At 47.0% G+C, this 288,358-nt stretch overlaps 4 protein-coding genes and 1 pseudogene across 6 annotated transcripts; 3 read left to right on the top strand and 2 right to left on the bottom strand.

Annotated features, from left to right (window-relative positions):
* Positions 1-35,841: 35,841 nt before the first annotated feature.
* Positions 35,842-37,054, top strand: LOC146205005 (uncharacterized; annotated as a pseudogene).
* A 10,583-nt stretch (positions 37,055-47,637) lies between these two features.
* Positions 47,638-48,738, bottom strand: LOC146205004 (uncharacterized). The gene is made up of 2 exons (XM_084605814.1): positions 48,019-48,738; positions 47,638-47,664 (listed from the first exon to the last, which is right to left on the bottom strand). Exons 1-2 carry the CDS (start codon positions 48,736-48,738, stop codon positions 47,638-47,640), a joined length of 747 nt encoding a protein of 248 aa, XP_084461940.1.
* Positions 48,739-69,192: 20,454 nt separating this feature from the next.
* Gdh (glutamate dehydrogenase, mitochondrial) lies at positions 69,193-90,978 on the top strand. Its single transcript, XM_084589671.1, has 11 exons — positions 69,193-69,776; positions 71,712-71,912; positions 73,290-73,376; positions 75,001-75,089; positions 75,187-75,285; positions 75,425-75,562; positions 77,897-78,037; positions 78,548-78,752; positions 85,257-85,348; positions 89,000-89,062; positions 90,539-90,978. The coding sequence occupies exons 1-11, from the start codon at positions 69,344-69,346 to the stop codon at positions 90,656-90,658; spliced, it is 1,668 nt and encodes a 555-aa protein (XP_084445797.1). The 5' UTR covers positions 69,193-69,343; the 3' UTR covers positions 90,659-90,978.
* An 11,237-nt stretch (positions 90,979-102,215) lies between these two features.
* Positions 102,216-129,214, bottom strand: mRpL1 (mitochondrial ribosomal protein L1). The gene is made up of 10 exons (XM_084589670.1): positions 129,109-129,214; positions 128,965-129,029; positions 128,781-128,902; positions 128,398-128,614; positions 123,028-123,120; positions 122,746-122,817; positions 116,395-116,515; positions 113,484-113,602; positions 108,888-108,975; positions 102,216-102,418 (listed from the first exon to the last, which is right to left on the bottom strand). Exons 1-10 carry the CDS (start codon positions 129,146-129,148, stop codon positions 102,291-102,293), a joined length of 1,065 nt encoding a protein of 354 aa, XP_084445796.1. The 5' UTR covers positions 129,149-129,214; the 3' UTR covers positions 102,216-102,290.
* Positions 129,215-129,475: 261 nt separating this feature from the next.
* Positions 129,476-274,203, top strand: twin (CCR4-NOT transcription complex subunit 6-like twin). Of its 3 annotated transcripts, XM_084589667.1 has the most exons (12): positions 129,476-129,779; positions 137,623-137,658; positions 141,806-141,964; positions 143,873-144,136; positions 157,110-157,208; positions 246,925-246,993; positions 252,387-252,544; positions 252,944-253,098; positions 254,486-254,637; positions 260,234-260,494; positions 264,338-264,524; positions 271,476-274,203. In XM_084589667.1, the coding sequence occupies exons 3-12, from the start codon at positions 141,814-141,816 to the stop codon at positions 271,681-271,683; spliced, it is 1,704 nt and encodes a 567-aa protein (XP_084445793.1). In that variant the 5' UTR covers positions 129,476-129,779; positions 137,623-137,658; positions 141,806-141,813; the 3' UTR covers positions 271,684-274,203. The 3 variants fall into 3 exon arrangements, with proteins under 3 accessions (XP_084445793.1, XP_084445795.1, XP_084445794.1); XM_084589668.1 differs by lacking the exons at positions 129,476-129,779; positions 137,623-137,658; positions 141,806-141,964; positions 143,873-144,136; positions 157,110-157,208 and adding an exon at positions 175,813-176,208; XM_084589669.1 differs by lacking the exons at positions 246,925-246,993; positions 252,387-252,544; positions 252,944-253,098; ... (2 more) ...; positions 264,338-264,524; positions 271,476-274,203 and adding an exon at positions 235,703-236,502.
* Positions 274,204-288,358: the final 14,155 nt, after the last annotated feature.

The following is a 288,358-nucleotide window of genomic DNA, read 5'->3' as shown; positions in this document are numbered from 1 at the left end:
CATACCCTTTCACAGTTGTACTAAGACGGGAAATGTGTGTGTGTGTGTGTGTTAGTGTGTGTGTGTGTGGGGGGGGGGGTAAACGACTGTCCAAAGCGATCAGGAGCAATTTCCAAATAATTTATTTTTTGGTGAGCATGACTACGACAGGAGAAAATAGTAGTTTCCACGGCTTCACATGACGGACAAGGACTCGAGAGCGTGAATCCACATTGACATAAAGACTGCTCGAGGCAAGGAATTCGGCAACGTAAAAGCGTCACACAGGTGTCGCATGTCCTCCAGGTGCAATACCGCACATTCCAATAACAATTTAAATGATCAAGTCCTGTTATGATCGGGCTTCTAGTCGCGGTGGTCGACTGGAACCGAACGGGTGCCGGCGAGCGCCTGATTCCCCTTTACAAGCCAAGGTGCTACGCCGCATGACGTCGGCGCACTGAGGAGCCTCTCCTTTAGGCATGATTCAATATTCTTCACACAAAGAGCCTCATTCACCGGAAATTTATATCCCCCCTCCCCCTCCCCTTTTCCCTCCATCATTTGATCCGCTGCGGGAGCCCAGCGCGATCGCTATTGAACATCTTGGGCAGCCCCCAAATTCATGCCTCCAGAGGTGGCACTTCAAACGCCAACGGTTTTAAGGGCCTATAAAATCAGGCGCTGCCGTTTGTCGGGCGAGACCGTCCTGAGTGTCGTCGCGTGCGGTGCTGTTCGCCTGGAGCGGACGTGTGGAGTCTCCCAGGCCGTCGCTGTGTGAAGACAGTCGCTTGAAGCCAGTAGCTTTCGGCCCCCGTGGCTATATTTTTGTGACTTGTACCATGGATGTAATTAGTGTATGAATTCACCTTTTGCTCACCTCATCTTGCGTTCTCTAGCCTGTATACCTAGAGACGATTCAGAATAGATACAGTCCGAAGTTGCAAGGCGCGGCTCATATGACTCATCAAGGGCTGCAGTATATGGAAACTCGCAAAACGGGAAATAGCAAAATAATGTTCAGTACACCACTGGCAACAGGCCCATTGATAACTGAATTCGCTAAGAATCGGGCATTATATTTGAACTAATGCCTCAATGCCCCCAACACCCATTGCAAACGCACGTCTCGAACATGCAACGGAAGGAAGAACATAAGGAATTACCTCGAAAGAAGCGTTTTCGAGCTTTCCCGTGCTCATAAGAATAACAAGCAGCCAGATAACAGATTGAGTAATATAATAGGGAACTTTCTGTAGGGTCAAACATATTGCAAGCAGTGCTTAGTCTCGCTCCATCGGAGTTGGGTCTCTGGTTCGAGTGTAGGTAAAAAGAATAATGAAGAGAGAAAGAGAAAGCGGCTGGTGGCCTGCCTCGCAGAGAGTTTTATACAAATTTATGAAGATAAATTATTTTTCTCCACACATTTTAGAAAATATGTTGTCTTCTTTCTAAAACGTACTGAGCAATTATCGGTACAATAGAAAATTAATGTTCTGGCAACCACCGGCGGGAAAAAAGATGGCAGCCTGATGAGTATTCATAAAGTCCTATTCAATATTCGAGCTGAGAGGGGTCTCAGACGCCTCCAACTTGTGACGGGGAGGGGGTCTCAGACCACCTCCCCATCACAAGTTGAACATTCCGGGGAGTCCTCCTATCCAAATAAGTACAAATACCTGTGCGTGAAACAAACGTTTAAACGAACTTTATGTAGCAAACATGCATGATGCCGCGGAATTTCACGCGGAATATAATAAGCCAATGTTTGATCGAGCCTTCTTAGACGGATGTGCCGGGAGTCTGGCGTGGCCCAGTAATACTGTTTGTAACAAGGCATGCTGTATCCGCTCTTGAAAAAGCACATTTGTTTGGGGGCCATTGCTGAGGGCACTTTTTGCTACACCATCGGCCTGTTAGATTCCATGGAGCTCGCAGTGGGCAGGATCCCATTGAAACATTATCCTGTGACCTTGCAGTCGGGCAGATGTAAAGAGCTCCATAATGTTTAGTGCCAGAGACTGGTAAGCGGGTGGCATAAGAAATTTTTCAAAATTTGCAATGCAGTCGTTGAGTCTGTGAATATGCATCATTTTTGAAGCGGCACCCCATAGCTAATAGATTCCCGAAGGGCGACAATTTCAGCAGCGGTTGCCGTAGAAGTATCTTCCAAAAGAAAATGGAGAGTCGTTTTCTCAGCGGGTATGACCACAGCTAAAGCAGCTACCTGTGGTGACACATATCCGTCAGTGTATACATGAATATAATTATGATATTCTGAGTACGTTGTTTGAGCTCACTGAGTGGCATCATTGATTTCTTTTGTATCCCGGGAAAACGAAATTGCAACGAAGGTTTATCCATCACCCATGGTGAATGGGCGGGACGATATGGGAGGACATATCCTGTTGGTACTTGCTGTTTTACTGAAGGGAGCCATGCGCTGCATTGAAAAGCTTTAGCGGCTGCAACACACGTCCCCGGTGTTTTTAAGACAGAGCATGCCCCAATTAACCAGTTATACGGGCTAAAACTTCCCAGACCTCAGAAACAAAACTATACTAAATCTATCTAAAATATCCCGCTTTAGCTTGCCCTGTAATACACGGTATGATATGGGGCAAAATTTGTTCAAACTGTCTGCTGTAATAACTAGCTATGGTACCCAAATATTGATGTACTTAATTCCAAACATTCGTAACACCAACCCAGCTTTCCTAGGTATCATTCAGCAATTTGGATCGCCTAACTGTTTTGAAGTTTTTCAGAACTTACATGCTGTCGCATTCAATGCCATGCGTATTCTCAGTCTTCTTACACGCCAAAAATGTATACATGTGATAAACCTTGTGTAATTGTGTTGTGTTTGCTTTAATTACTACATGTATAACAATTCATTTCAATTCCATCACTTGCTCTTGCCCTCGTGTGTATGGGTGACAGGGCCTTCGGCAGGCAGAGAGCATCGCTCTTTGTCCTGTCATCCGAGACACCCTGTGTCTGAAAGAATGCTACAAATAGCATAAATAATTTACTTTACTTAATAAAGATGAAAACTATTATTAAACTATAACGATGTCGTTAATAGAGCGCTGCATCTGAGGTCCCTGGCGAAGCTCGATGATGTGCTTGTCCAGGGGCATCATCATAAAATGGGGCAGCAGTTCTTTCAGGATTGCGTTGCTCACCCGTCGCCATTAAACATATCAAACACGTTTAGAAGCAAAGCGGCCATTTTCCATTTGCTCCAGAGGGCGCCCCGCTAGGCGGGCTCCTGTGCACCACGTCCTCTGGCTGAGCTTTAGGTACCACTGGGGTTGCCGATGAAATCATTGACTGGTGGTGTGGCGGTGTTGGATTCTGGACCAGCGGCAACTCTTCAGGGGGCAACATTGGCATAGGCCACGTGCGTGGCGCTCGCTTGATGCGTTCCTTCAAAAGAGACTTATCCTTGTCTGAGAGCTGGCCGATGTACTTGAATACGCGTTCCTCCCCGCGGAAGTAGGCCTGCACGACGAAGTTCAGTGTTACATCCCTGAATCTGTTGTCCCAAGCTGAAATGTGATTGGCCGCTTCCTTGAAAAGAACTGCTGGCGTGGGTTCCGAGACTGGTAGGCCCATAACTTCGAATAGGAAGCGCAGTTCTTGAAATGTGCTTGGCCACTTCCCTGAAAAGAACTGCTGGCGTGGGTTCCGAGACTGGTAGGCCCATAACTTCGAATAGGAAGCGCAGTTCTTCCAAGCACTCTGTACACTGGCGTGCATTCCTGGATGACAAACCCTGCATGAGGTATTTGAACGCCTTCGATCTTGGGAAGACATTGTATATCCGCCGGAAGATGTCGCGCACTCCCTTTTGCGTGGTGTCCGTGGAATCGCCGGCCTTGATGATGAGGAAGACGCATCGAGGTCGTGAATTATGTAGCCCGCGTCGCACAGCTGTGGGAGGGAGTCTTGTAAGTACTCCAGCGCTTGCAATTCAGCACACTCGGGTTGGTGCAGAAGAAGCGTCGTGTGAGTGGTTTGAGCACGAGATCAGCGTTGGTACTGGTAGCTTCCACATCTCCAGGGCTGCTGAGAAACTCGAGAAGCGTGTCGATAGCCTTTATCTGCGTCATCAAGTCCGCTCTGAAGCACTTTCTCTCATCCGTGGCTACGCAGTGGTACGCAATGACTGGGCACAAGGAGGCCTTCTTCTTCTTCCTTAACTCATGTCACATACCCGGGTAGGGGCATTAGCCTTTCTACTTTTTCGTATTCTTCTCGCCTGTGTTCTCATGACACGTACCTTCAGTGGGGGATGGGCCAGGGTTAGTGCAGGTAAAGAAATTTAATACATGATCTGGACTTGGACTGTATAATGAATTAGGAAGTGATGTTGGTAAAATAATGTTTGGGAAAATAGTGAGGCGCTAAGGACTGTGTTCAATTAATCAAATAAAAATTAAAAATTGACATAAATATTTTAGGTAAAATCAAGACGGAGAAGTTCTAACAAACAAATCTTCTGGTAGCTATATTACTGCTATGGAGTGAGGTAGAACGAAAGAAGAAGATGGTTTGCAGGGTATGAAAAAAGAACTGAACAAGGGTAAATGGGGTACGCCTCAGTTCGCAGATGAGCCAACGTTTCGACAAGTGGACTTGTCTTCGTCTGAGCATAGCGATCATCACTGGCAGGGGTTTAAATATGATTTTGCTTCCGAAGAAGAAAAGCTGGAGAGGGCAAAGTGGGTGTGAAAGAGTGTGGAGGAGAGAATGGGTGAGAAGAAAGTGGGTCATGAAGTGGAAAAAAAAATCTTCAGTATGTACTTATCAGCCATGGAACCAGGGATTCTGTAGCCTGCAAAAGAAGTAAAAGCGGCAGTACCAGGAAAAACTACAATGTCGGTTAGGTGATTAGTCACCACTAAAGCCGGTTTGGTGCAGATACACCTTACAAATGGAGGCTATGCAAAGGGCCCTGATAAGGCATATATCTAAAGGGACAATTCTTTAAAAAAGGGTGTAGGGGGTGAGTACATAGTCACAGGATAATAACCGCATAGTGAAAAATAATAATAATCTTAAGTATGTATCTCAACCTGGAACCAGAGATCCTGTGGCCTACAAAAGGAGTAAAAGCGGCAGTACCAGGAAAAAAAAAAGGAAATCACAGTACCCGGTAGATGATTAGTCACCACTTAGGCGGGTTTGGTGCAGATACACCTTACAAAGGGAGGGTTTGCGAAGGGCCCTGATAAGCCATATATCTAAGGGGGACAAATTGTCCCCCTTAGATGAATTGTCCCCCTTAGATATATGGCTTATCAGGGCCCTTCACAAACCCTCCCTTTGTAAGGTGTATCTGCACCAAACCCGCCTAAGTGGGGACTAATCATCTACCGGGTACTGTGATTTCCTTTTTTTTTTCCTGGTACTGCCGCTTTTACTTCTTTTGTAGGCCACAGGATCTCTGGTTCCAGGTTGAGATACATACTTAAGATTATTATTATTTTTCACTATGCGGTTATTATCCTGTGACTATGTACTCCCCCCCTACCCCCTCCTTTTAAGAATTATCCCCCTAGATATATGCCTTATCAGGGCCCTTTGCATAGCCTCCCTTTGTAAGGTGTATCTGCACCAAACCCGCTTTAGTGGTGACTAATCACCTAAACGACATTGTAGTTTTCCTGGTACTGCCGCTTTTACTTCGTTTGCAGGCTACAGAATCCCTGGTTCCATGGCTGATAAGTACATACTGAAGATTTTGTTTTTCCACTTCATGACCCACTTTCTTCTCACCCATCCTCTCCTCCTCACTCTTTCACACCCACTTTCCCCTCCCCAGCTTTTCTTCTTCGGAAGCAAAATCATATTTAAACCCCTGCCAGTGATGATCGCTATGCCCAGACGAAGACAAGTCCACTTGTCGAAACGTTGGCTCATCTGCGAACTGAGGCGTACCCCATTTACCCTTGTTCAGTTCTTTTTCATGCTATGGAGTAACTTACACACCAGTTTTAGGGCGTGCCCTTTGACAGTTGCACCAAAACAGAAAAGCACAGGAAATGTAAATGGCTGTCCTAAACGAGCAAGAGGAATTTCCAATTATTTTCTTCTCTGATGAGCGTATACACCTTCGAAAGAAGTAGACATAATGATCTCTAGTTTTCATGTCATCGCATGACGCACAAGGATTCGACAGCGTGAATCCACAATCACATAAGTAAAGAATGAGACAAAGAATTGTGCAAAGTAGGAGCGTCACGGAGGTCTCACATATCCTCGAGCTGCAATACTGCACATTCCAATAAAAATTTAAATGATCAAAGTCCGCCGTCGCAAGGAGCATATTGCTCAATAAGTACTGCAGTATTTGGAACCTATAGCTCTAAAATCGGGACATAGCAAAATAATGTAGTGCAACACTCTCAAAAGGCCTCTTGATAACTGAATTCGCTAAGAAATCGGCGATATTTGAACTAATGCCGCAATGGCGCGGAACCTACTGCAAGCGCACTTCTTGTGCATGCAAGGGAAGGAAAAGAGCATAAGGGAGTGCCTCGAAAGACGCGTGGTCGAGCTTTTCCAGTGCTCATAAGAATAACAGGCAGCGAGTGAATACGATTGCTTTATACTATAGGGAACTTTTTCAAGCGCCAAACATATTGCAAGTATAGGGCTTAAAGTCTGGTTCCTTCAGAGTGGGGTCTCTAGTGGTTCGAGCACAGCTGGAAAGGAAAATAAAGAGGGAGAGAGAAAGCGGCTGGTTACCTGCCTCGCACATCGTTTTATACAAATTCAAGGAGAGAAATCATTTTTTTTTCTTCACCGGTTTTAGAAAGTGTGTTAATGGCTTCCTTTTAAAACCTATAAATAACCGGAACAACAAAAAGGGAATGTTCTGACAACCACTGACAAGAAAAAAGATGGCAGCCTGGTTTGTATTCATACAGTATTCGAGTGCGGAGGGGTCTCAGACACCTCTTAAATGCTGGTGAGGAGTCTCAGAATCCCCCCCCCCCCCCCCCCGACTGCCCTGACTGAGCCCTCTGCTCGTGGCAACATTATTGGTAGGCTTATCATCAATCCGCTCGTGAAATAATTGTGCACCTCCAATGCATTGAAGGCTTTTATTTTTTTACAGCATCACTATCGCACATTCCCACCTCTTCGTAGCGAACGAGTCGATTCCATGCGCCCTAAGTAACAGCACTCGTCAAACAGCTCGCTCCGTTGTGTAGGCGGACGGCGGCATCACCGCAGCACTTACAAAGGGACAAACAATATGGTCTGAATCGTCCTAGCAGCTATCAGACAGCACAGGCGCAAACCACGGTCGATGAATGATGATTCGGTTCAGCAGCAGCATGGCGAGCATGGTGGCCGTAAGCCGCATGCCGCAGCCTGGGGTGTGCGGAAGTGACGTCACGCGCAAGGGCCGTGTCTCTGGCGAAGGGGACCCACAAGAGAAAAAGGCGCTTAGGAAGAAGTAATAATAACTGAGCATTAGACAATAATGGCATTAGTTAGGTTGGTATGGTGGTCTGTCAACTGTACATCGCACAACTTGGCCGGTGTGTGCGTTTGTGTATGCCGTGGGAACGCGAACACGTGGGAATCGCGGCGCCTGATACACGATACTTGCCGGAGGCCCGCGCCGCGACGTCACCCCTCTTTTTGTATATTCGGGGACTTCGCTCTTCACCCTCGCCGTCAGTCTCTCTCCGGCAGTGTTTTGTGTGCAGCCTTACCTGCCGGACGCTCCCTATGTACTAGAAAGCAGTTAACCTCTTATTTTATCCTGTGCCTCCCCCGGTTCTCGGTCGTGCTTACTTCCTCCTCAAAACGGTGTTATGCGTTTGGAGTCTGCATCACGTTATTTATGAATTGTATTTGTTTGTGGTTTCGAAAACACGTACGCCGGGGCAGCAGAAGTCAAGTGTGCAGTGAGTGTTCAGAGATCGTAAGGAGACTGTATACATGCTACAAAAAGGAAATGCAGCAGAAGATGCGGCGTATGCAGTGTCGCAGCAGGTAAGATTGTAGCTTCCTTTACGCTGTGCGCTACCTCTTTGGTTCGTTAGAATGTGCACTATATGTCTAAGGGGCTCTCTGACTATCGCTTACCGTTGAACGCTTGTTTGCTCGCCGGCTGCCCCATATATGCTCGATGCCCATTCTTTCAAAACACCAGCTGCGCTTGCCTAGCCAGTTGCGTCCGGCCTTTGTGGCGTTATCGCAAACTGCGAGGGACCGACGCAAATTTGGGGCATTGCTTGAAATTGCGGAGCGAAGTCATGATCGTACAGTATTTGTTGCAAAAGAGAGTCATCAAGTGGCAGATCATTTTTCTCACATAATTTTTCTCATATAATCATCACACGGCTCGCCCGACTGAGGCGACAGTAAAAGCGTGCACATAAGCAAGCGTAAACAAAATGATAGGTTCAACATCACGGGCATGCTTACTTCGTTTCGATGGACGCTTCGCCGTGAGTTCATCGCTGTTTACTTTTCACTCGCTTTTATACTGCCGCGAACGACTGTGATCTTTATTTGTTAATAATAATAATAATAATAATAATAATAATAATAATAATAATAATAATAATAATAATAATAATAATAATAATAATAATAATAATAATAATAACAATAATAATAATAATAATAATAACAGTAATATAATTTATTATTGTTATTATTATTATCCTTATTATTATTATTATTATTATTATTATTATTATTATTATTATTATTATTATTATTATTATTATTATTATTATTATTATTATTATTATTATTATTATTATTATTATTATATTTGCACTCAGAAGGAAAAAAAGGGAAAGAAAAACAAAACGAATGAGAAGGGCGTAGAGCAGCGTGCGAGGCTGAACTTAAATGTGAAATCCCATACGACACGCGCCGGTCAGCCAATTGTTTACGCAGAAGAGGAGGGAGGAAGGGATGGACGGGTCACACACACACTCGTATCAGTCCAGGTGTCTGGCCAGGGCACGGCGCAAGTCCCGTGACTCCGCACGGTCAACGAGAAGGGGCGTCCGCTGGGTTTTTGGGGTAAACATAAAGTCAGCTATTGCTGCCAGGAGAACAGAATGTCTATGGCTAACAGTACGGGCGCGGATAGGCTCGGGCTGCCAGTGCCCTTGTTGCACCTGATGGCGGAGTGAAGGTAACTTGCATCGAGCGAGCCGTCAAGAGCTGAGCGTAGGACTCCAAGGCAGACCACTCGGCGGCGGTGCTTGAAGGTCCGTCATCCTAGTTTTCAGCCTATAGATGCGTAACTTGGCTGGAGATCGCGCCGCTGGCCAAGCCGAGCGCACAAGGTAATCGTGGTTCTTCTTTGCACGCTTTCAAATCGCTCTTTGAGGTTTCCTTGAGGAAGATTCGATATGGAGGCGCAAAATTCCAGACGAGGGAGGACGAAGGCAGTGTATAAGGATCGGAAAGCCTCTGGGCAGCAGGGCTTCGCCACTCATGATACAAAGCCAATTGTATACGTCTTGCTGTCGCCACGACCTGGAAGATGTAACGCGAAAAGTCCAAGTCTGGGGCGAAGATGACGATGAGGATGGCAACGGATTGAACGGCTTGAGTTACAATCCCAGACACATTGTAGGTATGCGTAAAGGTGTTCTTGCTGGAGTGGAAACTCATCACTCCGCACTTTGTGTGGCTCAGTTGAAGGTCATTAAGACAGGTCCATCGGGTGATTTCTTGAAGGTGGACCTGGAGCCGGGCAGAGCAACTAGGAGCGGCAATACGGGAGGTGATGGCAGGTTGTCGAACCGGCATTTTCTCGAGTTCGGTTTGGGTTCAAGTTCGGGTTCGGGTTCGTTTTCGGCTCCAGAGACACATTCCGTTCCGATCCGAACCGGTTCGACCCTGCCCGAACCGGTTCAAACGGGTTAAGAAAAAAAAAAACTTCAGGTGTATTTTTTGCTCCACTTTTTTAATCCTGAGTTCTCTGTCCTGTTGTGTGTTTCATTGGCCGGCTAGATGGAGGAACGCGATCCTGCATGATCCGCTTGCCAGTTGGCACCCAGTACTGCGTCCGATTCACTTCCATCCTCCATTGACCGAAATTAATGAACCAGTACGCGTTCGGCGGGAGGACGTTATTAAAGATTCAGTGTGCCGCTTCCGCAATATCCATCGCACAACATCTGGGCTTTCTTCTGACTCCGAGAGAAGGATGCCTCGGCCCGTCTCGGGAACAGACTGCAATCACCCATCTTCTCCACGAGGGGCGGCTGTGTGCGCATGTGTTAGTGATTTATGGACCGAGGGGTAGACGCGAGGAAGGGGCACTTTCTCAAGGTCAAGAAACAGACACTCAGAGTCTCCGGGGCAGTAAGCAGCTCGTTTTGTACGCTCTCCGTGCGGTGCCTCTTTATGTAGTGTAGGTGGACAATAAACCTCAGTTGTTCTAAAATTATCTCCCTAACGTGATTGAAGAATGAACACACTTCTCCCCGCTGCAACATGGCTGAGGCGACAAATTCAAAATGTTTAGCTTCCTGTGCTCCACAACGCAAGAATTATGAGTAAGAAACAGAAAAAGACGAAACTCGTTCATTTTCGCTGTTTAGTGTTTTCGAGCAGCCGAAATTCGTTAGCATTTGAACTTCTGGTTCTCGATTTTTCTGTTTATTTTCCTTTCAGACCAGTCTCTGCGAGATAATTTACACTCTAAAACCAAGCTCCTACCCTCTACTTTACCTCATCGATTCGTGGAACTGGCGCTTCCCACTGAGAAGCCCTGTCTACAGCTGTTGCGTTCACTGCGCTGTGCTACGAACGATGCAACTACTGCTCCACGTCTTACACGAAGTGCTCGCGAATCACCATAATGACGAGAAGACGATGAGTTGAACTGTGACCTGTGCCATGCGCGGCTCGGTGTGTGCAGCTCTTCGTTGTCTCGGATACCTTCTCAGGCTCCCAAACCAGAACCGTCCGACGGCCCGATTCCCTAGTTAGCATAGCGACATCCGGTGAAGCTAACACTGCCTGTGCAAGTTAATCAGTTTCTGAGCGTGAAATGGTTCATCAGAGCGGCGTCAGGCTCTTGCATACGGTGGTGGCCACATTAAGGTTTGTGCATGTGTTATTTGCCGAATTACGTTATTGGGCTTGTTCGGCGGATACGTATGCGCCGCAGTTCACATGGTTAATAACGCTTACTTGGATATAAATAAAGAGCATATATTTATGCGTGAATGGTATTTCGTGGGTCGCGACTATATATGTAGCAGGATGGTTATCCGCACTGTCGAAATGAGTTTAAGAGGAGGAGATCGGAGGCAGGCAATTTTAGAAAAATAGTAAAATAAAGACAATTTATAAATGGTAGGCAGGATTTCTGGTCTGGGATTACGCGATATTTTTTTCCAAACTTTTTCGCACGCATCAGATGGCCCCAGGACCGCACTTCTACTCGACATAAAGCATTTCTACCATAGCTTCATCGAGCGTACGCAGGTGCATCTGCACAAGTTTTAATGTTCCTCCTCACCCTCTGAGGGGTGACATCTCTAATTATGCCTGCAACTAACACCCATATGTACGCTCAGACATACGTTGGAAAAGAACATAACTTTCCGATCTGGGCGCATTTTGAGGCTTGTAAGTGTACTGGAAGTGCAGTCAAGAGACAGCTGCTCTCCGCAAGCATCGCACCTCCGTTGCCTCTCTCAACAGAACTGCACTATAGAGACCAGTACGTGAACTCAAAAATAGAACCGAATGCTTGTGTGTGCTACTGACAGTGTAGAATATAAAGACTAAAATTTTAGTGAATTTTGTTCTCTTCTTCAAGAAAGACACATATAAACAGGGCGTGATGACCTTAGTGTAAGTTTGATTGTATAGACTAGAACCAAGGAACCTAGCGGTCAGCGGACCCGGCCAGGCAGAAGATCATCGTCAATCGGGCCGCGTACGTCATGGACCAACATCACATGAACGTTTAGATCGCGAATGGGGTCGTGCGGAGACCCAGGAGACCTATGTGCCTCAAATTCTTCGTAAAATAAAGATTTTTCCTCCTCCTTCTCCTGATGAAAACGACGACACAACAAACAAATGCACTCGCTAAGAAAAATAAAACAAACACACAGATCTCAGAATGTTTATTAGAATTCTGCGCTGCTACCGCTTATCTAAGGGAAGTCTCAACTAAGATCATCTGCATTGCCGATGCCTCGACCTTTGCGTTACTTTACCTCAAAGCTGTGTTCCTGCAACGCTAAGCTCCAGCGCTGGAGTCTCACGTTTTTCGATGACATGGTACGTAGCCAAGTCAGAGGACAGTGATCTGTCTAAGTGAGATCCGGCCAGATAGCATTGCGTATTTTCTATTGCCCATACGAGGCACGCACTCTTTCTCCGACGCGCTGTACGCCTGTTCACGAACCGTAAGTTTTCTACTGACGAACACCACGGGATGTTCATTACCGTCAGCGCCGTTTTGACTGAGCACTGCTCCCATTACTCGATCGCCAGCTTCACAATGTTATGAAAAAGAGCGGTCGAAGTCAGGTGGCTTCAGCACACGCTGACGGAGAGTTAAGGGCAGAAAATGAGCATTCTTTGTCTGCGTTCCATTTCGCTTTCATGGGTTCACCATTTCTCAGGCTATCCCTAAATAGACCAACAACCTCTGAAAAGTATTATAATGTAGTGTCGATGGTACCGTACCGCCATCCAAGAAAGGAACTAATATCGCTTTTACTGCTTGGTCTGGAGTATTCAGTTACTGCTGTGACTTTAAGCTTTTGCAGACACTGGTAACCATGACTAACCTTATATGGCCTAAGAAGATGACCTTTGGTCAATCCAATCGAGATTTTTGCCTGTATGGTCAGCCCCGCATCCCTTAAACGCGCCAACCCTTGTCGCAGATGCGGGGTGTGCTTCTCCCAGCCACGACAACGGATCCCAATATCGTCTAAGTATGGCAACGCATACTCTTGCATGCCTTCCCGAATATGATCCATTAGTCGCGAAAACTATAATGGTACATTTTTTACCCAATTAAATCTAAGAACTAATCAGCGGAAATCTCCTAGAGGTGAAATGAACGCAGCATACTGACTTTCGAGTTCAGTTAGCGGTATACCTTCCAGTATATTATAACCTTGGCCAGATCAACCGTTGATATTGCTACACGTACTGCAGAACTGTCTGAGTGGCATCGGCAATTGCCATCGGATGGCTCCGTCGTGGAAAGACGCCGAATTGGCTGCGAAACTGAGCCCTCCCTCCTGACAGAATGCCTGTCCCAACGGCCACTCAAACTTGTGGCCTACCGTAGGCGGATATTCAATACTAGCTCGGCCACCACGACTGAGTCACCGTCTACAAGACTAGAACGACCATCGTAAGTTGCGGAATGTCTATTGCGCTTTGGAGGACTCCGCCAAGACGAGGTTGGAGAATCATGAGCCGACCCTCACGACATGGCAAGAATTTCGTAGCCAGCTTCAGCGTGACTTTGGCAGCCCCGAACTGAAAGAAAAAACTGAACAGGCTCTCCAGTGTCGAATGCAGGAGGCTCAACGAAAGCGTCATGATGTTCGTTGAAGGCATGACCCGACTTTTTCGGTGCGTTGAACCGAATATGGCCTAATCCAAAAAGCTGGGTTTTTCAGTGCACGGTGTAAAAAAAGCAGCTGTTTGCTGGCCTCGCTCGTAGCCCCCCGACAACTGCGGATGAATTTGTCCACGAAGCTACCACCATGGAACGGGCACTGCAGCAACGCGCCGCGCCGTCCAGTATGACCGCACGTTCCAACCCTCAACCGTCAGTTGTCCTAGCTTACCACGAGATAACAACGATTATGCACTCCGGGAGCTTGTGCGTCAGATTTTTCGGGAGGAATTGCAACACCTTTACACTGAGCGTCTCCGATGCCCCCTGCCTCCATTTACAACATTATACGCGATGAGGTGCAAGCAATGCAGCCACTCGTACAACTGCCTATCATTCCTCCAGTCCTCTCTGATGCTGAGATTTTACGCTCAACTCCGCCTACCTTGACCCGCTTATCTCCAGAGATCGAACCACCCCAGCAGCGCTTCTAGTACTCTGCGCCTTGCAGCCTACTCAGAAGGCGGCCGTTTGGCGGACCTCTGACAGACGCCGCCCCCTTTGTTATCATTGCGGAGAGGCAGGCCATCTACTTCGCAACTGCTCTTACTGTCGGATGAGCCTATAGGGTACCGCACCTCCTCCTCGTTATGGCGAACAACCGCACCAAGATGAAGAGTACCTCACCGGCCGTCTCTCTTCCCCCAGTTCACTTAGCCGGCAGCTCCGGTCACCTTCTACTTATTGTTTTTCACCGAGCCGTTCTGTGTTCTCCGAGCATGCCAGACGCAGGCCTTCCAGTTAGCGACGGAGAAACTAGAAAAAGCGTTCTTCCGGGGTGCGGCCGCTGTTCATCGCACTTCCGAACTTTCTTAACCGACGGCCAGTACTATACCGCTGCCACCCTGCTCACGTTCATCCACGATACCGAAATCGTTTTCGCCGACCTAGCAGTATGCGTTTACGGTCATGCGGTGAGTGCTCTCGTGGACATAGGCGCTGATTCCTCAGTTATGGGTCGAGCACTGGTCGTTGAACTAAAAAAAGTGATGACGCCGTGGCACGTGCCACAGGTTCGTACGGCAGGTGGTCATTCAATCACGCCGGTTGTAAGATGCACTGTTCGAGTTGGAATTCGCGAGGCTTTTCCGGCATGTTTCGTTGTTTTGGGTGAGTGCTCCAGGCAACTTATCCTAGGGATTGAATTTCTTCGAGAATATATGAAGCAGTTATCCTCCGCTAGCTTCTAGTTTCCTTTTCTACTGCTCAAGCGCTCCCGGCCAAACATGATGAACGATCCGTTATGGCGCTGCGCATCCACGATGACGATGTTCGCGTATACCCCATTGAGTCAGGAAGTTAGTCACAGTTGGTTGTGGCGACAAACATACCGCGCTGGGAATCGCGGAAGGAAACGCGACCTTGCTCCTTGGGAGGCAAATCTGTGTAGCTCGTAGTATTACCTCTCCGTGTTGGGACTACCCACCTCCTTGTTACAAACTTCAGTTCAGAGTTTCAGAGAGAGATACACTGCCTAGGCACCGCACAATTGCTTATTTCGAAGCTATCCACACTCTCAACAAGGGCCCCTGCATCTGCGAAAATTTCCATCTACGTTGAACATCAACCGTATACTCTCACTGCCAAGCCCAATATTAACGCCAAGTTGTCGACATCAGAGAAGTCGAGCCTTCTGGACCTTCTGCATTCGTTCATGGACTGTTTGCTCTGTCGTCCAAAATCAGCCAGGCGGTAGTTACCAAAGCTGTAATTATTACCAAAGACACCGAACGATAAGTGAGGCAGCACCTCTACGAGTGTCTTCAACGGAACGCGATGCAACTCACCATCAGATCTAGCAGGTGCTCGACGATGATATTAAACAGACCTCAACAGGTCCTTAGGCATCTCTCGTTGTTTTGGTCAAAAAAAAAAAAAAAGATGGAACTTTACGTTTCTGCGTCGACTGTAGAGAGCCCAACAACGTGACTGAGAAATGATAACCCCCTTTCCCGAATTGATTATTTTTTAATCATATTCGCCATGCACTGCATATTTCGACCATTGATTTGAGAAGCGGTTATTGGCAAACTGAGGTCTACGAACACGATTGTGAAAGACTGCCTTTCAACTCCAGATGGCTTATATGAATTTAAGGTGGTTCCATTCGGCCTCTGTTCTGCACAGACCCCATTCCAACGAATGATGGATACTGTACTTTTTCCTTCTACCTTTTTGCAATCGGTACAATTCTCCTCTTGAGGGGAACTGTCCGAGTGGCATAGATCCTTACCATCGGTGTGACTCCGTCGTGGAAAGACGAGGAGACTGTAGTGCGTTTGTGACCGCAGACTGCCCAACCGGTCATTGCTGCTTTTTTTTTTTTTTTTTTCCACCATCCGTGACAATATGTACTTTGCAAGGCTGGTGGTTTCTATTCTCTCCTCTAAGTCAGAGATGCAGTAGGTTTGGTCTAGGCTAATTGCATTTAATCGACTATAATCGATACATAGTCTATAATTTTGCCCGGAGCTTCCACGAGAAATAGAGAGGACGCATACTCGCTCTCCTCTATAGGCAATCAAGCCCACCCTCAAAAAGCGCTTTATCTCATCTCCATGACCTCTTTCTGCTTTGGAGACACAATATTGCCTGGACCGAATCGTGTCATTAGAAATCAGTTCCACGTGTGTTCTGTTAAATTTGGTTTACCCGGTATGGTGTCCACAAAAAACTTAAACTCGTGCACGAGATTAAAAGCAGGAGCTTGGTGCGATCGTGCATGCACTACGCACCAAGCCCCTTCTTTTTCTGGGTGCTTAGGCTTGTATTCTCTTCAATATCTCCTAAATATTTGCCGAGTGAATTCGCAGGTTTTTGTTCTGGGTATAGAAACTCTGTTTCTACCTCCTCGGGCACGTTTAGCACAAGTTGCACCACCTCTTCGTGTTCCTTATTTTGATTCATTAAGTTGGAGTAGAATATTATAGCCTCCTTGCACCGCCCTGACACTTTAACGACAGAGTTCGTCTGAGAATTTTTCTGCCACTTCTGCCCTACCTTCGGTACCTGCGACTTATTCTTTCTAGTAGTTCCTAGTACTAACACCTCTTTTACTGCGAAATTTTTCTCCCGAGAGTTTAAATCACAACACAATTTGGCCTTTTGCTGTACGCACTTTATGTTAGCTTCCCCCAAATCCTTACATGACTGTAGACGGTTGAGGAGTTGCGACAACTAGTTTTCTACGATATGATCTTCTCCGCAGTCTTCCTGTTCTTCGCGCAATATTATAAGAGGTAACCGATGAGATCTGTCATAAACCAGTTCCGCAGGACAGAGCCCAGTAGATTCATGCGGCCTCAGGGCGAATAGAGTGCCGAGTAGATCAGCCTCATTCTTTCTTTTTCTCGCAGCAAAGCACGCAGAGTACTCTTTTTAGCATCGAATGCCATGCCTCCACACTCCACACGGAACGTCGAACAATGCGAATTCATGCAGCACCGCTCCAGAAACGCTGTAGTTAGAGCGCTACAGTAAATACGCTACCCTGGTCACTTTGGGGCTCTGCCGGAAACCCAATCTTTGCGAAGACCTATTGCGATGCTTCTACTACACTCACTGAATTCATTCAACGGAAAAGCCTCTGAGAACTTGATGGTTGGGCAAATCATGGTTCGAATGTACTTGTAGCTTGATTTGGACACTGGAAGGGGCTCTACTGCATCTACAACGAGACGCCTGAATGGCTCTGTTATCAGCGGCACTCATATCATCGGTATTTTCCTGAATACATGATGATTTCTGACTGTTACACGTACCGCATGCTTGTATATATTGCGCCACATTTTAAAGCAATGTGGCCCACAGAAGTCTCTTAACAAACTTGCCTTGGTCTTCACTCCTAAATGGCAAGCCCATCTCTCATCGTGTGACAGGCGAATAATCTGTGCTCAGATTGGCCTCTTCTTCTACACAGAGCAAAATGAAGTATAATTTTTTAGAATGTGGCAACGCAATAGTAGGCAATGCGTGCCCCGATAGTACAATGTGCCCACAGAAGTCTCTTAACAAACTTGCCTTGGTCTTCACTCCTAAATGGCAAGCCCATCTCTCATTGTGTGACAGGCGAATAATCTGTGCTCAGATTGGCCCCTTCTTCTACACAGAGCAAAATGAAGTATAATTTTTTAGAATGTGGCAACGCAATAGTGGGCAATGCATGCCCCGATTGTACAACCTGCAGAATTCCGATGTTGACAAAATAGGAACCTCGATGCCATTGTCTTCTGTGGTCGAAGCTGTTGCTTTGTATAGTCCCGTCCCGCGTACTAATTGTAGTGGCTCGCGGTGATCTGAAGCTGCATGCTGTCTGCTCGTCTACGTTAGTCTTTAAGGCGGTGAGCTCCCGCGCCACAGAATGTGCAATAGCCTGAGCCGCGAATTCTCTAAAGCGAAGACTTCGGTGTCTCAATATCAAATCACAATAGTGGGAGGAAAGATAGGGGCACTGCTTAGAAAGTTGCAGAGATACTGCTGCCTCAGTCTCTAGCACACCTAATGGTCCCTTACATTTCTGATAGTTAATAAAACGCTACTCTTCTCTATGACCTGCTTTATCCATACGTAGTCGCCAGGGAAATCTTTAGCTTCCATGTACTCGGGGCGGACATGTGGTGTTTCGCTGTGCTGTGTTTGTGCTTATATGTCGGCCGCGACCAGACTGTCATGGAAACCGCAGTCACGCGCTCGCGCCCGGTATGTCCCGGGAGCCCTTTTTGCTCTCTGAATACATATGTCTCGTCTTCCGCGATCGACGGAGCGCCTCGCCGTCTCGCGTTCTCACGGCGCAATCTGAAAACGATGCTCGAATAAAATGGTCATCTTTGCATCAGCGTACGTCTTCTTCACATAACAGGGCAATGTCCATTGTTGCTGAAAAATCACGAAGAACTTTGCATTCCTCTCCGTTTAAATCTTGGCCTCGACTGTAAGGCTCTAGAAGCCGCATGTTTTCTTTGTCACTAGCGGTGAGAGAGAACATCGCCTTCGGTTTCCGACAACCAGCAGCTAATGTCTAGTTGTGGGCAACGTAAACACAGCAGTCGCTTCTTAGCTTCACAAATTCTGTCCTTCCTCGCGCTCCCTTTGTCTCCGCTCTCAGGCCCATTCTTTACAGCACCAGCGTCCTTATGGGGTGGTACCATTCCGTACTTTCCCTTCTCGTTAACCCCAGTACGTTTGGTGACTGACGAACGCGCACTTTCTCTCACCGACGACGGACGCTGTACTACTAGCTTCGCCCCGCGTTGAAGGTTTCTCTCAAGAGGCATATATCTTGAAGTTACATGCGCATTTCGTCACCTAAACACCCGTACAAGGTTCTAGGTATATGGCCTCCACTATCTTATCACGCGATCATCATATGCACATTGATACATGCACTCCATCAAATCGACCTTCATGCTGAACACAAAATACTGAAATGTATCGTCTGATTTTCTTTGTGCCTTCCTAATCCGGCGGCGAAACGCTTCCTCTGACAGCCGGAATTTCTAGAGGCGCGCTTCTTTGAACCTCTTTGTAATCATCAACCTCCTTTGCTGACAGACGGGCGAGCATTCTTGTGCCGGTGGGGTTATCACACAGTAGCCCACCGTCAATAGGGTTGTGCCAAGGAGTTGGTTGCGTAGCGCTCGTCACCCGTTTCGTGAACGAGGGCTGTCAGCTCCCTGGGCGGTAGCGATGAATCCGAGTCGGCGCTGGTGAGATGAAGAAAAGGCTTTATACACTATTTATAGGCATTTACACAACGAGTTCGGCTCTAGGGCCGAAAGCTAACATAGCCATACGCGACTGTTCTCGCGCAGCGACGACCGGGGAGATTCCGCCGCGTCCGCTCTCTCAGGGGGCGAACTGCTCCCGATGGACACTAGTGACGAACTCTCACTCGGAGTCTCGAACGGAAGCACTTGAGTCTCCGTAACCGTGAAACCGTTGACGCTCAATACGGTCCAATCCGAAGGCAGCACTTTCGCAGGGCCGATGGGAGAGCTTGCTGCGCTCTTGCTTCAAATATGCCGCGGGGCGAAAAGGGGTCCACCGCCAGGGCCACGGCGACGTGCTGACTGGACGCTCAACTCATGTTGAAACACGTCGCTTCTCTCCCTTTGGCACGGCTCGCCTCCAGTGCACTGATGCTTTGCAGAGAAGTATCCGGATTTTGTGAAGGAGGCGTTCGCCGAAGAAGTTTGGCGTCCGGCTGAATTTCTGGGCGGCTTTGGCCGGGCACAACAGCACCCCCGCCATCAGACAATGCGCCGGGAAGACGAGCTGCTCGCATGTAGCTCGAATACCGGGCGCGCTCGTTCGCCAGGTTCCTCCAAGCTCACGTCCAGTGTCCGGGCGCCAGGTAGCCTCACGTGCCTCGGGTTCCACTCGCCAGGTCAGGATCTCTGCCGACAGCCTTGTTGCCGGGGCACGCCGATCAACTTTGCTCGGGTCGCCCCGATGCCCTTTCCACTCGCCACTGGTAACGGTAGATTGTTCTGCGGCTTGCAAAACCGACCGACAACAGGCAACACCCAACACAAGCAAGTACCCTCGGTCACCCGTCAAACACCAGACAGCAAAATTTCAAATTCAGTTAGCTAAAATTGTTGTCCCCTTTTTGCTCCCACTACAACAAGAGACAAATGTATAGGATGCAGTATACAAGGTTCAAACAACAATTTTGCGCAGTAATGATACATTAAATAGCAGGGAAAATTAATAATCAGTAATGGAAAAGAGTCTCCCTGAAATCACTTGGGCCGTAAACCACAACTGAGGAAGCAAGGAGGTCATTCAATTTTGCCCCGATCTACCTAAACATTACCGTTAGTGACGAAACGTTCGTCGATGGTAGCTAGTCTCGAATGCATGACTCAAAGCATCCGAGTTCGCATTGCGCTGCTCTTTTCCGCAAGCGGCAGAACGCGTAGCAGTATTTGGGCGGTTTGCCCCCCCCCCCCCCCCCTCGGCCCCCCTCCCCCCTCGTTACAGCTTCGGCTGTCCATTTCTCTACGAGACCTTTCTTTCCACTTTGTGTGTGAAAGAACAGACGAGCACAAGTTACTCGCTTTGTGGAACGATCTGTCTCGTTCCTTACGCTTTGCGCATCAATCCGCCTTTTGCGCGAGTTTTCTGCGCATGCGCGAAGCTCCAGCGGCGACTGAAGAAAACACACTGAGCGGCGTCGACGGCGCTTCTCGTCGCCGCACTCATAGCCAACGTACAGGGGCTGGAGGCGCGGTCACGTTCACAGCCTCGGTAAAACGATGCCAACCACCTGTGCCGCTTACGGCTGCCACTCTCGAGGCGTGCCGGGATGCAAGACGCGTTTTGTTAGGTTCCCTTCGGCGAGCCGCGACCTGCAACGGCGTGAAGCTTGGATTAGGGCAACCAAGGGTCAAGACGTGAATGGGCGACCTTGGCAGCCGACTGCGTGCTCTCGACTGTGCGAAAAACACTTCGTTACAGGTATGTATGCATCTAAAGGAAATGTGCATGATGAAAAGTATCTACCGGAGTTTGCACCAAGCCTGTAACCCACCAGTGATAGCCGCAATGAGCATTTGTTCGGCGCGTCTGATGGCGATGTATTTTGTCGTTTGTTTTATTTATGTGCGAAGGGGCCGGGTAGCGCAGATATCACAGGTGGCTGTGTGCGCTAGACCGTAATATTTAGCATGTTCTATCGCGACTGCCGCCTGACTAAAAAGAAAAAAAAGGGTGTTTGTTGTGATGCATCACCGTTAGCGAGCCGAGTGGTTGAGCTGGTCATGGGCTCGCATTAAAGCGGCAGTGCATTAAAACGCCGTATTTTTTTTTCTTGTTAGTGAGGTGGTAGTCACGATAAAACATGCTAAATATTACGGCCTAGCGCACACAGCCGCCTGTGATATCTAAGCTACCTAGCCCTTTCTCACATAAAGATAAGAAGGGACAAAATACATCGCCTTCAGGCCCCGGTGCAACTGAAGCGATCACGCACCGAAGAAATCCTCATTGCAGCTATCACTGGTGCGCTACAGCCTGGGTGAAAACTCCAGTAGGTACTTTTCATCATGCCTATTTCGCTTAGATGCATACATACCTGTAGTATCTGTGTTTTTGCCGCTCGGAGCATATGACGCACTTGACAGTTGCACGACGCACAGTATATTTTTTTTAATTAAAGGCTCGCCTTCGTGCACGCCAAAGCATCCGGACTTTGTTCCTTAAATGTACGCAATCAGATGCACTTCGTTAGGGAGCTTGATAATCGTCGCCTTCGTCCAACCGTTTGCAACGGCAAGGAAACCGCCCGGCACAATAAATGAGTCTCCTGAAGGGTTCATGCTCGTTCACTTGCAGAGTGGATCGCTCTGGACGTAGAACATGGTTGGTTCCTGACCGAGATGCGCATCCGATATGAGGAGATTCACATGTGTCACCAAGTTGTTGATTCCGCAGAAATCGCGGCGGAGGCAGAAATGAACGTTGGAGATCCTTTCACAACAGAATGACCATTCTCTGCGCACCGAGAACCTTTTCACCACTGCGACCACATCCGTTCTGACTCCTGAGGCCAGAAACCGGCACAGCTCTGAATCATCTATTGCCAGAAAAATGCAGCGCGTTTCCTGCAGGTGTGCATTCCGGCTGGGGCAATGCCCTTTTCACGGGGTGTGTATATGTGCCTCTCTGCCGATCTTCGTGGATGAAATCCTATAGCTGCACGGTTGTAGACGACGCGAGGAGGAAGCGACGCCCATTGCACCATGCCGGCGCCGCGGTGACCGCATTGTGCTCGGTAACTCAAGACACCCCGCGCATATGCGCCGCTCAAAGTCACAGGAGACGATTCCACCTAGCTCTGCAGCATCAACAAACCCCTGGCTGCTTTGCCCTTTGAGATCCCTCTCTCTCTCTGCCCCCACGCTCTCCTGTCTGCCGAAAACCTGCACGCTGAGAGCGTCTGTCACGTCGAACACGGCCCGCGCTACACGCTCTTACAATACGAAGATAGTATATGCGTACGTGCGTTATGAGTGGATTGTGAAAACGCTCTACCTTCCCCCATACTGCGTGAACATGATATGCTGCAATCACTGTCACTACTTTCCGCTCCGAGGCCAAAAAAGGGGGGAAGCTTTCGCTTTCTACCAGCGTTGGCGTGGCCATTTCGTATGGTGCGCTTTCGCGTCGTCTGCTACACTGCCGCTCAATGTGTTTCCCGCCCGCTCCCGCATGATGGCGCCACATCCTCGCGCAAAAGGCGGATTGCGCATTTTCTGAGCACGGGTGCATTTGTGCCGCTGGGATTGCCGCTTCTTTTCCTTTCGCGATCGTTTGCGTTTTCGCACCTTTCGATGACAGCATTCTTTCATGCACCTGCGTTTCCGCTCTTTTCGGCGGCAGCATTTCAATCCTTGCTTGCTTTCTTTTGGTGCCAGCTCTTTCAAGCTGCCGGTAACCGGAGCGGGTATGCCGCCGGCATCGTCGGAGTGCGGCGCCGCGCCTACATCGCGGCCAGCAGCGCATGACTCACTGTCAGTCGCGTCCAAACAAGGCTCGCTCACGCCAGCCTCCGAGCTAGGCATATGCTCTGCAGGCCCGCCTCTCAAGTTACTCCGATCCGCCGGTGTGCCGCATCGCTCAGCGCTAACCGGCGCACGATCAAGGTCGTCTGAACGCTAGGGCGCTTCGGATCGCGTGAAGTCCATGCTCGCACTGTACTCGCACTATGGTGGCTGTTTTCGCCAATACAATTGAGCGAGTCAGGACACGAAAATTCATGGCTCCTGTCTAGTCGCTCGCTGTCGACTTCACAGGTGTGGTTCTCGACAGCGTCCGCGTCATGGGTCTGCTTTCGCTGTTCAACACTCGTTGGCTGCGCAGTTTCCACGAACGGCACTTCGTTTTTCTGTGTGTCATGATCAATGGCGATGCTGACTTCGGAAATTGCACTTTTGACATCTCCTAGCGCGAGTCCATGTCCGCCACGCTGAACAACTTCTACTTCTGAGTTGTTAGGCGGTTGATTTACTGCCAGTTCCCCTCTCTCGTTTCGTGGATTGCTTACAGCTACGTGGGGCGGCGTGCAAGACGGTGTCACCATAGAGAAAGAGATATTGGTTCTCTATGGTGTCACTACGGATTTCTCGCCGATGGAGTCGGCTCCAACCGTCTCAGCTGCCAGTGGCTCGACCAAGGTAACCCGAAAAACTTCTGTTCGAGGCTCGATCGGCACGCTGCTGCTATCGCGTTGCTCGGCCACTTCCCCAAGCTGTGTCTCATTCTCTGGTGCAAGTTTAATTTCCTCCGAGATTTCCTGACTGTCTAGCCATTCGGTTACATCGGCTTTCAGTTGATACGCCAAATCCAAGAACGCTTTGGTACAGTTTTTCTCCCGCTGATACCTGTCCTTAAGTTCCATTGGTGACAGTCGATGTCTTTTCAGTAAAGACTCTTTCATGTAATCGTAGTTTTTCAAGTCAACGTCTAACACGCGCTTGATTTCTTGACACCTCACCGGAGAGAAGAGCTACAATTTTTTTGTGCCCAAGTATTTCGCTCGAAGCGCTTTCTTTTGCAGACATACTCGAATTCTGCCAAATACTCTGCCATATCCTCGGCAATGAGGAATGGTTGCAGACACTCTCCCGGCTTCGAACTGTTACCTTGAATGGCAATTAAAGCTTAATGCCTTTCAACACTTAATTATTTCATGTGCCGAAAGCTCGAGCTGCATAAGCTTCTTTAAGCGGGAAAACCGCTTTTGGCGTTCTAACCTACGCTCATCGCGCTCTTGGCGTTCTAGCTTTTGACGCTCCTCGCGCTTTTGGCGTTCTAGCCTTTCACGCTCATCGCGCTTTTGGAGTTCTAGCCTTTCACGCTCATCGCGCTTTTGGAGTTCTAGCCTTTCACGCTCCTCTCGCTTTTGGAGTTCTAGCCTTTCACGCTCCTCGCGCTTTTGGAGTTCTAGCCTTTCACGCTCCTCGCGCCTTTGGAGTTCTAGCCTTTCATGTTTATCGCGCCCTTGGCGTTTTAGCTTTTCACGCTCCTCGCGCTTTTGGAGTTCTAGCCTTTCACGCTCATCGCGCTTTTGGAGTTCTAGCCTTTCACGCTCATCGCGCTTTTGGAGTTCTAGCCTTTCACGCTCCTCTCGCTTTTGGAGTTCTAGCCTTTCACGCTCCTCGCGCTTTTGGAGTTCTAGCCTTTCACGCTCCTCGCGCTTTTGGAGTTCTAGCCTTTCATGTTTATCGCGCCCTTGGCGTTTTAGCTTTTCACGCTCCTCGCGCTTTTGGAGTTCTAGCCTTTCACGCTCCTCGCGCTTTTGGAGTTCTAGCCTTTCACGCTCCTCGCGCTTTTGGAGTTCTAGCCTTTCATGCTCATCGCGCTTTTGGAGTTCTAGCCTTTCATGTTTATCGCGCCCTTGGCGTTTTAGCTTTTCACGCTCCTCGCGCTTTTGGAGTTCTAGCCTTTCACGCTCATCGCGCTTTTGGAGTTCTAGCCTTTCACGCTCATCGCGCTTTTGGAGTTCTAGCCTTGCACGCTCCTCGCGCTTTTGGAGTTCTAGCCTTTCACGCTCCTCGCGCTTTTGGAGTTCTAGCCTTTCATGTTTATCGCGCCCTTGGCGTTTTAGCTTTTCACGCTGCTCGCGCTTTTGGAGTTCTAGCCTTTCATGCTTATTGCGCTTTTGGAGTTCTAGCCTTTCACGCTCATCGCGCTTTTGGAGTTCTAGCCTTTCACGCTCATCGCGCTTTTGGAGCTCTAGCCTTGCACGCTCCTCACGCTTTTGGAGTTCTAGCCTTTCACGCTCCTCGCGCTTTTGGAGTTCTAGCCTTTCATGTTTATCGCGTCCTTGGCGTTTTAGCTTTTCACGCTCCTCGCGCTTTTGGAGTTCTAGCCTTTCACGCTCCTCGCGCTTTTGGAGTTCTAGCCTTTCACGCTCCTCGCGCTTTTGGAGTTCTAGCCTTTCATGCTCATCGCGCTTTTGGAGTTCTAGCCTTTCACGCTCATCGCGCTTTTAGAGTTCTAGCCTTTCACGCTCATCGCGCTTTTGGAGTTCTAGCCTTTCACGCTCCTCTCGCTTTTGGAGTTCTAGCCTTTCACGCTCCTCGCGCTTTTGGAGTTCTAGCCTTTCACGCTCCTCGCGCTTTTGGAGCTCTAGCCTTTCATGTTTATCGCGCCCTTGGCGTTTTAGCTTTTCACGCTCCTCGCGCTTTTGGATTTCTAGCCTTTCACGCTCCTCGCGCTTTTGGAGTTCTAGCCTTTCACGCTCCTCGCGCTTTTGGAGTTCTAGCCTCTCACGCTCCTCGCGCTTTTGGAGTTCTAGCCTTTCATGTTTATCGCGCCCTTGGCGTTTTAGCTTTTCACGCTGCTCGCGCTTTTGGAGTTCTAGCCTTTCATGCTTATTGCGCTTTTGGAGTTCTAGCCTTTCACGCTCATCGCGCTTTTGGAGTTCTAGCCTTTCACGCTCATCGCGCTTTTGGAGTTCTAGCCTTGCACGCTCCTCACGCTTTTGGAGTTCTAGCCTTTCACGCTCCTCGCGCTTTTGGAGTTCTAGCCTTTCATGTTTATCGCGTCCTTGGCGTTTTAGCTTTTCACGCTCCTCGCGCTTTTGGAGTTCTAGCCTTTCACGCTCCTCGCGCTTTTGGAGTTCTAGCCTTTCACGCTCCTCGCGCTTTTGGAGTTCTAGCCTTTCATGCTCATCGCGCTTTTGGAGTTCTAGCCTTTCACGCTCATCGCGCTTTTAGAGTTCTAGCCTTTCACGCTCATCGCGCTTTTGGAGTTCTAGCCTTTCACGCTCCTCTCGCTTTTGGAGTTCTAGCCTTTCACGCTCCTCGCGCTTTTGGAGTTCTAGCCTTTCACGCTCCTCGCGCTTTTGGAGTTCTAGCCTTTCATGTTTATCGCGCCCTTGGCGTTTTAACTTTTCACGCTCCTCGCGCTTTTGGAGTTCTAGCCTTTCACGCTCCTCTCGCTTTTGGAGTTCTAGCCTTTCATGCTCATCGCGCCCTTGGCGTTTAAGCTTTTCACGCTCCTCGCGCTTTTGGAGTTCTAGCCTTTCACGCTCCTCGCGCTTTTGGAGTTCTAGCCTTTCACGCTCCTCGCGCTTTTGGAGTTCTAGCCTTTCACGCTCCTCGCGCTTTTGGAGTTCTAGCCTTTCATGCTCATCGCGCTTTTGGAGTTCTAGCCTTTCACGCTCATCGCGCTTTTGGAGTTCTAGCCTTTCACGCTCATCGCGCTTTTGGAGTTCTAGCCTTTCACGCTCCTCTCGCTTTTGGAGTTCTAGCCTTTCACGCTCCTCGCGCTTTTGGAGTTCTAGCCTTTCACGCTCCTCGCGCTTTTGGAGTTCTAGCCTTTCATGTTTATCGCGCCCTTGGCGTTTTAGCTTTTCACGCTCCTCGCGCTTTTGGAGTTCTAGCCTTTCACGCTCCTCGCGCTTTTGGAGTTCTAGCCTTTCACACTCCTCGCGCTTTTGGAGTTCTAGCCTTTCATGCTCATCGCGCTTTTGGAGTTCTAGCCTTTCACGCTCCTCTCGCTTTTGGAGTTCTAGCCTTTCACGCTCCTCGCGCTTTTGGAGTTCTAGCCTTTCACGCTCCTCGCGCTTTTGGAGTTCTAGCCTTTCATGTTTATCGCGCCCTTGGCGTTTTAGCTTTTCACGCTCCTCGCGCTTTTGGAGTTCTAGCCTTTCACGCTCCTCGCGCTTTTGGAGTTCTAGCCTCTCACGCTCCTCGCGCTTTTGTAGTTCTAGCCTTTCATGCTCATCGCGCTTTTGGAGTTCTAGCCTTTCATGTTTATCGCGCCCTTGGCGTTTTAGCTTTTCACGCTCCTCGCGCTTTTGGAGTTCTAGCCTTTCACGCTCCTCGTGCTTTTGGAGTTCTAGCCTTTCACACTCCTCGCGCTTTTGGAGTTCTAGCCTTTCATGCTCATCGCGCTTTTGGAGTTCTAGCCTTTCCCGCTCATCGCGCTTTTGGAGTTCTAGCCTTTCACGCTCATCGCGCTTTTGGAGTTCTAGCCTTTCACGCTCCTCGCGCTTTTGGAGTTCTAGCCTTTCACGGTCCTCGCGCTTTTGGAGTTCTAGCCTTTCACGCTCCTCGCGCTTTTGGAGTTCTAGCCTTTCACGCTCCTCGCGCTTTTGGAGTTCTAGCCTTTCATGTTTATCGCGCCCTTGGCGTTTTAGCTTTTCACGCTCCTCGCGCTTTTGGAGTTCTAGCCTTTCACGCTCCTCGCGCTTTTGGAGTTCTAGCCTTTCACGCTCCTCGCCTTTTGGAGTTCTAGCCTTTCATGCTCATCGCGCTTTTGGAGTTCTAGCCTTTCACGCTCATCGCGCTTTTGGAGTCCTAGCCTTTCACGCTCATCGCGCTTTTGGAGTTCTAGCCTTCCGCGCTCCTCTCGCTTTTGGAGTTCTAGCCTTTCACGCTCCTCGCGCTTTTGGAGTTCTAGCCTTTCACGCTCCTCGCGCTTTTGGAGTTCTAGCCTTTCATGTTTATCGCGCCCTTGGCGTTTTAGCTTTTCACGCTCCTCGCGCTTTTGGAGTTCTAGCCTTTCATGCTCATAGCGCTTTTGGAGTTCTAGCCTTTCAAGCTCATCGCGCCCTTGGCGTTTTAACTTTTCACGCTCCTCGCGCTTTTGGAGTTCTAGCCTTTCACGCTCCTCTCGCTTTTGGAGTTCTAGCCTTTCATGCTCATCGCGCCCTTGGCGTTTAAGCTTTTCACGCTCCTCGCGCTTTTGGAGTTCTAGCCTTTCACGCTCCTCGCGCTTTTGGAGTTCTAGCCTTTCACGCTCCTCGCGCTTTTGGAGTTCTAGCCTTTCATGCTCATCGCGCTTTTGGAGTTCTAGCCTTTCACGCTCATCGCGCTTTTGGAGTTCTAGCCTTTCACGCTCATCGCGCTTTTGGAGTTCTAGCCTTTCACGCTCATCGCGCTTTTGGAGTTCTAGCCTTTCACGCTCCTCTCGCTTTTGGAGTTCTAGCCTTTCACGCTCCTCGCGCTTTTGGAGTTCTAGCCTTTCACGCTCCTCGCGCTTTTGGAGTTCTAGCCTTTCATGTTTATCGCGCCCTTGGCGTTTTAGCTTTTCACGCTCCTCGCGCTTTTGGAGTTCTAGCCTTTCACGCTCCTCGCGCTTTTGGAGTTCTAGCCTTTCACACTCCTCGCGCTTTTGGAGTTCTAGCCTTTCATGCTCATCGCGCTTTTGGAGTTCTAGCCTTTCACGCTCCTCTCGCTTTTGGAGTTCTAGCCTTTCACGCTCCTCGCGCTTTTGGAGTTCTAGCCTTTCACGCTCCTCGCGCTTTTGGAGTTCTAGCCTTTCATGTTTATCGCGCCCTTGGCGTTTTAGCTTTTCACGCTCCTCGCGCTTTTGGAGTTCTAGCCTTTCACGCTCCTCGCGCTTTTGGAGTTCTAGCCTTTCGCGCTCCTCGCGCTTTTGGAGTTCTAGCCTTTCATGCTCATCGCGCTTTTGGAGTTCTAGCCTTTCACGCTCATCGCGCTTTTGGAGTTCTAGCCTTTCACGCTCATCGCGCTTTTGGAGTTCTAGCCTTCCACGCTCCTCTCGCTTTTGGAGTTCTAGCCTTTCACGCTCCTCGCGCTTTTGGAGTTCTAGCCTTTCACGCTCCTCGCGCTTTTGGAGTTCTAGCCTTTCATGTTTATCGCGCCCTTGGCGTTTTAGCTTTTCACGCTCCTCGCGCTTTTGGTGTTCTAGCCTTTCATGCTCATCGCGCTTTTGGAGTTCTAGCCTTTCATGCTCATCGCGCCCTTGGCGTTTTAGCTTTTCACGCTCCTCGCGCTTTTGGAGTTCTAGCCTTTCACGCTCCTCTCGCTTTTGGAGTTCTAGCCTTTCATGCTCATCGCGCCCTTGGCGTTTTAGCTTTCTTTTCATGCTCCTCGCGCTTTTGAAGTTCTAGCCTTTTGGCTTCCTCCTTCCCTTTTCTCTCTTGAATATCATCCCAGGCCTCTGCGGATTCCTCAACCGTCACTTCTTCTGCCTGCATGATCTCAAGAATGTCCTTTTTTTTTTGTTGAGCCCAAATCGATGCCCAACTCATCACAAATTTGGAGAAGTTCTCTGACCTTGTAACTCTTCATCTTTTACACCGGCCTCTTGTTGTTTGCTTTTTTTAGAATAGTGTACTAGACGTTCGCTATCTCGCTCCTAGCAAGAGACGTGCAAGCCTTTCTCACACTGATTGCTCTCAGCATCCCTTGGTTTTTAAAACACTTCCTGTAGGCTTGAAACACGCAAGGTTAACGCAATGCTACGCTCAGCCTTTCTCTAAGCTACCCTGTGTCTCAGAGAAAGTCTGGCGTTTGAGGGAAACTTCAGGTACTCACCGCGCCGAGGTGCCTGACGCCGATCAATCCCGCAGCTGCCATCCAATGTTGTGCAGGTGGGGTTATCACACAGTAGCCCACCATCAACAGGGTTGTGCCAAGGAGTTTGTTGCATAGCGCTCGTCACCCGTTTCGTGAACGAGGGCTGTCAGCTCCCTGGCCGGTAGCGATGAATCCGAGTCGGCGCTAGTGAGATGAAGAAAAGGCTTTATACACTATTTACAGGCATTTACACAACGAGTTCGGCTCTGGGGCCGAAAGCCAACATAGCCATACGCGACTGTTCTCGCGCAGCGACGGCCGGGGAGATTCCGCCGCGGCGCTCTCTCAGGGGGCGAACTGCTCCCGAATCCCGATGGACGCTAGTGACGAACTCTCACTCGGAATCTCGAACGGAAGCACTTGAGACTCCGTAACCGAGAAACAGTTGGCGCTCAATACGGTCCAATCTGACGGCAGCACTTTCGCAGGGCCAATTGGAGAGCTTGCTGCGCTCTTGCTTCAAATATGCCGCGGGGCGAGAAGGGGTCCCCCGCCAGGGCCACGGCGCCGTGCGGTCTGGACGCTCAACTCATGTTGAAACACGTCGCTTCTCTCCCTTTGGCACGGCTCGCCTCCAGTGCATTGATGCTTTGCAGAGAAGTATGGGGATTTTGTGAAGGAGGCGTTCGCCGAAGAAGTTTGGCGTCCGGCTGAATTTCTGGGCGGCTTTGGCCGGGCACAACAGCATATAAGCTGCCTCCCAGGGCAATACCGTTGTAAGCTTCTGAGCCACGTGTCATGGTCAAACCCCACCCTCTCGCAAGTTGTTTCGAAGTTTACGAGGAACAAACTATTATGTCCTCGTTCTTTTTGTAAGGCTGGAGGATGTCCCTCGTGTTCGTCTGTGCCCTTGCCTGAATCTGCACATTGTCGGCTCCCTGACCATCGCGCGCGGCACCTTTCGCTGTGCGATCTCAAGTTCTAGTCGCAATCATTCAAGTTCTCTTTCCTTTTTTCCTCGCGTTTGAGGTGCTCTCTTCCCTCTGTTATCTTGCTTTCGAGACACGCCGGAATTTACCCGTTAAAAACCCACCGCAGCGGCCGAGTTTCGATGGAGGTGAAACGCAAAGGCGTCCGTGTGCTGCGCGACGTCTATCCACGTTAATGATTACCAGGTGGTCTAAATTTATCTGAACCCTCCACTACGACACCTCTTTCTCACTTCTTTCACTCCCACCTTCCCCTTACGGCGCGGTTAAGCTGTCCCATCGAAGTATGACGTACGTATACTGTGCTTTCCCCTGTAAACCAATTTACATCTTACATTTACGCACCCTTTTCTTTGCTTCCTCCCGTTCGAGACGCTCTCGTTCCTTCGCTCATTTCCGCTTTACCCTCTCCTGAATGAGCTCCCAGAACTTGAAAAGCTCCTACTCATCCGCACCCAAATCCTCAATTGCCTGTATTAGATGTGGCTTTTCTCGAATAGCCACCATCTCGATTCCCAATTCCTCGCACAAAGCACTAAATCCTGTTTTTTCAGCCTTCAAATGCATAGTCACCCGTGCAGACTTCCTTTGCCACTAGATACAGTAAAGGAACGCCTAATGTGTTACACTCGTCTCCACGAAGCAGTAACCGATTTACCCCTTTGGAAAAAGATTACCTATCCAAAAATCTGGAAGAACCGTGCGGAAGGTCAGCACTCACCAGTGCCGGTACTAGTAGATGAACGCAACCGCATCCGGCCGCTGCCAATCAGCTGATACGTTGCAGTGTGCCTCGAGGAACAGGTTCTAGGCTCCGACACGAAAGGGAAGCTTCGAGGCCTCTTCTCATGATGAAGAACAAAGAACGGGTTTTGATTTACATATTTGCACAGAGAGAACGGACGCAGAGCAATGCGTCATTACAGCACAATGAGAGTAGAGGAGAGAGAGCGCGGTACATCAGCAGTCCCCCAGGAATGCCTAGGTCGAGGCCAGGGCCAGGGCTCCTGCCGCAATGTGCAAATTTCCACTCCTTGGCGCGCGTTCGTTGCAGCTCTCTTGGGATTGAATGGGATGCCGTTGCTTGTGCCGCGTGGCCTTTCACCACTGGTCGACCACTGTAGGTGTCTTTCGCTGGCCCGATTATAACAGGGTTAAAAAGAAACACGGAGCACTGTGGACAGACGGCACGTTACACTCCTTCACAGGCAATCTCCGTGAGAAGAGCAGGAAGCTGTACTATCAGCAGGTGGAAGCAGCTTCCTAAGCTGTTCTCGGACAACTTCGTGGATGATCTCGCATAAGTTCGCGGCGTCGACGGTATTGGCCAGAAAGCGGGCAGCTGAGAGACTTAATAAGCTAGAAACCCAAGCAAGGCTACGATAATGGTCCAGAGCTCGCTCGATGTTCGTCGCCTCGGTAACAAAGCTTGCCACTGTTGTCGGTGAATCCCATTAGTGCGCATGAGTGCGCACCTATTTTTCTATGTCGCTTGTGACCGGTGCGGGCATTTAAGTCACAGTATGTCTTTGATAAAACTTGTCGCGGTCTCATCGGATCTTTGGAACCTGGTTTGCAATAGAGGAGGTCCTCTGCTATATATCGCCGATATTGGTTGGCGAATGTCCTCTGTAATTCGTTCTTGCAGATATCCTAGGACATAAGGGAAGTTTCATGGTTCTCGTACCAGTGACAAGCAGTGCCCTCCAGACAAAAATACAAATTTTGCAGGCAATGCTCGGCAGTCAAGCCGTTGTGGCGGGCCGACATTCGTGCTTCTCGAACGAGTCGTCAATATACTTGGATGCACCGCCAAAGAAAGCGGAAGCTGTGTCAGACGTATATTAATCGTTGTGGTCGTCGTGTCTGCGTTGAGATAATTTGGTCACAGAATAAAACTCCGGTGAAACTGTACAGGAATTCAAACTGACGACCGTTTCGTTGGGCGTCTTGCAAGCTACCCTTCTTTTGACGACGGTTGACCGTGTTCCTCTCTCCAGGCCTTCCCTTCTTTCCTTTTTCTTTAGGGGGGCCCCACGCTTGCGTGGGCCCTTGGAGCCTGGCAGTCGCGGCGCTCGTTCGGCGGTGTCGATACAGAGGAATCCTCCTCGCGTCCCCGGTGCTGGTCCGCAGCCCCCTCGTAAGCTCGAATTTCAGGGCAGGCGGGCGTCCTCGTCTTGTTAGGCCCATCTCTGTGCCCGCTAGGTTTCCAAGAACCTCTTCTGCCGAAATGTGGTGCAGGCCCGCCGAGCTTCGTGAATTATGGCCCCGGCTGTGTCCTCGACGGCGCCAGTGGTTCGGGACGCTTTGAGAGGCTACGAGCCGCTGGTCGACTGGCTGGCAGTGGCAAGGAGCAGCCGTGCCATTTCCGAAAAGGCACTGCGGCGCGTACACACATACACACACACACACAAGCGCGCACAAACACACACACCCGCGAGTGGCCGCTCGGCCGGCGATCAGGGGAACAAAACAGCCGTCTCCTGACACGTCCTTCTGATCTGGTTTTTGTCCGTTTTTGTCCCCGACAAGCTGTGTATACGAGGACAGATGGGGAGGTAAGACAAGTATGGAGCGAGAAAAGTATCGTCCTTCTGCTGGGATTTGGTCCCGGTGAGCCTGTGCCGGGCCATAGTAAGTCGTAGCGCACCGCTTTTTCTACGGTTCGGCAATAAACCGAATTTAAGAGCGAGACCTTTAAGCCGACGGCTGGCATGTATCTCGGCGTCCTCGTCGAAGGAACGGTGGCTCTGGCTTGACAACATACTCGACGCAGCAAGCGTCGATGGGTTGCTCTGCATATACCTCGCACCTCTTCCACAATTTCACGAGTTGTTGCAGCAATCCGAGAAGGCATACTAGGAAGGACAGGGCCAGGATGTCCTAAATCAGCGGCTTGGCAGGAGCAGAAGCGTGAGCCAGGCGAAGCGGCGGCGTCCAGGCTCACACGCACTCCACACGATCCTCTTATTCGTTGCCGATCAGCTCTTAGCAGGCAGCAGCAAGCATAGAAAATTAGCCTCGTTTGATGCTACCCATATAAGCTGCTCCTGCCAGCGGTTCATGCCCTACACAGTCGATCCCAGGTATATCGAACTGTAAAAGGATCGCAATACTTCGATATAGCGATAATTCGATATATAAAACATGCTGACAGAAAAGCCTCTCTGTAATCCAGAAATGTGAATATTATGCTTATGGCGCGCTTCCTGCAGCGGCGTTTTGCCCGCCAGCGTAGCGGCAGCACACGCTTGCCGCTTGCGGCGACCCGCAAGACGCACGCGCACTGATCGTCACGTCCTGCCAGGCGTCAAAACGCGTGGACTCAAGCAGGGAAGCAGGCCACGCGAAAACCGCCTCAAGCCTTCTGTTAGCTAGGCTGGCTTCACCGAATCACAACCGCTACACTGAATGCGGGCTTTCCCGCATGAAAGTGGCATCGTGATGAAAAAAAATAAAAATAAATAACGGCCGATTTGCATAGTCACTCAAATGCGAAGTACTGCTTAGGCGCGGAGGTATAAGCACAAGCTGCTTCACGACGCGGCGAGCGGCTCGGAGCCAAGGTACAGGGAGCACCGCGCCTACACGTCTGCTGTCCGTGAAGGCTGAGGAGTGACTGATGCAAGGGTAGAGATGCCGAAGTTGAGGACGCGCGAGCGGCTCACCACTGCTCACTGCGGAGGAACACACGCTTGTGCAACGCTGCCCAGTGACGGCCGCCACGCCTGCAACAGACACGCCCCTTTCTCGCTGTCTTACTCTCTCACTGCGTGCATCTACACAACGCCAGGCCGGGGAGCTCCCGTGGCCACGTGACCATACGTCATCGTTGTGGGGCCGTCGTCTTCCAACGGTCGTCTTCGGCGCGGCGGCTGCAGTGGCATGTTTGAACGCGCACGTGGTGGCTGAAAAACGTGGTCGTTTGCTCGAATCTTTATTTCTGTGCGTGAACTGGCAACGGCGACTGATATTGGTGTTTATCACGTGTTATGTGTCCCGAACAGGGCTGTGCAGAATTAGAACCAACTGCGAAATGCCTGGGAAGTGTGCCGCGGTGCAACGGAAATTACAAGACAGGCCCCAAAGTGCACGTCTTCTCGTTCCCTAAAGCCGACGAAGCAAGAAAAGCCTGGATACGTGCAATTCCACGCGAAAACCTGGTCGTTTCAGCAAACTCTTGGGTGAGACAGTTTTTCTGCTTATTATTTTCCCAGCAAGTTGCTTGCAACCCTTGGGGTTGCAAGCTTTGCTTACAACTCCTTTGTGGCACGTAAAGGATAAATGCGTTACTCATAGCTTGCGATGTCAAGTAGCCGTACTTATGTTAGGATATATTTATTTTGTTTCGATCTGCGAACGTCACTTTAAAGCCGAAGACAACGTTCGAGAAGCAAACTATACTGACCAAGCCACCAGCCGCAGAATGACCACGTCGCTCTAGCGTTTGCGGCTTCGAACTCAGGCCGTACCGACGGTATTCCCAGATTGTCCATGCTACCTGTCCAGAGTAGGGATCATACGAGAGGACCCAGAGGGCAAGCGAATGCGCTTTGCGATTTGAAAGCTTTGGCGAACTTCGTTCGACGAAAGCAGCTGACATTTTGGCATGCCATCGAGTTCAATGAACACGTTATTTCGGCTCAGATTTGTAACGATGAGACTACTTGGATTAGATACTCTGTTGTTATAAAAGCCGACAGTAACCATCGTAAAAGCACCAGTGAAGCTTCTCGGGTCCAAAGTGCTAGTTCCGCTGGCGGTCGACAGCAAACGACGGCTGCTGGATTTTCTTGAGGGAGCCGAGGATTTTGACAGTGCCGTGAGTTCAAGTTCTCAAAGCTCAGACATAGACATCTGCGAGACTGCCGCTTCTCTTCTGAGTGGAATATCCGCAGCGCAAGGAGATAACTCCCCGACCATTCAATTGCTGACCGAGCAAGTGCAGCTAATGTCAACAAAAAAAGAACGACGGCGCTATTCTGCAGGCTTCATGGTTTACTGCTGCATACTTTTTACAATATCGCCTCATACATTCGAAGTCACGGGAGCATCATCATGCCACACCCAAGGATTATTCGATAAATACGTTCATCACTCGGGATGAACCCCCAATTAGGGCAGCAAGACGGCACATTCCTCCACTACATCGCCAAGAAGATATCCGACTTGAATAGAGTGATTCGAGTGATTGGAGCCAAACACAACCTAAAACACCACGAAAAAACTACCAGTTTCACAGATATAATAGTAAAATGGTCGCAAGTTGTCAACGTCAAAACTCCTCTCAAAGGACTGAGACTAAGAGATATCAACAACCCGTTTACCCTCTCCATTCGACTCGAGGCTTTCCTTTTTGAGCGATTTCTTGGACTGGTTGCAGGAATGGAAGGAAAGGAGGGCGGACGCCTGTACACTGTCTTATGAAACTCATGGCTCCTTGATCCAGACGACTCAGGCATTTATTGAGAATGTAAGATACTGCTTTGAGGAGCTCAAGATGTCCTTTGTGCTCCTTGGGAAGTTCCAGACCGACTTTCTAGAAGACTGCTATGGATGTTACCGACGACTGGCTGGTTCGCAATATCATTTGTCTGTAAGGCAAATCTATGAATATGAGAACAAGTTGCGACTACAGAGCACACTTCCACAAATGAGCGCGGTATCTGCAACTGACAATGAGAAAATTCAAAATTGGGAAGAGCTTCAAATGCAAGCAGCCGTGCCAAGCAAAAAATGCAACATTGTTGTGACCGAACAGGCGCGGTCAAAACTGAAAGATGCAATTCCAGTCATGCATATGTGGCTGCTTACTCGGTGCACATCGCTCTGAAGAGGTTGAAATGCGACAAATGCAAGGAGACCTTGACAGTTGACAAGACTGTCACAGTTTCGCCTGACAATCACATGTACAGTCTTGTCAAATAAATTGACAGGGTAGGCTGGTTTACCCAGCAATGCCAGCTGTGAATGCTGTGGCTCACTATTACGTTGTGGTGGAAGAGTTGTCCAAGCGAGCAGAATTTCTAAAGGTCCGAAACCAGCGCCAAGTCGCTGCGGAACTCGCACTCCAACTGCTCAGCGATGAGGAGCCTTCAGACTTCGACGTCTGTGAACAGGGATACACGAGTGAGTGCTGAAATATGTGTTGTGGTGCAGCACAAACTTTCTTCCCAAAATTTCTGCCGACGATTGAATGACAAGGTGTCAGACTCGGACAACAAGAGTAAGAAGCGGAAGCAGCAAACTGGCCAAAAAATGAGTAAAACGCCGATGCGTATAGAAAACATATGGCTCTCTGCTGTGTTTTAAGGCCTGAATTTAGGCAGATTACTGCAAACGTAGCCGAAGAAAAAAAAAATCGCCTGAGCGGTCTATTATGCGGATTGTGCTGAAGCGCTCCTTCACTTGCGCCGGACGGCGGCCTCGTGCGGTCTACGTCACGCAGGCAGCCCCCCGGCCTTGAGCCATCTACATCTATGCGGCCGCTCCGCCCCCTCAGTGTTAAGTCGTGTAATGCGCCACTTCCCCTTCCTCCTCTTCAAGTTCAAGCAGACGGATGGACAGAGAGAGAGAGAGCGCCTTGTGCTGCAGTTGTGCGGCCGCTCCGCCTCCTGAATGCTGAGCCGCGCGACGCGCGCGTCTCCACCTTCTCGTTCTCCACTTCAAGTTCACGGAGAGGAGAGTGAGCGGCTTCGGACAGACATCGGCGAAATCCGTGATTGCGGCTAGTAGTGCCAGGCCTTAAAAAACCGCCAGATCAGTTACTTCCAGCGAACTCGACGTTCCCCTTGCAGCACGAGGAGAGCCCGACTCGGCTCCGTGCGCGTAAATTGATCGCCGTACTCCTGTTAGAAGAGACCCACGCAGGAGACACGGCGCGCAGTTTGATACATCGAATGTCCGGTCGGAACGCGAATTCGATAAACGCGAACACAGCTCCTATACTTTTGCGTGGAATTTTCAAGGGGATATTCAGAGATTTCGATATATCCCTGCCGAAAAAGCTATGAGAAAGCTATGAATGAATGAAGCCTTTATTTAAAGGAAGGGATGGCTCTCGGCTGCTTTTTGGGTACTTAGAGTGTTAGGAGGGAGGGGAGTGTAGCTTCGTCTTCACGGTTCTTCAAGCTGTTGCTTATTGCTTGCCATGCGGCCGATCTTCGCACTGTAAGTCGACCTCTCTCACACTACTCGAAGCAGGCCGCTCTCACTGCCGTATGTAGCAATGGAGTGTTGTATTTTGTTGCTTGATAGAATCTGATCTGCTAGGGTGGGCATGTCGTCGTGTGGAATATGCGTAATTTTGTTTCTTCCTCGTGAAAACGATGGACATTGCCATAGAAGGTGTTTTAGGTCTTCTGTACACTGTTCCTGACATTGGGTGCATATGTTGTGTTTGTCTGTTTCGTGTCTTCGGAGAAACCACTTGTCAAGTATGTGACGTGTGTAAGCAGCGTTTGTTATTACTTTGTTGAGAAATATCTCTTGTGGTCGATTGAGCCCTTTCGTGTTGTCAAACACCGGCGTTGGTGTCGCTTCATATAATCTAAGCTTGCTGTCGTGTTTTCTTTTGGTGCGTGCATAGTGCATCATCGATCTGCCAGGGTAGCCTTTAGTGAGCGTTGTTTGGTAAGGATTTAAGTCTATTGGGTTAGGCATGGAGTTGGGGTGTGGGGCATTGTACCTTTCAGCAAGCCCACCCGCTTGCGCGGCTGCGTTTCCCCCGCCGTGCCAGTATGTCCCGGTGTCCATATAATTTTTCTATTCCAATTTCCAGCATTCCCTTCAGCCTCTTTCTGATGTCCTTGGCCACTGCGTCGTCTGTAGTTGGTGCCGTCAGCTCTGCAATCGCTGCATATGAGTCGGTTGAAATTCGATATCCATTGAAGTTATCTTTTTTTGGCTGCAGCTGTCATAATGTTTATGGCTCCCCATATGGCAGATAAACTCATACATGGTTTCATTCCTGACTCGCACAAATCTCATATCATCTCATTCAAATATCATCAAGGTATGAGAGTGCATGCAATTTGTATGAGTTTGGTTCGAGAAAATCTGCATGAGGTTATTATGACTCGTAGTTCCTTTTATTTTTTTTTATTTTTTTTTTCACTAGGGATGCAACAATTCGATATATCTGGGTTCGATATATCCGGGAGCGACTATAGTTACGTTGTGTATAACTTCTTTACCGGGATGAAAAATAGAGGCCCTGGGCCTGCGCGCACCTGTAGTATACCCCAAGTCTTATTTTATTTTTTCTTCTCTACTTTCTCTCTTTTGTCCGCACGAGGCAGCGGAGGTGGCTCAGATACAGAGCCAGTAGCAGGCCCGTGCATTTTCTTTTCCTTCTTCATACAGCCAAAATAACAATAAGTCTTATTTTAACTACATCAAACTAAAATCACAACAAGGTGGGATCAATTTGATTAATGCGAGAGTAATGAATGAGCACTAGTTTTGCAGCACGCAGAACAAAAGCGCTCAACCACTAACGCCCATACGAGATAAAAAGTTAAGGGGCTAGTCTGGGGCTCACTGTGAGATGGCCTATTTTCCTCTGAGCGGGAGGAAGGAAGTGATGGAACTTTTTGAGAGGTGAAGGCGATGGTGACAGTGGAAAGGGAAGATTTTCCTCCTTATCTCATCCTCTGTTCCCGTTACATTTGATTTTTTTTTTATCTTGCCCACCACACCATTCCTCTCTCACCACCACGTGATGGAGAGATTGATAGGAAATCGTAAGAAACGCTTCCCCAGTTTCTAAGCAATTGCGGATCACCTCACAAGAAATGGACCTCCCAGGGCAGAAGCTCGACAAGGTCACGCCAACAGCTAAACGAATTAGACCTCATTCTCACAGCCGGTGCTCCTCTCCGTCGCGTCGGCAGCGGCAGGGGACACCGCACGACGGATAGAGCGGCGCGACGTTCAAACAGAAAGGGACACCGACAGACTGGACACCGACAAACCTGTTCGGGCGGGGCCTCGCTGCTCCCACGTGACTCTACGTCAGCACTTTTTTTTTCTCCTGCCAGAAAAAGAAAAAAAAGAAGCGGAGGTGGCGACTGCCCTCTCTGCAGCGGTGGAAGTCGTGTGCTCCGCGTATGTATGAAAAAAAAAGGAAAAAAAAAAAGGTGCCCTCTCACGTGCTCTAGCGCAGTTTGGAGTAACGGTTCGGTAACGGTGCAAACACCGCGCGTACTGCGCCAATACAAATGAGTATAATTATAGCAAGCATGTAGTAAACCGCAGCAAGAACAATGCTCACTCTAATAGCATTATTCTTCGCAATCAGCGAAATTCACAATCAGAGAAATTGTCCTTCGCAATCAGCGAAAACATAATGAACTATTTGATCAATAACAAATTGTTCACGACAACATGGAAAGATGCTTTTGATACAAGCACTAAAAAATCAAGCTAAAAGGCGACAACTGAAGCAATATTCCACGCAAATCTGTCGGAAGTCGAGGTTAGCTATGACGCCCTGCATATTGCAAAATGAAATAAAATCGATTCTTGTGCTTTGGGGCTGGAACGCATTGCCATCTTAGCTTTAGTAGCTATACGCAAATCCACAGTTTACTGCAAAGCACTGCGCGTACAGCCCGGAAGCAAATGGGTATGAATATAAGAAATGAGTATTAAAGCATAGTGTAAATGCGCACTTAGTTACATTACTCTTGGCAAAAATTTTCGTCACAGCTTTCATAAAAGGGGTTCTCTGTCTGGCAGATAGACTGCGGACTTTTCTTGAATTTATTTTCCCCGTTGATATGCTTTTTCTTTATTCCCTTCCTTAGACCTACTCCCATTCATGATGTCTTCTTTCCGCGCCATGCATCCACTGTTTGCTTTTTTTTTTCTTTTCTTTGTTCAGTTTTCTCCTCTGCCCTTTTCCTCACCTCGCCCACTACCTCTTTCTTTTCCTTCTTCATTTGTTTCGATGGAGGCGAAACGAAGAGGCGTCGTGTGCTGTGCGATGTCAGCGCACGTTAAAGATCCCCAGGTGGTCGAAATTACTCCGTAGCCCTCCACTACGGCTCCTCTTTCTCTCTTTCCACTTTCACTCCCATCTTCCTCCCTTCCCTTGGCGCGGTTTCGGTGTCCACAGAAAGCAAGTGAGACAGTTACCTCGCCTTTCCCTCCCTATAAATAAATCAGTTCTTCATTTGCGTGGCAGGCCTTCGTAGCCAATAGGTTTTCCGCCCGTCCAATAGGTTTTCCGCCCGTCCGAAACTTTACTGTCCCGAACCTTGTTTGCCACGCCGCACTTGGTTTCGGTTCTGGTTGTGTCTATAAAATTGCTCTCAGCTCAAATTGTGAGCCACATGCTTTATATGATTTTAGTTTGTCAAGGACCCGTTCTTCGTTTGGATCGGATATCCCTGTCAAGCGCGCAAAATAAAGTGCACTTACGGCGAGTGTCCCTTACGAAAAGTGCACTCTGCCGCTGCTTAACAGCGTAACATAAGTTCACTTGCCAAAGTGTGCACTCAGGTCAGAGTGCGTTCACAAAACAGACTTCGAGGGCTGAGCATGGGCTGAGCGCCTAGCCCAAGGTCAATGTACAACTGGTCGCGCAACTTGGAAGAAAACGCGTGCAGCTGCCTACTGCCAGCGGCATCAACTCGATGATGAGGGCTCCTGCGAACTGTGAGGCAAATTACTAGCGCACAGAAAATAAGATCTGCCAGAACTCCAAAGAACTAGAAAGTAAACATAATATTCTCACTCAGGAATGAATGCAGTTTTTGTTTCTTGCGTAAGAAAAAACGTGTCACATTTTTAATAATATTTTAACTTGTTTTTAACGGCCTCTCTCGGCCACTTATTATCCGCTGCGTAGTTGCCCAAAGCTCAGACATGGCGGCTTTTTTCATCCGCGGAATGGGTGCGTCATCGGCCCCGGTTCAACGTTCATCGTTGCGCGCTGCGTACAGAGTGGGTTATCTGTAACAAACAGTCAGTATTTTATTATGCTGGTTGTGGTAGAGCTTTACAGCAAGGCGAAGACTGTGTGTGCTCGATGAGAAACTGATTGCCGCTGCATGTGCGCATTTCCGGACGATGGGACAATGCTGCGTCACAGCTCGGCGGTTCGGCTCGGCCTCCCAGGCATGTCGCAAAAGTGGTGGCTTAATTGTTTTACGGATACACGTCTGCATGAGCGGCGTATCGCTGCATGTTTTAATTGAACGGTGAAGGTGAGATTTTATTGCCCCCAAGATGCGTGTCGCATTGCTCAAAGCCTTCCGTTCCGCTCCCTTTGCTGCGTGTTTTGCTTACTGCGTCGTATTACCGCACCAACGTTCGCTGAACGTGCTTTAGCTGTTATTACAGTGATGTTCCTATTGTCAATGGGATCTTTCTCATGAACATGTTAAATGCTTAAGTGGTAAATTTGTAACCTCACATTGACTCCTCTCAGTGGCAAATGAAGCGCGAGTAAAATAATGGAATCATGAACAGGGCGAGATTTATTGGAGAAAAGCTATATCGTAGATATTTTGACTTCTCAGCCGCATTAACTTCTAAATACTAGTAATCCCAATTTGAATTGCTTACCTAAGCTCTTACAGGTTGGCGTTCTAGCGCTAGCGTTAGTTATTCCGTTCGTTTGTTTTTGTTGTTCTTTGACACTGATATGTACTTTGTTTGTTAGCAAGATTTTTTACCCTTTTATAATCTCACCGCGTCTCGTTAGGAGACCTACGCTGAGGTCATTTTGTTATCACGAGGATTTCATGAAGACCGTGACGAATGAGCGGTGGTCGCTTTCCTACACTTAAAGATTTCATTGTCGTGAATCGTCCATGTAAGTAATCGTGAATTAATAAAGCCTGGCTTTCTATGCAGCACAGCTTCACTCATTTATGCCCTTAGTGAAATGCCTCAAGCCACGTGATTCTATCCATGTGCTTGCCGAAGCCCCAGAATGCGTTTACATGACGCGCGACGAAAGACTAGGCTAACGACGACGGAGGCAGAACGATGCTATGACAAGGTGGTTAAAGATGCCGTAACATTTCAGTTAACGATTAACCTTGCTCTTGGCGCATGATAGCCTCAGTTGCTTATGCGCCATAAAACCCCAATACAATACAATACAATACAATCAGTTAACGTAAAACTTGACTGTAGAAATCCATGTCAAGTTGGCTGAACAGTTACGGTGTCCATTTTTCTGCCTTATCTGAGCATCGTTCTGCCTCCGTCGTCGTTGGCCTTGTTTTTCGTTTACAAGTAAAAAGACGATCAAATTCCCCGCCAAAAGTACGTCCCTGTGACGTCACAAGCAACGTCACGTGTTTGTTGTGCCTCACAGTTCGCAGGGGGCGCTGGGAAACTAAAGCCTCGCTCAGAGCCGACACGCAGGCTTCTATGGGAGTTACGCTACCATTTGTTCTTCTACCATGCCTAGCCTCTCCGGCAGAAATTTCTTCGTCACAAATGTATTATGTAATAAGATATGTATACAAGTTGATTTTACGTGTTTTGTACATATTTTCATTTGATGAAATGTTTTATAATAGCGATGATCAAAATATAAAATAACAAAAACGTGATGTAACCGAATACGCAACTTCCACATTATGAGTGGTGCGCCACTGCGGCTACGCCATTTTCAGTTAGGGGGCGGTTGTTATTTTTTTTTATTTTGCGAAGTTTATTGCCTCAGGGCATAAAAGGAATGTTATGATGGATGAAGGATGTGGTCAAATAAATGAAAAAAGGTTGGCTGATGCTTTGAAATCGAGGAGTGAACGATGATGCGGTCCCAGTGTCCAAACAGCATATGACTGCGGATTATGGGGTGAGAGGCCAGCTGCCACCAGGTGCCGGATCCGCGTTATCCGGTTGTTATTGTTCGCGGTGTTCGTTGATAAGGGGTCTATGAATCATGGCCCGGTGTCAAATTTTAAGCATTTTTTAAATGTTTTCCTACTTTAAAAAGCAGTTTCCTGAACTTCGCGCTTGGAGGTTCCAATTTCTTTTTAAAACATGTTTTTCAGTTGCTAGTTTCGTACCAACGAGTGCTTATGCGAGTGCACTTCGCTTTTCCGTTTAGCACTGCGTAGCGTAAAGTCTCTTTCAAGCTGCGAAGCGCACTCCGCGGAAGTGCACTTTAACTTGCACGCTTGACTGGGAGGAGGAAAAAACTTAATTAAACGAGCGAGTTTGGACCCTTCAAGGACCCAGGGCCACCGCACGGCCCTCACATTACGCGCATGTATCCAGGTCACGTAGGGCCATGACACTGGCACCCCGGTCCACACAGCGAAGTTGTATGTCCAGGTCCTGCGACGTAAGGAGGGTCTCCCATTCCTCCCATGATCCGATGGCGGGCTGTCCCTGCAGGGGAGGATCGGCAGGGCAGCCGAAAAGAATGTGGTCCAAGGTGGCGTGCAACTCTCCACAGAGTGCACTCAGGGGAAACGGGTCGGTAGTAAAGATAGGAGTTGAGGGGTGAGAAGCGTTCGGGTTTGAAGACGCCTCCAGAGGATTTGTTGGGAGTGAGACAGCTGGGGGTGGGGAGGGGGGTAGAGTCGACGGGCAAAGCGTGCTTGCTGTGTGAGCTCAGAAAATGTATGTGCCCGCTCCCTCGAGAAATCCCGGCATGGGTCGCCATTTGCCCGGCTAATAAGTCCTCGGGCTATGTTATCGGCGGCCTCATTTCCGGGATTGCCAGAGTGAGCCGGCACCCATATAAGCTCAATACGCCTGTCAGAATTCAGGGTGCACATTCTCAATACTTGCCACGCGGGAGGATGGACGCGTCCGCTAGCAAAGTTAAGTATGGCTGTTTTGGAGTCGCTAAGTATGTAAGCCGCATCTGTTTGGGCGATTGCTAAGGCTATAGCCACTTCCTCTGCTTCTTCCGAGTTACAGGGAGGGTCTATGAAGTGAGTGAGTGGGGGGGCTGCTGGATTGTAGGCCACAGCTACCGAACGGTCTGAACCACATGCGGCGTCCACCCAGCGGACATCCTCTGCAGTCCCATAGTGTTTATGGAGAGCTTTGGCTCGCGCGACGCGGCGGGATTGATGGTGTTCTGGGTGGACGTTCTTAGGAAGAGGTTTGAGGATAAGCGCTGAATGCACGGCCTGAGGGAGAGGGTTTAACTCTTCAGCATGTGAGGGTATGCGAATGCCGAGAGTATCCAGTATATGTCGTCCTGTTTGCGTGCCAGCCAATCGAAGGTACTGTGTGTACCGATGTGCCTCTATAAGTTCTTGTATATTGTTGTGCATTCCTAGTTTTAAGAGCCTGTTCGTGCTAGTGGTCTTCGGTAGGTTGAGCGCTGCTTTAGTAGCCATGCGGATTAAGGTGTTGATTTTATCTTTGTCTGCACAGGAGAGGTTCAGGTAAGGAGAGGTGTAAAGAATGCGACTGAGCACAAAGGCATGTAGTACCTTTAAATTGTCAGCTTCATCTAGGCCGGCTCGTGAGTGTGAAACCCTTCTCAAAAGATGGATGACGGAGTAAGTAGACTGTTTTAGTGCCTTCAGGGTAAGGTCGTTTTTCCCCGTGTCCTGTAAGTTCAGACCAAGAATGCGGAGGTTGGGGGTTTGTGGTATGGGAGTATCGTGCAGATAAATTGTTATGGGGGCGGTAGGAACACGCCGCGGCCGGAGTAGAAAGAGTGCTGACTTTGTCGGGGAGCATTCAAGGCCAATTTTTTCCGTGTGGGTAGATATAGCTGTGGCCGCTTCTTGAAGTGTAGATTCTATGTCTCCATCCGAGCCGTATGTGGTCCAAACCGTGATATCATCCGCGTAAATGGTGTGTCCCAAGTGTGGGATACTGCTTAAAGCCTTTGCCAGCGGGATCATGGTAATATTAAAAAGGAATGGCGACAACACTGCGCCATGTGGGGTGCCAACGTTACCAAGTGTGAAAGAGGGGGCCTGTATATCATCTATATTCAGGGAGGCGGTGCGTCCGTTCAGGAAGGCCCTGATATAGTTATAGGCCTTAGGCCCTAGCTGCAGCTCTTGAATGCCTTGCAGGACAGCACTGTGCGTGACCTTATCAAATGCTTTGGTGTGGTCTACTGCCAGTATTGCTCTGGTGTGGTGTGGCATATCATTGAGGATAGCATTTGAAATCTGTAGTAGGGCGTCCTACGCCGATAAATGAGCTCGAAAACCTAGCATGCTATGGGGATACAGTCCATGGGATTCCATGTGTTGCGTAAGACGGGTGAGGATGACATGCTCAAAGAGTTTCCCCAGACATGATGTCAGGGAGATGGGACGGAGATTTTGGGCATTTTTGGGCTTGTTTGGTTTAAGAATGAATATTATTTTGCCGTGCTTCCATTCATCCGGCAGCTGCCCCGCTTCCCAGCACTCGTTAAAGTATTCAGTGAGCAGGGAAAGAGAACGGTCCTCTAGGTTTCTGAGCATGACATTGGTGATTTTGTCCTCTCCAGGGGTTGAGTTGCGTAGCTTAAGGAGGGCTGATCTAACTTCGATCTCCATAATGGCGGCATCTAGGGAGGGTTGATCAGGGCCTAAGTAGTCTGGATAGGATATTGCTTGGCCCACAGTAGTATAAGTTGATTGCAGTTGGGCTAAGAGCGATTGCTGACTACATCGATGTTTATGGATAAGCCTTTTGAGGGTAAGCCGAGTTTCCTTTTTATTTTGTGTGGGGTCTATCATGTGTCGAAGAAGATGCCAGGCCCTGGAGGAGGAGAGATTACCTCGCAACCCATCGCATATTTGGTGCCAGTTATGTTTACTGAGGGCGGCGCTGTGCTCCTCTACTTGCTTTTGAATTTGCGCCAGTTTAAGTTTAAGCTTTCGATTATGCTTATGTTTTTTCCAGCGCGCAAGGATACTCTTCTGTGCTTCGAGAAGGTGCATTAACCTACTATCTGCAATGGGAGTCTCGGGGGTGGTGTCTAAAGTTTGCGTGAAAGCCTGGACATCCTCCTTGAGCTGTGTCATCCATGTGTGGAGGTTAAAGGGGGTCTTTAATGTTCTGGCCTCTCTGTGCTTACGCAGATTATCCCAGGTAGTTTGCCGGACACGGTATATTTTAGCTTTTTTTGGCAAAGTCAAGCTCTTATGTTATTATATAATGGTCACTGCCCAGGGTCTCATTCGAGTTGCTCCATACCAGTGTTGGAAGGTTTCGGCCGAATGTAAGGTCTGGGCTAGTATCGGTGGTGACACTATTGCCGATTCTTGTAGGTGTGCTGAGATCATTATATATAGAGAGGCCCTGCATCTGAAGGGTGTTGTGTAATTCTGCTCCTCTCTTGTTGGTGCGCATGTCCCCAGTCTACATGTGCGCAGTTAAAGTCGCCTATAATAATGAGGGGGTCCTTTTTTGCCACTGTGGATGCAGCTTTAATGAGAGCAATTAATTCGGAGACCGGCTGCCTCGGAAGGAGGTAACAGTTAAGGATGAATAGGGGATAGGATTTCTGAGCAGACGGGATTAATTCTAAATATGTGTGAGCCACCGGGGAGTGTATTTCGTGACAAGTGTATGGAATTAAGTGTTGAACATACGTGGTAACCCTAGGGTTGGGAGTGATGTCAGAGGGTACCAGAGCGTATCCTGGCAGTGATACATTTGTTCCAGCATCCTGGAACGCTAATATATCGGGGTGTGTGGAGGAAGCAGAGAGTAGTTGCTGCAGGGGGTCTCGTTTGCGGCGAAACCCCTGCAGTTCCATTGCAAAATGCGTAGTCGGGGGTTACTGCCTCCTGTCGACAGGGCCATGCTGGAGGGTAGGAGGGCGAAGGATGGAAGTTGGGGTAGGGTTGTCAGCTGGGGGGTTCGAAGACATTCCAGCAATCATTTTTGGAATCTGTTGCATAATGGATGTGGTTACTTGTCTGATAATTATTTCTGTAAGCCTAGCCATGGCGGTTTCAATGTACGTTTGAGTCTGAGCCAGAATCTTGGCTTCTAGGTTTTGGGCAAAGTCTTTGAATTTTGAGTCAATGTCTGGAACGTCTTCTGGTCGCCGTTTTTTTTGGAGGGGAGGGGGTGTGAACGATTGGGGTGTTGGCGATTGAGGGGGTTGGTTGGATGTTGAAGGAATAGAGCTAACGGCTGCCCTTAAATGCCTTACCTCTTCCCGCAGGAGTGCTATCTCTTCCTCCCGCAGTGATGTTTGGGGTGTACTGCTGGCTTTGGTCCAGGCTGGCTGGCGATCCTGACGAGGCACTAGGGGTGGAAAGTCCTTTGCCGTGGGCACTGCTGTTTTGGGTTTCGGCGCTGTCCGTCGTCGAGGCTGGGGTGTCCTGGCTTTGCATGAGCCTGTACCGGTAAGGTGGTTCCCACCACAAAGAATGCATTTCGGCGTGCAAGTGTCTTCTTGCCTGTCGTGATTCTCTCCACATCGGGGGCAGAGTCCGCTTCTTGGGAGAGGGCACACATCGTACCTGTGACCAGGTTTCCGGCAGTTTGTACAAGCTTCAGGGCTGCCCTTGTATTTGGTGCATCGATGTACAACACACATGTACTTGATGGTGTGGGGTACCGGACCAGAAGCAAATGTTATTAGAATTGACGACATTTTCCCCATGCGTCGAACCGCCATGATATTGGCCTCCGGGTTGCGATACTGCAAGTCCTTTAGTATTTCATCTGGTGCTTCATTCCAGTATGCACGGGAAATAACACCCTTGACTGCCGCTGGAGGTGCCGCGATATACGCGGCTACCGGGAATTTCTTGCCATCTATAGTGATTTCCTGCATGTTCACTAAGGCGAGAGCTGTTGCCTCCGCCACCGTCGCTACCGTGAAGGTATTGTTTGTGGGATGAACTCTGATGTGCAGTTCGCCCATCACTGAGCAGCTCGGAGTTGCATGCAGTGCCTGCAAGAGACTTGGAGCTGGAAGCTTTTCCAGGGAGAGCTCTCGGGCGAAATACGACTCGGATCGTGCCTGCCGGCAGCGCGGCAAGTTGTTTACTTTTGTGCACAACCGCGCGCGTCATGCGGCGTCTCTTGGAGCGGGGCTCGAGAGGTTCCAGGTGCAGCGTCCGACGGCGCGCCGGCGTTGCTTCCGTTAGGGTTGACGTGAACTGAGGCCGTTGATGGGTTTTTTGAGGCCGCGTTTGAATCTGAGGTTTGAGCTCGATAAGCACGTAGGACAGTTTTCCACTCACCAGGGCGATAGTCTTGTGGGTTGGGTATCTCTGCATCCACTGGTTCCTCCATGGTTGTTGGGGACTGAGGAACGCGGCGCGCCGGACAGGGTCGCCTCGATGAGACGAGGCCTAGTGCGGCGGCGTGGCTGTCAGAGGCGTTTTCACTGGATGATTCTCGAAGATCGCGGGGCACATCAAAAAGATGGCAGCGGTTAGGGTCCGTGTACCTTCCTGGATCCGTTTATCGTTTTGACGTGTCACAGGAAAGATTGGCTGGGCACAAGAGCCAGAAATTGGCTGAGCTGTTGCGAACCGCACCCGCTCCACAGCACACGGACGCCACTCTGACTGGGGTGTTTGCGAGAAAAACCTCCAGCCTAGCTGTTTGTAACGAGGTACCGTTTGCGCAGCTCCGAAATGAAAGGGAATGAAATTCCAAATCTACTACTTGAGAATAGTACTGTTACTTCAGCACCCCAGATAAAAAAAAAAAAAATCCCCGTCTCTTATATTCCGCATTTACTTTCGCGACCACTCGCAGCAGTTTGGAGTTGGAACGTCTTCATATCTCAGTCTCAGTACAAACACCGTGCGTACTACGGAACAACAAATGGGTACGAATATAAGCGCAGTATAAATGCGCACTTCTATAATAATATTCATGGCAGTCAGCGAAATCGAAGGAATCTACAGGAACATATATAATTAACTCTGTCATCAATAAAGGAATGGGTCGCCAGAATTTGCAAGATTTCTTTTGATACACCCATTCAAACGTACAGATAACACATCAACTGAAACATCGTAAAGTTTTGCAGGAGGTCGGCTTAGCTGCGACACCCGGTGAATTGAAAAATGAAACAAAAATACGGCATTTGTTTTCTCTTGTCAGCGCGCGCTTCGCGGGGTACCCGACAGGAGCGCGACACGCTTTTTTTCTCTCTGTGCTCGCGCACCGCCGTCTGCATGCGAGCCCGCGCATTTACATTTTTTAGGTTTTTATTTATGTACCTGACTTGTTTCGTTACTTTTTAATTTTTATCCCACGCCTTTTTTTCTCCGGGCGAACAGTGCCGCCAGTGCGGAGCGTCCCAGTATGCCGCGTCCCAGTGCGCCCAGTTTCCAGCGTCATACTGGGACCATAATCAGGTATGGCGCTGGAGCGCTGGCACCCAGTGGCACTGGTTTTTGCAATACTTTGGCGGAAACGCATTCGCTCGTATACTTGCGCATTTGGAAACAGAGTAAGCCCGTCATCTTAAAATTTTTACTGACGGTTCCGTGGAAAAGGTTAGAGGAGCTAACGGAGCGACATTTCACATTTTATCATTGAATACTTCTTGGTCCTTACGCTTTACTAAAGTCATGTCCTCCACAACGGCAGAAAGCGTTGCCATTGAAGCGGCTTTACGGAAGCTACCTTCATGTCCGACTCAACCTATTGTGAACCTGATGGATTCTAAATTCGCCCTTAGAGCGCGGGTTCCCTATTGATGACTTGTCCCTTAGCTGTCTATGCTTGGTGCATGCTCTGCAGAACAGATACTTTTCAGTGCGTTCCGATAGGTGCCCTCACATAGGTGTCATAGGCAAAGAGGTGGCGGATAGCCTAGCCCATAAAGCGCTCTTTGAACACCCATCAAGAAGAGTTCCTCAAGACACCGAAATGATGTTAAGAGAAACAGGCCACATGAATTTTCAATTCCTTTTGGAGTTCACTCTACAAGCGATGTGTGACCAAAGGACTGAAAAGATCCCAAGCCACTTTGCTATAGCGCATTCGCACGGGCTCTGCTCATACCCCTGTGTGGATGTACAGGACGAGTTTGGCAACGCCTCCGCTGTGTTCCACATGTGCTGTGTGCGGGGATATAGACCAACACCATGTTTACAAACAAAGGGGGCGCTCGAGGCGCCGCAGCCCACTGGGGATGAAAAGTAGGGTTAGCGCCCATAGGATTATATGGAACCGAAATGTTTCAAAGTAGTTTTCTCCTTTCACGGGGCACCTATGGTCTCGTTATTCAACACAAAGCAACCATGAGTATCCTAGAACAGATCACGAAAATATGAAATCTCATTATCGAGGTGAAGTATTTTTAAAACACCGCGAAACGTGTGGGGGTGCGCGTTTGGAGGGCGACCCATAGAAACACATGTAAACACAACTTACCGCAACATTTTTCTCGTTTCGCAGAGCACTAGAAGTCGTGGCCGGTCGTTAAACGTTGGTCAGCACATTGAATGAAAGTGTCACAAAATATACTGCATCATTGCGGAGACACTCTACTTTTAAAACTCCTCGAAAAATCTATGTTGCGAATCCGGACACCCCCAAAAGGTTCATGCGAATCGCGCAGTTTTGTTTACAGTCTGCTATGCTGCCGCATGGGATAAATTAGCTTGATAATACTGTTGCTCAAATGATGCATCCTAGACAGAATTACATTTAAAAAACAGTTTTCAAACGCCATACGACAATATGGAACGAACGAGAATCGCGCATTGCAGCAGACGACGGCGCAACAGGCGATAGTCGCCGCCATTTCGCCGCCTCCAGCTCCGGAGCGTCTGCTATCGACAACGCCGGTGGTGTATGGTCGTCTGCAACTGTGCGCGGTCAGTTTATCGTGTTGTGAACAGTCCCATAGATCGCCAGACTTGCAGTACTTGCAGGGGAATGTATTGTGCGCTGCAGTATTGTCGGACTGCGTGAAAACTCTTCGGATTCGGCTAAACAGCGCTATACAATGAAAAGCTGTACATTGATGGCGTTGTGCACCCGGATCCATTTCACATGCCTGAAACGCATTGGAAAGTCCTCCGAACTGACGCGGGCGCTCTGCCACCATTGTACAAACATGGAAAAATTGTAGTGTATTTGTAGTGAGTATAGCTTCACTGCAGAGACCGTCCAGGCATACAAGTCCCTGGAGGCCTACGATTATACTGAATCAGGTGGGTGCGCGCAAGGTCATCAACGGGCATATGTGCTAATTAGCTATGTTTTCGTTTACTTTCCTTTTCTCCGTGGTATCGCTATGGTTCTCATATATCGTTATACGCTTTCTGTGCGGTTTCTAGCTCGTCTTTAGTTATGTTTTTTCCCGGACGGCGCAGACCATCCAGCGTGTACACGGACGTGGAAATAAGAGCCTCTCAAAATATTTGCTTATCACTTACTCACCACATGCATGTATCGCGACGCAGCTTCATATGCACTCGTTTTAATACCGCCTATACTTAGCCACAATCGATCTTTTCAGACCGGAATAACGTCGTGCCCGTTAGTTTGCGTTTTATTAATCTCAATTTACAAAATAAACTGTGTCGACGGAATCATTGCTCGGCTCATGCGCCTCGCCAGTACTTGGAATGTCTTTTTTTTTTTTTACTTCCGCCATGCAACATGATGTCAGGGCGTGGTACAAGACGTTCACCAAAAAGCAAAATAATCAATAGGCGCCGCTTGGGCGACTCGCCTCCAAGACGTGGGGTTTCGTCTGGAAACGCGCCGCACATATATTTATTGATAAATATGCTTTATGGAGATGTCAGACGAGAAATGTTGTTGCATACGTATATTCATGGTCTTGAAAGAATGCGCCAGCTCTTAACAAACGGCTGCTTTCGTAGGCTTCTTTGAGTCAGCTTCTTTGAGAACCGTTCTTTACATAAATTTTGTATGGGCCGCGCTACCACACTGCCTAACTCAGATTCTTGACAATGGGGGGTTTTAAAAGTAGATTGCCTCCGCAATGAAGCAGCATACTTTGTCACACACTTCTACAAAGCGCTGGCCAACGTTTAACGACCGGTCACCACTTCTGGTGCTCCGCGAAACGAGAAAAGTGTTGTGGTAAGTTGTGTTTATATGTGTTTCTATGGGTCGCCCTCCCATCTCGCACCCCCATACGTTTCGCGGTGTTTTAAAAATATTTCGCCTCGGTAATGAGATTTCATACTTTCTCTATCTGTTCTGGGATGTTCATGGTTGCTCTGTGCCCAATAACGACATCATAGTTTCCCCGTGAAATGAGAAAACTGCTTTGAAATCTTTCGGTTCCATGTATTCCTATGGGCGCTAGCCCTATTTTTCACCCCCAGTCGACCCAGCTTAGCGACAGAAGCGCCACTGCATCTCGCTTACGTCACAGATCGATATTGGTCTATAGAACACTACATTATGTTCTGTCCAGGGCACAACGCGGAAAGGAGTGTGTTTTTCGCTCAAGAAAAAAGGAGCCCCTCACAGTTCATTTAAGGACATTATCTACCCGTGCGGAAACTGGTAGTGTAGAAAGGAGGTTGCACGCCTTCTTTTAACTTTCCTTGAAGGACTCGGATCTGGAATCCAGATGGTGAAGAAGTAGTGACTGTTATCTGTTACGTGTGATTATGTGCGACTGACTTGTGAACATTATTTATTTAAGTGGCGCTACGGTGGAGCAATTGCCGGAATTGAACACGCTAGGTCAATCCCACCTGTAGTCAGCAACAACCTCAACCTCAACACTGCAACTATAACTGCGCATCGTAACTCTTACTCGGACGAGAGTTTTGACACAATTATTAATTACAACTGTAAATCTTTGGCAATTATCCAGCCTTATATGCAAAACAAAATTTTAGGATTATTACCAGAACAGGGGACGGATATAAAATGTTTTAGGAAGAAATAGATTCTCTACGTATTCTTGTGAAAATTTATTTATTTATTCTTAGAGTAAACAGGGTCAAGCAAACAAAGAAGCGAGATTGTCCTTGCACGGCCATGCAAGAACTGTATAGGCCGTACGCGCGCCGGTATGAAATATTTGGCGCTATATTTTACTCCGCTCCTCAGAAACATCTGGTTTGCACGGAATGCAGCAGCAGCACTTAGCTAGATAGCGCTTTTACCTTAATAATTAATATGGCGAGAAAAAAGCACTCAAACAATTTGATCGTACGTACAGAGGGCACTGCATGGTCTGCTAATCTCCATTCTGCTCGGCAACAGCGTTCAGGCTGGCTCATTCTTCATCAGCTTTAAAATTGCGAACTGAAAGCAGAGTACACGATTGCTGGGCGCTTTCATTTAAGATATATGGACCTAAGCTACTAGTTTTGCTTTAACACGACGCCAAATGGCATTATCACTGCGTTTGAGACGCCCCGGTACATCCAGCACGGTACATTCAATACGGACAATTATTTCTTCCGTTGTGACGCGGAATGATCGCCTGCTCATATTTGTTTTGTTAGAGGAAGACAGGTTAGTAAAAGCGCGCTGTAAGCGCGACACAACCAGCAGACACCAGGCTGTACGTGCGCACGTAAACACTGCTTGATAGCAGACGACGCGAACGCCGCTCAATGGAGGCGCACTTGGTGCGGCCCGTCGCGTCGCGCCTCAATGGCTGGGGATTCATTCATAAACCTTTATTCATGAGGATGACCTGAGGCCTAGAGGGGAAGGGGGTGGGTTAGGTGAGGTTGAGGGCGCCAGACTCCGACATGAAGTCTAGCAGGGCACTAAGCTTGCGCTTGGCGTTGGTATTGGGGGCTGTCCAGTCTTCGTAGCTCTGAATGTGGTGAGCAAATGTGTAGCGTGCGCGGAGGCCAGCCGTGCCAGGACAAGTCCAGACCAAGTGCTGCAGGTCAACGGAGTCAGCAGGGCAGTTGGGGCAGCTGATCTTGGTTCGGCGCCATTGACTCAGGATGTCCGGTGTGTACGCTGCACCGGCTCGCGCCTTGTGAGTTAGAACTTGGGCTGGACGAGAGAGGCCGGAAGGGATCGGAGGATTAATACCGGGGACAAGGTCCCGCAACAAACCCCTCCGCTCATGTTTAAGCCGCGTGATGACTGAGTCCGGTATGATGAAGGAGACGGGAGAACAGTAAGGGTGGTCCGAGTTGGACGGGCCCACATCAAGGCTATGCCGGCGGTCTTCCTCTAGCTGCGCGCCAGCGGCCTCGTGGGCCATTCTGTTCCCAGTTCCTTGTGCGTGATGTCCAGGTGTCCAATGTATTCGTACCGAGACTTGTGAGGTCTCTCGCAGGTATCGGCAGCGCTCTTTGATGCTGTGTTGTACCGAGGTCTTGTAAGAACGGGCTTTCAGGGTTTTTATAGCCTCTTGACTGTCGGTGTAGATGTGGATGAAACGATCTGTTCCTTTGGTGCAGTGTTGAAGGGCCTCGTCGATGGCTGTTAATTCCAGTTCAGTTGCGGACCAGTACCTGCGACCACTGTGGCTAGTGGCGTGCAGCTGTGAACCATCTTGGTAGTAAGCAGTGGTTGCAAACGTGATGCCGGTGTCATCGTCATGATATAGGGCGGCGTCGGTATAAATGCGGAGACCGATGTGCTGGTCTTGTGTATAAATTATGTGGCGTTGTTACAGTTTCCGCCGTCATTTTCCGCGGGGGCGCCACCACTCCAGGACAAGGCGCCGCCGGCAAAGACGAGCAGACGACGCGGAAGGAGCGCGCTGGCTGGGTTGGCGCGTGTTATCGTTTTGATTACTCAGCATAACCGCGTGGTTCTGATAGTTCTGCATGCGTGTCATCAGTGCCTGCAGCCCCATGCCAGGCAACTGCTGTGTGCCGCTGTGCACCACGAAAGCAAGAAAAGATCGGTTACTCTGAGTTCCCGTGCGATTCACAACGTCGAGCAGCGTGGCTGAAAAACATATTTCGGGAGGGTTAGGATGGAAAAGGAAGCCGGTGGGAGCCGAGTGACAAGTCACTGGTATACTCACTGCACTTCACAGATGACGATTACATGAAGAACATAAAACTGAAGATCCTGCTTCCTTCAGCTGTCCTCTCCGTGTTCCCGAACTGCCCACATTACAAGTTAAGTTACTCACGCGGGCTCATGTTGAGCCAAACGACCTTGAAAAATTTAATGTGCGCAGGTCAATAGCTTTATTTTCCCCACTTGTTATAGCTACACTTCATTTCCTCCTGGACAACCCCCCGTGTCATCCTGAAGCATGTGTGTTTCAAGATAGCTGCGCCATGATCACTTTTATGACGATGATATCAAAATAGTATGCCTTGCCCAACATCGCATACGTGAAGCCATGGAGACACCAAGAGGATCCGCTCTATTTGTCAGATGACGAGCGACTCTCTTGGTTAGAGTTGGACTTTGCCATATCGAAGACATTCAGGTCCAAGGAGGCACGTCGAAGCAAAGGCTAACCAAACAAACGTACGAAGCAACAATCATAACAACCAGATCAACAGTGGCGCTAATTAAGTACCTTCTTGATCCCATCAAGTATCTTACAACAATGTCTTCTGTGTGCCTTACTAGTGCATCGCATTTAACCGATTCTTATTTTCAGCTTCCGATACGCCCTAAAGCAGGCTCTGAAAGCGGGTCTATAGTATCGCTTTTTAGCAGCCCAAGGCAATTCAAAGGCGGGAACGACAAAGTTGACGCAAGGGCTGCAGTTTTCATCTCGGAGAAAATACTAAAGGTACCACTAGCCAAAAAAAATATATACCGACTGAGATTATACACATTTTGCCATGCTTTGTGCAGGTTGGCATCTTGCAAGCATCAGTCTGCAAATGCACCTATCAACAACTGGCAGCTATAAAACTTGGCATTCGTGATTATGAAAGTCGTACCTTGCCAACTGCCATATCACGTCTGCAGCGAGAGAGTTTGCGAGTCAGCTTGGATTCATGCATGTGTGGTGTGAACCAGCAGCTGACATGTTAGCACCGATTGCATTCTTGGCTGGTTACCTTGCACGCCCATTTGAAGAGAAAGTATACAATAGTTTTACAGAATCTCATGAAACATTTTTATTTATTCTGTTTTCAGTGCCTGCCCGTGTTTTCATTATTTATATATTACCAAAGTTTAAATAACTTGTAGTGCTTACTTTAGAGTGTCAATAATTTTATTTTATTAGTCCCCATCCATTTATTAACTTTGTGCCTTGTGATTCCTGCAAAACCCTGGATTTATCAAAATTCTTGATGATGGACGCCGAAGGTATCTGAAAATCACCATGAACCTTTGTTAGCAAGGTGATGAAGTGCCCGCAGGTCATAAGAAGCAGCAAGCTATGCAACATGTTAGTTTGATCCCTTCTTCCCTATTTTGTGCAATTTCCGCAGTTGATTTGCGAGAGAGAAGACCGCAGTCGCACTAAGGACCTAACCAAACTAAGGCGACCACAGCTGACCAACTGGACCAGCAACATCAATCAGACAGCGGAAAAAATCACGCTTGCACATAAACCTTTTTCGAGAAAAGTTATTCGCTTGTAAAATAAGCTTGCGTGTCTTCTGTGCATCACGCGGCTTCATAATCAAACGAGAAACAAGTTGTCTGAGCCTGCGGGCGTGTTGTTGAACTGGCTGTCTTGTGTTGTTTCTTTTGCAACAGTTTGTGTTAGCTAGTATGTTTTGGTGGTGGTACCCACTTAAATATTATTTCCAGTGAAAACGGAGGAACAGGCTGAACAATAATGTTGAACGCTACGTCCTGAATTGTAAGTTTCCAGAAAAGTGCACGCTGAAAAAAACGGCCTCAACCCATGTCCCGATTTCAAGATTGCAATATCTAATACGTTATTACAGTGGTTGAAACGCAACTAAATGGGTGCGCACTCGGCGAAGCACACGACTGCCTCGTTCTCGTAAGTAAACGGAAGACCACGAATGACTTGGAAAAGCCTAGTGATGATGACTTGCCACTATCACCTTATCAATAGCAAACTTGCACATAGCATCACATACTGTGTGAAACACCGCTCATAGTCCTAAATTGAGCAAGCGCCGACCACGCGGACGCCGAAACGAAAGCACAGCCACGGCCGCTGCGCGCAGCTCTCCGCCCGGACTCGTCACGGAGCGGTGGCGCCGCAGCGGTGGCGATGAGGACTAGGCGCAATACGGCTCTTCTGGGCGACGCGACGGGCCGCACCCAAGTGCGCCTCCATTGAGCGGCCGTGGGGAGAGGGCGCGCGCTCTTTCTTGCGGCCTTCTCAATCGCTGCGGGAACAATGGGAACTTTTCTCCTTGAGCTACGCTCTCCGCCACCGCAATGGGCGCGACCTGCTCACTGTTCGCTCCGCGCCTGCGTCAGCGGCGGCGGGTGGTTTTTGCCTGGTTTCATGTTGTCGCTTGCGAGTTTCGTGGTGAATGCAGCCCCGAAATTAAAGAGCACAGAAGGTAGATGCTGCAGCGGCATGTCGTCAACGTACCACACGCGAACGGATATAAAAAACACTGTCGTTCAGCAAACGTTCGACAAGCATGGCATACATTGCGGCACGGTAGCTACTTTTGTTCATTTTAATCCGAATTTTTCCCAAGCCTGTATACGAATGGGAACAAAAAGAAAACTGAATGAGCAGTGATCACATCGAAGCTTCTTCAAGGCTAACATTACAGCAACTCGTCTGCAAGAGCAAAACCGTCTTTCAGCGCTAGATGCGAAACCATTCATGTAGCACCGAAGATGAAAATAATTTCATAAAAATGTAATGTAAATTGCAAAATGCTTGCATGATATAAAGTATTAGTATAACAGTCAAAGTAAACGTTGTAGGGTTGAGTTTTAAGTGTTATTACAATTCATATACTTGGCAATGTGTGGTATTATAAACATTATCTTAATTTTGCAAGTTTTATGAACATTTTACGTGATATTATGCTTAATATGAAAACAAAAAATGGTTGATATTCATGACACCACTTGTGCTCGAAGTGGTAAAAAAAGGCCAATAAATGATGAAGGTGATAGTCGACGCAGTGACTTACAAATGAGTTCACCTGCTATGTCGAAAGTATGCAAGAAACTTCTAAAGCGTTAAAGAAGGACACTCTCACTGAAGACTCATTTCAAGCCTTTTATAGCGACCCATTGAGGCTCTCTTCGGGAGAGTAAGGTTAATGTGCGGAAGGGAATGACATATGCTAGATGCGAGGGAAGTAACAGCTAGTGGCACATGACTACATGACTACATTGTCAAGACGGACGTTTCATGTGAGAGCAAAATCAAGGCACGGAAGGAAGTGATGGCAGCACCTACCATCCCATTTTCCACTGTCACATATTCCGGTTCACCTTACGTCGCTGGATATAGTATCGTTTAGTTAATCAACTTCGGGTCTTACGCTTGCGCTATTCTTCTTGAAACTAGCGAAAGAAGCAGCCCCATGTAGTACGCTCCTCTACGAGGACAATGTTCTAGTGGACTGCATTATCCGAAACCAGAGCTTGTTGCCCTATTGGACAAACATTTTCTTTTTCGAAAAAGCTGCCGTGCACCTACAACACACAAATGTTCTCGAAGTACTTAAGATCCTTCAGCATTTCAGAACTGAACACTGAGTTGCCAGAAAGGAATTGACAACAGCTATGTTATTAGGCCCGTTTCTTTGATATTTGAAATATTTCTCAGAATTCTTCTTCTCAATTAATTATACCAGGAAAGTGACAGAGAAGACCGAAAGGCCAACTCCTTATGTGCACAAGCCATGCAGGAAGATTTTGAGCCTGAATGTTCTAGACGCAGGTCGCATTTTGATGAATTGATGAATATATAGTGCAATATGTAACTTTGAAGGAAAATTTTTTTTATTGTTTGCCGCTCTTTTCGATGCTGCTTAACTGTTTATGCCCATTTCCTTGATTAAAAGTAGTCGCGAGACAACATATACATCTTCGGTATTTCAACCGACTGATACGTTTTGAACGAAGCTAGAACAGCCCACTCCACTAGACAAGTGAAATCTTTACTATATGAGTAAATTTTTGTTCTTTACTCTTCATTCAACATTCATTCAAAACATTCAAAGACACATTGCATAGCCTGGTAAATTTATTTTTGTACGAAACTTAGCGGTAAAAAATGTTGAAGTGTACCCGAAGCTTCATTCGACCGTGCACGGCCGCACTGACGAAGGAGTGCGCGCGTGACCGGATTGTTGACTGTATTTTATTCCTCGTACACGATAAATGCTCGATGTTGATGACGGACTTTGTATAAACCATAAGGGGCGAAATGTCAGTACCTGCCAGTTGCAACTGACGCGGGCGAAGCTAAAAGCAAGCGCGCGTTTTCCTTGCGCGTGAGCGGCTCTAGCGGAGGAGCAGCAGTGGGGCGGTGGCGACCCCATCGAGGCGTGGCGGGCGGTTGAAACAGACCCCATTGGAGAGGCCGTAAGAGAAGAGAAGCGCTCTCTCCCTCGAGACCGGCCGTGGTATATATCACGGCCGGTCTTGAGGGAGAGCGCGTTTCTCTCTTTCTCTTACGGCCTCTCCAATGGGGTCTGTTTCCACCGCCCGCCGCCACGGCCGGTCTCGAGGGAGAGCGCGTTTCTCTCTTCTCTTACGGCCTCTCCAATGGGGTCTGTTTCCACCGCCCGCCGCGCCTCGGTGGGGTCGCCACCGCCCCACTGCTGCTCCTCCGCTGCAGCCGTTCACGCGCAAGGGAAACGCGCGCTCGCTCTTCGCTCCGCCCGTATCGGTTGCAACCGGCAGGTCCTGATATTTCACCCCTTATTGCTTATAGGAAGAAGCCGTAATCAGCGTCTGATTTATCTTGTATGAGCAATAAAATAGTCAATAATGCGCGTGCGCGCGCGCCTTCGTCAGTGCTGTCGCGCACGGTCGAATAAAGTTTCGGGTGCACTTACATCAACACTTTTTGCCCCTAAATTTTTCACAAAACTATATGTACCATTTTATGCAGTGTGCCTTTGAAAGCTCTAAGCAGGTATAGCGCGACCTGACGTAGTGCATGGAAAACTGTTCGGTGGATATTCTGTCAACCGCTGCCGTTTTCGTTCAGAGCAAAAGAGGAACTGACGAAAATTCATAGTACGTCTCAGATTCAGAGTAAGGAACAAAAAATTTACGCATACAGTTAAAATTTCAGTTGTCTAGTGAAGTGGGCTGTTCTAGCTTCGTTTAAAACAAATCAGTAGGTTGAAAGGCAGCAGATGTATACGTAGTCTCGCGACTGACGCACACGTAGACAGTCGTAGTCAGTTCAATACAGTGATAAAAAAACATTTAATCAAGGAAATAGGCATAAACAGATATGCATAATTGAAAAGAGCAGCAAGCAATAAAAAAAATGTCCTTCAAAGTTAACACATTGCACTCATTCATCAAAACGGCACATGCGGCTAGAAAATTAGTCTCAAAATCTTTCTGGACGGTTTGTGCACATAATGAGCTGGCCTTTCGTTCCTGTCTGTCACCTTCTTGGCATAACTGACAAGAAGGATTCTGAGAAATTTCTCACATTTTAAAGAAGCGGACCTTATAGCATGGCTATTGTCAATGCCTTCCGGGCAACTCAGCAAAGGTGAGTTCTCAAGTCCTGGCTGGATTAAGATTTGAAGGACTTCAAGGACATTTGTGTGTGGTAGGTGCACGACAGCTTTTTCAAAAAGAGACACAACCTTGTCCAAGAGGGCTACAAACTCTGGTTTTGGATAATGCAGTCCGCTAGAATCTTGTCCTCGCAGATTAGTGTACATGGGGCTACTTCTTTCGCTGGTTTCAAGAAGGATAGCACAAGCGTCACACCCGAAGTCACTGATTAACTTCACAATGTATCCAGCGACGTAAGCTAAACCAGAATACGTGACAGTGGGTAATGGGATATGACAGGAGATACAATCACTTCTTTCAGTTCCTCGGTTACTGATTGCGGCAGAGCTGAAATGATTCTGTCGGTGTCGACACTAGGTGCCTAGGCGCGCAATACAGCGCGACATACAACGCCTATAGTTACCTCTAAATAAATAGCACAGAGAAAAGCTTTTATATCCATTATTGAGGAGTGTCCCTTGAGTAACAGTGGCAAATGTGTAATAAGCAAAGCATTCTACCAAAATAATGGGGCAGCGATTGCTCTCTAAGGTAGGCATTACTGCACAGATAGTTACAAAGAACTATTAGTTGAAAAACATACTAGAAAAAGAAAGAAAATATTGCTAGGAATTAGTGCTTGAAATAGATTTCCTGTTTTTTTTTATGAAATAATCATGATATCATGTAAACATTTCATTAAACCAACGTTAATTTGCAAAATTAAAATAATGTTTATAATACCACATAAAACATTTGCTGGTCTATAAATTATAGCAAAATTGAAAACAAAACTTGAAAGCGTTTACTCTGACGTTATACTAATACTTTATGTCATGAGCGCATTGTGCAACTTGCATTACATTTTTATAAAATTATTTTCATATTCGCTGTTACCTCGATGGTTTCTCATCTAGCGCTGAAAGGCGGTTTTGCCATTGTTGCTGTTATGTTTGCCTTGAAGAAGCTTCGATGTGATCACTGCTCATTCACTTTTTTTATTCATCTTCTTGTACAGGCTTGCGAAAAAATTAAGATTAAAATGAACAAAGGTAGATACCATGCCGCAACACATGTCATATGCTTGTCGAACGTTTGCTCAGCAACAGTGTTTTTTAATATAAAGACTCCATTCACGTGCGTAGCACGCTGACAAGATGCCGCTGCAGCATCTACCTTCTGTAATCTTTCATTTAGGGGCTGCACTCACCACGAAACCCGCGGGCGACAGCGCGAAACCAGGCAAAAACCACCCGCCGCCACCGAAACAGATGCGGAGCGAACAGTGAGCAGGTCGCGCCCCTTGCGGCGGCGGAGAGCGTAACTCAAGGAGAAAAGTTCCCATTGTTCCCGCGGCGATTGAGAAGGCCGTAAGAAAGAGTGCGCGGTCTCTCCCTCGAGACCGGCCGTGAGTATATATATAGGGTTCGTCGCTAGGCCTCAAGGTGGCGACTCTGCTCAATCCCCGAAAGTGACTTTAATCTCGAAGGGCATAGAGTAGATTACGTTGAGAACACAGGCCTGTGTTGCCGAGGTTACCCTGTCTCAGCCTCTTTCTCTCCACCTCGCCTGTTCGCGATGCGCCTAATGAGAAGGGAGATTAGGTTGACGGTGTTTCTTTGATTCGACTGTGTATCATTCCCGTGATCCTTAGCGTTTCCACTTTTGAGATGGCTGCTGCTTCTACGTGATTTGTAGTTTTGGGGATTCATTCGTTCTGCGACGCTCTGAGTGTACAAGGGCTTCTGACTAGGGCGAAACACGCCAGTCCTGCGACTTATGCTTCCTCTACTACTGCATCTGGCGCTTGTATCATTCCTCTTATCGTCGCAATGCTCCCCTCCGTGGTTCAATGGATGATATCGTTCGCGTAGAAAGAGTGTTCTAGGTCTGGGATTTTTGCATGTTTCTATGACATTTTATGAAGGCTATATTGAATAGAAAGGGGGTAGACGATCGACTGAGGCGGCGTTTCTCGGTCTCCTCAATTTAAGGTGTCGGATTTGATCGCGCCAATTTAAATTTTAGCCGTTCCATCGAAGAAAATGTCTTTGATGCAGTTGTACTTTCCTTCGTCTACATGCGAAGGTGAAAGAGATTTTAGGGTTGCCCAGTTGTGTTTGACGTTATCAAATGCTCGGTTAAATCCTGAGCTGGGATTGATTGCACGCCCTTGTGCTCTTTTCTTGCTTCAGAGGTATACGACTTCGTTTGCTAGCCTAAGTATCATATCCTGTGTTAATACGATGCCTCAAAAAAAAAAAAAAAAAAAAAAAAAAAAAAAAAAAAACAGCCTTCAAGAGGCCGGAGTTTCCCTTCCTCCAACACTCGTTCACGAAGGTAGCGTTTTCTATGTCTCTCAGCGTCTTGTTAATGTCGTCATGTATCCTGGGGTGGATGTCGTGCTGGTTTCATGGACGGCGGCTCTTATTTCTGTTATTGTTATATCCATGCCTATGGTGGGGTTAGGTTGTCTTCCATATTTGCGGCCTTTGTCAATCAGGTTGTGCAAAATATAGTTCTATTGCAGTGTGTTTATGATACTCTGGTCTGTGTCACGGTCTGTTTTTAAGTTTTTGGTGATTTCTTTTTGAGTCGTATCGTTCTTGGATTCCGGGTCGAGCGGATGCCCGTATCTCTCGTGCATGTACTGCCATTTATATTTTAACAGATTTGGTTCCAATGCTGTAGTGGAGTTGAATTTCTTCTGTGAGTTGGCTATCTACATGGTTTCTAAGCTTTTCGCTGTAATTTTGCTTCAGCCACCGTTTTTCTAGGCTTTGCCTTCCACATGTGTCTTCGGCTGTCAATCGCATTTACGCCTTAATCATGCACGACTTCTTTGGTGGCCTTTCCTACCTCTGATAGGAGGTTTTGTGTCCATTGATCTAGGTCTGTGAATACGAATACCGCCCCCTACGCGCCTTTTTCGAAAAGCGTGCGCTGCTAAGCGACGTCAGTCACTACACGTCAGTCCTGAGCCCACCTGTCAGGGAACCTCCTGTGCCCCGCCTGCGCTGCAGTGCGCGCTGCTGCTCGTTGCTCCATCCCACGTAGGAGAAAAGTCACAGGTGCGGTACGCAGTGACGTGTGTCCTCTCCTGTGTGGGTGGGCCGGAGTAGTGAGCAGCAGCGCGCGCTGCAGCGCGGGCGGGGCACGGGAGGTCAAGTGACAGGTGGGCTCCGGAGAGTGGAGGAGGAAGAAACATTATTGAGGAAGAGGTTTTATGGTTTTGTGCGTGGGTTGGGGAAGTGAGCGTGTAGGGATCCACCGCGCGCTTTTCGAAAATGGCTCGAGCGGTGGATGAAATTCGTTGAGCCACAGCGCCGAAGGAAGCCGCGTTATTGAAATTTTATAAATGTTATCTATTACTTACGGCCGGCTAGAAATCTCCAATCGCATTCAAGCACCTACACACGCAAACTACTCGAAATTAGTTGACTAGCTTACCGTTAGCATGATTCACCTGTTTTCTGATGTCAGCCAATACTGTCGTCTATGAAGTCATTCGGCACCTCAAAAAGAGGCTTTAATAATTGTGGTTCATCTTCGCTGAAACACCCGCTATGTAGTACATGTAGGCAGGCTGTTTCTGCTAAATGCAACCAATCTTTAAATAGACGAAGTGTCTTGACCCCAGTGAAAATAATTGAGGGTTGTTGAGACTCTCGTGTCCCACCCTGCAGTAACTTTTTCTTCTTCAAGGTGCAATAATTAGTTAAAAATTAATTTGCTGAATTTTTAATTAATGGTTTCTGGAAGAAACTGCCAAGGCAGAATTGAAGACCGTGTTGAAAAACAGCTAACTGAAACAATTGCATGAAACTATCACCTACATAAAGCGTTTTTTTTTTTGTTAATCTAGATAACACGCACAAATAAAAATCTCCCATATGAATTAGACGAAGCCTGTCTGAGAATTTTTGTTTTCTGGACCGCTTTCCCCAATCGATCTTTGCGTGCTCGTTTGGCGCGAGTTGTTCGCCAGCAACTTATCACGTGATAGCTTTCTTTTAAGGTCCGTGATAAAACAACGTGCCAACAACGCAACCAAGTACCGCGTGCACAGCGTTAATTATGCGCGTCCACCAGCGGCGGCTAATCACGTATATAGCTATTCTTTTTTTAAAGCTTGGATATATAATACTCGCTGTGACCACGGGTGTAACGAACCATCGGTAGAAACAGCGCAAACACACACACACACACACACACACACACACACACACACACACACACACACACACACACACACACACACACACACACACACACACACACACACACACACACACACACACACACACACACACACACACACACACACACACACACACACACACACACACACACACACACACACACACACACACGCACGCACGCACGCACGCACGCACGCACGCACGCACGCACACACACACACACACACACACACACACACACACACACACACACACACACACACACACACACACACACACACACACACACACACACACACACACACACACACACACACACACACACACACACACACACACACACACACACACACACGCCTATAGGACGAAGGACGAGAAACGACACAGCACATGTGTAGGTTGTCTTTCTACGTCCTTTGCGTTGCCATGTTCCCCAGCTTGGCCGCAGCAGAACCCTCGCAACCACTGGTAATTATAATATGAAAGTAGAGTGAATGCAAGCGCGGTACAGTGGGAATTCGAGGCCAGGATGAGAAGAGAACGATTTGCGCCTGAACAGCGCAGTAGTAGATCAGTCTCTCATTAAATAAAACGCACACAGGCACTATATGAGCGCTTGTGTGCAATTATGTGTCTTCGAAGCAAAACGTGAAACTCCAACTTGGTTTAAAATAAGTGATTATGCCCTCAAAGGACATCATGCATGTGCACGGAACGTTTTGCTGCGCTTCATTTTTGTAGGCGCGCGCCCGGCCGGGGCTTAATTGGGCAGTGAATAGAAGTGGCAACGCACATGTGCTCCTTGAACAATCCGTTGGCTGAACAATGCGCACACGTGCTCCAGCTGCCGCTGTTATAGTGCTGGGACAATGGAGCTGCTTATCGATGACGCGCTCTCCTATCTCACGGTGTTTCCTTTCCGTCTGCGCTGCCTCTCCAGTGTCTGTCGTCACTGATACGCAATCGCGCCAGCCTCTCCATGCGCGCAGCAGAGATGCATGGATCGCGTGCCAAGCGCTGCGTGTAGCACTTTAGTCGCCGTTCTCTTCAGCGGCGTGCTCGGAATATATTGCGATGCGACCGAAGAGCATGGTCTGAAGCTTGGGGCTATGTCGCAGCTACCCATGGTCACGGGTGCAGCGTTTGGCGACGAACCATTCAATTTTAAAAGAACCCTGTCAGAGAGAGTATTTTAGAGGGGCACTTCCGCAAACACAGATGTAGGCACTGTGCCAGTGTTTCACAGTTCAAGCGAGATGGAATTCACCGCGCCGGAACACAAGATAAGCAAATAAAAGTCACCTCAAAAAAATTCACTTGGCAGAAAAAAAAAGTGTGTAGGGGGGGGGAGGGGGGGCACGACATCATGTGCGTAAGTATGGTATAACGCATCTGTCGAGGAGCTTTCGAAGCACTCCACCTCCACTCAACACTTCTGCGGGCACGGCACTTTCCTCAAGTCCTCGCTGCGTCCTGTGCTTTCTCGTTTCATGCAATAACGAAACCCTGTCGATGTAACGAAAAACTGAGTATACCAACGTAAGAGAAATCGTAGCACACGATACACTTATGCTACGTTTGGCATAGCCAAGCGCGTATCGTATGCTGGCATGAAGATTTCGTTTGTTAAGGCGATCCGAAAATGTTCTTATTAACTTTGATTGTGACGAAATTTTACTGTAATAAGCCAAATGGCGAGTGCATTAGTTGAATTTGCTTTCCAATCAAGCACACTTATCCGGGTGTGGAAGAGTACGTGGGCCGTTTGGTAAATGAGTTTGGCAAATGTCAGCTCAAATGAACCCGATTATTATTATTTTTTTTTTTACCGGCGGTCCCTGAAAAATATTTCAATATTAGCAATGTTTTAATAAATATACCCCTGAAAAATATTTGTGGCTGCGGCACTGTCACTCCCTCATGCTGATAAATTGCATCAAAAGAACTCCGCCCGTGTGGTACAGAGTGGAGTGGAGCAGATCATTACAACAGCCATACATGACTAGAGCGAACCGATGGATCTTTCTTTCATGCACACAGGCAGGCGTGCAAGCGTTTTTTTTTTTTTTTTTTTTAACATTCGTTTTGAGAAGTACAGTACCTAAATTAAGGCCCTGTTTACAGTTAGTATGCATGCACTCTAGAAAATTATGTCCCAGAAGGCTCAACGAGCCTGAAGACAGCACGAGACGTTCCGATGCACTATGTAGCGCGCCTTTCGTATTATTGGGGCTGTACGACAGGAGGTTTTTGCATCGACCCCATTGTCGCCCATTTCACATCGTCCTCATCCCAATTTTCACATTTTCGTACAAGATACAGTAACGTCTTTTTGCATTAAAGGAGGAGTAGTGACCTCATCATGACAGAAAGCTAGCATGTCTCATGTTTTCCTTATCTATCTTAGTTTCATTAGGTCATCGTCACATTAGTAAAAGGAGGGCATACGCAAGACTGCAGTAACAGACTGGCAGATGTAGTACCAGGCAGAAGATGGGCTAACAAAAGTGCTACCAATATTCTAACTATATGTCCGGGTGCCGGAAAACGGAACTTCTAGTGGTGCCCATTGACTGGGCACTTGGCGAGCACATATCAGTGCATTTCTAACCTGAGCGGCTAGGTGGTTAAGCCAGTGGTTTGCATTGTTATGAAAGATGGGAAAAGAAAAGCGCAGTAATTCTCACTCCCGGCGGACGCCCTAACAGCGTCGTGAAGGGTGAGTCGTATTATGACGTGTAATAAGAGAAAAAACACAGTAGGTGGAAGGCTCCTAAATAATTTCGGCCATTGGGTACCTGGGTATGGTTTGATTTTATTCGGAGGGTTTAACGTCCAAACGCGAAATCGACTTCTGAGGGACGCCGTAGTGGGGGCGGCGGAAATTTCAACCACCGGGGGTTCATTAGTTTACCCTAATATCGCGCAGTAAATTGCGTATCGTCTCCATCGAAACGCGGTCGCCTCTGCCGGTGTCTAACCCGCGCCCTCGGTATCGACTGTTGAGCGCCTTCGCAACTAAAGCAACCGAAACGAAGAAAAACATAAGGGAATGTTTCTGTTTTTATTTGTGGTGTTGATGAATGGAAATTTATAGTGTAATCATTTTGTGTCCGAAAGATAATCAACTTGAAAGTCCCAGAATAAATGACCACTTGCCACCGGTGTGATCCGAGCCCACGACTTCGAATTTCGCGCAATGCTCTACCAACTGAGCTACGGCGGCTGCTGTCCAGCCTTTCATTATCGAGGGAACTTAGGCTGCGTGTAACCTAAACTTGCGAGTGTTTACCAGCTCTGTTTAACGTGCTCCTATATCGCGTTTACGGACAAAATGCAAAGCGTGCACTTCGTTTGAATCAGTTGTATGTTTCAAACCGCCCGCGCTCTATGTCGACTATTAATCAAGGTCAATTCAAACAAAATCAGTGTATTTACTCGCAAACTCCAACTCGTGCTAATTTTTATTTATTTTTTGGTGTAAGTTAATTGATTAATTAATTTTAGGTTGTATAAAGGTGTTTTGTATTTTCGCCAGCTTCTGTCCTTTTCTTCAGCCGTTTTGGCGCTGCGGTGCGCTCGTATATTTAATGAGGTATATATTTGGATTCGCACTAATCGTATCCAGTTGCCAAGTCCTGCCCAAAAAGTGAAAGTGGGTGCGTCTGTATGGGTAGAGGAGTGAGACCTTCGTAGTTAATTTTTTTTTTTAGCGTGGTCGATTTCAGTTTGCGGTGACCGAAGGCATACAATTTCAAGATGTTGCGGTACGGCGCAGTCACCTTGGGCCAACTTGCTAGCGTGTACGGTAAGGCAGGAATATGTCGGAAGGCCGTCAAGCCCGCGATCGCACCCATGGTTTCACAACACCAACGGCGGAGTTACTCGGACCACAAGATGCCTGAACAGCTGCAGTACGTGGAGGACGCAGAGGATCCGTCGTTCTTCCACATGGTAGAGTACTTCTACCACCGGGGTTGGCAAGTTGTTGAGGACAAACTCGTGGAGGAGTTCAAAGGAAAGCTGAGCCTGGAGGAGAAACGTAAGAAGGTTCGCGGATACCTCGCCCTTCTCGGACCTTGCCATGCGGTTCTCGAGGTGTCCTTTCCTCTGAAGAGGGACAATGGGGAATACGTGATGATCAACGGGTGGCGGGCACAGCACAGCCACCATCGGACGCCCTGCAAAGGAGGTGGGTGTCCCTTCGAATGTTCGAATTCATGCACGAGCACACGTTATGTGCACACAGCAGCAGCCGTTGCGGCGGCGGCAGCCGTGGGCGCTCGTAACTCGCCGCGCCCAGCTCCAACGGGTTCTCGGACGGGACCGTTGCCCGGCCACCTGTTTAAGCTGGACTTGGCGAGTGCTTTGTGACTTTTTTAACTTTGAGGTTTATTCTCAGAGAAAAAATGCCAAAACGCGCGCCAGCCTCTAGGGCTTGGCGTGTGCGCCTATCCGGGTGCTGAGAAAGTTTACTCCCTCGTGCTCTTTCGCTTTTGCTTTGCTTCTTCATTTCGCTCTCAACCAGGCGAGATGATGTATTGCATGCACTCGTCACAAAATAACAAAGGAAGCCTATGACGTTGATGCTTGACTAAACTTCTTTTTTTTTTTTTTTTAATAAAATGATTTGACTTTCGTGTTTTTGTTATCGCTTGGAGGTCAACTGCAGTTTTTACAACTTAATAACCCGATGCGCCGTTAGTTCAAGGTCGCAAATGCTCATTATTTGATAGGATAGGCCATGTGGTAGATATGTGTTCGAGAAAACGCTGCATGTGCCAATTTTATTTATTGAGGTATTCGGTTTGGCCTGTCGTGCTGGTAGGACAGACACGTATTGGTGGAACAAAATTGCTTGTGTAGATTCTTCTTATTACGCACCGCTTTCGATTTCAGAACAGCTGGCGCTTAGCGTAATAGAAACCTACGCAAATTAGAAGGTTTAACGTCCAAAAGCGATCCGTAAAGGGACGCTGTAGTCAAGGAAAAATATCTGTTTAGACCATCTGGAGTTATTTAACGTGGCGCTGACGTCGCACACATCCAGTGGAATCCCTTGTATTTCGCCTTCATCGAAATATGGGCGCTGAGGTCGAACCGAACCCGCGACCTTGCGATCAGCAGCCGAACACGAAAGCCACTGAGCTATCAAATCCTATGCAGTGCATGCCTGTGTGTATGGTCAGTCAGTACCTTTTGAGTAATGGTCAACAGTCATTGCAGCATTTCTGCTGACTAGTTGATGCGAACAGTTGTTGGTTAAAAGTGTCCAACTTGAAATAATATTAAAAATGGGATTGAGATGCAATGTAATCAGCTGTTACTTGAAATCTGCTGTTGCATTATGCACAGCTGCGTCATCTGAAGTATGAAATTGTCTTTACTGGCATGTATTGACTGTAGTAGATGTATTATCAGAAGCAGGCACTGGTGTTGCTTGAAATTTGGTGTTGCATGTTACATTATGCATGGCTGCATCATCAAAAGTATGAAATTAAAGTGTTTACAGGCATGTGTTGACTGTAATAGGCACATATCAGAAGCAGACTCATGGCCATTTAAGTTGTGCTTGTGATTGGGCTAGTTGGAACATTCTAGAGAAAAATATGTATGGGGCTTGGGTTTTATAAGGACAGGGCCAAAAAACGACCCAAACATTTAAGCGCAGTTCCCTCTTAATCCTGTCCTTGTAAACCCAAGCAGTACCTGCATTTTTCTCTAAATTGCCCATTTACTTTCAGTTTAGCTAAAACTATGTAATTCTTAATGTTCACTCAGTGCCAGTCATCTATAATTGACTATTGACTCTGATGTAGGTCTGCCACTGCATCTAAATTTAAAGGCTGCAGTTATGTGTTATCTCTATTTTTTTTCACAGAGATGACCTATTCTGCTTTGTCATTGCAGTACTGACTGCTCTTAGGTCTCTGACAAGGGCAGGGAGGAGGTAATCAATTCCTGTGTAAGCCCTGTTTCACTTTCCAGGAGTTTACTCCTGCTGTGAGTACTGAAAGAGCACATTGTCTGAAAAGCTTGTCTGCTTTCTTGGTAATTATGCTTACTTTTTCATTTTCAATGGGCCATGCAAATGCTGCTAAAATTATTGTACATTATTTCTCTGCAGGTATCCGATACAGCTTAGATGTGAGCTTGGATGAAGTCAAAGCTCTGTCTGCCCTCATGACTTTCAAGTGCGCTGTTGTAGACGTCCCCTTTGGTGGTGGAAAAGCAGGACTGAAGATCAACCCCAGGGAATTCAGCGAATTTGAGCTTGAAAAAATTACTCGAAATTTTGCTTTGCAGCTTGCAAAGAAGGGCTTTTTGGGTATGTTGAGTATTTTATTGATTACATTTGTGTTGAAGGTTTCTATAAAATTCTTGAACTAATGTTTGGCATTGTGCATTTAAATCAAGGTTAATGAATGTCATTGAGGTATTAGACACATTGCTTCTCGTTTGTTGTGTTGTATACTTGCTTTGTGTCGTACATTTGAGCTATAATTACTTTGATGTATAGTAGAACCTCATGGGTAAGTTCCCAGTTAATACGATTTTCCTTTTCATATGCACAAAATCGTGGTCACTAAAAAATATCTCCCATAAGAGTTTCACTATTTTCTCCGGTTAATTGTTTCCCTGCTATTAAATTTCCCCGTTACTACGTTAAAAATTTCTGCAAATTTTGGTCGTATAATATGTTGTGCAATCAACCGGGCACGTGCTAAGGTGTGAGAAGGCAGAGCTTGGGTGCTCTCGAAATGATAAACTGAACAGCGGCACTCGCCCACCATGGCTGCTTTCCTTCAGTGCCTAGGTGCAAGGGTACGAAGCATCAAACAATGCCAATGAGCCAATATTCGACGTTCCCATTCTCGCGGAAACATGACTTCATGAGAAGAAATGCGGTTGGCTTCTTTGCAGTGCCTTAGTGGCATAGAGGTGAACCATTTGATAACTACAACTATAAGCTTGCGTACAAGTGGGTCGGTTCTGGGGAACGCATAATGAAGAAAAACATAGCGACTGCAAGCCATTGCTATAGCTTTGCTACGGGTCAGCAGTGTAAGGGAGAAAAACATCCAGAAGCAACCAATGAAGTGATCCCGGCATGTCATTGCCATCTACGAACCGGATTTGTAAATAAAATCTGCGCTTAGGACAGCAGAAATATGGATTGAATTCTGCTTGAACTGAAAGAGGTGTTCATACATGATGTCAAGAAATGCTAATCTACACATTTATGTAGTGAAAGTGTCAATTCTAAATTCCTTTGTAACTCATTCAAAAGTTAAATTTTTCAAAATCGGACAGTTCCGATAATACGTTTTTTCCAGGTAATACATTTTTTCCCGCATTTTTAAGAATATACATATCAACCAGGTTTTACTGTACAGGATTGTTCCGACCTGTCCACAGATGTCGATCGCATCAACATATAAGTCTGTAAGAGCTTTGAAAGAGAGTCTAAAATTTGACATGCTGTTTTCTCATGGTAGTGCTTAGCTTCCTGCTTCAGAAATGACTATGTTATATGTCTTCTTTGACCATTTTGTCACCTTTTGTACCACTGTGTAAAAATGTCTCTTATATGTCATCATCATAGATGATGTGTGCTTTTTACATGAGGCTCTTTTTCTGAGCTTAACTTGATAGTTCTCTGCCTGATATTTGAACACTATATGGTTGGTTGCTCATACCTAAGGTCCTGGAGTTGATGTGCCAGCACCTGACATGGGAACCGGTGAAAGGGAAATGAGCTGGATTGCTGACACCTACTCCCAGACCATTGGTATGTACTGTGCTTGTTTGTTCAGTATTTACTTACTTATTTTAGAGCTTGTAAATGGTTACCATTTACTGCTACTGCTGTGTGTGTTTGCAGTATAGTCAACCAACTTTCTTTTACTTTCTAATCAATTATCTTTCAGCTATAACATGATTGCACTAATAATTTCATATTGATCAGTATATCAGGTAATACAAAAAGATACATTTCCTTATGTTTTCCTTGGTTTTGGCAACTGTTGGCCTCCTTAATATGTATGTCGTAACTAGCCCATCATTTCCCTACCCATGTCTGCTGAAACAATCTTGAAGTTTATTCATCAATTTGTGATACTCGAAAAAAAAATGTTCATTAAAGCAGGAGTTAATAGCCAATGTCAATTTAGAATGTTAAACCTCATGTAGCATATTCCATATGTCATCTTAAAGCTTACTCTTAAATTCATGGCTATCTTGAAGTTGTATTTTTAGTGAGCTTCACTGCAAGTATACACATGCTGCAGACAAGCTGGCCTGCTCAGTAGGTTTTATGTTACAGTTTTGAGATCTGTTTACTTTTTGTGTTTATAATTGGCAAAGTCAATACATGTTATATTTGTTATTACATTAGATGCTGTGCAAGCAGCTTCTTAGCCATAAAATCTAATTCTACACAAACACATTAGATGTAGCTGCCTTTACTGGCCTCATTTGCCGATAGGTTACGTCATCAGTATTTCATTTTGTTTTCGTATTGTCAGCTGGAATAAATATGAAACCCCGGGGACAGGAGAGCGCGTGGCATTTACGCTTTGAAAAATGCTGCCACGAACATAAGACGAGAACGGGTGGCACCAAGGGTATGCTCGGAAAGAGCAGCCGACCAAGTCTACTTTGGATGTGTCTTTACCACTGATTCTTATCACCTGTCGTTGACAGCGTATTTGAAAGCGCGGCGGCCACGCGCTCCCGTGTTCTTTCATTTTGCTTCTAACTGTATATTCAGGCTGTAATGAAGTGCAAACAGCATCTGTGAAGAAAACCTGTGCACCTTCACCTGCATTACACAACTAGCCTGGTTCATATTTCTGGTTATTACCAAAGTACTGATACATAATAGAGTTGTAAAGAAATACCTTGACTGGACGGTAGAAAAGTGCAGCATATGTGCGTTTGGTGTATACTGCACTAATTGTAATTGCTGTACATTCTGGCATGACTCTACATTGCCTAAAACTCTGAAGTGAGAATCATGAGGGGTACTTATTGTGACAGGAACTTAGTCATGTTGCCTTGGCTATCAGTTTGGAGATAGCAGCACCTAAATGATGTGCACTATGTCGGTAAATTATTCTTATTGAAGCAAGCTCTGATGCGGTCACTGTGGTTTTGCTAATTTAGGACATTGTAAAGATGTGCAGTCTTGAAGAATGGTTAAAAAGTCACAAGATTGCCTTATGTGGCTTACGCATCATACACCGTGCTCAAAGCAAATTTTTTTGCCTGTTTGAATTCCAAGAATTTTTTTGATTGAATTATTTAACTGTCACTGTGTACAGTTGTTTTGAATTATTTGGTTTAGTGAATGGAACTTGGAACTAATATTTTTCAAACAATCTTGCCTTGATCCTTTCCTCTGTCACTTCCAGGGCATTCTGACTTGAACTCGCATGCGTGCATAACTGGCAAACCTATCAACCAGGGTGGCATTCATGGCAGAGTGTCTGCCACTGGCCGGGTACGTTGCCTGTCACTGGCTGTGTCCCATGTCAGAGATTTCTGAGTGCTTTTAGGTAGGGACACAGCTTGATTGTATTTTTTGTTTTTATGCTCAGGGAGTGTTCCACGGGCTTGACAACTTCATTAACGAAGCAAGCTTTATGAGCATGATAGGAACAACCCCAGGTTGGGGTGGAAAGACATTTATTGTCCAGGTGAGAATTTGACTTCCCTCTGTAGTCTAAATGTAGTGTGTAGATAGGTCAACTCTGCAGTTATTTAAATTGCATATTTTTGAGATGTATTTTTGTTGATATATGTAAATGATGAAGTAAAGTATTGCTTCATTTTTAGGGTCTTGGAAACGTTGGACTGCACTGTACACGCTACCTAACAAGGGCCGGTGCTCGGTGCATTGGCATCCAGGAAGTGGATGGTTCCATCTTCAACCCTAATGGAATTGATCCTAAGGAGATTGAAGAATGGAAAATTGTAAGAATTGCCCCGCAATACTCTCACTAGAAAGCAGTGCTCACAGCTTGCCTTTAAAGCTGTACAAGCACAACAAATGTTTTAGTTTCAGGGTTTCTGCTTTGGCCACTGCTCACTGGTGCAGTAGTTGGGGTGTGGAACCGGATTTGTAATGAGTCTTGTGAATATTCATTTGTTTCATGTCTTTTTTTTATTGTGGCCATTGTGGCTAATTTATTATGAACACTGATTGTGCCATGATGTCATTGGGCATTCAGGAAAACACAGCTGTTCATTGCATGGGCTTACAAACCTCCAACACCTTAAATTGTGCCAGCCATATAATACCAGCATCCAAATGGACCACTAGAGTCATGGTCGTAATACACCTCTCACAGAATGTCTGAAATGCTTGTAGGTATTATGGATCCTGTTTGGACCTACAGTATCAGTAGCTGTTGTGTGTGACCCTTTTGCACTTTAGAGTGTTGACGCAGCACTATTAAGCAACATCTCTAAGCAATCTGGCCATCAGATGGGTTGGAAAAGATCAGAAATGTTTCGTGAACATATGTGCTCATCATCTGGAAGGGCCCGATTGTGTTCACGTGCCTGTTATTCTGTGGATCATCTTGGTTTGTGTAGCTAGAAATTTTGAGAGAAGATTTCAAGGAATGGCTTACACATGCTTATCCCCTTGATGAAGGTGTAAGGTGGGCATGGAAAGCTTGCTGACTATTTGGAGTTGATAATGGAAGCCTCTCTTCAAAGTACAAAGGGGTCTTACTATGTTTTCAATTTCTGTTTTTGTCATAGCTTTCACAGACACAGAAGTAATAATGGTTAGTGCAGGCTGGAGTCAAAAGAAGGTGCAAATATAGTTGAACCTCACAGATGTCAGACATATTACAAGTTATTGGATATATCAGACTTGTCAAATATCTTTAACAAGTTGACATACTTCTTACTTTATATACCGGGCATGGTTGGTTATTAATTTGATTTATGGGGCTTAACGTCCCAAGGCGACTCGGGCTATTGGAGATGTCGTAGTGGAGGGTTCCAGAAATATCGACCACCTGGGGTTCTTCAATGTTCACTGACATCGCGCAGCACATGGGTGCTTTGCTTTTTGCCTCCACCGAAAAACGGCTGCCACGACGGGGGTTGTTTGGTTATTAGTGAGCTTTAGAATAGGGTGACTCTATCATCTAGGGGGATAGGGGAGTACCGGAGCACAAATGCGTATCATGCTGTACTGATTGGGCTAAGGGCGTGGCTAGGTGTGGTAGTGTACCCCTGTCCACTCAGATCCTATTCTAAAGCTACCTATTAAACAGATGTATTAAATTCCCAAGCAGTAAGCAGTGCTAACTTGGATGGCAGGCAGCAAACTTTGCTTGCCTGCACAATTGACTGGTGTTATTGCACCTAGTGTTCTTGCCTTTATCTTGCACTCATTAACAGCGCCAAAATGTAGTGGCATGGAAGGTTGGCAGCCAGGCGGTCGGTGTGTGTTCTTACCTTTTGCGTTGATCAACAGCGCACCAAAAGCTGCTGTGTAGGTGATTGTAACCTTGCAGTAATGCACTTGTGTCAGCTGTCATGGAAGTGATGAAAATGGCAGTAGCTTTTGTTCTGGTGTACCGCTTTTAACAAAATTGGTTAATTAGAGAGGTGTATGGAAGTGGCATTTGCTCTGCAATGGGCATAGTCAGGTTGATAATGTTGATGATTACAACAGTTTTTAACACGGCACTGCAGGGATGCAGAGAAGCTACCCTAGCTGGCATTCAGCCTGCCACTTCTGCTTGCTTGTGGTGCTTTTGCAGCCTCCATAATTGTCACAGCGTCTTCGAAGTGGCACTAAAGCTATGGAAAAGGTCTCTTTCTACTCTTCTGTAATAGTCATCAGAATTGCCGTTCCTTCGCTGACTAAATTGTGCTGCTCTTTGCATGCATGTTTTTTTTTTCTTTTTTAAATTTCATATTATGTTTGCTATAATGAGATTCGATTGCATAGTATTTTGCTTAAATTTCATTTGTCAGGAGATGTTCACAGCAAATAGTTGCCAAGGCCTTCATAGTTGATTGACAAGGGTGGAAATTTAGAGTAGTCGGTACTGCTCCATGACTTAAAAGAGAGCGCAAAACCAAGACAATGGCTTGTGGTGGGTGTTTCTGCCCTTGTCCATTGTCTTGGCTTTTGTATTCTCTTTTAAGTCATGGTTTATAGCTGACACCAGAGGTGTTGGTAGGATGCAAGAAAATCTTTTCCTGGGATCAATTTCTTTTATCCAAAAGCAATACATGACCGGGAAGGACTGACTGGTTGCTCTTATTCCTTCTCTGCAGAACAATGGCACAATCAATGGCTTTCCCGGTGCCGAGCCTTACCAGGGCGAGAATCTGATCTATGAAGAATGCGACATATTTGTTCCAGCTGCACTTGAAAAGATAATCACAAAGGAAAATGCCACCAAGTTTAAGTGCAAGGTAATGAATGCCCTGTCTTTGTTACCTCCTGGTTAAACAGAGCTGAATTCAACCTGCATGCATTTTTCATTTCAGTCTTATGAAAAAGTGTGGGCAAGATTCTTGTTAGATAGCAAAGGTTGAAATGTAGCGCCGTTAAAGTTTTCCCCTGCTTGGAAACCATATCTGCTACTCTTGCCAGCCTAAGGCAGTTGCTTGGAGAATTGAGCTAACCAGTATAGAAAACTTCTTTCCTGCCACCATAATCATGGAAATAGCTCATTTACATCATAGCAAATCCGGCCTGTTATGAGGAATGTCAGCGAAATATTTAATTTAAAGAAGTTGCATAGCTTCATATAGACAGCATTATTATGGAGACAGGGATGTCTCCTGGTTGCAGTGTTTCGTGTGAGCTGTACTCTCTTAAAACAAAGATAGAGTTGCACTTTTTGCTCCAAGGTGTCTAAAATCTTTAAAGAAGGCAGGGAAGGAGAATGAAACTCAATTAGCATTATTTTTCTGTTTCAGATTATCGCTGAAGCAGCCAATGGACCTACCACACCTGCTGCGGACAAGATTTTGATGGAGCGAAACGTTCTGGTCATTCCTGATTTGTACATCAATGCTGGTGGTGTGACTGTCAGTTACTTTGAGTGGCTCAAGAATTTGAATCACGTCAGCTATGGCAGGCTTCTTTTCAAGTATGAAAGGGAGTCCAACTACCACCTCTTGGGTAAAAATTGTATTGTATACTTTGTTTTGTGGCAGTTGCTCTGACTAAAGCAATCGTGCATTGCATTCGTGAAGCAATCAGCCAAGTGAAAAGACTGATGTGAACTTCACACAGGGAATTTATTTTAAAAAAGAAGCTGAATGATTGGAGGCATAACTTTTGTTCTTGCTTACATTTTCGGAAATAGTACAGTCAAGCTCACTTATAATAGCTGCAGTTGTACCGATTGCTCGTTTTTTACAAGCTAGGGTGGTGCTCCTGTCAAAATATGCATAAGGCAGCAGCACTGCATCTCTCTTAAAAGGAACAACTGTTGCCACACGACTCATATCCAACAAAGAGGCGCCATAATTCCAGCCTCTAGCATAGACTGTGGCTAGATGATGCCTGCACTGCTCCGAACTATACTCTTAAGATGAGATTATGCTCACACTGTACAGATATTCTCGCCGTACGGGAAAACTGACTGCTTACATGTAAAGCGCCAAGTAGAGCGAGTTCGCCAAAGTCTTTGGTAGTGTGATAGTGTACCAATGACTCCAAGATCGGCTGTACAGAAGGCCATGATTTCCTGAAACTGGAGTAAGTATAAGGAATTTGTGTGTGTGCGCGCATCAGCTGGGCAAAGTGCCTAAGGTGGAAGCATAAGCACGATGGGCGTGAGACAGAAGCATCCAAGTGAAGCCGCTGAGGACTGTTGGTAATCAACTGATGGTAGCAGCACGAGAAGTTAGAATGTCAAGTCATGTATGTAGCATGCTTTGTTCCCAGCCAGCTGCATGACAGCTGTCACCTGCTTTTCTTCTGCTCATGCTACAGCGTGCAGGTACTATTGTGATGCAGTTCAGTGACAGGAGAAGTCATCAAAAACCCACATTATCATACATGTTTGGATTTGTGGCAATTGGTGATTCACTGTTGGCCAAACTTTGTGTTTATGTAGGTGATGAAGAGCCACGAACTAATGGAAGTAATTTTACGCGATCATTATATGAGCTGTCCCCAAGTGACAGAAGTTTGACGGTTACAGAAGCCAACATTCCATGAGCAATAATGAACTTTATATTAGTTATATCGCATACATGAAGCAGACTTTTGGCATCAGAAGTTTTTGTGAGGGCCACATGGCTGCACTGTAGAGCTCGGAAAGTGCCATGACTAGGCCTATTTCAGAAAAGGTGCACTGTGTGCTCTTTTTCAACAAATAGCTGGCACTTTTGTTTGTCTTTTTACCGAACGGTCCTGGAAAAACTGCTGAAAGCAGTTCACATAGAGTAACTTTATTTGATGAGTACCTGCATGGTGGTTGTCTGCATTTGAGGTGAAACCTAAGTGAGAGCGACTGTTTTTCTTGGTGTCATCAAGCGCTTCACTTTGCACACAATGTTGGAAATGCTGAAGAATTGCTCCAGAATCTTAACTCTTCTGTTGCCCTTTTCGCAACGCAGCGCAGTAGCAATAGTGCCTCTTCGTAAAACAGACCCGTCTCGTTTTGAGGATGCTTCACTGCACTGTCCACATGGTGAAGCATTGCAGTGAAGCCCACAGTATGGTGAAACTGCATGTCACCAGCATGCAGTTTTAGCGTATTGGAAGCAGCATGTGGATGCATGCAAAGGGTATATGCGTAAGCGTTACAACTGTGTGATGCCATCCGAAAATAATAACACACCAAGAAGCGTCAGAAATGGCGTGACAAGACAACGCGCACCTGGTTATACCGCGAGATGGCATGGTGTTAAGGACAGAATCTATGCGACTGAGCTTTATTTCAAAAATAGGAAACTTCCGATTGCAGTCATATCTTCCATAGCGGGTGAAGTGTAGAGGCATCGTTCCATGCAGTTCAGGTTTGTGGAGGTCTATTTCGGTAATCTCCGGCTGCGCGGCTCATACCTAGACATGATCCCCTGGCCAAATTAACCGATGCGAGTCCACCTACGTCCAAATGGCAACTGATGACTATGGTGCCATGTAAGTCTATGGCGCCCGACGCCATAGACTTGCATGGGCATCGACCAGGACCATGCTCCTAGTTCGAATCATCCGATTTAGTGGGGGTCGAATTAGCGAGGTTTTACTGTACAACAAATGCGAACCGCATGACCATTGGGGCCATTATAAGTGGGCTTGACAGTATTTTTAATCTTGCTGCACCGTGTAAAATTTCCTGCACAGTGTTTTTACTAGCTGCCCTTGTAGGCTGGATTCAACTTTTTTAGTTTGCTGTGGGTCAGACAGGTATCGCGGCCTTGCACCACGTCGATGACTCATGTCAAGGTGATAGTGCCTACTGTGTGTTAATCATGTCGCAGAAAGCAGTTACATTTTGCCTTGTATTGCATTCAGCTGTGCAAGCTGTGGAACTCAAATATTTGCTTTTGCTATTAACTTATTGGTATCTTACTGGAATTATTTATTAAACCTATATTTATTTGGCTGGGCTAGGGATACCAGCTCATCGTGGCATTTTAGCCAATAAAAATGCGGACGAAGCAGCCTCTAAAGGCGACCAACTTCAGAGATACATTCAGACTCTTCACAAAGTCTGACTTGTTCTAAATGGGTAAAAGATTTGAATCCGAAAAAAAAAGTATCTGCTCTGGAGCTTGCCGAGAGATCACTACCAATTTCTTTACTCAGTCAACGCACATTTAAGATGAGACTCCCAGGCAGAATTCGTTGCTATCTAGAAGCTCTTAATCACTGACATACCATGAACATTGCGTGGAGAAGCTCTCCTCATTGCCTCTAACAAAGAACAAGGTTTAGGCCCTTAACCTGCCTTAGGAAACAGATGTCCAATGTTACTTAAATATGCAAATAATAAGTTCATTGCACATCTTGACAAGCTCTAATTTCACCATGGATGTTACCCTCGTACGTCCTTCATGCAGAATAGTATGCCAGCGATTTCTAAACGATAACTAAATTCTGTGTTTCATTAAAGGGTTTCTCTCCTTTTCGCTAGGGAAAAAAAGAGGGGACTGCAGTAGGGGCATCTTGCTTGCTGTCTGTGATGTGTGAAAATAGACTGTGTTGCCGTATGAATGTGTAGGCAGTCGCATCTGAGTACCGTATTTCCTGGTGTATAAGTAACTTCCTTTTAAATTTGTTTGTCTGTGTGACTTGTATGCAACAAATGGTCACATGCTTCTGTGCAATGAAAGCAAAATTTGTCTGTAAAAGAGGGAGAAATTTATTTTTAATGTTATCCTATGGGTAAAAGTGCATAATTTCTCTATCAGACTGATTGCTGTGGTCGATTGTTCCATTCCAGCTCTGCTCTCCAGAGTTTTTATATCAGTGTTGCTCCTGTTCAGCTTTGCGTGAATCGAGCATGGTTCTTGCTCAGATGACGCCACATGCTGCTTAAGGAGATAGATGTGTTGCAAAATTCAAGTTTTGTGCTGTACTGTTCGCTATGCACTGGAGAATGTGAGCAGGGAAGTAGGGAGTATGTTTGACATTGGCCAAAAAACTGTCGAGGATTGACAGGCAAAAAGCCACAAAAGTAATTCACTCAATGAGGTTAACGAGAAAAGGTTGACTGTAGGAAGAAGGCACACTAGCCAAAACTCATCTGCACATGGCAACTGCGACAAGCATATATTTGCATCGCACTCTGAAGGAAGGATCCTCGGAGTGTTTTTGTTGCGCTTTCTGGTTGAACAGGTGCACCTTGGACACCACTGTGACTGATGTGATTATTTGTTTTCTTTAAGGGGGGACGCGACCTTTGAAAACCGAAAAATCGCGAAAAAGTCGATTTTTTGAAGATTATATATTCCAGTAGTACGTGTTATAAACTACCATTTCTGTAATTATCAATGCCCAACTCGCAGTAGAAATACTCGAAATTAATTATTTAACAAGCGGCGGCAGCCGCGGAGCAGCGAGCAAGCGCCGAAAATTCCCAAACTTCGCGCGCGCACCATTCTTCTCCCGCCGAACTGAGCGCCGCCATCTTGGTCTTGTTTTGTTTGTGAATTCTTGCGCTTTCTTCTGCCACCCTCGGCGGCGGCGACGGCGGCGCGGTCGAGGCGTGGCTTGCTACCGATTGAGAGCCTCGTGGCGGCTTTCAAGTTTCCCGCGCTCGAATTCAAGGCTGCGATTGGGTAAAGCGCGCGCTCCGCGAGAACGCGGGGGATCGGGCGACTACTATTGGCTGCTGCGGCCGCTGACGCGTCGGTCTCCGCCTCCCCGCGTCGTCTGCTACGGCTCTTAGCTGTCGTTGTTGGCTGCCTCGAGGTGCGACACGCATTCAGTGCAGACTTGGCTAGCTTTTATTATTTATTTTTTTTTTTCGTTTCGGCGCTTATGCCACGGAAGATAACGCGGGAAGTCGCTTGTCGCGTTTGGGCCGCTCCTTGTTCCTCCGGCGAGATGCCGCGATAGATAAACCGGGAAACCGCTTTCTGCGTCTGCGCCGCCTAATATGCTAGGGCGAAATGCCGCGGGGGAATCGGGAATGCCGATTGTCGCGGCTTGCAGAGCTCAGGATCGACGGATCTCAGCATGTGGAAAGTGGTCCGCGGCACCAAGGCGTTCGCTGTAGCTGATCGGCTAGTCGCACAGATGTTCGCTGTAGCCGAGATCGACGGAGCGCCATGGCCCTAATGTATATTTTGACGGCCGCACCGGACTTGTTCGTGATAATTGCGAGTGTTCGTCTTAAGTGGGGCCGTTATAAGTGGGCTCGACTGTACCTGAATAAATTTTTGAGGGCAAGGCAAGCCCATGTATTCAAAATATTGTGTCTGGAATTTGTCATAATTAATTTGGTTAATCAACATAGGTCTAATTGATAACAAAAAATCCAATTCTATGCTATTTTTCAGCAAGAAAATTTAGAAAAAGGGCTTTGTCTTGCCCTGAGGAACCTATCTAGGAATCAGCATGACAAATTGCACAATGCCAGTGCCTTTCACAATTTCTCCAGGCTTGATATAAAGGACCTATTCGAACCAGTTTGATATGCTTCTGTAACTTGAGAATTAGCGTGCACAATTCTATGAAACTTGGTGGTTTTTCATTTGTTAACGTCATGAGCCTGTCTTGAAAATTTCATCATGATAACTTGAGAAACAAAAAAGTTATTGTTCTCTCAACCTTTGAGAGCCGTTTCCTCAGAATCAATTTTTTGCACGGTGTGGCTGCTAGGGAAAGTCATAGCTCAAGAACCGCTTATTAGATTTTCATGAGGTTTTTTTTGTTATATACCTAAGTAAAATTCTGAGGGCAAGACAATTCGTTTTTTTCAAAATATTTCATGTGTAATTAGGGGCAGTCAATTAAAATATCGTTAAGTCAGATGTACATTTGAACACTAACTTTGGGGCTGTTCTAAAATTTTTCAGAGAGAAAATTTGGAAAAAGGGAATTGTCTTGCCCTGGGGAAACTATCCAGGAATGACCATAACAAATTTCACACTGCTAGCACATTTTGCAAATTCTCCAGGCCCGCCCCTAGGGACCTATGTAAACTATCTTGATATACTCCTCTAACTTGAGAACCGATGAGCCCAGCTCCATGAAACTTGGTAGTTCTTCAAATGTGTGTACTATGAGCATACCCTGAAAATTTCATTCAAATATCTCAAGAAATAAAAAAGTTGGTGTTCAAGGGTAGCCTCCCCCCTTAAGTGTTACAGTTAAAACTCGTTGCAAGAGACAGTCAAGGGACCTCTTACCAACTCATATGTGCAGCAGTTTAGATTCCCTTAACTAAATTATGTTCCATATCGGTGTCCTTTTTTGTTGCAATATGTCAGGAACCGAGAAGGAGTTCCTCCACTTGACTGGGAAGTTAAAATGTCCTTATTGCTTCAGCCGCTGTCATCACATTCCTGTGTGATTGAAACAGCAGGGACATTTTGAGTTCCCAGTCAAGAGGAGGCACTCCTTCTTGGTTCCTGACATATTGCAACAAAAAAGGACACTGATACGGAATATAATTTTGATAAAGAAATCAAAACTGCGCATATGAGTTGGTGCGAGTCAGCTGCATTACATGAGCATACCTGGGTTGATTGTGTCTCTTATAAGTGGTGAAGAAGTTACTTTAGGGACCTGCAAAAGTTGTCCTTAGTAACGGAGTGTCTCTTGTAGCCGTGTCTCTTGTATGCAATGTTGTTAACATGGCAAACATAGGGAAACCAACCAAACCATTTTCAAGTGTCTCTTATTACAGAGTGTCTCTTCTAACCATGTCTCTTGTAACGAGATATTACTTATTTGCAAGGGTGGAATGCACAGGGGTGATTTAGAGACTGCAAAATATGATAACTAGTATTTCCTGGTTCAGTGTAACCCGTGTCTTTTGTGAGCACAAAAGCATGGCAAAAATGTTATTTTGCTTGTGAATTTAAGTTAATCTATTCATGCCTTCTGTCCTATGTAGGCCTGAAGATGTGAAGCTGTTAACTTTTGTGACTTTCCACTAACATTACAAACGTGTTGTGACAAAGTAATCTGAACAGCATACCAATATTTATACTGCAGAGAGTGTACAAGAATCCTTGGAGAGGAGATTTGGCAAGGCTGGTGGCCGTATTCCAATCATGCCAAGTGAATCGTTCCAGAAAAGAATCTCCGTAAGTATACCACATGTGATTTTTTCCTAATTTATCTTGGTCTTCAGCATTCTATCGTTAAAAGCAAACTGCAATGAAATTTTACTTTGTCTACAATGCCACTTATTGTGATAGTTTTTATGCTTGTTAATGAATAGCTCTGTAGTTACAAGCATTTTGAATTTTAAAAGCCTTATAGCAGACGATGTGTGCACATGGTGGTGTGTTGGAGAATTGGGCAACTTACCAGATATGGCATAGGAATGGCTCTCCTGAACCATTCTCCAGCTGGGTCCATTGTGCATGAACGGATGGGCTATGAATGGCGTGGAGTAAAAACTTGGAGGCTGAAACATGGCAAGGTCCTAAGTTTGTTACAAAGGTGAAGTTTTTAATTTCAGCTGTGGTTACCATGCCAAAATGCGGTAGAGTGAAAGCTTGTTAATTCGAACCTCAATAATTCGAATTTTTGGATAATTTGAACTACACTACTTGGTCCGGCCAAGCTCCATAGAGATGTGTGTATAAAAAAGCCCGTTAATTTGAACGTGAGTCAGTTCCGCTACGGATAATTCGAACTATGCGCCGCCGCGTCTGGGCGGCTTGGCGCACATCACGCGGCAAAAAAAAAAAAAAAGTAAGTAAAGAACACCTCCGAGATTGGAAGGCATAAATAGAGGGTGCGCATGTCCAAAACGGGGACAGAAGATGGAACCAGGTAAAACCATGGAAGAGTAGGTAAAACTTAAATGGCGCCATGACCGGCGCGGCGATCGGCGGCGTTGGAGGGAGGGGACGGCGGCTGCGGCAAGGTCAGTGCATGGTCGCGGCGGTGGCTGCCTGCTCTCTCTCCTGCGCAACCTCCGTAGCTCGCAACTAAATACTTATTAATTCAAACCCTGTTAATTTAGAAATAGGGATAAGTACTGTCGGCGCGGTCCCAGCCAACGCCCATAAAAAGCTATGATCTCGGACGGGCACTATGGGTTAAACTTTTTTTTTTTTTTTTTCGATAGCCATCCAGTTTTCCACCCGTCAGTTGTCAACAGAAGCATGCGAGTCAGCCGCGATCATTTGCCGGCTTTTAGCAACGTTCACTTCAAAAGCTGCTTGCTGCTATTGTGGTTCCGATGATTGCAGTGGCAGTAGACGGCTCCTGCCCCAGTCGCTCATAGCATGATAAAGCGAACATACTGAAAATGAGGCTTGCACAACCGGACAAGCGGTGGTATTTTGCCAAGTTCGCTTCCCCCTCCCCTCCCCCCTGCTGGAGCTAAAGTCAAAAGATAAACATGCCGTTATCGCTGTGCGGCATCTTGGCTCACTGCCAAGAAATGTGTTGTGGACCTTGAAGGCGCTGTGCAACGGAGGGACTTGCTAACGATTGACACCCTTTTTTTTTTTTTTTTTTCAGATTCGTAGGCACAAATCGGGGCTGGGTGGGTTCATTATGCGAGCGAGTTCGTTACGCAACTAAATAGGGTACATTTACTGTAATACAAATGGTTCTTGTCAGTTTTTTCGAGGCCATTCGATAATTTGAACTTTTTTTCCGGTCCCGTGAAGTTCGAATTAACGAGCTTTTACCAAGGCACAAATACACACGATGGGCAAGAATGCATGTTGCATGCGTGTCAGGAGTATGGAAAACATAAGGCAAAGCAAACTGTAGTCCTTGTTGGCTGTTGGTGTCCATTCGCTGTGCCATAATCTCTTGTGTTGGACATTCGCATCTCTCACGTTACCCGAATATGACATGTGCCGACTTGCTAAGGTTTCTACAAGAAGCAGCAAGCCACCAAAATGCCACAGCTACAGTGCCCAAGGGTCCGATTGTGCCCTTTCTACAGCATTTCTAGCTCTGAGTAGTGGCTGCCCGTTTTCGCATTTCACTGTGAATAGTTTCAGCTATGAATGCCGTATTTTATTTTTTTCTCTTGACGTAATACTAGAAAACGTTTATTGTACGGAGTGAAAAACTTTGTTACAGTTGGTTTTTAAGGAAGAGTTTAAATATCTCCCAAATTTTTGATGAGGGCAGAGTGCAAAAATGCCTGTGTTCCAAGGTTTTGGCACCTGTTGAAGAGCTTAAGTGGTCATAAGTTATCTAGGACCCATTATAATTTTATGGCGTACTTCATACCTGTTGTCCTGGCTTTTGCACATAATAGTTTATAGATTATTAATAAATGCTCATGAAAGTACTTGCTCACTGATGTCTCACGAAAGGTGTGCCGCAGTTTCACAGTCGGTAGTACTCGATTCGTGGAATAAGGCTTCTTGCTCTTTGCATCAAGAAATGATTAGTTGATTTAAATTCTTTTCGTGAGACTTCTGCAATTCACTGGGACACATATCTTTGTAATAAAATTTTATAGAAAAAGTTTGATGGCCTTTGATTGAATTTTGTGCAGATTGCTGCCTGCGGTGCTTAATTTAATTTTTTTGTCTTCCAGTATGCTCTGGGAGAATTCATGGCTAATTGTTTGTACAAGCTCTGCGGTTGATCTCATATAGTTTGATGTATCTCTTAAACATAGTAGGCTCTTTTCATTATTTGTGTCCCAATGTTACACTTTTCCCTAATGATGTCACTGGCCAGCAGTTAGATAAGCACTAGTACGCTGACACTCGCGTTAGTACTTGATAGATAGGTTGTTATGAGACTGAACTTAATGTATTCCTCCTCATAAAACAGGCTTAGTGCAGCTTCCAAAAAGTTGCTGATCCACCATTGGATGTGCTCAAAACATTGAGGTGGTGCCTTGATAGACAGTTATAAGAGGCATCCATTGCAAACCAGAAAGATAGATGGACAAGATCAGCACATAGTGGCACTTAACCTTTCATGGAGGTCACTTGATATGTTGGCTTGGTGGTTTTGACTCTTCTAACACCCGGTTGGCTGTGACGGTGGCTGTGGGATTTGGCTGCTGGACATTAAGCCATGGGTTCTATCCTGGCTGTGGTGGCTGCATCAGTGGAGATAAAGTGCAAAAATGCTTGTGCACTGGCATCTTAATGCCAGGTAATAAAATCCAGGCAGTTGGAATTAATCTTCAGCCTTCCAATGCAGCATGTTTCGTAGCTCCCAGTGTTGCTTTGGTATGTAAAAGCCTTCACTCTGCACTTCGTGAACTTGCATTACGAGCCTTTACACCTTCAGAGTTCTTTTCTGTAGTACTTGCACTTGAGGCAGAAAACTTTGTACCAATTTGGTAGTGAGATTATGAACATAAGACACGCTTTGCATACACATGTTAAAGTGCATAACATGTGCAGCAGTTTCTTTTTAAGCTTGCATATGTTTGCACCAAGAGTCGACAACCCTGTACATTGTGCTAATTTGGTTGGAAGTGTGATTTGTATTGGAAATAGTTTAAATATTGAGTTCAGTGCCAGTATTGCTGCTTGTCACTATTGATACTAAAAAAGCCGTGAAGGAGCAGTAGACTTTGTTGCAATTATTTTAAAATCTGCTTAGATGGCTATGATTGCTCAAAGGTCTTCAGCTGGTTAACTCTCTGCTGTGGTCCATCATTTAACTAAAATGTAATTTTTGACACTTGCAGTGTCACTAAACTTTGTTTCAAACAGACAGTTTGTACTGATAATACAAAAACTTTCGCTTAACTTTTTGTCATGTGCTCAGATGTGGTTTTGTGTATACAGGGTGCATCTGAAAAGGACATTGTGCATTCTGGCCTCGATTACACAATGGAAAGGTCAGCAAGAGTGAGTAGAATGTTTTTTCCACTTATTTTTTGCAGACATTAATTTTTATCTAAGAATTATTGATAACACTTTTAAAAGCTTTATTCATTCTAAAGGAATATAGACACCTCATTTTTACTTGCATGTTTTAATCTTTGTAGAGGCGTGCAAAATATTGCTATATATGGATCAGCATGTGCTATCTGCCTACGACTACTAAATTTTTAATCAAATTCATTTTTTCACCTCTTTTGGTTTTACTTCGAACAGTTGAGCATAGCTATGACGTTAAAGTTAGGTACAGGTTACGTGAGATGAGAAAAGCTGCGATATAAGCTTACGTTCATCGTTTGATTCGCTCAAATGCTAAAGCCAGCCTGCCTCAAGAGCAGGAATTGGCAGCAATTATATAGCAGTTTTTTCATCTTATGTGACCTATACTTTGACGTTATATAGCAATCACTTGACTGTTGAAGCTGAAACAACTGAGGCTGATAGAGAGCCCTGCACACTGCTTTGTTGGAATACTGATTGTAAAGTGATGACTCGATGCTAACACTCGTTGGATGTACACATCAAGCGCTGGTATACTTTTCTGATGGGCTTCCTGGCAACACTGCGAGCTACCGCCATTCCGACGGAGGGATGATGCTGCTTGTCTGTCTTTTTTTCCCATTGCTGTAATGCTTTAACTACGACCCTAGCATTCCTCTATATGCTCCTGCATGCTGCGGGAACGTGTACAGGAACACTACGAGATTCCGCTGTTCTGCGCACTTCACGCAGCGAACCGCAGCCCGCTGATGGAGGCATGCCCGTTAGTTAGTTGCATAACCTGTGGGCCACGGCCCCTTTTCCATATTTCTAGCTTTTTCATTGCGGGAGTAGTGCGAACAGGCCTGCTACATGCTGCTGACCGCTTTCTTGGAATTTACGGTGCAGGCAGATGCCCGCCGGTAGTTTGGAAGCCTTTTCACGCAGCACTTGCACATTGCAAATGTGCCTTCACCGGTATTTCTTATTTAGCCAGCCTATGTTAGTTTCAGTCATAATAAATGCCACATTAGTGGTTATGCCTAGCCTCCTATCTGGCGCATGGACATGACTGTGGTTTGCTGGCGATGGCGTCACAGGGGTGAAGAAACTCCAAAAGTCAAAGCTTACACTTTTTTTATTAAGTTTTTTTATTTTTATTATTATTTTATTAAAACCAGATTTCAAGGACAATTTGTCTTTTATTACGGAATGTCTGCTGTAGCCGATTTCTGTTTCAGTTACAGTCCGTTAGAGATAGGGCTCATTACTTCCGATTCCCAATTATTTGTCACATCATGGCGTGTCTCTCTTAATGGAATTAAAATGTAGTACAGTGCTTTAAAGCAGTGCAGTGGCTGCAGTGCTGCGCAAAAATAACTCTTTTCTATTGTGCTCTATGGCAATGTATTTTCAGTGGAGAGAGTTCTTGAATGCCCACTTTTCTTCCTGGTTTCAACGCAGCAAATCATGCGCACTGCCATGAAGTACAACCTGGGGTTGGACCTCCGTACAGCTGCCTATGTGAACTCCATCGAGAAGATCTACTTGACATACCGTGAAGCTGGTCTCACTTTCACTTAGCTTAATGTACTCATCTGATGCCAAGGCACTCACACTTAAGCTTCGAGTGAATGCGCACTCCACACATAGCATACTAGCCAGTTCTCTAGACCTTTCCTATCTGCTTTCGGGATCTGCAGGCAGTTTCATATTCACAAACGTCCTGGAAAATTTGCAGAAGTGTCTTGCTGGCTTCAAATCACCTTACCATTAATGACTAGATCAAATCTGTCTGCTGCAATGAGTCCCGCAAAACCTGACCAAGTGTGTGCACCGAGAGCTGCTTTGCTGAAGTCAGAGCAACTATTATGACAATAAACCATGCTGTTAGTTAACATCCACTTTGCATCGAGTGGTTTCCTTATCTTGTCATCTTTGTTGCTGTAGTGTGTAAGGCCAAGTGTATACGAATATGCCGCCTAATATTTGATGCCACCAAGTATGGGAGCAGCATTTGCAGATTGACACTAGTCAAAACTTTATTTAACGAAAGTCTCGATTTAACGAAGATATCGTAATTCCCCTTCAGGCACCCATAGGATCCAATGCTTTAACTCGAAATAACGAAATAATTCCATGATCTGTCCCAATTTAACTTTTTTTTTTTCGCAAAAAGGTGGAAAGGGGCTATTTTTTTTGTCTATTTTGTAGAGTACCCCAAAATTTATTGATTGTGAGCCCACGGTAACGGCGCAGTGCAAAACGAGAGTTGTAGCGTTCACTTGAATTCATCAGATGGTGCCAGCAGTAAAAAAAAGTCTCGTGTCGCATTTCAAGGGGTGGTGTTGCACTTCGATGCATTTCTGTGGCGTGCTTTGTGTGGTTTGTTCGCCATTGTGCTTATGCGGATATTTTCCCGTGCCTTTCAGTGCATACTTCTCACAAGCTCAGCTTATTAGGCCTACAGTGCTACGTAGCTCTTCAGACCTATGAGAAATGATGCGGTCATTGCTCTCAAAGCGCGTGCAGGCAAAGATCACAGACTTCTTTGGTGGAAAATAAATTTGTAGTCTTTTTGGGCTCTTCTTGATTAGTAACAATGTTTCTTGTGTGCTACCGGCACCAGTCATTTTTGCTGGCCACATTTCATATTGGGAGCATTAAGGATTCGCAAGTATGATGCCGCGGTAGCTTTTTGCATACCGCCGCAACTTATAATTGAATGCACCAAATTATAGGACCGAGAAATGCCTCACTCAATTTAACAAAGTTCCCGATTTAACTCAACAAAAACAAGATTCAGCCACCTCCTGTCAATATGGCATTGCTTAGTTCCTCATAATCTTCAGTCATGTTCAAAATCATGACAAGTGCCGTCCCCTCACCCATTTTTATAAATACCCCCTTCCCTCCTCCTCCTCCCAAGGTGAGAAAGCCTGAATCTTCTATTTTGAGCTTGAAATTGAGTGTTGTATTAGGGCCTATACTGATTTCTTTAACTGCATGCACTCTTAAGCATGCTACCTGCTGTACCCACAGTTCTGCATGCATGAAGGAACTGTACAGACGCATCATTGATGTGCTGGAGGCCTGAAGGAGTATTGCCAAGCAGGAGAAAATGGTTAGTAGTGTATGCTCCATGTACCATGAGAAAAACGAACCGTAAAGTGTGCTTTGCATGAATTCACAAAGCCTCTTGTACATAGGAACAATTTGTGAGTGTTCTGGTCTAGTTGGCCAGAGTGTTAGCGGTGAGCGATTACGTGCTATACTTAGCTGCACTGCAAATCCCCTACTTAAATGAGTGTTCATTGTGAATGGTGAAGTGAAAGCTGCACTTCAACTTACAAGAACAATGTCCAGAAGGCGTGCAGTTTTCATTTCAGTCTATGGTGAAGTGAAAGCTGCACTTCAACTTGCAAGACAGTGCTGCACAAGTGAGGATCTCCACAAATTTTTAACAGTGCATATCAATACTGTGCAATGGTGTGTACAGTTGTAATTCAGTCTTATCAATTGCATGTAAGTGATATGCACCGTTATAAATGGCAAATTTCGCCTGGAAGCACCTCGTTATCCAACCTAAAAAGGCAGCTCACATCCAGAGGACATGATTTACTAGCAGTTAATGTTGAGCACAAGAAAGTGTAATAATTGGAGAATTTAAACTGCTGCCTTCTGCATCCAAAACAACTTATTCACTGTACCACAGTATTCATGGATAGGTTTTGTTATAATGGTGATAGTATAGCCAGCCGCATGGAATGTACTTTCGTTGTTGATTGGTGCTATTTTAAGGGAAACTGCACCGGTTTCAGAATTCAATGACCTTCAAGGGGTCAAATGTTTAAAGGTTATAGTAATGTAGTAAAGCAAGTGAAATATGTTAAGTGTTAGTAGTTGAAACAGAGGCAAAATCGGTGATTAACACCGCAATAGCTTTCATGCCTCTGGAGCACGCAGTGCCAGGTGGGGGCTCGTGATGACGTCATGGATGGTACCGGTACATGTCTGCATAGAAACACTTGCTCTGAAATAGTGAAATAGCTCTCGAAGTGTCGTCTGACGGCATCAGATTACGTACTACAGGATGTTGGCCAAGGTAGTGCAGTGACCATCAATGGCATCATCACTGAGCTTTACCGCTCTTCCTTAATGCTGTGAGAAGCCAGAATTTCAGCTGTCGATTACATCACCAATTTTAGTGCCAGCACAAAAAAAGAATGCTAATTTACATGCAGCCTATGTGCAGCAGTCCAAACCTTTAGTTGGCGTGTGCGATGGCTGCCTTTTCTGTGCTACTGCATCTTGGGGTGGATAAAACTTGCCAGAAGGTCAAGATTAAGTAAGGGCTTGATGAGCACTTGCTTGTACATGGACTTTTCACAGGTTAGCTCCTCTGCAACGCTCGGAATCACAGAAAATGCGGCCCTTACGCACATCAGTTAAAGATTTCGGCGGCTATACACCCGCAAAAGTGGATCACGCATTTTGACAAAACTGTACACCAGCTTTTTCTGACAGTGAAATTGTTATTTCTAAGTTATGCACAGGGTAGCTTCACTAATATTGTCACGTGGTGGTGACCAGGGTTGATGGCACAAATGAAGAGTCTGTGTTTTCACTGAAGAAACTCTTTATTGGGCTGACTTGCGCCCGCAAAAAAGAACTAAGCAACTCGGCGGCGGCGATAGCAACAAACGTACGTGCTCGTCGAACAAAGAATGCCCGTCACACTCGTCAACGCTCAATTTAAAGGCTGCTCAGAACAATCTAGATAACATCGCAAACTGCTACTAGTACACCCCGGAACATTGTGGAAACATACGCAAATGATCGGAATCTTCGAGACAGATCTCGGCACATCTTTCGTGACAAAGAAAATGATAACGCGTCATATCGTGACAACGAGCATGAACAAACACGGGATACAGAATTGATACGCGTGCCCGAATCACAGTGATATGGCCGCATGCCGGCGGCTGTTAAAAAACAACAAATACAGTTTTGAAGGTTTCGCAGCAATATGATTGATTGAACGTCCTTTATTGAATAGGAAGGTTCATGGCCATGGATCCCAGGTGAAAATTTTCTGCTGGTAATAGCTGCTGGTTTGTGCTGGAACCAGCAGGTAGCCTGCTGGATTTTTACTGGTTGTACTGGTTCCAGCAGGGTGCTTGCTGGTTTTCTGCTGGTCTCAGCAGGCAACCTGCTGGCTTTGCTGGTTCCAGCAGGGTGCTTGCTGGTTTCCTTTGCTGGGAGTAAAGGGGAGTAGGCAGAATCTTCACTGTTTACACAGGTCGTCACTGAAATCATATTGCTCTCACCAGGCCACTAAAAGGGAGCCATACTTGGCAAATATCTGCGTGTTAGCATCAGTTTCTAGAAGGGAACGGTAGTTTAGGCGGTAGGGTTCGATCTCTGAGCGTCCAGTAGAAAAAGCAGGGCAATCTCGGAGTAGATGATATGCCGCCGTGCGTTAGTCGTACAGTGAGGGCTCGTAATCATTTCCTCTGTATACTGACGCCAGCGGGCCATAATATGTGGCGTGTAAGCCGCATGGGCAATGAGCTTAGAAGACTTCTTGACTTCGGGTGAGGTGGGTTTTTCGCGTAAAAGGTGGGTCTGGTGTGGCCACCTGCATGCGATGCTGACTGAGGCTACAGGACTGGTCAGTGTAGTGCATAAGGGCAAGAGAAGGGGTGTGTTGCTCACCCCAGGTCGAGTAAGGATGAAGCAAGGGGGGTGGGGAAGTAAATGTGGACATCCCACTTGCCAATTCAGCTGCGGCGTGTGCCGCCGCATTGCCCCGATTCGTTAGAGTGACCTGGGGTCCACTGAATAACGACAGTTCTGGTCGCGAGTTCGTGGCGTTTGCATCTTGCGAACCCGGAGTAGCGATTTCCTTGTAAGCTTCATAGGAATCGGTAAGAATACGTATTGAATCAGTTCCGGTGCAATGGTACTCCTGACAAGGCTCCCCAAATCGCGAGGAGTTCAGCATGAATAAAGGGGTATCTTGAGGTAGGTGGCAGGCATAAGTGCCTGAAAGGGAATGATTGTCATCACATGCCCAGCCCATAGATGCAAATTCGCTTGTAATCGAAGCATCGGTGTAATGTCAGTCGTATCAGGGATTCGCTCTTGTCGGTGATGGGCAGCGAGGAGCTCCAAGGAATGACAAACTCGCGGTTTACAGGTTGGTGATGGAGGCGTGTATATGGCTGGTGTTTTGTCATTAGGCTGTTCATACCAGGCCAGCAGGCGACGCCCTTGGACAGTGTTTTCTAGATGTATTTGATGACGCGTCTGTGACTCTGAAATGATGGTAGCGAGCGGTGGAAAAGTGGCCAAACGCTCAAGTTCAGCTATAGGAGTGTGCTTAGGTAGACCAGTAAAATAGTGCGTAGTGTTGCGCGTGAAGTTGGAGGACGGGTGTGCCATAGAGGATTTTTCCAACCACCACTGCTCGGGCCATCGCACGGCAGGAATGTTGCCGCACACCGCCGTGCCGGTTGGACAAGCGACGAATAGTGTGTAGCAGTGCTGGCCAAAGGCACTGTAGCTGATGAACCCATTTCTGGGGACTGTTGCAGCTTGAGATGGGCAGGCCAAGAATGCGAACTTGCCCATTTGAGGAGGTGATGGTGTTGCCTCTGATGTGAAGATGGACTTGCATACTGGGGTTGGTTTTATGTTTTCTGTCGATATATATCAATTCTGTTTTATGTGGAGCGAGTTCGAGGCCAATTTTGGTTAGTGTATCTTCAAGAAAAAGAAGGGCCGCCTGAAGTTCAGTCTGCATAGAATATTTGTATACGTAATCCGCTCCCTTAGTCCAGACAGTAATATCATCGGCATTTATAGCGAATCTTGCGCTTGTGCAGAGTTCCAGATTCTCGGCGACGCGTGTCATGGCCAAGTTGAACAATATGGGTCCGAGAATGGAGTTCACCCCTATCCAAGTAATAGGTTTTGGGCACCCATCCTGGAGCTTGTAGCTGAATGGGTGACCTAGATGTCAAAAAATTGCGGATCCAGATTTGGGCACGATCGAGTACTAGGAAAGCGTTGGGCGAGTTCCTCCATGGTAACCTCATGGCGAACATTGTCAAAGGCTTTCTGTATATCAACAGCCAAGAGATAGTCAGGCAGCGTTTTACGACGAGCTCTATTCAGAACTCTTCGCAAAAGCTAAAAGTAGTCATGAGTTCCGAGGTTATAGGGTGAAAGCCGGCTTGAGCTGGATGAAATCCAGGACTGACGTATTCAATGTAGTGACTAATTTGGGTATGCAGCAGACGCTCGATGAGTTAATTTACAGAGATATGTGAAGTCAGGGCGATTGGACGCAAATTACTAGAAAGTCGAGGGTTTTTGTCAGGTTTATGGATAGTAAGAATAAGAAAACGAGATCATCCGGTACCGTTCCCATCTCCCAGTAAGAATTAATGATGCCGAGAAGGGCATCCTGGGCTGCCGAGTCGAGATTCAAAGCTCCTGCCAACAGACTCAGTCATGCCCGGGTGTGGCGCGAGCTCGGGCTCTTCCGAGGGCTGCTTGCAGTTCTCCCTTAGAGAATGGCCGATCCAGGTCTGGATAAGGGTTTCTGGGAAAATGGAAACTGCTGGTGAAGGCGTTAAGCTGGTGTGCGGGACAAAGGTACGTATAACCTCATCTTCAACATATCAGCCGGGTTGCCATTGAGAAGGAGCTCGGCGAGAGGTGGGGCCCCGCGTGCCTGCCATTAAAGGTATATTCACACTTGCGACTCGCAAAGGACGCGCAACCAGAAAGCAACCGATGTTCACACTTGCGAATGAGACTTTCTTTCCACATCGTGTCTACCTTAACTGTTCACCACATAGAGTAAAGCTAACTCACGTTCATGTCAGCTGAGCCGCGGATTGGTTTAACGGTTTGCGGCCAGCAGTTGCGCGACTGGAAATCGAGCAGTGCCCGAACGGCCCGCAGCAGTTGCTTTTCGACCGATGCGACAATTTGCGACTCGCTTTTTGACCAAATTGGTCACGTGACCGCTGCGAGTCGCAAGTCGCAAGTGTGAACGGGCCAGGCCACGAAAGATGTGACAAAGTTGTGATATGCCTGGTAATTAATATACACTAATATGCTTGCCATCTTGCCCAAACAAATTTGTCTGGTGCATCTTTTGATATAGAAAAATAATAATTGCAGCGGCGATTTGCGTGGTCTCTCCTCTTTTGCGCAGGGGTGTATCCTTGAATATCTTAAGTGTTGAAGCTGCCCTTATAACAAGAAGCTGTGGTTCTGTGCAGTTGACAACAGAATAGTATGACATTTCCAGCAGATAGAGGCTTAAGCATCAGAAGCTGGCCTAGCTGGTACATTTGGGAAGAAAACAGAAGATTAAGATATACAAGGAAATGCAATAAACTCAGACTTGCAATGAAATGCAACCTAACACCACTGTCAGATAGCTAAGGTGAAATTAACTTTGAGCAAGTATTCACAGTTTATTTTCTAACATACAGTGTTGATGGATGTCCTAGCAAGGTGTACGAACATCTTGAAGAGGCCAGGGCACCAGCAACTGGCAGAACAGCAGTGCACCAGAGTAGGTTCAGTGATAAAAATAATTTATCCTGTGTAGCATAAAAAGTGTCAGCTTAAGGAAAAAATGAAACGGCACGTGTGTAACTGCGTAAAACCTGTTTTGTATCACTTGGCCCATACTTTGATTAATATTGTAGCAGCTGCTTCCAGTGAAGGCAGTAAAAAAATTAAGTATGGTTTGAGACTGGTCTGAAAACATAAAAAATAAGCATTCTACCACCAGGCTTGCTCTATTATCATGACTTGAATATTTTGTGTAATTAAGTATGGACTTAAGTATATTGCAATTTCTGGATAAAAATTGAATGCGATTGTAAAAAAAAATTAATACTGAATTAAATCTGCTCAGCAAAAAAAAACATCAGTTATAGAGATGCCCCTTGCTATGAAATAAATAGAACTAAATGAATCAGCACCATACACTAAAAAGCATGTGTGCATGCACAGAAATATGCACTGCTTGAATAGGTAGCATAATAGTATCTAACCTGCAGCTGTAATGTGATTATGCAAAATAAGTAACAAAATAAAATTGATCAACACATCACTACCACGACTAGAAGCAACTTGAACGAGAAAACCTCTTTTCAAACTAAAGGGACAAAAATACCTGACTAAACGAATAGCGAATTTAAAAAAATGTTCCCCCCTTCTAATTCCACACGTGGTGAAGGCCTGTGGGAAGGCTTGATCTCATAAACAGCGTCTGCGACATGCGCACAGTCAGGTTGGACTGGAAGAACTGCTCGGACGTAATTGAAGAGAACACGCATTGACGTCGCCCGGAATGACCCAGACCGCTTCTAAAAAAAATCGCTGAAGGTGTAACTCTTCTACACCTAGTTATACAAAGTGAGAGCATATCGCTTGCTGATGACGTTGCAAGGCCTTCTACGTAACATTCCGAGATGGTCCAGCTTAATTTGCTCGGATCCATGGAAGTGCGCACTGCCTAGACGAGCGGTGCGCTCCTGGCCAAGACCGCGACAAGTCACACGGTCTGACAGCGGGAGAGTGCATACGCGGCGGCTCCAGCTGCGGCGGCGGAGAGAGAGCACACGTCAGCGGCGCAACTACCTCGGCGAGTGACGTAGCTAGTCACATGGTCGAGCCAGCACCGCTCCGAAGTGGCTGAAGGTTGATTGAGTTTGCAAAACTCGCGGAACATGGCGTAAAGCCCTCGCTTTATAAAATTTCCAGCGACGAGCCCCAGAGTCCGAAAGTGACACGCATCTCTGAAACTCAACTAGGCTGCCAGAGTATTTTCTGGCGGCTTGCAGTCAGTCTTTATGCGCACATCAAAGTATCGCGGCTTACAAATTCGCCACGCAGTAGGCGAGATTTTATTGCGAAAGCAATACTAGTTGCTAGGTAGAACCGTTCTTCACGGTAGCCCATGGCCCGTTGCACCGTGCGCTGCTTGACCTTGAGCCGCCGCCGCACTTAACAGATGGTGCGCCGTTGCCGTAGCAACTAGTTGCTACTAGTCAAATTTTGGCGGACGCCACACGCGGGGACCAACCAGCACGTGCCGACGGTGCGCGGTAGATGGCCGCGGTAAGCAGCAGCACAAAACTAAAAGTCTCTAATGATTTTGTGTGTTTTACTGAACACAAATCATTTAGTATCTGTACGATTACACAAAAGAGACTGCACAGTCATGAGGATCATTTTCTCGGTCAGCCGCAGTTCCGGAAGAATTCCATCGATTTCGCGAATTCAGAGGTTGAGCCACTGACGTTCCGTGTGGCCAATTCGACGGCCTTCGATTTCGGCGTGTACCGGTCATAACTCTATGCGAAGCTGCTTCCGCAGTTTCTAGTATACTGAATGTACTGCAGATAAGGAAAGCAACACTATCGTTATACCTCCTCGAGCACTGCATTAAAACAGGTATGGCACATTATACGCACCGCAGGGAAGAGCTCAGTGTCTGGCCGCACTGCTGACGGATTGTATCCCAGGAGTTTTTTTTTCCTCTCAACGCCGGACAAGGTTCACGTGAGCTTGCACACAATGATTTAGTTTAAGACCACTGCAGGCCTAATTTTGAAATGGCTGCAAGGGGTTACTGCATTATTTGCTTGCAAATGAGCGCAGTGACAAATTGGTTGAGATATGACTTCGACACCTGATGTTTCTTGAAGATCAGCCTTGCATGCACTTATTTCAATTCAGCGAACTTTCATTTTAACAAACATTTTCCTGAGGTCCCTCGAAATTCGTTCAAGTGAAGTTTCGCTGTACAGTTTACTACAGAGGTAGGTTGATAACAATCGGATGACGTCTTGCTGCTTTGTAATTAGAAGCCATGTTACTCAAGCATAAATTTTATCGAAAGGCTATTTTTGTAAAGAAATGAAAATTATTACAAGTGACTGATTCATTGTGATATGTGACATAATCAACGTTCATTATGGCCAACAACTGTTAGCTTTCACCGATAAATCTTCATAACACCAAGGGTTGGACGTTACGGTTGAAACTATAGGGATAAAATTAGGCCGAATTCAGTTTTCATATTTGGTTTTAGCCAAAAAAGCTCAGCATTCTTGGCATGTAAAGCATAGCTACCAAGCTTTTTAGGGCAAGTTAACGCTCAGTGATAGTTCACAATTAACAAAGGAAGCCAGAGCTGTCAACAGGTCAAGTAGGTTTATCACCTGCATGCAGGCTATATACATGAAATTGTGGATGGGCATTGTGGAAAACATGCCGATCCTGGCATCGTGGTGACTGAGAAGTTCCACAGCTGCTATAAAAAGGCAGACCACGTGACACCCACCCTCTTGCTCAATAGAGCGTGAAAACCAATACAAGCCATTTTAATGACAAATTTCTTCTACATGCACAGTTTCAAGATCTATCATGCACACATCAATTACTGGTATATGAGCAGCTCGCGTTCAAAAATGTTGAAATAACCTTTGAACCACAGAGGATTGCCACATTCCTATGAGAAAAAAGCCAGTCACACCTCCATCGAAAATATTTATTCGCTGAAAAAAAAAAAAAAAAAAAAAAAAAAAAAAAAAAAAAAAAATCCCACCCCTATTTACTCAGTCCACAGTGGTGGAGCTGAAAAGCTCCACCACATTCACCATAGCAGATAAAGAATACATTACGTTAAATCTGACCAGCTAAGATCAGCATCGAAGCAAATGTGAAAGCAAATTATCAGTAATTTACCCAAACAAAATTGCAGATCAGTAAACACCGCGAAGGACGTGCTGCCGAGGCCCCTTTTTCGGGGCATTCACAGGCACGTGCATTAGACTATCAAATAGAATCACGACTACAAAGGCCGGCCTTCCTACGTAATACTTTCTTTGGTTGACAGATTCGTCCGTCAGGCAGTAAATCCCTCACTGCTGTTAGCAATTCCTGAGCATTTTTACAGACTCTGTGGGCACGGCATATACTTTTTTTTTTTCCTATTTTCTGCCTTTCCTTCAAGTGGGTGGAAGGGTGCGGCTTTGCTGCAGGTTAAAATAAGTCATCCCGAGTGTCAAAAAAGTATTCGTAATTTCAAGTGCAGAGGTCAAGGAATTGCGAAGGGATTTGCTGCTGTCACTGCTCGAACGACTGCTCATAGGGGATACAGTTTCTCGGAAATGAGCTATGAAACACTATATACCTTAACATAACTCCAATTCACTTCGGCAATATTCTTTGGCATCACCCGGTCTTGGTACAACACAAACTTCATGGGATTCTCCGCAACAGCGGCAGTTTAGCGCTAAATGCAGCCGAGCAGGAAAATGGGATCAATTATGCCACTGGAGAGAGCAGTGCCTCCACCCTGAAAGCGGCGCTGGCATCGAGGTACCCTATTGTAGAAATGTTGCACGAGCTGCATCGGAGATGAAGGCTACTACTGCAGTTGCACCGCGCCCTCACGAAACGTTTCAATGCCTCTATAACTTCAAATAATTCTGATTTGCTGTAAATACCTTAAAGGTGGCTTCCCTTACAAGCAACTCTTAACCTGGTTTCTCGCTATGCATTGTTTTTTCGAGCCATGAGAAACCTGCACATAACAAAAATTGTGGACATTTTTCACTTTCATTATAACTAGGTTTAATTGTATTCCAGCTCGCATTGCAGAAATATCCAGCAGTGAAATGGGCTTGTGATCATATGTGCACGATACAGTCAGTGTATAACAACCAACCATAGAATGCCGTCCCTCCATTCCTATTTAAAGGAAAGGAAAGCTCCTTTTAGTTAGAATTGGGTCATTCAATGTGAAACGTCCCAGGCACCAAAAGCGACCATGCCAAATCTTGTGAAAAGAAAAATTGGTCGTGTAGGTGATTGTGCAAAAGTTTTTTTGTAGGAGTATTTTTGTACAGAAAACTTTTTCCTGATGTAAGTGCTATTTGAATTTCCCCCGAAGAAGCAAAAGTTGGTCTAAGAAAAAAATTTTTACACTTCAACACTTAACAGCTGCAAATGGCTCGCAAGATCATGCATCTACCTAGCATGATTTTTCTGTACGTGTCATTTTGATAGAAATTTTGTAAACTGAGCAGTGATGGCAAACTATTCCTGTACACTTTATTACAATGTTATGAAAGCATGGCAAGCAGCAATGTCTCACTTGACAATGTTTGATTTACTGTTTCATTTCAACCTCAACTTCTTCCTCTTCATCTTTATAGTGATCTAAGAATTCGCTGCACGCAATTTGGAACTTCTCCACAGTTGGTGGACATTTCAGTTCAACCTTTGTAATGAATGTACCTGAAAAGAAAAAAAAGAGCTTAAAGAATACAAAATACCATATTTACTGGCAGAATGAATACAGTTTTTCACCAACTGATTCGTGAAAATTTGAGGGGTCCGTGGGGGGGAGGGGGGGGGGGGGGGGCAGTATACGGTGAGGCAATATATTCTGAAAACATCTGGAAGGGCAAAAGCAGGACAAGTTATCAGAAATCATCCAGTATGACCAACCTAAACAATAAAACAAAATGAACTTTTCAACATCCCTCCCATGCTAGAGAGCATAGTGAGCAAATTTTATCTTGAAGGGACAGAGTACTGAAATTTAGGTCTCAAATTTTTTTCGACGCAATGGAAAGATTGATGTCTAAAATGTTCGATTCCATTGCAGTTTTGTTAGAAATGCTATAGAACATTTTTCGATCAGTGCATGAGCCCGTTTTTATGTAGTCCGATGCTGAAAACATGAGCAGCGACCGCGATGACGATTGGTGGTCGACAAAAAAGGCGTACGAAAAACAAATATAAATTTCACTCGCCAGACAGTAATTAGACATTTTTTTGCTTAGAGCAACGTCGCTTTCACTTTCACACTCAAGGCTGTTACGGCACAATAACTCACACCTCGACGACGAAAGTTTTAGTGGGCACTGTTATCGCTTCATGCACGGAATTCCAAACACTGTGGCGCCATCTATTGGCAAAAACTGAAAGCATGCCTCTCGCAGTGTGAAAGGAGGGGTGGTTTTTATTTAAGGGCGCAGTGGAGAGAGTGCAAAATATAATGAATTATGACAAGCACTCCTAGAAGAAAAAAGAACAGTGTGCACTTAGGAAAATCGGCGATATTTTGCTAACGTGTAGTCACGTGGGGTACTACACTGAAAATAATAGGGTTTCTCCGCTAGACAGCACCTCGGTTTCGCTCTGGAACGTTAAACCTCACAAAACCGAAGCACCTCAGTTGTTTTTATGCGATTTTCAGTCGTAAATTAAAATTGTAAAACCTCTTTCAATTTGATATTGTAGTGCTCGATCTGTACTATATCAGGCAAGGTCTTATTCATTACCACCATAACCTTATCATATGTTTTGGTCAATGTTCTGTCTCTTTAAGCACAGCAGCCCACACTATCCGAAGAGAAAGCAACCAAAGTTCACTCTAGCACAACTGTCAGCATTCAGCTTTCTACCATTCACCATTCTCGAGGATGAGTAATAGCCGGGCTTTTTCCAGTTTTAGTTCGAAAAACAGCTGTTTCTGTGAATGATACCTGAAACCTTTGCTTGAATTACAAATGCCACATTTTATTTTTAGTAGTCTCTCTTGATGGACTACAGTGGAACCTCGTTAACACATCCCCGAGTTCATACAATATCTCGCTTCATACGTTTAAAACTCACGGGCAGTAAAAGATCTCCCATAGAGTTGCACAGGATGTCTAGCAACCGGGAAAATCGGGAATTGTCGAGGAAATTTTATGCACCAGGAAAAATCAGTGAAATGTTGGGGAAACCATCAAACATTTCACCAAGTTAGGGAAAATGGAACAATATATTCTGCAGTGCATTTTCATCTCAAGCTGGCGCACAGCAAGTATGTTAGTCATGCCGATTTTTATCATTTTTTTGTGGTCTCTTCAGCGCGTGGCGGCCGCGCCGCAAGGCGAGGCGCATCCCAGCGCATAGCTGAGCTGCCACAATAAAAGAACCAATACGCACGTCAGGTGGTATATTGAAATAAAATATGCGGAAGCGCTGCATGAGAGTAGTGCGCGGCAAAAAGCAGGAATAACTGCGCCGTCAGCGGCTGTGCTGCCAAACACGGGCGCAGCCATATTGGATTGACTGACTCTGCTGTTTGCGGGGTGGGCGGTCATGTGCTCTGAGGCTGGCATCAGTGCGCTTTCTATTTTCATTAAAATGTAGACATTTTTAACGGCCATGAACCCTAATGACAGCTTTGACAATTGTAGCTTGCAGAATATGATTAATAAATAGCCTTTTATTATGAATTATTTGTCTATCCTCATTATCATCAGTGGCTACATTTTAGAGCCTCTTCACTCGTCAGCGAATTTGAGTTGAAATAATCAGAGAAAACCTGGAAGTCGGGGATTTTGAAAATTGGGGCTTGCTAGACACCATAACCGGCGGGATGGTCAGCAGCACCGGTGGGTAAGGATTGGCAGCGAAGCTGCCTTCTCTTCTCTTTCATACAACCTCCAAAGCTTGCAACTAAATACTCGTTAATTCGACCTCTGTTAATTCGGAAATGTGGATAAATATTTGTTGGTACGGTTCCAGCCAACGGCCATGAAAGACTATGTTGGATGGGCGATATGAGTTTTTAAATAAAAAAGCCAAATCATTACACAGGAAAACTTTTCTTTTGCGACATTCGGCCATCCTTCCACCTACCAGTCAACGAAAGCACGTGGCTAGTCGCGATCATGACGCCGGCTTTTAGCACTTTTCGCTTCAAAAGGTGTTTGCGCTGTCACACGCGTTTGCGCTATCACACGCAGCAGTGGACAGCGCCCATCCCAAAAACAGCATGATAAAGTGAAAACGAGGCCTGTACAACCGGACAAGTGCAGGAACTCTGTCAAGTTGCCATCTTGGTGCACTGCTAAGAAATGCGCGGAGGAATGCAACAGTGACGGCTTGGAACAGAGGGATGCACTAACGAAAGCATTTTTTCTTTCAAATTCTCGGTGGCAAAAGTTGTGTGTGTGTGTGGGGGGGGGGGGGGGGATTCATTATGCGAGGGTCGTTACGAGAGTAAATACGATAATTTACTGTAACGCAAATGGTTTTTATCAGTTTCTTTGAGGCCATCCAATGATTCAAACTTTTCCCGGTCCCGTAAAGTCCTAATTAATAAGCTTTTACTGTATTAGCCTGCAAACGAGTGGGCCGGGTCTGAGGGAAGCAGCATGAGCTTGTCACTCCTGGCTCGTCATTCCTTCTATAAACCAGATCTGTTGCTAAATCTCTTCTATGTTTAGGACAACGCAAATATGAACTGAATTCTGCGAGCTAGAAAGAAGCTGTGCATTCTTCATGTCTATAAATGCTAATTACATTTTTATGCAGTGAAAGTCTCAATACTAAATGCTTTTTTACCTCATTCAGCAGTTAATTTTTTTAATATTAGGCAGTTCACATCATATGTTTTCCCGGAAAATAAGTTCTTTCCAGCATTTTTTTAAAATCGCATATCAAAGAGGTTTTACTGTGATCGAAAATACCCCTTTTATTAAACGAAAACTTTTGCTGCAGTTGTCCTTTAGCTGCATGCATATACCAGTGCAGTCCGCACATAACGATACTAGATATAACTATATATCGCTTATAACGATCGATTATCGGCGGTATATTGGATATCATAGCTTTATCACCACCATCGACATCGCCGATTGTGCATCCGTGGAAGATGGCGCTGACCACAACGATGGCGCTGTAGTTCTCAAGATGAAACAGTACGGTTTCAAAGTTGGAAGCCTCGGTAAAAAAAATATGGACATTTACACCCTACGATTTTAACGATCATCGAGGCTGGGGATGTCCTGCAGTTCATCCAGTCACTAATCAGTTTCGTGCACACAAAAAGTACTGTCGCCACTGTATGCGCTACTGGAAGCGATGCTCATAGCGATTGTCAAGTGAGTGCGAATTTCCTACTTAAGTACACTTAAGTTGTTTTACGGCACTCAGAAGAGTGGAGAGTTGGGCTTGTTAGTTTACGATCGAAATCGCTTACGAAGAAATTGCTTTTGTTGGGCATTAGTCCTGATACTCGCCAGCCGCCTCTCCGATGTGCCTTTACCCTTGTGTTGTTCTTGTTTGTTTTCATCAAATCATACCCTTGTTTGTCATTTTATCTCCCCTTTTCTTGCTTCGAAATGAGCACGTCCATTCACTTTGCCACTTACATTTCATTTCATCCTTCGCATGCACCTGTAGCAAGTAGAAATTTTTCACCCAGCCACTTTTGTTACCCTCATTCATCTTTTTGCAGGTTCATCTCTAGTTAAGTTTCATTTGCCATGAGCTTAGCATGTGCCTTTTTCTTTGCCATCTTTTTGTGCAGCAAGCTGATTTTGTTTGTCTTGACTGCAGGCTGTTATATATATATATATATTCTGTATTTTTGAAATAAACATAGTTGCTTCTCAGCGCCTGTATTGTGTTCTCGCTCTGTCCTGTGTTAGCGCTGTTCCCAACACAATTGTTTTACGGCTTTGCTGTATCCTGCAATAAAGTGTTAAGTACTCTTTACGATGATTAGCGTTGTTCAACCCGATTTATTCGTTGTTGGTAAGTAGGCAAGCCTATATGCATGGATAAATACACGAATGCATGCTTTTCATTTTTATTTTTTACCGGTCCAGATATAATGATAACCGGTTATAACGATAAAATTTACCGGGCTTCTCAATATCTTTATAAGTGGACTGCACTGTAGAGGTTATGAGGCAACAATGATAGGGAGTAAGACATCATGTGTGACGGGAAAACCATACTTCCCTTCCACTCAACAATTGGCACAAAGTGTTGCGATAACCATATGCAGCATGTAGGATTGTATTAGCTGAAGTAAATAATAGCAAACCTATTTTAACTTGTACATGGCTACAAAATTGCTAAAAATTACTGAAATTTTGCAGACTTGCTAATTTCTAAAGCATAAATAACCACTTACTTGCTGAATTTGCTCTCCGAAGGTGTGAAAATATGCTTATTAGCCTACAGCGTATGAAGGTAAGTACCCACAGATAAGCGATAGGCCTACTGTCTCATTTTAAATAAATAAATCCAAAAAAGTAGAAAAAAAGGAACACAACAAAAATTTTCAGAGCAAGTTTATGAGGAGCATGAATGTCTGAAGCATCAATATAAGAAGTTCTAGCTGGAGAACTTACGTTCCACAAAGAAATATGATTTCACGTGATACAGTAAAACCTCGTTGATATGTTTCCGGTTCATACGCTCAAAATCGCGGGCAGTAAAAAAATCTCTCATAAAGTTATACTATTTTTCTCCCGCATAATACGTTCCCAAATAACACAATTTGCCGGTTACTCTGTTCGAACTTCTAACAAATTGCAGTTGTATAATACACCTTGCAATCAACCGAACATGCGGTAACGAGCGGTCGCGACATGAAAAACCGCCACATTTGCTTTCCTGCAATGTCAGTGTGCAAAGAGGCAAAACATCAAAAAAAGCCAACGAGCCAACACACAAGGCACCCGTTCCCACGGAAACATTACCTCACGAGAAGAAACGCATTGGCTTCTTTGCAATGCCTCGGGGGTGTAAGGGTGAACCATTAGATACTATTCGCTTGTTGCAGTTAGGAATAAGGGTTGATGGAGAATACATCAGTAATCTGCGATTTTCTGATGACATTGCCTTGCTAAGTAAAGTAGCTCAGGGGATGAATTGTAAAAAATGGTTGATGACCTAGACAGGAAAAGCAGAAAGGTAGGCTTAAAAATTAATGCAGAAGACTAAGTTAATGTTCAACAGCCTTGGGAAGGAACAGCAGTTTACGTTAGTTAGCGAAGCATTGGAAGTAGTAGGCTAATATGTCTACTTAGGACAGGTAGTCACAGCAGATCCGAACCATGAAAGGGAAGTAACTAGGAGAATAAGACTGGGATGGAGCGCATTTGGCAAGTACTCGCAGGTTATGACTAGCGGCTTACCGGTATCACTCATGAGGGAAGTAAACAACAGTAGCATCATGCATGTGCTCACCTATTAGGCTGAAACGTGGAGGCTAACGAAAAGAGTTCTACTTAAGTAGAGGACAACGCAGAGGGCTATGGAACGAAAAATGGTAGGAGTAACGTTTAAGAGATAGGAAGCGTGCAGAGTGAGTCAGAGAAATAATTCGAGTTGATGACATTTTACTCGAAATCAAGAGAAAGAAATGGGCATGGGCGGGGCATGTAGTGCAAAGGGAGGACAACTGATGGTCGCTTAGGGTAACAAATTGGATTCCAAGGGAAGGAAAGTGTAGTAGGAGGAGGCAAAAAAATTAGGTGGGCGGATGAGGTCAAGAAGTTCGCAGGGGTCACGTGGATACAGCTAGCACAGGACCGGGTTAATTGGAGGAATATGGCAGAGGCGAACCGGATTTGTTACTATATATCTTACACGCTTAAAACAATGCAAATATGGACCAATTCTGCGAGACCTAAAAAGAGGAGCTGCTCATACTGGATATCTATATGCTAATCTACACTTTATGCAGTGATAGTCTCAATTCTAAATACCTTTGTACCTAATTCAGCAATTAATATTTCCAAAAATCAGGCAGTTTGGATCGTACGTTTTCTGAGATGTTTTTTCCCCGCAATTTTTAAAAAACGCATCAATGAGGTTTTACTGTGTATAATATTTCGCAAAATACAGCGAGACAAGTTGACATAGTTTTTGTGTAAAACAAACAGGCAAAATACAAATACATTACCTGGACTGGTTCCTTTTGGCTTGAATAAATCAATATTAATCAGGAGAGTTTTTATATTGTCTGTCAGGTGCTCAGTTGGCATGCTCAGCTGTCAAAAAAAAAAAAAAAAAAAGAAAAATTCCAGGTAAGATTGAGGTGATTCGTGCTACAGCTAGACATGTTAACATAAAACAAATGATGAATGTGCAGAAATTTTTACATACTTCAAAGTTGGCACTTCACAGTCAAGCTGTACAGGCGCCCAAATTTTCAACTAGCATGCACTGAACGCTCCGCAGGAGTGGTGCAGTGGTAAGACACCCGACTACTGTGCCGTAGCACCGGGGTTAGATCCTGACCGCGGCGGCTGCATTTCGATGTAAGCGAAACGAAGAGGCGTCCGTGTGCTGTTCGATATCAGCGCACATTAAAGATCCCCAGGTGGTCAAAATTAATCCGTAGCCCTCCACTACGGCTCCGCTTTCTCTCTTTCCACTTTCACTGCCACCTTCCTCCCTTCCCTTACGGCACGGTTCAGGTTTCTACCGAAAAGTGCGACAGATGCATGAGCCTTTCATCTAAACCAATTAGGCAATTTATCGCCACGGCCACCGGAAGGTACACCCCCGTTACGGTTACAATGAACAGAGGTCGTCGGTACGACTATGTCACACAGCTTAAAGCTCGACTAGATTAGCAATTTTGTGTGAATTAGCCCGACGAACCGTTCAAGTGTCCACAGAGACAAGTGTGACAGATACTGCGCCTTTCCCTTCCTCTGAACCAATTGTTGTTATGCACTGCACGACAGCTGCCTTTTCTGTGCCCTCTGCGATCAAGGATGCGAAAAGGTCAAAATTAGAGAAGGGCATGGAAAGCCTCAACTTAAACTTGACCTTTTTGCAGGTGAACTCCTTTGTAACGCACAGGAGCACAGAAAAGGCAGTCGTCACGCATGCTAGCTAATTATTTATGAGGCTGAACATAGGTTCTTGGCTTTATCTCAAGCTATCTTCAGTGAGATCATGCAAAGTTACCACCTAACAGAGGCTTATCAGAACAAGAATCTGAACCCTTTATAATTTGATCATGCCTAATTATTTGATTTCACAGCAATGCCATGTGCGCTACAAAGCCAATGTATAATGACAAATTTGGCAAGCATTGTGGCCAATTACTAAATCGGACTACATCTGCACTCTCTGCAACATTGCCATTGCCACACATCTCTTGTTTTTCGAATGACGAAAAGATGTGAAAACTGCATTTGCAAACAATGTGAAGTAGAAAATGGCAGCAAGGAAGTGCTGACAACAAGGTCCACAGCGTGCATATCACTAACTTTAAGACAATCCAAAGGATGTCCAAAAAGTGAACAGGACAGAGGCTTCGTGTAGAGCAGAAGCGCAAGAAATAAGGACACAAAGAACACACTGAAAAACAGGACTAGCGCGTTTCTTGTGTCTTTGTTTCTTGCCCTTCTGCTCTACATGATGCATCATTGACTCGCCCACACGAAGGTATTAAAGGACAGAGGCTGGTCTCTTCTCTTTTCTCGTGTTCAACATTTCTGCTTCTAAGACAAACCAGTACCCACTTGCCCAATAGCCAATCTTACAAAGTCTTAAGCATAACATTTTTGACATTGTGCTGTTTCTAAACAGCACGAAGTTGTTGCTTTTAGCCGTTATCGGTAAAGGGTGAGCTGCACAAAAAAGCAACGCAATGCGGTGGCATGGCGCTGGTGGGTGTCATTCTCTCAGTTGCTCACTAAGCAACTGTGCTGTGAACCCTCTGCGCGCGGGGGCTGACATGAAGAGCGCCTGTGAAAGTGGCAGATATTGTTTTTTTTTGTTTTTTTGTGAGTCGTCCATTTTTATTGTTATGCTGCACGCGCGGCATAGCGTAAGATATGGTGACTGCGGACGTTAAGAAGTGGCAGTCTTTTTTTTTTTTTTTTTTTTTCGGGAGTCGTTTATCCTTGCATATATGAATCAACGAAAGCACGTGGTCAGCTGTGATCATGACACCGGCTTTTAGCACTTTTCGCTTATAACAGCATTTGCAGCAATCACACTTTCCAATGATTTTGTGGCAGTGAACTATGCCCGCCCCAAGCAAGCGCGGCGTGATAAATCGAACCAGGCTTGTGTAATCAAGCCATTACGGGCACTCTGCCAAGTTCGCTCTCCGCCACCGCAGGAGCTATCAAAGATAAACACCCCGTCACTTATCACTGCGCAGGATCTTGGCACGCGCCATCGACATGCAAGCGTTTTGAGGAGCTGCCGCAATGGCTCGAGCGGCGAGAGTGACACAGTTCCAAAAAGTTGGAAATTTTTTGCTCTGTCGCTGCCGCTCGGCGCTGAGATCGCTCAATCGCTTGCATGTGAGCGAGTTGGCCTTAACGCTTTTCTTTTTTCTTTTCTTTTTAATTCTCAGGTGCGAAAGTGGAGGGTGGGTTCATTATGTGAGTGGGTTGATTACGCGACAAATACGGTATCGTTTTTTTCGCATCGTAAGTGCCATCACAAGCCGATTTCTGTGTATCGAATTATCAATATATCGAACTATTTCGCGATCCCCTTCGAGTTTGATATATCCGGGTTCGACTGCATATGTATCACTGTTCCAAGATTGCTTTTCAACTCTTATTGCGGCTAAGTCTAATTAGTATACTAAGCCCCTTGCCATGCTAAATACCATAGGAGAGGCTGCACTGGAAGTTTGGAGACTTTGCCTTACTTTCATCACCATTTTCGCCCTTTTGTTCCCGGCCTTCCACACGATTGCCAATGTGCAACTCCCACAGTCAATATGTTTGCATCTATATCTGGCCTTTTCCCATCCCATGTGCTCATCACAAGGACTCAAAATAAAAAAGTGAAGATGGCAATAAAGTTAAGAAAGGCACAATTGCTAAACAGCCAAGTAGACACTTTGTTGACCTACACTTTTGTAGTTGGGCTCTGCAGTGTTGAGGTGAAAACCAACCTCAGAACTGTGATATATATTAATTGAATTCTGTGAAGGCTAGTGTATGATGAAATGCAAAATGCATTACTCGGCGTATTTCAACAGAGAAATGTGCACTTTGCTGTGAGTATGCAGTCCTACTCACAGCCCCCGTACAGTTGTACGCCGTCTGCGTACTTCGCCACTGCCTGTTCGCAAATTCGGGACAAAAGAATATGGTACAGAGAAGTGCCTCGAACTGTGCTCACTCTTCAGTTTTGTATGGCAGGAGGTGTTTGACCAAAATAAAACCTTGTGATCCCTTGTGCACAATGTGCTCGCAGCAACGGCCATCGAATGCTGAGCTCATGAAATAAAGAGGTCATTCTGTCATCCGTTTACAGGATGCACGCCAAGCTTTAGAGTCGATCACAAAGTGCATTAGAAGGCTTTGGTACCAGTTAAGGGTTAATAAGAAAATCCAAATGTTATGAAATGAACTCTCTCTCTTCTTCAGCAGCGACTAAATGTTCGGTCAACATGCAACAGGGAGCTAACCTCACTTTCTCTCTGTTGCCATGTGGTGAAGGCTATTCACATAGGTGGAGGGTAGATATCCTGGGTACCTCCATACATATGCTTTAATATGCTTGATAAGCTATAAGTGGAGGTGACACTTCTTACAACGGATTATTCTTTACACCCACCATGCTCGTTCTTTCGAAACGTTCGGTGTTTGGTAAAAAAACTGATTTAATGTTCACCTTCAGATTGTCATTTTTGTCTTGTTTGAGCTCTCACTCAAGTTCTTTGTCTCGCCAATTTGTGAGGCAGGGCATATTATCATGTTTCTCTGGAGAGGGCCTTTGAGCTGCAGTAGGAAGCAGTCGAACATTGACACAAGTTTGTGGACAATGCGGATGCTTTTGCAGCATGTGTGACACTTCTCTGATGACCGTAATTAGGGTTGGATCCCTACACTTTGCCTACATGGATAGCCTTCATTAAATGGCCAGAGGCGGAAGCAAGGCCTGTTCCCTACTGCTTGCGTGTCCCTTTAGTCACCTCTGAAGAAGGGGCCGTTTGTTCTGGAATATCAGGATTTACTTAAATCTTCCAACCCTTGGTTGGTGCCAGTAGCAGGATAACACGTCAAGATGTTCGTGTTTAGCATCAGAAAGTTTGCTCAACCCGATCAACCCACTCCTCCAGGTTAAGTGACATATGCTTTGGCTAAGTGTAGTTCTTTCACGCATTTTACATGAGTCCGATAAAACAGCTGGCACAGAACTTCATGCACATCACATGAAACCACCACAATCTTCCTCAGTCTCCGGCATCTAGATCATATAACAAAAGCAGCCAAAATCAAACACAACCACAGTGTTGGTTCGCAGCCAAACCTGCTCCTTGTGGTCACCAGCAGCACATGTTAGCTCAAAGCACAGCCTCCTCTATTTTAGAGTGACAGCTGTTAGTGCTTTAACTCCGAAGACGATGGCCACACAGGCTGGCACTGCAGTTCACATTGAGGGTGAGAGGCAGCGAGGGTGAAAAGGAGCATTGAGGAGTGATGGCTATGAAACCCAGCTCAGTATTTGTGGATATGCAACCTGTGAGGCACTTGCTTGAGTGTGTGATTTAGAGGCCAGCGCTACTTACCTGTCCCACAGGGACTTCCACAAAGCCATAATCCAGCTCCTGCTGGTCACTCTTAGAAGAAAAGTCAATCCCTTTGAAATAGCCTCGCACCAAGCTTGGCAGGTCATTGGTCACCCTACCTTCAAAAGAAAGAGGGATAAGGCCAATAAACTTTATTAAATGCCATTCCATAATCAAGCTATTCACAACCAACTTGCCCGAGAAGAATCATCTTGAATTTCAAATAAAGCTGAGGTTACAATCATTGCAGGCAAGCTACAAGTACAACAGAAAGTTTGCTCTGACAAATCAGCCTTCACAATTGGGGAAAGCTGGCTTAAAAACAAAATTACATAAATTATTAAATTTCAATTGTGGAATGTAAGGAGGACCTTCCAGGTTCTTAAGGGACAAAAATTAGCTATATAATTAGAATAGAAATGGATCTGAATTGCAGTTATACACCCGTTGCACTACTTCATTATACAGTAAAACCTCGTTTATTCAGATCTCATTAACTTGGAAATTCGGTTAACTCGGACTCGCTGCGTGGTCCCGGCAAGACTCTGTATAGTTCAATGGCGGCAGACGCTCATTATCTCGGAGGCATTTACCCGCCCATCGGTTAACTCGGAGAACTTTGAAGATGAGGGCTACCGACTTTCCTGCGTTGCCGTGTGATACAGCATGGATGCGCATGCACAGCGGGCGCGCAACGGGAAATCTACGCGAGGCGAGCCAGTCTGCGCAGCACGGTGGGCGGAGGGAAAAAAAAAAAAAAAAGCCTGAAGGGCCCGAGATGTGGTGATGATGATAGCGGATCATGCAAGCAGTTGGTAGGCGGCGCTGTAACCACACACTTCAAAGGGAGAGGCCATATAATCATCCTCAGGGCGGTGCGACTGTATTTTGCTGTCAAATTACTGCCACTGCTGTCCCGTGGCTGTGATGGTTGCACTGACTGCACGCGTGATTCCTTTGTCCCGATTGTTTGTGATGCGACAGTGACAGCACGGGAATCATGAAAGTTAGCGCCTGTTGCTCTGTTAGACTGTGTTTAGGGCCTGATGCCGCTGCCGTTCCGCTCCACAACGATGGCGACCGCCACTCCAGTGAAGCAATGACGATGTTGCCGTCGCTGGCATTCTGACCGATGAAGACATATTATCGGAAGTTCTCGGAGACGGAAATTGTTCCGGTGATGAAAGTCATGAGCAGCCGCTGCCGCGATGTGGCACTGTGCAAGAGGTCATCGGGGCTCTCTCTGTACTGGGGGAATTTTGCGTCGGATCATGCGACAAAGAAAAAATTGTTGTCGCGCAAATTTTGATGAAGAAACGAACAAAAATAACGCAGTTTTTCATAAAATAAAGGTACGTGTATGCCCTGTAAAGTTTTTTTTTTTTTTTTTTTTCGTGGTAAATTCGATAATCCAAAATTCGGTTAACTCAGACACTTTCGCCAGTCCCTTGCGATCCGGATTAACGAGGTCTGACTGTATTCTTCTGTAAATCATGTTCAAAAAGTTTCAAAGGATGCTTTTGCAAGAGCCAACAACATATGGTTGTTGAAAAACACTAGCACCCAGCTTGGGCAATCACAATACCAAAACATATGAATTTTCATGGTTGCTGAAATATCATTTTGAGTATACATAAAGCACGTTAAGAATTCAACAAATACAGTCATCCCGGATACAGTGAATTATTGCTTATGCTGAACTTTTAGAATATCCACTTGAAAATCCCACGCAAAAGTACAGTGTTGCTCGCATTTATTGAACTGCTGTTCAGTGAAAGGTTTGATATATCAAACTGCATGCTGTGCCCCTGCAAAGGGCGTTCACACTAATGGCGCTTCTGTAATCACTTTTCACGCATAGAACTAGGTTGGCTGCGCAGTCTTGGTCATTGATTGGCAGCACTAACACTGTAAAACAGCATGACATAGTGAACATTGAGTCTCATTGAAAGTAACCTTCGGTCCGGTGTGCCTGCTTTCAACGAGAGACTGCTGTTATGTGGTGAAGCCAACCAAGCAGACCAAGACCAAACGCTTGCAGTAGCTCCCGCAAGGCCTGTTTCCCTGCTGAATGCAACGCAGAAGTAAGCTGTACCCTAATTCAGACATTGCATTTACAGTACACAAGAGGAAGAATCAAGTCTTTTTATGAAATGTGTCGGTAGCCGGTAGCGTGTTTGTTGGTTGCTGCTACAGTTTGTCAAAAATTTCAGCTTTCCAGTGCCTAGTACATCTTTTCCAATGAAACTTCTTCCAAACCTCGTCAATACGAAAATACTTCCATGTTTCATAACCCAGGTCTCCATCTAGTGGCATACCACTCGCCTTGAGTGAAAAGTGCTGCCGTTGATATTTTGCATGCATGCAATGGCCCTGGTCACTTTTCAGCAGCGTTTAGGCCAGAGATTATCAATGCTAAGCAGCAATTACATTTTTTAAAATTAGAACTTAAATACATTGCTGATCGCATTGGTGTATTGTTGACCTAGTGACAGCTTGGTCTGCCACAGGCACAGCCTGCCAAAGGGTTGGCTGATTGTAGCCATTTAGTGGCATCAAGACTTGGAAGGCTAGCTTCAGCCACTTGATGGAAGGTTATGCGATGCACTCTTTCCCCAAAAACCCAGCACCTGTTATAGATGCCTTTGACTATTCCTTTGCTCGCACCAAGTGGCGAGGCTAAAAGATGTGCATGTCAGGGTAAGTTAAACAGTTAAAAGAAGTTACATTTGTGAATTACAAATTTGAGACCCCTGGCAAATATGGAAAAAGCACGTATGTAAATAACACTGTTGCATATATATACGATAATATATTATATATGATGTGCAACAACACAGGCACCAAAGAGTTAGCATAATGCAATAATCACAGTCAGCAGTTTGTAGCACAGCACTTTCAAAGCACTCACCATTAGCTGCAGATGGTAACTTTGTTTTCAGGAGACCTCTCAACTGAGGTAAATCTTGTATAATGTCCACATGAGCCAATATATAGTCAAAATGCTTTGTGTCTAGTTCCCCAGCAAGTATCTGCAAGCAAGGTGAAACAAATGCCAGCTCAGCGAGACATGCAAAGGTCAGGTCACAATTTATTCTTGTGCCCCTCCCCCCCTCTACACACACACACACACAAAATTATAATAAAGAATTTGCTTGTTGCATGTGTTTATTAAAGCAAACTTTTAGAAGTATGTTAACCCCTTCAATCCCAGAGTGCACAAATTTGTATTAAAGCTGTTGTGTCAGCTTTGTCTTTGCAGGAATATATATAATGCATGCACCATGAATGGCTGAAGCTTACATTTTGAACAAATAGCAACAAGCCACGTAAAACTCTAAAACATGCCCTCAAACACTATAAAAAATTAACGCAATCAAAAAACATTGACTAGTATTCCTTTGCTCGCACCAAGTGGCGAGGCTAAAAGATGTGCATGTTGTGTATACAGTATAACCTCATTGATACATACCCGTTTCATAAAATTTCCGGTTTCATACGCTCAAAATCGCGGGCAGTAGTAACACATTTTCAATAGAGAAACTATTTTCCTCACGGTTAATATGTTCCCTAATATCACAATTTCCTGGTTACTATGTTCGAAATTTCTGCAAACAGACCGATTTCAGTACGAGTTTTGCTATGCTGGCCACTGCCGGAGTGCATGCTGGTCATTGTAGTTACGCCGCTGCGGCTGTGCCGAGGTCGCTGCTGCCACCTTCTCTTTCTCTACGTGTTGGAAAGTGTTTCACGGCATTATTTGCTATTTCTTCACTGTGTGCAATGGGCAGTTTACTCTGCTGCACTTGGCGCAATAAGTCTGAAAAGCATCGGTCTCGTAGAATCCCCGCGTTAATGGTACCCAAGCCAGTAAAGCCGCAACACAGCATAGTTTATCTTTAAAAGCTTCCACAACACCTGAGAGTGACCTCACTACATGCATATTATTGAGACTGATGTAAGCAATGCATACAAAGGATATACAAGACGCACAGATGGGTAGAAGCGCGAGCATAAATGAAGGAACACAGGAGACACATTACCGCTATAGTGGTCCACAACTTTATCTGAACAGTTTTAAATAAATCTCCCACCTCAACTGGAGACTCGTCTATGGTTAAACCGTGCACAAAGCTTGCTCTTTTTCAACCCATTTGTTGCATAGTAAGTTTGACAACGGTGTTTACCTGGTTTGGTCACACACGATGAGAAAGCAGAACCATCTGCAACCGGACAGAGCGAGCAAAAGATGCCAACACGGACTTTCCGGCGAAGGGCAGTGGTGGCAGCATCTGGCTAGTCGCACGCATTACACATTCACCTTGGCGGCTTTCTGTCGTAGCGCTTTCCTCCAGCGATGCCAGATGACAGTACCAGCCACCACTGGCTTTTGTCGGAAAGACTGTGTTGCAGTCTTTCGCTTGCGTTGTCTCGTCGCAGACGGTCCTGGTTTCTCATAGTGAGTGACCAAACCCAGTAAACACGATTGTAAAACTTACTACGGAACAAAAGGGCCAACAACAGGCAAGTTTTGAGCGTGGTTTCACCACAAACAAGCATCCGGGTGAGGCGGTCGATTTCTTTCAAAGCGATTACGATAAATTTGCCCAACACTGATCGAACAGCCCTTTAAACAATACATTTTTGGTTCAATCCTGTACTCTAAAGACAAAAACACACATTTGAAATTTTCGCATAAATAGTAAGAATCCTTACGTGAACGCATTCTATATTGACAATGTTAGGACATTTGTCCTATTTGCGTTGAGACATCCATCATGTTTAAAAGTGCCCGCTCAATGCTCTTTTCGTTATGAAATAATGGTTATTTCTTCGTGTATTTACATCAGTGGCATCATGCCAAGGTCCCTCCGTTTCACAGGGCAATGTAAAACTTTCACAAAGTGGTATCGTGGTAAAACGTCTTGTTCGACGATGGCTGCACAGCGGCAGCTGTAATGCTTGGTTCCTGTCAGTGGTGGTGACTACAGCTAATATGGCAGTGGAGCATGGCTGGAATGCGCAGGTGGCTTGATGAAATCGGTCTATTGTGCTCATATAATACATTTTGCAATTAACCGAACATATGCTAACGAGCACTTGCGACATGAAAAACTCATCAGCAGCGCTCACCCTGCCACATTTGCTTTCCTGCAGTGCATACTTGCAATGGGGCGAAGCAATAACGAAAGCCAATGAGCCAACATACGAGGCACCCATTTCTGCGGAACCATGACTTCATCAGAAACGTGGTGGCTTCTTTACAGTGCCTTAGGGGCACAGGGTGAATCATTTGATAACTACAACTATTCACTTGCATACAAGCAGGCCAGGTCTAGGGGATGCGGCATCAGCAAAAACGCGATGATTGTAAGCTATCACAATGGCTTCTCCACATGTCCCTGGTGTAAAGGGACGAAGCATCCAGACACAACCAAGGAAGATTGCCTTCTATGAACTAGATTTGTTACTAAATCTCTTCCGTACTTAAACACAAACACGGACAGAATTCTGCGGGAGCTAAAAAAAAAGTTCTGCATACTGGATGTCTATCAATGTTAATTACACTTTTATGAAGTGAAAGTCTCAATTCTAAATGCCTTTTTACCTCATTTAGCAGTTAAATTGCTCATAATCAGAGAGTTCGGATCACGGGTTTTCCCCAGATCATAGTATGTTTCTCCCACATTGATATGCTTTTCTCCCTATGATATGCTTTAAAAAGCATATCCTCGAGGTTAGGTTTTACTGCAACTGCACAGGCAGGTTTAATTGTGTAGCGGGTGCCGAAATACATCATTAGTGAATGTGGCTTTGCACAAAGCTTCCTATGCACCTCACTTACCCTGTTCCAGTTAGTATTTTGCAGCAAAGAAAATTCCATAATTTCCATGCATTTAACAGTCTCAGGGAATGATAATTCCCCCATTTCAAACACTGGTATGGCACTGCCTTACACATGGATACCTCGTAACAACAAACTAATACAGTACAAACTACTGCTATTCTCCTTGTTTAGTTATTTACAAACTATTGCTATTTCACTGCAAAGGCTTCCAGAATACTCATTTGTAATGGCTGCAAGCTCTTGGCCTTTTATCATTCGTACACCTTTCGTGTAGTTTGACTGCTCAACCTGCATCTAAATTCAGCATTCTTTTTTTTTTTTTTGCCCACTTTTCTTTTCTGGTTAGAGTGCTTGACTACCTTACTGGCAAGTAATTTTTTCTGAGTTATTTTTTATTTTGTAAAATGAAAGGGTACCCTTTCAATATTGCACCATCAGAAAAAAAAAATATATAAAGGGAAAAATAAAATCAAGGAATCACTTTCATGCTACGTTCAGATAAAACTCAAGAGCGGACCGGCAAATTGCTTCCTAAGGCAGTCTTCCCACCATTAGTGCAGACTAGGAGTGAGCAAATATTCGAAATTTCGAATATGAATGTTTGTCATTTTATTTGTATTTATATTCAAGATTTCCAAATATTCGAAAAATTACCAAAAATACCAAAACATTTTCAAATTCACAGCAGTTTCCTCGCACTGAACGCTTCATCACAACGCTTGACCCCGTGGGCTGTGCAGTGAAGCATTCTAGATGGGGCTTTTCCTTTTGTGAAGGTGGTCTTCTCGACAGCATGTAAAAAGCAAAGCACTTGATAAAACCGAGAAAAAAATATCCTTCATCTCAAATGCAGACATTAGTCATACAAGTGTTCATTCATCAGATAATATTACTGTGATGCAAGAAGTTTTCGGTAGGTTTTTCAGGCCCATTCGATAATTAGAGCTTCCAGTTAGTTTAGACATTTTTTTCTGGTTCCTTGAAGGCCAAATTAACGAGAGTTTCTACATTCAGCAGCAGTATGACAGCTTCAGCTGGTTTCATGCAGGTACTTCCTGTACAAAAAACTGATATTCCGAATTCCGTATAAAATGTAAGCTCGATCTTTCAGAAAGAACACTTTTGTGCGATTCTAGTTAAATTTTATTTGCAAATACCACGCGACTTCTGAAATACGATGAACAATGTTTGCCATTTTTTAATTTTCTATTTTTTCACTGATTCGATATCTGATATTCGAAGGCATTTTCTCCCCATGTTCATATTCAGTTCGAATTCGAAAATTTCAATATTCGCACACTTCTAGTGCCAACTTATCATTCTAAAGTCTTGGTCAACCAATTTGCCTCTGCCAGCGTCGCCTCGCATAGATGTCATTGAACAGTAGGCAAATGCAACTGATTTGCATGACATTTTTGGGAGCAGACTCATCAATTTGTTTCTAAGTGTACATGGGTATATATTATTTTAAAGGGACACTGACGACAATTTTCATGTTAGCAGAGCCCGATAGCATGATACAGTGAAAGCTCGTTAATTCGAACCTCGATAATTCGAACTAGACTACTTGGTCCGGCCAAGCTCCATAGAAATCTGTGTATAAAAAAGCCCATTAATTCGAACGCGAGTCGGTTCCGCTACGGATAATTCGAACTACGCACCGCCGCGTCTGGGCTGCTTGGTGCACATCACGTGGCAAAAAAAAAAAGTAAAGAAACACTTCCGCGATCGGAAGGCATAGTTAAAGGCTGCGCACGCCCATAACGGGGACAGAAGATGGAACCAGGTAAAACCATGGAAAAGTGGATAAAACTTAAATGGCGCCATGACCGGCGGCGTTGGAGGGAGGAGACGGCGGCCGCGGCAAGGTCAGGCCGTGACGGCGGCGGCTGCTTTCTCTCTAGCGTGGTCCGCATGGAGCGTTTTTTGCACGCGAAAACGCGTCGCACGCCTGACGCCCGCGCCGGCGTCGACGATTTCACTCCCGCATGGTCAGCAGACGAGCGGCTTTTTTTTTTTTTTTTTTTTGCCGCCCAGTTGCGCGACGCACGCGCCCCCATCCGGCCGCGCGTCAAGGTCGCGCACATCTTGTTTTCCCTGTCGCCGCGAGCTTCAAGTTGTGGTTTCCTTTCTTTCTTCTGGGTCAGGTGTGTAAAGGAAAAAAAAATTGGAGGCTTATCAAGGTTAAGCCCAGTGGATGCGAAGCATGTTAAGCAGCTGCCTCACTCAGTGTGGATGGGGCTAAGTAACGGAGACGTGGTTTTAGGTTAATCGTCGTAGGCATCTTGACCGCATACACGCCCGGCGCAAAGACGCTGGCGCGGTTGCGGGCACAGAGACTGACGCGACGGCGGGCGCGCGCCGCTTCATCCCTGGCGTGACGTCACATATCACGTGATGCAGCAATGGTGGCGCCGCCGCCGCGTCGTGCGCGACGGCGCGAACCGAAGTGTGGAAGCCTACGCCGGGCGACGTCCGATGACGCGATATGAGGCCCCATCTGCAGCCGGTGTGACATCATCACGTGACGTCACATCATGTGATCTCACTTCAAGGTCAATGGTGGCCACCGCCGGGAGGCGACCGACGGCGCGATATGAGGCCCCATCTGCAGCCGGTGTGAAGTCATCACGTGACTTCATGTCACGTGACCCCACTTCAGGGTAAGTGGTGGTCACCGCCGGGCGTCGCGCGAAAGCCCGAAACCTACGTTAATATGCTTCGCATAAAACAGGCACAGGCATCACTTCCAACAGCTATGGATATAAATGCAGAAGCCATAGCACAAGGGAGGTACCAGAGGTCCGCTGGCAAGGCTAGCAGCTCATAAACAACCTCCGAGCTCAGCGTAAAACACTCGTGGCTCCAGCGGACGGCCCACCTTCACCGAACCCGAACCCTAACCTAAAGACCTAAAAAAAAAAAGGAAATGCACGATGCCCGATGCCCGGACCTTGCTGTCGTCGCCTCGTGTGCGGAGTGACTCCGAAAGACTACATTGCTGCTCGGCCGTTTCGGCCGAGAAACCCGAAACTTCTTCTTGGGGACTTTGGGATATTCGGGGGGGGGGGGGGGGAGATACCGGACACGGATTATGCCGGCCTAATGTCGCGGTGGCACTCTTGGACCCGAAACCCTCGGCGTCGTCTGACATCCACCTTGTCGGAGCGCCAAACCCCCGTTACAACACAGCAGATATGTGTTGTCACATTTCACCTCTACCAAAATGAGGCCACCGTGGCTGGGATTCAACCCAGCTAGCAGCTGAATCACAGCCCTCAAAACTGTTGTATCTGCCACGGTAATTAAACCCAGTAAAGTGGCAATAAGTGGCAACACACAATTTCATACGGTGACTGCAAGCTTTAAAACCAGACCTCAAGCCTTAGACTAGAGTTCTCAACTCTTGCTTACCCTTTTGATGAGAGGTGTACCACCTGCTATTTCAGCTCCTGCTTCAAGCGACTCTGTAGCCACATCTGTGTTCTGCAATAACAATCACAATGAAAATTAACAATGAAAAGATACAAAGGGCAAGGCAGCAAAGTTGGTAGGTACGAGGAATTTACCCAGCAACTTCCGTCTTGCCTTAATCCTTTCGTATTAAATTTGGTAGGCACGTGTCCCTCAGCCACATTTTCCCTTGCATACAACACTTAGGCGTGCATAATGTTTAGCAAACAGGATGTCACATACCTTACAAAGGGCAATAATCCTCTTTTCTCTTTTCGTAAGAGTGAATGGGTGATTGTAAATTACAGTCCCAGAAAAATCTTCTCGAAACTTGGTCTGCAAAGATGCCCACAAGGTTGGGGTCAGAAAATACACAAAACAGAACCCACCAAAAAAGGAAATTGCTATGGTCAGTCTATGATCAAAATCAGAGCTATGCCTGCTATGCAGAAAAGCACACATACTGAGGACAACAACTGACCCAAATTAATATCATAAAAAGAAAGTAAGCTGGTGGTTGAACTTGCGGAATTTTCATCAGTGGATAATTAGCAGTTGCAAATAAGTTATGTAATCTTGTACACACTTTTACGGGCAATGTTCACAGCACTATAAATGGTGTCCCGTGTTAGTGTGTTAGACTGCCAAGCCCGAGGATGCAGATTCGATCCTGACTTGCGCCTGCATTTCGATGAATGTAGAGCACAAGGTGTGTGCATACTGTGATGTCAGTGCACGTTACACATTCTAGGTATATGTAATCACTCTGGAGGCATCCACTATGGTGTCTTCATAGCTCATGTCCCTGTGGACTTACTTATCCTCTGCTTACTGCTTTAGCGTACAGATGGATCGCACTGATGTCATAGCAGCCACTATAAGACCAGTAGAAAAAGGCAAAAATTTGTTTAATCATGTGGAAAACCAGTTTCCTCCCCCTTCGCCGCGACCGACCACCACCACCCCATTGAGCTTCATGGCAGCGCCGGCTGGGAAAGGAGGTAAATACCTCCCCTTGGGGGAAGGAGAATCAACGATAGATGCGCCACCAAGACGCCTATGTGGATTCCCGCGAGATGAAGAGAGCTTCTGGATCCAGCCGGCAACGAGAGCGGTCGTCTCCCGCCGCCTCTCCCGGCAAATGCTGGGGGATGGCAGGCACGGAGTACGCTGCGCACACGGGAGGACCCGTCGTGCACGACCGCCCATCTTCTGGTTCCCAACGGCGAAGCGACCGGTAAATACCGCACACTCTCGCCGCCTTCCGCGGCACATGCCGTGGTATGGCTTTGTCCGAAGAATGCGGCGCGCACGGGAGATCCCGGCCGCCACGGAGAACAGCACGCCGGAAGCGAGTGAGTGCCTCAGCCAGGACGGTGGCCCTACTTTTCTTGTATATTGTTGTAACTTGTAAATATCCCCTCTTCTGTCTCTTTGGCTCTGGGAGCCAGGTGCCGCAATCGGCTGACTGGTATTGCAGCCGTGATTGCCGGAAAGCATCGGGGCGCTCCGACACCGCTGGACGCGGTGGGCGCCGTTCGCTCAGAAGTTGCCTTTGGATGGCAGCGAGCGAGTAGGGCCACCCTGGGCTCTTTAGCGGAGACGCACACCCTCGCGGCGTTGCTTTCTAGCTATTGTCCTTAGCGCTAGAGCGAGTAGGCTTAAGGCTCTTTTTGGGAGCTGCCTGTCGCACATCGGAGGACAGGCTAACCGTGGCATACAGCATGCGCAAATGCGTTTTGCTTGTTTTATATTGACCTCGCTGTAGCCGAACATCTCACTGAATTAGAGAAGGCTAACTTCGTTCAAATGAACTTGGTATTTTTGGGCTGAAAAGGAGACTTGGAAATTTTGTGAAACCAGATTATTATGCCGGCATACGAACTGCGGATGCCCGTGCTTCGTTCGGATTAACGGAACGCAGTGTGGTGCCGGATAAAATTGTTTGGCACTCGCATTGGCCCGCATTTTACCAAATGGTCATTTTGCTCAATTTATTCAACCTCTTTGGAGATCCGGAGGGTTGTGCAGATATCAAGTGAAGCCGCCTGGACCTGCTGCCATTGTTTACGTTCCTGCCTGCTGCCCTGCGGCCGTGAATCACCGAAGCTCGGAGTCTCACGGAACCAGTCCGGCTTGACGGGAGGGGAGGCCAACCCCCTGCCTGCCAACAAAGGTGCGTCAGCGGGAACAACACCCTACAGTCACGCTGGCTTCTGGGACCTGCCGCACACAGCGACGGTATCTTGCAGAAATGAATATAATTAGAAATAACTTAAACTAAACAAAAATTGCAGAACCACTGAAAACAGGCTATAAAGTAGCCAAGAGGACCTAAAAACCATTGAAAGTTCCACCTCCCACAATACATTTTTTTGCTAAATTTGCTTGCTAAATTTAGCAAGAACACCACTGCTGCATTGCAGCAAGGCTTGCTGCACTTCCCTTCTTTTAAAATACAGTCAGTTACACCTGCCAACTATCAGTTATCTTGCCTTCGCATTACATGCCCTGCCCATGCACATTTTTTTCTTAATTTCAATTAGGATATTACTAACTCGCATTCGTGCTCTGACCAACTCAGCACGCTTCCCGTCTTTTAATGTTATACCTATCATCTCCCTTTCCATAGCTCACAGTGTTGTCCTCAATTTAATTTGAACACTTGTTAGCCTCCATGTTTCTGCACCATAGGCGAGTACTGGTAAGATGCAGCTTTTACATACTTTCCACTTGAGGGATGCTGGTAACCTGCTAGTCAATACCTGGGAGCACCTGCCAAATGCGCTCCATCCCAATCTGATCCTAGCACTTTTGTGGCCCAGATCTGCAGTCATTACCCATTCTAAGTTCAAATTTTTTTTTTTTAAACTTCCCTTACCCCAATCCAGGTTTCAGCTAAAAGCAGTGAATAGCAGTGGAGAGATTGTCCATCCTTGCCTGACACTCTTTGACACTCTTTCTTACGGTTTGGTTTGGTTCGGTTTAGTTTACAGGGTTAACATCCTAAAGCGACTCAGGCTCTTTTACATGCACTGACATTGCACATCCCACAGGATCCTTGCTTTTTTTCTCCACCGAAAAGCGGCCACTGCAGCTGGGATTCGATACCGCATCCTTGGGTGCAGTAGTCGAGTGCCGTAACCCCTGCACCACCACAATGGGGGCCTTTCCTATGGAAATTTTATTTATGAAGTACTATGGTTGCAGTGCAGTTGCCATAGATTTCTCCCTGTAATTTGGCATATGGCACATCTACACCATAGTTCCGCAATGCCTGCATGACTGCAGAGGTTTCGAACAAGTCAAATGCTTTCTGATAACTTATGAGAGCTATGAATAGAGGTTGGTTATATTTCAAGCATTTTTCTATCACCTGGTTGATAGTGTGGATATGATCGATAGAATACCCTTTCTAAAAACCTGCTTGGTTCTCTGGCTGATTGAAATCTTAGGTTGCCTTGATTCTATTAGTGATTACATTAGTAAACACATTGTATGTAACATATTGTAAGCCGACTAGGTCTGTAATTTTGCAAGTCCTTAGCATCCTCTTTCTTATGGAAGATAATGTTAGCATTCTTCCAAGGTTCCGGTGCCATCACTCCACCACCCTTCAAAAAATCAAGAGTTGGTTGATCCTCAATAGCTGTATTCCCCATTTTCATTGCTTCTCTAAGGCTTTCTTTAGTTCATTGTTTGTTACTGGCTGAATGTTGATTGCACTGCTCTACTGCCACTCTCAATATCACCAATTACTCCTGCTATTGTTTAGATCAGTGTAGAACTCCTTAGCTACTTTGATTATACTATCTAGATTTTTTCTCATCAGCATGCTCAATCTTCTCCATATTATACAGTGTTCTGCAACTTTATCAGAACTGTTTTTAAAAATTCTCCCACTTCAACCGAAGGCCTGTTTGCAATGAAACTAAGCAGAAAGCTTGCGTGTCGTTGGCTTTTTTGCTGCGTAGTAAATCTGACAATGCCGCTTACCTGGTTTGGCCGCGCATGATGAGAAACCAGAACAGTCTGTGATGAGATTGAAGAAGCGAAAGACACCAGTGCAAATGTTCTGGCAAAGAGCAGTGGTGGCAGCATCCTAGCACCACCATCATGAAAACCTGCTGCGCACGCCTTTTTCAACAATGCCAGACGCTACCACAGCTGCCTTTTGTTGGAAATTTGGTGTTGCCGTTTTTTTTCCTCCCTTAATCTCGCTGCGGACTATCCTGGTTCACCAGGCGCAGCCAAACTAAAGAAGCACTGTTGTCAAAGATATTATGCAACAAAAGGGTCAACAACGCACTAACTCTGTGCGCAGTTTCACCGCAAGTGAGCCTCTGGTCAAGGCGGGAGTATTTTTCAAAATGATTCCGCTAAAGTTGCAAACACTGTTATGCTTGACACTAGACACAAATTGGTTAAGTTTGTTAGCTCTGCCAGTTCTCTCCTGTCAGTTGTAATGGTAGCTTTCACGCTTTGGAGGTTTTAATCAAATCTTTTGTCTCCTTACATAGTTTACTAGTAACTAGAATACCACCGCCTATACTGCGCACTCAGCAATGATATCTCTGAAATTACCGTAGATTACTTCTAAATTAAAGCTCTTATTTTTATGGAATGAGACCTTGAATTCCTCTACTTTTCCATCTTAGCAATAACTTGTTAACAGGCTTCTTCCTACAGCCATATACTTGCAATTAGCACCCCCTCCCCCCCCCCTTCCTGATTTCACAACAAAATGAGAAAAAAGTTTGCATGCGAATTTAAGGACCTCCCTTTTTTTTTCTGCTTGAACAGCACGTAGACAAATGTGGACCTGGAATCAGCAGGCTTCACGGGCATTGCGGGCCCGCGTTGCACTGTTTGTGTCAGCTGTTTGGCAACAGCAAAGTCGGAACGAGTTAGAAGAGGGCTGCTACAGCTTGAAGTTGAAGCAAACTAATTGCATTTGCCGAAGATGTTTGACAAGTTTGTCAGCCAAATAAAATGTTATTTCTCGTGTCCATCTCAAGACATCAGCGGGAAAACGTAAAAAAGAAAAGGGGCAAGGGGGGGGGGGGGGGGGGGGGTATTTTAGATTTTAGGATTAAGTAAATACAGTGTTTCTTTAATTCCCTCCTCAAGTCCTGACTAATTCAGGTCCTTACCATATTGCGGTCACCACATCACACCTTTCTGATGACCTCCACATCCTGGACAATGCCATGGTTAGCACACATGAAATTATTTTGCCTTTAGCCTCCCCATTTGGGCTCTTCCACGTCCTCTCCTGGTTCTTATGTTTTATCAGCAATTGATTATCAAGATTTGATAACTGGCGATAATTATAACAAGCCAGTCCTACACGTCTTAATGGCTATAAGTTAGCAATGTTTTTCTTAAGTGCAAGCTCAGCGAATCATAGCACGTCGCTAAGAACTTCTGCCGTGTATACAAGCGAGTAACGGAAAAAAATCTAAACCTCTGAATAAAGGCCAAAAGAATGAAAACCTAATCTCATCAACCTCAGCTCTCACAAAATATTTGATGCACCGGGGGATGCCCAAATGGCAAATACCTGGACGACAAAGGCAACGCACTAGTGCGCAAGAGCAATTGGCATCGCACCTTTTTCTTCGTGCTCAAATTGAGCTCGATGAATGTGTAAAGGAAGGCATCCGGGTCACCGAAAACGGTTGGATGGTGAGTTTCTCTGTGCATTGCTACTGCTTCTGCAGCGGGATACACAATTGGCATGTACTTGTCCGTGAAGTAAACGTCGTCGACAGGTGGATCCTTTTCACGATCTTCGTAAGTCTCTCTGCGCGGTCCTAAAAGAAGGTTTCTGCGCAACGAGGAAAAAAACAAAAATAAATAAACAGATGAAAGAAAGAAAAGCTCACAAACGCTCTTCACAAAGGACACAACAAAAAACTTGCAGTCGCATAGAGTGCTGATGCGGTGAAAGCAACAACCTGTATGGGAAAAGTAGCGAAAACTGGCCCGCTTACTTGGACTTCTTCATCCATGCAAGCTTGTCTTTTTCGGGAGGTTTCTCAAGCTTCCTCTGTCGGTTCCGCTTTTGTGCGGCTAATATTAATTTCTGGTGTTTTTGTGAGGCATATGACCGCACCTGCATCAATAAAATCAACAGTCACATAACTAGCGGCATGAACATATCATATATAGCCTTACTTGAAACTTTTCCACAGCAGCTAAGCATGGGGCCTGAGTACGAACAGCAGTCCTCACAGTGGGGCCTGCAACAGAAATCAGTGTATGTACTGTGCAAGTTCAGTTCAAGCCAGTGATCTAGCAGAAACGTGAACCGTTACTTACTTAACCACAAGCCAGCCCGAGAAGCGAGAAACGCGGCCATGCTTCTGAAGACAAATACAGCAGGACCGCGCTGACTACGCCGCCGCACATTACATTTCCATAGCTTCCTGTCAAATACAGTAGCAAAACTCGTTATGCATTTTCGTTCTGCGCACAACCACATACCTAACCATTAAACAATAACTTAATAGTTGTTGCGCCCTCTATAGAAAAATTATTACACTAAAATTTGAGTTTGTTATTTACAAAAACAAAGCTTAAGTTTTAAACTGTTAATTCAAGAGGACGCTTTGCTTTTTAACGTTCCATAAAACTGTATAACGATATGATTGAGCATTGGAATGAGGTTGTGCAGCTGGCACGTCTGAAGACCTTTGTGTGATAGCATACGATTGTGCTCTAGAGAAATTATTCAACCCGTTATTCAATGTTATTCTCTAACGTGTAAAAAGCAAATTCTCGCGGTTTAACTAAAATAATGTGGTTGTAATTTCTAAGGCATGCTGGAGTTGCTTATACAGTGACTAAAATCTTGTGTTTTCGTGTGACGGACTTTGTTTTTGTAATATCGTGATGGGAAAGTAGCAGCCTATGCCGAAAGCTCATCCGAAAAGTGAAATTCGAAACACACTTGTCTCGGTTGGCTACGGTTCACTCGCTATTAAATGAAGGTGCGTAAACATACAATATTCATGATCCTATATTTCCTTCCAGCAGTGCTTCATACAGATGCTAGAGCGTACGGAGAGATGCGGAGAGAGAGAGCGTACCCCGTTTGGAGCGGCGACGGTGAATGACGACGGCCTATGTCATTGCACCGTCGCATGCTCACAATTATGCTTTTCCTTGATTGAAACCTTTGCTTCCCTGCCTTGTTAGTGCTACGTCTGTGGCCAAGAGCAGCAGGAATTTTGAGTATTCTGTGAAGAGATCCATGTGCACCTTTCGCGCGAAGGCAGATGTCGGTTATGCTACCGCGCTCAAAAATTGAAGTCTTCCCGTAAATTGAATTTTTGGCACTGATCCTTCTGCTATCAACCTATGCGGAATACCCTTCATTAGCGTTTTTATGTGTTTTTGCTGATTCTTTATGCTGTGTTGTCGTGCAAGATGAGTGAACGTTCAGGAGCAGTGCTCATCAGCGCAGCGGCGTGTGCATGCGTGCACGAACACGATCCGAAAACGACGAGCATCCGAAAACATGCACGGGCAAAAGAGAAAGAAAATCCGCAGTCTTCTCGTGCAAGCCCGAGGCTTCGGGTCGTACGCGGTGTTGCCAGGAATTCAAACATCGAAGTTGACTCCCAGGCTCTGGCAAGATGGTTTACTACCGTCGGCGTAAGCTACATATTTCTTAATTTTAGGCGCAGTGGATGTGTAGAGATTAAAATACCGAGAATTTGAGTCTCCTTGTTTCGTGATTCTCAGTACTGAGCGTCGTTCAACTTTGTCGGCTGTGGGCCAGCGACCAGGGCATTGACAGGCGCAGAAGATCCAAGGAGTGCTTTATGTTTCTGACAGCTACGCTTGGTTGGTGATCGTATTGCTGATCGACTCACTGCTTATGCAGTGGGATTTGCGGTTACCTTAAATCCTTAAATTATTAGATTACCATATTTGTGCTGCCTTAACTGCACCTCCATTTCGGTAGCGAGCTCGCCGCGGTCTAAACTAACGCCTGTTGTGTTTTAACGTTTTCGATGTGAGCCCAGGGGTATCTTCAGGAATTGAAATTAGGTAAGGAAGAAGGGGGGTGGTGTCTAAATTGAGAAGTAATAATCATTTCTGTAGGTACCAATGTAAAGGAAGAAAAAAGCTCGTTGTGATTTAAGAGGATACCTTGGGAAGAGCAAGGAGGTAGGGGTGGTATATTAGGTGCAGTGTAGCCACCATAGTGCAGTGAGCCAGTTTTCTAGTTGCCTGACTTTGTGCTTCTGCAGTTAAAAATAATGATCTCATGCAACCTTATCTCCGTCTCTTCTTGCAGCTTTTGGCTGTGCCAGAGATATTGTAAACTTTAAATGCATTGTTTAACTGAATATAGAACCCATATTTTGTAGGAAAATGGTGTTACTGCAAGGCAAGACGAACAGCCAGATAGGCTTATTGGGAATGATGCATATTTGAACGTTTGAACTGTGCACCATTTGCCAAAAATATACAGCCCACAGTGTTGTTTTCTGAACCTTGCCATGTGGCACTTAATGAATTGCCACTGTGGGAGGAACTTCATGTTGAGAAGGACGCTGTCCTCACCCCTCCATGACTTGGGATTTCCATGGATATTGTACATGAGCTATTATGCCGATTAGAAGTAATACCGTTGGGCTGTATATTTTTGATGAAGGCTATATAGTGCACTAGAATAATGAGGACTCATAGGCAAGGGTACAAGTGCGGGGGCACCTACGTGAGAAAATATGCACTCGAGTACTGCATATATGTTTTCTCACCTGTGTCTTCCTGGTTCTTTAGCATGCTGCTCAGTTCTAAAGACAAAGACTATTAGAATCCAGGCACTACATTAAAAACTGTGCATTTAGTTCAGCATTCTGTTTTTGCCCACCATGGTGTATTTGTCTTCCACCTCTTATATGAGCGTCTCTCATAGCCTGTGTGGCTTTGGGACGTTAAACCCCAAAACCCAACCAAACCTCTTATATGAATACACCAGGAAGTAGGAAGTTTGCAGGCATAAAATGAATGCAGCTAGCACAAGACAGGGTTTATTGGAGATATATGGGAGAGTCCTTTGTAATGCAGTGGACATAGTGAGGCTGATATCAGCTTTGCATTTTAACCATATTAAGGCATTCATATTAGTTGTTTGACATGAATGTGTAGATAACCTGTGACCTTGAAAAGCTATGTTTTATGCTGCATTAAGCTCCCAGCTTCATAGCTTCTCCAGTTTGTGTGCTTTGAGCATATCTTTGCTGTGTCTCATTTTATTGTGGGCACTGCTGAAAGTAACTGAAGCCATGCACAAGTTTGCCAATCACACTTTTTGGACAGTGACATGGTAGATGGAAATGTGCTGTCATGTTTGGCCCTACAATAATGCCTAAATAATGCTGAACATAATTTTAAATAAGTTAATAAATACCAGTTTCAGTTCACGTAATAGCCAACATCTGCCTGGTGTTTAAAAGATTGCAATCTTCTGTCACTGTTATTGCCTCAGTAACTGTGCATCAGTTTTTTTTTTTGTTTGTTTGTTTTTCAACTCCCCTTGGTGTGCTTTTTTCCTTGAGCTTTTTAATTTGTGTCTTGTGGAAACGATAGCAGTATGGAGTGGTAACCAGTATGATAATGTCAGATTAGTAGGCAAACCAGACAGCAAAGTTTGTGTGTAAACGGCATTCTTCTTGGTGATGAAGTTTGTTAATTCACTTGTCACCATTGTAATAAATTATTTAAATACATGTGTACATGCTTGCTCTGGCCACTATGATACATTCTCACTTCAAAACAATCTGTAGTTGTTTGCTAGGAATTTGTTAATTAGGCATTTATCAGTGTTGAGATGGAGCCACTTTTTTTCCTCCTTCCACCTTTACACAAGTTTTTACTGTAAAGTGGCTTCATTAGTGATGTTATTAACTGAATTGTTTGCTTATCCTCGTGTGGCTCAATAATCTCACTCGGAGACTTAGGTAGGCATTTCTGGTTTAGAGTTCAGCATGCGTATTTGTGACAATGTTTTGTGCGGAGATGATAAAATAATGACTTGGTTTTTTGATATTGTGCAGTAAAATAAACCTATGGTGATACATTTTAACTGCTAGATGGCTGAATAGGTCCCTGCTGCGAAAAAATGTGCAATCCTTTTTTTTTTTTTTTTCCTGTGCTGAATTAAATGGGGATGAAGCTGCAAGAACATGGCACATTCTGTAGGAGGATGTATTGCCTTTGTTACCAGAACTGAAGTCACCTAAATTCTTTAATTTTCCGCCTTCTGACAATGGCTGAGTGATGCCATGCTTTGCATTCACTCTTCATTTTGATAGCTCTACCAATTCTATCCTGTCTGTGCAGATACTAGAGCGTGCAGATCGAGATGCGGAGAGAATATGCGAGTGTACCCCGTTTGGAGCGGCGACGGTGTATGACGACGGCCTATGTCATTGCACCGCCGCATGTTCACAATTATCCTTCTTCTTGATTGAAACCTTTGCTTCCCTGCCTTGTTAGTGCTACGTCTGTGGCCAAGAGCAGCAGAAATTTCTAGTGTTCTGTGAAGAGATCCATCCATGTGCACCTTTCGCGCGAGTGCAGATGTCGGTTGTTGTGCTACCGCGCTCAAAAATTGAAACTATTTCTGGCAGTCATACTTCTGCGATCTGCGATGCAGAATACCCTTCACAAGCGTTTCCATGCGTTTTGCGGATTCGTTATGCTAGTGTTGTCGCGAGAGATGAGTGGACGTTCGGGGACAATAGCAATGCTCATCGGCGCAGCGGCGCGGGCATGCGTGCACGCGTGCACAAACGCGATCCGAAAACGATGAGAATCTTTGCACGCACGGACAAAAGAGAAAGAAGATCCGCAGTCTTCTCGTGCGAGCTCGAGGCTCGGGACGCGCGTGGTATTGCCGGGAATTTGAGCATCGGCGTAGACCTCCGGGCTCTGACAAGATGGTTTACTACCGCCGGCGTAAGCTATTTATTTGTTAATTTTAGGCTATTTTAGCGCAGTGGATGTGCAGTGCTTAAAATGCACAGCATTTGACTCTTCTTGCTAAGTAATTCTCAATACTGGGCGTCGTTCAACGTTGGCACCTGTGGCCCGGCGACGAGGTCATTAACAGACGCAGATGATCCAAGGAGTGCTTCATGTTTCTGACAGCTTTGCTTAGTTTGGTTGCTGGTCGTATTGCTGACTGACTCACTGGATGTTTAGTTTGATTTCTGGGGTTTAACGTCTCAGAGCAACCCAGGCTCTGAAAGACGCAGTAGTGGAGGGCTTAGGAAATTCCGACCCCCTGCATGGTTAACGTGCACTAGTATCGAACAGCACACGGGCGCCTTACTTTTTCTTCTTTCGTCGGAAAGCTGCCGTCGCGGTCGGAATTCGATCCCGGAACCTTGGGCACAGTAGTCGAGCGCCCTAACCACGGTACCACCGCGGCGGGTCTAGCGGGGCAAAACTGGGTGCTTGTACTGTCGGAGCGATGACGTAAAGGACTATAGACACCAAATTTTGGTGGCATTTTTCTTGGTAGCGATGCGCAAGACATTCTTGTGTATGGATCACCGTGTGGTTTTCACCTACGACCAATAATCTTTAATTGCATTTTCTTCTCCCCAGTTTCGGTTTCGGTTTTAGCAGCCGCGAGTTGACTGTGACGTCACAATCCCGTGCGACATGAAAGAACGGCGACGTTGGCCTCGAGATTAGGGTGCCTCGATATAGCGGCGCTGGTATCGAGGTACCCTACTCGAGATCGAGCAGAGTCGCCACCTAGCGGTATAGCGGCGAACCCTACTCAGTGTGGATGCGTGTTCATGTCGCATGCCAGCCCGCAGTGTACAAAAGTGCTTTTTGCTTGTTTTGCGGTTACTGTGCGCTTTTGCTTACCTATCTGCCTCTTGCAAAAGAAATATGAACATATCGCGCCACGTTCCATAAAAAAAAAAAGAAAATTGTCCATATCTAGTATGTCATGCTGGAAAAGACATCAGTCTCTCTCGGTTTTTGGCTCTTCTGATTCTTTGTCAAGCGGTGTCTCAAACGAAGCGGTGCTGTCATAAGGCGCCGGGTCATAGCAAAACAGGTTGCTGCTGTCAATACAACTTAATGAAACTCTCAAAAGTCGGATATTCCCGTTACTGCTTGAAGTACCACAGCTACTGAAACGTGACCGCAGACTGCTGCATAGCAAAATCCAATTTGAACAAGCCATTCTGGCTCTCTGTATCCATAATACAGTCATATTTTTAATTTTTTGTTTATTACTATTATTTTTTTTTTTTACTCTTAAACCTCTGTCACGGTGTCTCAGTGGTGGGGTGCTCAACTGCTGATTTCGAGAGCGGAGCATTTGATCCCGGCCATTTCGAAAGGCTCTCCTCGGCTGTGGGATTTGACTTCACGTTAAACAATCCCACGTGGTCAATGACATCGAAGCCCGCCCTACATCCTCTGTCATATAGCCAATGTTCCATGGCGTGTTAAACACATATGTGCATTTATTTTCTTCTTTCTTTTTTTTTTATTTTCGTGAAGGCTTCTGCGCAGTGGTAGTGAAAACATTTCGCTTTAGAGAAATGCTCGAACGTTTGAGAAATAAATCTTCCCAGCACTTGTTACACTAAATATTACATAATACACATAGCTCAATGTACACTGGTAGCCCATTAGAATCATTAGAATCCCTTTTCGTCTGTGCTGTCTTTCGAGCAAACTCGTTTCTGACCAAGGGGAGTAAAATAGCATCATACGGGCTTTACTATCAGTGTTTAGTTTGGGAATAAATACATATTTATAGTCGCATGATAAGATGAACTCCATTTCTTTCAAGATAGTTTTATATCCGCACCTTTTTCAGAAGTAGCCTTAATATTTTGCTTTGCATAAGACTGAATCACTGCTCAACAATAATCATAATCATTGATAAAGAAATCTTCAGCCTTCAAAATTCTTTGCCAAAACGTGACAGTGACCAAGCGCAGTTGTTACGATATCTTCGCAGCTTGCACTTTAACGTTACTGAAAATAATCGCTGATAGTCCTAAATTTTATCAAGTGTGTAAAAGTTCTACCACATGGTGAAATTCATTGTCATTGAAAAAAAAAGGAATTACACTACTAATTTACCATTTATTAACATTGCACACATCAGAAATTCCTTATACTTCCATCGGTTTCGGGAAATCACTTAGTCATTTCATAGTGCAACACTACCAGATTATCTGCCGCAAGAAGCATCCGCCTTGTTCTGAGCTCGACAAACTCAATCCACTCAGCGCTCTACACGTGAGCAGTCAGCTTTCCTTTGCGGCGAGGTTTTCTGTACAGTGTGAGTGTAATCTCATTTTCGGCGAGTACTTGTGCTTGGTTGTCTAGCCAGAGCTGATGTCCACTCAGTCTATGGCAACCCACCGGGCAGTACGCTGTCAGTACTACATTTAACCTGCTTTATCCTCGAGTCAAGTACGATATAATAAACCAGGTTGCCTCGACTCATCCCAAAGTACTGCAGGTCAGAGCATCGCTGTGGGCTTGGCTCTAAATTTGGCTGTCTCGCTCATATAAGACACGCACACAGTGTTGGAAAGGCGATGTGTCATGTTCAGACCCAAGTATCAGGCCCGTGAGCGCCGTACAACGCAAAAAGCGTGCAAAGCGATGCTAGTAAATCTAAAAGATGAGTGGTTGCGTGCCTTGTTTTTCTGAAATCTGCCTTTTTTTTTTCTTTTTTGATGCATTGGCGAAATCCGTGGATTTTTAACTACAGTATTGGAAAACAGTAAATCGCTAATGCATTGCATAAGGCACGTTTTCATCGTCACAAACCCTCCGTAAACTTGGAAGCATACATGCGCCGCGTGCTTTTCTGCAAGCGCCGCCGGCTGCCGATTCATACTATCGGAGTGACGGTGGTGCCACCTCTAGGTCGATCTCGCGGCGAATACCAGCTCTTGTTGTGATTCCTGCTCTTAAGGCAGGTTGGCTTTAGCATTATAGTGAATTCAAACGACACAAGAACAAATATATTGCTGTTTTTTTTTTCTTTTTTTTTTTTTCATCCCGTACGGGTCCTAGTTCACGAGCGACCGCTAAGTAATTTTTAATTGAATTTTCTTCTCACCAGTTTCGATTTCGATTTCAGCAGCCGGGAGTTGACAGTGACTGACAACCTAGTCTTGATGCTTGGCATGAAAAACAGTGATATAACCGCTGATTCTTGACTTGTAGTGATTCCTGTTCTTGAAGCAGGCTGGCTCTATCATTGTAGTAAATTTAAACGAGACAGGAATGATTTTATCGCTGTATCTGCATCCCTCACATGACCTAGACTTGACTGTGGCGTCACAGCCGTTGATCGGCCGTTGAAACCGAAATCGAAACAAGTGAAAAAAGAAATTCCATTAGAAACTACTGGGCAGTCGTAGACAAATATGATGTGGTGATCTATGTACAGTATTGTCTTAGGCATCATTACAAAGGATAAAACGCGAACCGAAAAAGTAGGTGTCTATACTCCTTTAACCACACCTCCACTTCAGCGTCACTTCAATCAGTGACGAGGGGTGAGAAATTAAAAAATAGAATCAATTCCAGATGGAATCTTTATACGTACCGAAACCGATGTTAGGTGGTGCACTGCGGGTAGACATGTCACATTTTTATTCCCAAGGTACTGCTTGTTTCTTGCTCTTCTTGTGCTTTGATGTGTTTTACCGCTTTCTAAATCGAGAGCCACTTTGCCTAATAGTCAAGCTGTAATGCATGTAATAGGTAACATTTATGTTTTGATTGCCTTCAACAAAGTGTGCACTTTGCTTGCAGCTCATCAAGCCAGAAGAAGGAGGGGATCATATCATTGTAAGTCATATGTTCCCATGCTCTACACTTTGTGCAAATTTTTGCTTATTGAATTTCTGTCCATTGGTTCATTACATGGCTAATTGATGCAGTGTTGAATAGACGTTTACGTTGCAGAAACGTCCCAGGCTTTTAAATGCAAATGAATAATCTCCATAGGCATTTTTCAAAATTTTCATTTCTTCAAAAAACTAAAATTGATTTTTCAGAGTCAGCAGCCATTGGTAAATGCAATTTGCTCTTAATTCAGTATATAAGCCACAAGGCAAGCCTTTTATGTGGTTTAAAGTTAATTTTCAGCTTCTGTAGATAGCAGTGTGCTTTCAGTGGACAGTGTGGCTGTACGTCTTCTCCTGTTTCTTGGTATATTATGTTCATCCTCCAGGTCCCTTTATCCTTAGCTGCATGTCAAGCTCAAATGTTACTGTACATATGGATTAAACTTCATGCCATAGGCCATTTGTAACATAACTGAAAAGATCTATCATGTATTCAGTGTTTAATTATTTTCATAAATAACCTCTACAACAAATGTTTTCTAGATGCCAGTAATTACTTCATATATACTGATAATGCAGTAAACTGCCTGGTGGCAGAGCCACCACATTGTATGTTCCACCTAGTCCCCTTAGTCTTCTATGCTACATTTGGCCTACACGCAATATTTTTTTTCACTTGAAATTAATTTTAAAGTGGATAAAAGGTGTCAAAATGTGGTGGATAAAAGGTTGCAGTCCTCCTCCATCTAAGTTTGAAATGTTACACAGGCAAAATTGTGCCAAGCCCCCTCTTATTTCTAGTAGAAAATGTCCGATAAACACATGGCTTGAATGAAACCACCCTTCCAAGAGGCACCGATAAACCTGCCCTATCGTTCCATGGCTTCAACTAGAGCAGTTTCTACAGGCGGCCTTGTGTGTGCGAGGTTATAAAATAGCCACCAGCTGGTGTTTGCTTCATGCTTTCTGTATGACAGTGTTGAGGTTTATTTTGGTCTTTTCTGAGATGTTAGAAATACAGCTACCACTTGCAGGTGTCTATTTAGCCATTTGACACATGAAAAAATTCTTTCTAGATATTGTCTAATAAGGTGTCAATTGTTGGTTACTTGCATCATATATATTGGTCGAAACTCTGTTCTCTGTTTCAGTTTCCTGATTTCATTGTTGTATATCTGTTTTGGTTATTATTTTTTTTTGAGAAAATAAACATTCATTGCAGCTAATAGAGAGAAGTCCAAAAGAATGGTACAGCCATCAATTAAACTCAACGTCCAGATATATTATTTGGAGTTGCTCGTTAAGCATGGCTGCAAACTTATGGCGATTTCCAGTGGTCGATCGGAGCTAGCTGGGCGCCCGAGCCAACCTAAAGCGCTACAGAACGAATCAGCCTTGGTCGACCAGCGGAACGTGTAGAGCACGCGGCGGAAGTAAAGCTGAGCTGGTTTCGAAAGTTGTAGCCGCATCCCAGCGCCAAAATGTTTGCGGTTGATAAATAGGCAGGAGTGCGGCCCTCATTTTTTAACGCTGCAGACGTTTTTCGATAGACGCACTTCGACATATTCGCGCAAAAAACGGTGATTCCCAGTGTCCTCTGCCGATGTCGCTCAAACGGTCAAAAACAGCCAAAAGAATCCAGCAGCATCCGGAAGTGACCGCATCAGCGACTAGGACTTCCGGCAAGATCAGACTTCGGTCGGCGGATCGAGCTGGAGCGTCCCGAGCTGCCCCAAACGACTAACGGAATATGCGCAACCTATCTTGGTTGACCAGTGGAATTCGAAATCGTCGTCCCGGAGCAAGAAAACGTGCTCCGTAGCGACCAGTGGAAATCGTCATTAGTAGTTTGTTAGAACGAGAAGCTTTTTTTTCAGGCTAGAATGGATAAGGGCAATTTTAATGCAAGAGATAGGCTGTGCTGCAGCATGGAAAATTGTAGGGATCTCAGATGCAGCAAACCCTTTGCAGCGAACCAGCTATTGCCATTCTAAATGTTTTTTACTAAATAGCTGCAGGTAATACTGCAATGGTGTTCTTCATGCTTTATCAAGGATTACAACTCTTTGACAAATTAAAACTAGTTGTAAATATCATTCGGTGGTACCATGTATTGATGTATTGCTCATTTAGACAGAGTTCCTCATAATTTTCTTCATTTATGGGATATAATGCAACAGCATCTAAGGCCTCATGAGCAGAAAATCTTCCATCGGCATTGTAGCCGGCATGAGTGAAAAATCACAAGCATGCCTCTGGCAGGTAAGTGGTGATTGGCAGGCGACGTTGCTGGGTGGAGTGATGTCATGTGTTGGCAACAGCTGCCAGCTCTGGTAGCTCCTGTGAGACTGGAATCAAACGCTCCTGGACCCTTGGATCCCAATTCAGGTGCACTAATCTTAGGCCATGCAGGCATGTTTGTATAGCTTAGTTAACTCTTTCGGGGCCGGGAAAAAGCAGGTGATTTTGAGGGATCTTGGAAATAATGTTTTATATATATGCAAACTTTAACCAACTTTGGCGTAAGATATATCAAATTTAAGCTGTATAAATGTTCTTCCATACACTTGAATGATATTTACTTTACACAACATGAAAAAAAAAAAAAAATCTTCCAGGTCTCAATCTTGGGGGAAAATTTACAAAATGTGGAAAAATCAAATCAATTCTTTATTAACATCATTGATGCTGGAGGGCACTGTCAGGAAGTCAGATAGTGGCTTGACGGATATTAGGCAATGGTAACATGTACACTTCGATGCATTGCTATTTGTCAGTGAAAAGGAAATGAAAAACGGGAGCATAATAAAGTAGTACACACTTCACGAGTTTACAGTTATACAAGGAAAACTTTAGAAGTGCAGAGTGCATATCTTAGAAGTGCATATGTAGGCATCCCCTATAAAAACTCACAAACATGCATACAAAACCACCACGATACATTTTTTTACAAAGGAGCAAAGTACAAACATTAATGAGAATTAAGTGAAGCTTTCTATTAAGCTGTATGCCGCATTAGGTCAGTGTGATGGATATTATTTAGCATGTTGGTAATTTGATACCAAAGCATCTTTTTGCCATAAGGTATAAGTATAAGGTATGCACCATGATTAATTCATTCTAGTTGTGTGAGGGTTGTTTCTTGTCAGTTTTATCAATGTACTATTAAGAAAATTGTTCCTTTTCTTGCAGTAGGTGTGATAATGATGCAATATTTTATGATATACTTTCATGACTGGCATAATTTTGAGCTTACAGAATATAGGTTTGATATGTGTGTTACATGTACATCGGTAATGGTACGAGCTGCTTCCTTTTGTAATTTTTGCAATTTAGCTATGTTTGTAAATGTGGTGCAGCCCCATACGAAGTGACTAAGGTGGGAAAAGAATAGTAAGTTACAAATTTGTTTCTTTACCGCGATGGGCAATAAATAGCAAACATTAGATAGCATTCCAATGGTCCTAGAAGGTTTACAACAAACATTATTGACATGAAGATCCCAAGACTTATTTTTCGAGGCTTTTTATTGATGTAATGATCTACTAGGACATGCAGGGCATTGGGTTGTGCTTAAGCTATCAAACCACTCGGCATACTTTTATAATTCACTAATAGGCCTGCTTGATGTTCTGTGCATTTTTACAAATGAGGATGTGGAATTCAGTGGTTACCATTTTAGCAGTAAAAGGTGAAGTTGAAAATTTGTTCACATTTCTAGGCTTTCCCATTAATCAAGGGCCTCACAATAGTTCTGGAAGCAATTCTCAGTTACGTAAATTTTCTTAATCATTGAGAAGGCTGAAGTACAGATATGTACCACATTTCAGGCCTTTTTTATAAAGCTATTGGTACCAAGGGTTAGTTCTTTTTTCTGCAAAACTAGAGTTCAAAATGGCTTGAAAGTGATGTCACCCAATTTCTAGAGCCATTATAAGTACAATTCTAAGATTTGTATATTTGAGACATGCATATAGCTTATGACCTATAGAGTGTTAAAGGTGGATCTCAAGTGTCCCTCAAATATTGCTAATTACTGTAGTGAAGGAGGTGTCTTGACTATTAATGTTTGGCTTTCATTAATTTTTATATTCATATGTTTGAGCTTTTTGTTGATTTGCATGCTTTCTTAATTCTCATCACTACAGATTCACTCATGTCGAGGACAGCTCCCAGGGACAGGGATAGAGAAAGGCAGCAGCAGCAGCAACAAGATGTTAACCCTGTGCGAAGGACACACACCATCATGTGCCCTGAGGATGCTGCTGCAGGCAAGAAATCTACTTGGCCAGAGCTGGAGATAACAGGTAATGCAGCTTTGAGCATCGAGTAGCTATTTTCTTATCCTTCACATGGATTAGAAAATGGTGGCATGCATGTGCCCATAGTGTGCTCCTCAGCTCCATGCAATTTCCTGCTCAAAAAGCTGCCTAGAGGATAATAGCTGTCTTGGCTTCAAATATATTGGGTCGATAGATCTATTAGGTGCTGCTTAGTACCCGGTCTAGTTAATTGTTTAATGGGGCGACTTGCTGCTTTGTCCGTTTTTTCTTAGCCAATGCAGGTCTTACATTGCCATGCAGTGTTTCACTTGGGCTTATTCCTTTATGCCTCTGTATATCGTGTAATCATAATAATTTCAGTTAAGAGAAAGAACAAAAATGAGATGCATGTTTATTTCTCTGCTGCTGTTGAGACATTTCGGTGAGAACTTGGCAAATTTTTGTTGATGACTTGAAGATGTCCATGCTTTAATGGTCATTTAAGAAAGACTGGTATTTCTTGATCGATGCCTGAAAGCTTAACAGGAAATTTTTGTTATTGCTTTCAACACCATTGCTGGTGCTAGTAATCAGTCTCTTGGCAGTTGTTTCAAGTTGAAATTTTTTTAAAAATGCATATGCTGCTAGAAAATAAGGAAAAATGGTTAGCCTTATAGCATCAGTAAAACTTGCATAGCTGTCAGACTTGCTGAAAATCAAGGATGAGAGAAAAATATTTGTAGTTTAAGGTTCACTGAAATATGATGACCTTGAAAACTCCCCGGGGCTGTTCTTTAAAGGGGCACTGAAAGGGTGTCCACCGAGGATAAGGAAAAACAACGATACTGAAAGGTGGCGTCTCTCATAGCCTGAGTCGCATTAGGACGTTAAACCCCACGAATCGATACTGAAAGGTATTTGATCACATATTATCTTCCCATAAAGATTTTCTTTCTAGCATAGGTAGTACCAGAGGTATTGCTGATCAAAAACACTCCTTGTTTTCCCCTCTCGACTCGTACACTGGGTCGAACTAGAAAAACAGAAGACTGATACCTCATTCCACCTACGAATGCGGCGCAAAGCCAATTCGTCTCGGATGTGAATTTTTCCTGCCTGCTCTTTTTCCCACCACCACTTTGCAGTCTGTGGGTGAGGGGAAGGGGGCTAGACACACCACTGTGTCCTGCCCAGCGTGCACTCTGCATTCTTTTCCACGGTTTTTGGCCAGTCAGTAACAGCCTCTTTCCAACTAGACAGGCAATACTGTTAAAATGTTTAGTTTTGAAGCTGATCAGTATGTGTGAGATAATAGAAACACTAAGCGATTAGTTAGTGATCAAGTGAATAGCAAAGAACATGTACACAAAAGAAGACCCGCGCGGAGTACCGCAGACAGGAGCAATTAACACTGTCGCATCATACCGTTAAAGGCAAAGCTTAAATGTCCAATTTTTTTTTTTCACTCCACATGTACCTATAACAACTAGCATTAACAATGTGCACTATTTAAAATTAAACATGTTGCTCTTTCCTATGAGCTAAAACTTCAGAAAAGACCACAGCAGTAGTGCAGACAGTACTAAAAATGCCCATTAACCGCCACAGGTGTGGAACTCTGCCTTAGGAGACCAACAGGGTTAGATCATTTGCTGTTTTTCTCATGTACCTCCTTTGCTAAAACATTCCAAGCGATCATGTCTATGGTTGAAGCTGAGACATTCTATAATATTATTTTGTAGTTACTACAACATGCATTCAGTGTAAGCATTAAATGTCAACGAAGGGTAATGTCTCATTGTCAGTCAGCTAGCTTGACGCAACCTTGTTGCATGAATATTCATGTTCACCCTTGTATTGCTGTAGGCTGTAGGTGCATGTTGCTTTGTAATCTGCAGGTGGTACTTGCTGGTTGCTATAGAGGCGCTTTGTAAGCCAGATGTTTGGTTGCAGGGATAATCCGTAACCTGAGCCCTGCCCTGTGGTCGCTGTCCCACTTACGCTGCCTGTACCTGAATGACAATTCCCTGCAACATATACCGCCAGGCATTGGCCAGCTTGTCTGTCTTACCCACCTGGATCTGAGCTGCAACAAGCTGCGCTCTCTGCCGGCAGAACTTGGTGATCTGGTGACACTGCGCCAGCTGTATTTGAACCACAACCATCTGCGAGTGCTCCCCTACGAGCTGGGAAGACTTTTCCGCCTGCGCACTCTTGGTGAGCTAACGCACCTGCTGGGACGAGGAGTAATTCATCTTGCCATCCAGCTTATTTGCTCACAGATAAAAGGCATAAGCTGGCCACTGCATTCTCGGAATGCTGTTCCCAAACATGACACAACTTCTGACGAGTCATTAGGAATCCTTTTGGCAGTTGCTCTGCAGTTCTGTGCTCGACTTCATGTGCATTACACATGGTTAACTGCAAGTGGTCTTCTTTTGCCACATCATGCTTTGTTGTGATAGTCTCATGTTTAAGAAGGGACGAGGCTTTGAAATCACAAAAAAAAGAATTCCTGAAGTTTTATTTAAAATTAGTTCTGAAGTAGTCTATACGAATTGCTTCGTGAAGTGTGCTTTCTGTGCATATTGGAGAAATACCTGGATAATTGGCCTTTTTTTTTTTTCTGTTCTGGTTTTCACACTAGAAGCTTGTCTTCTGGAACAAATGTCATAGGATTGTTTTATCTGTTTCGACCCGTCTGTTTTGTTGCACTCCTGGAACTGTGCCACAGGTCAATAATTCTTTGCTTTTCAATCGTATGGTTTTACTAATATCTTGTATAAAATTATATTTTAAATGTAGGCAAGTCTGTGGTAATTACATTGCAAAAAATTAAAACTGAAAATTTGTGCTTTGCAAAAAAGAAAAAACAAAATCTAAGAATGCCTTGACTTGTAGCACACATAGAAATAACGCAATACTTTACCAACCGTCTGCCACATTTTATAAACTCTGCAGGGTTTTTGTAATAATCAAGGAAGAAACGAATTGTGGGAAAAAAATTGTTCAAGATACAAATTTTTTGAGAGTAATTATAATATTGCTTCCTATATGCTAAAATAGTTATCTGCATAAAGCTACGAAGAAATAAAATTTGCTTTGAGCTGCATTGTTCCTTACAGGGTACAAATGCGGCTATAAGTAAAATATATATATATATATATATATATATATATATATATATATATATATATACAGTTGAACCCGGATATATCGAATTCGAAGGGGATCGCGAAATAGTTCGATATATCAATAATTCGGTATGCAGAAATCGGCTTGGGACGGCACTTACGATGCGAAAAAACGATACCGTATTTCTCGCATAATCAACTCACTCGCATAATGAACCCACCCTCCACTTTAGCAACCGAGATTTTGGGAAAAACAAAAAAAAAAAGCGTTAACGCCAGCTCGCTCACATGCAAGCGATTAAACGATCTCAGCGACGAGCGGCAGCGACAGAGCAAAAAATGTTCAACTTGTTGGAACTACGTCCCTCTCTGCCGTTTGAGCCACCGCGGCAGCTCAAAACAGGGTTTCTGTGTCGCCGCGGCAGAAATCGCCAGCGTCTTCGCTTGCATGTTGCACTCCGTTTCGGTCGTCTCATCCACAGCTAATTTCTTGGCAGCGTGCCAAGATGCTGCGCAGCGATAACGTCTTGGCGTGTTTATCTTTTGATAACTCCTTGGGCGGCGGGAAGCGAACTTGGCAGATTGCCCTTGATGGCTTGATTGCACAAGCCTGGGTCGATTTATCATGCCGCGCTTGGGGCGGGCGTAGTCCACTGCCACAAAATCATTGGAAAGCGTGATAAAGTAGCTGCAAATGCTGATTGAAGCGAAAAATGCTAAAAGCCGGTGTTATGATCGCAGCTGACCGCGTGCTTCCATTGATTCATACATGCAAAGATAAACGACTCCCGCAAAAAAAAAAAAATGCCGCTTCGTAACGCCTTATCTTACGCTACACCGCGCTTACAGCATAACGATAAAAATAAACGACTTTCGCAAAAAAAAAAAAGTTCTGCCGCTTGACTTCCGCAGGCGCCATAGCCACGTCAGCCGCCGCGCGCAGAGGGTTCGCAACACATGCTGGAGAAAGCGTCCGATGTTCTGTCTGAAAACGGGCTGAGCTTGCTTGGCGCATGCGTAGCACGTGCTACTGCGAACGAAGGCCGGGAAAGAGGAAGGGGAGCTCAGCAAAAGAATGGGCACTTCACTCTGTCGCGTTTTTCCCCTCTCGTTCCCACCGGTTCTCTCTAGTTCATTCACGCACATGGCTTGCAAACGTCACGTGCTGGCGCGCGAGAAACAACAACCGCAAATGCGCGCGCTTTTAGGGAATGGGCGCGGCGCTGCCCTAGCCCAAATGTCCCCTCTCATTACTTCCGCGCGTGGCTTGAAAACGTCACGCGGCAAACGGCCAAGGGTGATGCGATCGTCTTTGGTGAAGGCACACTTTCCAGTGCGTGGTGTGGAGTTCGATATATCGAACGACCGATGAAATTGAGTTCGATATATGACGCGGCTTTCCTATACTTTTGCATGGGATTTTTAAGGGATATCCCTTGAGTTCGATATAGCCAAAATTCGATATATCCGGGTTCGATATATCCGGGTTCGACTGTATTATTCTTTGGTTTACACAAAATTCTTGAGTTTATTGAAAATAAAGGGATTTCTGTTAGAGACCTTATTAAAGAACCTAACGGCTATATCTCAAGAACGTTTTTTCTATGGCACATTTCTTCCTTAATTCTTGGGGAAAGCTTGTGACTTGAATAAACATGGCAGAAGTATGGTTGCACATTCATTGCATTTCTCCAGCATATTAGTACAGGTGAAGACATTTGTAGATTTTTTTTCCTGCAAAACAGATTTGCAGTTTTCAATATTTGCAATGTGATTACCGTAGACATGTTCAGACTGGGAAGAAAATTTTGTACCGGAAATTTAAAACGGTTTGGTTTATGGGGTTTAATTTCCTAAAGCGACTCAGACTGTGAGAGACACAAATTTAGAATGAGCTAATTTGAAGAACAAAGAATGTCTTGACCCACAGTATGGTTTTATGGGTGCAACAAAGCAAACACGCTCAAAACAGGTAAGTGTTATGAAATCTGTTTCACAGGCTAATCATGTGATGAGAAATTGAACGAAGGAAAATTGTTAAAAAAAAAATAGCGTTTGCATGATATGTAATGCCAACACAAAACTTTCTTAAAGCAGATCCTGGTGAATTTCAGCAATGAAATGTTGGTACACCATAAAAAATGAGGTATGCAAGGAGATATAAATAGTTGTAAGAGAGGAATATTTTGGCCACTCTTCAGATTTCAAAGCTGCATACCCCCATAGCCCCCTAGCGAACTTAGACGAGCCAGGCTCGTCACAAGCCGTCTGTCACTTCTGGCTCCTGTTGAGTCCTGCTCATCATATATTTTTTGTTACTCTTGTGTTCGGTTTGCAGCGAGTAAGGGTCCTCTAAAAAAGTAGGCAAAAAAACCATTCTGGCTAGAATTTTGTAAAAAATAATCCATTGGCTTAAGTGGGACTTTGTGGTTGATCAGGGTTTTATATATATATATATATGCCATACACTTGATAGTTTTGCCACAAATGGAACATCATTCATGTCTTGAAGGGGTTTACAACAACCTGTTAGCCCTTGGAATTGAGCTAGAAATAAACCATATGCTTGCTTTATGACCTGAATGAAGGCTTCATACAGCAAGCAACTTATTTATCCAGTTAAGTGGAAACATTGAGAGAATTTGCAAATATTTGAAAATGAATATTTTAATCACTTATTAGGGATTTTTTTCATGAGGCACATTTTGGTTATAATAAGACATTTATCATTGATAACCTCTTACAGTGAGCATGCTTCAAGCCCTATAGCTGAACCCCTTTATAAAAGACATGGATGTAACAGACAATCGGGTATAAGAGACATCATTCACCCAAATGGTTGGCCGCCCTATGACTTTTATTAATTGGACCTCTTTTAACGAACATTGGATGTAGAAGACAATTGGATATGGAGGTCAAATTAGCCTTAGTTTGGTGCACAGTCTCGCTTGTAACAAACATTTTAACATTATATGCCGGCACCATCCATCGCCAGGTTCAATAGCAGCTACAGGGAAAACAAAAATAGGCACACCTGTGCCGTTATTATAATTATAACTTCAGCAAACAAAGAGCAGGTCAGTCAGCTATGAAATGACTAAGAGAAGCCCCTGCAGTGGGAATGCAATGTAGAGAAGCTCTTCAGGCTTGCCACGAAGAGCACAAGTGCGGCTGCATATGCGAGCATGAGCGAGCATACTGGGAGCGCGTGTTGGGTTCTCCAATCAGTGGAGCTTCCTATCACGAATTACCGTAGGTGTTGTGTCCACTAGTCTGAAGAATATAGCGAAAATTGTCAATTATGTTGCATTTCAGTATGAGCGACAAATCTATCTGGTAAATGCTAAGAAAATGATCAGCTGGTGCCGCTGACATAACCAAGTCATTGGGCCTAGAGAGCGAGACATAGCCAAGCCAAGACCAAAACAAACAACATAGAAACAGAGGTGGTTCTCCTCTGGCGAGGAAAAATAAACTGCTCTGCTATTCAGCCAGTTTCAACTCCACTCAGAAATTCCTCAATTTCAATATTGGGTTCTTACAGTGTTACCAGATATGTCGTTTTTTCTGGAGCTGCGAATCGCTAGCTACGGTGCCACGTCACATTGCGATGGCACTTTGCAATCGCTGCAAACACAGTTCGCCAACATATACAGTTTTTGCCTAGTGGCCATAAAGCTCTTGGCCCAGTTTTCAAGCTGGAAGAAGCTGTGTTGAAGAACAGCGTCAATGCAGCCATGAAGCAGACAAATATTTACAACTGTTTCAACTGTAAATAAACGTAAAAAAGTTGTGAGGTGTGTTCAGTGTGTGGTGGTCCACCAAGCAAATGCAATGAGTAAGTGAAAGCTATAAGAACGCTTTTGCTAAAGGATATATCATTCGTTACTGCGTATTTTAGCCATAGGATGCCTACATCACAATAAGGTCAGGTTAGAAAATGAGAATGTGGTACCCTGCTTATAAGGGACCTCTCATATAAGAGACAAAAACTGCTTCCTAGTGCATGTCCCTTATAAAGGGGTTCAACTATGATATATTGTGGCTATCAGGGGAGAAGGTGTACTTTGATTTATTTCATATGCTTATCCCTCTTAGCACTGACTAAATGGAAGCAAAGAACGGCTCATGACGAATTGAGCAGGCACTGAAAGTGAGAACAAATGATGCAGACTCAATGTGTGCATCCCCTCTCTGCCCATATTGTATGTGCGGACTGTATAAAATTTTTTGCTGGATCAGTATGTTACTGGTGAATACTGCTAGAAGTAATATACAAGCTAGTTTGTCTCGCACAGCTGAAGATTGGCAGTAAAGATTGTTCGAACTGGGTGAACGCCACTAATCATTCCACTAAATATTAATTCCATTTGCCCTTTGCATATGTTCAGTTTACGGAGGGAGTGAAATCCCCAGGAAGCTTATGCAGTTTGTTTTAAGCGTATAAAATGGGTTCAGTTTAAGCTCAGGCAACATTAATATACTCTATGCTCTCATTTCTTACAGTGCGCGGCATGTATTAATCACAATCTCAAAACCCAATTCTCTGTTCTAGTTATTGTGCGTCGCAGGTGCAGCCAAGTAGCAGCATACTATTGTAAGGTTGACTAGAACTCGGTTATGTTGTACAAAAGTTTTTTTTTTTCTTCCTGCTGCCCTTGTTTCCTACGCGATACGATAAGAAAGCATGTTCCTCAAAAAAATGTAATGGCAAGGCTCCAGAAGTGCAGAACATATTTGATCTCTCAGGTGTGCTCGCTATTGGAAATAGAGCGAGCACATTGCATGCTGTTTCCGTTGCATTCATTGTTCACTGTAATGCATGAAATTCTTTCTGCCTGTTACAATTAGCGGTCGAGTGAGGAGTACCTGTTTCTCCTGAATGCATTTTTTTGTTTTTGGACACTTTTCTGTCTACTTCCGCACATGTGCAGCATTTTCGGGCGGCTTCATCTTTCTGTTGGCAATTCAGGGTTGTCGTTGATCTGTTATAAGTTCTATTAGCGCAAGTTGAAAAAAATCTACTCTTATCACACTTTTTGTGCACTTTGACCAATGCGTTCACCGTAAGCTGTCTTCCTGTTCTGAGGCGTGCGCATCATCTTGGGGTAACAGATGGCATTCGTTACTGTCCTTGGGAGCCTCTGAACGCTTCTCAAGTTTACGACATCTCATTGGTGAGAATGAAGAACGCGAAATCACAACTAAGTGAATGCATAAAACATGCGTAGTCTAGTGCCAACAGCCAGCTTTTTTTTTTTTCCGGTTTGTTGCGCACCAAAAGTGCCATCTCAGAGCAAATGTGCCAGCATGTCACACGCATGTGGCCTTTATATCCGCGGAGACGAGTAGGGTCACATCACGATTTTGCAGTGGCAGCAGACAGGAAACAGTTCGGCCATGGTTACTTGAGAGTCAACTCTGGTCTGGTGAAGGCCTGGTTTCTAAAAGGCTGAAGTATATGTCTGCAATTCACAGGCTATTTTGGACATGGCAAAACTAATTAAAGCAAAATAAATATCCGCTATTTGTAATAAGCTGAGAGATAGTGGCTTTTTGGATGTATCGGCACTTAAATGCACTCTGACTTGGTATGTCAAGCCAGTGGAATTGCCTCCTCTCTAATGCAGTATGGTGCCGGTAAAAATGACCAAGATTGCTTTTGAAATGCAGTGACACTTAGCAGTCATCACTGAAATTCGATTGAACAGTAATGTCATAATTCAAAGTTCACCTGCTCAGAACAAAGGGGAAGCTGCGGTGCCAGAATACCCCCTAAGCATCATTTTCTGCACGCTACCACGTCACGTCTTACGCTGACTGAAAAGTGGGGAATGAGACTTCACTGTTCGGTTTAGAAGGTATTTATTTTCAGTCATGCTGCCGGTCATTGCAATTACTAACAATTATGCATTTAAAACTGACAGGTGACTAGGCTGGTATCACATTTTTAGGCTTCAATGTAGCTTTGTAGCCTTCTGCAATGTTGTAGTCACTAAATTAATTTTATTATATTGTCTTTCAAAGCTCCCATGACTTACGGTTGCATATGGGTACATTGAATTTAAGCAGTCTATAGAAAATTTTATGCATGAAAGTATGCTAATACAAGATCCAGTTGGTTTCCATACCTTTCTGTTAATTTTGTGTGATCACAAAAGGCACTATTATTCACTGTAGAAAAGGTGTGCAAAATTTGGTGCTAACTTAATTATGCACCATAATTCATGTGGACGGGAGCATTGCATGCGCTACCCAATAAGTGAGCACCCTTCAGCCAGCGCTTTTTCTTGTTTACAATGGAGGGTTTGAGCGAAAATGCAATGGCAAGATGTGCACTTCTGAACAAATTTCTGAGTAGGCAGTAGAGTTACCCCTTGGCCTCCACTGGCCAAAAGGAGCACCTTTGTGAAGGTGGAGCATTATATGCTTGAAAGAAGGTTGCTGTAAATGTGATACTTAATGTGCTCGTTGAGACCTTATGGCTGAAGAAAGGCGAGCAAGGGGCTCTTTTGTTGCTAGTGCAAGAGCTGGGTGTCAAAATCTGATTAGCGTCAAGAGGCGGTGCGTCACAAGATACGACAGTGTGCTGAACAAGCATTAGTTGCAGTTTTTTGCTACAGTTTTTTGTTCTTGCTGCAGGCCTAACTCTTGAAGCCTTGATTTAAAAAAAAAAAAAACGGCCTCAAGGGTCCTTGAAACTCCTTAAATTCCGTAAAAAATTTGCATTGATCTTGTTTACCTTTAAAAGGCAAGACTACATGGGGACCAGTAGTGCCCCTCAGAGGGTGCTGTGGTTGACAAGGAAAGGATGGGGAAAACAAAAGCAACAAAACAGCGTCTGGCCAGACCAATGTTGCCAGTTGACTGCTTTCTCTCTTCTTAAGGGGCCATAAATGCCATAAGGGGCCATAAAGATGCGCTTCCTGCTCCCCTTCCCCACTTTTTGCATTTTTTCTTTATATGTTTTCATTTTCCCCTTTGGTTATGCCCTTGTACAGACCATTCTGAATTACTTGGTCTCAAAGCAGATCCCACTCTTAGTGCATCGTTTTATATTATTTTGGTGGCAGGGGTGCCTGTTTTTTTGGTCTTCTCTCAATCTTCCACCCTCTTAGTCGCAAGCTCCTGTTTTCAACACCAGTGATGCTGGCTCTTAAAGGATTATAGACACTATTTTTGGTTGCATGTTTTATTCCTTGTAATCATACATAAGACATAACTTTACATGGATCGCCATGCGCTGTCTGCCTATCGGCTCTTAATAAATATAATCTAATTTCTTTTCTCACCTGTTCGTTTCAACAAGTGAGTGATGCTAATGATGTCAAGGTTAAGTCTGGGTGATGCGAGGGATGAAAAAACTGCAATATATTCTCTCATTCATCATTTTGTTTCACTGCTAAAGTCAGCCTTCCTCAAGAACTGGAGGCGCAACGAGTGAAGAAGCAGCGATTATATTGCAGTTTTCATCCCTCGTGTGACCTAGGCTTAACTTTGAAGTTATAGCCATTGCTCATCTGTTGAAACCAAAACAGGCGAGAAAATTAATTCAATTATAAATTGTTTAATGGTCATAGGCGAGTGCTCTGGGGCAATCCATTTACAATGTCTTACACATGTCATTAAAAAGAAGAAAAGTGCAACCAAAATTTTTTCTCCTTAGCCTTTTTTAGGTCATTGAGTGCAGTCAGCGTTATGGCATCATTTCACCTTTGCACTTGATGCATCAAAAGTTAAAGCACCATGCTTGTTTGAAAAAGCAAGTTTCAGAATAATCTACATAGAGCAAAGTGCATGTTATGCTAGAATGATGATTGGTGTGGTTACAGTTGATGTGACGATGGATGAGTGAATCGGCACTGATAAAATTACCTGAGAGTCGTGAAGCATATTTCCAGGTCAGCAGCATACAGAAGCAGCTGTACTGTTGTAAATCTCATGCATGCTTGCAAAGAATTTCCCAGAATGCCTGCCAATCATGGTGGGCACCAAATGTATGTGAGGCCACCTGATTGTACATGCCTCCGCACCCAAGACCACTTTATTTTTTAAACCCGGCATGGTGTTGAACTCGGCATGTTCTATGTTTGAAAAAGCTTTTAGGTCTGCACTTTGCAGACTTGACTTCGGATGTTGCTGCGGCCTATAGGTAGCGGTGTGCGTAGGCCAAAATTCTTGGCTCGCGCCCTACCCAGGCCTTTGTGCTGAAGCTTGGCCCAGCCGGCTTTGAAAGATCCTGAGCCCAGCCTGGCCCTGTGCCCAGATGTGCCATGTGCCTGACCTGCTACAATTGCAGTTGAAAGGACTACTCAAGATAATTACAAGATGTTTGAGACCTTTAAATACTGACCTCTCATATTTAAGATGAGAAATTTGGGGAATATATAGAGGCATAGCCTATGCATAGAATTAAAATTTTGTGTTATTAAGCAAGAACACGTTACTATTCATTGATATTTATTGATAAAACTTGAAGCATGTGTGGTACTCCTGAATTATGAACTTTGCTGCACTAATGTTTTTTCTGCTGTTTGAACTGGTGGCTGCAATGGCTAATATGTTTTTAGCAAGAAGAGCAAGTCTTAAGTATGCAGTTTTTTTGCTTCTCCAAGGCTCCACTAGCGCAAACTTTGAGCAAGTAGCAATTACTAGTCTCGCTCACCGTGGGCCTTTCACATGTGCTTCCACGTGTGCCTTGCACATATCATCTGCAAGTAGAGCCACGTTTGTATTTGGGTGTAATGCCAGGCGTTATGGACAATGCCAGTGTATGATGTAGCAGCAGTGGAGTTGGGGATGTGTGAGGGTGAGTGACCTGGCCTAAAATACGAGTCTGAGTCGCAAATTATTCTCAATGTAGCTACAGTCGAACCCGGATATATCGAACCCGGATATATCGAATTTTGGTTATATCGAACTCAAGGAATATCCCCTTGAAAATCCCATGTAAAAGTATAGGAAAGTCATGTCATATATCGAACTCAATTTCACCAGTCGTTCGATATATCGAACTCCGCACCACGTACTGGAAAGTGTGCCTTCCCCAAAGACGATTGCATCACCCTCGGCCGTTTGCCGCGTGACGTTTTCAAGCCACGCGCGGAAGGAATGAGAGGGGACAGTTGGGCTAGGGCAGCGCCGCGCGCATTCCCCAAAGGTGCGCGCATCTGCGGTTATCATTTTCCGCACGCCAGCATGTTATGTTTGCAATGTGTGAATGAACCAGAGAGATCCGGTGGGAACGAGAGGGGAAAAACGCGATAGAGCGAAGCGCAAGGGTGTGCCCATTCTTTTGCCGAGCTGTCTCTCTCCTTCCTCTTTCCCGGCCTTCGTTCGCAGTAGCACACGCTACGCATGCGCCAAGCCAGCTCTGCCCGTTTTCAGACAATGTCTGACGCTTTCTCCAGCGTGCGAACCCTCTGCGCGCGGCGGCTGACGTGGCTATGGCACCTGCAGAAATTAAGAAGCGGCAATTTTTTTTTCTGAGAGTCATCTGTTCTTATCGTTTTGCTGTATGCGTGCCGTAGCGTAAGATATGGCGTTACGAAGCGTCTTTTTTTTTTTGCGGGAGTCGTTTAGCCTTGCATGTATGAATCAACGAAAGCACGTGGTCAGCTGCGATCATGACACCGGCTTTTAGCATTTTTCGCTTCAAACAGCATTTGCGCCTACTTTATTACGCTTTCCAATGATTTTGGGGCAGTGGACTACGCCCGCCCCAAGCGCGGAGTGATAAATCGAACTAGGCTTGTGCAATCAAGCCATCACGGGCAGTCTGCCAAGTTCGCTCCCCGCCGCAGCAGTCGCTATCAAAAGGTAAACACGCCGCGCTGCATATCATCTTGGCATGCTGCCAATAAATTAGCTGTGGATGACACGACCGAAACTGAGTGGACATGCAAGCGAAAACAAACCTTGTTTTGTGAGCTGCCGTGGTGGCTCGTTGTGAAATTTTTTGCTCTGTCGCTGCCGCTCGTCGCTGAAATCCCTTGATTGCTTGCATGTGAGCGAGCTGGCCTTAATGCTTTTTTTTTCTAAATTCTCGAGTGCAAAAGTGGAGGGTGGGTTCATTATGCGAGTGAGTTGATTACGCGACAAATGCAGTATCGTTTTTTCGCATCGTAAGTGCCGTCCCAAGCCGATTTTTGTATATCGAATTATCGATATATCAAACGATTTCGCAATCCCCTTCGAGTTCGATATATCCGGGTTCGACTGTATAACTTCTATTGCAATATAAATAGGAAACTGAACCTAAAATGATCTCTTTCATTTTCAACACACTTGGTCCATCATTACACAAGCTTCCTGCTGCCCTCAGAAAAGTTCTTTGGCTGAGCAGTGAGCTATACACGTACCCCCTTCTGCACTTCTTGGTCCGAGGTGAATCGACGGCCCCTTGATGTCTGAGTGGACCAAACAAGCGGTAATCAGGGCCCGCAGTATGTGGATGGGTAATGTCATGCAATAACACACCTTTGGAGAGTAGTCGTTGATGTTTGCTTCAAATTGCAGGCTTTACATGTCAGTAAGCATATGACTTCAACAAGCACTGTTTATTGTTGTGCCTCTCTCTCCTGGTAATGTTCCTGTACTGGGCCTTTCACATCCCAAAAAAAGGGCAAGCATCAGTCTTCCTGCAGATGGTTGGGTTTTGAACTTTGTCACTGGGTGATTGTGGATGTTTTCGTCTACTCTCCAGCTCGTATTGGTGAATCCAGGTTTCGTTAACAGTGATGATTCTGTAAAGTCGTGACCGATTACCATAGATATCTAAATATTTTTGGCAGATGTCCAGGCGTGTTTGTTTATGCAACACTGAGTTGTTTTGGGACCCATCATGCACAGACTTTATGTAACCCAAGATTGTTGTAGATGATTTCGTAGGCAGACCCATGACTAATTTGCAGACGATGTGTGTGCCACTTTATCAATAGTCACTTGTCTTTTTGACAGAACCATGTCACGTGCATGCTGAATGCTGTCATCATTTGTGTCTGTAGATGGTCGTCCAGTTCCTTCCTCATGCACAACACTCATGTGACTATTTCTGAATTTTTCTATTCATTCATAAACACTGTGTTGTGGCAAGACACTGTTACTGGTATACCGAAAGGCTTTAATGGATTGCAGCCCATGACATGCCTTCCAACCACAAAAGCGGAATTGCCACTCGTTATTCTTCTTTTGAGGAACAAACTTCTAACGGAGCAGCCATGACCCATCTGCAGTAAAAGAAAAAAAAAAATGGAGGAATTAGGATTGAAATTTTATAGCAGTATCACAACAGCATAACAAAATGAGGACAGAGGCCAGCATGAACAATGCAAGAAAAGTTCGTACATCAATATTGCAGATAGTTTTTACTCACCCTCGTATAAGCAGATAGTCAACTTGTTTGTTTAGACAGCTGTTCCAGTCATTCACGAGAAAGTAGATACACTGAGTGATCAACTGCTGTTGCTGACTGCAGAGCAGTTTTGAACTATGCCCTAGGCCTCATTTGTTTGTCATCTGGCAGCTGCTTAGTGGGATAGTCAAGGGCTTCCCATCCAAGGTGCAACGGTACATCTTCCCATCCAATGCCACATGTTGGTATTGCCTTGCAACGAAATAACCTGACTTGGAAATGTGCCTGGTTGACCACTCTTCCCTATTGTCGGTTCGTGCAAGTTTGGGCAGTGTAGTGCATTTTCAATGATTCAGACTTCCAAAAGACCAGAGATTTCGGTTTGAACATTAAAAGGGCGCCTTAATATGATCTAAAGCCAAATACAATTTTCTTAATGGATATTTGTGCATATGAGTAGAATTTTGGTATCTTTTTTTCTGTTCTGATATAGCTGTATAAATTAGCACAACACAAAATATGGGTAAAAGCTGCTGATTTGTTCATTCTATGAGTACCCCAGCTGGCCTGTATAGTTGAAAAATAAGTTGAAAAGTTGTCAATAATGATTTGAAGAAGGTAAGCAATAGAGTTAAACCGTGGCATTTCAGTGGATTGGAAGGATGTGCAGTGTATTTACTTACTCGCGTTTATTTTACCGTAGGACTCAAAGGAAACCCACTATCCCCAGAACTGCTCACCATGTACAATGAACCTAATGGGACTGCCAAGTTGCTGGCATATCTGTTGGACAATCTCGTTGGTGAGTGCTCTCTGTTCCGAGTGCTGTTTGCTTGTACTCTGCACCTCTCCCAGTAGTGCAATGCATATTGCTAGTGCTGGAAGCTGTTAGACACTGAGAAATGAACGGCGGCATAGAATGAGAATGCCATTCACCCCCTCTGCTAGTACCACAACCAGCGTCAACAAACTATCCAGTCAGTGGCATGCTGGGTTCACCAGCTGTGTGGAAGCATTGGCATGGTACATTTTCATAAAACTGATATGTCAAATTTTTATATGCCTGCCGATGTGCCTTATGTTGGGAAGATTGAGCAAGCAGCATCCCTTTGATGAATGCTGTTTCCAATGTTATCAACACATTGAAGGTGCCTCATTTGACAACCCATAAATGGGCTTGTGCTCAAAAGTACTCTCTACACTTTGTGTTGGTCCATTTCTTTGCTACCCCTGCCATTTGAGAATGTTAACTGAGTGCAGGGGGAGAACAAATGCATCATTGATAATCATGCATGCCACACAATTGCGATCATCAGCAGTCTTCATTAGGTAAAGAAATATACCTTTAAGCACTTCTGCTGGGGCCCTTCCAATGTACTCCTGACAAAGAATCGCTCGAGGCAGAGAAGCCTCGGCTATGAATCAGTTTTTCCACATGTTTCAATATTGGCTGCTTGATGAGCAAGCCATCTATCTCCACTAGTAGGGCTCAGCCACTATGTGATTGCTCCATAGTGCTCCAAGATAGCTCTTCACTTGTGCTTCTTGCAGCACACATTGAATCGAAAAAGAGAGGACAAACACAGGGGCACTACAAGAACTAAATGTGAAACCATAAAGCCAAGCAAAGTACCAAACATGAAACCATTGCACCTTAATTGCCAACTGTGTCGTTCCCTTTAGCTTAATGTTAGACATGGGTTACATGAAATGTTTACGAAATTTTATTATGAAGGTACCTGATATAGCCAGGTTTGTGGCAGGTATGCTAGAACAAACTGCCTCTTCTGGTTCACAAGATTGTGTTTTGCATTTTGTTTTGTTAGGTGGCTCTGTTTTAAGTTTGACACAGTGTCTTATTTCATTTTTTGGTCCTTATTTGTTTTGTGGCCGCACAATGCAGGGTGGGTAATTTAGCTCTTTATTATTTCTTTTTTGCTAGCTATGAAATGCTTAAAGAAATATGTTCCGGCCTCATCAGATATCTTGGAGGTAAAGTTGAAACTCGATTTAACGAAGTTTAGGGGAGCCGTGAATTATTTCGTTAAATTGAAAATTTCATTAAAGCGAGTGTGGCATTTTTCGGTCCTATAATTTGGTACAGTAACATTCGATTAGAAGGTGCGGCGGCACCGAAAAAACTACTGCGGCATCAGACTTGCGAAGCCTTAATGCTCCCAAAATGAAATGTGGCTAGTAAAAATGACCGGCAGCGCTAGCGGACAAGAAACAGAAATTGTTACTCACCAAGAAGAGCCCTAGAGGGCTACAAATTTATTTTCCAGCAATGAAGTCGGTGATTTTGCCTGTGTGCATTTTGTGAGCAATGACCACACCGATTTCTCGTAGGTCAGAAGTGCTATGTATAGCACTCTAGGCCTAACAAGCTGAGCTTGAGAGAAGCATGCACTCAAAGACACGGGGAAATATCCGCAGAAGCACAATGGCGAACGAACCACACAAAGCACGCCACAAAAAAAAGCACCGAACAGCGAACCGTCCCTTGGAATGCAACGCGAGACGTTTTTTTTACCACTGTCACCATTGGTGAATTCAACAGAACACTGTCAGTGCACGTTAAAGAACCCGAGGTGGTCGAAATTTCCGGAGTCCTCCACTACGGCGTCTCTCATAGCCTGAGTTGCTTTGGGACGTTAAACCCCACAAACCAAACCAAACCATCAACAGAACACTACAAAGAAGGTGTCCTGCACTGTTACTGAGGGTTCGCAATCAAATTTAGGGGTGCTTTCTATAAAATAGACCGAAATAAGCCCCTTTCCGCCTTCATTTTTCGAAAAAAGGTTCATTAAATCAAGACAGATCACGGAATTGATTTTGTTATTTCGAGTTAGTCAAAGCATTGGATCCTCTGGATGTCTGAGGGGGAATTACGATATCTTCATTAAATCAGTACTTTTGTTAAATCTGATTTCGTTAAATCGAGTTTGACTGTATTATAGAAGTATTTTGACCATGCTCACAGGTGTTTGTGTATAGTTAGCGCAATTAAATAATGAAATAAGTGCCTTCAATGGGGCCTTAGTGTGCTTTTTGATGGTACTTGCTGTGAAAGAACTCATTTGCTTTGATTTGATGGCAAAAAATTGTGTTCAACATATTGAACAGCATGAGCAGAGCATACCTTCTGATTGTTTGAGAAGGGAGGAGTGATCAGTAGTTCTGTGTTCTGCAAATCCAGGAAAGCTCAAGAACCTAGCCAGAAAATATAATTGCGCTGTATGCAGCTTACTTTGCAATGTGTGCATTTAGCATTAAAGGGACACTAAAGGGAATTTTGGTTTTGGCTGTTGCCACATTGTTTCAGATGATTTCTGGCCCGGTCAGTACTAAAAAGTGTGTGCAAAACACCAGCATTGTAAAGCTATTATAAGGTGTTTTAAAGTAGCAGCAGTTTGTTTGTGCAAGGACATAAAACTGCAGATGGTTCCTTAATAATATGCCACAAAAGACAAAAACAAACAAACATGCAGAAGTAAACTATAAGAAAATAAGCTGCTGGTAAGAAGGGCTGATGATTTTGTAGGCAAATGAAATAGCCCAAAGTACATTGCTCTTTTCGGCCACTATTTGAGAAAATGCATGTTTGGAATGGGCTAAGTTAAGGCGATTGTGTGGCAAGGTCCAAAATATATTCATAAAGCAGGCTGAAGACTTCTTTTTTATCTTACCTCATCGTACGAGGTCGCAATGTCGTCATTCTTCGTGGAGCGTCATCCAAGTGCTCGCTCATACTTCACTAGGCTGCTAAGCTTCTGCAGCCAACCTCCGTGGCGTCTTGCGTCCAGCGCAGGCTGGCCAGACCACATGAGTTTTTTTTTTTTTTTTTCTTTTTGCACCGGTCACAGCGACGATGTGTCCAACGGGATTTCTGCTTGGTCCCCGCATATCGTTCGCATATATGCGCCAATCTGTGTCAGGGCAGCTTTCGACGCGACCGCGCGAGTTGACGGCGAAAGCAGCGCTCATAGCTCCCCGTCCGGCGGACAGGCACTCGTGCGCGGACGTTCTGGGCGGTGCACGGCGGGTCCGACCTAATTCGACCATCCGGCGGCTACCGTTATTTTCGGTTTGGGGCCAGATGGCGTAATGCTGCCCCCGCTGCTCGGGGCTGATGTCACCGCGCGCATTGGTGATGCCACGCAAAGCGGGTACCGGTTGAGCGCGGATGCCGGGCTTCTTTGAGGGAGGGAACCAGGTCCTGGGTCCAGGTTGCCGTCAAATTCGGGGGCCGCGGTTCAAGCTTTTCTGGAGACAGCTATGCACTTGCTTGCAGACTGCTTTTAGAAAGCTTCTGGGCGGGGAGTAGGTGCGAGAGTCGCGGAAGCCGACGGTGTGAGCGTTTTGCCTCTGAACTTCTCACCATGCCTTCTGGGCCTTGTTCTGCGGCTCACTTGCAGGCCACCGAGAAGCGCAAGTTTTCACTGCAGTGGTTGGGCGTTGTCTTGAAGATTGATACAAATATGGCTGGTTACACAATGCCTTAAATTTGCGGGCTCATTTACACCCAAATTTACCTTCGAGCCTGCCTCTTTCTTCTTTCTTTTTTTTTTTTTTTTTTTTTTTTTTTTTTTTTTTTTAGATTAAACTCGATTACGGCTTGTACTGTATAGCCACTGCCTGCGCGCGATCGTGACGCGGTCGTGCGCTAACCTCCTCGGTTTACTTTTCTCCTCACTGAAACCACGACCGTTTGCTTTCAGCGGAAATATCGGTGGAAAGTGTACAAAACATTTATGTGCAGACTCTATTCGAGGTTTAACCGGTTGCTACAGCGAATGCATCCGAAAATTCTTTAAACTCGGGAATTTGGAATAGAAGGGAACTTCTAATACTGGGGATAACTGTCAGCCTCGGCGGACGTCAGTAACTATAAAAAAAATTATGGGGGACACTTAAGCTCCGCCTCTAAGGGCATGACGCGATAGTGTATACTATTAAACCCCACATAAGCCCCGCTTTAACCAGATCGTATGAACGTGCCTCCTGGCAGGCTGGTCATGGGCTGGTTCTGATGTCACCCTCCCATATGGAAGGAGAGGCCCGAGTTGGCACCTCCTGCCACACCTAAAGACAGGCAACGCTACTAGGGACCCTAACGCTACGTCCAGATAGTCAGTCGGCCGGGCCTTTAACGTTGTCGCGTTAAAATGGACCTAATCAAAGGCTAATTAACAAAAATCATTTCTTCATAAATTGCAGTGTTTAGTTGAGTTTGAAGTCATGGATAAGACAGCGTTTTTTTTTTTTTATTATTATTATTATTATTATGAACAAGTCATCCATAAAGCTGTGGGGCGCGATAGAAATGCGGCGTTTCCTCGTGCGAAAACTACTTGCCGTGGCTGAGCGTTTGATCATGAGAAAATTTTCTTCCTGCCTCGAACTGCCTATTTCAGAAATTCTGATATCACTGATTCTGACATCCGTAAAGTAAACCGTGGGTGCATTCCGGTTTGTACGAATTCGTGTAGCGCAAGCAAGTACCACCTTAAAACGAAATACTAAAAAAAGGAAAAAAAGACCGCTGCTAAACCGGGCAAAATTTAGGCGCGAACGAGCTCCCGCTTTTTAATTGAAGCAACATTTGGCATGTGTACCGGCGCTGTTCGATCGTTTCGAACTTATACGTACGTGGCAGTACCACCGTCTTTTTGAGTGTATTTCACTGATAGAGCAAACGATCGCGTTACAATTCCCCCTGGTAGTTTGCCAGACTTAAATGCGTTCCTGCTGTATAAGAGGAGTACATGTAGCCTCTTTATGTGCGTGCGCTAAGGTCAAGCCATTTGCGCCCATTTGGCCGTATTTTCTTAACAGCGCGTGGTGGACGTGCCGCCGTGCGTAGAGCGGCTTCGAGAACGGGCTCACTATCTGGCCCGCCCGTTGCTGCCGTGGCTTCGACAGCTCCGCGCTGTCGGGCAGTTTATTCCGGCAGCAGACATCGCGTATGGCCTGTGGGGGCACTCCGCGAGTGGCTTCTTCCCTCTGGGCTGTCTTTGTCCCGCTGCGCGCTCTGCCGGCCACGCTTGACCCACAAAGCGCTGTGGCGCGCCTCTTTTTCGGCAGCCGCTCTTGGGGCGAGGAGGCCCTTTGAATATCGGGCAGGAAGAAGCGCCGGAGGGAGCGAATGCCGCTGGCTGAGCAGTTCGTTGCCGTCCAAAAGCGCTCCTATGGTAGGGGGGTATTCGCCATTACACAACGGCCCGCGTTCTGGGCCTTTGGGTGCACCATAATCTGACGCGACGCTAGTATATTCACGAGCTCTCGTTCCCATCGTGCTGTGCACTCGTGTAGTCGTGTGTGATTAAGGATACTCGTAGCAACGTTGTAGCGTGGCGCTCTTCTTGGGTGTCTGCAGTGATCCGCCCTTTGGGCCGACAGGTACTCATTGCACCTCTTCAACTGTAGATGGTCTCGTGTCGTAGAGGCTCACCAGATCCATCCGCTTCTTGGGTGGCTCTGCTGTTCATCGTGCTCATAGTTTCGTCTCGTAGGCAGCGGTGGTGCTGCTCGTCCCGTCGCCGCAACGGGAACACGTAAGCACACGCGACGAGGCGATTAGCGAGGTCGTCCCGTTATGTCGGTCGACGGGCAGGCATGATTTCGTTTCTGGCCACTTTCGCCGCATTTCGTTGCCACGCGACGATCCCCGTCCTTCGCAGCGCGTCGTTTGAGCATTTTGCACCGTTTTCTCTCGCCAAAAATGCTTACAGCGCCCGTGCTCGGCGCCTGCCGCAGGCTTTGTGTTGTTGGTGTCCGTCTTGAAGGGTCTTAAGGCTATTGAGCACTCGAGTAACCAACTTTTGAATTGCATAAGTGGCCCCTCGTGCCACCGTTCGTCCAAGTCGCTGTCGTGTTCAGCAGACGCCCTTCTCCTTCTTTGATTACTCCGGTGGCATTGTTTTCATAACGAATTACCTCATGCTCTTGCTACCAGTGCATTGTTCTGCGGCTGACCTCCTGACACGGACGACCGCGAACTAGAGTGAACGGAGCGTGCTGCGCGGCTTCTTGTGCTAATAGGTGACCTTGTTTATTTGTTTGCACCTCATATGCCATTGGTTAGGGTGCATGAGTCGTTAATCCACGTTTTGATCATGGGCGCAGAATTGCAGTAGTGCGCTAAGTCGGCCAGGATTTGATTCCGGTCCTTGTTTGTACAAGGATGGACGTGGCGATTGCTGGCTCCGGCCAGTGGTGGTAAATGGAAGGAAGAAAAAGGCTCGTGTCGGCTGCGAAAAGTACCGAACATTGATAGCGGTTATCATAGTTCAATAATTTGCCGCGTAGCTTCTCGCGGCTGTCCATGAGTCGCGCACTTTTTTTTTTTTTTCTTTCAAAGCGCAGAACTGATTCGTGCGCAACGCGAGGCGAAACGTCGACACGCGATGTCGTTTGGGGAACGGAGCCTTATTCGCAAACGTTAAGCTAGTTCCACAGTTATGCAACATGCACGTGTGGCGGGGCACCCGGCTGCACCAATGCACGTCAAGCTTTCTGGGGCACCACGTTTAAGTGTGAGGCATTTAACTGACAGATATTGTAAAATACTGTTGCTGTTAGCCCCCGGCCCTTGCGGCCGGATTTTCGCGGGCGGACGATCCCGCGTTTAAAGTGCGTCGGGTGCGTACTGCGCATTAAAGGGCAACTCCGGGGGTTTTTTGACATTCGAATATTCCAATAAAAATTTTACTGTAGATTCTCCTCTCCGTCCTGACGCATTCTACAAAATTTGGCCGCCGTGCGATAATCCGTTCGCGCGCAACACGACTTTAAAATATGCTGTTTTCATGGCTTAAATTGAGACTATTTCGGCCGGCAACACTGAGTTTCTGACGTCACAAACAGTATACCGGCGTTACTGTCCACTTCCCGCATGATTATGAAATTGTGAGGCTTATATTGAACTACCTCAGACATTTTATGCAATGCTTCATGATTTCCATGCTTTATTTTCACCATCCAACGCACGTACGAGTGTTTCTCTAATACTGAGTGTGACGTCACCATTTCGTCACCTGGGACGTCATTTCTGGCCGTGAAAGCAGTTTCGGTTTCGATTTGCTGTTTTTTCTTTTTAAAAATACTTCTAATTGGAATTTCGAAAAACGGTTTTTTGTGTTCGAGTCAGGACGTGTCGAGGATTTTAATTCAACCAAAAACACAGAATGATGGAAAAACCACCGGAGTTGACCTTTAAGCTCCAACTTAAGGATATGACGGGCCAGCGGTCCTCTCTAATTGCACTCCTGCTCATCAGCATGCTGTCGTAAGATACCATTTTACGTGAAGGACCGCACGACATACACGTAAACTTCCGCGTGTTCCGTGTGGCCTAGTCGATAGCGTGGATGATTCGCAATCCGGGGGTCGTGGGTTTGAATTCCTCTTAAAATGTTCTTTGAGCCCAATCAATTACTTTTTAGAGAGCTGAATCATTTGAGGCATGTGCCGACCGTTATTTCGCACTTCACGTGAACGTTGAGTGTCAGGGATGTTTGAAATTCCCGCGCAAGGTAATACGGCTCTGATGTCGTGACCCTGTCGACGATTCGGGATTTCTTGCAACACGGAGCCCTTGCTCGCAGAGAGTATTTAAAACTGCCATAGAAAACGAATGGAGTTCGTTTTTGAAAATAATTGTGAGGCAACTGGGGAATATTGGAAGATACCTTTACTACTATATTGCCCCGAATGCGGGATCAAATCCCGGCCGCGGCTGCCGCATCTCGATGAACGCGAAAAGCAAGGTGCCCGTGTGCTGTGCGATGTCAGTGCACGTGAAAGAACCCCGGGTGGTCGAAATTTCCGGAGACCTCCACTACGGCGTCTCCCATAGGTTTCGGGACGTTAAACCTCGTTAAACAAAACCAAACCACAAAAGCAGGAAAATTTTTATTCTGAACTTTATCCTGCAGTTAAGACTGCTACAGGAAGCCAGTAGGGTGCGTTCTCAAACACGAATAAAAAATACGTCTGCCAAAATCGGGTTATATATATTGTTACCAAGCGGAAAGCCGATGAAGACAGGAGACGGAACATGACCGATGGCGATGGCAAATGACGTTTAAATGTTGCCGGGCCTAGCGCGAGCGCTCCTGTCAGCGCCACTGCCCGCTTCTTCTTCCTTGAATTGTCCGTAACATGACCCGGGGCCACCGAGCGATCGTCCCGATCGTGGACGAGGAAGTTTAGCGATGTTGATGATTTATGGCATGATGATGAGCGTGTCTGGATGCTTGAAGAAGAAGAGGAAGAAAGAATAGAACGGCTTGCCGGTACGATGATTCCCGATAAACCTTGGCCCAGGACACTTTCGGGCCACACGTTGCCACGACTTGATGGCGGAGGCCAAGGCACGCACCGCATGGCATAGGCAGGGGAGGATGTCTTGAAGTGTAGCGGTGTCTTGGGTCGGTGGAGTCTTTGGTCGGCACATCTGGTCAACGGGGTCACGTATGGTTATTCGGGTCTCTTCTTGTGTCTTGTGGTCATGTGTGGCGTCTCGGGTCAGTCTCTCCTTCGTCGTGTCTTGTGGTCGGAGCGGGGAGGGGGGGGGGGGGAAGAAACGGCAAGATCTTGCTGGGTCCGGCAGGCTGGGGAACAGCCATGCGATGCCTCCTAACCTTCATCCGACGGCGCAACAAGTCGCAGGACACCGAAGCTCCGGACCAGGATGAGGGGGTGATGATGAAGTACCCCGCACCTCCAACCAAATGTTACGAAGCGGCAAGCCGATGAAGACAGGAGACGTAACATTACCGATGGCGATGGTAGATGACGTTTAATGAATATTCCCGGCCTAGCGCGAGCGCTCCTGTCCGCGCCACTGCCCGCTTCTTCTTCCTTGAATTGTCCGTAACAACAAAAAACGCTCATAAACTGCTCAAAATTTATCCCAAATTTATTTCTGAGTTTTATGATGCTTCCCTACGGCGCGGTTCAGTTGTCCACAGAGCGTCTTTCCTTTCCTGTGAACCACTTATTATTATTATTATTATTATTATTATTATTATTATTATTATTATTATTATTATTATTATTATTATTATTATTATTATTATTGCGCGCAGTACATTGGTTTTGCTTCCGTGATGACACTGCGCGCAGCTGGCAAACACGCTCAGAGCTTCGTCTTCGACTGACTGTCGGCTAGCGACGCGATTGGTTGATCAGTGTGCAACGTGGGGAAGCCTGCTGAACGACGGCCTTCGATTTCCTCATGTGGACACCGCTAACCGCGAGAGAGCGTCTCGTTAGTTTTCTCCTCGCACCGCGTTCGTTTTGAGTCTGTATGCGGAGGGGGTACGACTGCGTACGAACTGGGTAATAGTGTACCGGTAATTGTACATGACGTCAGGGTGGGATTCGTCGTACGATTGGTCAATGCCAGCGGCGCGTCCGACTAAGCGGTAGCTGTCGCGGCGGCTCCACTCCAGGGAAGCGTGTCACGCAAGGCCCGCGTCTTCTGGCGCGCCGGCCGGCCGCGATGACCGAGCGCGGTCTGCTCCATCTGCGACAAGTCGAGTGTTTCGCTCGCTGTTCAGGACGCTACTCCGCCGTTCTCTCGGGTATGCTAGTGGAACGAGCAGCGTGGAAACGAACGAGAACCGAACTTATACTCTTATCTAGGGAAAAACTACATATAGGGAAACCTACGCTTATCACCCGTACTTGGGAAGTAATCATTGTCTTCGCATGCCAGTAAATGCATACGGTACCATTCGGTACAGCTTCGATATCAACTTTATAATCGTCACTTAATGTATGTTTCGGAGCCTGGTCTTTTTTTCTTTTGCTTAGAGTAACCCTCGTTGTAGCCAGTGGCTTTGTTCGAATAAGCGCCCTTTCCGAAGTCACTCATGCCGAAGACCAAATTATTCGAGGTTTAGCTACGGCGGAATCCGCTTGTACCGAAGAGCGAAGCTTTGGATGGTGACGCAGCTGTGCACAAACGTTTATCTTGCGATTTCTTACTTTTGCTTAGTGGCGAGATAACCAGCGCTGCGAAGGTCGTGCGTCCAGGCAGCGCCGGACAGTGGTGGCTCCATATCACTCGGTATACTACTACACTTGGGCGCTGCAGCTCGACGTCGTCTTGGCCAAACCAGTCTTCTAGCAGGCATTGGTCAGGGATTCTGATATGATATGGCGGATGGGGAGGTCATCTGAAGCGACGAAATGGGAAGAGGTAGGGGAGGGAGCCCATGGCTCGCGCTGCACTGCATGACTGCACCGGTACTATGAAACCAATCGTCGCGGATATGAGTGCAAGAGCAGTGCAGTGCAAACTCATGTTGAGCAGTGCCCAAGGATGCGGGATCGAATCCCGGCCTCGGCGGCTGCTTTTCGATGGAGGTGAAAAGAGAGGCGCCCGTGTGCTGTGCGATGTCAGTGCACGTTAAAGAACACCAGGTGGTCGAAATTTCCAGAATCCTCCACTACGGCGTCTCTCATAGCCCGAGTCACTTCGAGACGTTAAACCCCACAAAACAAAACAAACCATCTTGTTGAGCACAAAACGCTGGCGACGATGCTACCTACTTGGTGAGCAGAGGGCCACTTGTAAAGCGATGCAGTGATTCCTCTCCCTCCATATCTTTTTTTTGTGTGATAAAGAGATGGCGCGTAAAGTGATATAGAAATCATTCAAGAACGCGCGTACGCCATCGAACGCGTCGTTTCACTAAACCCGTGCGTACGACTGTCGTTCGCGTCGCTCCCGTTTTTCGGAACACCTTATATGACGGTCTGTTCGCCATCTCGCTGGCTTAATTTGTAGAGATGTTTTACTTTGCTTTTAACCCTCCGCCATTGAAAAGAATTCTGTATTCACTGCTGGTCGATGCGATCGAGCCTGTGCTACTTTTGACAAGGTCGTTGAACCCTCAGGTCATTTCTGGCGATCATTTGTGCACCCTTGCTCCGCCTTCCCTAGTCCCATTCTTCCTTTTATTTTATTTTTTCATTCTTTGGGGATCTCTGACCCGACAGTGCGGAGTTCAGGGATTATGCATGTTTCCTATTTGAACGTGGAAAGTATTACGCAGAGCTTTGCTGATTTAACGCCTGAATGTAATTTTCTTTTCTTTCTGATCTGCAACACAACCTGGCCGAGAGAGAGTGCACAGGCGCGCGCTTTGCTAGGCCTTGGCGAGCCCCATTTCGTTGTCAGGCCAGCTCCGTTGAACACCGGGCAGGACGGACTGTGTGCCCAGCCATCTCGCAGCTGCGCTCTTCCTAGCTGTGGCTGGTTGTCCGGGGGGAAACTACCTCGGCCGCCCCTGTTCGAATGCTGTCGGTTTTCAGGACGGCCGCGACTTGTGCCGCGTTAGTCGCGCGAGCACGATGTCGCGACGCGGTCACGCCGGTGGTCCACTCCGTCAACGTGACCTCGTGTGCCTCAAATGCCCCCTCCCCTGTTTGCGGCTGTCCGCCGTCTTCGCGGCCCTACAAACGTGCGCAGCCCGCGTGCTCTGGTTTGTCGCGCCTCGGTGCCACGCGCGCGCGCGTTGGCCACCAACAACTCGCACGACGTCCACTAAAGTCCCAAGGGGCTTTAACGTCCACCGATACGCGGCGCCTACTGGTGGCGGCCGGAGGAGACAATGGCGTTGGTGAAACAATGGGGTCCCCGACGATCCCGCCCTTGGCCCAGAACTCCCGTGGTCCGTTGCGCGAGTCCTTTTTTTTTTTTTTCTTTTTTTTTTCTGCGGGCAGGAAGGGGGCTTCTTGATCCGTTTGGTCATTCCTCTTGACTCCCCCGCCGAGCCGCTAGTTCGACGCCTAAATCTGGACGCCATTGTTCCCGCGTGCGTGTTTTCTTCTTCCCTCTTTCCTTTTCCTGCGGTCGCTTTTCACGTTCACGGTAAACCCGTTTCACTAGCCAGAGATGGACCTTTTGTTCCAACGCCAAGAAACGCGCGCATGGGCCGCATCGCCTCAGTCGGGAATACAACGCAGGGCGCCTCGCCGTTCCCTCCCTGTCAGCACGCAGTTCGATGCGATGGCCACAGACGTACTGTTCCGATCAAAGCCGTTTCCCCCTTCCCGTTTGGTACAGACGCCACCGTTGCTGGCCGATGGACGAAAGGGGCTGCGCGGTTGTCACGATGAGGCTCGCACGCGGTCTGCTGGAATGCGTGCCACGGGCTGGCTACAGCGTGGACTAGAACATTTGACGGGGCAGCCGATGTGCGAATCTAGTTGTTCGCAACCTCGTTGAGAGCTACCTATAAGTGATGGCGCCAGTCGTAACGCAAAATCATATAAAGCAAATCAGTTATTCTACGTCATTTTAAGAGCGAAACAATGGGTACTTTACACGTGATTAAAGGTTAATTGAAACGTCGTTAAAAACTTTGCTTGGGAGGCCTCTCGACTAAAGCTTCAAGACGGACATTTCAAGTAAAAATGTTGCGCAAATCAAACAGGACTGTATAGTTAGGAGATATTGCGCAAACTGGCCCAGCAGGCTGCATTCTTCAAGACAGGCTTTATCACATACATTAATTTTTTTGTTCTGATGAGATGGTTTTTTAAAATGGAAGATTGAAGTAGGCACGCTGAAGTAATCTGACCCGATGGCGCTTACGGGACTGCTGCTGGCCTCGACTGGGGACTTCTGCGTCCTGGCTGAGGATTTCTTGCTCAGTTCTCGTGTAGGTTTTCCTTTATTTCGGCCTTTGCAGGGTTCCATTGTAGAACATTTTGCACATTCCCCGCGTCAAACTTACTTCTCTGCCGGTACTTGCGAATTGAGGCGTGAGCCGTTGGACAATATGATATCGCGTTAAAAAAGTGTATCCCGGTGCCTGTGATAAAACAGTCGTGTCGTTGGTACTTCGGTAACCATATAGGCGCCTGGTCTACACTGGTGCAGGACCAGGTGGTTAAACTCGGTACGGAAAGCCGACGTGCTGAGAGAGTGGGAGGAACGTTGCGACGTTGGCGAAAACGTCAGAAACGAACGTATTCATCGTGTCACTTCCTGTGACGGCAGTTCAGGGAAAATTGACGAGGCCTCTTCCAACGGGAAGTCGGTGTGCCGCCATGATTCGGACGGGCGGGCTTCTGTGGGAGCTTTGATACCAGTTCGCATGCATAGGAGGTAACATCAACGGGAACACGCGAGCTAGTAGCGGTGCTGGCCTGTCGAGCGCCTGCGCTTGTTTCTAAAAAAATGGAGGCACGCCCCATCGCAAGCACGAAGAATCGTAAGCAGAATTTTTAGAGCAGTAAGAACTTTAAGTCAGTGACATTGTTTTTAAAAGAGCAGTACGCGAGCACTTTTCCGTGGCTCCGGTTTTTCCAACAGTCACTGGCGCGCGATCGCTACGGGCTCGCGTGTTCCCTTTCACATCGCTTCCAGCTGGTGACTGCACTTTCGTCAGTACAAAGTGTCTTCTTTCACCACCGGCCATTGCTGAGCCCCAGTCGTCCTGCCGAATAAGGACAAGTCGTGCTTCCCTCCCCGCTTTGTTGTCGAGAGAAGGCAAGGAGGCCCCATCAGTATACTGACGCTCGTTCTGGGCGGAGTGAAGATTACTCCCGCGTTGTGTCTGGGATCTCTCGATCGCGTGCGTTTCGCGCGTTGCTTCTGTCGGAGGGGGGCGAGAACCGTCTCGGGACTGTTGCCCCAATCTGCTAGGTAAGGTCATGCATGCGACACATGACGCGCGGTTTATTCGTGCGGCGGAACGCATGCGAAACGTGCGTCGCTCGCGTGCCCAGAGGGCGGCCGCTTTTCGTTCGTTTGAGTTGGGTTAGATTTGCGAGGGCAGCGGAGCGTTCGACCCATTTGCCTTGCGACGGCTGAACGGGCCACGCGTCGAGGGCTCGCGGCAGGCGAACGACCATGTGCTTGCCCACGCGGCCTAGTTATCTTGCGCCAATGAACCCGCATGGTGCGGACTTGTGAGTCGCGCATGATGCTCTGTATCGAGTGCCAGGTTCAGATCTGACTTCTCTAACATCGCGGACGTCGAGGCGTTTCCAGCTGGGTTTAGATGTATGTTCACTGCTCGCACTCGGACGTACTCTGCAAGCTGTCGTGAAGCCTCGGTACTGTTCTGTGCGTTTTGCGTTTTGTGAGGCCGTGCTTGATATGGGGGGGGGGGGGGGGGGGGGGGGGAGAGTCGGTCACCCGCTGTGTGCTCAGCAGGTACGGTGTTGGGCTGGACCAAATCATGAAAGCGAAACCTGTCTGCGCGCGCAGAGGCGGCAGTGATGCGCCCAGATTCCCTTAAACTGTATGTATATTTTGTAACGCTAGGTGAAGTATACGTTTTTTTTTTTTTTTTTTTTTTTTCTTTTGAGCGCGAAACACGCGAAGGGGTGTGTTTTCTTTGTCTATGATTCCAATTGGTGATCCCGGGAACGTTTTCTTGCCCCGCTAACCGAAAAGCGTGCTTCGGTGTCAATTTTGAATTCTGGTCTAGTTCCGTTGGCATAGCTGTATTTTGTGCTCATTCAGGGATTCAGAGCGGTGCTTCCGATTGGGATAGACTATTAATGTCCGTGAGCAAGCCTTATTAACCTGCACTTTTACGTTTACGTAACTTGCGTCGGTGGAGGGCTAATTAGCTTGCTTTCTTTTTCTTGTAGGGTTTAACGTCCCTAAGCTGTTCAGGCTATGGGGGACTCCTCACGGGAGGGCTACGGAAATGAGGATGACATCGCACAGTACACGGGCGCCTTGCCTTTCGCTTTCAGCAAAAAGCGGCCGGTATCGAACCCCCTTCTTTGGGATCAGCAATCAAATATGGCGGGGAGGCCATGTCTGCTATCCGAACCACTAGACGACAAGCACGTCATTTTGGCGATTATAGCGCACAGTACGCACCGCCCTTTTCGCACCAATATTTGTATTTTAGAGAAGGCACCGGTATAGACCTGTGCGAAGTCTATATACACGTTTACTCGTCCTCCCAAGCTTCTTACCGCGCTCACCAAGGTGTAGGGGCTTGGCCGCTCTTTGCCTCCGTGTAGATTTAGAACGCGTGGACCGTGAGTCAGAATCTGCACGTAGCGCCCAGCTGCGGCGGCGGAGTCCTCGGCCGCTGCGTCATCGCGCGGCGCGTTGAGTAACCGGAACAGGTGACACGCTTGCCAGGAGGTCAGAAGCGTGTCGAGTGCGCCCGCTGGCAGCGTTAGTGAACCCGTGCGTGGTCATTATGCATGACTCCGCTCGCCGAGGGAAGCCGGCCTTGTAACCGCGGGGCTGAATGCTCTCTGCTTCCAACGGTTACTAACATTAGCAAAAGCAACCACCCGTCTTCTACGCGTCAGAATGCACAACATAGGCGCCTGCTCGCGATGAAACCGTTTTACATGGTATAGGTACAATCTTGGCATTGGAACCATATCCAACCTATCAGCAGCAGTGACCCATGTTGCTCCAACGTGCGTTGTGCGATGTCATCGTGCGTTAATGAACCCCAGATTCGTATAAATTGTTCCGGAACCGTTTACTACCGCATCCCCGTAGCCTACGCATCGGTCACTCCGGGGAGTTAAGCCCCACAAATTACATTCGCCAACGATTAACTCCCCAGCACTCGCGCTTTGTCTTCTAGTTATGGGGAGTTATTGTGTAGGAAAATGGTGCGGGCATCGAAGCTTTTTAATGTTGCTGGACCAGATTAGTGCATAAGATGTGCAACAGCACCAGGCCAGATCCGGCTGCGCTCCGTGCGCCACACGAACTGCGCGCGTTGTTTTCTTGCGGGAGCCATCCGGACAGCCCCGACGTCGCCGACGTGGTGTACGAAAGCGACAGCAAGCGTATCTGCCTGGGCGCCTTCACTTGGCGGCTGTACCCGATAAGATTCGGCTTGCCGAGCTCAGGGTCGTCGCTAATATTTTGTTTTTCTTCCCTCGCGTGATGTTCTTGTGTGGTTGCCTCTTTCGGCTGCTAGAATTCAATAACTGGAGGCAACGCGAGGGAACTGGGGTGCGGTGCTTCATTTATTTGGCGGATGCTGGAGTCTGTCGCGTTGCCCCGAGCGTTGATGCTTGCTAACTTGGTTACATGTTACACAGACTTCCTTACTCCATTTTAACGGCGGTCAAAGTCTGTTCTCTTTCGTGGATAGGACGAGCATTCCCGTCTCGCGGCGGTTAGCTTTTGACCGCTTCTGCATCTTCCTGTTTGAAGGCTCCCTCTGCAGTGCTTGGTCGCTGCACCAGAGGCAGCGCTGGCGGCCCGTAATGCATTCGCAGTGTTCCAAGTCGCCTGAAGGTAACAAGATTTCTGCCCTCTCGAATGGGCAGGCTTCCATGAACTCTAAAGACATTGTTTTAGAGCAAACCGCCGGGATTGAGCCCGCCCGCGTCCTCAGACCCAGCCGCCGAACGTTCACCGAGCCACCGCGACGGGATGCGGCAGATAGCGGCTGTCATTCCTCGACGCCGATAGTTTTGCATTTGGGATTTTGTTTGGCATATTAGCCCCTCCCATTTTAAGGTGAACGCCTTTCTAGGCTTATGGAACGAAATCCCATGCGCGAGATGCCATATTCCGCGAGATTCGTGTTCTTGTCTAGCGTTCATCTGCAATGCCGCACTTGAACGCGCGCCAAGGAACCACACGCGATAGGAGCGATGGTGTACCGTCCAAATTCACACTTGCCGGAGAAAGTGTGACAGATACTGCGCCTCCCCTTTCCTGTACACCAATCATATTTATATGTAGCACTGCAACGAATGCCGATGAGAGGCAAATTATAGTAGAGGCAGGTTAGGCTTTCGCCATTCTCCTCTTAAGAGATATCTAAGAGACCCTCTAATTTCTCCGCTGTCCTCACGAGGGAGCGAATGTGGCTCAGCTACAGAGCCAGTATAGCAGGCCCGTACATTTTATTGCACGGTGCTATCGTCACTCGGTACTGTGGTTACTCCGGGTGATTCTTTTTTTAGCGTTTGCAAATAAGCGTTTTAAAAACTGCATGCTAGAGCACATTTATAAAATATCGTCGCTTTCATTTTTTATGCATCTAATGCACACGCCTTTTGTGCATTCAATGATGCATAAGTATTTAACATGATTTTGGCGCGGTGGCAGTAAGGGTCGCCATTTCATAAATGTGCAATGCGTGAAAGCTAATCTCAACGAGCTTTAAGACGCGTATTTTCGACTTTTGATATTTCGAGCCACATTGCCAGTTGAGGACATTTAAAGAGAGCACTCACTTTTACTCACTTTTGATGTTGACGACGTTCAATTCCACGATATAATACTGCCATATTGCCCCTTCAAATAAACAAGAGTTGATTAGTTCATTTTCGTTTGTCGTCTTTCATGTTGGTCTGTAGCACTCTAAATACGTATTACCCTATGAGGGCGTAAAAGGGGTGGTATCGTGTCCTTTAGCGCTCTCCCTTATAGGGTAGGGTATTCTCCAAAGCCCTAGGGTAGGTTTGCACCACTAGATATACGGAATGCTGTACTGTTGGCAACAGAGGCTTGTTCCATCCTCAAACCATATTCATTTGATGCGATTATCAATGGAAAGCGTTGACCGCAGCACCAGAAGTCGAGTGTAGCAATTAAGTGAGAGTTAGACATCAGTTATAAACTTGGTAACTGCTAGAGCTTCGCATGTTTTTGAAGTTAGAAGCTGCTTCTGCTGACATTCATAGGTATTCCGTATTTTTGTGGTGAAAATTTTGTTCCTCATAGAAGGGCGCTAGAGGACATGTTATTCGTTTTTTTTTCTTCTTACTTTTGCAGGGCTATTCTTATTTAGAGTGTATTGCGGATATTTATCCGCCTTATTGCGCAATCCACATGCAGATCGCACCGACGTACCTCTCGCAGGTTTTAAGACAAGAATCTGTAAACGTTAAAAAAACCACCCTGTTTAATTTGGTTAGTAGAAGTGAAGTTTCGAAAGGGGTTTCGCGTAACCTCTACAGGTGGCTCAGTGGTTAGGGCGCACGACTGCTGATCTGAGGGTACGTGGGCTCGAACCCGGCCGCGTTGGAACACGAGGCGTCCGTGTCCTGTGCGATGGCAGTGCTTGATACCAGGTGAAGAGTCCTCCACTATAGCCTGAATCGCTTTGGGACGTAAGCCACAAACACTAGATTGTGTGTCGCTCGTACGTTTGCGTGTATGGCACATCAGCAGTTATTGGATTGAGCGTGGACTGACGTGGTGAGGTTGCTGTGACATGTCCGATAGCGGCGGCCCCACTTTCTCGCGGCGGCGAAAGCGTCCCGTTAGCGCGGCCCCCTCCTCGGGTGACCCACAGCGGCGGTCCAATGGGCTGCCGGTCCCCTCGCCCTCTCGGCTCGGCGGCCGGCGGGCGCGCGCGCTTGCCAGTGCGTGCGTGTGTTGAGCGGCATGCGCGTGTCGGTGGGGCCCGAGCGTCTGCTGGGCGCCTGCCTGATCGCCAAGCCGCCGCGGCCGGCCTGGGCCGGCGTGCCGCTCATCGCGCTGCCGCCGTCGCCGCCGCTCGACGAGCAGATCGTGTCGCTCTCCCAGTTGGCGCTGCACGCCCAGGGTTCGCCCCTGGTGCTGGCACCGCGAGGGCGCAAACCGCTCGCCGAGGAACCCACGCCGCCGTCGACGCCGGACTCCGCGCTGGCCGCCGACGAGCCGCAGGCTCCGCTGCCCCGAGTGCTCAAGCCCCGCAAGCGGCGCAAGCGTGAGCGCGCCGCGTCGGCCCCCGGTGGACCGGGCCCGCCTCCGCCGTCATCGCTCTGTGCCTGTGCCCTGTGCCGCGCCGCGTACCCCACACCGCCCGTGTCTCCGCTGCGGGACGACTTCAGATGTGAGTGTCTGGCCGAGGTGCCCGCGCGCCCGCGCGGGCGGGCACGCCGGCCGCCAGCCATGTGTTTGTTGTGGTCCCGTTGTGCCATATTTCAACATTCGAAATAGTGAATGGCGGTACGGGAAGTGTTGTAAAGATTATTTCGTGCAGTTTTCTCTCGATAGGGAAAAGGGGAGGTGCATTCCCTGCAGCTTAGTCCGGTTTAATTCACATCTTGATTTGACTGCCCCAACTTTGCTACCGCTGCATCGCTGGCGCCACTTTGCGAATCTGGCGACTGCTTCGCTGGGGGGTAATATCGTTCTTTCTCTCGGCCACTGAACCATTTGAGGGAGGTACGAGGAAAACAATGAACTCGTTTGAGCATTAAAAATTAATTCTGCGGACGCTGCAGTGGAGCCTTGGCCACCGATAGTTTTCGCACCCCGTTGATTCGTGTCTGATTTTTCCACCTGCCATTTCTAACGAAATCGTACGCGGCTCGTGTTGTGTGATGTTTTACGGGGTAATATATTATTGGGGCTACGTCTACGCACGGTCAAGTTCGTTGGCACCCTCTTTCGTTCTCGCCTGAGCGGTCTCGACCATTGCTTTTGTGCCATCAGGGTACGACGGCGTGCGACCCTGTGACCGATAACTTCGATAATGGAATCTCCAAGCGCTTTTCGGCGAACTCAGCGTCGGTGGTTTTTTTTTTCTTTCTTTTTAATTCTGCTAAGCAAGTCGTTCCCTGTGAGGGCAACTTGGCACTTGGACGATATGAGTGTTTTTAAAAGGGCAGCTGTCGTAGTTGAAGTCGACGACCGTCGCGTGCATTCAACCCGTGCTGAGCAACGGCGGTGCGGCAGACGTCCCAATCGATGCTTCCCCAAATGGGTATTTTTCCCCACAGAGCTCTTTGCTTTGGTTTGCTTTCATGTCCCTAGACAAAAAAAGAAAAAAGCCAGGTTCTACTCTCTCTTCCTTTTAATCGCGAACGGTTCACACAAGTGGTATCCGTCGGTAAATTACGCGGCGATTTCAAATGCGTGTTGGCAAAGTCGTGCGTCAGTTACAGAACAAAATGCAACGGACAACCCGGCCGAACAGTGTAATTGAATTCAAAGCTTCAGTCGGCGGGCAATAGGTAACATTTTGAAGATGAAGGGATCGTAAATTGGGAATACACTACGGAACACGGGATTGGTTCTGTTTGGGACATCCGAACCACGGTTCCTTGGCCTTGGAAATAGCTGACGAAAATCATGCCGTATTCCAGACCTGCAGCGAATCGCATCGTTCGGATAACAAAGCCGTCGCCTCATGATTGATTGATTGATTGAAGTGCATTTTGGTCATGATAAATAATCTGTGACCTTAGACATATGTGTAGACTGCGCTCTGTCCAGTGTTATTTGTCCTTGGGACAGTCTCTCGTTATCTTCCCCCGCATGGCGGTATAACTTGACCGTTCGCATTTGGGTCAGTGTGGTTAGCAGTGGTGGTGTCTGTCCAAGGGCATCGCCAAGGTTCGTCCGGCGCGTCATCGTTTTCCAGCGGCCCTCGATCCTACCGCCGTCCCTGCATTGTTTTGATCTCGTGGCCTCCGCTCGCTGATTGTCGAGGCCGTGCAGCCCTTCTCGCCCGACGCGGCTGCGAGGCGCTGAGGAAGTCCGGCCGGTGATTGACCTAGCGTGGCTCTGGGCGCGTGCCCGCTCGTGAGCCGCATTATAACGAGTGTGTCAGCGTAGCCTTCCCCGTGCGATGCGCCAGTCTGTCCGCCCAGCCGGAGGAGGACTAGCAGGTATATCCCAAGGATGTGTCCACCTTACTAAACGCGGATCGATTTCGCGTTGGCCCTCCACGTGGATGCAGGGAGCGAGGCACGCTGCTGTCAATGTGTAGAATCCTTCGTTCACGGCACGACTTCTTTTGTGTATGTTACCGCAGGGATGCAATACGCTGCGAATACCTTATATTTTCTTGTACTCCGGACGCTTTGTGGCATGCTGGGCTGAACGGCTTTTAGAATGGAAGTCATCGCTTTACACGGTCGACGCTGTGCATCGCTTATTCTTGGAAAAATCACTGAAGAATCACACCTGCCATTATGAATACAGTGCAATGTAAGGACATGAGTAGCTCAAAATCTGGCGCAAAATTGCGTAATTGCTCACCTGGGAGGATGCAGATTTTTTTTTTATTTTTTACGCAGTCAGGACATACACGAATGTCTGCGTCCGTACGGCTGAAGAGGATAGACGAGCGTCGTCAAGCTTGTTTTCGTGAATCCTTCGTTTGTTCGTGTTCTTGTGGCGTTGCGTGCGCGTATCCAATCTTTAACGACGCGGTCATTTATCACATATATTAAGGTCAGTCATAAGCGGCTAAAGTGCTCGCATTAACACTTACTTCCTGTCCCCTCAAACACTATTTGATCTCACACGGTTGCCAGGTAGGCCTACCGTGCTGCTCTTTCGGTGAGAGCTGTTACCGGGGCGCGAAGTCTGGTCGCTGGTGGACGCTCGGGAGTTGGAGCGGGCAGATACACCGGCACAGAAATATTGTCTGCTGTTGGCGAATTTGTCTTCGATATTGGACCCATATTAGTGACGGCATGCTTCCAGGAGCGAATATTTTTTGATAGGCCTCCAAGCGTGGCTGCAAGGTAGCAGGACCGTTCACCAGTTCATAGCTTTGCAACATGTGCGAAGTTCGCGCATTGCAAAAAATAAAAATCAAAGTGCGTGGAGAGTTGCGCATTATTCGGCTTCGAATCGTATGTCGAATTTATGCACGGGCATAATAACAGTAAGCGCAGTTGACCTTGTTGCACGAACCAGCGGCGAACCGATGTCCATGGTGTTAATCGGCGGTTAAATTTAGGTTGTAGCTGGCGCGTCCGTTTATCTTCCCAGCATGTTGATGCTTTGATTTCTACAAGCATTTCATATCTTTGGAGCGTCCGGAGCTGAAAGCTTGGGCCGTGGATATAGCCGTGTGCACGCGTATTTGCCCATGGCGGCGCGTTCTTCGCCCGGGGGAGCGGTGGATCACTCGCTGTTTCTTGCAGGCCCCCTTACCCATCTGATCTGCAAGTGGTGACCGGGGATGTTTTCGGCACGTCTCGTCATAGAGTTCGTCCGTTGTTGAGTGGAATCGCACCACTATCGGGGGGCGGGCGTTCTCGCTGCCTGCGCAGCGCATGGTACCAGGGTCGACACCTCGCGCATCTCGTAGTGTTTCTTGAAGGGTCATAAGGTTGCTGGCTACTCGGACATGACACGTGTGGTCTTGTAACTGCATTAACGAAACACGTTAGTGCCCGATTCTCTGCGTGGTGCCATGCTGTGTAGTCATTTTAATCTCCTTCGCAGAAGCTGCCGCGGTGCGGAGATAGGGTATTTAAGGGGACGACTGTAAATTGCCTCGGCCGTCATCAGCGGCCATTTAAGAGACACGGGAAGCCGACCTCAGTTCAAGGGCGATGCCTGCGGTATGGTTCCCCTCCCTCGTGCGGCGTGTCCTAATGGGGCAGCCATTTTTTGCGCCGCGAGTGTGCGCGCCGCCTTCGGTGGGCCTTCTCATTGCGGCACTGCCCCATTAGGGTCACTAACTCTCGTTGTCGTTGCCCTTTTTGTTCGTCTCCCTTTCCCGCGGCGATGACTCAGTGCCTGGTACGGGACCTTTTGCGCCCGGAAGAGGCTTTTCGAAAGCCGGGAGGCGTGTGGTGATTTTTTTTTTTTTTACACCCACAAAAAACCGACCTTGTTGCGTTGGGTGCCACAGCGGTGTTGTTTTCTCGCAGGATGTGTCCCTCGTTTCTTGATGGTGGTTGCTCTGAGGAGAGGCGTCAAAGCGAGTTATTTTGTTAGCGCTTTTTTTTTTTTTTTTTCTGCAGCTACGCGTTGCCCAACTTTCCAGCGGATTGACGCCAGACAGGGAATACATTTACGTCTAACGTTGGCGTCAAAGGGCGCCGGACGTCAAAAAAGCTGCCAGGAGGGTGTGGCGCGGATCGCTGGCTCAGGCGCGGAGAATTGACGTTTTAACGAACTGTCAACGCCTGATCTTGAGCGGGCGTTGTCAGGCGCGACCTTGTGCGCATTCTTCCGGGCGCGTACGTGTCGCGAAATTATCTGCTTGTCAAGCCGGCCCTACGTTTTTCCACCCGGTTCCCAGTTAGAGGTGCTGATGACATTTTCGTTCAATTTTGTTTCATGCAAAAACCGATTGTATGGCCCGAGCTTGTTGTTAATTCGACAGGGAAAGATGCATTTGTTGCTGGAAAAACCATTGCATTAACACTGGATTACAATAGCCTTCCTCTGGTTGATTCAGATTTCCGACGTCTCCACCGAAAAGGACTCCGCGATCATGACTGGCTTTGTATCCTATATAGCTTCTAGAATGCGCGCCAGAAAAACCTCTACCGACGTTTCTCATTATTCTTAAGAAATCAGTCGGTACGCTGACATCAGAGGTTCACTTTCGGCATTGTCTGGGTCAAGTTTCATTACAGTTGCCTCTGTTTTCGTTAGAATGCAGTAACCTCTTACCCGGTGTCCCCTGTTTAAGGGGCGCAGGTTCTTGGTGCACATTGAACGCGGCAAGTGATTGGTACCAATTGGGTCACTTGCCAGTAAACATTTCAACTAAACAGAACCGTTGTACGGAAGACTCGCCGTCTTCCTTGAAGAACTCTATTCCATCTCCAGCGCATTCTCCCACCAGAGTGCTCGTCTTTTTATCTCCCGTGTTATAGAACGTTGTGTGCACAGCGATCGCGTCACGGCGGCTGTTAGCAAGAAATGTTCACCGTCACGAACTGCAGATACCGATGGAGCGGCAGATTAAGCAGGCAGTGGGATTCGCCCGCCTAAGCCGGCGCTAATTGGATTACGGGCGCCGCAAAAGAGTACATAAAACGCAGCCCCCAGGGGCAGCGTCACGAACACTTGCGAGAACGCGTAGCCAGCAGGAAGAGGAGAGGGGGAATGGGGAGGAGGCCACAACTTTAGGTCGCCGATAAAATCGTCCTTCAGGCAGGCAACACGTATTTGGAAGCTTGGATGCACCGTTTTGACGCGCTTTTTTGTTGTTGTTGGCAGCGTTCAAATGCAGCGAATGGAATGTGCAGTTCGCAGTGCACTTAAGGTGGCAAGAAAGGCATATTATAAAGCGCTGTCAGCGCCGGACATGCATGTTAGCGCAGTCAACAATTTTTGAACGAAGCTGTCATTAAAGATGAAAAATGAAAGAAAAAAAAAAAAGGCACGCTACCCGTCGCTTTCTGTTCTGCGCATGCGTGTGTAAATTGGCATCTGTCGCTTAGTTTACATTGACATGTTCCCACTAGCGCAGAAGTATAGACGCTGCATTCCATGCTGTTGAAACGGAAACTGATGTAAACAAACACAGCGCTAACTTCCGGCAACTTTGTTGGGAAAAAACGCGCAGCTATTTATACATGCTCCGTTGCGCGACACCAAACAGCACGCGTGTGTTCCCGGCGATGACGATGGGGCCATTTGCACCGACGTTCTATGAGAATGACAACCTCCGGGCACCTTCAGGTCACACACTGCTTGGAGTCCGATCGGCGCGTTCTCCTCGTGTGTCTCGCCGGGCACAACACGTGTCCTGCGCTCCCTCGAGAGCTGGCTCGGCAGCGCTTGCTTGCAAGGAGCTGAAACGCTCGCCCGTTTTGCCAGCCCCATGCCGTCGTGCGCAAAACGTCGCTCCACGAGATGCGTCCGTCTATAGGGGCTCAGAAATGCTTCTGTCGGAGATAGAGATGGCCACTCTGGAACAGGCTGCAGCTCCGCTGTTCGCAAGCGTCCCGCCGAATAACAATTCAGGTTGTGTACCGTTTCTGAGCGTGGCAGTGCGACGCTCTGTTAGTGGAAAGCGCCGTTGTAGCGTGCATGATTTCAGATGCCCTGTGCCTTTTTCGGAAAGCCGCTTAGGAAGATTGACGCCACGCTGTCTCGAACTGTAGTTTAAAAAGGATTGCCAGCGCGCGGAACCGTTTGGTGGGTGCTTTGCGACTGCTTTATCGGCGATTTTCAACCTGCTGCAGCCGTGCCGCGCGATCTCTTCGACGGAGAACTCGCTCGGCGGATTTGTGCTCCGTACGTAGCAAGCGCTTTGGGATGTTATGCCGGCAGCTTCGTGGCGATAAGAAAGCTCCGCAGCACTTGCGCATGCCTTTTTGCACAGGATAGGAAAGCCGGCAGATATCATTATAGGGCTTTCACGCTGTCAGCAGTCCAAGAGACGGCGGCTTTGAGTGCTGCGTTAGGCTTTTGCATTGGTACTTGTTTGTTCTAAACACCTGTTTTTCAGTGTCTGCAAAAGAAAACATGCAAGTGAAGAGGGCAGCGATACACGAGCGCATTTTTGAAAGTAGGCGCCAACGGCTGGGGCCAGAAAAAAAAAAAAAAAATGGCAAGGCACTTCAACTCGTTGGTGGAGGGTTGCACTTACCAGATTAGAAATCGGATTACCGGGAGCTGAAATAGGAACAGAAGCCCGCGCCTGAGTTTAAATCCAAACAGGCTGTAGTTGAAAACGGAACTGTCGCGACCTTTCGGCCTCGTGCACATTTCGCAATATCTCGCTTACCTACAACAATGGATCATTAAGCCCATGCCGTGCTTGCAGTCTTCCGACTTTCCCGACGTGCGGGAACACTCGGCGCTGGCGAAGCGGCGATCGTGTGTGGTTTAGGACGTCTGCAGACACAAAGCGACGTCTTTAGTCTGTCATTGATTCTTTTGTTTTACATCGACAAATACAACGCAGTTAGACCTTAAATAGAACAGCGTGATTTATTCATTCAATCGAGGAAACATTGTTAATGGGCCCATGCATGCCGACCACAGTCGGAGTCCTTTCTACGGTCGCCATCTTGGCTCTACCGTGGCGTTACCTATAGTTCGTGAACATTGCCGATGGGTATAGTACTTAGCTTTGTTATACACAGTTAGCGCCTCTGCCAAAAAAGATTATTGGGGTGAATATTGGCGGCGACCTTTTCTTAGTGATATACTTTATTCGGTTTAAAGGTCATATTTTCCGTGTAAACCTGAGCTGTGTTGCTTGGTCTACTCCCCGTCGAAACGCTGCGACGTGTCAGCTTCACTGTTCACCTTGAGCAAATATCGATTACGTGAACACAGGTTGACGTCAAGTGGGGTCAGATTCGCTGGCACGTTCGTGATGTCAGTGAATAGGCGCCGAAACGTGCAGCGGCCGATGAAAACGTGAAACTGTCTGAAGCATTCTGTAGCTGCCTCTGCCGAGCTGTACTCTGGCCCTGTCGCGGCGTATTGTTGTGGGCGCACGTGGCGGCGCCTTCCCACCGCGATGTCAATCAGCGGCGCCGGAATGCTCGATGCGGGCCAGCGTTGCCGGCAGCTCCGAAACGGGGAGCCGGCAGCACTCGGGCAACCGGATTACGGGCCCGCCTATCGGAACGGGGCCACGTGCGCGCCCAGCATTGAACCAGATCTCGGGAGCCCCGCTTCTGGAGGCCGACCTCGATGATGGTCTGTTTACGTTCGGCTGCTCCGCACGAGACAATGGGCGCTTGTCACGGCAGTCGTCTGCGGAACCGCTCTGGTTGCTCGCAGCCTAGGCGGATAGACCCATCGCTGACGCCGACGGTCCCGCGAGAGCCGTCGTTCCTTTTTGCGCCTTCTTGGAACCGCCGTGCACTCAGCCGTCCTGCAGCGGTTGTGGAAGGCAGGTGGAGTGTTTCCAGCGAAGTCACGTTTGTTCGGTAGTTGGTGACCGAAGCACATGACAAGACTGGATTTTTAGCCTGCGTGTTGGCACTCACCATGGCATCGTGCCTTAAGTGTCGCTGACGGTACGCTAGGGCGGGAAGCGACCGCGGCCTTACATAAAGGGGGGGGGGGGGGGGGGGGGGGGGGTCCAGCGGAGCGTGGCGCTCTAGCCGTGGCCCACACTGGCGGCGCACGACTCGGCCTTCGCTGGGTCATGTCTGTCCGCGGCGCTCAATTGCGGTCATGACTGCGTCGCGTATAATAACGCGCGAGCAGCGACTGTCAGCGCCGCGTGGCCGAGCTCTGGCGACGCTTCCGGCATCTATTTGGGCCCGATCGTGAGCGCCGGTTTGTTTTCGCTGTAGCCGCCGCCCCGCACGTCCTGATGAGCGTGCGCGAAGCGTTCAGCGCTCCCGTGGCGGAGGTTCGGCGACCGGCTTTGCCCGGCTCCAGCCGCGCTTTCGGGGGCGCCAGCGGTGCCGTCTTTGGCACTCTTCGGAAAGGGGGCCGAGGCAGCTTTGCCTGCACGTGCGCCGCTTCGAGACATTGATTCGGCGGTGATCTGCCGGTGCGCTCCGCGTGATTGATTGGCCCTGCCGCTCGTTCCGCACGGGGCCGCGTAACTGGCTCTTTTCGCGGGACCTTGAACCGACCTCGTACGGGTGGATGGAAAGACAAAGAGGGTGGGCTAGTCGAACCGCCGCCAGTGCGAGGGAAAACCTCATAGTGGGACGTGAGCCCCATCATGCGTAGGATCCTGCCGGATCGGCTGTTCGCGTCAGCCGACGTTGTTGTGATGCCACGGTCGGCATTTGCATTGGTCAGGCTAATACAGCAGGAAAATATGCGGCTGGTGTGACGGCACCAGTGCTGTTTATCATTGTTTCCGATGCGTCTTCTATAGCCCAAAGGGATAACACGCTCGTGTGGGCCTGTCATTCGTTATGTGCTTATTCATAATCAGCAGCACCGCGGCGGTGCTCAAGCGACACGTTTTATCGTAGCCGACGAAAGTCTTTGCGGTGCCAAGTAACAGCGTGTCTGTTTATATAGTAAGAACCCTGCCTCCGAATGGACGCAGCCTAGATTCTAGCCAACATTTCCGTTATGGACTTCTCGTGCCGGCAGTTGACTTGTGCCGTCTTAATTTTATGGTCCTCTGTAGAGCTGTTGTATGCGGAAACTAAAATCTGTGGTTCCTATTCGAACCATTTCGAAGAGGGCTCATTCCGCGAGTAACGCGACAAGGATAGCTTATGAACCGCTTACTTGTCATGAACTTGTTTTCTAGTCAGCTGTACTATATCCCTCTATATACCGAGGTCGCGACGGTGGTGCGTCATTACTAACGAATATCAAGACTGCGACGTTCGCCGAATGATGGTTGGGAGTGGGAGGCTTGGTGGTTAAAAAGATGCCGAGACTCGTTGGAGTGTGTGAATATCTCGGTGGGAGTCCTTTGGTTTTCCTGACTCAAGCTAAGGAGCCGGGCCTTTCAGACCTCCGACGGCACTCAGTGATATGTCGTATACTGTGTCCAGAAAAGCATCTCTGTCTCGGTGCCCTACTTTGGGAGCCAGCAATCGCGAGTGAGTTGAGCTGCTGCGTCGGAATAACGGTGCTTTTAGTTAGCCCTGCGGCGCCACTTTGTGCGCGGCCAAGCCGCCATGCCACTCGCGAGCGTGATCCCAGCGGGCGCTCTTTAACACTTCGAGCATAAGTTGGTGTGGGTAGAAAAAAAGAAGAAATTGTCCGCACCTCCTAGAACGCTGCGTACAGTGGCGACAATAATTCTCGCCGTTAGATGTACAACTGTCGGAACCTCACAGTGGCCTCAGAACTTTAGGAAGCCTTGCACAAGGCCCCCGTAAAAAGTTACGCATCTGGCAGCATTGCAGTTCCTATCCGGATTCGCAACGCTCTTTAAGTTAGGGTGCTCTTTCATTTCTGGGTTGTGGTGTGGGATCGCGGTTCTTTGTCGACTGACTGGAGAAGCTGACGGCGAAATCGTCGTAGAGGCGTTGGGATTTTAGCGCAATGTAGCCGCATCAGATCTGGTTTGGTTTGGTTTTGTCCCAATGTGACTCTGGCCATGAGAGACTCTGTAGTGGAAGGCTCCGGATATTTCGACCACCTGGGGTTCTTTAACGTGCACTGACATCGCACAGCACACGGGCGCCATGCTACGCTTTCGTCGAGGTCGGGATTCGATCCCGCATCCTTGGGTACAATAGTCGAGCGCCCTAACCTCTGCGCCACCCCCATCACTCCAGATCACGTGGTGGGAGGCCGGTACACATGCGCTACCGGCCTTTGTACAACACTTATCCGCTGCTAGTGGGCCAGGTGTTCTCCGTCTACTCCAAACGTATAAATATTCACTTTAGACATTTTCTCAACCGCTTCATTGGTGAAGCTCTGTTTCTCTGCAGCCAGCTGCGGTTGCCTGATTGGAGTAGCACGGAACGATGGCGTGAGAAACTATGGACGTTTGCGGTAACAGCTGCGGTTCTGTAAAACAGTTCTGAAATTTCCCTTTGATGCCAAGCTGTGGGTTCCAAGCCGCATCGGCATTCAGCCGCATAGTATTCGGAACGACCGGTTCTCATATCGTTTATTGGTTATGGACGTCAGTGCGGGGCTGGACAGGGTATAAAATACGGTAACAACTATTTCTCGAGAGAAACGTGCGCTGTAGTAGATAGTTTTGCGCGCGTACTGAATGGATTACTGATTCTCCATCTGCGTCACATGGCTGGCAGCTATGTCTCGTGTCAACCCGAGAAGTGCAGTCAGCATGGAGACATGACGCGTGTGCAGTTTGCAACCTGCACCTGCAGGTGCCAAACAAGAGCGGATTTAAAAGGAAGTAAACGTTGGGTGCAGGGGAGGACGTGGAAAAAAACAACAAAAAAACAAGATAAAGCCCGGAGATTAGCACATATGGTGCACTATTTACGCCAGCCGCTCTAATCGGCTGAACACCCACTTGTCCTCGGTTACGTTGGACCTATTCTTCATACACCCCCCGGCTGCGAAATATACATGGCCGTACAGAGCAAGCCACTATCAGCGGCTCGAGCTACAGCAATGTTAGCTTCATGGTTTAAGCCAACTATCGGGTAGTGTATTCTGTTACAGCAACGTAAGCCTAGCTGGAGGTAACACGAAAGCTAGTTGTCAAAGACGCTGTGCCTGCGCATGCTTAAACGAAACCACCATCGCAGGGCGGTAAATATGCGTATTTAGAAGGATGAACGACCATGTATGTCTCAGTCACTTTTACATATCCATTTTTGATCAGCTGCGCTGTCTGATGGGGCACGTAATCTGATTAATGCCGAGAAACGGTAGAGTGGCGTTGTGCCGACTTTTCAGCAAGAATGCACACAAAATGCAAGACACTTTTCAAACTCTGCTTTGTCCTTTCTTGTCCCTCGGGCATCAGAACGAATCGAGGGGTTTTTACTGCGCATAAGTGATGGAAACATGTATCGCGCTTTGCTACGCTATGTTAGGCGATTTTTCGCGCCGGTCGTTGTGGAGAGGAATGATCTGGAGTAGAGTTGGCGTCTGGAATGCAAAAAGTACGTTCCAGGGATTGGAGGCCGGATTTTGACCCGCTTTTGCGTCCGCACTTTGCTAAAATACTTGATAATTGAACACCACGCGTGTATTTCAAAGCCTCGAAAAATATGCGCTTCTTGCTGCATGACCGCACAAGTAGGGAGGTATAAGTTATCCATGCTATTCAGGTGAGCATAGGGAGAATAGTAAAGGAACAAGATGGCCATTTCGCTCTTGACCGTCCTCTCTGTCGCCCCCTGTAAACTGTCGCCTTTATTGCTGCGGGCCTGCGTAGTGGCCATCGAACTGGACGCAAATAGTCGCAATGTATACTCAGGACGGTTAGACCCTAGACCTGCGTTAGGCGGTTGTTAAAATATCCTCCTTTCAGAAATTCGTCGTACGGCGTCTCACGTTCTTTAGCATGCAGTGATTGATCTAGAAAGGATAAGTTGTCCATTGTCTTTGCTTAACAGCGCGAAATGACAAAACCGTTCGCTCGGACACCGTGTTCATTTCTTATCCAACTGTACGGAAGGGGACGCCATTCATGAATGGTTGATGCGAGCTTCTGCCCAGCGAGTTATAAGCACCTGATGCTTGAAATGTTAGTCTAGAGCAGATAATGTACGCTCGTGTCCCATTGAGCGGTCTCTGCAAGTGGGACCAAACGCTGGCCGGTGAGGGCTTCCTGGAGCAGTTCAGGGGCCTTCGCGTAAGGCACCGGTCGACATGCAAGCTGGCTTGTAGCGAAACGAAGCGAGGACAGAAGGTCAGCGAGGGCTTTCCCTCGTGTCCTCTGGACATAGCTGAGCTTGGCCCCTTTGCTTCACCGCTATGATACCCCGTAGCATAGAACGTCCTTCCTGTGGCGATAGGGGCCGTTTGGGAACACTTCACCCATTCCACTTGTGGCGAGCAGCCAAAGCCCGGTCGGTGTTCAGTCACACCGCCCTCGTGGAAGGGAAAAGCTGCCGCCCATCGTTCTACGATGAGGAAGAGCGTTCTGCCGCTGCTTCTTCCGACGCTTGGCCAAGGTCAGCGCAGTTCATGGAGAGCGGCGCGGCTTTGCTTGTGGCACATATATGCCATAAACCGCCCACTTCTCGGAAGTGCGGAAGAGAGAGGAGGAAAAAAAGTGTCGCCGCGCGGAGAACGGCTCAAGAATGGCCGCGTAGTCGTGACTCACGCGCTGTCGGGCCTCAGGTGACCCTTGCGTCTTTTGTGCCTGCGTGGCGACCCGTTGTTTGCTCTTTTTCTCGCGCGTCGCGTAGGCTGCTCTGTGGTGCTGCCGTTTCCGCTGCACGAACGGTACGCGCCGGAGCATGCGCGCGGAAGTGACGTAAGCGAGCGCAATTGCTTGAAACGCGCCGCCGGTACCGCACAGCGGGTGAGGAGGGCGCCAACTGTGCCCCGGGGACAACGGGAGGCGGCCGTCACGTCTTTCCGTTTAACGCGGCGCGCTTCTGTTCTGACCCTTTTTTTCTTCGTCTCTTTTCTCTTCATTTCGTCATCGAAGAGCGGTGTCGCGTTCCTTGGCTGTCCTCCGCAGCCGAGCTCCCGAAAATGGTCTTCCAGTTTTCTTGCGTGTGCCCCTCGCTGATATTTGAGCTGAAATGGCCCGAGTCGGGACCCCGGGCGTCGCATGGTCGGTTTTACGGCTACGCCTTTCGAAGAAATGATCGCGCGATTAGCTGTATGACCGTGTTGTCGTTTTCGATTCATTTCAGCTAAATGAGAAAACGAACCACTGCGGCAGAGGTCCCCTTCATGGATCACTGCCTTGTCGTGGCGGAGGGGCTTGCGAAACTCGATGAAGTCGTGAGCTCTGCTGTGTAGGGCCACCCAAGATAGACAGGTCACGGCAGAGAGTTCTGACAAAATGTGATTCACTGGAGAAGGTAATGGCAACCCACTCCAGTATTTCCTGCCAAGAAAACCCTATGGCCAGTCACAATACCATTAATGATATGGCGCCGGAAGATGAGCCCCCCAGGTTGGAAGGCGTCCCACATGTTACTGGGGATGAACAAAGGGCGATTCCTAGTAGCTCCAGGACGAATGAAGCGGCTGGGCTAAAGCCAAAAGGACGCTCAGTTGTGGATGTGTCGGGAAGCGACCGGAAAGTCCGATGTTGCAAGGAGATGTATCACATAGCAACATGGAATGTAAGATCTATGACGCAAGGTAAACTGGATATCGTCAAGCGAGAAATGGACAGATTGAACATTGATATCTTGGGTATCAGCGAGCTCAAGTGGACCGGAATGGGAGAATTTAACTCCGGCGACCATTATGTCTTTTATTGTGGGCACGAATCCAAGAGAAGGAATGGGGTCGCTCTCATAGTAAACAGAAGAATGGGCAAAGCAGTGCTAGGGTACAACCCCAAAAACGACCGAATGATTTCACTTCGGATCCAAGGTCACCCTTTCAACATAACAGTTATCCAAGTCTATGCACCGACCACTACTGCTGAAGAAGCTGACGTTGAGAGATTTTATGCGGACCTACAATGCCTTTTAGACCGCACCCCATCATCAGACGTCGTTTTTCTCATAGGAGATTGGAATGCCAAGGTAGGGAGTGAAGAAATATCCGGAATTACAGGCAAGTTCGGTCTTGGTGAGCCAAATGAAGCTGGGCAGAGGCTAGTAGAGTTTTGTCAAGAAAACAACCTGACCATAGCGAATACTCATTTTCAACAGCACAAGAGGCGCCTGTACACATGGACTTCACCGGACGGTCTGTACAGGAATCAGATCGATTATATTATTTGCCGGCAGAGATGGAGAAGCGCTATACAAGCAGTAAAAACAAGGCCTGGGGCCGATTGTGGCACCGATCATCAGCTTCTTGTTGCCAAGATTAAGCTTCGATTGAGGAAAACGCAGGAAACTAGAAGGCCTTTCAGGTATAATCTGGATCAAGTTCCATTAGAATATGCTGTGGAAGTGAGGAATCGATTTCAAGAATTAGATCTAGAAGACAGAGCCCGAAGAGATGTGGTCTGATGTTCGTGATATAATACAAGAAGTTGCTACTAAGGTAGTTCCAAAGCAAAAGAAATGCAAGAAAGCAAACTGGTTATCTGAAGAGGCTTTGCAAATAGCTGAGGAAAGGAGGATGGCAAAAGTTATGGGGGAAAAAGAAAGATACAAGGTTCTCAATGCGGATTTTCAGAAAATAGCAAGGAGAGATAAGAATGCCTTCTTGAACATACAGTGCCAAGCAGTTGAGGACAACAGCCAATTAAGGAACACAAGAGCTCTGTATAAGACAATCAAAGATATCAAAGGAAACTTCTGTGCTAAGATGGGCGTGATAAAGGACAAACGAGGCAAGGACCTCACTGAAGCCGCAGAGATAAAGAAGAGGTGGCAGGAATACACAGAAGAACTGTACAAGAAGGACTCGAATGTGCAAACCCAACATAAGACGGTTGTGATAACTGATCTTGAGCCGGGCATCCTGAAGAGTGAAGTTGAATGGGCCTTAGCCAGCCTTGCTAAGAACAAAGCTAGCGGAATTGATAGCATTCCAGCTGAGTTGCTTCAAAACCTCAACCATGACGCTGTTAACATTCTGCATACATTATGTCAGAAGATTTGGACAACCCTGCAGTGGCCACAGGATTGGAGGAGGTCAGTTTACATCCCCATTCCAAAGAAAGGCAGTGCCAAGGATTGTTCCAACTACCGCACGATCGCGCTTATTTCGCATGCTAGCAAGGTGATGTTGAAAATCCTCCAAGGTAGGCTGCAGCAGTATGTGGATCGGGAGCTTCCGGACGTGCAAGCTGGGTTTCGCAAGGGCAGAGGAACTAGAGACCAAGTTGCCAACCTTCGCTGGATCATGGAAAAAGCAAGAGAGTTCCAGAAACCCATCTACTTCTGCTTTATTGATTATGCGAAAGCGTTTGACTGCGTAGATCACAGCAGATTGTGGCAAGCTCTCCAAGAGATGGGAGTTCCAATTCACCTCATCTGTCTCCTCAGGAACCTGTATGAAGGGCAAGAGGCCACAGTCAGAACTGGGCATGGTCTTACTGATTGGTTTCCGATTGAGAAAGGAGTGAGGCAAGGCTGCATACTGTCGCCCTGCCTATTTAACCTATATGCAGAGTGCATCATGAGGAAGGCCGGTCTGGACGAGTCTTCAGCTGGAGTGAAGATTGCTGGAAAACGTATCAACAACCTTAGATATGCGGATGATACCACTTTAATTGCAGAAAGTGAAGCGGAACTCAAGAGACTTCTGATGCGCGTACAAGAAGAGAGTGAGAAGTTTGGGCTTAAACTAAACATTAAAAAGACAAAGATCATGGCGTCTTGCCCTATCAAGTCCTGGAGCATCAAGGGACAAGAAGTGGAAGCAGTGACAGATTTTCTCTTCTTGGGCTCCAAGATTACCTCGGAAGGAGACTGCAGCCATGAAATTAGGAGACGCCTGCTTCTGGGAAAGAGAGCAATGGTTAGCCTTGACCGCCTAGTAAAGAGCAGAGACATTAGTCTGCCAACCAAGATCCGTATAACTCGTGCTATGGTCTTTCCAGTTGTGATGTATGGATGCGAGAGTTGGACTGTGAAAAAGGCTGACCGCCGAAGAATTGACGCGTTTGAATTGTGGTGCTGGCGAAGACTCTTGAGAGTTCCTTGGACTGCCAGAAGATCAAATCAGTCAATATTGTCGACCATAAACCCTGACTGCTCATTGGAGGGTCAAATTCTAAAGTTAAAGCTCAGCTACTTTGGTCATCTGATGAGAAGAGAGGAGTCGCTGGAGAAAGATTTGATGTTGGGAAAGGTTGAGGGTTGCCGGAGAAGGGGTAGGCAGCGAACGCGATGGTTAGATGGCATCCTCGAGGCACTGCAGATGAAGTTATGTGATGTTAGGAAGATAGTGAGAGACCGGAAAGCGTGGCGTGACATGGTCAATAGGGTCACGAAGAGTCGGACACGACTGAACGACTGAACTGAACTGAACTGCGGCAGAGGTAATTCGCTTCCCCGTTCGGTTCTCCTTGTGAGCCTGCGTTGACTGCTCGCTCGATGCAGGCATTATTTCCTAGCTCAATAGGTCGCTGGTGATGCGGTGTTGCCTATCTCTGCAGTTGCGAGCGATTTTGTTCATTTACCTGCTCTTTATTTAGGGCTGTATAATTGTAATTATAATTGTATAATTGTCTTGGTAAATAGATATCGGGGACCTTTTCTAGCACAAGTTCAGCCTTCTTAACCATCACATTTTATTATGAGGCAAGTGTAGAATATTGTAAGGCGCTGTTATGGAAATATTGAAGACAGTGGTCCACTATTCCGATGTACGGCAGGATCTTTCCTTTAAATTTTGTCCTTAGCTCGCATCGGGTAGTTAAGACTGCTACATAAAACCAATTGGGAACGTTTTTGGCGATATCAAGAACGTATAATTAGTTGTTGCAGTATAGTTTTACAACATGCGAAGATACTTTGTTCATAACCACATTCCCTTCGAAAAATGCGCTTGTTCAGAGTTTCAAGAATATATCTCTGTGTCTTTCACGAATCGCAGCCGTACTTATGCTCAAGAGCGCGCCGTCTGTGGTCATCCTTGGCATGATATCTTTTTAGCAGCTCTTTCGGCATGCATGGAGAACCTGCGGACCGCCTTGTTGTTGGCCCCTTCCGAAAAGGGGCGTTCGATGCCTCGCTTTGTGTTCAGCATTTCAGTGGTGGTTCTCGTTTGCGAACGAACGAGGTCAGCGCTTTTGACGTGCTTTGAAAGCAGCGAGAATAGTTTGCCTCTCGAAATTTGAATCACTCTCTGCTTCGAACCTGCGCGGACTGCTCGAATTCGGGTGACAAGGCGCCGCCGACAGTTTGACCGAGTGGCGAAAAGTCGTGCGCCTGAAACGCGATCCAATCTCGACGACATTGATGAGCCAGCAGCTGGCTAAAATGGTCAAGATCGCTCACTAACCAACTAACCGAAGCCGATCAACGTAACTAGGCAACTGACGGATTGGCGTGTACTTGCACGCTCGGCCAATCCGAGATGCTGCCATGCAGTCGATAATCGTTATCGGCGAGAGCGGTCGTGTATGACGGCGGCTTCCAAAAAGCGGCCTGCTTCGCCTTACCCGGAACCGGGCGGGGGGGGATAATTACAATTACCCAGAACCAGTTGCCGGGCGAATCCGGGCTCGCTTAGCGAGGGCATTTGTTTTCTGATGCTGTTGCAGATGAGTCGTAAGAACGAGTTGACGGCTTTTCCTCGCATTTCTGACAAACCTTGCGCGGGTTTTGCCGCGTCGCTCAATGTCGCCGCTTGCGTGAACGACAAAACGCATTTATCCGGATAGGCACAAGCGGCACATTTTGCCCCGATTCTGTTTCCTCTTTTTCGCTCTCCTTGCCGACTTCGCGATGGCGGACGCCCACTTTCGGGCGACTCCCTGGCAGACCGGCTCCCGGTGCGGCGAAGCGGGCGACCCACATCGGCCCGCAGGTCCGGCAGGTGGGCTCGCCGCGGGCTGCCGAATTTCGAGAGCGGACGGACGGAAGCTCCGCTAGCTGGAAAAAAAAAAAAGAGGGGAGGGGGGCACAACCACAACCACACGACGGCGATATGTGCCCCTCCGGCTGCTCGACAGGGTCGCACGTGACTCTGGCAAGCGGACGGGCCGTCGAGGTCGCTCTTGGAGAAGAAAAACGAGAAAATGGACGAGGAAGAAGACTGCTTTTTTTTTCTTTCATAACAAAAGAAAACGTGTGCGCAGTAATTTCGGATTACTGAGCCTTAAAACGCAAATCGGAGCGTTTTGTTCGGAGTTGCTGTGGTCGAATCGCGTCTCCCATCTGTTGTCGTGACCTTTCTGGCAAGTTCCACTGAGTACCGTCTAGGATCGGATGAAACAAAGTTATGCTCAATTATTACGAGCTGATCACAGGCTAAATGTACTCTACACGCCGTGTGCCCACCCACGCAGTGAAGTTCTGTTTACACCGAAGGTATCAATTTTTCAATTGTTCGCCGCGGTGACAGTGGTGTTGAGCACTCCGCCAACGCTGTCCATGCATATTCGTTCCTGAAAAAAAAAAGAGAGAGAGAGAGAGAGAGAGACAAACTCGACGCTGACGCTTTTAAAACTAATATGCGTGGAGCCATTTTTCTGGCTAAATGCTTTTTTTTTTTTTTTTTTTTCAATTTGTTTGGCGGTAACGCTTTGCTCGTGGCTCACTGCGTGCCTGCCTGGAGCCATTTTTCTGGCTAAATGCTTTTTTTTTTTTTTTTTTTTTCAATTTGTTTGGCGGTAACGCTTTGCTCGTGGCTCATTGCGTGCCTGCCTGCGTGTATGTGTGTGTGGGGGGGGGTGTTGACTGTTGCGTGTGGTCGGCCTCATGTTTCGTATTCCGGCGCGCCCTCCAGTTCCTCGTCGCTGTCGAAGGTGTGCAGACTGGCGGGCCGAGAATAGGCTGGCGACCAGCCGGAGCGCGTGTGGGATCACCGGTGCGTGCATCTAGTTTTCCACGCAGCGGAAATGGTCTCTAGATGTCCGCAGTACGCCCCCCTTTGAGCACGGCGCCTTTTTGCGCACTCGCTTTCCTTGTGCCGTCGCTGTCCTGTCCTCGAGTGCCCCGAATGCGTTGCCTGGCTAGTGTGTCCGGAAGGCCTGTTTTAACTGGGAGTAGCCGATGCTCCACGGTAGGTGTGCTGAAAGGCTTGGGTTCGCTGAGAGGCAGCGAGTGTTTGAAAATTTGACTGCAATGTTGGCTCCGCCGACAGTGCTTTCAGAGCGTCAGTTTGGAAAGTGTAGTCTTCATTGAGCAGTTTTGCTAGCACCTGGATGAGGCGTTGTCACGAAGAAGACGCATTATCAGTTGAGCAGCATACGACATCCTCCGACCACTTGCTATTCTCGATGATCTTTGGAAAACGAATATTTAAAAAGGCGCATCGTGAAGGTGTGTTCCTGTTCCTTCGCTGTGTCGCCGGTTCAAGCGGACCGTCATGAGTAACCGCCATATTTGAACGCTGCTCTGTGGAAGCTGGTGTGAGCACCTCTACCTGTTCGTACAACTGGAGAAAGCTGAGATAAGAAGTTCCCGCATGCTGTCCCGGGCAGTCCAAAAAATTCGAGCGTTTCGAGGGTCGTGAAAATTTACCTCAAGCGGTGGCTGCGAGTAAAGTGTGCCGCATTAGTTACAATTTGTCACTTGAGGTCACGTAGATGAGCTTTAAACAAGCCGTCTTACTCTGATCCACCCACACCTCAAACAACGCCACTAGTGTGACGTGACCATGAGCCGTCTCCACGCAGTACTAATGCCCCGAGTTTTCTAAGTGTGCATTCCTGTTGACCAGTCTGTTTGGTAAAACTCTGACGTCCACACGTCTGAAAACCATGCCATTATCAGAGCGTCGAGCTTCTACACGGTTGAGGGCGTTCTGCAACTGAGGAGGATCCGTCCTACCAACCGCGTTTGCATTCAAAACGCAGTCTTGCGGAAATATGAACAGTTTCGCCCTAATTTCACGAGAAGTGTCAGTAACGAAAATGAGGCATGGTAGAGTTTGAAGAAACTCTGGATGAAACGACAGATGAAGCTTTCTTTATTTGATCATAGCTTTCGATGTCGAATCACTTATGACCCAGATGCTAGCATCACTGCCGCAGTTAATCGCCTGGAATCCGGTTGGCGGTTTTCTTCAAATGAAGGCGTCTTCTCGGTGAGCGAGCCGTAAAGGCGGGTATCGGCCAATTATGCGTGAGCGTTATCGTCAACACGGCAGGGCGTGTCGGAAGCGGCCGTGCTCGTACCCGCGCTTTCTTCCATTGATCGTGCGCCGCTCTCTAGGTCAGCCATTTGTCATCGAGCCATTGACGGCCGGCAGGCCTTGAATCCAGAGAGGCAGGTGAACGACCGGCCGGCGCGGGTCTCGGTGGTTCTTCGCGGTCTGATTCGTGCGGGAAGTATTGTTTACGGAAGAATGCCGAATATGGTTGACGCGCGTTTTGTGTCTCGCCACGAGGAAAGAAAAGCGAAACGCGAGCCGCGTGGACTCGAAAGGGAAATGGCTCGTTGCTGTCACGCTCTGAATGCGTCGCGCGGATCCTCCTTAGTACTGGCATTTGCATAAGCGCCCGCTGGAAACTCTCCGGTGGCTTTGTCTGCTGTGGAGCCCGATTTAGCCGCCTGCCGTGAACGCCAGTCGGGGGCCTCTTTTCCACGAGAAGAAAGCGCGTATCCCCGGGAAAATCTCCCGGCGGGCCGCGCGTAATCCTCGGAGGACGCGACAAAGCGCGCTGCGGTCGCTTTTGTTTAAGCGCCTCTTCTTGCGGAGGCGCTCATTTGCCCCCTCCTCTTTGTGAGCAGCGCGAGCGATTCCTTGCGCGCGTAACACGGCGGCTCTGCGATTCCGCTCGGATAAGTGTCTTTGTTAGTCGCGGGACGCTCGAGAGTCTGGGAATGGTCGGCCGTTTGCACCCGGTCGATTTCGCGCCGCTGCTCATCTCGCGTTGCTTTCCCGGCATGTTTAGCTGCGGGAGCTTCCGTCAGTCGTCTGTGGGGAAGCGCGACGGAAGATGTCCTCCTTTTTGCTGCCATTGTCTCTGCCGCTATCGGCCGGACTTTGGCGCCCCTTTTCGTGCTTTTCCGCCCGCATCTGGGCGGCTTTTTATAGCCGGGCGGCGATCGCGCGAGGAGGTCCCCCGAATCTGGGACGAGCGTGCTCACGGCGTCCGAGAAGCTGCGCAAGGTTAACGACACGGCGAGGGGAGAAGCGGGCTCTTTCCTGGGAATTGCCGCGATGTAACCGTGCAGCCTCGGCGGGTTGCGCCAAGGGCAAGAGGGGGTGGAAGAAGCGCCGAATCTGATCGAACGGGCCCCGCGTCCCTTTACCGGTTCCAGGCCGCGCTCTTCGGCGACGGGTACTGCACTGGCGCACGCTGCTCACCCTCGTCAGGCCGCGACGCCGACGGCTGGCACTGGGCGCCCGTGCAGGTCACGCTTTGCTGAGCGCGTGTGCGGGACCCTAACCCTCTGTCCCTGCGCTTGCGGTCCGCGTTTTGTGTTAATGAACGGACCATCCACGCTCGTGCGCAGTCGTCCAATGTGTTTCACTGACGTGTTCTTGGCCCGCGGTCATGTGAATATGTGGCTATCATTGGTGCACTTGTAGACCAGGTTCTCGAGACCTACCTATGAGCGGTCGTCTGGAATGTTATGGAACATTGTGACAACGAGTAACTTGTAGCGAGCGATCTTTCGCTGTTCTCGGATCTCGTTACGGGAAACTTTTTTTAGCTCGAACTGCTTGGCCTAATCGGGTAAACTTCTTGTTGAATATCTAAACAGAGGTGAGAGACGTTGCTGAGATGTAAAACACTGGTCTGTTGATGCGTGCCTATTAGAGCGCGTAGAAACCGGCAGTGTTAGCATTCCGTTGCAGACCATGAAAATAGCGCGTTGACAAGAAGGAACATGGTGAATATGCTAATAGGTGCAGTGTTACATTACCTTTATGCTGCTTTTCATTGTGATGTGAGCACCAGTGTGTTTGAAGCGCGAGTTAATTGTTTTTTTTTTTTCCTTTCTTTTGCAGGTAAGTACCACCCTTGGGATTATCCTTGATAACGGGACGGTTCTGCTTGAAAGGTAATGCGACCTGCCTGGTTCTTTGTTCGAGGCCGCTGTGTGTCAGCCTCGGCAAACAGCGTGCAGATTAGCGTCTGCTGGGTTGCGAATTGATTGTACGGAAACAGTAAGAGTCCATAGCAGAGATGTGTGTTCGTAGTGGACAAATGGGGACGCGCGCTTGCCATTGCGCATGCGCGGCAGGCACGTACTGCACAGTACGTGCGCCCCCCACACGCTGAAACTCGAACTTTAGCATAGTAAGCTGGAGACGATCAGCATCTTCTACAGTTGTTACATGCGCAGCTGGTGTGTCTCCGCTACGCTAAAACTCGAATACTGAACGCAATATCGTTTCCGTAACTTGATACAGTGAGGCTCATCACGGTGAGAAACTGGCTAAACTGTCTTTATGAGTTCGGACTCTAGGGACATGAGTAAAATTATTTCATTGCTTACCGCACGCCGACAGTGCACAGGCCAATGTGCATGTGTTCTGCCAGTTGCCTTTGGCTGCAATTTACATACTCTTTGATTTCGTCATTCGAATTGGTGCAGGCTTTGCTAAAATGCGAAAACTTTGCGGATTCTCCTTATTCCCTTTTCTTTTTCAAAGAAGGTAAAAATAGAATACGTTGCGGTACAGCAGCAGTTCAGTTCTCTATTGGACATCAACCTAAAGAAAACTAATTCAGGCCGTACGTCTGAAGTAGACGGGGCAACTGCTGTGTACACCGTAAGGTTGTCAGTACTGGATAGTGTTAACATAGCGGAGACTTATACCTCATTTGGCGCACGCACAGCTACGAGACGGGGCGCGAACCTTCCACTTCGCGTGAGCATCCGACAAGCCGGTTAACGTCTAGGCTAGTACGTCTTGCTAAAACTCTAGAGGTGTACAAGTCACCTCCGCGTGTTTATTTGCAGGTGCTTTTGCCGCTGAAATGGCATTGCGCATTCTCCTCCTCCTTTACTTATTCCTTTTCTTCTATGCATTCGTGTGCGCGCGGGCCTGTTGCTGTCACACCACCACAGATGGATGCTGCTGGAAGATGTTCTGGAAGTGCGTCAATAGAGTCGCCTGTGTTTTGAGCGTGTTAATGTTTTTCTGCGTGTAAAAGACAATGAGGCAAGGTCGGTATGACTTGCACAAGGCAGGAGACAAAGGGAAACGACGGCAGGTACCCTGTTATCGCGTCCCATGCGCGCGAGGTCGTATCGTCGAGTCTCTGGCATGATAACCCACAGCGCGCTGCGGGCGGATTTTTTTAACCCCGGCGTGCAGGATGCTGGCACGCTCCTATATACTCTGCGCACCAGACGCTATAACTAACTGTCTGCGCGCGCGGCACGGAGACTGCGGGTTGCGCGGCCGTCGCGTTTTGAATGCTGTCGGTAACGCGCTCTACCACCTTCTTTTGTGTTAGTGCACGACTGCCAACAAATTATTTCCATATGTCATAGATGAGTCGGCGTGGAAATGGCTGAACGCAGTGTCCTTTTGTTGTTAGTCGCAGCAAAATAAACACGATTTAACTGTGACGCTGGCCCCGAACGGGTATACGCTGCGCATTCGCACACAGAGTTTAGAAATAAGCTCGTCTTCTGTCTGCACTAGCCGTGAGAGCTGGCTTCGCTATTAATATTTATTCAAGTTAACACAGTGACCAAACCGGTCTTTTGCCCACAACGATGGCTCAGTTGTTAAGGCGCTCAACTGCTTAGTGGGAGGGTGCAAGTTTGGATCCCGGCCGCGACGGCCGCACCACCGCGCAGACACAGTCAAATTTTTGAGGCCGGATACTTTGCTACATTTAGACGCGTGTCACCGTGCGGAAGCCCAAGGGGTAGCACTTGCTGTGAACATGCTGCACCACGAGTGGGTGCCGGAGGCTATGTGGCAGGAATGTGTAGGGGCCCTTTTGAGGCTGCCGTGAGAAAGTAGTCGGCATCGGTGCAGAGAAACGGTTGCGGTTTCTGCTAGTCGGTGTGATACCCGGTATAGCGGATAAAGAGTACGGTAACCACAAGACGGAGAGACACGCACCGGCCCCGGCTGGGCGTTTATTTCAACGCTGCGAACATGCGATGCACGAAAGACGACGAAAAGAGACGGGCGCGCAAGACAAAGCAATGCAAAAGAGCGAATAGGAGAGGATAAAAGAAACGGCGAGAAAAGCGGGGAGGGCGGACGATCTGAAGAAGCAAAGAGCGAAAGAGGAAGGAAAAAGAAAACTTTGCAGTGGAATCGGGAGCGTAGAGGGAAGGGTTGGAAGGATGCATTAAAGAAGAGGGTGCGTGACAGAACCAGCAGTCGTTCGAAGAAAGAAGATGCAGGAGAAAACTTTGGACAGAAATACGAGAAGCTAACGAAAAGCCTGAAAAATCGCGAGCAACGACTGGCTTGAGGATTGCTCAGACAATTTTGACGCAATAGGCTTAGGCAAATGTCATTTGAAAGGCGTCAGCTATCTGTCTGGTGAGGCAGTTGCCACTTTTCCCGACGATAAAGATCTAAAGGACGGCAGATTCACACTAATCGCTCTCTCCACGTTGTACAGGTACTATACATAAGGCCCCTCTATGTAGAGAGAGAGAGAGAGAGAGAGAGAGAGAGAGAGAGAGAGAGAGAGAGATGGCTGGCGGAGAAGAAAAAAATGCGACCCCTCGGGAGGAGAACGCAAGTGTCCGCGGAGCGTGGAAGGAAAGGGTGCGGTAAAAAGGGGGGGGGGGGGGGGTTGAGGGGGTAGAAAAATGAGTGAAAGAAAAGGCGTGAAGAAGCCACAGATAAATTCGTAAAACTAATCTGCTCAAGAAAACATTTAAAAATGCGCGATTAATGCCGCTAGATGCTTGTTAACTCCTCTCTACATTGCACTGTTGCTCATGTATGCTGTTGTGGACAGGGACCCGTTTGGCAAATATTGACCAAACCAACAGGTTATATGAAGGTTATGCAATAATTGGCTGTCTGCACTAGCACACCACAGGACTCGGACTGTGTTACTAATGCATGCGGTTTCCTTCGGTCGCTCAGGCTAATGGGGACCGGGTAATACAGGGGTCTCGATCCCAAGTTGAGCTATCTTTTCTTTCTTTCTTTTTTTTTTTTTTTCACGTGTTGAGAAAAATACGAATACAAAGAATTGTAGTGGTGCCTCTTTTGGCAAGGAAGTGTTGCGGCGAATCCGGACCTAATTTGCCTGCTCGCTGCTCGTCGGACGGCTGCTATCCAAAGTTGGCGTCTCTTTCCTTCGTACAGCTTGTTTGGCGACGTGAAAAACAGGCGTGGAAAACACCGCTTCAAACATTTTTCCTGGAGTGTAACGTCAGAAACGAACAAGCTACTCTGAAGCGCTCTGTGACTGAGGGGCAAAACGGGATGAAAAATAACTTAGCGTGAATGTGCTTATTGAATTGTTTTGCCACCTCGTTTTTTAACAGGCCACTGCAGGGCCACTTGAGAGACTACACTAATACTGCTAAAGAACTGGCGGAATGTTACAACTGTGACCAACGTCGCAGACAAACTAGTCACAGCACTTGGTATAAGAACAGAGAGCAATAATTACGCATAATCACCGCGCAGAAGAGCACCGATAAAAAAACGCAAAAGCTGAAAACTTTAAAATTGGTGCTTGCGGTAACGTTGATGGAGTTACTGCGCCATTTGGGAACTGGGGATATCATGCTCGTATCAATAAACATTAATTTTCAGTGGAGCCAAACGCATGCATAACATTTTTTTTTTTTTTAAATCTGATAATGGCTTGCAACTACTTACTTAAAAGCTAAATCTCACAACAAAAATGTCATGGCGTCAAGACGCTAAAGGCGGACGCTTTGGCAGCGGGGATTTCACCGGCTCTTCCGACGGCTAGCTCCCTATCTCGTCCGCAACCGACGCGCCATCTCCAGGAGCTGTAACGACCGAATAGGCCGATATGAGAAGGCCTTACTTTTGCGTTAAGAACAACGGTGTCGTTATGTAGGGTGGTCCCTGGTTCCGCTTAACACCATCGCACGCACGCCAGCACAGCGCTTCGCCTGGTGCCCGGGGAAGCATCGCTTGACGCTACTCGGTCGGGAACCAGGTGGCTTGCCGTTGATGCTTGTGCTCCGGTCTGACTGCATTTCGTTTTGATGTCGGCATTAGTCCACTTGCAGCACGGCTACTCTGTCCGCTGCTTGGTTTCCGAATCGCCTTGAGGCACGCGCCGAAGCGATCGCGAGAAGCCCGGGCACAATTCGAAGCGTGATGCTGGTGCGGCCAAAGTTAGTATACTGCTAGTATGGGGAGTCCGGAATGTGGCACGCATGGAGAGCCGCTGCGAAATGCACACAATCGCCAGGCGGTGCGGCTTGTTTGGGACTACTGAACGTACGGCGCTGTCCTTGCTACTAGCTGCTGGAGGTGCCATGCACTAAGTTACGGACTTGGATGCGTCAGTGTCCCAACGAAGACGTTTGCAATGCAAAATAAAGGGTGTCGACGGTAAGAGGTGTGACCAGGCTTCAGCGACAAGCCGACTCGGTGTTCCGAAAGGTGGCAGTCCTTCCTCTACGCTTCTCTCGTAGTGCGTTCCAGTTTTTCACCTCACGTGTAACCGCCGGTAGCTTCTGGAGATCGGTTGCGGGCTCCTGCGCTTTGGGGCCTTTTGTCTGCCCCTTGCGCGGTGCGCGCCGACCGACTTGCTACTCTTCGTCCTTGGCGCGCGCCTTTTGTCATCGTCTCCTTCGCGGCGTTGACGCTGCCGCCGCGACCCGCGAAATCATGAGTCGGCTAGCCTTCCTCCCTGCCTGTTGGCCCTCGGCCGGCTTCCAGCGTGCGGTGATGCGCGCTTGACGGCGTCTCTGATTTGCATTTTTTGTTTGCGCCGGCCTTCCGTGCGCGCCCTCATGGCGCACCGTCTTAATCGTCGCCGCCGCTAGCGAGCGTACCCTTGCGCAGCGCTCTTTGCGGTGCCGTCGTTTGCGCGGCTATTAGCCCCCCTTTTTGATTTTTTTCTCGCGGGCGGGCGCATGAACAGGGCGGCCCTCTTTTGCATGTCGGAGTGGCAGCTGCATCTGCTGGGGTCTAGATATATTCTTCGCATAATAGGGAGTTTTAGAATAGGGGAACCCAAGGATTGGGGCCCCCAAGAAAATACCGTGCCGTGGCGTAACGTTCGAGCCGACCGGAGAGTTTTAGAATAGGGGTTTGCCGACGCAGCGGAGCGGGGCTTGCGTTCGTCGATCGCAGCGCCCTGACGGTAAACCGTGAAAGCATTTAAATATATAAAAGCCAAAACAACGCTATCTTATTAAACAGACACTGCTGTCATTGTACAAAAATATCCTAAAAATACCAGTTATATAATCTGTTTTCTTCAGACAATACGAAATCGACCAATCTTAATCAATCCAGGCTGAGCCGGGAAACCTCATTTGAACCTTCCGCGCTTTCCGACGCCTGGTCGCCATGGCAACCACACGATGCGAACTCGCTAAGCCTAGCAGCTCGGTAAATCCGGAAGCAATCAGGCAATATGGGGCGTTTTATCGCTTAAATTTGGTGGTGCGGGCATCATGAGACATAGCACAAGCTTCGTTGGCCTTTCGTTTGCTGTGAACGCTTGACACAATGCAGCGGTAACGACGAATGTGTGCCGAGGCGAGCGGCGGCCGCTTGACCGGACGCCGCCATATTGCCCGACCCTATCCGGCAATAGGGTCCACGCTATTTCGCCGAGATAGGGTCGCCGTCGTCCGCTGACCCAAAAACCCAAGGCCCGCTTGGGTTCTGCGCATGCGCACTCGCGCCCCGCTATTACCCTATCCCCCTAACCGATAGGGTCCCCCTATTCTAAAACTCCCTAATATCTCCGCTTACATTGCTTGGCTCCCTATGTACTCTACCAATGCCTGGGTGTATTTCTCTAAATTGTTGTGCTGCTTAGCGTGTTTTTACGGAATGAATGCGTCGGTTTTGGCATAAAACAAAGCGGCTGAAAAGCTTCTTTCCGTCGCCAATTCTCTGGCGCATGCCGGTGAATTTGTATAAAGGCGATATGCGCTGTCGTACGTTGCTCAAAGGGCCCTTTGGGACGGAGCGCAGCAGTCGAGCTGCAGTGTGGAAGCTTTCCTTGTTTTGGGCTCGTTTATTTAGAGCCGGGGTCGAGTATTTGAACGCGTTTTCTATGTGTATATCCGATGCTTAGACGCAGGCGCACTGGGCACAGTGGAGCGATTGTTGACCAAAGCGCGGTTACAGTGCACCACGTTCACCAACGGTTCCAACTCGTCGCGCCTGACCGTGAGATGACTGCAGCATCAGGAAGAGCTACTCCGCCCCCTGTCCGACCTGCGCTGTGTCCGGTGGTGGCGCCGTCCTGCGTGGGTGACGCGTTGTGTCGTCCCCGCGTGCACGAGGCGGTGTGGCACGAAAGCCGAGTGGCGCTTTGTGCGTGCGGGGGCGTGTGCGGCGGTCGGGCATCTTTTCCGGGTCCCGGGGCAGCCCGTCCGGGGTCGCACTCGCGCCGCGCAATGATCCTCCGGGCGTCGCCTGTCGGCGCCTACCACTGTGTGCTCCGCCGGCGGCGCTACTCTCGTCGACTTTCACCGAACCACCCAGGCAGCACTATTCATTGGCCCAATATCGGCACAGTGATGGTACTGTCCCGTCCAACGTAGGACCAATTATTGCCAACATTGTGCCAATATTGAGCCGATGGTTCGTGTCGCCTGGGCAGCGCCCCGAATTTATTCGTCCTATTTGTCCGCACTGGATGGGAACTTGGGCGCTCTTCGCGTACCAGAGACGCGTAGGAAGGAAGCCGCTACTCGAAGCACCGTCATTGGCGTAGCCGCGGACGTCTAGACTGTAAATGACCTCTTGCCACCTGCACGGTCCTTTTCAATGTTCGGTCGTGTTAATTCTAGCGCACCATTGATAAGTGCTATTGTTCTGCGAACACTTGTTTTTGGCGGATCTTGGTCAGCGTCACAAATTTTCATATAAGCATAATTTACGTTCGAGAGTTTACTTATTTGCTGCACCCTCATCCGGAAAACATCGGCTTACCCCTCTTGTTGGTCGGTGGTTTACAGCAATGATCCTACTTAACAGCAGTCTGAGTGGACCTGCAGTGCTCTAATTGTTTGCTTGTGAGCAACAGAAACAGAACCTCTGCGATAATACACTGTGGACGCGAGATAGTCGTTGAGCAGCGAGACGCCCGATAAGAGCCAGCGGTCACCTCTAACTTTAGTCTCCGCGACGTCACATAGAGACAGCAGCGTTGCAGCACCAACGACCTACAAGAGACGCCATACCACGGGGCCCCTCGACAGTTTCTACTCGATGGGCAACGTACTTCGTAGTCGAAAGGGTACGTGCCTCTGCGGTTGGCTTGCGCGCGACGAGGTTTCTCTCCGAGTTTGCTACACAATCGCGCGCTTTGTCAGAGGAGAACGTCTCGCGCAAGCATAAGCGGATCGTCGGTTTCGCGCTTTCCTCCACTCTCCTTTCCGGGGCTGTTTGTTCATTTCTGTCGCCGTGTGAGCGATTGAATGCTGTCACAATGTAGGGCGGCGTTTTGCTTCCGGCTTGTTTCGAAGAGCGCACGTAAACGCGGAACCGGGCCGGGGCCTGCGTCTCGAGGCGCTGGCCGCGGCGCCTCTTGATGCCGAATGACCGGTTTGGACCGACTCCGCGCCGCAGGCCCACATTGGGCCGCCGTGACCCGGTCTCGTTTGTCTCTCAATCGGCCCCCTTGGGCCTCGCGACCACCCCTCGGCGCTTGCGTTGGTCTTTGCCCTCGTTCCTTCCGTTTGGAGCTGAAACGCGCGCGGGCGTTCCTCCTTTCTCCCAAGCTGCGCCGCAACGAGATCCCCGCGCCCTGTCCGCCGATTGACAGTGCGCGGAGCTCAGGCGCGGGAGATTGGCGCTTTGTCGGGAACGGGTCCGGTTTGTCCGCTCTCCGTGGCCGTGTGTTTTCTTCCGTCCGATCTAGCGGTCTCTTTGTGACTCGCCGCGTCCAAAAACGCGGAACGCGCGCTCGAATTGTGAGGCTTTCGCCGGGTTGTTGTCGCGCCGGCGGACGGTGGAGCGTTTCACGGCGGGGTAAATTGAAGACTAGCGCGCAGTTTGTGGGCGTCGAATGTTTCGAGCGCCGTTGTAATCTATATACACCTGCGGGCGAACGCCTACGAGGTTCTTCTTTTTCGTTAGATTCAGGCGAATTCTGAGTGCCATGTCCTTTTCTTCGTTCGTTATCTTTGGTCATCCCACGCCAGCCCGTTTGATGATATAACACTAAGAGCTTTCAGATATCTTCCAAGATGACACTGACTACTCTTGCAAAAGCGCTAAGCTCATAGACGCGCGCGCCGTTAGCGCCAAGTGAGCCCGCACGCATACGTTAGGTTAGTCGCACTCACGACCACCGGCGTTTGTATGCACACATCGCTGTTGGGAACCGCGACACTGCATTGGGAACTTTCAGCGCGGCTGTCAACTAATGAGTTGCCGCAAGGGCCTTCTTTGGCGACGCGTGTCGATGAGTGCATTTTAATTTGGCCTTTGATTGTCGATCCGCCTCGTTATGTTCGCTATGTTGCAGATGTGCTGCTGCGCCCACAACGTTACAGGTGACAACAGCGATGCGTACTGTGATCGACGCGCAGACTTTTTGTTGTAGGCGACAAAGTCTGTTAGTCTTGCACGATTTTCTCCCCCAGCTGCACCACTCTCGAAAGTGTTCATATCTCAGTCATTATCTTGTCGGTGAACGGACGCCAGACGCGGAATGGCTGACGATGCGTTCGAAGAGGGGCGGAAGCCTTCGTGCTTGCCGCAGAGAATCGCGACAGTGGTCCTGCGGGACGGATGGCTTTGGTGATCGGGTTAGGCTTTTTTTTGCGAGATAGCGATAAACCGTCGCTGTGCCTCAGAATTGAGAGTCGTAACCCAGAAACGTGTCGAAGAATAAAATGCTCAATTCGATAAATGATTTTGTTGCCACCGGGGTCCGAATCCAGGCCCTGTTCATGTCAGGTGGGCGCGCAGCGCATTCGAAACGAAGGCAGGGTCGTTGGTACCCAGCGTGTTAAAAGTGCACCGTTAGCGAACTCGTTGTGGTGCGTATGGATAGCCAACGTGTCTCGGGATATGTACTGATGTTGAAAATAATCACCTAAATAATTTGAACAATAACTTTAAGGAAACTCCTAGGCAGTGTTACAGTCGCTTCGCGTCTTAAGGCGGAGCTTAGTCTTTTTCTTTTTTTCAAGCAGGGTTCTTCGTTCGTTGCTCCTTCACTTTTATTGCGGAGAAACGTCATTTCAGGCAAAATGTTTTCTTCCTTCACTTCAGAATCAGGCGAGCTGAATAACGTTCATTTTCGGAATGACGGAGATAGCACGATAGAGGACGTACAGTGCAAGAGTTCAAGCGCAAAGGTTGTCTGGCGTTTTCATCGTGCTAGTCGCTTCCATTTCCTTCGTTTGAAATATATTCCGGTGACGCCGCGTCGCTTTTGTATATCTAAATGTGCAGCCTCCCTATCCTCATTTGTGTCACTCTTGCACAGTTGCCCTTTTGGGACCATCCGATGATTCTGAATCGGCCCCGAACCTCATGCAAAATTTTGGTTACATACCCGCATTGTTGGAAAACCTGCTACACCCTGGCTCCCCAGGCCAATTAGGCATAATGGGATGCCAGCCAAATTCGGCGTTCCCGTACATCCGCGTCGCTTTCAGTGAACCTGCCGGCTACGACGAAGGGTGCATTGGCACTGTAGGTAGCTGTCGGAATAAAATACTTGCTTTGCGACTTCAAAAGCTGTAAACCAATCAGCCAACAATGCGCATTCAGTAAACATGGTTTCATTTGACGGAATCTAACATCTGCTGCAGAAGTTGCGAGCTATCAACGCATTGCGTAGGTTGGTAACTATCTGGACTGCACCAAGCGGAGTTCTGGCGAAACAGCTCGCGTCGCGGAGAAAAGTGGCGGCACTGCACATCGCCCGATGTTTCCTTTTGATGCTCCTCTCTCAACGGGCAGGATAACCGCCCCATCTGAGCTTATCCTTGGTGAAGTTAGTGCTAGCGTTCTTTGCGTGCCGGATGATCGGCAATGAGGTCCGTCGCTCCGAGGCTAACGTCATTGGCGCCAAGATGGCGGCGTCGCAGCTCGAGGAGGATTCGCCATCTGTCCCCATCGGGCGCTCTGCTTCGATTGCGCTGCCGGGAAGTGAAATGGAACGCCGACGCCCGTGTGCGCGACCTATGGAGTTCGTGACGGCCGATTGGGTATAGATTACAGACCCGAGTCGGAGGGGCGGCGTGGAAAAATAGGGCCGCTAATTGTTTCGTGTGCGCGCGCCAGTGGTCCGTCATCACCGTTTTCTCCCTGTCTTTGTTGCGGTACCTTTGTGCCGTCCCACATAATTTACGCCGTTCAGGTGTGGTTTGGTGGCGGCGCGGAAGTGTCGGCGACCTAAATCGCCGGGATGGGCACCTGTTGGGCGCCTACCAGGAAGGTGGCGCGCACCCCGTAAGACGGCCGAGGAAGGAACTCCAGCGTTTTATTTGGACACTGCTTTTGCGGGAGACGGCGCGTCATCCGATGCACGAGCGGCGGCGCAAGTCAGCTCTAATTGAATTTTCGTTGCGAGCAGTGACGCAAGTGGTGGGGGGGGGGGGGGGGGGGGGGACTGCGGGCACAAAAGCGCATTGTGCGGCCCCCAGCGGCGGCGCGTGTTATCGCCCGGGGGCCAGCGGGGCCGGTACGAAGCCGGCACGGCCGTGTGACCCGGCCAGGCGGCGCGGTCGCGCCCAAGGAAAGGCTCTCCGCGAAACTGGATCAGGTCGACGGAACGGCCGCTGGCGCTGAAATCGAAACGGGCTCTGCGAGCGGCAGACGCGTCCCGCCCAACCAGATGGCCGCCGCCCCGCTGGGCTGCGGTTGGGGTCCAGCATGGAGGAAGGAGGATCCAGCAAGCGCCGCGGTTCGGAGCACCGTTGCGGCGTCCTGCTGGTCACTTTCGATTTTGGGAGCGCATTTTGTGCACCTAACGCTCAAGACTCATCTTCTCAGTTTCTACTGGAAAAGTAGTGGGGGCAGCGGGATTGGAACGTCTGTGGCGAATTTCGCACCGCGGTGTTGGGTAGCGTGGGGCCTTGCCGCTTTTTATTCTGCGTGCGCCTGGTGCATGGCTACTGATTTTCAGGGTTTTGTAGAAAGTGGTTCGTCGTAATCTGCGTTGTAAACTGTTCAGCTTTCACTGTAACCGTCTCGATTTGGTAGTTGTGTGGTCGTCAGCGGAAACTCTTTTGGGGGGTTCGTGCGCTTGCGTCGCCGTCAGCGTGTCCGATATGGAGGTCGTAAAGGAAGATCGGCTTAAATACCTCGATGGTAGTGCTCCTCCTACACCCATATTATACAGAAAACATGAAAGTGATGCTGTAGCCATCCGATGGTCGGGGTCTTTTCTCGCACACGGCCGCGTGTCGCAGAGGGCGGCACTACTTGCTCAGCAGAGGCCCGAACTTGCAGATCATTTGTTTGCACGGGGAAAATACTAGCAGCTTTCCTGTCTTTCCTTTCGCCGAGATGGTCGCATCATGCTTTTTATGTGCTAAACTGTTCGTTTGGTGCGTCCTACCCCAAACATTTCATATGGCGCGGACAGGCGTCCGGTCTTTTGTTGAAGCCTCTTCATCGCTGCCAATGACGAATACTCAACGAACAGTTCCTTTAACGCTGCGGTTCAAATGCAGTCATGCGACCACTGTGTACGCTTTGAGCTCGAAATGGCTGGCCAAAGAGCACGCCTTTCCGGCAAAGGAAGCTCGTGTTGCGGCAGCCGAACGTGGGGAGAAAAAGAAAAAAAAAAAAGTGGCCGGCGATGTCGGTGTACAAGTTGCAGAAGTCACGCGGCTCTTCGGCGTTTTGATGTGCATCGCTCACCTAGTTCACCCTATCCTGTTCCCCGGGGCGATGATAACGTTGGCCGAGCGAGGCGAATTCGCAATGGGCACGAGGAAGCCCAGAGAGCGCCCTGGGCCCATCGGTGGCCCTTTTACTGCGGCCGCGCATTTGGGACGCCCGATATAGTCGTGCAGTGCAGCTCGGGGCAACTTTCTCCGGGGGCGCGCTCCATTGTTTCGGCCGTCGGTCAGCTTCGGGAGAAGTCGCGGGATGGGCCGACACCCGGATCTCATGCATGTATGCATGCTGCTTCCGTCTCCACCGCAATGTTGCGCTGTACGACGCATTTATTCGGTGGGAATGATACTTGTTCGTTCACCCTACCATAGCAGCGCACAAAAAAAAAAAAAGAAAAAAAAAAACGGAGGACGGGGGCAGGACGCAGCGGAGCGCGCGCGCACGAGAAAAATTATCACTCCGCCGAGCTGAAAAGGGGCCAGCGTTATTTTTTGTCGATGCTTGGACTATACCTGACATATCCGGGCATTGCGTGTCCGATGACGAGAGCGGTCTGTCTTAGCGCTCATGCATTTCACAACAGCTGGCCCCAATCTTCGAGGGCCGGTCATTGTGCATCTCCGTTTGTGACAGCGTTGGCTGCTCGGCATAAAGAGGCGACAAAGCCCAATTCCTTCCCTGTGAAGCTTCGGTACGCTGCTGCCGTATAATCCCGTCTAAGCTTCGCATGTTAAGCGCCATTGGGCTTCTACGCGATACATTTTTCGAACGGCGCCATGCAGAGCGCCGCGTATTCGGCAAAACGCGATGCCGTTGCGGAGGAAGCTTTGCTCATTGAGCCCTCATTTGCTCGTTGCGTTGTGCGCCCAGAACAGTCGCGCCCTGCCTCAGGATTATTTAAGGACGCCGTCGTCAGCGGCAGTCTTCCTGGCAGTTACCGTCCTGCGCACTACACGCAGTTTGAGGAGGAAGGGTTGGCAGTTCACATGCGCGCCTGTCGAGGTTTTATTCCTCCCGGGAGAAAGCCCGTCCCGCGCTCAGCGGGGGCAGACAGCGGCGCAACGCTTGCGTGCGTGAATTAGCGCGCGAGCGTCGTGATTAACACGTGCGGTAACGTGGGACGCGCTGTTCCGTCGCGCTGACCCGCGCGCGCGCCGTCGGCACGCTTCTGGCCGTCCTTTGGGCGCATGTGGAGCATCGCCTGTTCGTCGCTCATTGTCTCCCGCGCAGCCCCTGCGCATTGTTTTGAGACAAGGGAGTCGGGGCTCTTATTTGCCTCCCCGGCCTCGTTTCCCCCGACAACAGCGGCGGCGGGGCTGTTCATCGCGTGGAGGGTTGTTGCTCTGTCACGCCCCCTTGTTAGCGTTGTTATGCATGCGAGTGGTATACGCGCCGTTTGTGCGGCCTTCCTGTCCCGCCATTCACTCCCACCGGGGCCGGAAACTCTGTTCCGCGTGTATCCCCTGGAAATAGTTCGAAACATGCTAATATCTGGGCAGCGAGGCATGCAGAACGTCCGCTTCATTGCCGCGCAGCACACGCCCAGAGTAACAACCTCTGTGGTCGCGTCCATCCCCATTGTTAACCACTTGTTTCTGATGGCCGTACGTGGCTCGCTGCTTTTGGTAAATTTGAAAGCTACGTAATGTCACTATCGTTGTCTAATGACGTGCTCTCGCAGTGTCTTTGTGCGCGCCTCCGCATGGGCATCTGTAATATACACATGAACATCTGCAATATGGCGCAGGCGAGTTGCAACACCACGCGTTCTTGAGAAGAAATCTTTAAATGCTGAGAAAAAAAAAATATATACGTGCTCTTTCGTTGGTGGAGCGGGTGATGTGGCGTCGCGAATTTCTGTCCACTCCTGTAGTTCCTCCTTTTTAGTGCGCTAGCAGTGGGACTTCCACTGCTCCTAAGAGCCGTTCGTTGTGCATCCGTCCGTTCCTCCTCACGAGCGTGTGCCTCTGGCTGGTCGTAGTTGGCGCGTCACGAGGCCATGTGTAATGCCCGATTTGGCAGGAGCGACCAATGTGTGCTGCTCTTTTGAAATGGGAATCGAACCCACCGCTTTGCAGCCCCGAGTCAGGCGCGGTACTGTTCGAATGAATTGCTTATATCGGGGATTTATATATCACTCCTCTACTTGGTCAGGATACATGGGATATGTAAAATCAAGCAAAACCATGGGAAGGCATGATAAACCACGCATAACCAGGGCTACCGTGCAAGCGCACAATAATTCGTGATTAACTCCAAGCTAAACTGCGCGTGCCAAGAAATTCCTTGAGTGGCCGACACAGCTAGGTCACATGGCCTTGTGAAAACATCTCGGGCACTCAGCGATCAGGCCATATACCAAGTGACCTTATCGCTGATTGGTTTGCGGGATACGTGTGTGACGTCATGACAGTGTGACGTGACAGAGTTGGCAGGTGCGATGTCAGGTGGCAGTTTGCAAGTGACATGACCGAGCGATGTGACCTGATCGCTGATTGGTTCGCGGGGTACGTGTGTGACGTCATGTGCGTCGTGACCGAGTTGGCAGGTGCGATGTCAGGTGGCAGTTTGCAAGTGACATGACCGAGCGATGACTGGTCAGCGTGCTTTTCGACGTCACGATACCGGTGACATGTCAGAGTTGGCGGGCAATCCGGCGCGTGGTGGCAGCCAGGTGACCTGGCCGAGCATGTGACTGGTCGGCGGGCTGTGCAACATCGCAAGACCACTTGGCTTGGCAGGTGTTCTGGCAAGTAACGTGGGCGAACGGTGATTGGTCGTCATTGTGTGTGACGTGATGTGATGTCACATGGCCAAGTTTTCAGGTCCGCTGACAGTTGGGAGATGCTCTATAGTCACATGATATGGCCGAAAGCGGTGGCGGTAGGTTTGACCCGCAATCTTCAGAAAGGCTAAAAAAAAAGAAGGTTAAAGTACTGCAGTTCTTCGTGGCCTGAGGGTAGTCTCACCTTTTTTCACTTTTTGTGCTATCACTGCAGGATCTCTTGCTTTTTATCTGTATATGTGCAGTATACGCGAACTGTATCGCGCACAGGGCCATGTTCCCGAGGCGGTTGGTGCTTCTTGCCGGCTGAAATGCGCTGCTTCCCGCCGACCTTGTGCGGGAAACCGGGAAGCAAGATTGAAGGACCTAATTCTGCGGCGTCGTGGGTAACTGCTCATGTCGCTTTCTGGTTGGTTGATTTAGAGTTGGCCCATCCTGTCAAAAAACAAAGAAGGGAAGTGCAAGGTTTGCTCATTAGTACCTTGACTTTTGGCTCTAAGCGGGGCAGGTCGAGTCGTTTTCGTCGTAATGGGCCGCGTTTCGTGTCGAGTTCATCCAACTCTTAAGGCAAACATGTGGAAGGGCGGTTTTTCGTTGGCCCATTTTGCGGCGCGCACGGTGTGTAAGAGTAAGAGAATTGCTACTGTTGCCTTCTTCGCAGCACATTCACTGCTGGCGTCTGCACACTTCCCAAGTCGCTGCTATGCGTTCATTGTTGTTCGTTTGTTCCTCTCGCTCGTGGGATGTGCAAAGTACGGCGCGCCTCTTTTGCCGCGTACGAGCTGCGGCGTGTTACCAGCCGCACTGATCTTTTTGCTTTTGCTACAGTAGTAAAAGACGTTCAGCTGTACGGCATCGTTGTATTGTAATAGCAGTGCGTCTATCGCAGCAGACATATTTCAGATATCCGTGATCACGCAGTCGCCTCGTGACTAATGGAAGTTTGTCTGTATGGCCAAGTGGTTTAGGTGGACCGGATCGTCCCTGGAAAGGGGGGCAAAACAGCCTAGACTGTTTTGTTTAATTGGCGAGATGCTTTGGCGTGAATGTTCGCTGGACTGTATGAAGTGACGTCATTTCTTGTTTCTCGGCTGAGCGCATTTGGGAATGAATTCGGAGAAGAGGCGTTAACTCTTTCGATAGTTTGGTGACTCGTTGACACTGAAGGGGTCGGCCTGAGCCAACCGTTGTCTTCCGCTGTTGAAGCGGGAATGGTGTCGTCACGGCCGGAACGAGAATCGGACTAAGTGCCCCGGGCTTCTCTGGGCGTCGGCGGCCGCGGGGCCGTGAATCGTGTCAGCGGCGCTCTTGCCGGAAGCGCTGTCCGGGGCCCAGAGTCCGCAGCCTTGGCTCGCCGCCTGACCCCGTTTCGGCGCGGCGGCCATCCGACGTTTTCTCGTCAGCGCTGTGATTCGCAGCCTGATCGGCTGTCAGCTGCGCGGGCGTTGCGCAATTCCCTGCGGGTCACTGCTGCGAGTCGGCGGCAGTTAATCACTTCTTTTGGGCAGGCGTCTTCCGGCTCGCAGCATTGACGCTCGACCTGACTTGAGCGCGCGCTGGTGCCGTGCCGAATGGGTGGCGGCGTATTAACCGCGGGCCGCTCTTCTTCCTGGGTCGCACTTGCCGCCGCCTACTGCTGCAGGAGACCCTTTGTTCGTGGCACGCATCGACAGCCCCTGGTCCCTCCGTGTGCACTGCTGGCAGTCTCTGGTGATGTTTACTTTAGGGAATTCTCCACGTGCTTCGTCTTGGTGAAAGTGGCGCCGCTGCGAATGCTATTTAGCGGGCTCCCGGATGCGCCTGCTGGCCGGCCTCGTGGTGACACCTGAGCGAAGGTAGCACGCACGCATGGTTTCGCATGCCCTGATGCTCAGGCCTCTGCTGCTCGTTAGCTGTTGCATTGAGACGTTGAAATGCTAACGAGCCTTTCACATCTTAGTCGACGTTTGTGGGGCGCCTTAATCAGTTCCCAGTGGCCCTTCACCGGCATGCGTCGTGTTTGTGGCGAAAAGCTTACCGCTCAACGAGTGAGTGACCGACGGCACCGAGGCGTCGTAGACGGACAGTAAGTAGCCCAAAATGCGGCTGCGGCGTGTGCCTTCCCTCAACCGGCCGTCCTGGCACGACTGACTGGCACAATCGCCATATTTACCGTTACGGCATTTTGAAGTGAATATAGTTGCACGACCAGCTCTTGACGGCAGCTGTTGCAGTGCGCTGATGTGCGCTAAATGGCCTCGGTGTGAGGAATATGTTGTCGGCTGTATGATTTTACCGCTTCGTCCGTCTTCACGCACGCCCGGCTTAGTGTATTTGGCACCCGGTCGTTGATTAAATGTGTGAAAGCTTTCAGCGTATCCACAGCTTTCAGGAAAGGTGCCACTGGAGGTCGCCGGGATGGATCTGAATATAGGTGTTACAATAAAGAGCCTCCGATTTGGAGGGGACGAAAGCGGGTCTACTCGGTTTAGCAAAAGCATTCGCTGAGCATATTATACGCATTGGGCGGCGGCCGAGGCAAATGTGGTGTCATGGAGCCTTGCGCCGGCGCTCTTGCCACTCGTGTGTGGATGATTAAAAGAAGGAAGCAAACGGAGACATGGCGAGCGGCGCAGCTTTCGCAAGAGCCTCCTCCCGGCATCCGGCGCAAAGCAGGAAGCCGAGTGCGGGCAGACCCCGAAGCGATGTTCGGCCTAACTGCGTGCCTCGCCGTTTGAGTATTTACTTTGTACCACCCTCGTCGCTCACCCTTTATACGTGCCCCCTCTTTGCGGCCAGGACTGGGTTCCGCTGGAGTGAGCACCGTAGTTACGGACGGCCCACAAGGCTATCACCCGCTTCAGCGGAATCGAACACAGTGGCAGTCCGCAATTCCACCAGTCATCGTACAAATCGATTGAAACATCCGAGGTCTTTACGGCGGTTCAGTCGAGCGGCATTTCGCTCTGAGTGCCAGTCTTCACGCGGTAGTGCATCTTCGTGCCTTTGTTAATACGCACGGTGCCTCGACCCAATTTGTCTGCCCCATTCTTAGGTACTGCGCGGGATATCGCTGTCCATTGTAGAGAGCCCGTATTCGGGCTCAGCGCCTTGCCGGGAAGCAGGGTGTAGACGTGTGTGGCGATCGTGATCTTGGTGTAACATAGAGCTTCAGATCCGCCGCAAGAATGCAGCTGTAAGATCAGCGCGAACACGCTTATGGGAAATGCCTGCTCTTCATCGCGGCCGCCTAAAAACTTCTCTGTAACCAATGCTATCATCAGTTTTTTTTTTTTTATTATTATTATTTCTCGAAAAGTGAATTGCGTATACTTTGCGAGTAGAAAGCTGGGGCTGGCACAGTCGGCTGCGACTTCCTAAGGAAAATGGTCTCGTGTATTTCATCATCAGTGGGCTTCCGCCGATATAGTTGGCCAAACAACATAAGCACAGTTGCCCGCGTGAATCCCAAGTGCTGGCGTGTTTGCTAGGCGTTTGACGCTGTGGACGTATACAGTAGCGGAAACGCAGTCGACGTGGAGCGTTGATGAACCGAAAAGTTACGCCACGTTACGCTTGAGTCCTCGACTGTTGATCATGTTTCATTGGGGCTTGCGCTTGTGTCACTGTGGAGCAGGAGACCTTTTGAGGTAGTGCATGGGTGTGTGAGTCTGCACTTATCGTTGAAACATCAGCAGAGTCACGAAGCGCAGCGCGACGTTTTCACTGGCAAAATACGGGCCCACCGTGTTTGCATGTTGGTGCGCTTAGTTTTCGTGATGTCCTGCGGGGCCTCACTCGGAGGAGTCGAGGGAGGGCGGAAGATTGTATCGATGGTGGTGAGAACGTTCGCTAGCGATTGAATTCAACGAAAAATGTACTGGTCACGTTTGCTGGATTACGCAGCCTTCCGATGGCCCTGCTCCGTATCGAGCGACTTGTTTACTTCAGTCTCTATATAGGACCTTCGTCGCAGTGGGCATCTGTGATTGCTTTATGTATCCCATGCTCTAGCCGGAAACGTTGCGGGACGCATCGAAATCCGGTAACGACCTTTCGGGCGCATCGCGTGGCCGAAATGCTTTGCCCGCATACCACCTGCCTCGCCGAATCGGACGCGAAATAATGACGCGGACCCGTTTTTTATCTTGCGTTCCTTCGGCCGCCGTCTCCCGAATTCTCTCATCTGGGCGCACTCGCGATCGTCTTGCGTGGACGCAAGGCGGTTGGTCTGGGGGAACGATGGAGGCCGTCCGCTTCTGCAACTGGCGAGGTGGGCTCTCGCCAAATGTATACGTCCCGCGTTATCGCATCGCCGCCTGACGCACCGGTGGAGAAAGGCCGGCTGTAATGAGCGTGTGCCATTGAACTATAAGGAGCGACGTGACCGGGAATATATTTTGCAAGTTTCCACTGGCCCGGCTCCCCCTTTTCGCCGCCCGAAGCAAGCCTGAACCCCAAATGCGGGCTTTCCAATTTTCGAATCCGCCGCAGAGTGCAGCGGGTTTACGGCAAGTACTCATCCCCCTGCATATAGAGTGTCCCGGTTAAAACGGACCAAGATTTTAAAAGCTAGGGGTTCTTCTGAATCGAACTAAATTAGATGTTACTAGGAGTCGTGGAAAGTACCCACTGGTATTTTCGTTCCGCTTATTTTAAAAACCGGTGGAAAGTAACCGTTAAATAACCCCAGGTGGTCGAAATTTCCGGAGTCCTCCACTACGGCGTCTCTCATAGTCTTAGTCGCTTTGGGACGTTAAACCCCACAAATCAAACCAAACCAAACCTTTTTTATAAATTGCTCTAAACGTTCAGGTGCGAATATGGAAATTGTAGAGCGCCACGAAAATTGTTTGACCAGGATGTTTTAATCCGACGAGGTAGCCTTTTTATTTGTCAAAACTGAAAGCCCGCTTTATATGTTTTAAAAATGCTCGTGACCCGTGAGCCCAAATGCAGCGCGCTTATCGCCCACGGCAGATGGCTGCATTTTTGTAAACCCTAGGTGGTCGAAATTTCCGGAGTCCTCCACTACGGCGTCTCTCATAGCCCGAGTCGCTTTGGGACGTTAAACCCCACAAACCAACTAACCAACCATTCCCAAAAGGGGTCGCTTTTTCCACGCTGTCAGCAGCCGTTGACGCTTATCGCGCAACCAGCGTTAGACGAATTAGTTACTTGATGTGGGAAAGATGAGACTGGTTGTACACGTCGCTTTAAACCCTTTATATTGACCTGAAGTGGTTATCTTCCCGCGTTGGACCATATATAGAGGGAGGAACGGCATGCGATTTGGTCCCCGCTCCTCTGTCTCCTCCAATTTCAAGGTACCGTGCGCAAAGAGCTTTGTCAGGAAATTCTTAAGGGTATACTTTCACGATCACGCAAGAATCTGGGCTCTGGATGCGCGATTCAACAGAATGAGCGCGCGAAGCACTCTACGCTTGTGAAAAATTGGTTGGATACTGTGTGTGTGGATCTTGTCGAGCCTAGAAAGGCCCGCGGCGCCAAAGAGAAATTAATTAATCTGCGGAAAGAGGGGGAAACAGACAAGACGTTCACTGACAGTTTCCTGGGCTCCATGCCTCTGAGTTGTCAGTGTTCGACCGAAAGGGCCTCCGTGCAAAAGAATGACTGCGTTAAGTTTCTGTTGTGGAAATGATCGCCTAATTTGTAATAGGAACTTTCATTATCGCCCATACTTTCGTGCAGTGCTGAAAGCACGAAAGCCGATAGATGAATAAAATGGTTGGTTTGCTACTGTGACAATAGTCGACGTCTTTAATCAAGCTCATGTGCAAGATTTAGGGCGGTAAAAAACCTTAAGCGGGACCCTTGTGGCTAGACCCCGAGTGAACTGAACCGCAACGCCTGCGTGAAGGTCTTTCCTTAAAGCCCGTGCCGAGCTTTCTGCGTCCGTGTAAAACTGACCAAGGGGCGTATATGCTTTTTCTCTGTGTGTCGATCCTGTTCGTCGCAGGCCCTGTGGCCTCGCATACCGCGGCGTTGTGGCAGCTCCAGTTTCTCTCAAAGGATTGGCTTGGAGAGGCGAGCCGCTGTCCTCTTTTGAGCGGAGAAACACCCAGTATTTAGGTTGCCCGCGAGCAGGCTTGCTGTCTGAGCGTTATATTTCCGCGTGGTCAGCGCTGGAGCGTTTTGGCGCCTTGCGTACTTTTACTAAGGGCACTCTCGCGCCATCACCGGAGCCCTCCGTCACGCGGTCGGCTCTGGAGAGCGACCTCGGATGCGCCCTCCACGTATCCTGCGGGACAGCGCTTGTCTGTGGGTGGCACTGTATGTCCGTCTTGGCTGGTACGCCGCTTTGCTCGCAGGCTGAGACGAGTGATTCCTGTCGAGTTGCACGCAAGAGTGTGCCAGCCAGCCTGATGGGAAATGGGAGGAGCAGCGATGCGATGCTATCGGCAGTGGCGGATTGTATAGAGATAATGAGTGCATGAAAAGCTCCCTACACTCGCTTTTCTGCACTTGCGTGGCTAGCTGCTTAAATTTATAAAGCACACAAAACGTAATTGGTCCAGTTCATAAAGAGTAGCATTTAACTAACCGCGGCTGCTGCCCGTATGGCGGGACGCCGCCCCGTCCAGCGCGGGGCTGGGACGTGCTTGTCGGTTTTGGTCGAATTTGGCCGGAGACTTCCTAGCGAAGCGGTGGACATCTCCATAACGATGTCTTTATTCAAATGTCGCTCACTCGCGAGCAGGCAGTTTGCGCGTTCCCCTGTCTCCGGTATGGCTAGCGGCAGTTTGGATTTATGACGTCACAGCCGAGCAACGAAGGCGGTCTTAATCCGCCGCACTGGCAAAGCGCTATGTCAGCGAACTCTTCATCGCTTCCCGGCGGGCAACTGCGGTGTGACCTTACGCTCTCCTCTACGATCCGCAGTAATGTATACCTATATGTCTTTTTTGTGTTTATCGAGAAGGGTATTATCATTGCGCAGGCTCAGCGGCGCGTCAGCTTCGCAACGCGCAAACTCTTTTTCGCATTTTTATGACGGTGGTAATACCGCGCCCCATGACTCTAGAGATCTGCTAACATCTGGCACGTGCGTGGCAGCCAGCCACGCCTGCCTTTCCGTCTTCCGAGCACATCAGTTTCGCGTGCGGTTACGGACATATATAAGGTCCAGCTCGAGGGCTGCACTGCTGTGCCGCGCTGAGGATGACGTCGTAGGTCTGTCGCTTTCTTCTCGGGTGACGTCAGCAGGTTGGGCTGGGCTTGTTTTCTGCGGCCGTTGCAGCAATGTCCTCCTCGGCGTCAGCGTGGATCGGTGCTCTCGTCGTATTCTGGCCCCTCTCTTTCGTCGTCTCTAAATTCACGTACACTTCTTGGCTGAAGTGGAAAGCGGCTGCGCAATCCCCGCATCTTTTTATTCCTCGCCGCCTTGTTTATCTTCGTCCAGCGTTTTTCGAGCCGCCGTCGTGTATATATGTCAAGGATGGCTGCCGATTCGACGAGTGGCGACGACATTCGAATGCACGCGGATGGATGGCCGTCTTTCCGATCCCTCTTCATCTCTGACGAAGCGTGCCAGGCGCGCGCCTCGACATCGCAAGATTGGATAAATGACGTGAAAGGACTCTCAGCGCACGGCGAAGTGCGCCGGGTGCTCCTTCGCTGCTCGCGGCGCAAAGTTGGGGAAGGAGGCACGATGCTACGTGCGCATAGCATCGATTGCGCTCGGGTAACCCTGGACAGGTGGAACGTGCAACTGCGAGATTTTTTTTTTTTTTTCTAGCCCTGTCTGCGATTATGAAAAAACGCTCATCACCTTTTCTCCCGGTAAGTTTTGCAAGCATGTAAAACAAAAGGAAACTTTCTGCGCTGCGTTTAATCTAGACTCCAGGCCCATATTTCGATAGTGCAGTGCTGCGCACCTGGGCCAGAGAAGCGACACTACCTCGCGCGAGTCGCACCTTGTTCACGTGCGCTGACCGCGCTGGTGCTCCTGTATTAGCAACCGCACTTTGCTGCTGTCCCGTCTTGACGACTCTCGGCGCAACGGTTGTTCCCTCATCGTGTGTCGCTCGGGACTCGTATCGTTTTGCGGGAAATGCAGTGCACCGCGAGCTCCTCTCTCCGTTCGTGAATGATTGATCGGCATCAGCGCTTGACGCCTCTTCGCGGCGTGCAGCTGCCGGGCGATGCTCTTGCCAACCGCGCCGGATGCGACGAGACGCGCTCGTGGCACATACCACGCCGCAAAGGTCGTGCTCGTTCTTGGGCAGCTGCCAGGCGGTGCTCGATCCGGCCCGGTAGTGTACTGTTTGTAAACAGCCGAGGGGGTCAGTGACCATGCCGCGAGCCTTTGCTGTCGGTCGCCGTAGATGCCGCTGCTTCTGGCTTCGTGCCCGCTTCTCTCGAGCTCTCAAAGGCAGGCGTTCCACCAATAAGACCGCAGGCGTCGTGACGTAAACCTCCTGTCCGAGATACGCCCTTCTCGCGGACTAGTCTTTCTTCCCTGCGTTTTTTTTTTTTTTACTCCATTTATTGAAGCCTATTACCACCGGTCATTGTTACTTGTTGTTAGCAGGGGAGTGGAAGGCGAGTCATTCTTTCCGTTCCCCCCACCCCTTTTTTTTTTTAAATCTTTACTTTCGTCATTAAGTTTGCAGATGGACTGGTGTTTACAAATGCAAATTCAGCCAACTCTGAAGGTAGTTGAAATCGCACGCTATAGGCATTATTTACATGCTCGACGCTCTTTGGCGTTCTGTGCTCTAATCAGAGGTCCATTTTTAGGTACATTTTGAATCTTCTTGCTAGAAGTTGACAGCTCTTGCTAGATACCACTGGAGACAGTGTGGCTAGGCCACGCAGGGGTGACAATTGACGGGTTTCGCCTCTGATATGGCAGCGGCGCGTAATGTGGGACCCGCTTCACATTCCATGCTTCAATGGACGGGTGCATCTGCGCGCGTATACCAGCGTATTTTGCCACTGGGCTAGCTGTAACGAAGGATAATTTTGGTGGCCTCGAAGCTGTGATGGTTGCCCCGAGACCATCGCGCCTCTCCTTTCAGCCGACGCCATTCTTCTCCGAAGGCCGTGAAAAAGCAGGTGGAATGAGCGGGCCCTTGCATCGATAGAGGCCGTCTGTGCAGCGGACGCGCGCGATGCTGGCCCGAGGCCAGGCCGCGGGTCGGGGAGGTTGGGGGCCTCGACAGTGGCAGGCAGGGTCGTTGCCGCCTCCTCGGATTCAGTGACGCCGTGTTGTTGTGGGGGCTTTCTCAGGTTGTTCCCTCCCCCGCGCTCTCTGCGGGCTAGATACAAAGCGCCAAATCCGATCGACTGCGCGTCTCGGACTGACGCTCTAGGAGTGCTTGCGCCGCATGAGTCGCCTGTGTCACGCCGCGGCGCCGCTCGTCTGCCCGGTCGAGAGGAACGGCAGCCCCTTGCCCCCTTTGCCGACGTTCCGCTGCAAGCCTCGGACCCCGCCTGGCCTTTACCTACCAGCAGGTGCGTGTGTGATGTGCCCCGCTGTTTTGATACTCGTGCCGTTCCTGCGCGTACTGCACGGGCGCGCCGCCCCCAGTGGTGCGATACCATCGCCCACAACGGCCGGGCAATGAGCGCTCTTGCCGACACGTAGCGGCGTCTGCGTGGCGTCACTCCTGAAAGCTTTCAGTGTTAGTTTATCCGGTTCAGACAGTGGAGGTAGCCGAGTCTTCGTGCACCGTGTAACTAGCGCGTAGCCAAAGCAGAGCAGTTCGTGCCCTGCGATTGTAATTCGCCGAGGTAATTCCCTTGAGGATGCACTTCCGAGGTTCCAGATCATTTTATTATCGTTGTGTCGGCGCTGCCTGAAATCAGGTTGCTACTGACATCTGCTTCGGCTTCTCTGACGCAGTGGTGATCTTTGTGGCAGGTGGTCTTCGCGTCAGCGGCCTGGAACAGCGACGGCGCTATCTCGCCTTTGCGTTGCGCAGCTTCGAGGGTACGCCCCACTTCGCCTGCTTGCACGGCGAGATGCCCGAAAAATCATTCCCGCTGCTGTGAAGCACGTGCGCGCAGTATCGACGTGAGCGCGATCGAGGAACGCCGCAAGTAGCCGTGCACACCCGGCCCTATGTCGCGGCAGGGTGAACACTTCGAATGCGCGCAATCGCATTGAAGGCCGCGGCTGGGGAAGCCGAGTGGGATTAGCGAGTCCAGCCCATTTCTTCGAGCGTGGGATGTCTCCGTTTGTTTTCGCCCAGCGGAGCCCACGTGCATCTGTGTGCCTGCTGCCTCGGTTATTTTCTTTTTTGTTAAAGTGCGCAGCCGGGACATTTCGCTTTCGTCGTAGACCTCTCTGCGGTGAAAAAGTGGGCTGCACACAGAGCGCGCCAACTCCAGTGCTTTGTGTCGATTCCGCCGCAGTTTTTAACGCCTCTCATATTTCCGCAGGCGCAGTTTTCGAGGAAGGGTCTTCCGTTATTTCAATTCCGCGTGATCCTAATGTTAATGCTAGGCCGACCTTGTTCAGGCTCTTTTCCTGTTTAAGGCGTCCATGAAAGCGGCGTCGAAGCCGAGTTTTTTCTCTCCGCATTTCATCTCATCGATACTGGCTGTGACAAATGCTGTAGTTGCAGTGGCACCGATTTGTGTGGAAACACGCCCCATATTTAGGGCGCTCGATAAAACACTGTCCTGACGGGGTGAAGGCATACTGGAAGCGGGAAGGGCGATATACGTTAGCGAAAATAACCGAATTTGAAGTGTTACATGTGAATGGGCCTCACTGCTGTTCACCGTCAGCCTCTTTGGGCGGAAGCCTTTCCACAGTGATGGCCAATTTTTCCTGCCTTGGTGCAACAGCGGTCGCCCTATATTAGCGCAATATTTCGCCCTTGCCATTGTCGCCCCCCATTTTTCTTTTTCCTCGTTGTCGAGTCCATCAAAGAGAAGTCCTGCTCGAGCTCATATGCTGCTCCTAATTTTACCTGTAATGTCAGCTGCTCGGATCAATTCTCTAGCTCTGTTTATTAATGTTGCACCTGTCATTTTTCTTTCCATTGTTCTCTGGACTGCCTTTCTTCTCATTATGAGCTTATTCGTTGGCCCGGGTATAATTGCACTTATGGATATAAAATGCGTATCCTGCCCTTGGACATATATAGGCTGCCAAGCTCTCGCCGACTGCTTCCGCTGGTACTTTTTTGCTTCTGCGTTCGGATTACGCGAGAGATGTGGAAACCACATTTCAGACTATTATCGCTCAATGCAGCTTGACAGCTTCGGCCGTACTGCAGTGAACGAGAACAGCTGAGTGCTCTATACCTTAAGGAGGAGGGTCGAGCTTCGTTACGTTAGCACGAGGAAAGAGTTGAGACTGACGCGTGCATGATCTCGTCGGAATGTGCATTGACCAGGGCCAGTGCGTGTGACCTTGTCCGTGAACACGTACTGGGTGCAGTTGCGCAAGCCGCAGCGCTTTTTCTAAAGCCGTCGCGGGGCTGCCATTTTTAAAAGAGGGGCATGGCGGACGTGCTCTCAGCGGCAAATCGGCCACCGCCAGCAGCAGCCGGGCGTCCACTGTGTGAAGCAGGGGCGCGGCAAGGGCACGGTCAGCTGCAGCGCCCCCTCCGTACGGACCGCATCTGATGCACGCCTATTCTCGTTGTGGACCGGCGCGGGCCAAGGATGCGTCGGCCGAGAAACGAGGTCATTGGAGCGCTGCACGCCGGACCGAGACGCCGTTGGATGGGCTCCCGGCCGCTGCCCCCGCGTGCACGGCGCTGCGCTGGCCATCGTTGAAGGTCCGAGCGCATGGCCGTGCGGAGGTTTTATTTGACGATGTGTGTTAATTTCTGTCATTGGTGGCGACTGGAAGACGCTCACTGGTTATTTCCCAGAGGTATGCTCGATGTTTTTCCTTCATATTTATTTATTTATTTATTTATTTATTTATTTATTTATTTATTTATTTATTTATCTTTCAGTATAACTACATCGCCTGACGGCATTATTGTAAGGGGTGCAAGTACAGGGAGTCGCACAAGGAAATACATCGGTTAATCCGACAATATGCAAGCGTTGAAAAACAGCAATGGAGGAGAAATAAAGTGACAAAGGGCACAGTAAATGCGCAATAGCTGTTCACAATAACAAAACAAAAAATGCGCAGAGTAGCATAAATTCATAAAATAACATTCAACGAATAAAACTCTGAATTGAATATACAATACTAGACGCAGCCATCATTTCATCAGGGAGCTTGTTCCAATCGTTAATCGTGTTACGGGAAAAAATCAACACACATTCGCGCAGGAAGTCAGAGTAACCCGATGCCACGCCCTGTAGCTCGTGACGGTACGCTGCAGCTTGCTTAAGCAGTACGTTCGAGTGCGTGCGACCGTTCTTATATAGCTGTCCTCAAAAATAAATTAATGTTTGATCTGCCCTCCACCCTTCCGTGCAATGCGGTTTAACGCAATTCCTTCAAAACACTCTTTTGTGATTTGGTGACAATGTCACCACACGTATGCTCCTTTCGAAAGAAAGTGATGGGAGAACGTGTGCACGTAACAAGCGCAGAGTCCGGTTCGAGGGCTCCCCGGTGCACGGCGGTCTCGCTGCATTGGACAGGTGGCCCCACCCTCTGCAGCGCTGTTCGTGTCCGCAGAAGAAACGTTGGTACTCGCACGGTGCACTTGGAAGGCGTGTCCTGCTCAGAGTGCCGCTTTCGCTACGGGCATGCTTGTTTCTTAACGCAAAAACGTTACTCCACTTTGCATGCGCGCCAATAGCGTGCTCGCATTCTCGTAGAGCAAAAAAAAAAAAGTTTCGGCCACTTTCATCCGCCCCTCCTCTGTTGTTTGGGGCGCGTAATTTTATTTGTTTGGGCATACTGATTTCCGTTGTTACCAGCGCCCTTTCATTATGGGCTGCAATTACCTGTGCTGTCAGAACAATTCCTCGGCGCTCCCGATAAGCTGTGCACGCAGTTTGAACCGGCCTACGAAGGCTGCTCGCTTTTGTCGGCGCAAGCCTGATGGCTGGAAGCGGCACTTGCTCGGATGGGAAGCGCGGACGTCCAGTGTATGTCGTGCGTACGTCGGTTTACCTCCGTGGCCGAGTCACGCGAGTCCCTTCACGGGTGGGCGGTAAGGTTTGTTCGTGTTGTGAGCCCTCTTTACTGGAATCTCGGTGCCTGGACTGCTCGACGGTAGTTCGTGAAAATGCATTCGACACAAGCGAACGATGATCCACAAGTCTCATTCTTCCTCCGTCGAAAAGCCGATATAGGGGTATAGTTGAAGAGTGGGCCGTTTTGGATCCCGCTGGTCATTTTGGCAGCCAGTGCACTTTTAGCAGTGGTGTATTCGTCCCGTCGCCCACCCGAGCGGCACCGGCCCGTTCCGGTGCGCGGGCGGTGCCTTGACCTACAGCGCACGGTAGCCGAGGAGGGGCTCCCCGCTGGCGCACGACGACACTTGTGCCTGACAGGAGGAAAAAGCAGAAGGGGGACAAGGCTCTGCTTGCTCTACCGTTACCCCTGTCTTGGCTGCGAGTCACGACGGCGTCTTTGTTCGATGGGAACCGAGGACAAAAAGCCCCCTTTTGTGTGATCGCCGCGTGCAGGGGCCTCCGTTTTTGCGTTCCCATCTTCCAAGATGGAGCTGTCACTGGGTTTGCTCTTGCGCCAGTGACATGCATACGTTCACGGCTGCCTTTTCGGGCAGTGTACGAAAGTTGCGTGCGAACGTCGCTCTTTTCATCTCGAGGAGCGAGTCATCGGTGAAGTTGCTTGCGTTTTCACTTATTTGTTTACTTTTCTTTTTCCCCGTATCGTGACAGAACGTAGCGGGCCTCATTTCGTTCTATATGCGTCCCGTGCTTGTCGTAACCGCCGCTGCACGATGTCCGTCTGCCCCTCCGCCGCGCTGAGGGGCCCGAGGGCTGCCCTCGCTCGCTCCGGTGGTCCGCGAGCATCCTTTGCAGCCCAAACGGGGCCGCCGTGTCGGCGACCCGTTCTTTCTGCGCATGCACCCAGATCTGGGTCGCTGGTGCCCACCTCCGTCCCCCTTTTGTGCATCATCTCTGCGGCAGAGCCCTCTGCAAACACGCTACAGCTGTCCTGGCCCGCTGTTGCTCGTCTTGAAAGCGACAGTGGTGTCAGCCATTAACGCGGAAACGAGCGACGACGCCACAACGGGCGCCGTTCATCGCGAATGACGCGTGACTGGGGCTGGCGACCTTCCATCAGGCACCCATGCCCGAGCGCGCAGGGGCTTTCCAGCGTTCGACGCTGTTATTGAAGTATGGATGTATCCTTACCGTAGCGCCTTTGCCGGACAGTGATCGCGCTGGGAGGACATTGCTGGTCCTTTTTCTTGCAGGACTGGCGCTGACAATAATATTTCCCGCCTAAAGCGTATTCAGTTCATAAGCTCTAGCGGTATTAATACATAGCATGAATAAGTTTTTATGTTTCTGTTAAAATTATTTCACTCAGTAGGATCCGTGTCATCTTTAAATAAGTGGTTATTGCACGGCAATGCAACAAATCTTCCCCGAAGTACACAGAATGCTCACTGTTAAACCCCTACCTAAGAACATGCGCCCTACGCACCACGAGGGAAGGCGCAAGGCGAGAGCCCGCGCCTTACACGCCAAATACAAGGACTACCCCGCGGCCGCTTACGTGGACGCGGCGGAATATCTAACACCGCACAAAGCGTACGCGATAGGCGCAGTGACCGGGACCGGTTCGCCCCTACCAGCCTCCTCCGAGACAGCGGAGGAAGCGGCCATTGCATTAGCCAACACCTCAGCTGACATTATTTTCAGCGATTCCGAAGCAGCCATACGCAACTTTGCGAGGGGCCGCGTCTCCCCCGCATCCCTCCAAATCCTCACAAGCACCCACCACACCTCCCCAAGGGAGATGAGTTGTTATGGGTTCCGGCCCACTCGGGCAACCCGGGAGACGAGGCAGCCCACGATTACGCCCGAGGTTTCGTCGGCCGGGCAGTGGGCTCCTCTGACCCGAGTTTCTCAAAAGATGGCCTAACCTCGTTTCACAACATAACACACCACTTTCGCCTCGAAAAACGCATCTTCCCTCCACCGCATAAATCGCTCACGAAGACCCAGGAGACCACATGGCGTCGCTTGCAAACCCATTCCCACCCCAACCCGGCGGTACTTTCGCTCATGTACCCCGGGCAGTACTCCCCCCAGTGTAACAAGTGCGGCGACAGAGCCACACTAGACCACATCCTGTGGAACTGTCCGGAGGATCCACCTCCCTCGGAGCTAATTCAGCTCCTAACTTACGAGCAGTGGGAGGCCGTGCTGCTCAGCTCCGACCCGGAGATCCAACTCCGGGCAGTGGAGCGGGCCAACGAGGTCGCGGTTAGCCACGGGCTGACGGCCATCTAGCGCGACCAAGAACTCACCTTGAACCACTTTCTGCCGGTGAATGTTTTCCAATCCAATCCAATCTCTAGACTCGGTGACCGCAGACGACATAGCAGCGCAGCATATCGGATAAATCACAGAAATGACAACATGTTAATAACCGCAGAGTTTTCAGGATTACTGACAGTAACAGTAGAGTCTGGAATTAGAGTTCAAAGGTACGCAGGTCGCTTTATTTGCGGCCGATATCGAAGGACAGACTCAGTTGCTGATATGCTCTCTTCCTGTAACCTGGATTTATTAGAAACACGTAGACGAAATCGGCTGAAGCTATTATTCCAGATGCCCCAAGGACAAAAAACGGAGGCGTAGTAAACAATGAAATTTTGCTATTAGTAGAGTCATTGTAATTAAACTAGAGGGGTGTTGGTGTATTTGGGAATAGGGCACGCGGCCCTGCCTCTTGAAAACGAGTCACCGCGCCACTCTTGGTGAGGAAGATAGGAAGAAAACATGCATACAAGCACCAGGCAAACGGAGTTCTAGAACAAATCATAGTCAGATAATTCAGCCGTACTACGCCCGTAGTGAAACATTCCTTCTTGCCCCGTGTAATTAAATGTGGAATGACTTGCAAATGAGAGTTGTGAAACAAAGTGATGTGCATGAATTCGAACGATGTCTGGATAACCATCTGCTTGAAAGTGTCATTTGATGCTTCACTGAATGTACCGTTTAATGCTTACGTATTCAGTGCTTGTCAACCGTCCTAGATAGAAACTGTTGGAAAACTGTGCTGGCGCGCTGCGCCGTGATTGCGAAGTGGGCCCAAACAATCGCCGGTCCGACGTGAGCTCATCGCAAGCGACCGCCGCACTCCTCTCCCCCACTGCGGTAGATGGGTGAGGCCAGCTAATACGCAGGCGGAAATGTACTAACTACTACTAACACTAGCCAACCCCTTTATTTTAGCAATGCAATGGATAATAAAATTGCGTTTGCGTTTTTAAACACTTTTGTGCGCATATGAAAGCCTGACGCGTCTGAAGCGAGGTTGCAAACGTGGCTCAAGCGGGTCGTCGGCTACCTTCCTGCTTGAGATGCGTCTGCAAACGCGGTGGCGTTCCATGCGTACAAAGAAGTCTTCAAAAAACGGAGGCGTAGTTTTATTTTCCGTTGCGTTACCGAAAAGAAAGGGTTAGTAATATTTTAAAATTTCCACCATGTGTATTGGCTCTGTGACGTCACCCATCTACCGCAGCGGGGGAGAGGGGCGCTGCGGTCTCTTCGCGATTAGTTACTACTATTCGCAATCAGTTCACACCAGATTGGCGGTCGTTTTGGCCCACTTCGTGTATCTAAGAACGCTGGTGCTTGTGAATAATGCTGTTTTTTCTGTCAAGTTTTTCATACCCTCTCTGTAAGGACCCTCGTGTGAGGGTTGACAATACAGTATTGTTAAATAAAATAAATAAATAAATAAATAAATAAATAAATAAATAAATAAATAAATAAATACGAAACTATGCGCGCGTGTGGGAGCAAAATTGTCTTGTTATCGGTTCTAGCGAGAAGTTGGCAGGAGGTAAACAATGAAATTCTGCTATTAGTAGAGTCATTGTAATTAAACTAGAGGGGTGTTGGTGTGTTTGGGAATAGGGCACGCGGCACTGCCTCTTTTGAAAACGAGTCACCGCGCCACTCTTGGTGAGGAAGATAGAAAGTCGGTCCAGGCTCAGCAAAGGTAAGAAAGACGCACACCTATTTTTAGGCCAGGCTATGCGTACGGAGAAGCTCCTTCATAAACTTGGCAACCCCAGCTTGCGGTATAGCCCTCCCGAAGGCACGCCCTGAGCACTGTCGGAGCCGTGCTGAAGCTCCGCACACGTACCGCGACGCAGGTCCTCTCAAATATCCGGCCGATGGTGAGACGCAGTGTGTATATTCCCGGTGTGAGTATCGCTCTGGCGCCCTGCTGAGATGACGACGACGCGTCTGGCCCTGTCCCGAGGAGAAAGCGCGGAACTTTGTCAGCTTTATCGTTTCCCTCCGCTCTAACTTGCGAGGGAAACTATATCATATCCCTGTTTGCATGCGACCAGCTCTCGGTATCTGGCCGCTCATTTGTGTGAAATAGTGTCTCGAAGAGAAGAGCCTGCGGAGTCTTTGAATGGAGCCGCATTCTTAATGCCTGCTGAGAAGCAGCTGTGCAACCCGCTGGAGAGCTGCGAGTTGCGCCACTTAGGCTCGACGTATGACGCTGCAGGTTGTACCTAGCTGTGTTAAGTGTATACGCGCTGCCGCCGCTTCTTGTCGCACATGTGAAAATCGATCGCTCCAGACAGTTTGAATTATTCCGGCAACTTCTTGCCGAGTGGCCAAAAAAAATGCAAATAGAAAAAAAAAACATTGACTTTAACAAGGCCATACCTCCATAATCAGTTACAGTAACGACTCCTTCTCATTTACAATCTGACGGATGACGCCCTGTGGATACGTGATTGATGGCATGTTTGTGAGGATAAAGCTCTTCTTGGCGACTGTTCAGCTCTCTTATTTTTTAGACGGATTTGGTCAGTCGCAGGTGTGGACGTGGTAGTGGACTTCTCCTCATTCTCTTGGAGGAAGCCTGTCGGAGAGATTTCAGTCGACTGCTTTGATGCGACGAGGATAGTTTTCGTCGGCACACAAGGTGCCAGACAAATTGAACCGGTTTGCGTTGAATTAAATGCCTGGCTCAGTCGGATCAGGGTGCAATTTGGTTGCCACAGGTTACATTCCATAGGTTGGAAATATTCGGCACAAAATCTCCTAATGACGTGATTGCCGTAATGACAACTTACCGGCAGTGGTCGCGAAATGCAAGAAAAAGCGGCTGCAGGCTGTGGAACGCATTAGATTTCTATCCCCACCTCTGGCGATATCGAAACGGCGAGTCCAACTAGTCGCGTCCGTGAAGGCGCGTATAGCGCGCTGGCTTGCTCTGCGATTGATTGCGATCTTATTACCGGCAATTTTCGCAGCTCGCGGCCCATTTTTGCGTAAACGCGTTATTAGTAATTATTTGTTGTTACGCTCGCTGTGTTGCATGTCTTGTGCCGCGGTTTCCTGGATTCAGGAATATCCGATTGTGCGCAGTGTGGCCGGCCTTTCTCGTAAGCTACCCTGAGCGAAAAAGAAAAAAAAATAGCTGCCCACTCTGCAGAAGGTCCTGGCCACTGAATAAATCATCCAAGTGCCCTCGGCCGATGGCATTGTTGCCCAGATGGGTCGTGCCGAGCTGCTTGGCGGCGTCTCTTCCCGCTGCTGCGTCCACCGGGGAGGAAGTTGCCGAAGTCCAGAGAGATGCGCTGGGAACACCGGGAGGCCGCGTGACCCACTGACCCAAGGCGTGAATTCCGCTATCTTTATTGCACTGTCCGAAGGAAAAGGGTTCCACTATCACGTGTCCGAGCACGGCGGCTCGCATAATTTGCGGGGCCATTTCGGCCATCCACCGAGGGGCGTGCCTCTCTCTATTCTGGGAATGTGCCATTGCGCGGTTTAAAAGAGCGCCGTCTGCTGCGGCCGTTTCGTCGAGTGGCGTCGGTCCCCGCGGACGTGTCATCGCGCGCTTTGTTTCCGTTTGCGGAGGGGGCGTGTCGCCCGTCGTGGAACCGTGTCGAGGCCGCGCGATCTGCTGGCGGCAAATATTTGCCACCTAGGGTCAAGGTCGACCGTCGGGCCCTTCACACGCTGCCGCCGGGACTCTAGCCTGTGTGAGCAGTTGTTGCTCGGGGCCTGCAGTGTCCCTCGTCTGGTTCAATGGTTGGAGCGCCCACGTTTCCTGCGTGTTGCCAGAGCGTTCTGTTTGTGACGCCCGGAGACAGCGGGCACGCCGTCCGAGCCGCATGCGACTGTGTGCGTATTTGGAACCCTGGAGGTCGTGGAAATCGCATCAGCGAGGCCGTGCTTGCCTGTATGGTCGCTGCTGCGCATTATTGCCGCTTACTTGGTTCCACGATTCGACGCCCAAGCGTCGTGGATTCCTGCTGTGCTCTCGGCGCCGTTGGCTCTGCGGCGTAATACGGCGCTGGGCGTTTCGCTGACCTGCAGAAGTGTATCATAATACCCCTTAGTCATCGCCCATCCCCGATTAATCGCCCTTTTAAGCTAAGTATAGATTATGTACAAGCCGCCGATTCATCGCCTAACGCTAGGAAACGTAAACCGCGGGCCTCCCTGTCTGCGAAAAATACCCTCTCTAATGTGGCGTGTGCATATATAAATAAATAATTTTATTCTAGAATAAAATATATACCCTATGTCCCAGCTAACTTGAACGAAGGGTTACAAAATAATATATTTGAGGTAGGTCAGTGGAACCAGTTGCATACAACTGCCAGCCTCCTTGCGCACTACAGGCAATTTTTGTTTAGTAATTACTGAATTGGCTAATTATGTTAACTAAATGTGAATGGGGAAGTTTGAGAGCGCCTTCAGAAACCCCCATTCCAGTAATTGCGATAATGAAAGCATCACGTATATCTTTTTTCCGGGCTCAGAAGAAAGCCCGCGAAATACAAATAAAACCACGTGACTAGCCCATTTGCGCGCCATGATTGTGGTACTCTCAGTCATGGTTTGAGAACAAAATCAGCTGCAGCCGTGTCTCCTCGGCCCCGGTAAAGCGGCAGGCTGATATGCCTGCGATGGCTTCTTCGCCCGCGTCAGACAGCCGGCCCACGTGACGGTGCAAGTAGCAGCGAGTGCGCCGAGCCGGGCGAGCTCGAGCTCGCTCCAACCATCACCAACATTTCAGCCTGCCGCTGCAACGGGACCATCGGGTCACGGCCGCAGCTGATTTCGTTCGTCAAACCACGACTGAGAGCGTACCACAATCGTGGCGCTCAAATGCGCTAGTCACGTGGTATTATTTGTATTTCGCGGGCTTTATTTGGACCCTGGAAAAAAAGATACACGCGAGACTTTCTTTATCGCAATTAATGGAATGGGTGTTTCTGAAGGTGCTCTACAACTTTCCAATTCACATTTTTGGTCTAAGGTGAATATTTAGTAAGTTAGGAAAATTAACGTAATTAGCTAATTACAAAATGAGGTCGACTATGAAGTCGCCGACAGGCTTGACCTGCTGGCCATCTAGTAGGGCAATGTAACTCGGCCCTACATAACTATCCGGCTAAATAAACGTTTCTTCTCTCTGCCTGTGGTGCAGAAGGAGGCTGACAGTTGTATGCAACTGGTTTCACTGACCTACCTCAAAAATATCATTTTGTAACCCTTGGTTCAATTTAGCTGGGACACACGGTGTGTGTAAATATATACCTATATAATATAATAGAGAGAGAGAGGCCAAAAAAAGAGACCTTTGTTCGCGCATCTTCCTGAATTTTCGCGACCCCATGGTCAAAGAAGTCCTGCAGAAAAGAAAAATAAAAACAACCGAGATTACGACGGTAATCATTATTTTGTTCGCAAGCACGAGGAAATTTGCGTGCGATACGGAACAGGAGGTCGCTATCTCTTTGTAAGGTGATATTCATATATTCAGTGCAGACTTCGTCTCGTTTCGATTGTCAGATGGTCCTAATAGCGCCAAACTATATAGTTGCTATTGTTGAAGCTGCCCTCGCGCAACGCAAGCAGCGGATTTCGCGTAGAGTAAAACATTGTTTAATGCGTTTTGCGAGCAAGATAACGTCCCGTGAGTAAGTTGAGTGTGTACGTCTCTTTGTCAAGCCACGCCTGATACAAGCAAACAATAAATGCATAATTTTTAGCTTTTTGTCTGTTTGGTGCCGGAGACACAGCCCACTCTGCTTTTTCTGTGAATTTCAGGAGTCTGGATGTTTATTGCGGTATACTCGCGCCTGTTTTCTAGCCGCCGCTCCTCCTTGTGATCAGCAGGAGGGGCTGCGCGGTGAGGCTAATGATTAATCGGTCAGTACTTGCTCGAATAAGATTCGAGAGGGCGCTGCGGACAGTCACCCTAGCCAACACCCTGATGTTTAGAGATATAACAAAGGAAGCGGGAACGAATCGGCGGTAGAGGTTAGCAAGAGCCGTTTGGAAGGTTGGCGTATAAATAGGGAGGGGTCGCATGGAGGCTAAGTCGAAATTAAGCACGGGTATTTAAAGATAATCCGGGTCTAAAATTAAAGTCGTTAAAGTTGAAGGGTTATCTCAGTTAAAAGCATAGAAGGGAAAGGTTGAGCATGGTGATGACTATCACCACCCAGTCTCAAAGGGGACGCTCCTAACATCCATCCAAGGAACCTGGTCTTGGCGCGGAGCTTAATCTGTAACGCATGCCTCACGAAGTAGCTGATGCAGATGATACGACAGGTCTTCTTAAAGGTACTTGTTTTGTTGGTACGACGCGCTCATAATTTTATTACCCCGTAAATATTCAGTAAAATTGCTGCCACATGTGCGCACACAGTTGCCGGCGGATGGATGACCGGGGAAATCTCTTCAAATTTGAAATAAACAAAACGCCGACATAAATAGTTTTTGCGTGACAAACACAAGTAGCTAAGTTTGTTTGTGTCTTTGTTTTTCCTTTAGCGTGCTCCTTGATGGGCTCTAACGCTATCATATAGCGTTTTACGCATCATGATGCGTGAAATTGTATGAAAGCTGATTGAGCATTGCTAACGGTTGTTTTTCCCAGACTCGAAAGGACGCTTTGCCAAACGTGGTACATAGGGTTGCTGAGAGAAGATACAGCAGGACTTTAGAAACATATTTTTTTGTCGCGAACATTGTCACTAACAAGCATCCTATTATCGCGGCACTGTTTTCTGGTGTGAGCGTGCTTTTGTTCGACATTGCGCTGCAGTCTGACGGTGTGCATAGCCAGCTGCGAGGTGGGCCAGCTTGGTGTAATTTTTGTGGTGACCGCGTGCTTGACATAGCGTCAATTTCAGCGAAGACCTCGGTTATTGCGCGGTCGGCTGTAGGCCGCACCTTTGCATCAAGTATAGTCCGACAGCGAAAACAAATGAGCGCGGTCTTGTTGAAGCGGTCGGAACACTGGCGACAGGTGTCGACGCGCGTGTAACCCAATCACCGTGCCCATAAATTTGTTTTGTAGGAACGGTTTATTCTTTGAAGTCCAAGCATGCGCCTTAAGTTTATTATGTGATCCGAATTAGTGATACTTTAGAACCTTCTTTTCCAGCGCCCTGACTTTAGGTGGAATTGTCGTTCAAATATTGTCTATGGTGTGTCAGTAACCATGCGTTGTCTCCTAAAGGTTTTTTTTTTTTCTTTCTTTTTTTTTTGCTGCGGGAAACTGCAAGAATCTAGTTCTTGCAGTTTCCCGCAAATATATATATATATGAAAAGCGCAGCTTTCTTATAGCGTTTTACACATCATGATGCGTGAATGCGGAGATGAAATCTGTAGAATGTAGCTGATAAATTCGATTTTTCTTTCTTTCTTTCTCTCTTTTCTTTGCAGGCGGTAAATATCAGCACCTCAGATCGCAAGTGTTGCAGAAGCCTTTCTTTGGCGCACAAAGCATACGCGTCTGCAAGAGCGTTCCGTTTTCCTGCGGCGTCTGCGTGGAGTCCCAACCTTCCTGCAGGCGTCAAGGCGCGGCTCAAAGGAGCGCCTTCACGCGTGCTTGGCGCTGTTCTCTCTGGGCACTGGCCGACCGCAGGCGGCTACTGTTTTTGCGGTGGCGAGCGCACTTTCCGAGCGTGGGTTTCCCGAGGCAAGAGGACGGTTGGCTCGCGCCAAGCTTTCGCCAGGCGTCTCGCCGCCCTCGCGGGATTTCGGGGTCCACTTGTCGCGCTTTGTTTTTCACTGCCCAAAGTGCCGTCGTCCCCGAAAGCTGGCGATGCGCGACCGCGAGTCGTGACCGGAGCGAAGGCGGCCTCCCGCCGTTTCCGAACTGTCGTCTGCGGGATAAAATGCGTGCTGTGCTTTCGGAACGCGCTTGGACGCGGCGGCGAGACAAAAATACGCGACGATATTGTTGTTAGGAGCTTGAGTGCACTATGCTTCGATTACTGCCTTCGTCCCGTGATCCGTTTTCTTGAGGACCCACCCAGCTGCGCTGTGACAGGTGGGCCCTTGCATCTGGCCCCTCGGGACCATCTGTGCAAGCGCTCCTTGCGTTTGGCTCACCGAGGAGGCATGCGAAGGCCAGCAGCATCAGTCTCCAGAAAGCCATGGTGCTCGTGGGCGGCGTAAGGGGTATTAGCCTGCCTTGTCTGGGCTTTCGTGCGAACAGTCGCTCCGAACAGTCGTGGCCGCCTCCAAGCTTCTTATTGAAAGCGCGCAGTGTGTGAAAAAGTCGCTACAAAATTTTCTGTGAGAAATAGGAATGTATTAATAATTAACTTCTTACCACGGGCAAAAGTACAGGGCCCAAATGGGTTTGCATCTGGGCCTTGTTGTGCATAGCCAGCGTTTCAGATCTCTCATAGCGTCGGCGGCGTCTCAACCTCGCCCTTCCATGGTTGCTACGAGAAGCACGGCTTGCAAGAAACTCTCCGTGGTCTCTTCTTTGGCCATTCTTGCAGCAATAGCTAGGTGAGGCACACTTGGCACTGTACCCTGTCGACTGCGGAGCAGCGGCAGCTGTCCGGGTCAGCGAAGCATCCATGAGGCATGCTGTGGGTTTCCCGAGCTCCAAGACACGTCACTGGCAGTATCTACTAAAGGTGGTGGGGAAACGAATGATTCGTGTTAAGGTGCCCAGTAAAACATTGGGAACTTCCTAACTGAAATGAATTGGACAAAAACCAATTGTGTTTTCGCCACCCATTGGGCCTGACCATTTGATATGAATTGGTGCTCCCCATTGGAAATAAGTGGTCACCCATGAAGACCAAATGGTTCACCAATTGAACTCAAATGGCATACCCATTGAGCCCAAATGCTGAAAAAAAAAAAAGAATGGAGATGCAATTCCAATGTTTTCTGTCGAGAAGCTACAGAGGAGCCGACTTTTATACAAGTCATGAGAGACAAGCATGCATCACACACACGGAACTAAAACAGATTCAATGTATATATCCACAGGGTACTTTGCAGACCTATATACTCCATTCGTTGAACAGTGCTGCTGGGACCAGTGACGCATTTATGTTATTCAGAGTTAACTTATTTAATTATGCCTGCACTTACAGTGGACACGATAAAATCAAATCATAAGTTTAAACGGCATATACCTTTTATAAAAACTTTCACTGTAGCCTCACTGTAGCCTCTTTATAGAGGTATATATATGTGTGCACATCTCAGTCAAGGATATCACTGACTTCACTTTTCCAATTGGGAATGTTTCCTTAGGACCAATTAAAACCAATGGGAAACCCAGTTGAAACCCAACTGGTTTCAATTGGGCGTCCCAATTCGGAGTGAAGGCATCCCAATTGGGATTGAAGAAACCCATTGGGTCCCTATTGAGATGCCCCATTGGTTTATTCATTCCAACTTGGGAGTCACGAAACCAACTGGGATGGGATTAAAGAAACCCATTGGATTCCCAATTGGGAGTGAAGAAACCAGTTGGATTGGACAGTACCCATTGGACAAACCATTTGGGATTGGCAGAACCAATTCAGTCTGAGTGGTCGTCCCAATTGGACCCATTGATTTTTTTTACTGGGTGGTGGGGGAATCAGTCGAGTAAAGGAAAGGTATCGTCGCAAAACACGACGCCTTCTGACTCGCGGGCGCTGTGAGGCGGTTTTGCGCCACTGACATGTCGAACTTAAGTGAGTCGTACGCGGTACGCGCACGTGATTCACAACTGGCGCAAGTCAGCCGCACACAGTGTTGCTAAAACAGCTGCAGCTGGGCAGTGACCTATATTCGTTTACGTTCACGTAAGATCCGGGTAGCCAAATTGATCGGAGCCATGCCTTCAGCGCTTAGAAAGGCGAAAAAGCATAGAACACACGCCGGAGATCTATGTGTGCTTTGCCCATAGGAGTAAAAATGCTTGCCACCAATCTTAGTTGTTTCCAGTATAGTCAGATAAACCACAAAACGAAGCGACAGATGCCACGAGTGCCCCTGCGAATGGTACCGACGATTTGTGATGACGCCGCCTTTGTATGACTTTAGAGGTGGCGGGCGGAGGCCTCCGTGAACCCCTGGAGTTAACCTTCTTACAGTCGGTCCGTGCAGGAGTCGTGGGAAAAGTAGGAAACAAGCGCGTGTCACAGCTTAGGCGCTCACAATCGTGCTTCTTTTAACAAAAACTACATTGTGAGTCGGCAGAAACCGCTCGATGTAAGGGCTTCGGCGGTCGCCAGCCGCCAATGCCCTTGCGCAGCGTAGAGCGTTTCTGAGCCCGAGTCTCACGGCCGTGGGCTAGGGGGTGCAAGCCACGCGGGGTCAACCGCGGCTCTTCCTAGAGCCCCCCCCCCCCCCCCCCCCCCCCCCCCCCCCTCTTCCGGCGGTGGCCTTGGGCAATCGCCGCGGGGCAGCTGCCCGTCGGCCGGGGCCGGCGCGCGTGTGCTGCGCTTGTTTCGGCCGTGACATTGCTCCGGAATCGTGACGGCTGCTCGGCTGGCCTTCCGTGCCGTGTGTAAGCGGTCTCATTTGCATACGCGATCCGTGTCAAGTTTCTAGCGCGTGCTTCACGTACGCCCGGCCCCGCACGCGCAGCTCGCCACGTCGTGGCCGAGCTTCCGTGTCGGCTGCTTCTCCTTCCGTGTCTCGCCCGTCGAGAAGCGACTCGCGATAACTGCCGTCTCTGACCCGATTGCGGGGATTCGCTGTCTTGCGACTCGAGATGTCTCCTTAAGGTCTTTCCTTTACCTGCGCGGAAATAGGGACGGCTGCGCCGCCAGTGCTCGGGTCTGTTTCCGTCCGCTCTTGATCGGGAGCCTCTATTTTAGCACTCGTTGACATAAGGAAAACAGTAAATTTGCTGTGCACGTTGATAGGTACCTCTCTAAATGGCGTTAGCGTCGTCTCCGCTGCAGGATAGTCTTAGCGGCCGCGCAGCCCACTGTTGCCCGCGATTCACCGTGACCCGCAAATATTGTGTGGGCTCATGTGAAGAGCGATCAGCTGACGTTGGCTCTCACCGGAACAGTTTTATCTCTGCTTTGGTTGCTCCCTAAAGGCTGGTGCCACGCGTCCATCCGTCAAGCATGCACCCTCCTCCCCAGCGCTGCCGAAAACCTTTCTACCGAGAGATTCAACATGGACGCCGAGCGAAAACGTCGTCTCGCTGCTCTGGCTGTTCTACCTGAAGTGTGCGAGGACGACGAGGAAGCGAAAGAGCGTTCATATATTTCAAGCGACCTTTATTGCAAGCCTGAGCATTTGTTCGCTACTTCACCCATAATAAGCACTAGAAACCCTACAACTCTGACACACCCACAAGCACAAACACACAAAAAACGATGCACTGCAGCAAACACAGAGCGAACGACGCAGCCCACGCAGCGCATGCACAACAAACACCCCGCTCGAACTGAATACGAGACGAAAAGCGCAGGCGTAGCAACGATAAAGCAAAAAGAGCAAAAACAATCTCTGTCGCGGGTGGCGCTCGGTCCGCGCGGACTGAAAAAGGCGCTGGGCATATTCAGTTCGCTCCGCGATCTGGGGCCCCGGACTAGAGTGTACTAGAAGATCCTTTTAGTACACTCTACCCGGACGGCCACGCCGTTCTCTCGCCGTCGCTCAGAGCAATGACGTCGGCGTCACGTGGGGCGCGGGTACGCTCCGGTCCTCCCGTCTGAACCCACCTTAAAAGGTGTCACAAACGCTTCAGTCCAGGCATTATTCTCGGGGTTTCGAAGAATTATGTGAAGCGGTCGCTGCTGCATTTGCTTCTATTTCATCTCCATGAGGAGAAGTTACGCGGCGGCATCATATCACACACACACGTACACACACAGTTAATGGTCGTAATGGCGTCATGATTGTTCCTATAGCGTCACGGGAACCGGTCGATGTCATTGGTTGGAGGGCCTCCCTTGGGAGGCGGTCGCCGTTGCGCTCTATGTACAGATGACTTCAGTGCATGGCTATCTACACCCTTTGTCAAATGCTTGGAGGCCAGGGCTCCTTTGTGGAAGCAGAGGGCAGGACCAGAAAAAGAAAGATGCATTATCACACGGTGCGGCTCAAAAGTAAGTTTTGCAGATTGTGCGCCCTTGAACATATGCCTTCAAGCTATGTGGTTATGGGCTGCGTATTGAAACTACTAAAATTGATTGCGAAGGTGGTCAATTAACGCTGCCCAGGACGCCAGTGGGTGGGATGGCGCGGTATAGTTGCGGCCCTCGAGGGGGGAGTTTTTGAGCGCTGAGGAGACAATGCCAACGGGTGAAACAGCAGGCGTCACCAGTCAATAATAGAAGAGGATGGTGGGGGTATCAAGGCCCTTAGTGGCGTCGCATGCATGTGTCGTTGACAGAAGTGGCGGGCATGGAGACAGGCTTGGTTTTAGAGAGTGTCAGCCTGGGTGAACAGCCAGAGGGGAGCTGGGAGCGCATACCACTGCGCTCGAAATGTCTTTGAGAACTGCAGAGGTTCTGCAGGCGATTACGCAGGTTGCGAAACGGCGGCATTACTCACCGAAGCTTTCTGTACTGCTTGTTCTCCTTGTGGCCGGTGCGCATAAATACTTACGAAAAAACAGTTTTCAGGGTGTCGAATGGTTGCATTTGCGATTTTGGGACGTGTCACTGATGCCAGTACAGATGCGGGCACCTGTATTGGCACCAAACAGAGCACTAGCGTCCACACTACCAGCCTGTTATAGCGCGTTCCGATTACCTTTGGGCCTTGCACATAGCGGAGAAGGGTCTCACGACCGATGCATTGAGGCGTGCTAGCCGAAGAGCCCGTATAGCGCAGCAATGGGAGTGATTTCCCAGTGACTGGTTGCTTGAGGCCTGGCTATTCGAGGCACCTGTTTGTGGGACACGCCCCCATTTATTGGTGGTGACTCGAAGAAGAGCGGGCGTCTTCGCCGATTCTTCCCGGCAGTCCTCGACGTTGTGCCTTGCAAGCACTTTCGTCTCTACGGCGTTCGCGCCACATCCTCCTTCGAGATTGTTGCCATCCAAGTGGTGGTGCGCGCAAGTTGTCTGCTGGCAATGTGCCATGTGAGGCACAGCGGCGGCCGGAGGAGGAATCAACATTTATTAAGCCCGAAATAATTCGGTGGTGCATGCTTGCACCAGACGGGGTGGTTCCCTAGTTGCGGGACCCATATGTTTCCAGCAGCTCCTGGCCCCTGTCTGTCAGTGCGAGCTGGACCCCTTTGCCCCTGGCTCACGTTTCCATTACTTTAGAGATTGTGCGGCGGCGCTACACGCGGCTGCGTTGCCTTATTTCTTTTACCCAACTTTCTTTTTTGTTTTTTTTTCGGCCAGCTAGTTTACTAAACGGGATTCTGACGCTCTTCTTTTTTAACGTGATAGCGTTAGAGGCCCCGTTCTTCAGAAAATCGGGCGTCAGCGTTTTGAGCCAAAATGTTTTTGGCAGGGAAGTAGTCGTATACACTGACTGGTTGTCGGTTGGTGTGACGTCACAAGACCAACTCTGACCCCGCCGTTGAGAGATGGGAGGGCGAGAGCGGAATTGCAGTCTTTCAGGACCATTGGATGATACAACTTAACGGGAAAAAAAAACTACAGCAGTTGCTAACTATGGGAAGGGGTTTGCGGCGTGCGTATGTTACTCTGCTGAAAAGTAAATGATTTTTTTTATTTTAGTCTACTAGGCAAGCCAGAGGCATTGAAATTCTAGCATTTATAGCTTATGATGGTTAGCTTTTTATTTAGGCGTAGTGTTTATAGCTTATTATGGTTAGCTTCTTATTCAGGCGAGCAGACTAGATTCTGTCACGGAGGAACTGTGTATGGCGGCAGACTTGTGTGGTATCAGACTGTAAACACGTTGCTCCTAGGCCATTCAAGCAAGCTCACGCGGCTTGGTTAAAATGTGGATTTATATCTAAGTTGGGTCGTATTTAATTAGTCTGGTAGATTGTGACTGAATGCTAGTTAGTATGTGTTGGATATTAGAGCCAGAAATTAAAATGATCCACAAGGGTATCCGGCAAACAGGAGCCATTAACTTTGTTGCGTCATACCCTTAAAAGCAGGGTTTATACCACAGATAATCCATGTACAGGGTCGTTCACAAATTCGCAGGCCACAGGGTCTGCATTTAAGCATATTTATAATCAGGCACTGAAGGCAGCCTATAAGATGCCAAGTTATGTTAGAGGTAAAAATGATGCCTCCCCCCCCCTCAGAGATAGTGAGTTTCTAGTGTCTTAAATGCCCCGCAGCATGGCTCAGAAGTAGGTAGTGTGCCCTGCGAACTTTTGAACGGTCCTGTCCATATAGCAATGGCTTACGCATAAGGAGAAAACGTGCAATAAAAAAATCGGTGTCTACTTCAACTGAGTCTTGCCGGAAGGGTGTTAGCAATGGTGTCTACGGTTATGCGTTTGCTTCATATGAACTCTGCGGCCCACATGCACGGCGTGGACGATCCAGACTTTCTGCTGTTGTACCAGAAACGACGCTGGGGCATTTGTTGTGTTTTGGAGCGAAGGGAGGTGCGTGAAGAAAAGTTTTGGCCGGGATGAGGCCTCCATGGCATTGCTTCTCACAAAGGCCGATGAAAGCTTAGCACATTTGCTTACCGGTCAGTTAATGTGCGAAGAAATCACCTGGTAATAGTCAGAAAGCAATGGCGGCCGCCTTTCCTTGGTCCCGCGCTGTCACTATGGGGAAGAGAGGGGAGGAGAAGTACAGCTGGCGACTCTCCAATTCTCGGAACATCCAACCGAAATTTGGTGAGGGTTCTTTTAGATTCGGGTTAAGCAATGGCGCAACATCGCGCTCATACTTGCTTGGGATGAAGTCGCGAATGGTGCTTGCGGGCCGATCTTTCAATATCCTTTTAGTTAGACGTCGGCCAATTTTTTAACAGAAAATGAAAATGCGTGCTTTCTAAAGCTGCGCATGCGTTTATGAATGCGAGAGCATTAATATATGTTGGTGAGGCCAAAATGTGTACATAAAAAGAGGCCACGGCGGTTCAGGTGTCCACAGAGGAAATGCGACAGATACTGCACCTTTCCCTTACTGCACAGTTAAGGTGTCCACAGAGAAAGGGACATACTTCGCCTTCCCTGTAAACCAATTGCTAATGCTAAGATAACTTGAGGTAATAGCGATTATGGTAATTAATAAAATGAAATAATAATGATGATAAAAATAATAGTGGTAAATAAAAAGAATAAAATTGGAAATAAAATGAACATATCAAAATAAAATAAGAACTACAGAATGTAAAATAAACAAATTTAAAAGTAAAAATTTTAAAAACTCATTCTCACTGCAGTTTCTGCAATGACCTCTTTTTTTCCTGTTCCACAAAAAAAAAAGTGGTTTATCCCTGGTTATCCGGTGAATCCATGCGAAAGCGTGTAGGGCAAAGGTCAAGGTGAACCTAAATATCAATGTCATGCAAGCAGGGGGTGTACTATGCTACACATGACTTGGTTATTGGTAGTCTAGCTGTTGCTGTGCCAACTTTCGCAAAGGATCAAGTTCAGGCGTCGGGCAAGATTCGTGGTCCAGTTTCATCATGTGAAGTACTTAATGACGAAATCACAATCGACCACGCGATCACCAGCAGGTGCATGATAATGATAAAAGGCGTACCGCACTCAAGATAGCCATTTTTGCTTCGGCACGTCTCTGCGTGTTTGAGGTGTCCGACATTCAGTTGTTGAGGCAACTAGGCTGAGATAGAAGGTCCAAGATTTTGACTTGACTCTGGTGTCCGTGTGAGCGCTCTCGAACCAAAATTGCTCCGATGTACTGCTTTCTCGACTGCTGAAACCAAGGACGCGCAATAAAATCCCCGACCCGGCGGCCGCTCTCAAATGGAGGTGAAAGGCAAGGTGCCCATGTGCATAGGATTAAGCTCAGGCGTCGCGCAAGATTCGTGGTCAGGTTTGACCATGTGAAGTACTTACGGACGAAATCACAATTGACGTGCATGAAATGAGGAAAGGTGTACCGCACTCAAGAGAGTCATTTCTGCTTCGGCACGTCGCAACACATTTGAGGTGTCCATCGGCATCCAGTTGCTGAGGCAACTAGGCTGAGACAGAAGGTCCAAGATTTCGGCTTGGCTCCGGTGTCTTTGTGAGTGCTCTTGCACCAAAATTGCTCCGATGTACTGCTTTCTCAACTGCTGAACTCAAGGACGCATAATAAAATCTTGGCCCCAGCGGCTGCTCTCAAACGGAGGCGAAAGGTAAGGCGCCCGTGTACTATGCAATATCAGTGCATGCTAAAGAACCCTAGTGGTCGAAATTATTCTGGAGCCCTCCACTACGGCGTCCGTATAAGCCAAGCTATATGCAAATGCTCTGCCGTGGAGGCGCAGTGCATATAGTGGTCGCGACCAACAGGAAAGCTATTGGAGCACGCATGATCTGAAGAATGCGAGTGCAGAGCTACAAATGTGCAAGACCATGCCGCAGGACATAATTGGTTCACAGGAAAGGAAAGGCGCAGTATCTTTCATACTTGTTCTGCGGACACTTGCACCGCGTTGTAAGGGAAGGGAAGAAGGTGGGAGTGGGTGTGGCAAAATTGCTGCACTGCCACGAGGTGCACGTTACGGCTATCCATGCAAAAGAGCAGTTGTGACGTCGGCCACTGCATCTGCGAATGCAGTTTCGATACGTGGTTGCCATGGCAACCAGTGCCCAACCAGGAGGCGCGGAGATCACGCAAGACGTCTGGTACAAGCGAACAAGAGCAGTCATGCTGCATCTTGTCAGTGTTAAGAAATATTCGAGAACGATTAGAAGCGTCTGAAACGATCCTTCTCTGGCCTCCATCGCAGCGCTCAAGTCTTGTCATCGGGGTAAGTTGAACCAGCATCATGCCGGCAGCCTGATCTTGAGTCGCGCAGCATCGTATCCCTCGTTTGTTCAGTTGTTGTGCCAGCTGCGCCTAGCTGGCGGCAACTCAAAGGTATCTTAGCATCGGGTGCATTTAAGCAGTTAACGTTTGCCAGTTTTCAAGTTAGAAGCACTCGTGCATCGTACGTAAATGGCCCAAACGGTGTAACGTGGCAGCTGTCACTACTGCGAAGCTCTGTCGCCACGTGCAGCCCAAGGCCATTGGGTTGCTAGGTGAGCTCCACAAAGATGGAATACTCATCTCTCAAACTGACGCAGCGAGCATGCGGCCTGGGTGCTGGAAACGTCACTCATGCATCGTGTTTTTTCTTGACCTGCCGCGATCGGATTGGCTCGTGTCTGCAGCAAACTGACATCTGAGACACTTGCGCTGTTGCAAGATCCACGAATGGCGCGATCTGCTCTGAGCGCACGGAACTTGCGTTGCACACATTATGTACTGATACTGCACTGTGGCAACTTAGATCTTTGCAATCACAGCAAAATAAATTGGTTGGTTTAAGGAAAGGAAAGGCACAGTATCTGTCACACTTTTTTCTGTGGACACCTGCACCGCGTCATAGGGAAAGGGGGAGTGAAGTGGGAAGAGAAAAAAAGCTGTAGTGGAGGGCTGCGGAGTAATTTCGACCTAGGGAAACTTGCACTGACATCGCATAACGCACGGACGCCTCTCCGTTTAGTCTCCGTCGAAACGCAGCTGCTGGCGGTCGGGTTCAAACCCGGGTACTCCGGCACAGTAGTCAGGCACCTTAACCACTGCGCCTGAGGGTGACCCTTTCAAGAAACTTTTTTTTTTTTTTTGAAGACTGATGTACCTCAGGAGTGCATTTATCCCTACACTTTATTGTATATTGTAAAAGTGAACCTTGTAGTGAAAATTATTTCAGTGCCTGTTAAGTATCCAGTCTGTGTTGGCGGCTTCTAAATTTTGTGCACATCCTCAAGTGTATCAACATGCAGCAGACAAATGCAGTTGACAGCAAACAGACTAGCGACATGAGCAGATATAAATCGGATAGAAATGCAAAAGCTTTTCTAGGCTAGTCTCATGAGTGGGATCACCAGTGTGTTGGTAGTTTGTACAAGAGCATCAGGTTTTACTGGTCCTTCCATGTGCCACATTTAGCCTGTAAGGTTAATACGTGGTGTTCAGCTTTACACATTGTATTGAAAGCTTGTACCTCTGTTGCCATTACCTAGCTTATTCTAATTAATTCAGGAGGTCTCAGTACAGTGTTTTCACTGTGGGACTTGCTTCTGTATTTATATTACAAAGTACGGTTTTGGTGTTTGAAAATTTCTCATGCCTTCCGTATAGAAGATACAATAGTTATTCGGAACCCTATATGAGCCCAGCATTGGCATATGCTTACGTATGTGTAGGACACTTCCTAATATTCACTAGGTTACGCATGAGAAAATAATTTATCTCCGAGGCATGTTGCGTATTATTATGGCCGGGACTGTACAATAAACTAGCAGTGACAGAAGGACGGCAAGCAGAGCTAGTTTGTGCATACAAATTTTTAAATTGAAATCGGCATGAATGCAACACACATACAGCACCAAGCTCACAACTATTGTTCTAACAAAAACAAAAAGCATATAATGCGAAGGACTTACTCTCCGATACATGTGCAGATTTCTGTTGACTTGCATGCATACTCTCAGCTGATAGCCCTGCGCTACATATTTCTAAATTCAGAGTGAGTAATCATGTGTGTTCTCTTTGCAGTCACTACAAATAACCCACCTCAGCGGCCATGGGTGCAGGTTGGGAATCCAATACGATCTCATCCTTCAAGTGAGTAACACGATCCAGAGTGATGCATTTGCTAGGAGAGGAAAAAGGAGGGGCATGCCTTTGATACCACACTGTGTACATACTTTGTGCCCACCTTATGTGGCTTGAACAAATATCACAGTATCTGCTTGTGACTTGTTATGCACTAAGTACAGCCAACCATTACTGACAGCATGCTCATATGCTGTTCTACAATCCTATTTAATGTATATGTATACGATCCTTCTTTGTCAGGTTCGATCTTTTTCATAATTCAGGAGCAAAAATTGGGCAATATTACTTCAGCTTATAAACAATGTGGTAATTGGAAAATCTTTAAAAGAACAGTGAACTGGTTAACATATTATTTTTAAAATTTTTTATTTACATTTACAATGCCATGCACTGCACAGCATTTCGAAGTTTGTTCTGTTCGAGAGCTGCCTGCCTTTGTGTGTTGTGATAGAGCCTTGGAGTAGGACAGCATTAGCATTGGTGCTGCTCACCCTTAGTCACACACCTTGGACTCTCTCTTCTGAAATGCACTTTTCTATGTTAGCCACATCTCAGATAACAAGCACTTAAAAGAGTTTATCAGTTCACTGAAAATGCTGCTCTCAAGTGTTCAAGTAGTCCAGCAGACACTATCAAGCTGCCTTCCAAGCTCTCCAGCATGATCATATGCACCTGGTCAAGACACTTTGCAGGGACCTGCTGCTTTACGAACACGATAATAGTTTCATGGCATCTGGGGGTAGGTTATCATCCACCTCAATTCTCGACAAGGAAGCAGTGGCAAAGCTAGCACAGTGCTTGTGTGCACAGGTTGTACAGGCGCGACCACGTCCATCTTGAAGACTGCTCAGTGCGGCCAGCGCTCCGAAGCTGAGCACCTTTCACACTCGCGGGTACTTTGCGAACTTGCGTGCGGGCACAGTGACAGCTGTAGGTAGGGCCTGGCTGCATCGTCTGCTAGAGCGTGGCTGCTTGCTTTGCGGAAAAGTTACCTTTGCTCTTGCTATGGGCACACAAATCAAGAGACGAGAAAGAAAAGAAAATAGCAGTTGCTTCTGCTTCTCGTGTCAAGCGGGAATTCATGTCTTGCCTTGTGACAGCGATGCCAGGTCAAGTTAAAATAAGCAAACACATTAATTATCTCCAAACCTCCACCTCATCAGCCACAAATTAAACATGCCCAGTATGGTACATACCATTAGATGTGGCCGACGACATAAACACAATTTCGCCGAAGCAATTGTTGAAATTTGACCTTAGCTGTTTTTGGACCAAAATCAATCTCCAACCATAACTGACCATGCCAAACACAATGGTGACCTCTAAAATTCTTCCTGGGCCATTGCCAAAATTTTACCATGGCTTGACCAATATCGACATCAAGCTGTAATTGACTCTGCCAATATAATGATGACCCCAAAAATCGGCCCGGGCAGTTGCCAAAATTGGCCCTTACCACCCCTCAAAATTTGGCCTTAGCCAATTTGGACCAAATCCGTCTAGCCATAACTGACCATGGCCAAACGACGGTGACTCAAGTTACCGGCTAGACTGCAAGTCAAATCAAGTAAATCCAGTAGTTCATTCCCATCACCAGGTCCCACCAACAACCAGGTCTAACGAAGTTAAACCCCACCCATTTTTTTACTTTTTCATGCGATTATGTAAGTAAGTGGTCTCATGGTTAACAACTTGCTCCATGCGTGAGTCGAAACTCGTTTCTGTAACAGCACTCCCTCAACTGAATTGCTCAGCTACATCCTGGAAAGCAGCTAGAATATTCCCACGATTCATGCCATTGTTTTGATCACCTCAAAAGTTTGACATTACAGAAGCGATGGTAAATACATGGCTTAATATGGATAGGACTTAATATGGATGGACACAAGCCTTGCAACTAGCCCAGCAAGAGATGCTGTTGACCTTGTATAAACGCCCTAGCAGAGCTGACCTGCTACAACATAGTGCAGTAAGCATTTTCAGAGAAGGATATGAACATTTTTATTTCTGCATGGGGGCAAAAAATGAAATATTAAAAAAAATTAAGCAAGAATGAAAGGCAATTGTATATTTACTAGCAGACAAACAGTGCAAAAGTATGGGCGGAACACTAGTCGACAAGCAAGATGAAAAAGAACAACATAAGCACTTGTGTCCCATCTTTTGGTCGCTGTCCTGCACTCCTTGTCAAGGTGAACGAACAGTCGGTAGTCCCCTTGGACTTGCATGACATGCATGACAAGAAAAAGTAGAGAAGAGCACAGTGTAATACTGTTATAACTTAGCAGCACTTTCTTAACAGTGCAAGTGGTATGCCTCGGGCTCTACTATTGATTACCTACAAGCGGTTCAATCACAGCCTTCATCTTTACCAGATGAAATGCTTACAATGTGTCACTCAGCAGCTAATTTAAGGGACGACTAGCACAGCACACAGCTTTCAGTCATGCATGGTGCAGGAGTTATTCATAATAACCTATGCTTTCATCATCGAGTGGAAAAAATAAACAAATAACATGGTGCAGAAGCCAATGCGACCTTGCTACCCAATGCTGCACAGAGCCAAGTGCAGTCACGAACTCTGCTCAACTCTGCATTGGCGTGCACATAGCAAAGGTAGTTTTGCAAAGCAAGCACATTTCGTTTAGTTAGGGAAGCGGTGCACTAGTTCCCTAGGCACCCGCGGAAGGTTCTTCGCGGAGCCTTGGCCACACTGAGCAGTGTTCAAGATGGAAATGGTCACGCCTCTACGACATGTCTTATGCCAGTGCGCTGCCTCCACGCAACAGCAGTGCAGAAAGCTGAGGTCAGACTCACACCCTCTACTTGGGGGGCCAGCAAGGCATACCTAATGACTAGTATTCAGACCTCAAATCCATGATGGTGGTTGAACGCCAGCTGTGTGCAACAGTTTCCCTTTCAACGCTGACCCTTTCTTGCATTTACAGCTCTTTTGCTTTCATATTAGATGCTGTACCGAACTGGGGTACATGCATGCACCTGTTAACCTTATACTAGCTTGTTTTTAGGAGGGTTGACTCTTTTAGGGCAGGACAGTAGGGACCTGAGAGATGCTCTTCATTCTTCACATTGGCTGGAAGCATGTATCTTTTGAATGATCGCAAGTCTGGAAGTCTCTCCAGTCATTATAACCAAGTGGTGTGGCCACGGTTGTTCATTTTATCTGAGGTGCAGTGCCATAGCCCCAATACTTGTTTTGATCTTAGCTCCACCCTCGTTCATAATCAGCGAGTTCGTTATAGCTGTGGCTGTAATAAGTGCGCTCGACTTAATGTTGCAAAGTATTCCATAGAAAAATATTAAGCAAAAATTTGATTGCCTACTTCTTTAAATGAAGCAGCATGGTTAGCTACACGACAGTTGGCTTAATTGGTGTAGGTACAGTCTCAAGGAAGTGGGATCTCTTACATCACCATTTTGTGTTAATCAGCAAAATGATTGTCATGATTCTTTCCACTTCAGTGGTGGTTTCTTACATAATGGAGCAGTTCATTGTGTTCTTTCCACTATGCTTTTTCCACTGCATTTGTTCACTTGCTCACTGGCACATGTATGTGTTTTTGTTTTCGTCAAGAAGAAAACTGGTAGATATTTAGGAAGAGAACTACTAGGTGTTATCAAGGTAAACCTATGACTGAAGCTACCTGATAAAAAATGCAGCAGCTGAATGAAGAGCAATGGCATTTTTCGACAGTAATGCTATAAAAATGTCTCTTATTGTATTGCTCACAGAATTCAGTCCTCATTTTCATTCTCCTTATCACGGGAGATATTCAGCATAGTTTCTGGTCCATTGACAATGGTGTCGAAGTAGCTGGTATCACTTCCTTATTGTTTTCTTATGTCTCGCTTCTTTCCAAGAATGCACTGCGAGAAAGCTGCCAAGGCAGCTATCTCTGTTGGCATTCTTCTTGCTCATCATGTTGCATTAACCGTGCCTATTTTGATCAGATTCATTTGCCCCCGTGCCTTAATTTAGGCACTGTGATGGAACCACTGCCTTTTTCTTGCGGTAGTCGCATCCCCGTGAGAAGAGCTTGGGGTTGTACAAGCAATCCATTGTGCTCTGGTGCCAGTGTGCAAGAATAAATTGAACCAGTTTAAAAAAAGAAATACAAAATTCATAACAAAAATGGAAGGAGCGTGGGTACTAGGATGCAAAAAAAAAAAAAATAATAATAATAATAAATAAATAGTTCACTGCCTTTTTTGCTCTCTTTTTCTTAAAAGTAAGGTAAACAAAAGTTAAATGCAAAATTGCCTTGTTTCGTTAGCGTGTCAGATCACTGAAACATACTCTTAAACGTATGCTGGGTGTTAATCGTAAAAATAACGGGTTCAATTGTTATAAACAAACTCTCTCAGCCATAGAGAGCTTTAATCACTGTAAAAAGTCTCCTAATTACATGCCTAAGTAACTCAAGCTCGTCAGCTAACTTATAACTTGTGTGGTTACTGCCTGTAGGGAGTTTGAAGCCACAGACAAGAAAATGCCATATCAGTTTTTGAAACAAAACGTGATTTTCTAAAGCCTTGCAGCGCAAGAAAATCTGGCACTTCTTTTTTTTCTCTCTAAGCTTAAACTAAGCCTTCGGACAGGCAGGAAGCTCTGTAGAAACAGCATGTTCACTAACGACACGTTGTAGTTACTCTGGCGCCAAATTTGAACTGCCAGCTCTGCTATGCTGTGTTGTGCTCTTTCTTATGCTCCATGGCTCTCAAAAATAATGACTATGATGCCTTTTCCTTGCACCAATCAGTGATAGAAAACAATGTACAGTCTTGTCAAAAGTGTAGAGCCCAGGGGCTCTGCTTATTAGCCACTTCGTGCGGCTTGTAATACATTTCCAGTGTTCTGAATCTCTTGATGGTAAGATTTTTCGTCCTATCCTCTCCAATGGGAGGGGCCTCCACTAATGCTAAATAAACACCACTACATGGCTCAGAAGCAGACCCACTGGGCTCTACACTTTTGACAAAGACTTTTCGAATCGGATGTGATGGGCACTCGGCGCATCCAGGGCACGCCGTGCTTCTACCAAGCTTTCCACGCCTCTAATTCTCAAAATTTTTCTTTTGTGCTGAAAAATGCTCCAGATTTCCATATACCGCACTGTTTAAAAAAATGAGCTTTTCTCTTTGAAAGAACTAACCACCTATAGTATATTAAAAAATGAATTATTAAGTTTTAGTTAATTATCTGCTTAATGTAGTTCTTACAGTAGGTTATATTGGCTGAGAGTAGCTGAGAGTTTGTTCCTGAAATCACTATTTTTGGGAGTTATTGAAAGCGTTCTCTTAAACACCCAGCATAGGTAGCAGTACCAGCATAATAGGCACATGTATAATAGTGGCAAATCACTTCTTTCTTTTTCCAGCTGTAATCACAGTGATGTGTTACAATGTGTTGTGCGACAAGTATGCCACTAGGCAGGTCTATGGGTACTGTCCTACGTGGGCACTTACCTGGGAGTACCGCCGAAAAGGAATCATGGATGAGATTCGGCACTATGGAGCTGATGTCATCTCACTGCAGGTAATTCAAACATTTTAGAGTGAAAATAAGCTTGAACACAAAAAGCGGGCTAGAAATTCCGCAAGGAGGGCCACATTGGCAGCTATTTTGTGCTGTCTTTATTGTTAGTACAGCAAGCCTAACGGGCTTTCATAGCTCTTCGTTCACAGTGTTGCAAGTCAGAACCTATAGTGACACTGGTATGGCTGTTCGGCTTGCTTGTGTTTACATGTTGCCTCACACAGGACATTTTTCTTGGTTAGGTAGCTGTAAAAAGATGTGGCACTGCTCCTAATCAAACAAAGTGTACAACCTGCAATATAAAACAGCATGCATCTGGCAGCAATTAAGATTGTTAAGAAATCAGACATATTAGTGTTTGGAATTCATCATTTATTCCATTCCTTGTGTATATTTTAGGAGGTAGAAACGGAGCAGTTCCATTTATTTTTCCTGCCGGAGCTGAAACGAGATGGTTATGATGGCATCTTCTCTCCGAAATCTCGAGCAAAGACCATGGCAGAGTGTGACCGGAAGCACGTTGATGGTTGTGCCATCTTCTTTCGATTGAGCAAGTGAGTTTGTATTAGAAAATTCTCTTGAGCTGTTTGTTTTTGCTGCTGGGTGTTTTTAACTTTTACCTCTCATCATTGCAATCCAGTTGCTCAGAATTTGTGCATCCTTCGATGCAGTATCCTTAGCAAATGTCATGAGCTCATTCATGTATTTTGACCAATTTGAACAGAAATGCCCTGTTTTATGGGCTAACTTTATGAAAAAACAAAAAAAAAGGATTGCCATGTTTTACTGTGTGTATGCTTTTCATGGGTTCATGTGAACAGCTGTTGAGCATTCAGGAGTGAAACAGGAGGCCCACACCACTGTCTCGTGGCCACCTCGGTCGAACTTGTAGTGGCACTGTTAGGTTTCATTAGAGAGTTTCACGTTACCTTATGCTTTCCACAGGTAGTGCCACATACTCGTGTGCCGCATGTTTCATCTCGTGCTGTGCAGCAAGCATTGTCTTCATCATAGTGACCAGGTGTGAGAGCACTATGCTATCGCCTGCTAATCTTACCTCATGTAAAACGGCAACACACCCGAGCATTATGCAGTAAACATGGTCTTCATCAAGCTCCAACTGCGAGACACTCTAGAGCTGTGCATTGAACATCGTCATCTTCATGTGCACCGCTCCTTCATTTGACCTTGGTAAATTTGCTATAGGCATACACCATCTCACTAAAGATAGCGACTGTAGCCAGGCAGGCTGCCGAGACCATTGAACGAGAAGCCAGACTAGCCCATTGCAGAGGAGCTTATCAAGCGCAGAAGCCAGCCAAGATCGAATCAGCAATAGCAATTGCTAACGCTCACGGAACTTGGTTCAAGGATAGTTTAACCTCTACAATTTTTGTTTACAAGTACTTAGAAGTGGTAGTTTCCAGAAAGCCCGTATTTTGTCATCAGTGGACAGTTGGGACTAAGAGTGGCTCAGACTTCCTGTTGTATGCCTCCCTGATTGATTTTTTGCTGCAAGGAGATAACAGTCCTTTGTGCTCCTTTCCAGCCCACTCTTCTGGGCTAGGCCCCATCGCGGCGGCTCAGTGGTAGGCCTACTCGACTGTTGACCTCAGGGATGTAGGTTCAGTCATGGACTGCTGTAGTGGCCACTTTTCAGTGGAGGTGAAAAGCAAAGCACCTGTGTGCTGTACAATCTCGGTGTACATTAAACTCCAGGCGGTCGAAATTTCCACAGCCCTCCACTGCGGTGTCCCTCGCGGCTTCAGTCACTTGAGAATGTTATACCCTATAAACCAAACCAATCTTTTCGGCTAGGAGTAAGTGCTTAAGCAGCTGTAGGCTCATTTTCCACACTTGAAATCAGCCATAGCAGGTTCCAGGCTATTCAAGTGCAGTTTTTAAGAGCAGGCTGTACTTACATGTCTTGTATGGTTGCAGGTTCACACTCATAAAGGAGCACCTTGTGGAGTTCAACCAACTGGCCATGGCTAATGCAGATGGCTCAGATGACATGCTCAACAGGGTCATGACTAAGGACAACATTGGACTGATAGCCCTGCTGCAGATCAAAGAAGGAATTCTGGAAAACCGTAAGGATCAACTACATCTAACTACTTATGTCTATGGTTCAGGTAGAACGAAAGGAAGAAGATGGTTTGCACGGTATAAAAAAGAAGAACCGAACAAGGGTAAATAGGGTACGCCTCAGGTCGCAGATGATCTAACGTTTCGACAAGTGGACTTGTCTTCGTCTGGGCAGCAGACGAAGACAAGTCCACTTGTCGAAACGTTGGCTCATCTGCGACCTGAGGCGTACCCTATTTACCCTTGTTCGGTTCTTCTTTTTTATACTTATGTCTATGCACATTCTCTGCACAAACTACTTATATCTATGCAAGGACAAAACATTCGTTTTTTTTTTTTTTTAAGAGGCTTCACCATACTTCGAAAAACTCGGCATTATGCTAAACATGGGAAAGAAATATGGAAATGATTTCAGATGAAAATTGCGATACAACCGTTCTTTGTGCAGTCTGCAAGCTGCACAATTTCTGCTATATTTCGCTTCCCGTTCAGCGTCCATTACTAGTCAAGCTGGAGGCTAGTTTGTTATAGGGATTTGAACAGACGACATATGTACCTCCAATTGTGTGCCGTTATTACAGGGGTGCAACAGCTGGGCCAATTGTGCCATTTCGATATAGCTGCATATTTCTGTGCTAAGCTGCACCATAAATAAGCATGAAATTTGTTAGCTCTGCCTGCCACACTGCTTCAAAATGCCCCGACTAGCCACAAAAGTTTGGCCACGCTAGATTTGGTGAAAATAAGAGCCGCGTTGGCTGCCTGCAGTTTTGCCGGTGACCAAAAAAAAAACCATATGCGTGCTTGTTGACGCTGAAAGATTGTCTTGGTCGGAATTTTATCTGTACCACTAGTGGGTTCGATGGAGTCATATTTGACAGGTGTTGCAAACAGACACTGTCCATTTCGGTGGCCATATCTGCTGCCAGAAGCGGCATAGCAGGCACGCATTGTGTATTTTATTTTTCTAGCATGGTCGTTTTAAGCACCACATGCCGTTAATGAGTGTTTCGCATGTTTATTATGCGGCTCTTCGAAGTTGCTTTTTTGTTGGGCCATCTCTTCAGTTGACTGACATTTCCATTGTTAGATTGTGTATCAGGGGCATCAATTACAGCTTCTGTGGTTGTAGTAATATAACATGAGGGGGCACACATAAAGCTTGATTCAGGCATCAGCTGGTCGGGCAACAAATGTGACAGGTGCTGCAAATTAATGCCGTCCATTTCGGCGGCCATATCCGCTGCCTGAAGCAGCAGAGCACGTGCACATTGTATCCTGAGTAATGTATTTCCCCTCACTATCCTCTCTCCCTATCCTCTTTTCCTTGCCGCCAGTCAGGTGCTCCAGATTTTAGATAGCAGTTGCCACGGCTGGCAACACTCTTTCTTCTTTTTGATTATATAATGCTAAACCACTACCACCACCACCTCCTCATAAGCAAAATATAGACTTTAATATAAGTCAAAACTACAGTTATCACCTGCCCCTAAAAAGCCTTTTTGCCTTTTTTTTTTATGTGTGTGTTTACTTTTGAATTTACATTTTGCTTTTTGTTTTGTTTTTACCGCGTTTCCCTTTGGCCAAAGGCTGATTGCAGTCATGGCTGGCTTCAAATTGGGCTCTTTTGGAGCTGCCCTCGCACGATGCAAGTCGTGGGTTTCGCGAATAGTAAAACATTCTTTTATGAGTCTTGCAATTAAAATAAGATCATGTGATTAAAGTTGTTAAACCACACTCAATGAAAAAAAAAAGCATGTTGTCTAGATTTTTCGATATCTTGTTTTGTCCCTAAGTTTTAAAAGATAACCACCTTGGTTTAATGGTGCACATTCCTTCATTTTATTTATTGCATTAGCATGCCTTGCAGTATAAAATGCTTATTTAAAAATATGGGTTCCCTAAGGAAAAACCATCATGCGCCAGTGATCTGTGACCCTTGCTAGATTGCTTTTGGTTCACCTTCATACAGTCCAATATTCACATCTTTTCATTTTTATTTTGTACCAAAAGTAAGGTTTGTTCCCTGTTTCCTGTGTCTGCTCCAAATTTGGATTTTACAGCTCCAAGAATTGCTCGAAATCCTACTTCAGCTGTTGCGCCCCTGCTTTTAATTGTAAGCATAGGTGTCCACCAAGAAGGGAGACAGATACTGCGCCTTTTCTTTTCCTAACAGCCAAACTTACTAAAGCCTTACTAAACCTGCTAAACGCTTTGCCAAATTTTGTGTCAGAACCTCAGTGCCAGACCATCAAGTAAAACCATGCCAAACAGTGCTTTCACTTAAGCAGTGTCTTAAGCAGGTTAAGTGGAGTTAAAACCATCTAATTTTACATGATAGTGCGCACATCTCATTCCAACCATTGCCATGACCTAGCATCACACGGATTTCCAAACATGTCGGAAAAACGGGCACATTATCGTGGCAACTCTTACGCAGTGCCTTAATGTCTCCCAGTCTTCTAATATTTATAGCTCTTGTAGGCAAACGCACGACTAAAATTGTTCCTTAAAAAAATATATATTTTAATTTGCTAAAGTCACTAAGTTAAATCTTGTTACAAGAGACATGGTTACAAGAGACACTCAGTTATAAGACACACTTGAAAATGGTTTGGTTGGTTTTCCTATGTCTGCCATGTTAACAACATTGCATACAAGAGACATGGTTACAAGAGACACTCTGTTGCTAAGGACAACTTTTGCAGGTCCCTAGAGTAAATTCACTATTTAGAAAAGACACAACCCAGGTGTGCTCATGCAATGCGGCTGAAGCGTGCCAACTCGTACATGATGCACTTCAGATTCCCTTAGCTAAATTCTGTTTCATATCAGCATCCTTTTTGTTGTATATGTCAGGAACTGGAAGTAGTGCTTCCCCATGAATGGAAAAGTCAAGACAACGCCATTGTTTCAGCCACTAGCATCGCATAACTGTCACATACGAAACAAATCAAAATGCATGAATGACATCCAGCATTTTTAACTCCTCGCTGTTAAAATTTGATCACAAGTTGAAGGCTCAGAATTCTGATGTCTTTCTCTTTGCGGACAATGCTTCTTGCAGCACCACAGTTTTCATGCTCAAAGCCACCAAAGTTATTTTTTTTCTCCAAACTCCACACTCTACTATGTTCAACCAATAGACAAAGGCATTATGCACTCAGTCAAGTTGCTATACAAAACAAGGTTGGTAGAAAGGCTGCTGCTCGACAGGCAGCAAGACTGTAGAATAGTAATTGATGCGAAGTTTGCTGTTCAGGTGATTTCAGGTGTCTGGAATTGCCTGAGAAGTGAAGCTGTGAAAAACCATTTCAGACAAGTAGGTTTTAAATGGGGTGACATGATGTAAGAGGGCCCATATATGGATACTTTGGAAAGCTTCCTTGAAGATGAAGCTTGGGCGAGCATCCAAGAGACTGCTGAGGTACCAGAATCTTTTGAGGAATTTGTGTCTGCAGATGTGGATCTTGTGTGCTCTCGAAGAGCTTTACAGACTGTGCAATTCTCACGCAAGTAAATGGCACATGTGCCATAGCGGATGACTACGAGGACATTTCAGAAAAAAAGTGTCAGCATCTGAGGGTGACAAGCATGTAAGGGTGCTTCAAGGGTAGTAAAGCAACAGGAAGGCTTGCAAAGTGAAGTGCTTTACCTCCAGAATTTAGGAAGGAATACACTCTTCACTCACAAATAATACACACTAGTATGAATAACTTCTTTAAGCTTTCCTGAACAATTTCCTGTTAATGCATGTAAATGCATTTATGTGCTGATGTGCAGTAAACATATCAACACAGTGCTTTTAGAGTTTTTGGTTACAAGAGAACTTGCTTACAAGAGATCTTTTTTGGGTCCCTTGAGTGTCTCTTGTAACGAGGTTTTACTGTATGTGGCCATCAGTTGTGTAGGAAAGGTACCTTAAATGCGCCAAAATAGTGTTCTCAGAAGCCTTCCTTTGAATTTTGGTTGTACAGTAAAAATCCTAAAATGCACTTGCTACATGGTCTTCTGCTTCATGTTTTTGAACTGGTTGGCTCAAAACATTCACTTATTTCATGGTAGGCTCATTGTTTCCTTAGTGCTATCAGTTAGCAGAAAGCAGTTGCTAATGTTCTTAAACTCCAGTAGCTAGAGGGCACAAGGAAAACTGATGCCACACCAACTCTAACAGAGCAAGTTCATCAAAAACTGAGCTCTAGTTCAAGGTGTTTTGTTTGATGCAGTTTTTAAATATCTTTCAGTGCTTGAACAAACACACCATTTGCAAAATAATGTTCAAAAGTTCTTGCATTTTTTTGCAATACATACTCTGGATTTTATAAAACCAGCACACATATTTGAAGATTTATTTTTTTGATTATGATTTTTTTGATTATGATTTTTTTGATTATGATTTTTTGATTATTGAAATCAAAACTATGCAAACGATCAAGTAGGGCCCCATTTAACAAACGAATAGTTGTTTGATACCATTTTTAAATATTTTCCAATGCTTGAACTAGTGCACATGTATTGCACTTTCAATAATTGAACTAGTGCACATGTATTGCACTTTCAATAATGTACTGTATGTTACATTTTTGATTGCGGCTAAAAGCAGGCTCCAGTGTGCTATGCAATGTCAGTGCACGTAGTCGAAATTTCCGGAGGCCTCCATTACGCCGTCTTTCATAGCCTGAGTCACTTTGGGACGCTAAACCCCTCAAACAAACAAACAAACAATTAATAATGTACATTCAGTATGTTGTTAATAAAGCATTTAGAACTCTGTTTTCTTAAAAGAAGTCTCCACTAAACTAACACAAAAGCTAAACTTCTTGTTTACACTGCACTCATAAGATCTCATCTGGAGTATGCATCCATCGTTTGGTATCTACATGAGGCATATTTAACCGTTTGCATTGAATCACTGCGAAACAGAAGTTAGATTCATCACCCACGTTTGCTCATACCTGTCTAGCGTCACAATTTTGTATATTCATTACCCCCTAGATCAAATGATGGAGTGTGCACCGCTCTTTTATGCATAAACTATATCAAGTCAGTTCCGCTTCGGTTTTCATGCTATATATCATCACATGTGGATCATTCTTTCAAAATTAATGCTATCATTGCATGCAAAAACCAGTTTAAATTATCCTATTACCATGTTTATTATTCGAGAATTGTTCTGTCTCTCGTTCTGTCATGCATGCCAGTTAACTGTAGCAATGTGTGAACGGAACTTTGCAAGATTCTGGCTGTGCGTACGCCTGCCGCATCTGGGCGTCTGCACCAGCCAGCGCGTGGCGGCCGCGCCCGCCATATCATAGCGCTTGCGCATGGGTGGCGCGCGGAAGCCGATCACAGTAGCTGATCGCGCTATGCTATAACTCCCTATTATTGGCATATAAACGAAACATGGGGAACGGTGAAGTTCGCAATTTGTAAAGTTGATTTTTTGCGGGAAAGCTTTTTTTTTTTTAAGTTCACGGATTTTTCGGACTGTTCGATTATTCGGACCATTTCCCGGGTCCCTGTATGTAAATAAATAAATCGATAAGAGTTGCAGATGTGTACACACTGTATACTGAAAGGCTCCTCACCTGCCCCATGCAGCGAGCCCAGAGCACAAGAGTCTGCTGCCCCAGCAGCCACCAATTCTGGTGTGCACTGCGCACATCCACTGGGACCCAGAGTACTGTGATGTGAAGCTGATCCAGACTATGTTGCTGATGCGGGAGTTGCGCATCCTTGCTGAGGAAGCTGCGCAGATGTACAGGAGCGGATCCTTGGGAGGATCCCATCGCAAGCTTCCAATTGATGCTTCCCACATTCCACTGCTGCTTTGTGGTGACCTGAACTCTCTGCCAGAATCCGGTGAGTTTGACCTCGAGAAATCTTCAATAACCAATATACTGGACACTGCTCAACTTCTTGACGCTGTAGCTTGCCTGATGGCTGCCATGTAGCTTTCTTTTTCCTGCAGGGCATTAATTTTTCACTTGGAAGGAATGACAGCATTTTATCACTCAAAATCGAAAGAGCCGATCATATTTACACAATTGTGCATATGCTCTGGGGAGAGCCGTAGGCCATGGAAAATTGTAACTGTGCCGTATTGTCCCTCATATTTGCTTTATCTTGCCTTCATTGGCAGTGTGATGCTTTGGTTCACTTTAAGTAGACCCTCCCACTTTGGGTTTCCAAGATTAAAAAACAGGCAGTCTTGTGATCGTGTAAGTATAGTAGGATATTTTATTATAATTTAATGATGTCCTTGCACAACATTTCCTTGTTTGAGGGGTGGCAGGAGGGATCAAGACCCATTTGCTTTCACTATTTTGCCTCTGTTTCCCGTGCAGTATTCCATGCCACTTTTGTTAGCGTGAAACAAGACCCAAGTCCCTTGAAACAGTCGGCAATGCCTTACGCTGTAAATGTCTCAGTAGAACAAATTTTATTTGATTGGGCTGTCAGAACATGCAAACACCAGTGAGATCTAGACATTTTTTTGTGTGCAAATCTTGAAGCATTTCAGCATATCAAGTGCGATATTGCACTCTTCGCACTCTCACACACTCAGTGTCTCTCACTTCTTGTGCCCTGTGCTTTGCAGACAATGCATCTGCATAATGGGATATGCTTCACAGCATTAGGAGGTACCTATAAACTTATTCAGAGGCCTCGAAACGCATTGGAGGTGGAGCTGTAGCTCATATACTCCACACTTGTATGCAGGCAGCACGGTCTCTTCAGCTAGATAACTTTACAGTCTGTTTCTGCCTTTGGGGTATTGTGCGCGAGCACCACCACTGGAGCGAACAGCGCTAATGTCGACCTCCTCTCCTCTTACTGCTGTTGAAGCAGATGTTCTATTGAATTTGTGTGTTTTAAAAGCTAATAGTCGCGTTTATTTATGTAGTTTTAGTTGATAAAGAGTGGCAGCGCAAGGTACCATTGCTACCCGATACAAAAGCTAACAGAATCTTCCTTAATCAAGGTTTGAATGGGCAAAGAAGCGAGTGATCATTCTCATGATGCGCGCAGCAGACATTGCAGTGAGCAAGATTTTGTCCATGGATTTGGCGCTAAACAGTTCGGTGAGAGGCAAAAGAACTGGCACGCGCGTTTTAATTTGCGCTTGTCACTTGTGAAGCTAACAATATTATTACTGGAAGGATGGAAAAGATGATGGCTTCTTCATGGAGCAGCACGCTTCCAAAGAAAGGAAGGGTCATGTGAAAGCCAGAAGGTCTCAGATTATTCTGAGTCAACGCATTGACACAGAAGTTTATCTGAAGTAATCTAGAAGATTCTGCCGTCTTGGGTAGCAGTATGAATGGTGAGTTGTCTCAGGCAGCGTCTCCGGTGCTGTAGTAATTTCAAATGACAGTTCGTGAACAAACGAAAGATAGAGCATTGCATGCATGTTGTGATGTGCTGATCGAGTCGAGGGGTGCGTAAAAAAAATAACTACTGTGCGCAGTGAAAACAAATATTCGCTCTAGCCAAGAGTGCCAATGATAGTAGTCAGTGCGCAAGAATTCGCTGCGTGGAATGCACATTTTCACACTGGTTAAAAAATTAATCCTTGTCATCCCCACAGACAAATTTGTCTAGTTCAAGGGACCAGGCGAACGGTGCTGCTTCCGCCGGCGCTATGTGAAGATGCTCAGCCTCTGTCAGGCTCCTGACAGTCCTCTGATCTTGCAGAGGAATCCTATTACCTGTTCATTGACCGTTTAAATCTGTCTGGTTGTGTGGCAGCTTCAGCTTTTCTTTTTTTTTTCATAACAGCAGCAATGCTGCAGCCGGTGTGCGTCGTCGTATGTAAAGCTCGCCAACTTCGATAACTCTGATTCTGTGAAGTCCTTTCTTGCTGAATGTGAATGAGTGGGTCCAATACCTCAAAATAAGCTTATACAGGCCCAGACCGAGGTGTATATTAAATGAATAAATGTTAACGTGCAACTGAACTGCCTAGGAGAGCATTCTACAGCAGCCGTTCAACGCGCGTTATCCCACTTAGTTCGCCACGTGGGCGCTTCCGAGAGGTGGCGCCACGGTATGTCCTCGCGCCCAATATGTAAATAGATGATGTGCACGCTGTGTGCACAGAAAAATCTATCGATTAAAAATATTTTGTGACCTTTGGCATAGTTTTGCATTATCAGAAATGAAACCAGCTGTTATTCTTCACTGTCAGCGTACCTTTGTTGCAGCCAAGCACCACCTGATTTTTAGAGCCTGCGATTTTGAGCGTATGGACCAGGACATTGTATGATCTGGGAATGTATCAACGAGGTTCTGTGGTACTACCCAAAACCAAAGGGCTTATGATATAACGCAATCTGTTATTGTTTCCTGATAACATTTTTTCCAATGGCTGGCGTTTCGCTGTCTTTCTCCGCTTTGGCCTTTTCACCGATGGGTGACAAATCACCATTATTGGGAGCGAATGGGCAGAAATTTGTGTCAGCCATGAAGTGGACTTGATGTGAGCAATTAATTGACACTAAATGTTGTCATATCCTAGCGAACCAATTCCAACTCTACATGTTCTGTGCAGAGCTAGGATAGGTAATTGTACTGAGAGCTTGTTGTAGAGACTGTTCTTCCCCAAAAGTGTGGTTGTTGAGATAAAGTGCATCAATGAGATCAGAATTAGCAGTCAAACTTGTAAGGCCTAAGTAGTCTGGGCTCCTGTTCTTGTTCATGGCAGCGGGCTTCCTGAAGTTTGTGAAGTCCTGCCGTGCGTGCGCCTTTTCAGGTCCTACTGATCATGCCCCCCAATACCAGGCCACCTTGCCATGGTGTCCAGGGCCCTGAATATGGGCCTGCCTGTTTAGCAGCAACTTTATTACATGCATTTGTCTTGTCATGGTGTTGCATTCTCTGCCCACTGATGTCTGAGATGGTGGTAGTCAGTCATCGCTGGGAGGTCAGAGTTCTTTTCTGGGTTAAGAACGAAAAGTGGAGAAGAGTAATGGTGTCTGTCTGGTTCCGATACATTTTGTTTTGTTTTTTTACAAAGACAAGCCCTCGTGTTAATTACTACTGGTAGTTATCAGAGATTCATTATACAACGATGACTCCTTTGCAGACAAATATGAAAGGACAGTGACAGTTTGTTTGCATTCTCAGAAGGGCCCTCATAACAGTTCTGTGAGAATGCAAGGTGCATTTTAAATGTTACATGAGAGCAGTGAATAAAATTGCATTGACATTGTTCACCGGATTTATCCTAGAATACATTGGACTGAGATCTTAACAGGAGTGTCTTGGTAATTCTTGGTCATGTGTTCTTTTTACACTGACCACTGGAAATTATCAAATATCATTTTTATCAGCAGCTTCTTTACTCAAACCCATTGATGTTCGTTATTTTCGTTGCTGATGTTGTAGAAGTTCAAACCAGTAAGAAATATAAAAGCCGCTTCCACTAGTGAGGCGCTTCTATCCTTGACACCCACATTTAAAATTTCAAAATGTTTTTGCCATTCATATCTTGTTTCGAAAAATTCTATTTTGTGTACTGTACAACATCTGTTGTTTGTGCAATTTGTCTCTTGCATGTCATTAGCTGCTCAGTGCCACAATTTCCAACAATGTCTAAACTCTTTATTTTGGGTGAAGTGGTTACTTTTTCAAACGTGCAAATGTTTTTTAACTACAGAACCTTTTGATTAAGAATGCAACGCTTTATCTTTTTTTCCTCAGGTGTTATCGAGTTTCTGAAGACAGGCTATGTCTCATCAGACCATCCAGACTTTAAAAGACTTGGTTACAAGGATTGCCTGCGCAAAATGTGCCTACAGTCTGACTCACTTGTTGGTACTTCATACACTCACCCTTTCAAAATCAAAGAAGCCTATGGAGATGGAATCATGCCCTACACAAACTATACGTGAGTGACCACTTTGTCATGTTTTATTTAATACCTGTTTAGTAGTGCTGCGGTCTTAAGTTCTTTTTTACCATGAAAACAACAGAGTTATGGTGCACAGATTCAAGCCTACATACAGCAGCAACTTGGCATTAGGCCACTTGCTTTGATTAATATTCTTCCTGAATGCAAAAATTATGATCCCTTCATTTCAGAGCTTTACCTTATGCTGCATTCATTACCATCCCCATAGGAAGCACTTGTGCATATTTGCTGCCTTTGTTTTGCTCACTGCAAAAACATCCAAAGCGAAGCGACCGTTTGATATGCTCAAAAACCTTGAAGCTGAATGTCATATACATAGCCAAAACTCGTTTTGTGAAGTTCCACAGTTGTGTGTTATTTATTTATTTATTTAACAATACTGCTGCTCTCAATCGAGAGCCTAGCAGACGGGCAAAACACATGTTATGTTACAAGCATACAATATAAAAGAAATGAAAGAATTCTAAACAGTTCCAATAAATGCGGACAACAAAGTATACAATTTTTGGGAAAAACAACCGAACATTACTCGCAACAGTATGGCAGCATTTCATAAAAAACAAACAAACAAAATAAAAAGATAACAATATAGTCGGTGTACCCCATATTATTCCTATGAATTGTTAGTAACGTGTAAAGGCAACCGGGAATAAAAGTAAGAAGCATTAATGGTCTCTTGTGATTAACTCTAGTTGGGTTACGAACTGCGACAATGAATTTGTGTTTTTTAGAGATGAGCTTAGCTGACTCCATTCTCTTATCGCGCGAGGAAAGAAAGAGTACCTGAATGCGTCGTTAGAAAAAGAGTATTCCGTTAGCGCATGCTCGTGGTGGTGCCGTGTTATTCTAGACAGTGAATGCGATATGTACGTAGTTGTATCAATTTTGTACTGGCCGTGTAGTAGTTGATAAAGAAATTTTAGTCGGGCTTGTTTTGCTCTAGTCGATAATGTGTTTAAATCTGAACGAGCTAAGAGAAGGGAGGGTGAGTCTGTACGCCTGTATTTGCTGTGAATAAACCTTGCTGCTTTTCTTTGCACGCGTTCGAGTTTAGCTATGTTAGTTGCTGTATAAGGAAACCAAATTGTGTTAGCGTATTCTAAAATTGGTCTGACAAATGTTTTATAGGCCAGAAGCTTAATATTCATTGGTGTGGTCTTAAGGCGTCTTATTAAATAAAATAATTTTTGTAGTGCTGTAGTTAATATTATTTATGTGTGCCTCCCAATTCATATTTGATGTCAGTGTTATTCCCAAGTATTTATATTCATCAACCTTTAAAAGTGGTGTACCATTAACGCTGTAGGTGAAGAGAGAGGATTGCTTTTTTCTTGTAATTGTCATGGCTACTGATTTTTTAACATTAATAGACATTTGCCAGAGGGAGCACCACTCAGATACCCTGCTGAGGGATTCGGAAAGGATGAGATGGTCATTGTGGCTTTTAATTTCTTTGTATATAACGCAATCATCCGCGAAGAGTTTAATTTTGCACCCTATATTATTCGTTATGTCATTGATATAGATCAAAAATAGAAGTGGGCCGAGAACTGAGCCTTGTGGAACCCCAGATGTGACAGAGACGGTATCAGATGGCGTATGATCGAATATAACGAACTGTGAACGATTTGTTAAAAAATTTGTTATCCAAGCAGAAACTTCTCCCTTTCCAATAATGTTCTCTAATTTTGCAGTTAACTTGTTATGACTCACGCAGTCAAAAGCTTTGGATAAATCAAGTAGAATCATGTCAACTTGTGAACGGTTGTTAATGCAAAGGGTAAGGTCATGAACTACTTCTGTTAGTTCATGACCACAACACAACTTTTGCTGCAGTTCTGGCAGCAGTGCACTTGAGTACTTCCTATGGGATAAGTGACTAAGCGTTGAAGCATCCAATATTTTTTCAGAGCAACGAAAAGGTTGCTGGCTAAAGTGCTGTTCCATTAAATATCGTTAGAAACACCAGAATTTTACCAAGAAATTTTAGATTAGTGATTATGTATCCCTGGGCCGGAAACCATAATTGAGCATGATTGCAATTGCACATCAACAAAAGTGATTCGCTAAAAACTAATATATATCTTTACCTGCCGGACAGGAAACATACATTTTTATTATAGAGTAGCATACTACACTTCAGTTTTGACACTCGCAGCTGTTAAGACACAGTGGTGTGCACCTCATCGACAGAAGTTTTAGAGGAACATATTTACTGCTTTATCAAAAAAAAAAAAAAAAAACTTTTTAACTTTGTGGTCGCATTGCTTTCTAATGAAGGGTGCACTGGAAAAAGTGACAGCTGTAATAAAACATGGCAAGCATTTATGAAAACCAAAAAAGAAACATTCCAATTGAGGAATCAATTGTGCTTGTGATTGGTCTAGTTGGGACATTCTGGAGAAAATAATGTGCACTGCTTGGGTTTACAAGGACAGGGTTAAAGACAACACAAATATTAAGTGCAATCGACACAAGCCTGTGACCTTAGCTTGATAAAAAATAAAAGTGGGAAAGACAACTGTAGTGCACTGCACAGGTAACATGTTGGAAAGCGGTTGTTACGCTGGGTAGTCCCCAGCCAAGCTTCGTAAATGCCATTTTGTTTTAATTTCTTGCCATTTTCTAATTTGTTACCTGTGCAGTGCACTAGTGTTGCAGTCTTTCCCACTTTTATTTTTTATCAAGCTAGGGTCATATGCTTGTTTCCTTCCTTCTTCCGCTTGAATGGAATAGACTGCAGTTAGTAGATTATGCTTAAAAAGCTTGTGTTGTCCCTGTCCTTGTAAACCCAAGCAGCGCACATATTTTTATCTAGAGGAGTCAGTATTATTTTACCGAGACGTGGTCCCATGGTGGGATACACTGATAATGGCAGGGTTTCACTGCAAGATGGTACTTATGCATCTTTCAATATCCAGTTAAAAGGACACTAAAGACAGCCAAAGATGGTATGAAAATCTAATAAACTACATTTGGTGACACTGTCGCCGCATATCCGGCAGCAAAAAATCGAATAATTGGTTGAGGTTTTTTCTTGTTCCCGCCGGTCGAATTCAAACTGTGCCCTCCGACTACGTAGTTGGAGTTGAGTGACGCACACTATGATGTAAGTGGAGACTCCGTGATAGCTAGCGAGCCGGCGCGGCCCGCGGCGTCGCATCCCTCAAGGGCCAACATGGCAACAGCGTACTCGCAATGACGGCCTCAGCAGAAATAAATAAAATGATGAAGAGAGTAATTTACCGAGCGATGGGCCCATAAAGGAAGAAAAAAAAAAAAACAGAGCGCTTGTAATGCACAATACTTTACATGTTTCTCAAGCTTTTGCGCTCCTTCTTGCACTGTGTATAAACAAACCGAGCCCTCGGTCATCGCAACGCTTCCTGACATGTTTACATACAAATAAGATTTAGTTACCAGCAAAATAGTGTCCTTGCTGCTGCGCTTGTCAGTTTTGAAGCTTCGTCGCACTTTTTTCCTTCAAGGTTTGTGCTACAGCTCCGTGTTCAGCGAAAATTACGTCCACGGTAGCAGAACATGACCGAAGTGCCGGCGCCACTACATTTGCCAGCGCTGTGAAATTCCACATGTTAAAATGGATCCAGTGCACAATATAGTGCGCATAGGCATCCAGAACATTAGTTGCAAGACGTGAGAGCAGGCAGCATGCGCCGATGATCAAGAAGTTGTAATTTTTAGACCGGCAGCAGAAACACTTTATTGTAAATGGGGCCATGACATAAAAACTAGAAATATTTCCAAGCTTCCGGTGGTGCGGCGTAGCCGAGCTGGCCGAGCGGTTAGCTCCGAACGGTACGGAGCAAGCAGTAGCGAGTTCGAGTCTTACCGCTTCTGGCGTTTTTTTAAACTTTTGTTATGTATTTCTGGTGCTTCGTTATTTTTAGCTTTTACGTTTTACCCGAGGCCCTTTTTTCACCGGGCGACGAGCGCAATATATCGACGCTCTCCTTGGTATGAGCGGCAAGTATGCCCCTTTTGTTTACGACGCCTGCAAATAGCACGTTGAAGGTCTTGTTGACGCAGTATATGTTGGTCAGATGTGCCATGATTTAGTGAACAATTGAATGATAATGCGTTTTTCCTTCGGTACTTAGCATATGTATGCTTTTCGTGGCGTACGTAGCTGCAGTCAAGCGGTCAGGTCGCAATCGAAGCGGCAACGGCGGCGATATGTTGGCGCAGAAGTGTGAACGAAGGAGCATGTCGGCGGTAGCGGATTTCGCTCGCTCGTGCCTACGAATGCTCAAATGGGAACCTTCAAGGCGCGTCTGCTGCTCCAAGCTCGTAATTCAGGCGCTGCAGGTTCAAACAAACTATCCGAGTGCGCACGAAATGCCTGAGCCGAAACATAACCAAAACTGAAGTGGGCGTCTGTGGCGCCTCCAAGTATATTTTTTGTATTTGCCCTGCAACGTTTACGTTGTCTTTTCGCCATCGTTTACGTATGATAAAAGCGTGTTATCATGTTTGAGAAAAAACGTACTACCGCATGCAAACATGCAACGTAATTCACATTTGTCAGCCTCCGGGATCCCTAGCGCGTCATGTGATTTTTAGTTGCGAGCCTCGGCCGTTTGGCTGTGGTGGCGATACCTGTATTTCTGTTATTCTTCTTTACTACCTTATAACAGCTCTGTTTTCAGTAAGAGTAGTCTTTTTATAATCAGGAACTAGCATTCTATCGATGCAAGCCCACTTCCTTTCTCTCTTTAGTGTCCCTTTAATATAAATTCTCATTTTTTGGATATCAGAGTACTCTGCCTGTGCAAAGTGAGGCAAAGTCTTCTGATTTCTACCATAATTTCATGATATGTTTTGGTCAGTGGTTGGTCCTTTTAAATAAGCACCTGCTAGTTTTCGTGCAAATAATGATTGATGACCTAGACAGGAAAAGTAGAAAGGTAGGCTTGAAAATCAATATGCAGAAGACTAAGGTAATGTTCAACAGCCTCGGGAAGGAACAGCAGTTTACATTAGGTAGCGAAATACTGGAAGCAGTAGGCGAATATGTCTACTTAGGACAGGTAGTAACCGCAGATCCGGACCACGAAAAGGAAATAACAAGAAGAATACGATTGAGATGGACCGCATTTGGCAAGCACTCGCAGATTATGACTAGCAGCTTACCAGTATCGCTCAAGAGGAAAGTATACAACAGTTGCATCTTTCCTGTACTCACCTATGGGGCTGAAACGTGGAGGCTAACCAAGAGAGTTCTACTTAAGTTGAGGACAACCCAGAGGGCTATGAAACGAAAAATGGTAGGGGTAACATTAAGAGATAGAAAGCGTGCAGAGTGGGTCAGAGAAATAACTCAAGTTACCGACATTCTAGTAGAAATTAAGAAGAAGAAATGGACTTGGGCAGGATATGTAGTGCGAAGAGAGGATAACCGATGGTCGCTGAGGGTAACAAACTGGATTCCAAGGGAAGGAAAGCGTAGCAGGGGACGGCAGAAAGTTAGGTGGGCGGATGAGATTAAGAAGTTCGCAGGGGTCAAGTGGATGCAGCTAGCACAGAACCGGGTTAAGTGGAGAAATATGGGAGAGGCCTTCGCCCTGCAGTGGGTATAATCAGGCTGGTGGTGATGATGATGATGATGAGTTTTCGTGCAATGCTTTTTGGCTTTGTAGAGTGGCAGATTACTTTCTTGCAGCTGCATTTGCAGCTAGAAGTCAAAACCAAAATTGATTTTAAAGAAACCTTTTGGTGCAAGAATCAGTTGAAACTGAGTTATGCCTAAATGTGGAGGGTTTCATGTAAACTTTTCAACTTTATAAAGATAACCTTCGCTTACAAACTTTGAAATTTCATAAGTTGAATTCTGTGAGAAAGGCATATCTGCATACTCTTCTGAATTGTCCCATAGACACTATAATTTGGGCCCAACCTACCAATTGTGCTAACACGACCTTATTTCTTTCAAATAGTGGCCGGAAATTTGTATGGCATTATTTTCTCAAGAAGGAACTTGCTAGATGATATACACAAGCAAACCATAATCACTAGGACAGGCTGGTTACTGTCCAAAGCCAGCAAAACCACAACTGCAGCTGCTGTTTCTGGATTTTTGTACTTTAATTTTGGAACCCTGTTAATTCTGAGAGGGATGAAATGCTTGGTTCTATTCTACGAGCTAAAAGAATGTAGAGTGAGGTTGACTGTGCTCGCGGGTAGGCCACATTGTCGCGTACATCATCCGTGAATGTATAAGAACACTCTGAAACAGTCAAGGTTTCAGAATTGTCAAGGTGACCTGCGAATCTTCCAGTTAGTTCTAGTCACTCGCTTTCATTTATGCCTAGTGCGACATGTGGCTAGAAAGAAAAAGAACGGGTACCAGAGACTGCTGGGATATAAGGTTGGCACTCCAAAACTTTTGCTTGGTGAAATGCCATCACATTCGTTTGAAAATGCCTTCAGAAAACATGCCGCAGAAATTTTCGGAAGTGAGCAAAGTCTTAAGTCTAAGGCACTCCTAAAGTTGGGAATTGCCACTCCTGGAATGAAACATTTATGTTATGCAAACGCCTCCCCCAAGTATCTCCAGAGTTTTACTCTGGCAAGTTGGCAGGCATGAAAGTGTATTTTTGCATGTGCATAATAATTTGCTTCCTTTGCTTCCTAGTTTTTCATCTTCAGAGTATAAATATTTGAAACCAAAATGGTGGGTGGAGTTAAGCTTGCAGCAGAAGATATCATTTTTTAGCATGTTGTTGTAAAGGTCCTTGTGCTTTAATACAACAACAAGCTTAATAGTACAAACTTCCTACGTTGATTTTGAAAGTTTGCTGTGGTAATGCATCTTGTCACAGCAATACTATGGGTCTGGCTTTCAGGGTTTCATGAATCATGCACAGAAGTGGGACACAACTTAACTGTTTCTTGTATTTGTGTGTGCAGGTTTGATTTCAAGGGGATCATTGACTACATCTTCTTCACAAGGCAGAGTCTGACAGCGCTAGGGGTACTGGGACCCCTGGACATCAACTGGATGGAGGAGAACAAGGTTTTGGGCTGCCCTCATCCACAAGTTCCCTCTGACCACCTTCCCTTGGTGGCTCAGCTCGAGCTGCTGCTTATGAGCAATGGTCTGCTCCAGCGCAGGTAGCAGCACCAGGGTCCGTTCCTCTCCCATCGTTGTTGTCGGCCCCTCTCTGGTCCCTCATCACGTGCAGACTTGCTCGAGTCCTATGGTTGAACTTGTGCTGCTTCTTACTGGACTCATTTTGCTGTGATCACTGCTGGCACAACAGACTTTTTAGTGCCAGTTGGCCCCCCTGTGTTGGTTCAGTCTTGTGCACCATTTTACAAAGAAGGGCGGTGCTTTTCCCATGCTAACTGCGGTCCTGGGACGTTTGGGTTAGCAGCAGCAGCAGCTAAAATCAAGGACACGAGTGACTCGCACTATTCCTTTTGCTCTGACTACTGCAAAATATGCAGTTCTTGTCTCAAAAAGGCCACGCTGAGGCGACACAACATTTCTAGCATGTAAACTATTAAATGGGAGAGGAATCGTCACTGTCTTCATGGTCGTGTTTCATCACCTGTCCTTCCGGTTCTTGGGTTCTCCTGCTTTTCACAGATGCAGGCTTCGTTTTGTCTTGTATAAAAGATGCATTCCTTAGTGAAGTTCAATTCTGCAACTTTCTGAGTGACCAAGTCATTACTGTTGTGAGAAGCTGCAGCTCCTATAATAAGTTGCGCAAGACACTGGAAAAAAAGGGACATAATTCTGCTTTGAATTAAATATTAACGCACAACAGCACAGTTACAAAACAGCAACAAGAAATCAATCATTTCCCATCTTAATGCTGATGAGTTGTTACTTGAAGATCTCTGCTGTCACATTCTGTTAAAAGTTGCATTTATGATACACACTGTTGGCACCCATGGAATAAAATTAACAGCTGGACCTACTGACCAAGAAATGTCCGTTCCCAGTAGTGGTGCTTGCAATCTGGTTTGAGGCAAAGTAATATAATAGCGCTGACATGTTACAACTTTGGGCTTGCACTGGGGCAAAAGCAAGCAGCTTGGCCCGATGAAAAAACTATGGAGTAGTAATGACCTTGCAATCAACCTGGTTCTGCTTACCAGTAAAGAATGCACAAGGACTGCTAAGGACCAATTAAGGCCGCTGCTATTGCCACTGCACCTTTGGTGTGGTGCATCTCCCGACACCGTCCACTTCCAGGCTTCTTGCTTGCCCCCAACCTCCACCTCCCACCCACCTAGTCCATTTGAGGACTGCACAAGAGGAATGGCATTTGCTCTTCTTGCGTCACACTTAACTGCCATTTGAACGCACAGAGCTCAAAAGGGAATGCTGCGCACAGACTGCGAGAGGGCACCACCTCTTGGAAACAAGAATGTGAAACAAGGCTGGGAGCAATTTTTCGTGCCTGCGTGGAAATACATTGGTGTGTGCAGCAAGACACTGCTGAATCTTTTGCACATGGTCCTAGTAAGGGTTACTGTAGTGGAGAACAAGTATCTCCATGCATACTGTGTGCAGCCGCATTCAGTAAGGCTGCCCATTAGATTGGTACAACAGCTTGCACATATCATCACTTGGTTGCAGCTGGAGAAACGAGGGAAGGTTTCAGCAATGTGTGCCTACTCCCAGTTTCATGTCATTCCATGCCATTTCACAGTGCATTGCTCATGGGCAAAGACGTAACATTTTCATCACCACATGATCTGCTCAAGTGGTGAAGCATTGCTGACACGGTTCATTCTGTTTGGTGCTGCTTGTTCATGCTTGCATGATGTGGTTGGGTTAGTAATGTTGCTGATGGACTGTCTTGTCATGGTTGTGCCCTTAAGTACATAGTGGATACGTAGTGAAAGGGGTCTAGGCAAAATTCTGTTTGTACACATTTATTGCAAAATTAGGGTCAGGCCCCGAGTATGTAATGTGCAGTTTTGTGTAGCATTGCATTTGTCCACGTCTTAATACCACCAAAGCTGGATGTCCCAAGATGAAATTTGAGAGGGATTACCTTCACTGGCTTCTTTGTCTAACTTCTAAAGCGTTCTTAATCTTTGCTTGGGGATGTTAATACAAATGAACTGCATTTCTATTCTGGCCACTTGCTGTATTATAATTGCTTCATTTTTTTTGTTGTAGTTGTTGACCATGGTCTGTTGTATTTAAGAAGCGTGTATTTTCCGAACAGTCCTGATCAGGGTACGCATTGTTTGTTTTTTAATGACTTAGAGGTCAACAAATTCTTTTTTGTAATTCAGTGTTTTATCCATGCTGTAGGTCGTTTTTCTTGCCCCGTATTGTATAAAATATTCTGTACATTGCATCAATGTATATAGAAACTGAAAACTGACGTGTCATGAACAGGCTTTACCCATCACATGACTAAAATTTTATTTTTTTTTTCACCGCATCCAGTATTGCATATGCATGTGCAGGATGAAAAGTGCGTCGTGTGAAGCTGTTGTCTTTGCTATGATTGACTTGATGTGGGTGTTCCATTTTTCATGCAAATCACACCATACAACAAGGGTTCCAAATTTAAAATTTTCTAACCCTTTTTTATGGATGTGTAAAGTCTCTTTGTTATGAGTGTTGTAGAGAATTCTTCAAATTGAAATAAAACATGGTTGAAGTGCTTTCATCTGTTCTGTGTTTTCTGTCCACATATTTTTAGACAAATTTGCAGTAATTGAATATGCAGCTGGACCACTGTGTAACCAGGGCATATACCCAGTCCCTCGAGTTGTTTGCAGCACTATTGAAGGTAGAGCACTGTAGTCTATAAACTGATCTTTTCAGTCGGTGCTTGTAGGTATAAATGGCATAAATGGTGTGCTACATTTCATGCCATAATGTGCATAGGAATGTAGTTATGTCAAGGGCTCTCAGACCCCGCCACTAGTATTTAAAAGTGGCCCAAGGCATACTGTGCTCGAATGTATGAAGACTGCATGAATACATAGCAGGAAACCATTTTTTACTCTTGCCGGCATTTCTTTCTTGTTTCCAAAATTTCAAAGAATCTATGTTTTCTAAAACCTGAGATGGAAAAAGATCAATCTGTCACTGTACACAAAGGCTGTAACTGATATATTTTGCATGTGCCAACACACTCTGGTTTGCACCGTGCTTTAGGCGTTAAGTTATACTTAAGTTAGGTGTTAGGTCTGTTATGCTTGCATAGTATTGTTGGGAGGCTGTATTTGTCAAACAGGTCAACCTTGTTCTTCCCAGTAAGACTGTTGGAACCGATTGAAAATTTCCACCTGGAAACAATGGTGTTTTTGAGTGCAACCCATTGCAGCCAATGGGCGAGACCAATGCAATTGCATGCAATGGGTTGCACTCAAAAACACCATTGGTTCCAGGTGGAAATTTCTAATTGGTTCCAACAGTCTGACTGGGAGGAACAAGGTTGACCTGTTTGACAAGTACAGCCTCCCAATAATACTATGGAAGCATAACAGACCAAACTTCTAACCAAGCATAATGGTCGAGACTAATTGCATGCAATGGGATTCAATTGGTCACACAAATTGAGTGCAGAGGGTCCAATAGGACATCTCAGTGGGATCGAATGAGTCACACACATTATATACAATGGGTTCAATGGGACATACCAATTGGAACAAAAAAAGACTGAATTTACATGTTTACAAGGCTTGACTAGATGGCATAGTGGAGGGCTCCGAAACTTTCGACCACCTGGGGTACTGCACTGACATTGCACAGCAGACTGGTGGCTTGCTTTTCACCTCCATTGAAAAGCGGCTGCCACGTCTGGTATTCGATCAGTATCCTTGAGCACAGTAGTCAGCGCCCTAACCACTGCACCACCACAGCAGGGCATGTTTACTAGGCATGTAGAAACTACGATGTAGCAAGGAGAAAGGATACAGCTCGAAGCTGGAACAACGCGCGTCTGAGACCTCAGACCTGTGGTGTCCTGTATGCCGGGTCACAACCATTCCTCGAGTAGCAAGATGTAAGGCATCGAGGGGCTGCCGAAGGGGTAGATTGTGCAGACGGCCGAAGATCAAAACCATACGCGCAGTAGCACTCACTGTTGCGTCGGCTAGAGCCACGGTGTAAGAATATAATCTTACACCATAGCTATAGCATGACAGCTTAAAGGGGCACAGTGACATTTATCAGGCCGCTAATTCCAGCCCAGGTAGCACCGAACATTAGAATAATGTTATAAAATTTGTAAAGTTGCCTGAATGTTGCTTAACATTCTGTGACATGAAAATAACATTAGTAGAACATTCAAAAGAAACATTTTACTAATTTTGACTTTTGAATATTATATGTAATGTTATTCAATGTTTATGTTGCATTCTAAACATTATTTTAATGTTGCATACAAATGTTTTTCTAATATAGCCTCCTAAATGTTAAATATTTGGATCATAACTATAAAACAACATAGCATATATTTCAAACACTGAGTCCCAGCACTTCTGCCCTTTTTCTTTCAGTAACCATGCTTTTTTCAATAACACTTCTTTGCAACTAGAGCTTTGAGATGATGCCCACTGTAGAATGCAAGCTCAACCCTAATATTTTGCAAGAAAGTATCCATTCGCCACTCTCACTCGTGGAACACTTTTCGGCGATGGATATAAAAGGCTGACTCTATGCTATTTGTTCAGAGGTGAGTGTAGGAATGATGCTGTATTATGGAGTTGGGCTGTATTGTAGTCTTTGTAAAGCGTTGAAGCTGTGTACCATCACGAGCAGTGAGCTTACATGCTCGTGCAAGGTTGCTCCACTTTTTCACGAGTACATTTATGTTGCATAAATATTAGATTTATATTATTTAAATGTTTATGGAAACATTTATGGGGGTTATTCTCGCAAGAATTCGCCACAGGGAGGTGGTTTTATTTCACCCCCGTACGCGGCATTTGCTCCTCGCTACACGGCGGTTGTATTTGTGTGCTGTTCCCTAGTAGCACAATAAGTTTCTGTAACATTGCAGCAACATTGTCAATGTTGTACAATGTTGCGATAACATTGGACTAGATTTATCCAACATAATGAGAAAACTTTCAACATTCGATAACGTTGCTGCAATGTTAACAAGTAACATGCTGGCAATGTTTGGTCTTTCCACATTGCAGCAATACTGTCAAATGTATAAATGTTGAACCACATACGATGACATTGCTATAACATTTACTTTATTGGCTAACTGTCGTTCTTTCAGACTATTTCTGCAGCCCAAACAGTAAAGCCGGTATTAGGTCACTCCATTGACCTTGTCACTTCCCCGCATGACAATGTTTATTTATTTTTTAGTTTGAGTGTAACCTTGCATGTCATGTGAATGCGATGAATAGTACAAGTGTGCTGAACTTTGTCACACTGAGATAGAAATATATATATATATATATATATATATATATATATATATATTTATATACAATATATTTAGACTTCTGAGATTGCATTATCTTTCAATTAAACATGCGGACTAAAATTATAACTGCTGAAGAAATTCAGTTCTGTTTTCACTAATGCCCCGCAGCCTAATGGTCATGAAGATCGTTGCGAATCCAAATCAAGTCGAAATCGCGGCCGCGCCGAGAGCCATTCCTGCCAAACCGCGTGTAAGCGGCGATCGCGGCAAATTCTTCACGTGCATGGAGCATTTTCCTTCCTCCATGGCTCACGTGTGTTTCCCTTATTTTAGCATAGTTTTCTTGTGGTCGCCGTGTTCTTGGTGCTGTGTTGCATTGCGGCTTCATAAGAATTCAGCTGAAATGACGGAGGCCTGCACAGAGGATAACATCAGTGGTGAGTGATTTCTAACCTACGTTGTTGAGCTGTGACACGTGTTGCCTGGCACAAAGCCAGTAGTGCATATATGCATGTGTTACCCATGCCCTTCGTGATAGTTTGGTAAAGTGCTACATTCATTGTATTATGAAGAGAGTGAAGTGTTCGCTAAGCTAAGTGTCGATCCGGCAACGACGCCGAAGAATAGCAGAGGCTGTTAACGACGACTAGAAAACTGTTCGGCAGATGTCAGTCCTGATAATGGTTGTGACAGCAGATCATAAAGAGAGTAAAGTGTTCGCTAAGTGAAGTGTCGATCCGGCAACGACGAAGAATAGCAGAGGCTGTTAACGACAAACTAGAAAACTGTTCGGCAGATATCAGTCCTGATAATGGTCGTGACAGCTGTCCATGTCAGTGTTCATAGAGCAGCGTAAAAGTTTTGTAATTAGAGATGTGCCCACCAAGATGCTTAACTTAGCAGTTCAATTTTTTTTTTCTTTTTTTTTTTTTTTTTTTTCAGGGATGCAGCTTCACTTGTGACAACATCATGATGTGGAAGAGACCCTCATCGTGACCAGCTGGAGGCTACCAGGGCACAAGCATTTTTAGACATGCTAAATTGTTCAGTAAAATGCTGACAATACTTGTTTGTAGTTTTCCAGTGCAATGGCGCATGTCCAAAGAAGGAAGAATTAAACTAGTCGTAATGTCTCTACTGTTCATAATATGTCTGCTTGTTTCTGAATACTGAACTAGGTTGTACTCCTACTTTGTATATGTATTTGTGTCAAGTTTCTGCACAAAATAGTGCTACACTGTGCTATAGTGTTTGCGTAAATAGTTTACTGAAGTGTTTTGTATTTGTAAATGCAAGTTGGAGGGATGGTGGGTGCATTTTCATGCTATGCTATTGCGCCCAGTAACTGTTCAAAACATTATCTCTGGTTCTTGTTCCTGAGTAGCCTGTGTGTTGTTTTGTAGCTTTGTTGCAAGTTACTGAATAAAGTAATTAAATAAAATAAATCTTGTCTGTGAAATGTAGGTCCATGTGGCACATTTTTCAATCTATGCCAATGTGCCTGTGTAAATGTTCAGTATGTTATATATCTGCTTCCTTTTTCTGAGTAGGCAGTACTGCTGTTTTATATTTTGTTGCAAGTTTCTGCAATTAATAATTTACTAAAGTGTCATGTTTGTAAAACTCAAGTTGAGGGACATGCACATTTTAAAGCTATGCTGATGTGCTTAGTAACTGTTGACATTATTTGTGCTTCCTGTTCTTGAGTAGCCAAATCGGCTGTGTGCTATGTATGATTGTTGAAAGTTTCTGCATAAAACGATTGTCTTGAAGTAAATGTCTTACATTTGTGAAACTAGCTTCTTTATGTCAAGCTAATGAGTATACTGGAATCAAGCTTGCTGTTAGGCTAATTGAATAAATTCTTAACAAATAAAATAGCGCTAAAAAACAAATGATGGTTATTTGTAATGCAAATGCATATATATAAGTCATTCTAATTGCCAGAATAACCACTTTCAGTGCCATTTTCAGGTCACAGCAGCTTATAGCGTCTAAATGAGCACTGGTACAGAGCTGATGAATATTACATTTAAGGTCTCATTCAGAGCAAGCGGCTTGAAAAGTGGGGAAAAGCTGTGTTGTCCAGTGCAGCCTTTTAGGTATTCGTACTCCTCTGCACCGCACTGCCGTGTGGCAACGAGTAATGTTCAGTTGCTCATTCTTGCGACCTTAAGCTACCATAACCATTGTGGTACGACGATACCATTGCACATGGTTTAGCCTTTCACAAGATAAATTTATTGAACAGCAAGCATCGATAGCTAGTGGCCATCAATGCGGCGGAATATTTCAGTAGCTTGGAATGTTGCCTGAAAGTTTCTGAAACATTACAATAGCTTTGCAGCAATATTGCACTAACGTTGTCATGGGAATGTTGCATGTGTGCAAATAAAAAGTACCAATATTAAGAAAATGTTGCAGCCATGTTGCATTAATATCGTCTTCAGAAGTGGCTTAAACATTGACTAAAGGTTGTAACATTGGTGCAATGTTGCTTCAATGTTGTCTTATGTATGTTGCAGCAACGTGGCAAAAAGAGGACACTAGCCACGTTAAGGCAATGTTGAAAGGAAACATTGTGGCCACATTGAGGCAACAAAGTGTGCTACTAGGTGTACAACTGCTCGGGCAAATTAAAGCTTTATTCGAGTGCGCAACTCGTGTTTGCCCTCTCTGGCCCGAACCCGCGCGCCGCAGTAGCGACTTCTCGCACCGCGGGTTGGGGGTCACAGCTCTGTCAGGGCTGCACGTCGGGGCTAGAAGGCGACTGTAGCGTCTAGCCCCCCAACGTCGGGGCTAGAAGGCAGGGCTAGAAGGCGACTGTATAGCGTCTAGCCCCACACCTCTGGCGCCAACGTGGGGCCAGAGGTGTGACAATTAATTAAACGAAGTGTCTAATGGTACGTCCGACGTATCCATTCGATTCTCGTAAAGATTTACGGTGGACGTCGATATACAGGCTCATGGCTATATGCACGTCGAACGCGGCCACATTCCTACGCGTGACAAGGTCAATGCGCGTGAATGATATCCTCTATGATATCAGCTAGCCGCCACTCTCGATGAGGTGCTACGAAGAGTGCATCCGTTCTAACATACAGACTTGAATATTTGGGGGCTGGGATTTAAAAAATTCCTATGCAAAATCTACTGCTTCATTCGAGCTGAAATAACGTTGACAAAGTAGCTAAATATCGTCTACGTTATCTGATAAGTGATTCAACATCGGTACTTGCCTAGATTTTCCGAAATCGAGAGAAAACTGCTCTCGGCGGCGTGCAAAATTTTCGCAGAAGAGAGTTGAAAAGCTATTTTGACATGATGCGTCATCTGTCGACGAGCAGTGAGACAAGCTCCATCGCGGCCGTTGGCGCGCTTGCCTCGCTGCCTTTTTTTTCTAGCCCTACTCGAGTTTTACCTTAAGTCCACTGTTGTGTCGTTTGGGTCTGATTTGTATGTGCAGAGAAGGGGCATTTGTATAGGGTCATGTGTTGCCCCAGTTCTATGTAACATCTTTTTATCCTGTGTTGACAGAGCAATTTACACATCCTTAATGGATCAGGTTTTAAAATATTTAGATATGTTGACGATTTCTTAGTCATTGTGGATAAGGGCTCTGCAGTGAGTCTAAGTTTGGAAAGTGTGCTTTCTATTTTTAAGCTACAAGGAAAAGGGCTTACTTTTACTCATGAGCTACCGGTGGATAACAAATTGCAGTTTCTTGATTTAAATATGAAAATTTGTAATGGGGAAGTGTGTTGGAAATATTTTCCCAGGGCTAAAAAAGAGCTACTTCCATATGGATCAGCCCATTCTAAGACTATAAAAAGAGGGATTGCTTCCCTTTGTTTGGAGTCGGCCTTGTTAAAATCATGTGTACATATGGCAGAGGAAAGCTTCAATAATCAATTACAAAGGCTTCAGGTGGCTGGTTTCCCGGTTATGATTATATGTGGGGTGGCAGAGTCTTTGCTTCAGAAAATGAAAGGGAAAAGAAGATCGCCAGATAAGTTGAGAAATAAACGACCACAAGTGATTCCCTATATACATAGAGTTGCACACTGCCTGAAAAAGGTGGCTGGTAGGTTTGAGGTGCCAGTTGTGTTTTCTGCCCCCCAAAAACTGGGTGGGTTATGTGCATTAATAGGGAGGAAAAAGAAAGGCCAATGCGATAAGAAGCATGTTAAGAGTTTTATTGGATGTCGGGGGGAGTGATTTATGAGGTTCCTCTGACGTGCGGTAAAGTATATATTGGGCAAACAGGAAGATGTGTTAATGATAGAATGAGGGAACACGAGAAGTCCATAGAAAATGGCAAAGGGTCAAATTTAGCCTTGCACTGCCAAAAGTGCAAGTGTGAGCCGTTCTTTAGCAGGCTAAACATTTTAGGCAAGAGTCGGGATAAGATATGGCACGCGAAATTTTAGAGGCGTATTGGATACAGAAGAAAGAAGAGAGATGCATTAGTGAAGCTTCGCTGAGTTTACGTAGAAAAGAATTTAATTTTATTGAGCAAACCTCCTGAGTAATGCAAAGAACGAGATTACTATCGGGCCTCAAGCTGTTATTCTTGGCCTAAAGTTGTTATTCTTGGACACAAGTTATGCGGTGTGGATGGACATGTCCTACTTGATATGTGTGGCGGTGGTGTTTAGTGTATGACTATGTGACAATGTGGTGATATTTGCTTGTCCAGCGTGGTATGAGTTACTGGGCAAAGCAGAGGTGTGCAGTAACAAGACAGTGAGAATTTGTGACTGTCATGTTTGGACGAGGTATATGGTCTCTGAGGAAGAGAGTGCCATTATCACCTTGGCAAAGAAGAGGAAGATGAGAAGAAGAGGAAGATGAAATGTGCCTGAGTGTAGAAGAGGAGGCGTGGTGAAGAGGAAGTGTTTTCAAATTCTAATTACAGTTGGTAGTGTGCGCGTGTGTTGTGTATCTTCTCCTGTGTTTGTGTTTTTTGCGCCACATATCTGAATATGATCCAGCACCAACTAGCCCCTCAAGCCGTTATTTTGAGACACCAGCGGAGAGGCGCGCGAGAAAAGAGTTTTAGCCGGGCGGATCGCCCATCTTCTCGAGCGGAGTAGAGTCATAGAGAAAGAGGTTGGTAAAGAGCGGACACTCCCATAGGGCCCAGCGGCCCATTTGACTGTAGTGCACCAAGCGGCCGGCGGCAACTAGTTCCGGCCTTGCTGAAAGGCGCGCGATTTGAATGTTAGCATGCGCTGCGCCCTTCCCTGCCCTTTTGGGGCATTATTTTGGTTTTACATGGTCTGCTAGTGTTTCTATTTATTTTCAGCGTGCATAACAACATGAAAAATAGATTCCCAGATCTCTACACTGGCCATCAACGCAGCTGCGCCACAGCCTTTGCAAAACAGTATTGCAGAAAAGACGCCAAGTGCTTTGTGAAATGAACATTTATTTTGCTGAATATAAAACAAACAAGAGATGCAACAGATGTAGACGGATGCACTGACAAACTTGGCACACATTAGACGATGTGCACAGTACAGAAAAATAAAAATACACAAGGCTAGAAACAAAAAAAAAAATAGCATAACGTTGATTTCCGCATTATGGCAAATGATATGTAGCAAAACAGGCATTATACATTAACTACACAGTCCCAGTAACGGCTACCTTAGTAAGGGTAACTTGTATTGTTCAGGGAAGAGGAGTACTGACGCTTGGGGGAAGGCCACACCGTTCACTCGTCGCATCTGCCGTGCTTCGGCTGCAGTCCGTGGGTACATGCAGTGCTGCTGGAAAAGGAATGAACATCATGCAGAAGGTTGCAATGAACTGTAAGGCCACTGCACCGCTCACACATCTGTGCATGTGGGTGCGTACTGAAGACTTTGTGAGCAGCAGTTATGGTCCAGAACAGAAAAGCTGTCATTCGTAAAATTGATACAAAAGCTACTCTTGCAACGTAGAGGTCAGGAAATGCAGGCTAACCGAACCTATCTGAAAATGCATTTCTACAGTGAGTGAGATAACAGCCACTAAACTAACAATATTCCTCAAAAGCACTTAACAGCTGAAGCAATAAAGCTTGCAGCATAATAAAAAACAACTCACTTTAACGTTGTCCCGTTAAATGCAATGCGACACCACGCAAAACTAGCCGTCCGCAAAACCGCGGCCGGCGAGCACACCATGTTGGCTCGCCCTTCATACGCGTCTTTGTGAAGCGCAGACCGCCGTGCTGAGCTAAACTGCCTGAAATGCCTCGCAGTTTGACAAGAATGAAACATTTCTCACCTTGCGGTTGCCCTATTAAACGCGCGACACCACGCAAAACTAGCCGTTCGCAAAACCGCCTCACGCCATGTCACGTCACCGCGGCGGCCAGCACGCCTTGTCATGCCTGTTAGCTTGCCCTTCACGCGCGACTTTGTGAAGCGCAGTCGCCGCCGTACTGAGCTAAACTGCTGGAAACTCTGCACAGTTTCACAAGAAAGTCAAGAATGCAAAATTTCTCACCTTACCGTCGCCCTGTTAAACGCGACACTTAGGAAAACTAGTCGTTCGGCAAACCGCGTCAGGCCTGGCCGCACCGGCCGGCTACGCCATGTTGGCGCAACTGCGTGCCTTGGTTCTTCGCATGCCACTTTGTCCAGCGTGCTGAGATAAACTGTTCGAAATGCAGCTCAGTTTTGCAGGAACACAACATATTAATCCTCGCCGCGGTTGGAATCTGCCGGAGCGTCACGAACTGCGCCTGAATTTCTCTATGCCTGAACAGCCGGCGCGCTTGTTCACGAGCTGCGAAACTTAATTGGCACCGGCCGGCGTGGTCATGGAAACTGTTTCAAATGCAGCGTAATTCAGCAAAAAACGTTGCTCACCTTGACGTCGTTCCAAACCGCAGTCGTTCCGCTTAGCAGCCCACGAGAGATAAAATATGCCGTCTGTGCCGCACAGGCGCGGCGAGGCACGAGCAGACAACAGCTCGCACCCATTCACAGCTTTTTGTCGTCTGCTCCAGCGGGCTACCGCTGCAGCGAGTGCCGTCGCGCGCGCGTCCGCGCATGCGCACGTTGGTGCCGCCATCCATCAATCGGCGGCAGCGCAAAAAGTCGCGCGTCATTTCCTGGGGCCAGTTTTCGCCGAGTGACCGCTCTAGTCAGTAGAGTCGCTTAAAACCCCTTGATACTTTGAAAGTTACGCCAACGATTGAACTTTGCTGCCGCCGCGCTACCTCCTCGCCTCTTCCTCGCCCCTTGCGCGCCCCTTCGCTGAAGGCCGGCTCTCCGCCCGATTTCCTCAGCGACGATTGGTCTCCCTGCCGTTGCTATTGGAAACCGACGCGCGTCCGGCGTTTTCCTTGTGTTTTCTTTTTCCTTCGCGCCATTTTTCTCCTAGTCTCGGCGAGCGAATATTGCGCGCTGTGCTTTTATTGCAGCGTGCAAGCTCTATGCCGTGCTGTTGCGCGAACAACTTCAGCAAGCGGCCTGAAGATGGTTATGCGGTATTCATGATATCTCAAGGCAAGCGTGACGGCTTGAGCACGAGTCAATGGATTCACAAGATTAGTCGAAAGACATTTATTCCTAGAAACAACAGTTGTTTGCGACGTCGGGTGCCTTTCTCACTCCCCGTAATAACGCGTCACCTGACGCTGCGTTTTTTATTCCTGCTTGCTCCTCAATATTTTTGCGGCGGCAGCATGTTCATTGTATAAAAATAAGGTTGTCCTCTGCAGCATGCTGAATATTCTGCGAGGCTCCAAGGCTCCATCATTTAACACGCTTCGACTTCAGAAACAGGGCGCTATAATCTGCGTTTTGCTGTCAGAAATAACTGGAAAATTACAGTCTCTCGGTTGCATTTGTCGCGATTATGCTAGGATCCCTGGCCTCCTTCACTAAAAATCAAAATTCGGGCTTGTAGAGGAGCTAGCCTTTCCAGCTTGTACTTGTAGTGTGCGTCGGTTACTCGGGAGCAATGAATGCTGGCCCTGAAAAACTCTTTGGCAAGTAAACCCGAGGTATTGCGGGTAATTTGCACTAGTTAGGTCGTACGGCATTTTTTTTTTCAATTCTTGAATGTGTCTTGCCATGCTTCGACGCACGCGTGGGTTAAAAAATATGCGTTTGTTTTATCAGGGATACGGCCAATGTGCAGGAGGTGTTCATATGATCACACACGCTTCACTTTGACCATGACTACTAGGCGTTGGCAGGTTACCTTCGCTTTGAAAGCTGGAGCTCTAAAAGCGCGATTCCGCGTATTCATTTATTGCGAGAAAAGTTATCCCATCGATGTCAAATCAGCCGGAATCATTGCATCAATTTTCTGTATTTACGAAACTTAAACAATCAATAATGATTATAGTTATTATGTAAAAATAGGGGAACATTTTGCGAGCAACAATTCTTAACACTGTAACATGGTACTCATTTCAATTGTATGCAAGAAGATTTTTTTTCACGTAGCCTGAGTAATTATCTCATCGCTCTATGTTCTAGCTACATTTCACTGAAGACCAGTTTGAGCCGCCAATATTATACGAACTCGAAAAAAAAACAGGCCAAACGCAGTTCCATCAATTTTCTCTCACCGACCTGTCCTGAAGTAAAGGAAGCCTCCTCGACAGAGACATGAACCTCGCGCTGATAGTAGTCAGTTATTTCTGTGGCTTGCTCTTTTCCCACCTCCATTTATGAGAAAACAAGAAAGTATAAGAATTAAAGGTCAATGTATAGTTGTCTCGTCAGATATTATGAGATAATAGAGATATGACTGACAACGTAAGTCAATGAAAATTGAAGTATATCAATGGGTCATGGGACGGCATCAGATTAAATAGTGATGGTTATGAATAGTGATAGGTAATGATGGTGACTGTTACGGATAATAATAGTAAATTATAGTAATAGGCCCGGATAGTGAGGTGATAGTGTTCGTTGCGGATAGTGACAGTTACTATAGGTCTCTGGCATTAGTAGATATAGTGATAGATAGGATAGCGATAGTTAATGAATTGTCAGTTATATGCTTTCTCATTTCCGCACGTTGAAGACCTATGTGCACCTTGTAATTTTTTTATTTGATTGTTGCGTTCAATGAAATCAAGCTCTTTTACACAGCGCATGAGACCACAGCATGCTTGCCCCAGAACTTCAGTGTATCGGCAATAGGGCCCACCACTTCTCCCAGTGTACTCTGCTGTCTTTTAACCACACGCGAAGTCAGTGAGGGGCCGCGTACTCATAAAATTATTTAATTCCTCCATCAGCATCATATCAAGACTGCCGTGGCAAACCTGTTGCTTGCCTCGAAGCATCAAGGAACAGCTCAAAATTTGGTTTTATACAAAATTAACTAATGAAAGCAGATTATCGCGGATCGCTAACTAGCACAGTGCCATTACACTTGGCCTAAGCTTTCCAATGGTATACGGTTCGATGTTACAGCTAAAATTTAGATTTTAATTGCAATTTACTAAATATCAATTAATTTGGCCCAGTAATTGATCGAAATACATGTACAATTAACCAATAATCCAATCTCATGGTTGATCACGTGACATATACTATGCTTAGAGAGATAGCTTGACAGTAGCGAAATAGACTAAGTCCTGCTTTAACCCTCTCTAATCTTGAAGTTCAAAGCACCAGCCTGGATCGTTGTCTGAAGTTTTACCGCGGTGACAGATTTCACGCTCTAAAAAAAAGACAAACACAAAGTCAGAGGCAGTACTAGATTAAGTGCACAAAGTAAAGCCTTATCATGAGACTTAAAAAGTGTCTGTAGCACAGAACTCGCCTGAAAGCTTTGTTTATCAGTATTCCCCATTCAAACAGTTCTAAGAAGAATTCATGAACTTTACTTTCGGCATTCTCAATGCTCTTCTCGCAATTTTTCAAAAATTTTGTGCACTCCTGGAGCGCAGACCTGGCCCAAAAGCTCGCGCTTCACTCACTGCTGCGGCCGGCCGGCGGGCGTCAAGGGGAAAAAGCGTGTCGTGCGCAGCGCTCGCCGACGCCACGCGAGGAGAATCGAGGAGGATAGCGCGGCGCGGAGGAGAGTGTCGCTACTTTCAAATTATCAAGGGACTTTAGAGTCGCTTGCTCTGCTGCTCCACCTCTCGATCACAATTCGAGTTATAATAAAAAAATACCAATTAAGCCTGCTAATAATGCGCCGAAACTGTGAAGTAAATGTAGATTCTGTGTTTTTAGTTAATTATTTGGTATGTTTTGTGTTTTAGATGTACAGAAGAGCAGTTTGTTAAAAAGAATATGTTCGCCAGTTCTAGTCAAGCCGAAACAACAGTCAGCTGTTTTCTGGGGCAGTGTGACGGGCGGGAGCCGGCGAAGCGCACAGCGGAACGATGAAGCTATAGATGGCGCTACTTGCAGCAGGTGTGCAGCCGTCGCGGCGGTTGGAGGGGGCGGCACAGGGCACCAGGCAGGCGTGTCGCGTGAATTTTTCGTCGCGTTTGAATTTTTCTTCTGGTGCGATGCCAACATGACGAAATGTTTGCAGATCGGAGATGAAAAGATGCATTGTTTTCTCCATCAGTGCGCGCAAATGGAGTTTAGCGACTTAATTTAGGAAAAGCAAGCTTTAATAGAACGCATATTAGAATATTAACTCTGTACGCGTTTAGTTTTCACTAAAAGCTTGATAGCACAAGTGAACATGGACAACGAACACGGACAATTCGGAACTCTGACCGGGAGCTTTGGAGTTCGGATGCAGCCACGGCAAATATAATGAGTGGCCACAGAAAAAAAAAAAAAAAAAAGACGTACTAGCAAATTAGTTCTCAGCGCGCTACGACACGCTAAGAAGTAGACAAACGTAAAACAGACAGGACGACGATCAGAGCGCTGTCTGTTCGTCGGGCTGAATGCGCCAGCAACATGCCGTTTATGGAATTACGTTACTTGGAAGTTGTAGCTCATAAATAATAGGTGCACTTGTGGATGATCTGGCGCATCTCATATCATGCACTAAATATTTTCCATCACTGCTTTTGCTGGACAAATCCACAAGACCAAAGGAAACACTTCATTACAATTAAGGTAAAGAAATCATTTGCACAAAATGTCCACAATTAAGAGCATAAATGACGTTTATTTTATTAATACAATATACAAATGCAGACGTCAGAGCGACCGAACAACGAATGGCTCTGCTTTGAATTCACTTTGTTTATAACTTCGAATGTTTCTGGCGGTCATTTTGAAGAGCCGTGTCCTTTATTCAACGAGTAAAAAAAAAAAAAAAATGAATCCATAGTTAGCACCACAAACTGGAAACATTTTGCAGTAACCTCTTTATGATGAACATCGCGCATCCCACTTGGTAGAGTTTGTTAGACTGTTGAGAAACTGCGCGAAATTATGCACACTGAAAGCATAAAACGTTTTCTTTTTTTAACAAAAAATGTGAATGTGT

Source organism: Amblyomma maculatum, chromosome 1 (genome assembly GCF_055883805.1).
Source record: "Amblyomma maculatum isolate TAMU_Amacu chromosome 1, ASM5588380v1, whole genome shotgun sequence".
Classification (NCBI taxonomy): Eukaryota; Metazoa; Arthropoda; class Arachnida; order Ixodida; family Ixodidae; genus Amblyomma; species Amblyomma maculatum.
The sequence above is the reverse complement of the archived record's forward strand: the minus strand, read 5'-3'. Positions and strand labels throughout refer to the sequence as shown.

Excerpts from the sequence above, each read along its gene's own strand:
- twin (XM_084589667.1), top strand. The coding sequence starts at position 141,814 with ATGTCGAGGACAGCTCCCAGGGACAGGGATAGAGAAAGGCAGCAGCAG. Across the intron at positions 157,209-246,924 it reads TCTGTTGGACAATCTCGTTG|TCACTACAAATAACCCACCT; the intron begins GTGAGTGCTCTC and ends TTCTCTTTGCAG. Across the intron at positions 264,525-271,475 it reads ATGCCCTACACAAACTATAC|GTTTGATTTCAAGGGGATCA; the intron begins GTGAGTGACCAC and ends TTGTGTGTGCAG.
- LOC146205004 (XM_084605814.1), bottom strand. The coding sequence starts at position 48,738 with ATGGGCGAACTGCACATCAGAGTTCATCCCACAAACAATACCTTCACG. Across the intron at positions 47,665-48,018 it reads TAGCACTCCTGCGGGAAGAG|CATGGCCCTGTCGACAGGAG; the intron begins GTAAGGCATTTA and ends CCTACCCTCCAG.
- mRpL1 (XM_084589670.1), bottom strand. The coding sequence starts at position 129,148 with ATGGCCGCGTTTCTCGCTTCTCGGGCTGGCTTGTGGTTAA. Across the intron at positions 129,030-129,108 it reads TCGGGCTGGCTTGTGGTTAA|GCCCCACTGTGAGGACTGCT; the intron begins GTAAGTAACGGT and ends TTTCTGTTGCAG. Across the intron at positions 108,976-113,483 it reads TGGAAGTCCCTGTGGGACAG|CTGAGCATGCCAACTGAGCA; the intron begins GTAAGTAGCGCT and ends TTTTTTTGACAG.
- Gdh (XM_084589671.1), top strand. The coding sequence starts at position 69,344 with ATGTTGCGGTACGGCGCAGTCACCTTGGGCCAACTTGCTAGCGTGTAC. Across the intron at positions 75,563-77,896 it reads AGATTGAAGAATGGAAAATT|AACAATGGCACAATCAATGG; the intron begins GTAAGAATTGCC and ends CCTTCTCTGCAG. Across the intron at positions 78,753-85,256 it reads GTCCAACTACCACCTCTTGG|AGAGTGTACAAGAATCCTTG; the intron begins GTAAAAATTGTA and ends TTTATACTGCAG.